Genomic DNA, 224962 nt, shown 5'->3' with positions numbered 1-224962 from the left:
CGACATGTGGATTGAAATTTGACAATACTTACCCTAGTGCACAGGGGCTTGGCACGATTTTCCAAATGATTGTCCATATATATATGTATTATAGTGTGACACTATAATACATATATATATGGACCATCATTTGGAAAATCGTGCCAAGCCCCTGTGCCCTAGTGTATCGTTCCTTGGCTCAAGCTCAAATGATGATGTAACAAACAAACAAACAAAAAAAAAAAATGGTGCAATATAATGCTTTAACGGCTTTCAGAGTACATGCATACATGTTTTTCTCGATGTACCTAGCTCTATCTAAGAGGACGTAATTTCTAAAGTAAACATTTGTAGTTTTTGGGTTCATACCAAAACACATAAGGCGAGGTGCGAATGTAAAACTTCCTTTATAACTATTCATTGATTTTACTATATAGCACACTAATATAACTTAATGAGAACCTATTTACGTATACATATGCAAGTACATACGAAATATTGTATGTAAAAGTATGCAAGTAAGTAATATATATATATATATATATATATATATCGCTTTAATTAAAAGGCACGCTTAATCATAAAGCAGGCGCCAATCGATCGAAGATTGGGGGTTATTTCCCACATCACTGCTAATTTGGATATGAAATATTCAAAGCTGCAAAGAGGATATTTATATGACTCTAGACATTTGTTTTTGTGAGCAAAAGCATGTCTCCTCTTCTTCCCTTACCGACTATTAAAAAATGAACGTTGTTTAAAAAGGCCACTATTGGAAGGACAATATGTCGTTGCTACTTCCCGCTCTATTAAAAAGGCAGAATGTCGTGAACATGCTGGGATCCGTCACGTTCGTCAAGATTCATCTGACCAACGAGATTCATCTGACCACCGTGTTTTGTCTGGTCGTCTGGTGACTCTTAGAATACATCTACTCATACGCAAAAATAGTACATAGGTGAATTGATTGGATAACAGTCCGATTATTTGATAGATATATGCATGTATATTATAAGTAGTCTTTTATGTATATTAATATAAATACTAAGTACTATTTCAGATACGATGTCATGTACGTACACCATAAATAACTATTGATAAATAGTATTTCGCATGGAGAAATTAACTATTCATTCCGTTATCGATTAGAACTGCTACCTATAGAGAACGGCAGTGGCGGAGATCTAATTAGAAACCAGCCAGTGTTGCGATGATACAAATGTATGATAGAACTGAATGTCTTTACATACGGCATTGGGACATTACCAGTTAAATATGTTCATGAGTGAGAAGATTTCTGAACTAAACCTTTATCATTTGTAAAAGGAGCTTTACTAAAATACCAACAAAATGGGTTCAACTTCAGTCGGGACTTTGACCTTCTGTGTTGCTGTACTGCTACCATTTATGAGAGCAGGTAGGTACCTCGTTGTGAGTAAAAAGTTTAGAAAGCTTATTCTGAAGTAAATAAACATCATGGGTTTTTTTCTACTAAATTACCCATGCGAGAATATTGTAATGCGACACGAATTATATGTTAATATTGTACAACGACAAGATTTATGCTAGTGGCCATGATGAGGCCTTACGGGGAACGGGCAATTCTAGTCTTATCTGAATGTGTTGCATATCCGCAAAGTATTCATAATGTTTCAAATATCAAAGTTTTTATTTATATAGGTCAAGACAGACCATAGCTCAATATTTTAAGAAAAAGAATGAATCTTAAAGTTATTGAGTAAAAAAAATTGTACATCACAGTGGCTCTCATTTTGTTTTGTCATTGTCTGTCAGACACAAATACAATGATATTGTATACTTAATGTGTCTTCACAGTGTGCATGATTGTTCATAAAAACATGTTTAGAAACAAAAACAAAACTGTTTAGAAACTACCCAAGATCGTTTGTCGACGTAATGATGGACCTGTTCAATAAAACGACACGTATATTGCTTATCAACTGATCCTAGGGAATAGACAATTCCGTGTATTAGTTGATTAGAAAACGTAGACACTTGCCCGATTCATTTCAAACTTCGATAAGATGTCATGTTTGGTTGGTCAAATTGTCATGGAATATCCTAGGTGCCTGGTTCGACGGTTCTTACCCATGTTGGTTGGTGGTTTTGGGGAAGCTGAGAAACGAGCCGGTCTGAGATCTGAATGGCACGAGACGGGCCTCCCGTTTGTTGACCAGTGAGGTAGCCACCAACTTCAACAACACTGATATGATCTATTGTTTTGTCCGAAGAAATGACGAATTATATTAACGTATAAATATAATGGAGAGAGAGAAAAGTTATAACTGACAGGAGGTATATAATTTCCTTATCGGCAAACCCAAAAGTGATGTGATGGTCCACATTTGACTGTGACAAGAATATCATTTACCTGGTAAAAAGAGGGAAATGTCAAAGTCAGAACTAACGTCTTGATACTTGTAGTACCTTTTCAAAGATCTCTATACAATTTCTTTAATAGTTGTCCTCGTTTTATTGATTTTTGGTTCCATAACAACTGCTAAGGTGTTAAACTCTAAATGACTAAATGATATATACAGAGATAAGCAGCTAATGAAGTACAGTGTCAGAGCGAAAAATATGACGGACATTAACAATTTGACATCGAAACCAGAACGGAATACCGAGGAAGTATCTGAGATGTCAAAACTCACCAAAAATGATTTAATATCGGGTCCAAATGGTTCAACCGTTGAACTAGAGTTGTTTGTTTATGAAATAAGGACAGACCTGACAATTTTGTGCTGTTTTACACTTTTACAATTAGTCACACTAAAACATATTCACAGTATAGGCTGAACTAACGTTAATTCAAATAAACTTTTAGAACGTAAAACCTATACAAATGCACCTTCACTCCAACCGTTAAGTTTGTAGAAATGGTTTAATACACTTGTAATAAAGATGTCGTTACCATGCCTAATTATGTACATATCTACCGTTCTTATTTGAAAGCTGATTTCGTTATAACAACATGACCTATCTCGTTACACAAACATAACTTATCTCGATATTACAATAAAGCTTGTCTCGGAATAACAATATCGCTTATCTCGTTATTACAATATCGCTTATCTCGTTATTACGATATTGCTTATCTCGTTATTACAATAGCTCATCTCGTTATTACAATATCGCTTATCTCGTTATTACAATGTAGCTTATCTCGTTATTACGATAATGCTTATCTCGTTATTACAATATCTCTTATCTCGTTATTACAATATCGCTTATCTCCTTATTACAATGTAGCTTATCTCGTTATTACAATATCGCTTATCTCGTTATTACAATGTAGCTTATCTCGTTATTACAATATCGCTTATCTCGTTATTACAATGTAGCTTATCTCCTTATTACGATATTGCTTATCTCCTTATTACAATGTAGCTTATCTCCTTATTACAATGTAGCTTATCTCGTTATTACAATATCGCTTATCTCGTTATTACAATGTAGCTTATCTCGTTATTACGATATTGCTTATCTCCTTATTACAATGTAGCTTATCTCCTTATTACAATGTAGCTTATCTCCTTATTACAATAGCTCATCTCCTTATCACAATGTAGCTTATCTTGTTATTACAATATCGCTTATCTCGTTATTACAATGTAGCTTATCTCGTTATTACGATATTGCTTATCTCCTTATTACAATGTAGCTTATCTCGTTATTACAATAGCTCATCTCATTCATGATAAACGATGTCACAATATTCGTGATGACAGCCAAACTTGAGAGGCAGCAAAATAGAATGATTTTGGGATACAGATAGCTGTTTGGTAATCCTTTGTGGACCTCTATACTGTAGCGACACAATTATAGCTGAAAACGGTTAAATTGTGATATCGATAGCATGAATGCATTGTGATGCTTTCATTTCACGCCTTTATAGTTTATTTTCTCAAATCCCTGAGGTTTAGCTATCCCTTTGCTTCTCTCTTGACTAAGTGCTCAAATATTCAAAATACAACACATTCAATTGCCTCAGAAGCCTGTCGAACCTGCTTCTTCTTTGGTACAATTACCATAATATGAAAACAATCTGTCGGATCTGTATATATTGATTTTTGTCGCTTGACAGCCGAAACTTTATAGCACTTACCGCTTCAGATGTGTGGTTCTCGTGGGAACCCTGAAAAATAAAGTAAAACAAGTTGCTTTCCTTCAAAAAGGACCAAGTTCAGATAAAGTATAGACCATACCAAGGTCAGACATGGTATAGACCAGACCAAGGCCAGACAAAGTATAGACCAGACCAAGGTCAGGCATAGTATAGACCAGACCAAGGTCAGACATGGTATAGTAACTTGACATTCCTCAAGAAGAATTCTCCGAAATAACAGGACACTAGCTAGGCATGACAGCTATACAATGACTAGACATTGCTTGCATACAATGTGATCATATTATTTCTATATATATAATTTCTACTGTGATATTGTATATATCTATATATTGCGATAACATCAAGAAAAATACCTCAACACTATAATTCTAGATGTCATCATTAAACGGATATGATAAAGCAAGTCCCTTGCTATGATGCTAGTTTAAACAAAGGTAATACATTATGTATTGACTCCATTTTCAAACTTGTCATTTCTCATCAGAATAATTGAACACTGGCTAGGTATAATCTGTTATGATAAAATGACTAGATAATCATTGGATAAACATACAAGTGATTATAATTCTAGACATATCAAAAGGATATAAGATAAGAAAGTCCCTTGCTAAGATACTACACTTTTGTATTTATATGAAGATAATGTTGACTCCATTTAGATGGAGCGTTTGCACTAGTAATAAATTCCGTGCTGATAGGACATTCGGCGATTAAAACAATACCTGGGCTGCTCCAGCCTAATAATGAATGCGGTTAGTGTCAGGTTTTGTCGGTCTGTTTAATATCAGTTAAACTGAAGCATGTCCGTTCAGATATTTAATTATAAATGGTCCGAAGAGTTCTTACAATCTGATCCGCTATAAATCTTTTCACTGGAGATTTCTCCCACATCGGCAAATGATGCTGCCGATGCATGCATGCCCTTTCGGATATTTAACCTTTTCACGGAAGTTACTGATCCTAGCACATGCGCACACTCGCTTTTCCCCATTGGCAAAAGTGATCAAATTGGGGGTGTCAGGCCCCACGCAATTAACCTTTTTTGATGTCAGTGCATTTAGAATGATGTCAGGTGTAGTTATTAATTTCAGTAAAAATGTGTCTGAATTTGTTAACAGGTAAGCATTCATTAATCAATTAATCAAATTGTATTCAAATCTAAACAACCATCTGATCAGTGCTTAAATATTTATAGTAATTACCAAACACAATAATGCAATGTAGTCTTTGTTCGAGGTATGACTATAATTCCATATCGTTTGTTTTTTGAATTGTTGGTTTCCGTTGGTAATACCATAATGATATGATCCGTTGATATAGTATTATGTTTGTATTCAAGTGATATGCATAGGTATATACATGATTTGAATACCTATACTTTTATTAACGTAACAAAGCAGATTATTGCAACAGACATTTTGCAAATTGATTTTAACACGTATTTCGTACCACAGACGGTTCATAACAACATCACAGTAATGTGAACACGGTTTTATGTATTAACTGAATTTCTGTGCATTATTAACATGTTTACTATCAATCAGCTTGTCATTACGGTCACTAGGCTACTGTTATTCAAGTGGACATTTGCCTAATTTAATCTACATATATTTTCCCATTTCTGTATTTTTATTATCTACAAGCAAATACTCGTTGGAAAGATCGAACATTGCTCTTTGCATTGTTGAAATATGAAGTGATATTTATTTGAATATCAATAATGGATATATGTTATATATATATATTGTTAAACCTTTTGTTTTTACTATTTATTTCTATTTGTCTATTTATTTATTTATTTATTTCTATTTATTTATTTATTTATTTATTTATATTTATTGATTTTTTATATTTATCCATCTATTTATTTATTTATTTTTTCCTTTCTATTTATTTATTTATTTATATTTATCTAATTTATCTATCTATTTATTTATTAATTTATTTTTACCAGCTGTACACTAAGATGTTTTCTGACTAATTTTCTGTACTGTCGTTATTACTACATGTCGTTATTATACATACATATACATATTATATATCTATAGGGTAGGGGTTTCGTGCACGCTTCCGACCTGGACACCAAGTTTTCAGAATTGATTATTGTTTGTTGTAAGGATTAACTTGTATATGTTCTGGTCTGGTTATTGAGCTATAACACATAAAACCGTAGTGTACCCTCATCATAAACCGTTTCGCAGTTATACAGTTATGTATTTTTTTTTGGTGATATTTAATGACAATGTTACGACGATAACTGGAATTAAGATTAATTTGGTTCACGATTTTCTATGTGACATACCATAGTAACACCCACATCATTAATTGGGAAAATGCCAAAATAGTGGAGAAAGAACAAAACACAAAAGCAAGACAAATCAAATAAGCCATCAAGATCAGGAGAACCAAAAACATGAACAGAGATGAGGGGGCCCCGCCAGTAAGTCGCCTTTACGACTCATTACTGACCCAAGCGGGACAGTGGAATATGCCTACACCCGATCAGTATCCTAATCAGTACGCTCAATGTCGATAGATGAGATGTCCCATCGAGCGATAACATATAGTTACCATTTATTCACATAGGCGTACAGTAAAACATGATTTTCGCTCATACAGTCATTCAGAGATTGACAAAGAGACCAGTCGGTCTTGAAACGTTTAAACGATACTCGTACACGTGTTACGTATACTGTTTGTGTAAAGATAAACCTTTACAATGAATGCATCTACTGTGCGAAGATAAACGGAAGGGAGCGCACTTATAGATATTTCATTGTTTTAAATGATTAAATTATTGTGAAATAAAATCATATAAGGCCATTATTTTGGAAGAAGTAATTAAGGAGATATGCTTAATAATGCCACATTTTCTATCTTATAACCCTTATCAACATGATACTAATTAACTCAATTGATTATCATCCGATGGCTTAAACACATTTGACAACTTGATTGTTGGTCACTTAAATTGATGCTTGTAACTGGATAACAGTGTCCAACCTGTCTGATTTGTAAGTATATAAGGACATGGGATGGCTATGTCTTTCACTATTTCCTGTCAACAAACAACATGTCAAATGCACAGATTCAGGTGAAATTTCTTCGTTACAAGTTTGGTTGACAGAACATCGCCTACAATGTATACATCTACTGTGTGAATATAAACCGAAGAGAACGCACCTACTAGAGATGTACCTTGCCCATGTGTCCAGTCTAAATGAGTACCCGCAACATCATCCCTACTGGAGATGGCCGTCACTATGAGATGACCCAAGACAACCAACCACATCGAAGGATGGCACAACAAACTGAAGAAGAATGTGGATCACTCGCACCCGAACATCTGCAGCATCATTCGCGTATTCTAGGAGATAGCCAAGCCATCAACAAGATAACGCGCATCCAACACGCTTCTGGAGGGCAACTAAGACCCAGAGTCAAGCGATACCGAAGAATTGACAGCCGGCTTAACCAAATAAAGAATGCTTTATCTTCCTTTCTCATGATATAATTTGTCCTATCCTTCAGAAGTTTTGTATTATGCCATGAAATTGAAACTTAGTTAATGGAACTGGAGTTATCATTATTACAAAAAAAAAAAAAAAAAACACACCACAATACCGAAACATTGACAGCCGCCTTGACTAGAATAAATTAATATAATGTTATCTCTATAGTACATCTAGTATGAATTTGGTAGTATGCACATTCCCAGGACAGACTATAATTGATGTGCAATTGTTCTCAAGTGTTTATATAATTCTTTCGATCCCTAAAACGTGGGGGAAAGGAGAACAAACCAGTAAACCACCGTATGTCATGTGTGCGTGCATGCAGGTACAGTAGTGGTACATGTTTATCATCAAATACGTGGATACACATATATTAACTTGTACAGACATTCAGTTCGATTGAATCCTCCCGATACCGGTTTAATTAATGAATGGGGAATAATATTTAGAAAGGTCAACACTCAGTCAGTTGTTGGTTGTTACTCTCAAACTTCGGGTCAGTCAGGAGGATCTCCTTGCTATCTGGCATCGCTATTTTCTAGAACATGTCGGATATGTGATCTCAACAATACAGCAGTTGTTTAAACACGTTTAAAACGTCTCTGTTATCACATCTTTTGATTTCTCCACTCTTTATGTATCGCCAATCATCCCGAGTATCCCTAATTCCAAACTTAAATTTTCTAAAAAAAAAAAAATTAAAAAAAAAATAAATAAGGCGAACGAAGTTATACAGTACATAGCTGTGAACTTTACGGGGCATTTTCGATACGCATACGACTAGGTTTCCGAGGAAATACATCGAAGATGACGGAGAGATATTGAATTTCCTATCTAAAACATCTGTGTTGAGGTTGATGACAAGATCATCCAACAGCGTCTGATTATTCACCCATCGTGTCGATGTAGAGGCGATATGGACAATGTACTATGATACTAAAGTAGTACCTAATCAACTATTTATATCGATGCTAAAATTGATCAGTAAAATTTAGTTTACAAAATAACGCTGTGAGAGTTGATGAGAGCGATTCTAAATTATTTATTGCAATGTTGATTGCTAGTGAAATATCTTACTCATCACAAACCAAGAGCCGAAATGACACCGACCGCCGTATTTATAAGAATACAAAACAAATAAATAACTTATTAGGTTAACACGATGAACGATAAAGTGTAGATTACAACAAAAAGATGTCACGGATCTCATTTCGTGCGTATATTCAATAAAAAGAATTTCATATCAATTCGTTTGATGGTAGACTAAACACAGGGTATTAGGTACAAGTGATATTGCTTTTGGGAATGATTTTTATAATCACTGAGTAGCAATGTAATTATAAAATGCAATATTAATGTATTATAAACAACGAGTCTCGTTTACCTTTGATTAGTCATGCTGTTTACCTTTTGTTCCTATATAATAAAAAAACCTTTTCTCCACACACCTCCTCAATGTTCATACACATTATTTACTGATAATGTCTCTCGATATGTCTTTCAGTGCATTTGTTAGTCCGCGCATCCTGTCAACTTTACATTACAATAAATGATAACTATCGGGTTGTTTTATGTCATATAAATATTCACCATCGTCATTTTCTTTAATGATTGGAAGCAAAGAAGACAAATATACGTAGTGTATCGTAATGCTTTTATTATTATTATTACAGAAGTCGAAAAATATGAAGATCGTTCAACATTTGAAACAAACAAAACACAGTTACCTCGGTAATGAAATACTTTTTAAGAGCAGCGGTATAAGCTGCGGGTATTTCTAGCTGGGCGATTGGGTGCCGGAGATCGTGAGTTCGAGGCCCGGTCAGGGAACGAGTCATACAGTTGTCTTCCTTCGTCAGTTGTGTAACTATATGTTATATACCAAATAATTACACGGTAGGACATCACGTGACATCAGTTGGTGAATCCACGATAGTCCAATATGGAGTCACCGGTCGACTCGATGAAAAAAAAAAAAAAACGGAGAAAACGCAGGTAAAATATAACATCTCAAATCTAGACATAGGCCATGTCTTCTGGACACGACTTCTGTATCTTCTTTAGTTTAAATTACTTTACAATTTCCCGTCGTTTTCCCAAACACTTCTACAAACCGTCGGCTATTGCCGATATATCCATGCGATTTGTTGTGGTATTTCCCACGGTAAAAAAATGTTCTACCGCCACTATTTCCTGAACAAGTTGGTATATATTCATATTTGATCAATAGGCATCAAATACTAAAACATAAATGGTGAAAATAGACTAAAAATACGATTTATACAAATTTTTCTCAAATGATGAGTTCCCACGTATACTTTGTGGTTATACGAAAATGATTAGTAACCACGAACTTGGAACATTCATTACGGAATAAGGCACTTATCATGTCTTAGAAACCAATTTGATTTCCTCAATGTGTCTAGTATATTTATTTAACTTTAATTCAATTTCAGTGCCGAAGACATGACGAAAGTAAAAACAAGATTGTCAAGGAATTCTGCCAGGCAAAGGGGTTATAGGGAAACAAAAAAGAAACTCGACTTTTATTCTTTCGATTCCCCATCAGAGCTTTTTTCAAGATCTCTCACTCCACCTCACAGCCCCGCGCCCAAACGATAATACTTTCCAAAGCATACACCAATAAAACCGTCACTGTGGCAAAACAGAAAAAAACACACATACTCACCATCGCCTAATGTCAAACGCTTTAAGCATACCACTCCAAAAGTGAAAAGAAGTCCTACGTCCGTGCGTGTCCTATTTACATCACAAGATGAAAACAATGAAGAATTTGGAGACATTAAACTTTTACATGATGACATCAACGAAGATAAATCCAAAGAAGACGCACCAGAAGATGGGAAAATGCAGGGTCATTCAAAAGGAGGAATTTATTGCGTTGATTCCAGATGTCGTTAACGAGTTTTTTTAGTAGACTAGCTGTACATGCAATAATTAAGAAATGCTATGTATACAACATATGAATACTCGTCTACATACATATGTGTTATGATATGAATAGACCTGTACGTACGTCCAGTCCACTTTTAATAGAGCTTTAGCACAATCATTCTTATATTTCTCATAAAGCCAAATATGCCTATCTAGAATTGAATCAAATGTTTAATAAACTATTTCCAAAAGATATAACCACACTTTTGCAGTGATTTTTAACAGTAACATTTAAAATAAAACATATTAATTAATGTGTCTTTAAAGGTGACACCCTAGACCTGCTTTAAGCTGGTTGGTCACTAAACATGGTCATTATAATGCTTGAAGAAGCATCCCTTATAAAGCAAGTGCTCAGATGATCATTAAGAGTTGTTGTTTTTTACCTTGCCTGAGAAATAAGTAAAAAAAGTCAGTTATATATGAAGTTATGAAATATTATGAAATACCCAAAACGTATCAAAAATATATATATTACCTAAAGGCGTTGGAGGTTAGCCATACTAAAATACATCTTGCCGCAACAATTGTAAGGTGCCGTATCTCTGTGGGCAGTTTCATAGCTGTACAGTCCAAGATACAACAAGATACAAGAATTTTTATCTAACGTCGCATATTTAAAACAGTAAACATAAACATAGTACTAAGAAATGCAATAATATCTAGTTAAGATGTACATGTAGCATACAGGAATCACAGAAGAAACGATACTGAATTACAAACAGCTAAATTAATAATATATAGCAATACTATGGCAAGCCGTTTGGGTTTTTACCTATTGAAATGAAGATATCTCTATTTAATTAAAGATATCTCTATTTAAAATGAGATATCTGTAATTTAAATAAAGATATCTCTAATTTTGTTTAAATAGAGATGTCTTCATTTTAAATACAGATATCTCTAATTCAAATACAGATATCTCTAATTCAATTAAAGATATCTCTATTTTAAATAGAGATATATTTAATTGAATTAGAGATATCTGAATTACTTTTCAATACAGATATCTCTATTTCAAATACAGATATCTCTATTTGAATTAAAGATATCTGTATTTACACGTGTTTGCTCAGTGCGAAGATTAATATTGAAACACAAAGAAAATAATGATTACTCCCTAATCCTGATCAGTGTTAACGAAACGCTTGTAATTAAATTGGACTATCCGGATCCCATATGCATGCATGAGATATGTAGGTCTAAACCGATAAACTTGCTACTTGGAGGGGATTTCTAAAGAACAGAACATGGCAACTGTTCTACGGGAAATAGAGCGAACGGTTGTGGCTATACGCAGTACCATTGAAAGCAGCACACGGTCTGCATTTCCCGCCATTTTGCGTCACTACTGCTTTACTTCCGTCATGCGCAAAAAGGAGAATCAATGGAGCAGTCGTTTTTCCTATTTGATGGTTAAATACAGATATCTCTATTTCATGTCAAACGAAAATATCTTTAAATCAAATAGAGATATCTGTATTTAAAATAAAGATATCTGTATTTCTACAACAATTAGAGATATCTGTATTTGAAATAGAGATATCTTTAATTGAATTAGAGATATCTGTATTTGAATTAGAGATATCTGTATTTGAATTTAAGATATCTTTATTTTAAATACAGATATCTTTATTTACAATGAAATGCAGATATCTCTAATTGAAATAAAGATATCTTTAATTGAATTAGAGATATCTGTATTTGAATTCGAGATATCTCTATTTCGTGTTTAATTCGAGATATCTGTATTTTAAATAGAGATATCTCTAATTCAAATACAGATATCTCTAATTCAATTAAAGATATCTCTATTTAAATTAAAGATATCTCTATTTGAATTAAAAATATCTTTAATTTTTATATTAATAATGATATCTTTATTTTGAATACAGATATCTGTATTTAATAGGTAAACACCCAAACGGCTTGCCATACAATACACATATCACAGATTTGCTTTTGAAACCCTTCCCACATATCGCACACATTCGTAAATCTGAAATCAACGGTAATCAGCAACTGTATAATCAGCCAAACGCTAAAACATTGAAACAGAAACGTCACTTTGAAGTATATTTATTGGAAAAATAGGCATTTTCCCGGTCATTTTCACGTTATGTAGACTAGATATAATTCCATTATTCTAAACGCAATGTACTCAATGATTCTTTCGTGGTCACTCATCAATTTTGTGTTTCGCAAAAGTCCCACGGTGGGAAATGATCATGTGGAAAAAATCAACATAAATCGCTTTTCTATTCTACTTTTGTCATGTTTTTTTTAATTAAACACATACCTATCCGTTAAAGCAGTGCGATGGCAGGAATAAAGGTCTTAACACTATATCAAGTTTTTGTCGTGGGAAATACCACAACAAATCACATGGAAATATATCGACAATAACCGTCAGTTTGTAGAAGTGTTAGGGAAACTACGGGGAGTTTTATAATGATTTATGTATCAGAAGAAGCAGTAATAGTGACCGGAAGACATGGGCTATGTCTAGTTTTGAGAGGTTATTTTCTTTTCTTGTTTTACCTGCATCTTCTGTGCTTTTCCGCCTTGAAGCGTTCGGCGACTCCATCTTGAAACATCGTGGATTCACCATTTATGTCACGTGATGTCCTACCGTGAATGTGTTGGTGATCCGAAGATAAAGATTTGAATTTCCTGTCATAGTTGTAATGTGATGAATATTTATAATATATGTACTCGCATCCATGTATGTGAATACATTGCGATCCATGTATTCATATCATCTAATAGAGGACTTACACTATGATCATGTCAGAATATCGGGCCCACTATCACTGCGCCATTGAAACTGAAACGTTCTTACAAAAACGTCGATGTGGCGCAGCAGTAAAAAGCTGTGGGTATTTTTTTCTGGCTAGACGATTGGGTGCCGGAGATCGTGAGTTCGAGGCCCGTTCATAAAGTTGTCTTCCTTCGTTACAGTGTATACTTAATGCATTATTGATGACGTCATACTTCCTAACAATGTAAAACGTCTGACGATATAATGAAAGCATCCATGCTTTACAGATCAACATGTTTCTAATATTATCATTTATATATATATATTACTAGACACTGAACATTGGTATTTCTAGTACCGGTATATATAATAATAATATACACCCTGGTATTCATACCTTCTGATTAACCGCCATTGCTCGGTAAACTTAATCCAATGTGAATATGCCTTGCTTATCAATAATCCAACATCTGCCATTTAGTCTTTTCGCTTTGTTGCTCTCGTGAAGACGCCTCCATAAGTAATTCATTCTGAATTAATGTAGCCAGCTAGACATTAAGATATATGATTAGAAAAAAAACACGATAGAACTTGTTCTGTTATACGTTGTTTTTATATTTCACTATAAGGCAGCAAACATCGTCATCTAAGCAATGAACAGTGGTTTTAATGTTGACATACATAAAAATGTAGTCGATATGGCAGCAAGATGTATGGTAGGCAAATGGCATGGGAACGCGTTAGGGTTCCCGTGCCGTTTGCCCACTATAATCTTGCTGCCATATCGACTATAACACCATTAAAACGACTGTTCAATAATTATACTTACCATTTTCGTCAACTTTGAAAAAAAAAACTAAACCAACACAAAAAAATTACATGTGAGCCCAGATAAAAGGTTCCCGTGTCATCATAAAGAGAATTTTTTTTTTTTTTTTTTTTTAAACATTTAGTTAACGTTTGTTTGATTTAGACATATTGTTATTGCCATAAATCAAAGCAAATAGGATTGGGCACAAGTTATAAAACCATAATTAAAGCCATTTTTCCAAATAATTACAAAAGTTCAACATTAGGCAAAAAAGTGAAGGTCTAAATTAAAATATTTTTGTAAAATTTTTCTCCGAAGATTCAAAAGCAAAGGAAGTACAGAAGAAAATAATTTTATACATTATTAAAACCAATGCTAGTTTTTATAAACATGCGCACATTTCTGAAAATAATTATGTTTATGCCTAAGGCAGATGTTCATTTCCACACAGAAGTCACTCTAAGTTAATAACTGAATCTAAATTTTGGAGACTACGAAAAAGTAAACGCCTCTGTATATCATTATGTGGGCAATCAAAGAAAAATGAAAGACTTTTCACAAGGGTTACCGCAAGTGCATTCTGCATTTTCTATCAGGTTTACTGGAGAAGAATCATATCTAAGAGAACTCTTTTGGTACCTTAACTTCGTATGAATCAAATTAATTTTCCTATCGCCGAAAACATTCAAATTTGGAGAAATATAAATTTCGAATTTTCGAGGAAGGGGAAGATCTAGTAGTATGATCTAGTTCATTCCATAGAGGAAGAGTTGAAGGTAAAAGGGAAGACTTTGTACTAGAAAGGCTATAATTAGAAATAACAAAATCTTTTCTATTTCCCAGTACAAAGGGATATTTTGACCAAACATTTGAGGCAGTATAGAATATAAAAAGTCTGGAGTTTAAATAGCTGTCATCTTGTACAGTAGTTTAAAAAAATCAACGCATCAAATCGCTGATAAATTAGACAGATACAATTTTTTAGTACAGACTTACCAATGTAAAATTTTAGTCATTATCAGTAACATTGGCTCCAAAAATCCCACTTGATATCATCATCAAAAGGCATCAACATGTCGTTGATGCTATGTTCATTTTGTTGCTTAATTGTATGTATATTATCCATGATTCCAAAGATTATGTTCCCTTTTAAATGAATCATTACAATTTAGAAATGAAGCCTGCAGTGTCCATATCTGCTAAAAAAATCAGAAACTCCATATGTGGAAGCCAAAATTATCCAGAAAATCACACATTAGCGTGGCATGAAGTGAAGGTGAGAGGGAAGTTTTTGTTATAAATCTAATTTAAATGAAATCTAAAATCAATAGCCAATCAGATTCAAGTAGGCGTAACAATGTCTGTCATCAAACCTATTTATTGACAGAATCAGTATAATAATTCCCACACCTGGCTAAGAATAAATTGTTGAAAAATGAATATTGTTCTCGATGAAAAAATATGCCACTCTTTATTCAAGATAGCCCACGCGGCGCTCCGTGTTCTGTATTCAGTCATTGTCTACATTACATGATGTGTACCAAACCTCTGTTCTGTATTCAGTCTTCGTCTACATTAGGTTATGTAACGTATACAAAGCTTCAAAATGAAAATCAAGCTAAATACTGACACTTCGCGACAGATATTGATCGGAAAAACAATACAAAAAATGTATCCATGCAGATTACCGTCTGTGACATTATTTTCGAGTTGAAAAACGCAGATGAGTCCTTTGGGATTTGGTAAATTAATAATGCACTTCAAATGTAGTATCTCATCTGGTACACGTTCATACTAATAAATAATACAGGCCATATATCTATTTTGTTACTTGGACCGAATATGGAAAATATGTAGAGCCATCATACACATGTAGTTAGCTACATATCCACCACACCTTTATAATGATGATAGTACTCTAGTACCAAATCAGCCTTAAATATGTTTGTATTATGTCTTTAACAAGATTATAAAAATAAACGACAATTATGTTCTGTATTTAATCTTGTTTCTTTTTTTATTGATAACTGGTGTATTCGAACGCCTGGTATTTCGTGAAATATACAGTGAGCAAATATTGATTTCTTAATTTCTTGATGAAATCGCGAAAATAATACTGTGCGAATACAAATCTGTATACAGTATACAAACATAATGTCTGGCCATCATTTGGCTAAATTCTGAATACCACTTCATTTCAAGTGGTGGCCATGATAGCTCAGTCTTTTAGAGTGGGTTTAATGATTAAAAAAAAGCGCCACCAGCGTTTGTTCTCCTTTCCCCCACTTTTCGGGGATCAAAAGAATTATATAAACACTTGAGAACAATGACACGCCAATTATAGTCTGTTCTGGGAATGTGCATATGTAAAGGTAGATATTTACCTGTATTATCACATTATCAAGTCATACTACATGTACATGTACACAATATACCCGTTTATTATATTAAAGGCGGCTGTCGATGTTTCGGTATTGTGTATATTTTTTTTATTATTTCTATTCAATCAGACAGCACAAACACTGATCCCAATAGTTTAATCCAACAACAATATTTATCAAATGTAATGACGAAGTATAATATCAATGAAAACCTTATAGATATTCTTTTATGGGGTGATCAATCGCTAAACACTAAGGAAAATGAAGAAATATTCATTTCTGTTCAGAATTTCATTTGTAACAGTAAAATATTTTAATAATGTCCACATCTTTATTAGTTTTCAAACACCACTGCGGCTACATGTACATAAAATTTTCCAGAATCTAAAGTATCAAATATGTAATCAACTGAAGTATTTTGCTGAGAAGTTAATTTGTCCATCTGATTATTGTGTGTAAATGTCCATGATTTAACGCTGTAATCGTACTTCTGGAAAGGAATAAGTATAAGCTTGTTTTCCAATACAATTTGTAGATATGATTTGTAATCAGTTAAGTTAATTAGTACCAAGAAAAATATCAGTGATACTTAGCAATGTCGATAAGGGTTATCGGATAGTAGTTAATGGCCTGATGTGATTTCGTTTCGCATTTTTAATCATTTCAAACAGTGAAATATCTATAATATATATGTTGTTGTACTATAGATGTCTTCTGCAAATCTAGTTGATGAAAATGGCATATGGTATGTAAAAAATGATTAAATAGTAACGGAATGAGATGAATTCAAAGTTTGTTTAAAATACAGGTAAAACACATGTAATGTCGGAGAATACAGGTAAAATCCAGATAAGGTATACACGAAGCAGGCTATAATGACTGTCAAAACATACCCACCCCTATGTTATTTTTAAAAAGTGGGAGAAAGGAGAACACACCGGTGTAGAGTGTGAGATTTTGTGTGAATGTATCATGTATATGTATATATATGTTTGTTAAAAACCGATGGACCGAAAGGCCTAAGGTAATAAAAGAATTGAATTGAATTGACGCTCCCTGCCCGTGTCGGTTTGTGTGTCTCGGGAAGCCGAGAAACGAGTCGGTCTGTCCTGTCGTGCTTGTGTCCTTGGGCAAGACACTTTACCCTTATTGCGCTGGATGGCATGTATGACATGTGTTGTTCAGTGAGGTAGTCACAAGCTATTACTTCAAGGAAACCCCGCCTCAAAATGACCCTGGCTGTTCACGGGGTGATGAACTCAGCAAACAAACAAATCATTTCAAATTAATAGTAGTACAATGTTCAATATAACTGTTGATAAAAACTTTTAATATATACATGAAGATGGAACAGTTTCGATCACTCTTCTGAATATTAATGTTAATAGATACATGCTATCTAGAAGATGGAACAGTTTTGATCACTCTTCTGAATATTAATGTTAATAGATACATGCTATCTAGAAGATCGAACAGTTTCGATCACTCTTCTGAATATTAATGTTAATAGATACATGCTATCTAGAAGATGGAACAGTTTTGATCACTCTTTTGAATATTAATGTTAATAAATACATGTTACCTAGTAAATAAAACAGTTTCAATCACTCTTCAGCACGGAGACCCTTAACGAATTACAAGATTAACCTGGAATACAATGTATCTGAAGTAAATATTAAGACACTGGTTTTAATCAATAAGGAGAATCATGAAGATAATGTTTCTGGAGCAAACAGTACTTTGCTCATCAATGACACCCGCTTTATAAAAGTCTAGTGGTATGACCTCCCAAAAACGATACCGGGTAAATTAGATGGAATACTTCATTCGGATCATCCTCGGGTTGGCTATACTAAAAAAACAAACCCGGAGGAGTTCCGGATGGGAATACTTGTGATTTTCAAACTGGTCGAAAATTGATAGCACAAGAAAATATAACATATATCTTTAAGAAATGATGAGATGGCGATCATAAACATTTCACATCAACCAATATCTCTTCAAACCACGTGTTTTACGTTTGTCCGTCAGCAGCTGTTGCAGAAATCCTGGTATTGTAGGGTATCTGAGACATGGAAGTACCGACGGTTGGAACAGATGTTAATATCGAGATATGAAAGACAGTTGCCAATGGAAATTTGAAATCGTAACTGAACCTGTTTGGTTTGTTAAAGCAAGGTAGCATCACTATGTGCGACTTATGGATCTTATGAGGTTCTGTACAATCGACATATCCTATTGATTGTCATTATCTCAAAGCGATATTGAAGGACTTGACAATGACTGTATTATCAACAATGATGGGTTTATAACACGAGTATGTAAATATTCTCCTCAGAAAAATCAATAGAAAACAGGCCCCACTATACTGGTGGATAATATACCAGACTTAGGAACTGTCAGATAACGATGAAACATAGAAGGTACATCGATTTTTATCTATAATCAGCTATACTTACTATAAAATCCACGATAATGACATATAACTATTTCTATTGTCTTGTGTGATATGCTCCGCCGCTTGTTGATATGCCTAGTGGTACCCTAGCTCTCATTTTGAGAACATTTCCATGGCGGATGTCGTCGATGAAGCAGAAGACGCTTACATTCTGGGAGCACCTGGTCCGATTCCCCTTGTACTTTATTCAATGTCTCCATGCATATATATTTGTTCATATTTTGCCCTAGATTAAATATTTTGAGGTAGAATTATGTTATATAATGCATAGTCTCTATTGCTATTGATCCGTTAAACATTTGTGTTGGTACCGGACAATGTGTACGAATCGCTGGACAGCGTAATATCATACCCATATACCTACAATATATCAACACATTCGTATAAACTCCATGGATTATTGATATGATTTCTTATGCCAGTTGCCAAATAAATGTTTGTACAATGTATACGGTATGTTGTCCAAATGTTTTATTTAGAGTAATACTATAATTAGTTTGTTAAATAATGAAAGTACAATAAGAACGGTTTATTTGAACACAACCCATAATACCATGTTTGATATTTACATCATTTGTACATGACGGCAAAGCGAAAACAACATAAATAATTGACTATGTTTGGGATTCGATTTTCTGTTCGTCTAAATATTTTAAAGGAACGTATTACAAATCAACTGTAACAGTGAGGAGATGTCATCTTAACCGATAATCAAATTACTCAAGGTAATTTACCGGGGAAAACAGTTAATAATTCAAAAGATATATAAAATCAACGAGACTTAATAGAAAAAAGAGAGATTATTACTCAAAATATCTACAAGTCAAGATACCTACAAGTCAGAATACCTACAAGTCAGTAAACCTACAAGTCAGGATATCTACAAGTCAAGATACCTACAAGTCAGGATACCTACAAGTCAGGATACCTACAAGTCAGAATACCTACAAGTCAGGATACCTACAAGTCAGAATACCTACAAGTCAGGATACCTACAAGTCAGGATACCTACAAGTCAGAATACCTACAAGTCAGAATACCTACAAGTCAGAATACCTACAAGTCAAGATACCTACAAGTCAGAATATCTACAAGTCAGGATACCTACCTGTCAGGATACCTACAAGTCAGGATACCTACAAGTCAGGATACCTACAAGTCAGGATATCTACATGTCAGGATATCTACAAGTCAAGATACCTATAAGTCAGGATACCTACAAGTCAGAACACCTACAAGTAAAGATACCTACATGTTAAGATACCTACAAGTCAGAATACCTACAAGTCAGAATACCTACATGTCAGGATACCTACAAGTCAGAATACCTACAAGTCAAGATACCTACAAGTCAAGATACCTACAAGTCAGGATACCTACAAGTCACGATACCTACAGGACAAGATACCTACAAGTCAGGATACCTACAAGTCAGGATACCTACATGTCACGATACCTACGAGTCAAGATACCTACAAGTCAGGATACCTACAAGTCAGGATATCTACAAGTCAGGATACCTACAAGTCAGAATACCTACATGTCAGGATACCTATAAGTCAGAATACCTACATGTCAGGATACCTACAAGTCAGAATACCTACAAGTCAGAATACCTACATGTCAGGATACCTACAAGTCAGAATACCTACATGTCAGGATACCTACAAGTCAGGATACCTACAAGTCAGGATACCTACAAGTCAGAATACCTACAAGTCAGAATACCTACAAGTAAAGATACCTACATGCCAGGATACCTACAAGTCAGGATACCTTCAAGTAAAGATACCTTCATGCCAGGATACCTACAAGTCAGGATACTTACAAGTCAGAATACCTACAAGTCAGGATACCTATAAGTCAGAATACCTGCATGTCAGAATACCTACATGTCAGGATACCTACAAGTCAGGATACCTACATGTCAGAATACCTACATGTCAGGATACCTACAAGTCAGGATACCTACAAGTCAGAATACCTACAAGTCAGGATACTTACATGTCAGGATACCAACAAGTCAGAATACCTACATGTCAGGATACATACATGTCAGGATACCAACAAGTCAGAATACCTACAAGTCAGGATACCTACAAGTCAGGATACCTACAAGTCAGGATACCTGCAAGTAAAGATACCTACATGTCAGGATACCTACAAGTCAGGATACCTACAAGTCAGGATACCTACAAGTCAAGATACCTACAAGTCAAGATACCTACAAGTCAAGATACCTACAAGTCAGGATACCTACAAGTCAAGATACCTACAAGTCAGAATACCTATACTACAAGTCAAGATACCTACAAGTCAAGATACCTACTAGTCAGGATACCTACAAGTCAGAATACCTGCAAGTCAGGATACCTACAAGTCAAGATAACTACAAGTAAAGATACCATCAAGTCAAGATACCTACAAGTCAGAATACCTATACTACAAGTCAAGATACCTACAAGTCACGATACCTGCAAGTCAGGATACCTACAAGTCAGGATACCTACAAGTCAAGATACCTACAAGTCAGAATACCTTCCTGTCAGGATACCTACGAGTCAAGATACCTACATGTCAAGATACCTTCCTGTCAGGATACCTACAAGTCAAGATACCTACATGTCAGGATACCTTCCTGTCAGGATACCTACAAGTCAGGATACCTACATGTCAGGATACCTACATGTCAGGATACCTACAAGTCAGAATACCTACATGTCAGGATACCTTCCTGTCAGGATATATACAAGTCTGGATACCTACAAGTCAGAATACCTACAAGTCAGAATACCTACAAGTCAGGATACCTTCAAGTCAAGATAACTACATGTCAGGATACCTATATGTCAGGATATCTACAAGTCAGGATACCTACAAGTCAAGTCAGGATACCTACAAGTCAGGATACCTTCAAGTCAAGATACCTACAAGTCAAGACACCTACAAGTCAGGATATCTACAAGTCTGGATACCTACAAGTCAGGATACCTACATGTCAGGATATCTACAAGTCAGGATACCTACAAGTAAGGATACCTACAAGTCAAGATAACTAGAAAGCATGATACCTATAAGTCAGGATTCCTTCAAGGAAGAATTCAGGAAAGGTAGGATATTTGTATGTTAAAATAACATGGAGGGCCAAATTGTATGAAATACTTATAGCAAACAAATAGATATTTAAATAGGAAAGAGATGTCTTAAATATATACAGTATATCGACATTACAAGTATGAAGTCCTACCGGAAAATGAAAAGATGCATTCGGTTTAAACACCCATACTCATTATTCATTCATAATTGAGCATACGATTGACCATGCAAATCAATATTTGAAATATAGAAAAACCTCAGATTGGTATGGTCACTAGATGTTCTGACAACACATCTTATGTACTCCATCATCCATTATTTGAAAGGTACGCATATCATTATACACAAAGAAAAGAGTAAGAGGCTTACGACTGTAGACCAGCGTGTCCATTGTTAGAGAGATATCAGAATCAATAAGGGACGATGTAACAAGCGATATGAGCAGTACTTCACAGCTTATCCCATTTCTGTTTCATAAGTGGTAAAAATCGACATTTACAGATTCTCAGAGTCATGGATAAGTTGATCTATGGACGCAGACTTATGTCATATACAATTATATCATGAAATCGATAAGGTTCTTCACAACTGCATTAAGTGCCCGAGATATTATATTTCTGAGCATCTGAGCGAGTTTTTTCTGTATTGAAATCTTTCCTTGAAGAATATAATTAATAATCATGAATGACATTATTCCACTACGGACAATCACTTTGTTGCACGTGAAAAGATAACATGTAATAGAAGGAAACAGGACAGAGACATCAGAGGTGTACTTCTTGTCACAGCCTAGATGGTTATCTCTAATATGTACTTTCATCGCAACAAGGTATTACGCGAACGGCTCAACTAGGCGAACATGAGGGACGGCTTGGCATGGCAGCTCTACAAAGTTTAGCGACGACTTGGCATGACAGCTCTCCGCGGTAAATGGACGACTTGGCATGACAGCTTACCGCGGTAAGGGACGACTTGGCATGACAGCTCTCCATTGTTAATGGACGACTTGGCATGACAGCTTACCGCGGTAAGGGACGACTTGGCATGACAGCTCTCCATGTTAAGGGACGACTTGGCAGCTCTCCATGTTAAGGGACGACTTGGTATGACAGCTCTCCATGGTTAAGGGACGACTTGGCATGACAGCTTACCACCATTATGGGACGACTTGGCATGGCAGCTCTCCAAGGTTAAGGGATGGTTTGGCTTGGTAGCTCCCCACGGTTAAGGGCCTGTTTTTCATGGCAGTTCCTCACCGTTAAGGGCCTGTTTTTCATGGCAGCTCTCCAAGGTTAAGGGATGGTTTGGCTTGGTAGCTCCCAACGGTTAAGGGCCTGTTTTTCATGGCAGTTCCTCACCGTTAAGGGCTTGTTTTTCATGGCAATTTCCTCACAGTTAAGGGACTGTTTTGCATAGCAGTTCCTCCGGTTAATGGACCGTATCTGCTACATGTACGTGTTTCCTTTTTGTCTGTCTGTGCTGTTTCTGCAGCGTGTTTCCTTTTTGTCTGTGTCTGTTTTTGTCTGTCTTTGCTGTATCTGCTACATGTTTCCTTTTTGTCTGTCTGTGCTGTTTCTGCTACGTGTTTCCTTTTTGTCTGTCTGTGCTGTATCTGCTACGTGTTTCCATTTTGTCTGTCTTTGCTGTATCTGCTACGTGTTTCCTTTTTGTCTGTCTTTGCTGTATCTGCTAAATGTTTCCATTTTGTCTGTCTTTGCTGTATCTGCTACGTGTTTCCTTTTTGTCTGTCTTTGCTGTATCTGCTACGTGTTTCCTTTTTGTCTGTCTTTGCTGTATCTGCTACGTGTTTCCTTTTTGTCTGTCTTTGCTGTATCTGCTACGTGTTTCCTTTTTGTCTGTCTGTGCTGTTTGAATCCCCTGTTTTCAGGTCAATACGTCGATGTATGCTATATAATCGGTTCCTTGGCTTCAGTTTATATCAGTGTATTGCCATACCCTGCGTCATTCTCCTTGAAGCAAACACATTATCGGAGATTTTATCAACAGATGTTAAAAAAGATAAAAACAAAAACAAAAACAAAAAAACCCTTAATACTCTTCTCAAGTCCGCCACTGGTCTCGAATGTCTTGAAGACAGTTAACATGTATTAAAGGAAAACAAATTGATTTTCAAAACCGGATTCAATAATGTATACCCCGTATGGTTACATGGGACATGTGCGAGAAAATTTTATTATTATTATTCATTAATATTCTTTGAATATATATTGATATCTTCTATGTCAATATTGTGTAGTCTGTAATGTATGTTTTGTGTTCTGTGATCATTACATGTAATATAACACAATATAAATGCCAAGAAAAGGTATGAACATGTGTCAAAAACCTTTAAAAGTAGGTCAAGAATCCAATATGGCCGCAATGACGTCATTCCTAAAAAGTTTTAAATGACCATATCTCAAAAAGTGTTTACGATACAAAGGTAATGTTATAATATTATGGTACATTATCTCTGGGGCTAGCTTTTATATAACTACAACTTTAAGGTCAGAGGTCAAATAAAAAAGCTCTTAAAGGGGTCGAGTTTGTCTGTTTTTAGAAAAGTTTAATTTTTATTTTTTTTTTCAAAAACGTATTCCTAGTCTAATGTAGTATGTCATTCTGATGATTTTGGAATCTTCAGTTTTTCTTTAGCGCTTCCGGTTCAAATGGTATGCCATTTTGAAAATTTTCTTGATTGCGCAATCATAAATAAATCTTTAAACGACATATTCTAAAAAAAAACCAAAAGGCCCAGGGACTTCATATTTGGCCAGTAACATGCTTTGGTGAAGTGCTACCAAGTCTGTTCTAATGAATGACCCTAATCATAATTCAAGGTCACAGGTGTCAAATTGGCTAAAATCTTTAAACGACTTCTGAATAACAAAGAGGCCCAGAGAGTTGATATTTGGTCTGTAGCATGCTTGAATAACGGTCTAACAAGTTTGTTTAAATGAATGACCTTTACCTACCTTCAAGGTCATAGAGGTTAATGATCCCTTAAGTTTGTCAAAGGTGTGAAAAGCCCGTCAAATTGTCCATGACAATTTCTAGTTTACTATTCAGTTTGTGTAATGGACTGATACTTTACTGTGATATGATGATGATTATAAAATCTACCGTCGTATATTACATAGTCTGTTATTGTTTATTATTTCAGATATAACAGTAATGACTCCTAAACAAAGTGTGGCAGAGTCCGCCACGACATTCAAGCTCCTGAGTGCGTATGGTTATTCCGCTACTGGTCAGTCGTCTCTCGAGTTTGAGGTTAAGGCCTGTCAGGACGCTTCTGTGGCTCTGATGAATACTGATGACGAAAATGCGCCGGGTAAAATGTACATGGTTACACTTGGAGGGTATGGCAATACTCGGGTCGTCATGTATGACTCTAAATACGGCACCGAAAAAAAAAATGTTATGAAGACGGTGTTGAATTGTAATGCGTTCAAGCATTTCAAAGTGGAATGGGGATCAGGGCGGACATCTGCGTTTTCCTCTTCTGATAGCGGGGTAACCTGGACTCTGTTGGCTGAGTGGGTGGATTCATCGCCGATTCCAGTGAATTTTATCGGGGTCACCACGTCAAGATACTCTGACGGGGAATGGAACATTAAACAAGGTACATTTAAACGATGTTAAATGCATACACACTCACATAAGGTTAAAAAAGCGCACAAGGTCATGCAAATGTTGTTACTTAATTAGGTCGTATGAAGATGCATGGAAATGATAATACAAATAACAAAAAAGGTAGTGCAAGTAAATGAAATGTGAGATAGTGGCAATGCAAATATAATCACAATAGTAGTGCAAATATAGTCAACGTTTAATAGAATGTTATAGAACGTGGGCCTATCGTAATACAATAATAATAAACGTTTAATAGAATGTTTTAGAACTTAGGTCTATCGTAATACAATTATAATCAACATTTAATATAATGATATAGAACGTGGCATATCGTAATACAGTTATAATCAAAGCTTGATATAATCTTATAGAACGCGGGTCAATGTTATAGAACGAATGTAATTTAAGCTGAATAAAATGTTATAAAATAGACTCCATGGTAATGTAAACATAAGCAAAAATAAGCAGACTGATGTTGAACACATTGCACATTGGAAATGATTAATCAAACTCAAGTAATAGTAACCAGAACATGGGCGAATGGTAATGCAAATCTAGACAAAATTAAATATAGAACACAGCCCAAGAACTCTTGACTTTACTAGTCCATCCTTGAAATTTTCAAATTACTTCTAGGTAGACACAAAATAGTTATTATGATTAGGAGAAACACGAATAAATTTAGACCCGATTTCTCCTCCTATTAACATTTTATGTCCTTAGCATTACTGACGAGTAATAGGACAAACGCTTGTATGACGCAGTTTAACCCATATAGCATCTACTTATCTAAGTCTCTATTTGTTTTCAAAAATGCTATAATAGCCTGTGTGTTTGTATACAATCTTTACTTATGGTCATAACAGGAGGAGAAACACAATCTGAAACAACTACTACCATGACGACAACTACCACCGCGCCAACTACCACAGCAACAACTACCACAGCAACAACTACCACAGCAACAACTACCACAGCGACAACGACCGCAGTGACAACTACCACCGCACCAACTACCACAACGACAACTGCCACCGCGCCAACAACAGATATGGAGACAACAGCAATATTAGATACGTCATCGGTGACGTATGCAAGTTGTTCGTGTGTCTGTGTCCAAGCAAACACTACAACATCCGGTTGTGCACCAGATGACATCAGCTGTATTGTAAAGGCTGTGAAAAAAGAGTTGATCATTGACAAACTGACCTTGTCGTCCACCATAAGGAAGAAAACAAGTGCCAACGATGATAGGCCATCCGCACAAGCCATTGGCATGGTCGGTGTGGTGTTCCTTGTATCATTTGCGCTCACAGTGTTTGTGCCAGATGTTGTAACGTTATGCCGGTATATATTGCCAAGGCATAACAAACCAAACATTCCTTGATATTATGAAATATCACACATATATATTGCTGATAGAAAGTTTCATCCTGTTGGTTTGATTCTGGTCGATTCATATAATCGAGGTACAGTCAAACCTGTTGTAAAGGACACCTCTACATAAAGGACATTTGTCTATAATGACAGATTCATCATACCAACTCCTTCCAATTTACTATATAGTTAACCTTTACATAAAGGACACCTGTCTATAAAGGACAATTTTATCTGTTCCTTGGGTGTCCTTTATAGACAGGTTTGACTGTAAATTCTAGTTACCAACCTATGCAACTTCCCTCTAATCGATCCGTCTATGTCACCTCAGCAGGACACAGGACATATCATGATTATATTTTTCATACCTTGATCACCCTCTTTATTATTAATGTGATGTTACTTCAAATGACGATCTCGCTACTACCACGCTGTTGTATTGCTGACGAGACGTCAATACATTTCTGTGATACTGATGTTCTTGCCAAGCCAGGAATTCCCAGCCATTACCTTATTGATAAGACAATATATGATGTTATATGTTTCCTGTGTGTTTTGTGATCGACAGAGCTCAGTCAAGGAGTAATACCTCGAAGCAAAATCTGTACAGAATACTGTACAGAATATAGAGTAAAAGATGTTTTGTGGTATTTTCCATTAGTAGGAGTACTAGTGTATTTGACCACTGTAAAGTATATAGAGTTTTGTGTCTGTTGGTTACACCATCAGTTAGGTCACTGGTGTATTTGTACACTTAGAGTATATATAGGGAGAGTTTTGTGTCAGGTCTGTTGGTTACACCATCAGTTAGGTCACTGGTGTATTTTATAGGGAGAGTTTTGTGTCAGGTCTGTTGGTTACACCATCAGTTAGGTCACTGGTGTATTTGTACACTTAGAGTATATATCCGCTGTTGTTTACACCATCAGATTGGCTACTGGTGTATTTGTCTAGTGTATAGTATAACCAGTGAGTTTTATGTCGTGTTATATCCGCTGTTGTTTACACCATCAGATTGGCTACTGGTGTATTTGTCTAGTGTATAGTATAACCAGTGACTTTTATGTCGTGTTATATCCGCTGTTGTTTACACCATCAGATTGGATACTGGTGTATTTGTCTAGTGTATAGTATAACCAGTGAGTTTTATGTCGTGTTATATCCGCTGTTGTTTACACCATCAGATTGGCTACTGGTGTATTTGTCTAGTGTATAGTATAACCAGTGACTTTTATGTCGTGTTATATCCGCTGTTGTTTACACCATCAGATTGGCTACTGGTGTATTTGTCTAGTGTATAGTATAACCAGTGACTTTTATGTCGTGTTATATCCGCTGTTGTTTACACCATCAGATTGGCTACTGGTGTATTTGTCTAGTGTATAGTATAACCAGTGAGTTTATGTCGTGTTATATCCGCTGTTGTTTACACCATCAGATGGATACTGGTGTATTTGTCTAGTGTATAGTATAACCAGTGAGTTTTATGTCGTGTTATATCCGCTGTTTTTACACCAATCAGATTGGCTACTGGTGTATTTGTCTAGTGTATAGTATAACCAGTGACTTTTATGTCGTGTTATATCCGCTTTGTTTACACCATCAGATTGGCTACTGGTGTATTTGTCTAGTGTATAGTATAACCAGTGACTTTTATGTCGTGTTATATCCGCTGTTGTTTACACCATCAGATTGGCTACTGGTGTATTTGTCTAGTGTATAGTATAACCAGTGACTTTTATGTCGTGTTATATCCGCTGTTGTTTACACCATCAGATTGGCTACTGGTGTATTTGTCTAGTGTATAGTATAACCAGTGAGTTTTATGTCATGTTATATCCGCTGTTGTTTACACCATCAGATTGGATACTGGTGTATTTGTCTAGTGTATAGTATAACCAGTGACTTTTATGTCGTGTTATATCCGCTGTTGTTTACACCATCAGATTGGCTACTGGTGTATTTGTCTAGTGTATAGTATAACCAGTGAGTTTTATGTCATGTTATATCCGCTGTTGTTAACGTTAAGTTATATTCTAAATGGGGTGTATTTGTTTATCATAGACATCCAAAATTTAAAGAATAATTAAAGACGAGACAAATTACGATCGATTTAAATCAAGTATAGTCAGTAGTATATCTTTATACAATACCAAAAGTTGAATACTTTATGCTATTGTCACCATCAAAACGTATAAGCTTCTAATTGTATCTTTTAAATTTAAAGTGGGAAAAAACCTAATTGCACCCTCTACCAATCTGTCAAATTGCCTTTTGCTTAGAATATACATATAGAAGGCGATCATGTCTTTATGTAGGTATATACAGGGTATATATCGGTTCGTCGAGGTCATAACGCGCATACACGTCGTAAAGTAAATAACTACGGCATTGCATACAATCGATTTGAAAAGAACAGCAAACAGTAACGGTTTTTATAGTACGTTCATTTGTATAGGTGAAAAGGTTAAAAACATAGTATTGTATCTTGATTATTAAAATTATAACAAAATGAATATTTTTGATCGTTTGAGTATCTAATTAAACATTGTCTGTGTCATCAAGAATCGCATGATTCAAGTTACCAGCAAGGATGACGGAAATAATGGAACGAATGGAGGGATACAAAAAGAGAACAGAAAAAAAAAAATTAAATAGAGGAAGAAAACAGATGCAATCAATACTCACACACAAAAAACTCTCGGACTGATTCCTCAACGTTAAAAGTCTCGAACATCGTTTCAAGCTGTAGCATGTACACACATGGAAATACCTATTGTTCCTACATGGATATTGACTCGTCTACCAATCAAAAGTCAACACGACAGGCCCCTTTGCATTTTTTTGTTTATTTTATTTTGTTAGATACTTTTCATACCGTGGGTGAAATTTTATGCATTTTTGTGACACGCAGACTATATGCTGTCTGTACTGTAGCATCTTTAAGAAGAAGGCGTCATGTTTTGATTAAGACCAATTCTACTTACAGGTGATCTAACGTATGTTTGCATTGATATGATCCATTGTAAACAAATACCATGTAATCCAATTGTTCTGACATTGGCAGGGTATGTATACACTGCGAAAGGATAAATATGAAAAATAATGAATTAATACCTTCATGTTATATAACGTTTTCTGAATTATACCGTATTATAAATTTTAGCGGTGACATTATTTCAGCACCTTTTACGTTGTAAAACTTTGCGCTTATTATGACTGCAAACATTCCAAGTTTTATCGATAAATAATCTGGTGTGCCACTTCATTGTGTTTTTTGGAAGTAAACTAATGATTGAATGCGACAAAAGAATCACATTTACAATAAGTTTATATATTACGCTACCTGTAATTTTGGTTCTGATTACAAATTGCTTTCACCTGCAACTGTCATTTTGTCTTTTTAATACAACGCCTTGTTGAAACTGTTATGATGATGTGTTATACCAAGTATGATTGTTGTAGGCATACATAATTAACTTTTCATTCTTCATTTCATCTTCAGGTATATCGTATGTATCTTTTATAGGCATATTTTATCCGCTCACTTAATATTTTACCAAGTATTTATGTAAAATGTGTCATACTTTATAAGTCATACTTTATGAGTCATACTTTATAAGTCATACTTTATAGATAAATTTTATGACATCATTTTACATGTCTTCTTATTTCCCATCATAACGCAGATAGTTGGATACCGTGCCATATTCACATCTTGAATGGTCTTTGTTCTGTTTTCTTGTACAGTTATCTGTGTAAAATCTATTCATTTTTGAGCTTAGAAAATAAATGTTCCTTTTTCATCAAATAATATTGTTAATTTTAGATACATTACTTTTGTATGCCGATGGCGATAGTATTTTGCATTCAAATTTGTTAAAATAAAAAAGTTCTTGACCCAGTTCAAGCTTATATGCTGATCCTTGTCCTTTAGAGCTTTGGAATGAATGCTTACTTGACTAATCTGTACGCCGCACAAATATATATAAGCTTTCCGAGAATTTTGTTGATATGAATTATTTTCAATGCTTATTATTGATAGGCATGCTTTTGACGATGTTTAAATAACTCATCTTGACCTACTTTGAAGTAAATGATGGATGATGTATGAGGTATGCATGTTAGCACTACACTCATTGCCATTCAACTCCTGTTTTTTTATCTAATAAAAACTAAACATCATCACGATATTTTGTTTTTAATCTGACGTAATAAATTAATTACTGAAAAAAGGTTTACATTGTTAGTATTTACTCAAATCAGAACGAACCCAGTAAATTGTTGTTGTTTTTTTTCATTGTTTTTTTTTTGGTTGGCATTTTCATCCTCATCATATCGATACAAGAAATTACGTGTGTATTGCATGCGATCTTTCTTCTCATTCAGTGTTAGTAAAACGCTCTTATGATAGACAGTGTAGGCATATAATAATCAGGGCAGACAAATATATTATATAAATATATCATGGGTGTCTGCGCCGAAGGCCGAGTGCAATAGAACATCAGTCGATTACCTGTACCGAGGGCCCAATATTCTGCACAGACACCCATGCTATACTTGTTTTATTACATAATCACTAAGACACAGTTAGAATAACTGACATCTCGACTTTCGTGTAAGCCTATAAGTCACCATGACTATCGTTGGCAGTGTTTACATTTGAGTTAGTTCATCGCTTGAAAGGGTAGGAACGAAATTCCGAAACGTCACGGGTGTTCAATAATTCGCACGTGTCCAAATTCCAAAGTGTCACAAGTGTTCAATAGCTCGCATGTGACTGTGCAATAGTCGTGTAATAGTTAAAAATATAGCTTTTGTGTATAGTCAAGGAAACTCAAACGCATTATGTAATAACATAAAGTAAAGGACAAGACAATCCTACCGGAACGTAAACACTAGTATAAAACTTCCCCCGAGACATGTTGTTCACTTTAAAAACGGTTCCAGTCAACTTCAGACAAAGTCAAGTGATGATCAATGATGCCAGAACTATGACCACTAAACTGTTTGTAGTCTGTGATTGCTCTTTGGGAATGTTGGATGCAGATGTCTGATCAAACTGATACTGATGAACTATGATCATTCTATTTGAACAAGCAGACAGTACACTCTGTGTGCTAACAGTCCAGGAATTCTTGGGCAATTACATAAGTAATACAGAATCCCTTGATAAAAGAGATAGAAGAAAATAAACAGAACTCAATCATTTCAATTTCACAAATCATAATAGATAATAACCAAGGATGCCACAAGGGAAATATGTTAAAGGAAAACAAACACCTGGTTACTATCATCTATGTAAATTGACGAAACATCGACTGTTTGTAGGTAGGTATCATGGAATCCGTTAAAAGCATTGATACATGTATCATTTAATTGTTTTCCTCATGGTGGTATTCGGTTGCCTATTCATTAGAAATAAATAGACTATCGAATATATATTTCACAATAACTGATGGTTTTTGTGATCATTGTTAAAAACGAATACCTAACTTCATGTTTCAATCACTGCCAACCGAGAGCCATGTTACTGCGCATTCTGCTGCTGTGCTTACCAATCCATCTAGTGACCGCTGAAGGTAAGTGGATTATTCAGTATTGTTTAATGATAAAAAAGTTAATGCAAAGTAATGCTCTTAATCCATCCTAATTTTCGGGTAATACTAAATCTTATGCATTTTGTGATAATACTTTTTCTTTCATTTTTGTATCCAAGAGGTCTGATTTCCCCAGAGTTGCAATGGACAAAAAAAGTGCCGGAATCAACTTCTTAAAAATTCTTTGATCAATGTCCTGAAGACTGTCACCATTAAAATAATTGACCTAATTATGAATGCATTATTTTCCCCCAAACAGATGTTGAAATTTTATGTATGTTTTATGTGACATTTATAAAATAGAACGGTCAAATGATATCTGAGGAAGTTTATATCAGCTCACGCGAATTATTTCAAACATTTTCTTATGCTAGATTTATCTATTGTTTAGTTCCTTTGTCATAATTAAACATGGAACACTCTAGACGTTTTATTTTTGAGCCATAATTCTCTGGAAGCTGAAAGGATTTTTTCTTGGTACTTTGCGGACAAGTTTAATGTACACGTGTGTTTTCAAACGATTCAATTAAATTAAATTCAATTTCAAATGTTTATTGAATAATTCTAACTACATAAATACTGTTCTGGCAATACATTTACAATGTACATGCATACCGCGCATAAGGGTTCAACAACGTAAGTAGAGTAGTAGATTATACTGGATACACGCCTATTCTCTTCAGTTCTTGTGACTGTTTTATCCATGGAAAGGTTCTTTGGTAATGCTCCCACGAGATTAATAGAATCTTTCACCCCTTTTTGGATGAGATAAGGGGATCTCAACCCGAGGGGGGGATTGCTAAATTCCCAAACATGAGGCTTGCCGAGTGTTTGGGAACTTAACTATCTCCTCCCGAGGATTGAGATCCCCCTATCTCATCCCAAAAAGAGGTGAATGATTAATTTTCTCTTACAAACATATGCATGTGTGTGACCCCGTAAAAGTAGTTCCGGGTCAGGTCATAGAGACGTTGCCCTATCGAGAACAAGAACACGTTCAAAGAGCACGTATAGCTGGTCTTTTCCCTAGGTTGAGATATGAAAATGTCACCCCGGTAAAAATGCGGATATATCCCTGTTCAGGGTAAGAGAAAAATCTATCTCTTCCAAATACATCATACGCGCGAACGTCTATTGCTTAGAAAGGTTGAAATGAAAAATGCCATCTACTGATGGAGAATAAATTTAATGCAAACATAGTATAAAACTATATTACGCAATATTTACATGGCTTTTTAAGGAAAATTTCGTGTTGTTGAAATGATACAATAATGATGAGACTGAACAAAATACTGAAGTGAATAACTTTAAACAAAAAGTAAACTAGCGTATTTAAACATAGGCTATGTGTCTGTATCCGAACGATATATTTACAGAAGTGATACCGAATCAATCACTTTCTGTAATAAACAATTACCATAACGATGAATATCACGACAAACATGCTTCTTTGGCAAACTAGACATGACTTTCTAAGGAAGATACGAGGGCTGATTGATTAGTTGTGAGCCTCATTTGAAGGATTTGAATTTTGCCGGATATATTGTATTATTTTTCAACATAATCCCTTCAGTAGCTATACACTTTCCCAAGCGGCGTTTAAGGGCCTAAATGCCACTTTATATAGAACACCTTTTCTTGGCTGTTCAGAAAGTCAGTCATCCAGTGCATGTTAGTGTCAGGGTTAGGATTAGGGTGCCTGAAATAGCTGTTTTCAGTTTTGGAAATAGATGAAAGTCTGATGGGGCAAGATCAGGTGAATAAGGCGGATGCTCAAACAATTTAAAGCCACAATCGTGAATGGCAGCCATGGCAATGACAGACTCTTTCACCCTAACCCTAACCGATTTTGTCCATTTCGCAAAACCCGCTTGTCTTGTTTACTTTAGAGTGCTACCTCGTCGATATAAACTAACCAAATGAGACCAGTCCTTGGGTACACGGCCCTATATAGTCAATGAACTGTAGGACGTAAAAAGAACATCATTGAGTACCTCCTTCAATACGAGGCTCACAACTTATCAGTCAACCCTCGTATGACATATTTCTGAAGAACGAAATTACTTTTTAATGCTTTATATATACATATATTCATTTTCTTATGAAAATGTTTTCAAAATATTGATGAAATTTTCGAGATAATATCTGAAATTTTTGATGGGTTATTTGCAGATTTACAAATCAATAATCACCATCCCTGTTTCTAATGGACCGATTCTAGGCTTAGTTTTAAGATAGCTGTACGTATTTAGTTATTCGATATTGCATAAGGCTGGAATTAGACAAATTTGATAAAATGTTGAATTTTGTATATCATATTGAACTTATGGAGCCATTATTTATGTATGTATCTATTTTGTAAGCAGTCATCAAAATAAATCTTAAATGATAAGTATTTCCGTGCACTACCCATTCATGATGGTGAGTGTATTACAAGTCGAATCTCGTTATTTGAGTCAGTGGGGCCATGAAACAAAACAAAAACTCGAGATACACTGATTATTCGAGATAGTCAAGCATTATATTTCGAGTAATCAGAGTTCGAGAAAATGAAGCTTTGTCTGTACCTTGAAATAAGAAAATGAATTGATAATTTTGCTTGTTTGGTTTAGATTCAACTACAGTATTCGACACGGAATCATCAACCGACACCTACACCCTGTTGAAGAAAGTGTCTGTCGGTATTACTAACGATATGTTCATTATTTTTCGTGTGAAGACATGCAAACGTGTGGTTATAGGACTTATGACATCAGCAGACGACAATTTCAAGCAACCTGAAATGAACTACGTGGTTTTAAACCAATACCTCTCTCGCATCGTTATCACTAACATCTCGAGATCTGTTTTAGATCTGGAGAGCGAAATACTTAATTGTGAAGAATATAAAGGATTCAGGATACAATGGAACGTCACTGGAATATCTGTATTTAAGCTACAGGGTGATGGGGATTTGGATATCATAGATAAATGGCACAATGACTACTTCCCGGCTTTATCAGATACTGGATATATTGGACTACTCTCATACAGTAAAGCTTCATGGAAAATACTGAAAGGTAACTAATTGATATTAGTTTCGGTCAATTACTTATTGCTAAAAAGATCAAGGTATCTTGATTTATAAATTGATATATATGAAAATGTATTGCTGACTTGTTTGAAGTTGAAAAGTAGAATTTTATGAAATCAACAAAAAGCTGTCATTAAGCTATATCCTTTAATGATTGACTCCTTTTCACACCAGCTTTCAAGCGTTTTGAATTTTTTAATTAAAATTGGTAATTTCAATTTCAACCTAGTGTGAGTATGGGTCTTCTTCAAAACAACTTATGATTAAAGATACTTTTGATATAGGTAATGAAACAAGGCTTCTTTTGCTTATCTTTAATGTCAATTTTTCAATCAACATTCCAAATCAAATTGAAATTAAGCTGGATCATATGGACGATATAGGATGTCTTTATCTTAAGCGCTTATGGTACTGCTTAATTTTAAGATAGCTATGTATGTGTGTCTTTAAGCTCCTGATTATTTAATGGTACGATTTTGGTTAGGTTTTGTATTGTTTATCGTCCTATCAACAGTAATCATCATTTAAGAACGGTCTCCTTGTGTGCAAGATACATGATTGCAATGTATAAAATGTAAATATGTTGCCGTATGCTCGTATTTGCCTCCTTGAGAGAGAATGAAACTGCGGTGGCCTTTATAGTGCTACCTCACAGGAGGAGAAGAAACTTAATTCTTAATAAAGGCATGACTTGTCTCCACTAGGGGACAAAACCCAAAGCCTTCCTCACAGGGTAAGTCCTTAACAGAAGAACAAAAGTAAGGCAATGTCGAGAGAGACATAAGAAGATTAGGCAATGGGGGCAACATGTACAATTCGTACTTACAACCTGCATAGTAGATTGATTTAATGCCTATTTCACCTAACATTGATTGTTTTATCTCCATTGACGTTAATTATGATAATTAAAATATGCAACTAATTTGGATAATAGAACAAGACATTGTTGAGCATCCAAATGATAAATTACATTTCCAAAATATTCAACAAACTAAGTATTTTATTTTGTTTCTTAATTGTGAAATTTATTTTGAATTAAGTTTAGATAAGTTTATCCATTTTTTTTTATCTTAAAGTCAATTGAACCGCATATAGGCAATTTTTGGGTGGAACATACTATACTACAAGAACTTGGAAGCTAAATATGTTTTGTCAATATGTTCGAAGTCAGTGGGGTTACGGAAAACCACCTTATCCCGAGTTTTCGAATTAACCAATTAGTATGTTTTATGCATACTTTTTGTTTTCGGAACGGAATGTTTGCTTCCAGTTAGATTAATCATAAAACCAGGTTTGACGGTATATTCCATAAAAAGCATTGCACATATTGGTAGCATTTCTCTATTGATTACAGGTGCAGAAGTTGCAACCGACACAGATACTACCTCCAAAACAACCACCGCATCCACGGCGACCACGACCCCCACAACAGCCTCCAACACAGCTGCTACAACCATAACAACAACAGCCACCGACTCCAAAACCGCCACCACCAAAGCAACCACAAGTTACGAAGCGATCAGCACCAAAGCAGCCACAACTTCCACAGCAGCCATTACCTCCACCAGAGATGATGCCCAAAACACAGCCGCTCCCAACAAAGTAACAACCACTTTGACTGCAGCCATTACCTCCACCAGAGATGATGCCCAAAACACAGCCGCTCCCAACAAAGCAACAACCACTTTGACTGCAGCCATTACCTCCACCAGAGATGATGCCCAAAACACAGCCGCTCCCAACAAAGCAACAACCACTTTGACTGCAGCCATCACTTCCACCAGAGATGATGCCCAAAACACAGCCGCTCCCAACAAAGCAACAACCACTTTGACTGCAGCCATTACCTCCACCAGAGATGATGCCCAAAACACAGCCGCTCCCAACAAAGCAGCAACCACTTTGACTGCAGCCATTACTTCCACCAGAGATGATGCCCAAAACACAGCCGCTCCCAACAAAGCAGCAACCACTTTGACTGCAGCCATCACCTCCACCAGAGATGCTGCCCGAAGCACGGCCTCTTCTATCAAAGCAGCAACCACTTCCCATACAGACACCTCCACAACAGGCACAACTTCCACAGCAGCCACCACCACAAGAACAACCTTAACTACCAGTCCGTCGGTCATAACTTCAACCTGTTCTTGTGTATGCAACAACGTTACACCAACCTTCTCGTCTGCTTGTAACTTGACCGACATTAATTGTATAGTCGCAGAACTGAAGGTGAAACTAACGGTAGATAAATCTGCCCTGTCATCCTCCATTCGTAAGAAGATCAGTATTGGAGACGACAGGCCTTCTGCGCAGGCGATAGGTGCAATTGGAACAGTCATCCTTGCATTAAGTGTGTCGTTGATTGTCATCCCTGATGCTCTGAAGCTGGTCACATACGTCTACAAAAGTAAACGTACACATGCCACATATCTATCAAAGAAAACGAGAATTTAGATATGCATATAGATTACGATGTAGAAAACCCAAATTATTATCAAATATGTACTGGAACCGGATCGGCAGACTGGCACTAAGATCAAATGATTCCTAGGATGATTGTACTTGGAAAGGGTTACCCAAACCAGGGTTTTATAACAAATGTTGATTTCCGTTTTTGGATTTGGTAACACTTGTTACATAGGTTTTTTTGGGGATGCTGAATAACGTCTAGCATTTTCAGAAAGTTTGGTTGTCATTGTAACGAAATGAAGGCCTCTGATTGGTCGAAATTTAAATACTAATGCAATAAGCCGAAATGCACGTCGCCATCTTGGATTTGGTACGTAATGGTTGTCAGACTTGGGTCGTTTTTGGATGAAAATATTTGCGTTTATTATTGTTAATGAACGGTGTTTTTGTTTTTCGCTTTTACTGATGTCAAATTGTCAGATAACTATTCCATATGTACATGCAAAATGTAGGGGTTATGACGTATGCCAAACAAGATTTTTCGAAAAGGTCGGTAGGCATAGTAACGAAATAGAGGCTTCTGATTGGTCGAAATCTAGACATTGTCAGATTAAGATTGATATTGGTACATAAAGGTAAGGATATATGGCGAACAACACGGTAACATTTTCGGAACGTTTGGTCACCACGTTGCCAATGAAATGGATGCCTCCGATTGATCGAAATTTAGATATTGCCTGATTTTGATGAAATTTGATATGTACGTACACCTTATGACATCGATCACTCTCGTAACCACACTTTCATATTTAAACAAGATGACCGCCATTTCCTGGCCTCTGATTGGTGGAACTTTAGAATTGGTATATGGGGGTTTTAAGGGATGGCGAACACAATGGTATGGCTGCGGGGGCGTTTAGGGGACTTCTGTAATGGTTTCCAATATTATTGACTTTTTTCAAATAAATGTTAGATGAATTCATTAATGGCGTAACGTTATTTATTCTTGTCAAGTCATATGAGATATATGTGGACACATGTCAATTTCAACCGAGGATTTTTTTTTTTTTTTACTTTATGCTCAGATATAGGCTCAGAGATATATCTTAATATTATAGGGAACAACCAACCAATTGAAAAAATATATTTTTGAAACAGCCCCTGTGTATAGAACGTTGAGCCAAGGATAAAATGTCTGGCAGCCACTGATTGGCCAGTATGTCATGAAGTGAGAAAATAGATATGTAGCCTGATAGGTAACTATCAATAAGAAATGTTGATATAAATTTCGTAAGTTCGATTGGTATTTTCCCCAAAAGTTCACGTAATAATAGTAAACAGGTGAACATTTACGATTTTTGAAATTTTTTACTGCGAAATTCACCTATTTTCAAAATGGCTACCCTGGAAGAAAATTTGAGCTGAAGGACCCAACTTTTTTTTTTGAGTAGGTGTTATATCAGACCCTAAACTTTTGTTATAAACCATAATCGTCATATTCAATTCAAGAATTTGAATGAAATAATCCAAAACGTTAACACTAAAGCCTATGGGAAAACAATTGGTTGGTTGGTCTCTTTAGCGAGCTACCGCATATGACATTTTGTGCCATGTAGCGTCCCTGGAAACCAGATGATGGGACCGACTAGCACATTTTCGGACGGGATTCTCATCTTGGAGGCATTGTAGAAGAATTTAGAGAGAAATTGAGATTCAGGGGGGATTGATGATGAAAATATGACACATGTAGTGTTACAAGGAGGACCATAGACCGGACAGATACGGACATACATTCTATATTTCAATGGTAGCGGTATATATCGTGGCTCGGGTTACGGTGGGATGCTGGTTGTACTGCTGGCACTACCCCGGTTCAATGTGTGGGTGTGTGTCTGGTTGTTCTGTTGTCACTACCCCGATTCGGTATTCGGTGATGTGTTTGGTTGTTCTGTTGTCACTACCCCAGTTCAGTGTTTGGTGATATATCTGGTTATTTTTTGTTGTCACTTGCCCGGTTCCGTGTTCTGTGTCTGTGTTTCGACTCTTTTATCTAAATAATGGGTCTACTCCTATTTTTTTTTCTCGTTCGGCCTTTTTTTCTTCATTTTTTTACAAAAAGACCAGAAATTAGGGGGTGGAGGAGATAACATTGAGTTATCTGCCCCTGATCTGTATTCTATATCTTATTTGTTTATATTTCTGAGTAGCACGATTTATATACTTGGCTATTAACCAAAAGTCATCACTTTAAATTCAAAGCTTATCAAGATATTAAAATTTACATTTCAAAATTAACTCAATTTTAATGTGGTTTTCTCTTAGGAATTTCATATCCGGTACCAATAGAAGAATCAGCCTAAGACTTGCAGTCAGGCACTGCATATTTTGATAGCATATCCTATGGTTCTATCCTGTTCCAGAAAAGTTATATTTGAAAAATGTGAAAGATGCTATATGTATATAGTCCAACTTCTCATTCATATTTCATTACCATACTTTTACATTTCTCGTTATACATATCATACAAACGTGGTGTTCATAATTTCATCCTCGAAAATAATAATCTCTGTCTCTCTCTCTGTCTCTGTCTCTCCCTCTCTCTCTGTCTCTGTCTCTGTCTCTGTCTCTGTCTCTCTGTCTCTCTCTCTGTCTCTCTCTCTGTCTCTCTCTCTGTCTCTCTCTCTGTCTGTCTGTCTCTCTCTGTGTGTGTGTGTGTGTGTGTGTGTGTGTGTGTGTGTGTGTCTCTCTCTCTCTCTCTCTCTCTCTCTCTCTCTCTCTCTCTCTCTCTCTCTCTCAAACACACACACACCCTTGCACACACGTACCCTTAAAACAGAAGCAGAAACTCTATACTAACGGCAGCATACTTGCATATACGTGCTTGTTTATACACAGACCCACACAAAAATAGAGAATACTCACAGTAAAAACACCATCACCATCAGTACACACGCAGCGTATATATCTCCAATACGCCCTTTTCATGTAAACATAATACTTTCATTTACCCATCTTTACGCATAGATCATAACTTTATGTTTTAGTACATTTTAAGAGCTAATAAGCTCGCAGAGCCATGTTTATCATCATTGCACATTCTCTATTGATTCTTTTAATCATTCTTTTTTATTCGTTTTTTACATGTTACTCGTTTAAATACATTGCTATGCTTTTCAATAATTTTATATCTCTATATCGTTGTGGGAGTAATTTTCTCTCAAGAAAATTTTTGAATAAAGACACAATTGAACAACTGTACCCTTCTATTAGAGATGTGGTAGTGTTTATATATTGTATAACCAATCAGGGACATAAGAATGTGAAATTCTTTGTACTTCTTATCAACAATCTTATATCCTATCACGATGTAATACATATTTATTAGCTGAACATTGTAATTATGTTTTTGTAAAAGATCATGTATCAAATTCCACAATGGGTCTACACATTGACATTCAATAAAATAGTGTTTATAATCATCCGTAACTTTACATATACAACATTCATCATTATCAATAATATTCCATCTTTTAAGTAAGATTCCATTTGGAAGAATATTATGGAATAGCTTCCATTTGAACATTTTTTCGTTATTCTCTATTAAGATATCATTGATAAATTCAAATAATTCATGAAAAATCAAACCACTGCTTTCTAACTTAAACAAATCTTCCCACATACCTCTGCAGTATGACTCTGATTTCTTTTTTCTTATAAATGCTAAGTAAAGAAACTTATTATTTACCTGATCAAGTTTTACACCCACTCCTTTATCAAAGACTAATAAATCAGAGTCAGTTTGTACATTTACCCGTGCATTATCTCCCTTGATTTTGTCCTTCCATTCTTCTTTACCTGACTTACCTCACTTATCCAGTCTCTCGTTTCATTTAATTGTTGGTAAATTTTTATTTCATTTATACTATCATTATCAATTATATCGTTGATAAAAATTAACCCGGACTCAATCCAGGTCTTAAAAATTAGCGACCTTCCGTTAAAGTGTACCCTGAACGAAAAACGATAATCAAATATGTTATTCTTTGTAACCACCAAAGAAGAATTTCGCAAACCGCATCAAAATCGGTTAGCCGAGTGCCGAGATATCGCACATCGAAGTACGCGATTTGCACCTGTCGGTCGACTGCTAATCAGCGTATCGGTCAGTCACGCTGATTTGGAACTCTTCAGTCTATGACCAGTAGCATAGAGGACAGTGTGAACAGTAGCAGCACAAACATGTCTGAATACGATCTGGACATGAGATTTGAGGTTGTTGAATTTGGCGAATATGGCCGACAAGAAGTCGGAATCCAACAATATAAGTTTGAGTTTAAAAAAAATAAAAATAAAAAAATAGTGAAATTGACTCTGAAAATGACCGCTTGGTTAGCACAGACTGGTGTAATAATCGGTCAATCACCAATAAATGTATATTAGTTAAGTGTTTACCATTTCTTACTCATTACTAAAGAAAGGAACACAGCATCAACATTTTTAAATAAAATAATGTGCCATTTTATTCGCAAATTAATATTCAAATAAACATACCAACAATACAACAGTTCTGGATACTCTGGTTTGTGAGAAAAGACGAACACACGTACAGTAAATTCATGCGTTATATTCTATACAAAACCCGCTTCTAGTCATGAAGGACACTTAATTTAGAAAGTAATATATCATAATCATCATGATCTACAATAGACTAAATCTCTCTCCCGTATGAATACCAGTGTTGAAGTCTACAACAAACTTCTACATATACAGATTCTATCCAATATTTTATATGCCATGGTCTCGGGGATTAAGGACGATTAAATGCTTGAGAAAGATATAATTTATATACGATCGTTGTCAGTGAAATTATATAAAAGTGATTCGCAACAATTATAACATAATTGATACTTTCGATTTTCTGTACAGGTATAAAGCATAGGTACTTATTAAAACCATCATTTTAGCTCCGTTTTTTTTATGATAAAAAACATACAATTTACATTATTGTATTTCAACGTGACTAATCATAATCAATACTAAAACTTATAAACTCGCAATGGTTTTCGTGTATGTTTCAAATTTTATGTATTTTTGCTATTACTTTTTTAATTGTGTCATTATTATGAAGTGATCGAGATCCTTGTGGTTTTGCTTTCCTTTCGTGTCGCAAGTCATATCTTCACTTAAAAGGGGGCTTTTAAAAGATGTATAAACATGTTCGGAGAATTACGAATTCTCAAAATTGAATGGGTTAGTATACCGCTAAACAATTACCAGGTGTGAAATTACGGTCCACAAGCTCGTCACACCTGTCACTGCACCACAGGTTTCTGTGATTTCTGGTGTTCTAATCGGCACACGCCGATAATTGCTTGTGAGTTCACGCGTTTGGTTTCTGTGCACTTCAAAAAAGTTCCGAAGACATGCTTTTACAGGTTGTACATAGATTAAGCTTGAATTTTATTAAGAATTGCGTTTATACTATAGGGAATACATTTTCAAATTGTTGAAATCAAACGCATTCTTTTTGGAATTCAGTGAGTTTCGTTTTCCTTACAAACGAAAATATTCGTATCTCAAAGTATCTTGTATGAATTGCATTTTAAATTTGTATTACTAGAAGTATTATAACCGAAATCAATACTGGTACATTTGTATGTAACAAACAGGTCATGCCCTCATAATAAAGGCGATATGATGTAAGTCGTTATAAACGGCCCGTTATTCAAATGTCATACATGTTACAACGACCCGTTAAAATAAAAACAAAAATTATCTAAATATACATGTTATATACGACCTGTTATAATAGAAAATAAATAAGATGATACACGTTGTATTTTGCCCGTTATAATAGAAAATTAGTAAGATGTTACATGTTGTATATGACTCGTTATGAGAGAAAATTAGTGAGATGCTACATGTTATATATGGCCCGTTTAAAAAGAAAATTATATGTCCCTGGTTTCGGTAGCATTTGTAATTAACTAATATAACTCGGAGAGTTTATTCAGCACTTTCATTTTTGTTGTCTTATTCGCATTAATTACAGGCACGTGTTCACGTTTGTTTCTATATATTTCCTATATGGTGGCTCCGATCGTGTTCAACCTGTGATGTCACCGGTCAGAGGTCACCAAAACGAGGTATACGTATTCGGCTTTGGGCTTCAGGTGTGTTTTCAAGAATAATCGCAATTACTCGGTAATGGGTCGGCCGATTTTGATGCGGTTTTCTGCATTCTTATTTATTAATCAATACCAATAACATATTTCAATATAATTTTTCGTTCAGGATACACTCTAAGTTTGATGTGTTTATTTCCCCAAATGATCTCTCGACAAATATCTGTAAAGTTATAATCAACGATCGGCGCGTTATTTTCTCTAAGTTTCAACCATGATTGTAGGATGTTAATATAAAAATATGGATTTTAATTTTACCGTCCAAGGGAAACCTCTGCTAGATATCTAAAACGTTGATGAATATCTGTCACTATCATACAAGAGATATAGATTAGTTCTGCATATATAAAAACGTATTTGCTCAATAAAGGTGTACAAATATTTCATTTTTTTTACATTCACATGAACACTTTAACCATGAAATATGTTGAAAAGACCACGGGTGTGTAAACAAGACAAATATTGAACGGTTGTTGGTACTTATTGTTAACGGACGTCATTAGATTCGTCTGTCATTCACAAAGCATTTATATTGAAGATACATAAAGCCTGACGATCGTTTTTTTTATTTACATTTCAAATCTTACCTAAAATATCCACGTGTCTATTTTTGAAGTAATAGTGAGATGAGTTTCGTTAAAGTTCACAATCATCAGAATGATTGATGCGGGGCTTTTAAAATTATATGTTGTGTTAAGCCTAACATAACGTAGATACATATGCCGCCAAATTACCATCAAGTTTATTGACAGATGTGAAGCCTATATGTAGAAATATCTAAGATAAATAAAAAATGCTGAATGGATTCTCTATAGTGCTAGGACAAAATGGTGTGTTTTATAAATTGCTTTTGTGAATTAATTAATATAACTTAAAATGTGTCTAACTTAGTATATGTTCTTTAGTTATAAAACGATTAAGTTTCCTTTCCTTTCCAAGAAGTTGATCAAAGAAACAATACATATGGATTAATTAAATTAGAAAGTTCTATTTAAGTCTAAAAAGCGTGTATATTGTTGTGTTGTGGATGGCTAAGATCGTGCATCAAAGCTGTCCAGTATAAAACTACCTGCAGGTGAATACTTCCGGGAAAATGATAGTCACTCAGAAAGGTTATGTCCTCTCTGTACAAACTGTGTTGGTGATGAGTACCACTATCTATATGTCTGTAAAAATGATTCTGTTGAAGTACTACGAGCAATTTATATACCAAAATATTATTATATTAATCCTAATTGTGACAAAATGAAAGGAATGTTCTCTATATGTAATTCAGGTTTGTTAAGTAAAGTAAGTCGTTTTATCCAAAGAGTAATTAAGCTTTTAAGTGTGTAAAGAACATTAGAATAATTCATGATTTGTATGATTTATCTTGATTTGTCTATTGATTACTTTGTCCATCCAATAGTTCTCTTTTTCCCCTTTATGACCTCTTGTTACATATGTATATATGTCATGAGTGAACCAATAAAATCTTGAAAATCTTGAAATCAGAATATGTCTCTTTAATTACAATTTCCTATGGCGATGTGGTATTTATGTATTTGGTGGGAAAATAATAAAAACGAAAAACGCCAAATTCCAAATAAATATGAATCAGAGACTTCATCTCGAAGAACCGAAAATGGACAACCGATATTAGTAGCATCATATCGCTATATTGTTGTTCTTTGATTACTTTTATTAAGGTTCATTTTGATGTGTGTAAAAAAATTGATAATTATCGGAACGATGATAACGAGTTGTCGGATAAATCATCAATTTCTCCTTAGTTCAGATAGACAAAGATAACGGGAGATCGCATCACAAAATGTGAATGTATACACGCACTAAACGGACCAGACATTTTGTGGTCACGACACTGTAATGTCAATGTGAAAAAATGAATTCGGACATTCCAATATACATCACACATTCCAATCAACATCACACATTCCAATGTACATTACACAATCCAATGTACATTACACATTCCAATGTACATAACACATTCCAATATACATCATGATAACAGTGAATCGTTGGTCACCATAAGGGACAAGGGACAATGGAAGAAAGAGAATATCTGTAGGATGAGGTTATCATATCGGTTTATCGTACAATGATCATTACCAGAGACATGTAGATATTACTGTATAATACCATAATCTTTATATAACAAACTGTTCTATTCTGTGTATGTCGTTTCTATGTTAATAACTCGATTTATTGTATTTTGATTTTGCAGTGAAAATATCAGATTTTGCAGTGAAAATATAAGTTTTGCAGTGAAAATATATAGAGGATATTGAATGGTTTCCCGTTTAATATAACATATATTTCATGATTATGACAGAATATTGATATTTTCACGAGTGCGAAACACGAGTGAAAAATATCGAAATATTCTGTCATACGAGTGAAATATATGTTATATTAAACGGGAAACCATTCAATTTTCTTTTTTATTGCATTTCATTAACTTCAAAACAAAATTAAAAACATCGAAAATTTAATAGCGTCAAAAAGTGTGCGAATCAGTAATTACGTCATCTCTTTGTGACGTTACACCCCGTCAACTTGACGGCGCCATTTTGAAAGGACTGATCAACGCAATTAAATCATTTTCTGCTGTTATAGGAGAATCTGTGAATGAATAGCTAATGTCAAGTGAGTATTTTGCTAAAAACTAGTCTGAAAATTTCAGAAATACAGCAAAATAACCAATTTATCTATCTCCGCTTCGATTGTAAAAATCTGCAAGTTTCAACGAGGCGAATACAAAGGTCCGCTCTGATTGGTCAAAAACGGAAAACTTATATTTTCACTGCAAAATCTTATATTTTCACTGCAAAATCTTATATTTTCAATGCTCATCTAGTTTTATTAGTTTGATAAATTTCCGATAACAGCAGAAAACGCTCGCTTAAATTGCGTTGATCAGTCCTTTTCAAAATGGCGCCATCAAGTTGACGTGGAGTAACGTCACAAAGAGATGACGTCATGAATTCCCAAACTTTTTGACACTATTAATTTTTCAATGTTTTTAATTTTGTTTTTAAGCAAATAAAATGCAATAAAAAGTAAATTGAACTGTTTCCCTTTTAATATAACATATATTTCACTCGTATGACAGAATATTTCGATATTTTTCACGAGCACTCTTTTTTGAAGACTTTTTTTATATATGTTATATCAAATGGGAAACCAATCAATATCCTCTATATATTTTGGATGCTTAATATCATGTCCTCCCATCTATTGTCTCACTCGCCATATCTACATTCAGCATGTACCAAGAACAACTACTCCCATCAATCATCTAAGTCACTGTCCCGCGTTTGTTGTTTGTATGTTTTCCATACTGTTAATGCAAACCACCATACTTGTTCAGATATTTGTAATTGACTTTTCCCGAAAGTGTTAATTCATCCGGGGCCTAAATTAAATCAAATTAACCATGTTCAATGACAACAATGCTTCATTTGTTTATTCTTTGAAAAGACAATTGGGATGCAATGTTTTACATTGAATTAACTAGTATCAGCTTATGAAATACTAATAAAGTTCATTATATATTTACACAGATTTCAGTACTGACGCACCAATATAACACAGTGCAATAAAACGTTTTATTAAGACAATCAGAATTAAACAACTGTTTTCAATGTGAAAATAGCAAGAATACTATAGCTTGATATGTACGTCTACAGAATCAAAAACATATACTGTTGTACATTTTATAAGTGATGAATCGGTTATTGAACATTCAAATGTATTGAATATCAATATCATATTGCTTTAGAATGAACAAGCTTTGTTCTACTTATAAATGTTCAATATATCAATTAAAGATTCATCAACACACTTTCACCTTAACCATGGCCATACTTTAATTCATCGTACTCGCTCTCGTTTGCTTGCGTACTCTCACATATATACAAGTGTAAATTCAGCATTGGATATTTTCATCACGGCTGCTTATATCGTTCAATGGACGTCTGATTTGACACGAATACTTTGTATAGCAGGAGTAAGCTCAGTATCATGCTGATAGACGCTTCCATTCCTATTACCACGAGTGCTACTGTCATCAAGCTGTAAATACAAAACAGAGTCTAATTTCTTCATTCTCTTTAGTCTAATAACACCAGTCAAGTGTTCTAATTCTTTAAAAAAATTTAAAAAAAAAAAAAAACAGAAAAAAAAACTTTAATCTAGTAACACTAGCCGAACGTCCTAATTCTGTAAAGACCAAATATATGCTTCTATCTAATACAACTAGTCTAACGTGATCATTTTGTGAAAATCACATGCTGCATCACAACACTAACACTTCGATACAAGTGACAACGCCCTGTTCAATACTAAATTGTGTAACTGTAACTGTACTAGCAAAAGTAGTTTTACTAAAACTTACTTATATTTCATTAGCTGATCGGACTTCAATTGTGTCTCTTCTTCTAGAATTCCATCCGCAACACAGTGGTACACTGTAAGAGGTACATAGGCAGTTAGTTTGCATCGAATTATGTACGTTTATAACGACGTGAAGGTAATATTGTTGGGTATAGCATGAATTTGTATGTTATTCTGTAGGGTATTAATGGTATTTTTCTGTACATAATCAGTTCAGTTGGTATGTATAACGGTTACGGATGATGTGCGTATATATTAATGGTTGGATTATGTTGATATATGTTCCTGCATACATGTATTTGCATTATGTTATACATATGGACCCCTGGACGGCAGTGCAAACTTGTTCATACTGTTACTTCCTGATACTGGGGTGTGTAAGTTGTTGTGATTGTGATGTTTTTATATAAATGCTACAATGCACATTTGTATATAAAATTATATTGAGGTCGTAAATATGGTCTAAAAGACAGTATTACAATGTCACCAAGAAGTAATTCTTTGTCCCCCATGCAAGTGGTTATGTTGGGGTGGATATTACGGTTACCTGGTAATTATTACCGTATGTGATGTTATTGGTATCATTTATACACCATCATATGAGGAGACTGTAATAGATCAAGCCTATACCTCGTAATAATTCTTTGATCCTCTGAGTTCCAATACAGCTCCCTGTGACGTGGTGACAGGAACAGCCACCTTTACACTGACATACTCGGTTACACCCTTCTCCATAATACCCATAATCACAAACTATAAACAAACCGATAGAGAAATCAAGTTTAGACATGAGATAACATTCGGTACATGTATTTTGTCGGTATACGGATTATTGTCCCCGAAACAGTCAGGGAATTATGAAAATGGGTGGAAAGGAGACACAAGCAGATGGAAAGAAAGCGTGGACAAAAAAGAAGGTGGAAAAGAACGCAAGAGACAGTAAAAAAATAAAAAGCAACAAAGAATGTATTTATGTTCTGTTCCTTAGTAGACGGCAGTAAACGACACTCGGTTAATGCAGAGGCCTCTTACAATCAATATTGGAATAGTGAGTCACAATCACAGTATATCTTCTTAATTTTCCTATGTCTCTTACACATAAAACGCCAGAGCAACCACAACCGACTGGCCCGATGAGACAGGTTTTCTTTTCCATTTAAATCCTCATAAGAGGATAAACACATTGATGAAACCAGCCCGACCATATAGTGGCCTCACAATTAGTCGCCTCACGACATGCAGTGTCATCAGGCATATGCCTTCCCCTCTCGTGAACTTCAGATTTGCAAATATGGATTTCTTTTGCAGATCAGGTGGTGCTAATTTTTCTGACTTATGCTACCGTATTGATATCAACGCTTTTTTAAAGGTAACGACCAAATATCTGTTCGGGTAAAGAACATTTACAATATATTTACATTTAATGACTTAACAAACCATGTACTTTGTACAGTAAATACACGTTATACCTTCCCCGCAGGCGAGTCCTTTGTATCCTGGGGCACAGTCACATGATCCGTCCTCAGTGTTGCACGTGGCGCCGTTTAGGCATACACATACTCCAGTACATCCTTTCCCATAACGCCCTTCTGAACAGCGTTCATTGCAGTCTAATCTATGAAAACCAGCATTGCACACACATCCACCTGATAAAATAAATTCATCAGAATTATTTACATGATATTCATTATGTATGCCTATTTAAGGAAATGCTTGGCGTATAGATCTTAGAAGGGGTTTGAAAAGGGAAATTAGTCTAGATCCTTCAATTTGATGATGGTTTTTATTTTGATTTCGTTCAGCCAGCATTGAAATTGCAGATCAGAAATCAGTATAAACATACGTGGAGTGCATCTTCCGTTAAATGAGCAGTCTTTATAGCATCTAAGCTTTGTACAGCCTTGTCCAGTCCACGGATAATAACATATACACCTTCCCATAACACACTGCCCGTGTCCTGAACAGTCCTCAGGCTCACAGGTCGGTTCGTGTACACAGAGAACTGTGGATACAGTCCTTGGACATCGAAACCGGGGATCGTCTACACTGAAATACAAACATGACGCATCCATTATCAAAAGATTATATACTGCACGATTTAAACATGAGCTCGATCTTACTTAAATACAGAAACGACACATCCCTCGTAGATTATATACATTGCATCATCTAGACATGGGCTCGTCCCTACTGAAATACAGAAAGACACATCCCTCATAGATTATAGACACTGCATCATTTAAATATGGACGCGTCCTCTGAAATACAGATAGACACTGGATCGTTTAAAAATGGACTCGTCCTTACTGAAATACAGAAACGACACATCCCTCATAGATTATATAAACTGCATCATTCAAATGGAGTCGTCCTGACTGAAAAGTAAACTTTCATTATCAATAAATTATACATTGCATCATTTAGACCGACAAACCGAAATACAGGGCAATTTCAATCCAAGGTTCTTCACCTTTATTTTCAGATATATCGACAATAATCTGGAAGAAAATTATTATATATTGTATTTCTGCAAACCTTGCTAAACTTGCAATCAAGGACAATTTAAACTCCTGTATATGAGCCGCTTTTTCATCTTTACTGACAGCATAACTAAAAGAAACGGCTTACCAATCGCATGAGGATAGGCGTGACAATTTTGAGATTCCCTCTAGTGAATTTTCCATTTCTTCGTAGCATTATCCCTTTCCTCTGATCCCTGACACAATGTCTGGTGTAGGCATGGTGTCAGGACCAGAGGAAACTCGGGCTACGTCTTACCATATGTCGGGTGGGTTGTTGATCATTGTGCCGTTAATTAACAATGTAGATGATCCACCGCCGTCTAAGTTCACGGCTTGTACAACACCAAACTTCAACAGAATGTCAGCAAACTCGTACAGGTTTATCCTACAAGGAAATACATGGGCAAATCAGTACTTTTAACATGAATGATATGAATTAAGCAATATGTTAGAAGTCACGTACCAATCAAAATATAGAACATATCCAAAATAGCATCATCTAGCTACATAGGGCTATCGAGAGATAGAACTGATAAACTGATACTCTGTTACAAAATTAAACTTACATGAAATATATTAATAAATACCACACTACCCCATTTAAACACCATGTAAGTATACTTATATATAATCCGTAATAGTATTAGATTGTATATAGCTTTCGATAACATTCCCTTACTCTTTGTTTTTCAAGATGTAAGTCAGCAATAAACTGCTCGGAAATAGGCTTCAAAATTCTTACAATTATACGAATCCAATGGAGACAAGTGTAAGAGGAATTAATATTAGTTCATTTATCGTTAAATACAAAAATACATATATCTAAAATCAACAAAAAAAATATGGAATTTAGATTGACGCCTTACACTATATTACGATATCACTAAGTAACACAGAAAAATCAAGTTCACGGTTGTGTGTCACAGAAGGTACCGTCAGAGCGATACGTCTCTACGACCCACATTTGTGCCTTGGTGTGATGATGGATGGTCCTTCCACCAGCAAACGTCCCCTAGAAAGACACACATATAATACACAGAAACCTCCGACTGTCCTGTCTGGGTAGTCGGACATCTATAGACGGAAATTACATAAAAACCATTGTATTAGCATAAATATATTAATTATGTACTATTGGGACGATATACATTTAAATCTATCTAATTATATTAATTTCAGATTTTCACTTTTCCTACAATAACTCTTATCAACGAGAAGTACACTCTTTAAAGTTTCTGTTTTATAATGCCAAACTTAAACCTTATTCTGTTTACTTACATATAACTACTTCTACATTTGCTATCTCGAACCATTAATTTTGTCCAAAACATGTTCAAAATAACTATTCTTTGACCTACATATGGGAACACATAACGATTTTCATTGCCTCTTTCATTCGAATAATTATTTTCACTTTTGGTTTAAGTAAATTTACAAGTTTGAAGTTTTGCTTTTTAGCTAGTAAGGCTTTAGATGATTGAAAGCCGATAAATATACATGATAGATCGTAACGTGTGCGCTCATACCGTCTTAGAAAAAGCATCAAACTTTTAATTCAAACATTTCAGTATAAAGATAAAAATATTTCGAGCTTAAAATATATCTTGATGATTTTTTTTATATTCTGGAGAAATAAACTACAATGATATTTACCCTCGTTCATTAGTGTTCCCATCAACCTGCACGAGTATAACCCTGCCATCTTTGTGGACCGCAACAGCAGATCTGGCCGATAGTGAGCTCGTAAAGTTTTGTATCGGTGCTATTCCAAACAAACAAAACAGTAATATGACTTGTTATAAGTCATAGATACTCTTAGATACGGTTTTACATTAGTTTATGGCTAATTATGAGTTCCATTGATTTTTCTCTTTAACATCATTCACCGCCTGTAGAGATAAAGGTGTTTTATTCCCAGAACCTATTGTCCAGGTTGATATGAATTGTGGCACCCATTTGTATTGTACACACGTGTATTGTTGTAAAAAGTTCTAATTACACGATTAAAAGTACTGAATCTTCTAACATTTATCATACTATGAGGACAATTCAATAACAGATGAACAGAGGAACGTATATATCTTCTTGGAGCTAAAATACCAATCTTTCTACAAGATATGATCAGTCAAACAGCCCATGAATGCGTTTATAAAAGAAACAAAGATCTAAGCATTGGCGTCTGCTTTCTAGAGAAGGCAAATTAAAATGTTTACAAAGCTATCAAAATCAAAATTTGCTTTGAAGCATAAGAATTTCAAAAACTTTCTATGGGCAGTTTCAACTTGGTGTATAAATGTGGATTGGTACAGTGACTAGATTTGCTACAATACTTCAGCTGACTTCTAACTATACTGATGTACATGGACCTTACGACGGTGTCAATACTCAATTATCACGCCACTGAAATAGGAATTTTTAGAATACCTTTGATTGGCGCTGAACATTCGTACTCCATACTTTCGTTTATGTAAACCTCGCCATTCCGTATCAACCAGATGACCCCGCCCACCAGCTGAATAAACTTCTCTTTCGCCATATCATCTGCTGTGAGGTAACTGTAAACGATATGCTTCTATTAGCAGATTGCTTTGCTTAAAATGAGTTAATTCTATTCATAGATATATATAAGATCTAATTATGATCAATTTGTTCAATTTGCATTATATTTTAATATATAATATAATATATCATTCAATAATACTAATTCAAACCTACATGTTAAGCAGTATTACTTTATACGTTTTCTCTAATTTGACTTATTTTTGGAAAACGTTATTTAGACGCTGATGAATCATATACACTTGTATATTTACAGTTTTCATTTTGACTTGATCAATGCATAATTATAAACAACTGATATTTGAATATGTTTCTTAAATTCTCAGTAATATCAAAATCGTAAGGAGTTATTTCCCTTAACTGTAATAAAGATGATATTTTTCGGTATGAAAGAAAATCATACTTAATCCTGATATTGATGTCTCTGGAATGTACCAATTACCTGCTGGGAGAAATTTATGTCAACACAAGAAAAATATGACAATACAGCTCTTACCGGACTATAATAAATGATATGACAGTAGTAGTCCCATATCATACCTACGAATGCATTTCCATTTAATTTAATGTTCTAACTACAAAACCTGCCACATCAGATAAACGCCTGGATAATGTCATAACTATATAAAGGCAATAAGAAATTATTGCCACATGTGATATATCGATAAGTAGTGAAGTAAACTAAGGAGTTTTGCTTGGGCCATTTAACCATATTGGATGGAAGAGTAGTGATGCCTTTGAATATCTACGAATTAATACACTACCATCCAATATTACTGAATATCCCAGACAAGATTCCTTAACTAGAGTCGGATAAACTTTAAACTGAACACTTAATGCGTTGAACTTCACTAGTTTTTTGGTAGTTCGAGTATCTGCAACTGGGGATAATGACATCGTTGGACAACGAGAAGAACTAGCAACTAAACGTTGTTTATAACAGATATTTATGTGAAGTTTAATAATTCAATGTTAACGAGAAATTCTACATAACAGATATTAAACGGAAAACTAGTTATTTATTAAAACTTACACATGTAGACCACACTTACCCGGTAAAAATATCGCCATTTTCTTTGATTCCGAAGTAGACATTTTGTATCCCATCTGAGTCTTGCACAAGTCTTCCGTCACTTACAATATTCCCTGTCAGTCAAGCAAATAGAATATTAAACAACTAAGGAGGACATTTAAACACTGGTAAGTAACAAACACCATAATAACGACATTCATTGTTCCAATGTAAAACCTTCCATATCGCATTCAGCTTATGCCATGTCGAAAAAAATACATGTATATAAAGATTGGAAACTGATTATATCATATATTCCTATCCTTTAGCCTTGCAGCTATGTATATAATCCGATAGTTACAAAGATAGAAATGGTCATTTCACCATTTCACTACAAAACTCTTTATAATATTTACAGTTGGTAAAAGAATTAGCTGAAAAATGATTTACTTGGTTCATGTGTATTTATGGATATCTAAATGGTTGTCATTTTAATTCTACACCATCCTCAGAAATGTGCTCGTTTAAGTTGATCATAAAAACATTCCAATTTGCCTCATCACTTTGTTTCGCGACCTTATAAACAAAACTAAAAAATTGATATAGGCACTGGAAAAAAGCAATAGAATACAGTAGATATAATACGTATTGCGGAATAACCCGCAATTCACGTTATAAAATTGGGTGCAGATACTGCTTGTTCTGTTTAGATAAGAAATCTTGTACTTGCATGTAATAACGAAAAAAGTTTGGAGCACGACGCTTTAATATAAAACATAGGATACATTACTGAGTTACCTCCCTTGTCTGTAAGCTCTTTCCGGTTTCAACAAGAAGATGAAATCAATTTGGCAGTGGAACAAATTCTTCCAATTAAGTATCAGAATCTGTTTGTTAGCAGGAAATAAGATTTCAAAACCCACCCATATCCCACCCCTTGTTTGGTATTTTGCTGCTGTCTTTTTCCTATTCTGTACTGTATTGCAGACAATATTTATTGGACAACTTTGATGTCTTTCCATGAGCACCTGTTTTCAACACTAAATGGCTGTGATCCTTTGGAACTATCCTGTTGTAACATGAAGTTTGGAACAAATGATGCCAACCTTAAGGACTTCATGTATTCGCTGTGTATTATACAGGACTTATCGGTATTTTAGCATAGTTCGCGGTACAAGTTACTTTAGGTAGGTTTTATTCAACTTTCGCTATATATCTTTGGAGAGCTGCTGCCCAGGATACAGTTTATTAACTGATTTGTCTAATTTACAATATTTTTGACATTTTATTCATTGTGAACATTGTTCTGCTGATCTGTTTATATTGAATGCAGTTGCAGCTGCATATTGATTTGTTGAATATTGATTTCAATGATTTGGCATCTTGATTAACAGGGAGCTGGCACCCAGAATCTGTTAAATATTGATTATTTGTAAACTATTGATTAACAGGAAGTTGTCACCCATGAACCGTTGATTGATTTGATTACTTGATTTTTCATTGAATTTGCTTTATAATTAACGGGGAGCTGTACACCCAGAAACCGTTAATTATCATTGTTTGTATTATTGATTTGTGGCATGTCATTTATGTCCATGCTGGGACGACTGCCAATTCTAATAAAGTTGTGACTAATAAATCCAATCAAACCTATTTATGATGTCTTTGTTTTGCATTCATATTTTATAAATAACACGTTATGGAAAATTTTCGAGGATAACATGAAATTTGTGAAAATGACACCATGAAAATCAGTTTGATAGAGAAATTAAGGGTTTCTCATTATTGCACTGAATAAATATCAATATTTACCTCTAACATTTTATAAAGCTCAGAAATATTTCACAAAAATAACACTCCTCATGCATACCATAACACCCAGCTCCTGCTCCAAATTCGTGGAAAAACCCCGCATTCACTGCAACCATGCACGATTTCTGTTCCGTTGTCTTGGCTACAAACGTGCGGTTAGCGTGGCAACCGCCTGGATACCATGGTTCATGGACGGATAAAGTCTGATAGGGGTACTTCACAAGCACATGACGTAATACAAGATGGCGTTCATCGAGTTTCTTATATGTGTAGCGATAGTTAACGAGAGGAGATTGAAGCGACGTGGACCGGAATCCGTTCGATTTGACGACAGAGAATGGTACTTTTCCAGACTTGATCTTCGGACATCTAGTCATGTTTACGCCGACGTGGAGCGAGTTAACAATCTGGAGCGTTGATAGATACAGCAAACTGCAATAATTAATTAATCATATATTAACAAATACGTTTCAAATCATCAGAAACATTGATCTGCTATTTGAAAAAAAAAACATTTTGCCTAAAATACTCATTGAGACCAATTCATTAAAATAATGGACTAAATAACTACTACAAACTGTCATCGCTACTGATTGTCTGGACCAGAGACAGCATGGACTAAATAACTACTACAAACTGTCATCGCTACTGATTGTCTGGATCAGTGACATCATGAACTAGATCATTACTACAAACTGTCATCGCTAGTGATTGTCTGGATCAGTGACATCATGAACTAGATCATTACTACAAACTGAAATAGCTAGTGATTGTCTGGACCAATGACAACATGGACTAAATCATTGCCGTACTTTGGGATATTTTAGCGTCGTTAAAATTTGGCGTTTTTTGTTCAAAATAGGGTGGCTAAATATTGGTGCGTCAAATTTTGGCGTTAACCATCATGTGTGTTAAATTTGGGCACTTACCTGTAGTTATGTTATTGATATGTTTGTTCATTACGCTACGAAAGTCTACATATTTAGATGTCATGTCGCGTGAACACGTACACAGGTATTAAAAGTTATGTGGCTAAGAGACAGGATTCGATCACCTACCCGAGATATAGCCTTTGCTTGAATAGGTATTTTCTGAGAACATATCAGTATAAGCCTTTTGTATTTCGTCTCGCCTTGTTGCGCAGGAAAACAGTTTTCGCTTTTTACACAAGTTATTCGATCGATCGAGCCACGACTTGTCCTTGAACACAGCTAGTACAACAATCAATATGAAAACAACGTGAATGAATTTTGTGACACATTTAGATGCAAACATACCTTTAAATTATTGACGCGTTATATCATTACAGATCGTGGAAGCTATTAATGGGTGTGTTGTTATTGAACGGAAAGACGGTTGCTATAATCCGTATACTGATCCGACGATTTGTTTTCGTGAAACTTTGGGGTATTTAATTTTGGCTCATTCACTCCAGTCGCAAAATAAACCAAACTATAACCACATCTAAAATAACCCAAAGTACTACAGACTTTCATAACTAGTGATTGTCTGGACCAGTGACAGCATGGACTAAAGCATTGCTACAGACTGTCCTCACTAATGGTTGTCTTCAGTAGTGACTGTGATTTAGTCCATAATTATTACTACAAACTGTCATTGCTAGTTATTATCTACGTCAATCTTCCTTTTTATCTCCTCTTATTGCTACACAAATCTCAATAATTATTAAAACAACCGGCCTGATAGCAGTGGTATTCATGGATTGAATCGAAACAAAGCATGTTACTTTCATATCCTATATCTAACTATCTTATTTTGCGATAATACGCTTTACAACTGCGTTGCCAATCATAAACACTTGTATTTTCAACCACCATGCATGCTAAGTGGTAACCCATATCATACACGACTGTTAACTGCATATGAAATATAATATAAAGACATTCAGAATAAGAAGTATATTAATACATAAGCGACATGCACAATGTTGAGGCTATTTATAGTAAGGCAGTGTGACGTCATCGCCTATCATGTTCGGTTCAAGATTAAGAAAACAATAGTAGCAAAAATTATTGTGAACATTTTGCGGAAGACACATTGAAAATGTAAACCATTGAATGTGTATATAACAGATGTAACAGAAAGATTACATTGTTATATCACTGTCATCTTATATCATCAGTTTCGTGTGGACGTATGCACCACTGTGATACCGCTGATGCAGGAAATATAGAAGGAAGATATGTACAACATTGTTCCGTATACCCGGTATGACTAGAGGTAATATTCATCAGACAAACGACATCGTAACATCTTTCAAAATTATCCTTACTTAGGAAATCGGCTTCACCATACTTGTAGGTACGCCATTAGCAAACGTCAACATACCTACCGAATGATAATCAGGATGAATCCATGGAAAGTCTGCCTTCCTGTTGGAACCATGATAGACACTCACCAACACAGTAAAATGCCCTTACCTGTAGGAAATGGAAATAGTCATGCATGGCTTGGTGATATATGCTTTAAACCAGACGTAGGCAGTTTACATGGTCGTATCTCTTAACAGGTTTACTCAAGCAAATATGTTGATCCAGTCATCCGAGAAAAAATATGTATTGATAAAAATGAAAGGAGGTTTATGTTAAATGTACTTTGTCTTGCAACACTGTGTTGTTGTTCTGGAGTTACATAGGCTTTGTCTTGTAACACTGTGTTGTTGTTCTGGAGTTACATAGGCTTTGTCTTGTAACACTGTGTTGTTGTTCTGGTGTTAAATAGGCTTTGTCTTGAAGAACTGTGTTGTTGTACTGGAGTTAGATAGGATTTGTCTTGTACCACTGTGTTGTTCGGGAGTTAAATAGGCTTTGTCTTGTAACAAGTTGTTGTTATTCTGGAGTTAGATAGACTTTGTCTTGTAACAAGGTGACGTTGTTCTGGTGTTTAATAGACTTTGTCTTGTGCCACTGTGTTGTTCGGGAGTTAAATAGGCTTTGTCTTGCAACACTGTGACGTTGTTCTGGTGTTAAATAGGCTTTGTCTTGTAACACTGTGTTGTTGTTCTGGAGTTAAATAGGCTTTCTCTTGTACCACCATGTTGTTGTTCTGGTGTTAAATAGGCTTTGTCTTGAAGAACTGTGTTGTTGTACTGGAGTTAGATAGGATTTGTCTTGTACCACTGTGTTGTTCGGGAGTTAAATAGGCTTTGTCTTGCAACACTGTGACGTTGTTCTGGTGTTAAATAGGCTTTGTCTTGTAACAAGTTGTTGTTGTTCTTTTGGAGTTAGATAGACTTTGTCTTGTAACAATGTGGCGTTGTTCTGGTGTTTAATAGGCTTTGTCTTGTAACACTGTGACGTTGTTCTGGAGATAAATAGGCTTTGTCTTGTAACACTGTGTTGTTGTTCTGGAGTAAAATAGACTTTTTCTTGTAACACTTTGTTGTCTTTGTGTTAAGTATGCTTTGTCTTGTAACACTGTGTTGTTGTTCTGGAGTTAGATAGACATTGTCTTGTAACACTTTGTTGTTGTTCTGGAGTTAAATAGGCTTTGTCTTGTAACACTTTGTTGTTGTTCTGGAGTTAAATATGCTTTGTCTTGTAACACTGTGTTGTTGTTCTGGAGTTAAATAGACTTTGTCTTGTAACACTTTGTTGTTGTTCTGGAGTTAAATAGGCTTTCTCTTGTACCACTGTGTTGTTGTTCTGGTGTTAAATAGACTTTGTCTTGTAACACTGTGTTGTTGTTCTGGAGTTAGACTTTATCTTGTAACACTGTGTTGTTGTTCTGGTGTTAAATAGGCTTTGTCTTGTAACACTGTTTTGTTGTTCTGGTGTTAAATAGGCTTTGTCTTGTAACACTTTGTTGTTGGTCTGAAGTTAGATAGGCTTTGTCTTGTAACACTGTTTTGTTGTTCTAGTGTTAAATAGGCTTTGTCTTGTACCACTGTTTTGTTGTTCTGGAGTTAATATGCTTTGTCTTGTTACGCTGTGTTGTTGTTCTGGTGTTAAATAGACTTTGTCTTGTAACACTGTGTTGTTGTTCTGGTGTTAAATAGGCTTTGTCTTGTTACACTTTGTTGTTGGTCTGAAGTTAGATAGGCTTTGTCTTGTAACACTGTTTTGTTGTTCTGGTGTTTAATAGACTTTGTCTTGTAACACTTTGTTGTTGTTCTGGAGTTAGATAGACTTTGTCTTGTAACACTGTTTTGTTGTTCTAGTGTTAAATAGGCTTTGTCTTGTACCACTGTTTTGTTGTTCTGGAATTTGATAGGCTTTGTCTTGTTACACTGTGTTGTTGTTCTGGAGTTAGATAAACTTTGTCTTGTAACACTGTGTTGTTGTTCTGGTGTTAAATAGGCTTTGTCTTGTAACACTGTGTTGTTGTTCTGGTGTTAAATAGGCTTTGTCTTGTAACACTGTGTTGTTGTTCTGGAGTTAGATAGACTTTGTCTTGTAACACTGTGTTGTTGTTCTGGAGTTAAATAGACTTTGTCTTGTACCACTGTGTTGTTGTTCTGGTGTTAAATAGACTTTGTCTTGTAACACTGTGTTGTTGTTCTGGAGTTAGATAGGCTTTCTCTTGTAGCACTGTTTTGTTGTTCTGGTGTTAAATAGGCTTTGTCTTGTAACACTGTGTTGTTGTTCTGGTGTTAAATAGGCTTTGTCTTGTAACACTGTGTTGTTGTTCTGGAGTTAGATAGACTTTGTCTTGTAACACTGTTTTGTTGTTCTGGTGTTAAATAGGCTTTGTCTTGTACCACTGTGTTGTTGTTCTGGAGTTAGATAGGCTTTCTCTTGTACCACTGTGTTGTTGTTCTGGTGTTAAATAGACTTTGTCTTGTAACACTGTGTTGTTGTTCTGGAGTTAAATAGGCTTTGTCTTGTAACACTGTTTTGTTGTTTTGGTGTTAAATAGACTTTGTCTTGTACCACTGTTTTGTTGTTCTGGTGTTAAATAGGCTTTGTCTTGTAACACTGTGTTGTTGTTCTGGTGTTAAATAGACTTTGTCTTGTACCACTGTTTTGTTGTTCTGGTGTTAAATAGGCTTCGTCTTGTACCACTGTGTTGTTGTTCTGGAGTTAGATAGGCTTTGTCTTGTACCACTGTGTTGTTGGTCTGGAGTTAAATAGGCTTTGTCTTGTACCACTGTGTTGTTGTTCTGGTGTTAAATAGACTTTGTCTTGTAACACTGTGTTGTTGTTCTGGAGTTAAATAGGCTTTGTCTTGTACCACTGTGTTGTTGTTCTGGAGTTAGATAGGCTTTCTCTTGTACCACTGTGTTGTTGTTCTGGTGTTAAATAGGCTTTGTCTTGTAACACTGTTTTGTTGTTCTGGTGTTAAATAGGCTTTGTCTTGTACCACTGTTTTGTTGTTCTGGTGTTAAATAGACTTTGTCTTGTACCACTGTGTTGTTGTTCTGGAGTTAAATAGACTTTGTCTTGTACCACTGTTTTGTTGTTCTGGTGTTAAATAGACTTTGTCCTGTACCACTGTTTTGTTGTTCTGGTGTTAAATAGACTTTGTCTTGTACCACTGTTTTGTTGTTCTGGTGTTAAATAGACTTTGTCTTGTACCACTGTTTTGTTGTTCTGATGTTAAATAGGCTTCGTCTTGTAACACTGTGTTGTTGTTCTGGAGTTTGATAGGCTTTGTCTTGTACCACTGTGTTGTTGGTCTGAAGTTAGATAGGATTTGTCTTGTACCACTATGTTGTTGTTCTGGAGTTAAATATGCTTTGTCTTGTACCACTGTGTTGTTGTTCTGGAGTTTGATAGGCTTTGTCTTGTACCACTGTGTTGTTGTTCTGGAGTTTGATAGGCTTTGTCTTGTTACGCTGTGTTGTTGTTCTGGTGTTAAATAGACTTTGTCTTGTAACACTGTGTTGTTGTTCTGGAGTTAAATAGGCTTTGTCTTGTACCACTGTGTTGTTGTTCTGGAGTTAGATAGGCTTTCTCTTGTACCACTGTGTTGTTGTTCTGGTGTTAAATAGGCTTTGTCTTGTAACACTGTGTTGTTGTTCTGGAGTTAAATAGGCTTTGTCTTGTAACACTGTTTTGTTGTTCTGGTGTTAAATAGGCTTTGTCTTGTTACACTGTGTTGTTGTTCTGGTGTTAAATAGGCTTTGTCTTGTACCACTGTGTTGTTGTTCTGGTGTTAAATAGGCTTTGTCTTGTACCACTGTGTTGTTGGTCTGAAGTTAGATAGGATTTGTCTTGTACCACTGTTTTGTTGTTCTGGTGTTAAATAGACTTTGTCTTGTACCACTGTGTTGTTGGTCTGAAGTTAGATAGGCTTTGTCTTGTACCACTGTGTTGTTGTTCTGGTGTTAAATAGACTTTGTCTTGTAACACTGTGTTGTTGTTCTGGAGTTAAATAGGCTTTGTCTTGTACCACTGTGTTGTTGTTCTGGTGTTAAATAGGCTTTGTCTTGTACCACTGTGACGTTGTTCTGGAGTTAGATAGACTTTGTCTTGTAACACTGTGTTGTTGTTCTGGAGTTAAATAGGCTTTGTCTTGTACCACTGTGTTGTTGTTCTGGAGTTAGATAGGCTTTCTCTTGTACCACTGTGTTGTTGTTCTGGTGTTAAATAGACTTTGTCTTGTAACACTGTGTTGTTGTTCTGGAGTTAAATAGGCTTTCTCTTGTACCACTGTGTTGTTGTTCTGGTGTTAAATAGGCTTTGTCTTGTAACACTGTGTTGTTGTTCTGGAGTTAAATAGGCTTTGTCTTGTAACACTGTGTTGTTGTTCTGGAGTTAGATAGACTTTGTCTTGTAACACTGTTTTGTTGTTCTGGTGTTAAATAGGCTTTGTCTTGTACCACTGTGTTGTTGTTCTGGAGTTAGATAGGCTTTCTCTTGTACCACTGTGTTGTTGTTCTGGTGTTAAATAGACTTTGTCTTGTAACACTGTGTTGTTGTTCTGGAGTTAAATAGGCTTTGTCTTGTAACACTGTTTTGTTGTTTTGGTGTTAAATAGACTTTGTCTTGTACCACTGTTTTGTTGTTCTGGTGTTAAATAGGCTTTGTCTTGTAACACTGTGTTGTTGTTCTGGTGTTAAATAGACTTTGTCTTGTACCACTGTTTTGTTGTTCTGGTGTTAAATAGGCTTCGTCTTGTACCACTGTGTTGTTGTTCTGGAGTTAGATAGGCTTTGTCTTGTACCACTGTGTTGTTGGTCTGGAGTTAAATAGGCTTTGTCTTGTACCACTGTGTTGTTGTTCTGGTGTTAAATAGACTTTGTCTTGTAACACTGTGTTGTTGTTCTGGAGTTAAATAGGCTTTGTCTTGTACCACTGTGTTGTTGTTCTGGAGTTAGATAGGCTTTCTCTTGTACCACTGTGTTGTTGTTCTGGTGTTAAATAGGCTTTGTCTTGTAACACTGTTTTGTTGTTCTGGTGTTAAATAGGCTTTGTCTTGTACCACTGTTTTGTTGTTCTGGTGTTAAATAGACTTTGTCTTGTACCACTGTGTTGTTGTTCTGGAGTTAAATAGACTTTGTCTTGTACCATTGTTTTGTTGTTCTGGTGTTAAATAGACTTTGTCTTGTACCACTGTTTTGTTGTTCTGGTGTTAAATAGACTTTGTCTTGTACCACTGTTTTGTTGTTCTGGTGTTAAATAGACTTTGTCTTGTACCACTGTTTTGTTGTTCTGATGTTAAATAGGCTTCGTCTTGTAACACTGTGTTGTTGTTCTGGAGTTTGATAGGCTTTGTCTTGTACCACTGTGTTGTTGGTCTGAAGTTAGATAGGATTTGTCTTGTACCACTATGTTGTTGTTCTGGAGTTAAATATGCTTTGTCTTGTACCACTGTGTTGTTGTTCTGGAGTTTGATAGGCTTTGTCTTGTACCACTGTGTTGTTGTTCTGGAGTTTGATAGGCTTTCTCTTGTTACGCTGTGTTGTTGTTCTGGTGTTAAATAGACTTTGTCTTGTAACACTGTGTTGTTGTTCTGGAGTTAAATAGGCTTTGTCTTGTACCACTGTGTTGTTGTTCTGGAGTTAGATAGGCTTTCTCTTGTACCACTGTGTTGTTGTTCTGGTGTTAAATAGGCTTTGTCTTGTAACACTGTGTTGTTGTTCTGGAGTTAAATAGGCTTTGTCTTGTAACACTGTTTTGTTGTTCTGGTGTTAAATAGGCTTTGTCTTGTTACACTGTGTTGTTGTTCTGGTGTTAAATAGGCTTTGTCTTGTACCACTGTGTTGTTGTTCTGGTGTTAAATAGGCTTTGTCTTGTACCACTGTGTTGTTGGTCTGAAGTTAGATATGATTTGTCTTGTACCACTGTTTTGTTGTTCTGGTGTTAAATAGACTTTGTCTTGTACCACTGTGTTGTTGGTCTGAAGTTAGATAGGCTTTGTCTTGTACCACTGTGTTGTTGTTCTGGTGTTAAATAGACTTTGTCTTGTAACACTGTGTTGTTGTTCTGGAGTTAAATAGGCTTTGTCTTGTACCACTGTGTTGTTGTTCTGGTGTTAAATAGGCTTTGTCTTGTACCACTGTGACGTTGTTCTGGAGTTAGATAGACTTTGTCTTGTACCACTGTGTTGTTGTTCTGGTGTTAAATAGGCTTTGTCTTGTACCACTGTGTTGTTGTTCTGGTGTTAAATAGGCTTTGTCTTGTACCACTGTGACGTTGTTCTGGAGTTAGATAGACTTTGTCTTGTAACACTGTGTTGTTGTTCTGGAGTTAAATAGGCTTTGTCTTGTACCACTGTGTTGTTGTTCTGGAGTTAGATAGGCTTTCTCTTGTACCACTGTGTTGTTGTTCTGGTGTTAAATAGACTTTGTCTTGTAACACTGTGTTGTTGTTCTGGAGTTAAATAGGCTTTCTCTTGTACCACTGTGTTGTTGTTCTGGTGTTAAATAGGCTTTGTCTTGTAACACTGTGTTGTTGTTCTGGAGTTAAATAGGCTTTGTCTTGTAACACTGTGTTGTTGTTCTGGAGTTAAATAGGCTTTGTCTTGTAACACTGTGTTGTTGTTCTGGTGTTAAATAGGCTTTGTCTTGTACCACTGTGTTGTTGGTCTGAAGTTAGATAGGATTTGTCTTGTACCAATGTGTTGTTGGTCTGGAGTTAGATAGGCTTTGTCTTGTTACACTGTGTTGTTGTTCTGGTGTTAAATAGGCTTTGTCTTGTACCACTGTGTTGTTGGTCTGAAGTTAGATAGGATTTGTCTTGTACCAATGTGTTGTTGGTCTGAAGTTAGATAGGATTTGTCTTGTACCAATGTGTTGTTGGTCTGAAGTTAGATAGGCTTTCTCTTGTACCACTGTTTTGTTGTTCTGGTGTTGAATAGGCTTTGTCTTGTACCACTGTTTTGTTGTTCTGAAGTTAAATAGACTTTGTCTTGTACCACTGTGTTGTTGTTCTGGTGTTAAATAGGCTTTGTCTTGTACCACTGTGTTGTTGGTCTGGTGTTAAATAGACTTTGTCTTGTACCACTGTGTTGTTGTTCTGGTGTTAAATAGGCTTTGTCTTGTACCACTGTGTTGTTGTTCTGGTGTTAAATAGACTTTGTCTTGTACCACTGTGTTGTTGGTCTGAAGTTAGATAGGCTTTCTCTTGTACCACTGTTTTGTTGTTCTGGTGTTAAATAGACTTTGTCTTGTACCACTGTGTTGTTGTTCTGGTGTTAAATAGGCTTTGTCTTGTACCACTGTGTTGTTGTTCTGGTGTTAAATAGACTTTGTCTTGTACCACTGTGTTGTTGGTCTGAAGTTAGATAGGCTTTCTCTTGTACCACTGTTTTGTTGTTCTGGAGTTAGATAGGCTTTGTCTTGTTACACTGTGTTGTTGTTCTGGTGTTAAATAGGCTTTGTCTTGTACCACTGTGTTGTTGGTCTGAAGTTAGATAGGATTTGTCTTGTACCAATGTGTTGTTGGTCTGAAGTTAGATAGGATTTGTCTTGTACCAATGTGTTGTTGGTCTGAAGTTAGATAGGCTTTCTCTTGTACCACTGTTTTGTTGTTCTGGTGTTGAATAGGCTTTGTCTTGTACCACTGTTTTGTTGTTCTGAAGTTAAATAGACTTTGTCTTGTACCACTGTGTTGTTGTTCTGGTGTTAAATAGGCTTTGTCTTGTACCACTGTGTTGTTGGTCTGGTGTTAAATAGACTTTGTCTTGTACCAATGTGTTGTTGTTCTGGTGTTAAATAGGCTTTGTCTTGTACCACTGTGTTGTTGTTCTGGTGTTAAATAGACTTTGTCTTGTACCACTGTGTTGTTGGTCTGAAGTTAGATAGGCTTTCTCTTGTACCACTGTTTTGTTGTTCTGGTGTTAAATAGACTTTGTCTTGTACCACTGTGTTGTTGGTCTGGAGTTAGATAGGCTTTCTCTTGTACCACTGTTTTGTTGTTCTGGTGTTAAATAGACTTTGTCTTGTACCACTGTTTTGTTGTTCTGAAGTTAAATAGACTTTGTCTTGTACCACTGTGTTGTTGTTCTGGTGTTAAATAGGCTTTGTCTTGTACCACTGTGTTGTTGTTCTGGTGTTAAATAGGCTTTCTCTTGTACCACTGTTTTGTTGTTCTGGTGTTAAATAGACTTTGTCTTGTACCACTGTTTTGTTGTTCTGAAGTTAAATAGACTTTGTCTTGTACCACTGTGTTGTTGTTCTGGTGTTAAATAGGCTTTGTCTTGTACCACTGTGTTGTTGTTCTGGTGTTAAATAGACTTTGTCTTGTACCACTGTGTTGTTGGTCTGAAGTTAAATAGGCTTTCTCTTGTACCACTGTTTTGTTGTTCTGGTGTTAAATAGACTTTGTCTTGTACCACTGTGTTGTTGGTCTGGAGTTAGATAGGCTTTCTCTTGTACCACTGTTTTGTTGTTCTGATGTTAAATAGACTTTGTCTTGTACCACTGTGTTGCTGGTCTGAAGTTAAAAAGGCTTTGTCTAATGTCCAATCCTTAAAGGTTTCATGTTAATATCAATAACATGTTATTGAAAATTGAAATTGAAATGACAGGGGAAACAAGCACCAAGCTTTCCATTTAGATGTTAGATTTTTGTGTAAAATGTATATCAGCACTGGTATACATATATTATCATACCCACCATATGCTCTCTTACGATAACCCAACTGCATCGCTACACATGGGTACTTATGATAGACGTACGATGCTTTGTGATAACCCTTGGTGTATGTTTTATCCCCATGATAAAGTTCATTTGGTTTAAGTCGTCTATGTCCAAGCAATTCGGCCGATTACCACCTAGTGAACAGCGACGTATAGACGACATTGGTGTTTTCATAGCGATATCCATGGTAACGTCCCCATGTATATGCCAGTGGCCCCGTCACTATCTCAATATTAGATAAGATTATGGTATATGGTAGGTATAAATGTCTTTATTCCTTGTAACGGTACGTGTCATCTTTACATATAACACAATCTACATAATTAACACACTCATAAGTTCACAGACGGAAGTAAAATGAAAAAAGAGTAATAATATTGAAGAGGGATTAACGCCATATTTCTGCCAACTTTATGGAGGAATATCTGTGTATGGTAGGGAAAAGGTAAAACAATTAATGCTTATTGCTTATTTAAATTGAACCACTTACATAAAATGGTGACTACTATATGAACACTATGTTATTACCGGTTGACTGCAAACAAAAATATCCTCAGAAGTCCAGTATGTATTTTACATTCGGAGTAGGTTCAGCTCATAAAAAAGTTAGATATTCAAACTGGGCAAGCGCTCATTTTATGTGTACCTGGTTTAAAACAGCACGCAAAGCAGAAAATCATGATGATGTGTTATCTATGATATTGCCTATATCAGTCATGCATGCACTGTGCTCCTAGGACGAAACAGCTGTAGAATACAGTCTAACTTATTGCGTATGTAAATGAGCTATTCACTTCTTTTGGTGTGTGTCTTCAATCCCTCAGGCGATATATAGCATAAACCTTGTGTACAGTGAACCGACACACCTGTGTTACTAAAATTGCATTTATGAAACAAAACATTTACGTGTATACATTTTTTTAATTTTGTGATAACAGGCAAATCACATGAACGCTCCTTAAAAAAGATGTGTTACGAAAATATCAACGCTTCTGTCAAGATGTCGCTATTGTATATTATATCATAGTAATATGTATTGACGTACTGTAACATCCGGGTGTTTAAGGTATCTAGTTCATGAATAATTCTCTTTACAAACACGTGTTTTCTGCTAACGTATGCATGTACAAGGTTAAGCTCCTTTCTTGATAACAATGAGTCACAATGCATTAAGGATGCTAAGTCTGCTATTGTAGAAAGAAACCACAGCACCAAACCGATACAACGCATAGAAATGCAAAACAAAACATAGATTTGCACGGACATCCTTAGACAAATATAAGAAGAATAAGAACAACAATCTAAATAAATAACATTGATTCTCATTACAAATGTTTCATTGTCTCCTTTTATTTTATTTAGATTGTAGGATCAAAAATCCAATGCAGCATGAGGTAAATTGCGTTCACCAACAATTCATCGTTTTCTTAGATTTATGATATCATCAACTAAACAAAATATTTTAATAACAGCGTTCAGAAGCTAGATATAAACATTTACCCTGCGAGATCTACGTTCAAATTTAAATATTGATGTCAAGTTTTCACCCATGCACAGCAGTCATCTGCAAAAGCTGTTGACAGACGGCCACATGTAAACCCCGCCCACTTTCATCATGCTAACAGAAGAAAAAGTTCCCGCATTTCAAGTCTTGTATTTGCATTGAATCGTAATATTTCACAGTTGTTTAATATTCCATTTTATAAATGATTTTATGTCGATATGTAAATTAGACATGGCGTTTGTCAGTAAATAGTGACACGTGGTTTGCGAAGAGAAGTCCGTCAATATCTAAATGTATTCACACGCGGTAAACTGGCTCAAATTATTGAGATATAAACAGATCAACGGAGAATCAATCTTGGAGAGCATGTGTGCTTTTTTGGCTATAAGGATTCAACGAATTACATTTCATATTTTGATATTGGTGAGGGTTCGGTTTGTGAGATTGTGAGGAGACTATGTTTTAATTTTAGCTAGTCTTGGTAGCTTGCGGATGATTCTTCATTTACACATGATCTAGTCCAAAACTCCAAACTTTTCTACCCGATTTCGTAGATTTTATATACATACTATAAATCGTTGAACAATAAAAAAATCTTTAATGTTCTTGTGTTGTTTCACCATTGCCAATTTCCAACAAGGAAAATTTGCATAATACAATGTATAATGATTCTTATGACAATGTCTATAATTGGGGCAGTTTTCACTACTTGTAACATCTCAATATAAGTTGACATATTCCATCAAATAGTTGCGCCAATAATGATGCTCATTGTCTTTCATACATTATAACCAAATTACTTCCATCCATTTACTCACTGATACCGTCTACACGCCGAAAATTTTATCAGTATAATTATATATATGCACAAATATATGGAAATCTTTGAAGGCAATTCTTGGCAAGATAAGTTAAGAATACCATGGTGTAGAATGGTACGTAACCATTGATCCAAATTCCCAAGTTTCTGAATCAATATAGGGATTGGATTTCACTTTTATGTTAACCATGCTTTTTTGGAGCAATTCCTCTAAGAATATATTCTATGGGGCGCGTAATGAATACTCAGAGTATAATGTCGAAGTTGGTCATAAAAACTAGGGTAGGTCCTAAATGAGAAAAGTAGACATTGCGACTGTAATACATATATCGGTTAACTAATAATCCAATAATTCTAAGATGGTTGTATCGTATGCACAATTTGTGGAATACTTGTGTCATAGTTTCCCAGTTGAGCTGGGTTGGAACCCACACATACAATCCTATATCATCTAATGCATTATTGGTGTTTTTTGTTTATATTTTGGGATAAGTAATAACATGGTATATTTATTAACTAATGTTCCCGTTTAAAAAATTGATTAAGATACATGTACTTGAGTAGAGTGCCAGTGTGTGCTTGCCCATCTCACCATCTCGTTACCAGTTTGTACAGGGCGACAAGGTCACAATCCATCTGTGTCAGAAACAGTTTGGTGCTCTCTCGCTGAAATCCAATGGCGTAAGGGTTGCGGATACCATCCTTAGCTGTGAGTAAAACTTTGTTGAGTAAGCCATCTTTTGTGAATTGATGGACGTTGTTAGAATCCATTCCACACACATAGAAATTGCCTTCATGGTCGCGGGTAAATCCACGCGGAGATCGTAGCTCGGAGTCCCTGTACTTGAATACGTTGGTTCCGGACAAACGTTTTGATGTCATGCCGGCCTTGTCTGTGAAAACAATATTGTCCTTGTCAGCCCTTGCATACCTTGTACCGCGTTCCTCTAGTGGATGAGTGCTCTGCAGTGTGCCATCTATACCTATCATCCGTATTTCGTTGGAACATGCAATCACCAAGGTTTCGCTAACTAGTTGAATTCCATGACATCCCATGCCCACTTCAATAGTTTTGCTTCCACATGTAATTTCTCCTTCGTGACCTACCTCCAACAGAGATATAGTCGACTCATCTGGAAAGGTGACAGCTAATTCTCCATTTGTAAGCTCACAAATGTCCCAGGGTTGTCCCTGTAGTTCCAGTGATGAAACCAAGCTACCAGATTCACCGAAGCACTTTATCTTTCTGTTTCTGTAATCTGCCAATACGAGAAACTCTCTCGATGTGAATAGTCCCCCGGTAAACCAGCAATGGTTCGTGTCCCCTGGGCACTTTCCGTTTATTTCTAAAATCTTTTCAATGCGCATGTCTTTCAGATAGGCCGGAAGTATGTTATTTGGTGCCCTTAGTATGTTGATTCTGCCAATAGAAAGCACGTTTTGAGTAAACTCGTTGATGACGTCATTGACAACAAATTCATAGTTGTAATTGTACACCCTGCTACTTTCTGATTTTACAAACTGTTCGTGTTCCTCGCATCTTTTTCGAAGTTTCTGAGTTGTGACATAAACCTCATTATCTGTACCTATATCCTCGGAGACTGCAAGGATCTTCTTTCCGTTGTCGGTTGCTTTATATACAAATTCGAAATCCTTCCGTTGGAGTTTTAACTGTTCGACAACTGCTTCATGCATTTTGGATACCTCCTCTTTTAGCTTTGCTTCCATTTGTTGAAGAAGTGTTTCGATTTCCTCACGTAACGATGCAACTTGTGATAAAATTGCTTCCTTCTTATGGTCAAGTTCTTCGATTGTGTTGGAACGACTGTTAATAACTGCCACAGCATGGTCCTCGACCCATTTTAATTTATCAGCCACTGACTTGATGACACCAGCTCCTTTGATACCACAAGATATCTCCTCTAATGACTTAACTTTCTGGCATTTTTTGTGATCGTATGTGACACAATCTAAACAACATAAGCGATCATGGTCGTAACAGAAAGCTTCCACCACCTTTCCGGCGTGAGTTTCACATAGCTCTTCCGTTTCCGCCATCTTGGAAGGTTTATTCCGGATTTCCTCTAAGTTTAGAACAGTATGATCCATCAACGTTTTCATTCGCTGGTGATAAACAGCACACTGGTCACAGAGGGCTTCGCCACAATCGTAACACCACGACACCGGGGTCGTTACGACATCACCACGTGTACAAGGACCGCAGCTCTTTACTTCTCCAAGGGAAACCCTCTCTACGAGTGTTGTCAGTAGGGTACTGTTTGGAATCAATGGCAGCCAAGAGTCAATTGGAATATCCGAAACGGGCAGCTTTGTAATAGTCCGACAGGATGGACAATGGAATGAACAGTCTGACCGATTGCCTTCTGGTATAGTCTTGAAGTGGGAGAGGAGACATGCTGAACAAAAGGAATGCAAGCATTGGAGAGTCTTCGGTTTCACCAGCACTTTATCACACAACTGACAAATAATGACATGTTTTTCGTAGTTTGCCGGCAAATCCATTTCTTCTATGTGACCTATGCCGAGATGTTGATATAACTGTCTCCCTGTGGTTGGGACCACTAGACTGATAGTGTTGTTTTCTCCTCCTCTGCTACTCTTTAGGATGTAGAACAGTATACGATAACTACAGAGAGGTATTGCCAAGGTGCCACATACTATCAGTTGTTTAAACGTCAGTCTTTGAAAAAGGAAATGAAATCAACCTTAAACGCACCAGCACCACTTTCTCTTGTAACTAATATATACATATATAAAGGTTTCAAATCTGGTGTAGAAACTGCCCTGTAGATCAGGCGTCATTTATCGAGTTGCATAGCGAGTAAGCTGGCAATGTACCACTAACTTATCTCTGCCAATGTATAGAACTATTTGAATAATAATGGGCATGTTTCCAATAGTGCAAATAAACATTGACGGGAAGATAGGTAGGCACATACACGCGCTCGACATTCAGCAACAACGGGACAGCTTAACCAGCGACCAAATATCTATAGCCTCATCAATAGGACCAACGGGACAGCTTAACCAGCGCCCAAATATCCATAGCCTCATCAATAGGACCGAGTCAATCGTCCGTATTATTGGTTAACGTATAATTTATATAATTAGAATTAAATGAAAAATTGAAGTATATATATCTCACTTCATGTAGTGTGTCTGGTTGCAATTGGAAGACAAAGGGTCTTCAGGAACAACTGTTATTACGGCTATATTACACAGAAAATATAATTCTTCTTTTAGGGACGGGGTAGGGAGTGGACAGGATACAAAATTTATATCAAAGAAAATATTTGTTTTGTATAGCTTTACATCAATACAATCAATATTTAAACGGTCATAAATTGTATGAGAGAAGAAATATTGATCGTTAAGGTAAAGATAACTATACTTTTGTTAAGCTGATCCTGGTCTATTTAATATTCACTCGAGTGTATACAATAACTTCAAAACTTTCAGTCGACATTTAAATAGAAATATATCGATAAATGTTGTTACAGTGTAGAACAGATATATAAGTCTGTCCCTGTAACATAGCTGGCCACATCACAGTAGGGAGCCTATGGACGTTAATCTCAGACATCCTCATTTATCTAGTTATATGAACTTTTAAAGGGATAGAAGGGATATTTGTATTCATTAGAAAGTAATGATTCATACAAACCAAAAAATTTTTTCTCCTAGATAGAGTATTATGGCGTAAGTAATGCGCTAGTGTTGTAATCTATTCTGACTACTGGTCCGTTCAAAATGAAATTAAAAGCAAATTATCATTTGGCGTGTACATCTATAAATAAATAAATTACCTTGGGGATTTTACGATACCTCTCGCTCATAGAACGTGTCACATTTAAAAACTCCTTATACGATTACTTATTTACATTTTCTTGCTCATTAAATAGCATGTGAAACTTGAAAGCCGAGTTCAGACTGCTACTTGTACTTTGTTTTACTTCTCCGCCTTATCACTACCCCGGTTATCATTTTCAGAGCGTGCCATCTTGGACTTACACAGAGAATATCATCGGTGAAGCAGAGAAGCTTATCCTTTCCGAACACCTGGTCATACTCTGTACTTTTTCAATGGTCTCCGTGTAAAACATGTTGTCTCTTGTTTTTTTCCGATTTTGCGTTAGAACTACTTTTTCGTTTGTTTACATATCGTTATCGGTCACTTAGTAATAGATATTGTAAAACGTCATCACACTTTCTGATTTTTTGTGTGTGATTACATTGTAGTTTGAGAAAAAGAATGCCGTCCGGTACCACATGATATTGCATCAATCACAATTTTGCATCAAAACGGATATTCGACATAATGAGATATTTCTACAACATAAATGCCTGCCCTTGTGGTAAATTTTAATGAGTCTGTTATAAGGTCCTGCGTGTTCAAATACAACTACAATTGAAATGTTTTGTAGTAAATTTTAATGAGTTTGTAAGGAACATTTGACAACTGTAATCAATAGACAATACATGACAATCATAACCATACAGAACACATAATCTTATAACAAGGCTCCTATTGTACAAATATAACGTATTTGTATGACATCTAAATGAAAATGATGTACGATTTTAACTCCTCATTTATCCACATAATTACAGGTGAAAGTTCGAGATTTGTTATAACCCGATGACCATATTTTGTATCTTACCAAGTATATAGTTTCAGCTTGATATACTTATGTATTCAGATTTGAATTTCCTCTGTTCCCTGCCTCATGGTGACTATATTTAAATTTCTCTGTGTAGCGGTAATGTTCCTAGACCCTCCCATTTTACTCCATCAATTATGTAGCTGAAGTAAATCCAATATATCACTTCTACAGGTTGTCTCTCTTTACACAGAAAATTAACTGTCACCATGTCAAATGGGTTTGACAATTTTGATATATCTCTCGCTGGATAATTGAAATATAAAAATAGTTTTCTGATAATTTTCATTGTGAATCCAATATATTGTCAGACAGCAAAGGAGTGATGCACTGAAAAGAGACACCATTTTATCGTGGGTATTGTAAGGATTTTACATACAGTATCAAACTTTTTTTCCAAAGGTACTGGGATATACAGTGGAGGATGGCCAGATGTATTCTACACAGTCTGTTCGATGGTAAGTATACAATACTCTGTGCTAGGTCCATTTTCCAATCAAAAACTTTATTAATGGGTTGAATATTTCTTCTGTGTATCAAAATTTTGATGCACTTTAAATTTTAGATTTAGTCTGCAGAACATGTATGTTTCAATATTCTAGTTGTTAAGATCCTATGGATTATTATACAAGTGATCAACTTCACTTTGTAATAGAAAACATTAGAAAAATAAACTGTTAACAGTATCTGTGATGATACATATGACTACAACTGATGGAAGTATAATTATGAAATTTTAACATTTTTTTTCTATCTATATGAAATATTCACATATGACATTGTATGATCATGAGTTACCGACAAAAACTGTAGAACATGTCAACAAACTCCGACAGAATATTATTAGTATTGCCTTGATTATGATAAAATTTCTGGATAAATACAGTATTGCACGTCATGTTGGGATATCTTTTAACAGCACATACGATACAGAATTTCAAATGTATAACATACACACCCATTAATTTCCTTACTTAAAATTACAAAACCAGATCATCTTTTATGATGAGAAGCACCATGACAAAACAGTAATTTCAAAGAATGAAATATTAAAAAAAAATAATTTGATATTGAATTTTCACCAACGATATTTAATTTAATTTAATTACATGTACAAAGATATATTCAAATAACAGTGTGAAAATATGTATAAAATAATTATTAAAATTATGAGTTAAATGTTCAAAAAAATTTTGATACTATCCCGTAATTGAATGAATGCATATATTTCCTTAAGTTACTGGAAAACATGCATGCAATCTGGACTTAAAGGGTGTCATAAAATGTCTGTGAAAGGTGCATTTTAGCACTTAATTAAGAATTTAAATTTACTAAACTAAACATATATCTATATAACGAAAATGAGGCATTCTTATCATTATAATACCAGAAAACTAAAGAGATCAGCAACATTATATATAATGTTATTTGGCGACCAATTTGACAGCTAAGATTATTTATAATGAACACATTAAGCTGCATATAATAAAATATGATAATTTACATATCTGTAATTATAGGCTGCTATCTTAATAAGCAGCACAACAAATTAAAATCACATTTTAGTGAGCTTCACAAACATAAGACAGCTGCATTCTTTGAATGCTACAATTACACAAAATGTCTGTACATGTTTTGAGCACCAAATCTATTGTAGTTATTTGCTATAATTCATAAATAAGTTACCTCCCCTTAGCTTTCCAACCATATTATTAGTTTGGGTACTGCAACATCATTCTCCTTGGAGTAACCAGAGTCATAAGTTAGGTAACTAACCAGGCTTTGTCCTCATAAACAAGATTAGGTTACGGCCAAGCTTTGTTCTCACACAGATTAAACAGTGTCAACACAGTTTATAAACAAGCTTAGTTGTTCTACCCGATTAGCCATTGTCAAAGTAGGTAACATGTGGAAAAGCTTTATTCTCAGAGACAAAATATATCCCGAGTGTCACAGCTAGTGTCTCAGTAGGTCACAACCCAGTGTTGGTCTCACACATACTATCTTCAGAGTTCCAGCTGAAGTTACCTTAGTTTTTTCTCACACGCACACAAACACAATATATATCAAGTGTTATAGGTAGGTGATAACCAAGCTTTGCTCTGACAGAGATTTGTTGAGTTGAGTACCTGAAGAAGTTAATAAATCCCAAGAAACTGTTTTTGGCATCTTTTGCTGGTGATTTAGGTCACTTTGTTTTAGATTGTTGCCCACCTGGTCTTTGTAATTCACATTTATTGCCTTTGAATTTTGACTTCCTTGCTTAGGCACACTCCTGGTTGACCTTTGACCCCAGCCCTCAATGTTGGCATCTGCCTCATCATCTTCTTCCATCATTTCGTAGAGCTCCTTGAGACTAGTGAGAGAGTTTGAGTCTTGGGCAAGTTTCAGGGATTCTGGAGGACTCTTCCGTTGATCGACTTTGGCAAACAGATCCTCAATAGCCATCACAGTGTGGTGGCCATTACTTACGAGACTAGTGTTTCTATGTGGAGGCAGAGAAGGGGGAGGTCTAGTTGAAATGACCTTCTCCCTCTGGCCATTTATTGGAACACTAGTGTTCGTGTTGGAAACACTTGAGTTATGGTCTGATGGCAATGGAGGCCTAGGAGGGGGCATCCTCTTACTTGTTTTAGCTGGGGGAGCTGAGGCTTCATGAGGAGGGGGTGAAGGAGCCGTTCTGTGAACTGGAGATGTTGCTCTTTCTGGGAGGGGAGGTGATGAAGGTCTATGGGCAGGTAGAGGTGGAGAGGGTGCTTTCCTTGATTTTTTTGGTTTATATGCTTTCCAATCTATCAAAATTTCATTTTTCTGAAATTTGGATGGGACAGTTCTTGGGGGTAGGTAAGGTTTTGGGGGTGCAGGTGCATGATGTTTTTTCGGATCTTTCTTGGTGCCTTTGTATCCGCTGACAACAGACATATCTTCCTCAGGTTTGTCTGAAACACCAGCCTTGAAAACATGCACAGCAGGGTCACTGTCTGTGCTACCTCCCAGATACAAAGGAAGCTCATACACATCGGCATTATCAGTCTTTAGATCGGCCATCTCCTTCGAATCAACTTGTTCACTATCAGAAAGACTAAATGTGTCTACAAGAATGATATCTTCATCATTATTGTACATAACAAATTGCTCTAAATCTGAAATTTCAACTATTTCCTCTATATAAGCAATTCCACCTTCTGATTCTTCCGACTTAGAAAATCTACCAATATCTTCAATATGAGGGAATTTTACACTTTCTTCAGAGTTTGTAAAATCGAATACTTGCTCCACTGATTCTGTAGAAATACATTGGTTTCCTTCCAATGACTTGTACACCTCTTGTCCAGTTTTTGACACTTTGACACTATTTGTGTCCAAATTTTCTTTTTCTACTCTTTGCGCCTTTTCTTGTGATAATCTTTTTGAAGGAATAGGTTTGTTCTTTTTGGACGATCCTCTTCTAATAGTTCCATCAGACAGAGACACTCTTTCATCAAGTCTGCCCTCAACTGCAGGCTCCAACTCCTCATCAGAACCTTCATCACCACAATCATTTCTTTGTTTCTGACCTTTTGACCTCCGGGCCTCGGGAAGGGATGTCCCAAACTCAGTTTTCCTTGGCAAGGATGCCGTTCTATGGATGAGGACCTCTATACTGTGAGAGGATGTTTTAATAGGAGGATCAAACTGTCTAATTGACCCACTCACTGGGACAGACTGTGTGGAGTCCATGCTGTCAATACTAGCTCCCCGACTCTTTGACCGAGCAAGCTGCATCTGATGAAACAATATGGCATCCCTGTCTATGTCAAATGGCTGGGTATATTCTTTTTGAAATTCAATGGATTCCACAGAGACCGGTCTTGATACAGGACCCATGAACGGCTCATACTTGGGTAGTACAGTACCTTCACACGGAGATGGAGGTTTCACTATTTCTCTGCCTAGGTGATAGGCATTATCACCAAGGTATTTACCTCCTGGCTGTATCCAGTTTGAATCCACCTGATCCATGTCTGGACCGAAGTCTGCATCCAACTCATCCCCAAACACCATCTCGATCTCCTTGTCCTTCACCTCACTTGTCAGTCGCTGCTGCAGAAGAGATTCCCAGTTGGTTGAATTAACAGAACTACTATTTGAATCTGAGCTCATGCTTTTCAAACTCACATATTCTCCACTTTCCTCTGCACCTTGCTCCATGCTGAATACCTCTGTAACCTGTTTCCTGTGTTGCCTTTTATCTTCACGAAATTTATAGATGTCCATTGGTACTGCATCTTCCTCCTTGGCTTTTCTTGCCTTCCTCCTACGCCTCTCCTCATCCCGAGCTGCATCTCTTTTGGCAATCTCACTCAAAAGTTCTTGCTCATACTTATATTGCTCCTCAAGGATGTCTTTCATCCTCAGACGTTCAGCGTCTGACAAAAGAAGTCTGACAACCAAGACTCCAATACTCTCCTTAGACCCATATCCCTGAGCAAGATCCTGAAGACGCTTGGCCGCCCGAACAGGGTCAGGTATGTCAATGATCTCGTCCACAGCCTCCTGGTACGACATATACTTCCACAGACCATTGTTAGCAATAATAATAAGCTGGTCGTCCTGTCTCAAGTTGACACTGGTGACATAGGGATCGGGAAGAATATGTGGGTACAGGTAACTACATCCAAGTAGTCTTGTGTTGAACGTCACCCCACTCACACGGCCATCCTACAAAACACAAACAGTAAACTTAAAACATCATCAGATGGAAGACATGAATAAACTATAGAGTCATATAAACCTTCTGTTACCTAGTGATGTAATTGTTTGACTTTCTAATACCATCAAGTGTGATACCTTGCAGTATTATATGTTTCACCCCCACGTCCCACCCCTCCCTATACCTTGACAGTAAAAAAAACAAAACAAAAAAAATCAAAAAAAAATCAAAACAAAAAAATTTTTCAGAAATTAATAGAAAAAGCTAAAACCTGTATTTTATTTTAAAGTACTAGTTTACTGAAAGTGTATGTAAAAATCCAAGTGAATTTTGATATTTATGAAGGAGCTCCACAATTCTCAAAATCAACGAAAACTTTGAAGTTTTTCAACTAAATCGGATAGCAGTAATCTAAATATCAGTTACTCTCTCCCCCTCTCTCGGCTGCATACCCTATAATCTACCTACATACCACACGAAGCTGCCTGTAACAATACTTTCAGAGAAACTGAGTTAAAAACAATATTGTAAACATTAGTGTGGACACCGACAACAAGTACCATCCTGGTTTTACTTCCACTCTTGAAAGTAAGTCTGTACCTCTGTGATGATGCCGTCTGAACGGCAGATCCTCTGGCTCTCCTCTGTATCAGACTGGATCAAAAACAGACGTGAGAGAGACACAGCCTCACCACTCCGACTGATGACCACCTCCGTGTCACCCACATTAGCTACGTTGAGCAGATGCTGCGTGCTAGCTCCGTCTGTGGTCTTTTTGATATGACACAAAGCTGCAGCAGCACCAACCTTCTGACCTGTGCTCCTCAGCTTACTGCAAACAATCATTATTCATATTACAATAAAATATTCTAAATTGTCACCTTGTCTCAATAACTACTACATGATCAAAATCATTAATAACTTCCTCATCAGATTAAAACCAAATCAGTTTCAGTAATACCACCACATAATACCATAGTTCCATTGGTCCCTCTACCTAACACCAACACAGTTCAACGTCCCCTTTAGAATCGTTTCTTTTGAGTCTCCCTCGACTTAAACATTTAATAGATTTATAGAGCTAAAATTTGATTCAATCCATGTTTGAAGTATAAGATTGCTTTTCTAGACAAATGGTGAAAGTATCAAATGGTTTTCCATCCGATATATTTTTTAATTTGTTACTGTGAATTTTATTTAGTTTGTAACAATGACAATGTAGACATACGTATGTGCAGCCAACATGGTGTACTTCATGCAATCTTTCTGTGACGTCATCGTCTTGGACTCGGCTAGAAGGGTGTCACATATGATGTCCCCTAGGATCTTAGTCACCTCATCATTACGGCCACCATCAAACATCCCAAACAGTCCCTCCACTTCATTGGTGAACTTTGGCTTGTTTACAATGGCAACAGACAGTCTAAAACACAGACGAATGAAAAGGATTCTGTTGAATTTCTATATTACTTTATTAAGAATAGGATGAAAATACATACATGTCTGACATGATATGTAGCATGCATTACTTTAACTAAACAAGATATCCAAGAGGGATCTTTATTGGTTCTGTCAGACTAATCTTCTCTCTACTTTTCCCTTCTTTTTCTCTTAATAATCTGACAAAATGCAAGAACAAGTGGAACCGACATGTGAAGTGTGAGGAGCATCTGATGATGGTGGGCTAATAGACTTTTATTATGAATATTCTTTTGTAAAATAGGTGAATATAACTACTCTTTTCTTACTTGTTTCTCATGCCTGAAGTCTGAGACAGACCGGACTGCCAGGGCTGGTTCACGTCATCAAATGGGGCCTGCCGTAGATCCAGTAGGGAACGATTCTGTCCCCTCATATCAACCATACTGATCTTCTTCCAGTTGCTGAAAATATACAATATGTACAACTGAAGACAGCTGGTTCTTTGTAGAGATCAAAATCAATGGCTTTATATTAGTGGTTAGAAGACACAACCTCAAATTAATTTTTCTTTTGATTTATTTCCATGATTTTGAACATACATTTAACCTGCATATGGTGAATACGTGTGCTACATTTAAACTCACTAGCAATACATCAGGGAGGATATACTTCACACTAAATGCCCTTAGCTTGAGCCATCATTTTATTGAACAATTATCCTCACTGCAAGTGTAACTTAATGCCTTCAATGTCCTTCCCATCATCCCTTGCTTTATCGAAAGTTATTGAACTGCGTTTGCTACTTTCGTAATACTGATGTTGTACAGTTTTCTAGACATTACCAACACATTGATGCCTGTTTGACTTCTCAGACCCCATCCACATAACTCATCTTGTTACAACTCCTCACACACTACATACCTGATGCCTTTGAGCTCGCCACTGTCCACCATCAGGTTAGGGTTCCCGGAGATGTCCAGCAGGTTTACCTGTGATCCCATCAGTTTACTGACCGGTAGCTCGGATAGACGATTGGATCCTACATCCAGTATCTATAGAATAGTCATACAATTCACAATTAATTCAAACAAGAAATATTTGTATAAAAGATAGTGTTCCTTTAACATAAAGGTAAGATTTAGCGTAACAACCCTTGTCATTACATTAAGATCTCGACAGTCAACACTTAATTGTCTTCAGTTACAAAGATCTTAGCTAACAAAACATGTCTGCAAGATTCTGGCTGTCAACACTTTTCCATATATCAATATCATAAAATTCATAACATTATTCATGTAGCTCTATGATCGAGTGTTTACCTTAAGGTTAGGGGACTTTTTGAAGTCCGGGAGTTCCTTGAGGAGGTTGGCATTGACCCGGAGACACTGTAGTTTGGGGTGTTTACACAGAGCAGAAGGAAGGGACCGCAAGAGGTTACCAGATATGTTCAGCTCCTGCAGCACCTCTAGCCTATTGATATCCCTGTAATATATTGTCAAAATAATAAAAATACATGAAACAAATCTTTAGCTCCTGCAATACCTCTAGCCTTTTGATATCCCTGTAAACATATATTGTCAAAATAATAAAAATACATAGAACAAATCTCTTACCATAATGTGTACATTAAAACTGGTAAAGAATTGTTTTAAGAAATACATGAATGTCTGTGTAAAATAGTGTGCAATTGTCAAAATTAATGTATTTGTAAAAATTGGTCTATAATAGTTCCAAGGAAAACCATTGTACACTGTGATATTGTGTGTAAAGAGAAAGTGATTAATAAATTCTTTAGGTTTACAAAAACTGTGAGAATACAAAATCCTTAAGTATGTACATTTAAGACAGTCTATTGCTTAAGCAGTTCATCATCTATGATCAAACAACTAATATACTCATAGCAGGAACAAAACACATCTCAAGACGATAATGGGCGAATGTTTATTGAAACGATCACATTGTACATCGTAGTGCCAACCCACGCGTGTATGACCGATTTCGGACCCACAGACTCGGATGACAAGTAGTAAACGACGAAGTACAAATGTATATGCAAATATTTGTACATTTACAAAGAATAACAACCCATTTATTTCGTCTTTACTCTTATATTTTAAATAATGTTTTTTTTTTAAATATGTTTTTAATGCAAATAACATAAACAATCATATAGCGCCCGTTTTGAGTACCTACCTGACGATCTACATAGTGTATAAGAGGGGCCAAAACCCAACTCCGCCTATACGAATACTCCGGTTATTTGCATATTTTGTCATGGAAAAAGGGCTATGCAAATAAGCGGGTTGTTCTGTATATCTCTTTAAGCTGATCAACAATTAGTTACAAGTAATACACTGTAAAATTGCATGAAAACACAGGAGCCATGCATTATACCTTGGATGAAAGTGTGTTTACACATACACAGAATCACCAAACCAACTATACCTGCTGTGGAGGTCGGTGATGTTGTTGTGAGCTACATGTAGGACCTTGAGCCGAGGGAAGGTACAGGCAAAGGGCAGGGCAGCATTCCCCAAGTTATTCCCCGACATAAACAACTCCTGTAGCCTGTTCATGCCATCAGTATGTGGAAATGGTGGCATGTCCTCCAGGTTGTTCATTGTGATGTTCAGGTACCGCAATCTGGGGAGACAGTAGGGTATACTACTACAAACTGTAGAGGAGTTATCACTGGGGAGACAGTAGGGTATACTACTACAAACTGTAGAGGAGTTATCACTGGGGAGACGGTAGGGTATACTACTACAAACCATAGAGGAGTTATCACTGGGGGGACGGTAGGGTATACTACTACAAACTGTAGAGGAGTTTAACAGTCAGTAGGGTAAACTACTACAAACTGTAGAGGAGTTATCACTGGGAGACGGTAGGGTATACTACTACAAACCGTAGAGGAGTTATCACTGGGGAGACGGTAGGGTATACTACTACAAACTGTAGAGGAGTTATCACTGGGGAGATGGTAGGGTATACTACTACAAACCGTAGAGGAGTTATCACTGGGGAGACGGTAGGGTATACTACTATAAACTGTAGAGGAGTTATCACTGGGAGACAGTAGGGTATACTACTACAAACCGTAGAGGAGTTATCACTGGGGAGACGGTAGGGTATACTACTACAAACCGTAGAGGAGTTATCACTGGGGAGACGGTAGGGTATACTACTACAAACCGTAGGGGAGTTATCACTGGGGAGACGGTAGGGTATACTACTACAAACCGTAGGGGAGTTATCACTGGGGAGACGGTAGGGTATACTACTACAAACCGTAGGGGAGTTATCACTGGGGAGACGGTAGGGTATACTACTACAAACCGTAGGGGAGTTATCACTGGGGAGACGGTAGGGTATACTACTACAAACCGTAGGGGAGTTATCACTGGGGAGACGGTAGGGTATACTACTACAAACCGTAGGGGAGTTATCACTGGGGAGACGGTAGGGTATACTACTACAAACCGTAGGGGAGTTATCACTGGGGAGACGGTAGGGTATACTACTACAAACCGTAGAGGAGTTATCACTGGGGAGACGGTAGGGTATACTACTACAAACCGTAGGGGAGTTATCACTGGGGAGACGGTAGGGTATACTACTACAAACCGTAGGGGAGTTATCACTGGGGAGACGGTAGGGTATACTACTACAAACCGTAGGGGAGTTATCACTGGGGAGACGGTAGGGTATACTACTACAAACCGTAGGGGAGTTATCACTGGGGAGACGGTAGGGTATACTACTACAAACCGTAGGGGAGTTATCTCTGGGGAGACGGTAGGGTATACTACTACAAACCGTAGGGGAGTTATCACTTGGGAGACGGTAGGGTATACTACTACAAACCGTAGGGGAGTTATCACTGGGGAGACGGTAGGGTATACTACTACAAACCGTAGAGGAGTTATCACTGGGGAGACGGTAGGGTATACTACTACAAACCGTAGAGGAGTTATCACTGGGGAGACGGTAGGGTATACTACTACAAACCGTAGAGGAGTTATCACTGGGAGACGGTAGGGTATACTACTACAAACCGTAGAGGAGTTATCACTGGGAGACGGTAGGGTATACTACTACAAACCGTAGAGGAGTTATCACTGGGGAGACAGTAGGGTATACTACTACAAACCGTAGAGGAGTTATCACTGGGGAGACGGTAGGGTATACTACTACAAACCGCAGAGGAGTTATCACTGGGGAGACGGTAGGGTATACTACTACAAACCGTAGAGGAGTTATCACTGGGGAGACGGTAGGGTATACTACTACAAACCGTAGAGGAGTTATCACTGGGGAGACGGTAGGGTATACTACTACAAACTGTAGAGGAGTTATCACTGGGGAGACAGTAGGGTATACTACTACAAACCGTAGAGGAGTTATCACTGGGGAGACGGTAGGGTATACTACTACAAACCGTAGAGGAGTTATCACTGGGGAGACGGTAGGGTATACTACTACAAACCGTAGAGGAGTTATCACTGGGGAGACGGTAGGGTATACTACTACAAACCGTAGAGGAGTTATCACTGGGGAGACGGTAGGGTATACTACTACAAACCGTAGAGGAGTTATCACTGGGGAGACGGTAGGGTATACTACTACAAACCATAGAGGAGTTATCACTGGGGAGACAGTAGGGTATACTACTTCAAACTGTAGAGGAGTTATCACACGATGTCGGAACAGGTGACATCACAACAATAACTGACATCATGCAGTAGCTTACTCAGTTTGGAATCTGATGGAAAATACATTTAATGGCCTGAAGATGCAGAGAGATTTGGCACAGATCCCCTGAACCCTAGCTACTGTGAATCTAGATACATTTGTATGTTGATTTTTTTTTTTTTTTTTTTTTGCACTTTTTAAATATACTTCCATAAATCCATATAAAAACTGTTGGATTTGGATTCTACCAGGATAAGTCCCTGTGCTGTGCCAAGAAGTGGAATAACTGGAGCAGAACAAATCAAAACATATCAGAGATAATGGTGCTTCAATGAAGCTTTTAGTATCATAACACATCCGATATTGAAAAATATATTCATCTTGAATTCTAAATTATTAAATCTTATGGTGTCTTTAATTTTACTCCTGTAAAATGTCACACCAGTTGCAGCTAGTTCTTATGACCTGCAATACCCTACCTTGACGCGCGGCAGAGGAGTTGTTGTGGAAGGTCAGCAAGGTCATTGTGCTGTAGGTGGAGCTCTTCTATCACCGTAGACTCCATCTCCAACGGCAACTCAGTCAGGCAGTTGTGGCCGAGCATCAGAATCTTCAACTTCCTGGCATTCACAAACAGTCTGAAAACAAAAACATGCCATTGTCAATATACACTGTTACTAAAATGTCTGCTAGAGGTTTCAATTCAACTACAATATTAATGACATAAAATTTTACATACATAAATAATAAAATTCAAATATTCACTGACACTAAAACAGATACTGAATTTAAAGACATAATTATCATGTCACAAGAAATTCCAATTCCACTCATTTGTTCTAATTAAGAAAAGAACTGTCTGATGTTGAACTATGTGTCATAATAGTTTTATTATTTATGTTTTGTACACCATAAAATATAACAGAGAAAAATACTAATTTTTCAAAACATTTCATTCAAACATTGGAATTGTTGGATGCTGAAAAAGAAAATGATAGGAAAATGATGAATATATTGGACATATTTCATTGAAAGTGGAACAAGGCACCATAGCATTGGACTTTGAGTCTTTACTTATAATGATAACGATCTTTGACCTATGTGGAGAAATAGCTGATACAGAATCTATCTCTTTTCTATTTTCAGACAATTTTAAGTCTGTATGATATTTAACAGAAGGTTACAGAAACAGTCTATCATATGACTTACTTGTCTGGGAGCCGCTGTAGTCGGTTATGACTGCCATCAAGTTTTACCAGGAAGAAACACTCCGACACCCATAACGGTAGCACCTTTAATTTATTGCTGAAAGAAGGAACATGTCATGAATTTATCAATACTGGGTTTAGTATATTAATACGTTTTATTTTTAGAGCTGAAGCCATGGTTCAAAAGTGGAATGCAAAAAATCTTAATTGATAAGGTCAATTTCTGAACCTGAGATACATATTAGAATCATTATTATTATACAATGCATAATGCAGCATAAAATAAGTAAATAGTTATAACACAGAATTAACTGGGTATTTTGTAAGCTATTCTATTTGAAATTACTTTGAATTCAGTTTCTGAAAATAAATGAGATCATTTCTATTTTCTATGCTTCAAAAGGCTATAATAGAAATGATTTCAAAGCAAACTGTTATAACTCATGGCTGGAAATGGTGGAACAATTGTCATATTTTTCAATCCTGTTACAGGTACATAACATAAAGGGTAATAATGTTTTACAACACACAAAAAAAAATCATCCTAATTCCAGGTTTGTGCTACTTCACATGTTATTGTGTATTTTTATTGTGTTTTTTGTTTGTTTTTTAGAATAAATTGTATTACATGTACCTAGCTTGTCTATCATGCAATCCTGAATCATATTTTAAGTGTAGACTATGTATTATAAAGTTCACATATGACATCAAAGGACTTATACAATTATTTAAAAGGTTTTTTCTACAAATTGAACTGACTTCGGAAAGCAGATATATATATAGTTAGTCATTAAGTACAAATAAAACATCAATATTCCTTCTTTATTCATTGATCAATAAAGGACCTAGTTATTCAAACACTTACCAAGCTATTTCTAAATTGACTAGCCATTCTGGTTTTGGATTGATAGAAAATGTCTGCAGTTCTGAAAAAACAACAACATTATTTTAACATTTTATATGTACTTTATAAATATACTTATATACAAATAGTTATATTTTTTTTTCATTAAAATGTGCACCTGGTATGGACAGAACTATATTTCTTTGCAAAATATAAGGCAGAAATGTCTGTTTGCAAATGAAAGCAAAAGAATTAAATTTCAAATTGTTAGACATTTAATTTGTCAACAAAACTTAAAATCTTTTTGATTACTAAAAGTTATGATCTATTAACAGCATAAACAGGGTCATGCAGTTTTAACAATTGGTGTGCATCAAGTTCTTACCATTGTTTGAAGCGAAAAGGTTTTTCAATGACATCCCATTAATCTGAAGAGTGTGCATTGCATTTCTTTCACAGTTCAAATACTCCAAAGCTTTCAGTGACCGCACGTCCAGATCAGGAATATGATTGTCTCGCACATCTAGATGTGTCACATTTTCCAACATGTGGAATTTGGCCGTTTCACTGGGTAATAATGTCAGAGAATTCATACGCAGGTCAATTTTTTTCACATGCCTCATTTTACTGAGGATTTCGTGTGGCAGTTTTTCCACTCGATTCCCTGCCATGATAACACTGTCAAGGCTCTGATGGAACACAGTCTGATGACTCTCCAATAGAATCTCTGGCACTGTGGTAAAGTGGTTAAACGCAAGAACAACGACCTTGAGTGACCTCATCTCCCACATATTGTCAGGTAAGGACGTCAGGTGGTTGTTATGAGCGTGCAGCATCTGTAAACTACAAACACAAGTTGATGCACTATCTAGTTTGACGATTTATATCAAGGAGATTGAACTTAGCTATAAAGGAACTGGGAAGAAATACATAACAATTCGATCCTGGAAGAAGTTGGTATTAAATAGTGTTTGAAATAAAACAAGGGTCAATTGTTTTTAAGACAAAGCTTTTGTAGTTTAACCTTGATACCTAGTCTCAGTGTTTCACTTGCCACTGTTATTTTAACATGTACCATCAAACAAATTCTAGGTTCGAATTCCATTATTTTCTCACTAAGTAATATCTCTTTATGCATTGATCACTAAAAATGGACAAACTCCAGTATGATGTCAAAATATCACTCAATAAATGGTGTCTGTGTAACAGTAACCATTACACAGTAACTTACTTGGTAAGGTCAGAGATTTCCGAGGGAATCTCCGAGATTTTGTTACTTGCCACGTTGAGTTCTGTAAGAGTTTTCATCTTACAAACGGATATAGGGAAACATTGGAGATCATTGTCTGCCAGATTTAGACTCCGTAAGTTACTAAACCTACAGAAAAAAAACAACACTCTGGGTGATACTACTCCATAATAAACATAACACTTCATTCTATTAAGCAACAACTTGGAGTTTTTAACAGGATTGTGGAGTCAAATCAGTGTTAATATACATTATGAATATTTTCCTGCAATTCTGTTGAGGATTATAGGACCAGGTAACTCTCAACAACAGATTACTTTGACTTTTTCAATTGATTTCTGAAATGAACTGACATCATAGTAGTTCAGATTCTTTCTTAGAACTAAAGGTACCACACATATGGTAGATGTTCAATACATGAAACAGTTTAAAGTATCGGTCAGTTATCTTCAGTGTTACGATTCCAACATGGCATTAAGATTATTGGTCTAATAATCCCTGAAAGTTTTGGCATACAGTGGAACTTCGTTAACTCGAAGTCGACGGGACCACGAAAAAACTTCGAGTTATCCGAGTGTTCGAATTAAGCGAGTTATCGTTTTTGGTGAAAAGTTTGGTCAATATTTGTCAACATTATATAATCATTATAACTTCGCTCTGTTGCTCATCAGTCAATACATGTAAATATATATGTAATGTTTTGTTATGTCACTTGTCATTTGGTGTAGTTTTGCCGATATACAGTCACGATAAAGTTTCTTTCACTTACCGTTAGTCACTTCAATAACGAACTGATGTGCAAGTCATGTTTGCAAAAGGTAAACGATAAAACGGAATTCGACAAAATAACAAGTTATTAATGTCAAAACAAATAACCGTTTAAGTTTAACACAGATTGCATACAAAACGTAACAGAACCATTACCTTTTATTGGACATATATAAAATACTGTTTGATCGGCCTACTTACTTTTTATTGATAACCACGCCATTTCCATGTGTATTAGCACCGGAAGTTGGGCTGCGCATGTGCGTATAAAATGTTACTGTAACTGAGTTGGCGTTTTATCCGATTTAATAGACAGCACTGACCGGTACAGTTGTACTCTGAACACCTCGGCAGTAATTACGCTATTGTTTCAGCAGTTTAAAGATTTAATAGGCGCCGGTGACTGTGTCATTTCTACACCTGTAAAAACATCAGCCGGGTAGATCTACCGGTGTGTCAGAGATTAGTTCCGCTTGAGCGAACGGGTAGATGAGTTGTTGACTATCGTGTGTACTGATATCGGCGACCGCCTTGGGAAATTACCTGATGTAAGTAAAGCAGTACTTTTTATCACCAAGACTTGTTGTTATAAGATTCAACCGACAATTTCATTTATGAATTTATGAAACACTTATAATAGCATGTAGGTTAGTAGTGCCGATATGTTCAGTATTACAAACGGAATTTAGCTCTTTAAAAATGTCGCCGTTTGCCACCGATCGACGAAAATTATACGTCGAGTTATTCGAACATTTAAAGTAGGATTTTTATTGTTGGGACCAAATTTTTATTTCGTATTATCCAAGTTTTTTGAGTTATCCGAATTCGAATTTTCCGAGTTTTTTTTACTAAGATAAAGAGAGAATTCGGCCGGGACTGGCGAGGTACTTCGAGTTAAGCGGGGTATTCGAGTTATCCGAGTTCGAGTTAACGAAGTTCCACTGTATTTAAATTTGTGATTCTAAATTAACTGTAAAGATCGAGATTAGTATATGCAGCTATTTCACACGATTGATAAAGTGCATGTTTTATCATTATCTAAGTTATTTTCAGAACCTTAAATCTGTCCGACATCTCATGTAGGCTGTGATCATTACCTTGGCAGGTCATCGAGCCAGCCGATGGTGTATATATCCTCTTCTATGGGCCGTTCTTTGAGGGCATTATGGCGGAGGTTGAGGATACTTAAATCTTCGTTGATGAACACAGTCTCTGGCAGGAACTCCAGGTGACAGTTAGATAAGTCCGCCTTAGATGGCAGCTTGGCTGTTGCCTGGAAACAAAAAGGAAGTGACATCAGAATGGAAAATTTAGATCATGATTTTTGTGTGAATAAGTTCAGTTTTTTAATTGAAAAATGCTTTTTTTTTTTTTTTTTAAATAATCAAATAATATGAAATAAGATTTTAACAGTTTCTTCAAAATCCTGTAAAATGGTCACACAAACTTTGAGTCAATGAATTTGAAAACGTTTCCAGGACTTTCTGTCATTAATTTCCAAGACATATCCAGGATTTTGAAATTTAGCCAGTTATATATCATAGTACAAAACTTAAAGTCTTATTTCTGCCATAGTAACAATGTTGTATATAGTTATAAGAATCAGTTGCACATGGCAATTGCAACAAAGGAAAAGAATATATCTCACAATTTTGTTGCAACACTTAATAATGAAGAGTTGATTTTGTGAACATTTTAGTAAACTGAATCATCAATAGATATAAATTCAAAGATTTAAGGTCAAACACTCCATGACTTTGAAGGTATGACACTAAATTACAAAACTTTTTCAGACAATGGCTGACTTTTAATAACTTTCAAATCTGTATGAACCAATTCTACAATGGAAGATAATTTTTAATTATTTAATTTCAGGTATAGTTTGCCCTACAAAATAATTATTTTCTCAATCTAGACTTTACCTTTTTTGTTTTCCTGAGCCATTTTGAATAAGTGTTGTCATCGGCAAATGCCAGATAAACTGATCGGTCACCTTGGAGTGTTGATGTCAACTTCAGACAGAGCTCATGACCTTTGACCTGGACCTCTTCCACAGTTCCTTTGGCCAGTTGAACAACAGTTGGTTTGGAATTCTTATTTTTGTCTGAAATACAAGAACTTTTTATGTAGATCTCAGATTTTTTTTTTCAAATCTTAACTTGTATGTCAATAACACTTGTATAATTGATTTACAAAAGTCTGTATGATGTTACCTGTAAGATGTAACCTGACCTATAAGATGTTACCTGTAAGATTTTACCTGACCTGTAAGATGTTACCTGTAAGATGTTACCTGACCTGTAAGATGTTACCTTACCTGTAAGATGTTACCTGACCTATAAGATGTTACCTGTAAGATGTAACCTGTAAGATGTAACCTGTATGATGGTACCTGTATGATGTTACCTGTAAGATGTAACCTGTACGTAAGATGTTACCTGTAAGATGTAACCTGACCTGTAAGATGTAACCTGTAAGATGTTACCTATGTCAGATGTAACCTATGTAAGATGTTACCTATGTAAGATGTTACCCGTAAGATGTTACCTGTAAGATGTTACCTGTAAGATGTTACCTGACCTGTAAGATGTTACCTGTAAGATGTTGTTACCTATATGTAAGATGTTACCTATGTAAGATGTTACCTGTAAGACGTTATCTGACCTAGCTGTAAGATGTTACTTATGTAAGATGTAACCTGTAAGATGCATGTAAGATGTTACCTGTAAGATGTAACCGGTAAGATGTTACCTGTAAGATGTAACCCGTAAGATGTCACCCGTAAGATGTTACCTGTAAGATGTTACCTGTAAGATGTTACCTGACCTGTAAAATGTTACCTTACATGTAAGATGTAACCCGTAAGATGTTACCCGTAAGATGTTACCTGTAAGATGTAACCCGTAAGATGTTACCTGTAAGATGTAACCCGTAAGATGTAACCCGTAAGATGTAACCCGTAAGATGTTACCTGTAAGATGTAACCCGTAAGATGTTACCTGTAAGATGTAACCCGTAAGATGTTACCTGTAAGATGTAACCCGTAAGATGTAACCCGTAAGATGTTACCTGTAAGATGTAACCCGTAAGATGTTACCTGTAAGATGTAACCTGATGATCAGATCAGGGTATGAAAGTGAAATCCCTAGTATGAGAGTTAGTGGATGGTAACACTTTCATGATACAGTTTGATATTTACAGTCCCTAACAAATGGCTATTTAGTCATAGAAAACAAATCTATAATGTTTAAATCAATTTTTTAAAAATCTGTAAGACAGCAATGGCTCGAAATGTATGAATACAAGCAATGAACTTCCTTAATGTTATAATGTTTAGTCACTATGATGTCAACCTGCAATATGAGTCTATGTTTACTTGAATACTGTTACTAGCTCTGTCAATCATAATTATAAATACCAAATTATATCAGTGGATGAGAATAAAATCTCTACCTTAATTTTTAGCATTTATTTTATGTTGTAAGAAAAATGAATGCATGTGCATTTTTATTTATTTCAAAAAGAAAAAAGAATCAGGAATGGAATTCATCTGAATCATTTCAGTAATGTGCAAATTATTTTTCTGAATTTCTTCAAAAAGAATCCAGATAAAGCATGAGGTGAGTATCTCATGATGTTTTAAGCTGCTAGTAGACGTTTACAAATCTAACTTAGAAAGAAATAATGAGAAAAAACAGAAATAGATACACTACATTTCATTTAATCCTTCAACATTTAAAACAGAATATGCAGTTTGAAAAGAGATGTGGGTCGACCCCATGTCAGGCCTAACACGACCAGAACAAACAGCACAAAGCACCCGACATTGATATCAAACCTCATTAAATTTCTTGAGTGTAGAGTGAGAAATTTTCCCATAGCTGGAATGTGTATATAGGTATTAGGGATTAAACCTATGTGTGACTTCTGTAGTTCTGTGTACTGACAGAATCAAGATACTTGGGGCATGCTTTAGCTCTGTTGACTTCTAGGATGTGAACTAATGTAAATACAGCCTGTATTGGAGTACCTTTTTAATTCTATTTAAATGTTGAGATCAAACAAGGTCAATTTAAATTTAAATCTAAATAATCTGGTGTTAAGATATTAGCCAGGTTAAGTGTTTTCATTGATCCTGTATAGTGAACTCCTGGGATTATAGACTGCCAATTAAGGTCTTAGTCTAATAATCTGTATAAATACAGATAAATGTTAAAATACAGAAGTTAATATTGATGAAATCATGGACTCCTAAGACACCATTTGGTGTTACTAAAATGTCCGTGAAGACAATACTGACATAACACCTACTTTAGATACAACAACCGATGATATATCAATATAACCAAATTGTCACCATTCACAGCATTTCATTTAGTTAAGTCTACAGTTCACAATTTCCTACTTGAGCCGACACTATATATCAAGATTTGTGTTATTTAAGGGTTAACTGTAATATTTTTTTTACGTTATTGAGCAATAACACAAAAAACTGGGGTGTACTCTTTTCATAAACCGCTGCGCTTCGCAGTTTATGAAAAGAGTACACCCCAGTTTTTTGTGTTATTGCTCAATAACGTAAAAAAAATATTACAGTTAACCCTTATAATTTAATTAACAACGATAAGAAACATTTTCATTAAGTTTAACATGTTTATTTTGCTCCAGATATTTAAAAACGCATCGACAAATACAAAATCCCGTGAACAACGATTACTCCGCTGACTTCACAGTTTATTTTTTTTATGTTATGAGATGATAACATAATTTTTTGAGCCAATGAAAATGCTTGTTACAAGCAAAATTAAATTATATATATACAATGTATATATTTTGTATAACTGTTCTAGACTGTGATATGAGTGGCCTCTGTCTCTAAACATTAGAATCTAGACAAAGAGTTACAGTTAATTTTGGACTCTTGGAAGTCTCAAGCTAAAGGGAGATAAGCTAATGTAAGAATTTATATATGGGCCTAAATTCTACCGGTAGCCATGAGTCTACATCTGTATGTAACCACTGATACTCATAGCATTAGATTACTTACCCCGGTATATCTGAAGCCGGGTACCAGACACTACACACAGCCTCCGGACCCACTGATGGAGTAGTTTCCCTTTCCTTACCATGGCATATGCTGACAACTGATTCCGTGAGTATGTGCTGTCAGAAATAGGCTTCCCTGTTAAACAGACATATGTTACATAATTACTATCAAAGATACAGCACAAATAAGAAGTTCATGACATTGTGTAATGTATTTATTATTGTTTTTGTTGTGTATTCAGATCCAGAATTATATCTTATTCGGTTTGGTATCTTTAGTATCGCCTTCACTAAAATAATTTTCAAATAATCTCTTCTTCCATCAGTCTTCATTTTATAATATCATTGAATATGCATTATAAAACTATGGTATATTTTCTCGAAATGAATACTGGGTAATATTTTCATTACTCTTCATTCAAATTTGTTTTTTCCAAAACTATTTTATTTTCATCAACGATTCCATTACAATAAATAAAACTTGTAAAAGGGCAGTCTGTTATGTCTAAATAAAATGAAAATGTTTCACTCCACGGTCACCTGAAGATAAAAGGACAATCTTCATATCCAATCACTGATTTAAATGTGATAAAATTTCTGATAAGTGAGTTTTACAATTAACCCTTCAATGATGAGGATAGAAACCTTCGATCTACAACATGTTCATTGATCCATGAACAAAATATGTTTACTGTCAATTTAACATCGATATTGTTTGTGACTGATCAAATTTTATTTATTTTTGGATGTACTAGGTCATGATTTTAAGTTCACACAAGTCAGTATGGGTCACTGTTTACAACTGTAACCCTCTCATTATCTCAAACACTTACAAGATTTACATGCTCCATTAGACCCGAGCAGGGAGTCCACCCACATTCTTGTAGATTTTATACGAAAATAAAATATTTTGAACCACAATCATAATACAGGACCCTGGCCATCAAAGGACTAGTAATCGTCTGGTAATAACATGATATACAGGTGTTAAAGATAGTATCTCAGTTTTATACCAAATTAATGGCTGTATACATGGATTAAAAAAGACCATGTTGTACATACAATGTAACACCATGATGACCAACAGGACAGATCAGGTCTGTTGTATTGATAAGTGTTCTCTTTAAATACCAGACGAAATTCAGTAAAAACTGGCACTTAAAATTTATCTCTAAAATTTGGATCTTTTTAAGAGAAAATATGAAATTATGAATCTTTCATTTATCTCGTTGTGACCACAAAATGTCATGTAAATATTCAATTATAGTTTACATTAATTTCACTAACAGAAATCAAAAGATTCAAAATTATTAAGTTGTACTTCAAAATAATTATGTATGATTATTGGTAAAATTTTCCTATACCCATTAAGAAAAGTTTCCTTGGGACAAAACCTATATTCTTTAAAGTGCCTATCAACTTAAGAAACTACTAACTACACATTCTAATGCAGGTGTTGTCGACATTGTCATATCTACCTTTTCGTTATTGATATAGGGCAACTTGCCTGTAAAATATTGTACATTGTATCTCTCGGATTCCCTACCACGTACTATAAGTTTAAAGTCACAAATTGCAAGTACCGTCTAGGGCGTCACCAAGTAAATTGAGTTACCTATACAGTCTGAATATCCTCAAGTAGACTAGTAGCTGCCCCCCCCCCCCCCCCCCCCCCCCCCCCACACACACACACAAGTATGACTCACCCGACGAGATACTTACACTTAAAACAGATGATAATCTCAAAATCTTTTTTATCAAATTTATCAAAAAAAAACCACATTGATAAAAAAATTAAATTAATTCAAAACTGAAAAATAATATAAATTTAATGCACCTTTTGTATCTTTAACATTAAAGAGTTCTAGCAAGGTATACAACTCCTTTAACAAGAGCTCTGGTGAGGATTCATGTAAAACGGTAAATGTCACATCGACCAAATGTTGGCAACCACCAGAGTACAATATATAGCCTAACTCAGGTACAAACTTTCATTTAAGCCTCAACACCAAGTTTCATTGAATAAATTTTTATGCATTAAAGTTTCTTTTCCTGAATGAATCCATACCAGTAATGACATTTCAATAGTTCACAGTCTGTCACCTTAATGTCGTTGACAGCAGACTTGTGCCAAACTATTGTAACAAAACTCCATCAGTATAATGGCAACACAATTTAACTTTTACAACTTTTTTTTATATCCCTAAATTGCAGAATTAGTAGAATATTTGATGTCTTACGATGTGGGTTGCCTGGTAACCAACAGCTGGATAGACGATAATGAAAGCAAAATATTGACCTGGTGATTTCCGCCTTAAATATTTAATTACAGATGAAAAATGTCAACTTTTTGTACTGTACCGGTAACTTGATTTGATTTGAGCTAGGTTGTTTTAGTTCAACCTTAGCTACCTATATACCATTACATAATTAAGGAATCTGCAATTAGATATTAATAATACAAAGAACAAAACAGTGACAGAGCAAATTTAATGATGAATCAGTATGAAAAAGTATGTAAAACCACAAACAGAAAACGTTCCCAACTCTTAATAAAATTTCATTCACCTTATTACCTGGGTAAAGTCATTTTAACCGTTTAAGTAATTATAGTTTAATTAATCCAAAAGGATTTTACTGACCTTTCACTTATTTGAGAAAACAGATCTACAGTAATGGAATTGTCCATATCTGAAATGCTGGTTAATATAACCTCATCTATTTTGCTGTTTAGTGAAAAGTGTCAACAAAGTTATTTAATTGTTTAGTCCCACTATTTTGAGTTGTAGTTTTGGCCGTGTGCGATAATATTTGGATAAATAACATATATAATTACCACACATGTAGTATATATGTACACGTTCAACATGACGTGTAGATTATATACCGATGTCTGAAGATATTTAAAGTGTGCGTCACCACTGCCAGACCTGTCAATCCAAGATCATACTCCACTAACTCACTAATCACAAACATGTCCTCCAGTAATCATTTACACCATCAAATTGTCAAATTATAGCCATGTGAGCAGGTCAACATTTACAGATTTGTATAGATCGAAGTATTCTACTTCATTTAATTGTGATTATGCCCGAGATATGTGAAAATATATGTTAAGCACTTTACCAGCAATTTTTTTTAAACTTCTATTGATAATTCTTGTAATAAATCTAATCACATATCTAGAAGACTTGCATTAACTGGGTCGGTGTTCATACTAATCTCCCTTATTTATGTGATCTTGACTGTAGAAATATACTGCAAATGTTTTTATCTTCATTTTGTTTAATCTTTGCTTTTTCAGGGAGGAATAAAATTCATGAAATATGGCCATGGACAATTGGAAAAAAAAAAAAAAAAAAATAGAGTGATTATGATTCATTTTTGCAAAAAAAAAAACCCAAAAAATCCTTTCTTCTCCAAAATTTTGATAAAATAAAAACATGTACCATTTAAAACTCCTATATTTTAAGGACATTTCCTTATGTAACCCGCCATGAAGAACCGTCTTTCAAATGTCTTCAATATTACACTGCTGGTAATCATTGTGTGATGTTGACCATATAGAAAAGTGGTATTATTTCATAATGAAAACCAAATTTTATTCATACTAGATAAACTGGTCTAACCTGTCTTTTTTATATTGTATAATTTTAATGATATTAATGATTTATATTTCATCTGTGTGACTTCATAGTGAACAGACAGAAATATATCAATGATTTAGAGGACAGGTTTGAATTAATGTTCATCATTCACCACACAATATATCATAACATCATCTGACACCATTAATCATAATAATAATAGCTATCATAGAATATTCATCTATTACAGGAATCAGACAAAACAAGTTTTTATGAAATTTAGAAAAACACCTTTGTTCCACAGATGATTTTAAGACAGCTCAGCAATGTTTTATTCTGAACTTTTACCAATACGCTTTCCAGCTTATTTCAAAAGAGTACTCTGTTTACAATTGTCCTGTTTCAAGAATCGTGCAATCACTCAACTTACGTGGTACATAGATAAGTAATATGGGCATTTATGACATCAAATACAGTAATTTCTAACAATAAACAAGCTAATTCATGGAATTTATTCCCCTGCTTTCCTGACATATTATAGGTAAACATTTTTGAGGTTAGGAGTAAATTTGTCATTAGAGCTTGACAGAATGATCAATTCTGTTGAGCCATAATGTTTAAAAAAGTAAAGCATAAATCACGGGATGATAACTCAGATAATATCTGTGGGAGTTATTGCATGGAAAGAGCAGGAAACTATAAATTTTTAGTTAATTACGGGGCCAAAAATCAGCCAAATAACATCTGGAAAAGTGCCAATCGAACCTGGCTGAGTCCTATTTATAATATCAAAAATTCACTGATATTGAAGGGATTACTAATGTAGAATTATTGACATTTGTGTTTTAAATTTTACGACTTCATATCATTATTCATAATATTTTACTTAAATTAGAAAACCAAAAAGAAACAGGGAAGTGCAGTATTATTGTAATGATATGCATGATTTTAATTTCGAATTGTTGGTTTGTGATCCCCCTGACTTTTCCAGCTCAGGTTCAGTATATATAAACCACATGTTCTTAATGGCTCCCTGTCTATATCCATCAAACAAATATTGTTGTGACCGCCTTTGAGTAACTTTAAAAGTTTCCAATTGTGTTTGACAGGGCTCAAGTTATTGACTAGCCTCTAAGTAACACGCCTGATGTGTTCTAGAGGATCATTACAACTATTTAGTATTAAGGACTAAGCTTAATCAGACTTCAAGGCATTTTACAGAAATTGAACAAAAACCTTGTTAAAATATGGCCACAATACCCAGACTTCCTCTGTGATCACAAACCTTGTTAGATATGACCACAATACTCAGACTTCCTCTGTGATCTCAAACCTTGTTAGATATGACCACAATACTCAGACTTCAATACCCAGACTTCCTCTGTGATCTCAAACCTTGTTAGATATGACCACAATACCCAGACTTCCTCTGTGATCTCAAACCTTGTTAGATATGACTACAATACCCAGACTTCCTCTGTGATCTCAAACCTTGTTAGATATGACTACAATACCCACACTTCATCTGTGATCTCAAACCTTGTTAGATATGACTACAATACCCAGACTTCCTCTGTGATCTCAAACCTTGTTAGATATGACTACAATACCCACACTTCATCTGTGATCTCAAACCTTGTTAGATATGACTACAATACCCAGACTTCCTCTGTGATCTCAAACCTTGTTAGATATGACCACAGTACCCAGACGTCTTTCCTTTGAACTCAAAAATACACTTTTTTCAAACATTTCATCAGAGATTTACTATCCACCCAAGGTCAAGGTTGTTTAAGGACTTACCATGGTAATTCAGAAAACAAGTAGAGAGGTAATCATAGAAATAAAAATGATAATCTTGAGGTGAAATGTTCAAGGTTGTTGGACAAATATGTATAATTTAATATGAATACAAAACGTTAGCATTTCAATAATAAACACAGTACTATATTGATGTGAATGTTTTTTGTGAGGACAGATCCTGGTACAGATATTTGTTTATATATCTTTTCTTATAACCTCAGGCTTCAAACAGGGAAGACTTCCATCGTCTAAACTGTTAACTTAGCATGTATATATACATTAGCTTCTATTAAATCAGGTTCTATATTTGATGCAGCAGAAAATATCAATATTTATAAGCATAAAGCTTTACAAGCGACAATTTCATCTCTAAAACTAAGTGATATTTTATTCAATTTAGAGTGACAGATCATAATACATCCAAATATGAGGTCTATATTAAATGCCACACAAACAATATGATTCAGAGGTTACAAACCTCTAGTGGGTAAAACATTCAACTTTATGTCAAAAATGAGATTGACAACTTGTTTATATTTACAATATATAAGAAATACCTATAATTCATCCATTTGAATCTGGGTTTAATATTGACGTGTATAGCACCCAACACTGATTCAGATAATGATGATGGAGTTTTCCCAACCCTGTCACAAAACATACTCACACAGAATGGAGATAATTGTGAAAAATCTCTTTTTAGACTTTACGAAAAACATATGAAATGTAGATTAATATACCACGTCGTTCTAAATATTTTCAGTTTCCAAGAACTTTAATATGAAATGAGTTTCTTGTCCCAAGTAAAGTTTGGTAATTTGTCAGTTAAGATTGATGAAGACTAATATATACATGAAGGATATCCATCAGTATATCAGTATATATGTACCGAGTCTGTATACAGTATAGTAGAGTTTATTGGTCAGCTAATTAAGGAAGCATATGTATTAAGGTCAGCCAAGACATTTTACAAGATTTCTATAGGCTATAGGAAATTTTGAATGTCTCTGATATATGGCCTATCAATCTAAAATTTTTATTTTCATTTTTTTTTTTTTTTTAAGCCTTAAAATTTGGGTTTATAATATTCAATGTTATGTTCAAGGACACTGTCTGCAAGTTCAATATCCATGAGTCTAACATTTGAGAGGTCTGATTCCAGAAAATTCATATATTTCAGAAAAACTTTTAATATTCAACTATACATAAAACTATCGTTCCAAATACAACTGAACTTGAACACACCAACTGATAGCTACGGCTTGATCATTCGAATCTAGCAAATAAGAAATATTGGGTATTGCAAATTCACTCTAACGAGATGAATTCCAGGTGAGACTTACCTGCGTAGAACTTCACAAGCCATGGTATGCTGTCGTTAGATCCCATTTCCTGTATTTTGTGTATATCCCTATAGCCGATCTTCTGTAGGTACTCATTCTGTAGTGCCAGTGGACAATCAAAAGGTTCCAGCCTGCGAATGATGTCCCCATTAAACTGAATGTGGAGGGAGTTTGGCGGCCTCCCACACTGAAAACATATCTTCTGTGCAGTAGTTGACAATGTGGATGGAAAAAGTCTTGAGGATTCCGAGTTGGAATCAAACACACGAATAAATCCATTACTGGTGTCCTGGTCTATCCACTGTTTGTCAATACTGTATGCCTTGTTGTTATTGTCCGGTTCTTCTTCCTCCTCATTTGATTGGTCAAGAGATTCTTTGTCTCGTTTATTGACCTCATGGTAGAGATCTGCCAGCGAATCAGATAGATCCCATGTTTCCTCCTCGCCATGTTTGTGAAGAGATAACCCCACACTTTGGTGAGTTATTCCCTGTTCTAGGAACCCACCCACGCTCCACCAGGCCTCTGCTCCCTGGTAGGGGGCACTAAAGCTTTGTGTATCCTCATTGCGTCCTCGTGTTGTGCCCTGGCTAGCGTAGCTCCCTTGGGAACTAGCATGGCTGCCAATGCTGACCTGGCTCAGGGAGCTGTCACTGCCCCGCGGCATGTCCAAGGTCACATTGGTCCTGTAAGGGGATAACATTAGATATTAGACACAACATACCAAAGCTTTATTATTGGTGGAACATACAACCCAACTCAAGTGTTCAATTCTTCATTCTCTTCTGATAGATTCAGTGGTAATCAAATCTGGAAGATAAAACATTTCAGTGGGATAACACTATACAGCTCATTTATCATAATACTTTAATGGCTTCCAGCAAAGAGTTTTTAAATGTGTACAGTCACATCTTGGTACAGTAACATAAGCAATGTATATATTTATAACACAATATATTAGACCCATGCAGTCACATCCTTTTGTGACAATTATGACAGGCTTACCCAGAAGACAGCAAAACGAAGTGTAGACAAGAGATATGATTTATTTGAAATATCACCGATAAATTGATACAGTAGATCTCATTACCTTTTCAGTAGACTTTCAGAAGAAACCCCAATGTTTGCCTGTAAATCCCCTTATATGATATCATACATGTGGATACTTCATCAACTTGTTAATGGTTTGATGGTGTGATGTACTTCTTAACTTTGATATCAACAAACACTGTATATAAAGACAGCTCACTGGAGTGATGGGTAGACAGAAAGTCTGGGTACATATAACACACAAACTAGTTGTCCAATACATATACCCATATACCAGCTTTTGTCAATGTTCTAAAGAATGTTCTTCATTCCGAACTTATCCCATCTTTTGTTTATTTTTCTGAAGGAAATGTACACATCTTAAAATTACAACACATCCTATTCTGAATATTCAATATAAATAGGGTATATTTCACATAATGACTAGAAGGCAACATGAAATCTACCCAAAGCTGAGCTTCTGTACGATGATAATTCCAGCCTGCAGAGTGAGGTGACCTCAGTTGTATAAGCCATATAGATCTACTTAGAGTTGTAATACTCTAATAACTGTGGGAAGCACAACTGGCCAACTAGCTTATACATTTGTATTATGAATGATTGAAAATGGAAACGAGCTCTACCTCTATAACAGGTAGCAACACCAGATATATACCTCTACAAAGGTAACCACACACCAGGTATATACCTCTAAAAGGTAACCATACCTAGGTATATACCTCTACAAAGGTAACCACACACCAGGTATACACCTCTACAACAGGTAACCACACACCAAGTATATACCTCTACAAAGGTAACCCCACCCAGGTATATACCTCTACAAAGGTAACCACACCCAGATATATACCTCTATAACAGGTATAACTACACACCACACTATATACCTCTACAAAGGTAACCCCACCCAGGTATATACCTCTACAACAGGTAACCACACCCAGGTATATACCTCTACAACAGGTAACCACACACCAGATATATACCTCTACAAAGGTAACCCCACCCAGGCATATACCTCTACAACAGGTAATTACACACCAGATATATACCTCTTCAAAGGTAACCACACACCAGATATATACCTCTACAACAGGTAACCACACACCAGATATATACCTCTACAACAGGTAACCACACACCAGATATATACCTCTATAACAGGTAACCACACACCAGATATATAACTCTACAAAGGTAACCACACACCAGGTATACACCTCTACAACAGGTAACCACACACCAGATATATACCTCTATAACAGGTAACCACACACCAGATATATACCTCTAAAAGGTAACCACACCTAGGTAATACCTCTACAAAGGTAACCACACACCAGGTATACACCTCTACAACAGGTAACCACACACCAAGTATATACCTCTACAAAGGTAACCACACTATATACCTCTACAACAGGTAACCACACATCAGGTATACACCTCTACAACAGGTAACCACACACCAAGTATATACCTCTACAAAGGTAACCACACTATATACCTCTACAACAGGTAACCACACATCAGGTTACTATATACCAGATGCACCATCATCGTCAAGTTTATCTAAAACAGACATCCCTGTTGGAATTAAAGTCGAATGTCTGACCCACTTTTTCATTTGAGCTATTCCAATCCTCAAAAAAAAAAAATTTGTTATTATTTAAATATACTGGTTACAGAATCTCCTGCTACTGACACCTGTAAATATCCTGTGATTACTCCAGTGTGTAATATATAACCCCCCTCAGCCACCCCTGAAATGACTGTCATACATCAATGACATACAATTAGAAAAGCAGCATGATACAATATCATTAACACTTTTAAACTTTTCAAAACTTAACATTAAAATAAAATAGTAAAAATTAATGTAGATATCTGAATGGAATCTTTTAACTTTATGGAATTTAAACACTCATAAAATGGAAGCTGATCATTTGTTTCCTATTAACAGTTTTACATCTAGATCCTGGTACACAACATTAGATGACACTTTTTATCTAGCTCTCTGTAAGATTCACTTAAGTGCATTAGTAAAGGTTTCATCTCTTAAAGAATCCGTTTCAAGATAAACACAAATCATAGAATTAATGTCTCCTTCAGCAGATCCAATAGGTTATACTTTCTTGCATTATTAAGTCCGACAAGTTACATATAAAACTAGAAATTGTTGGTTAACAATTTGACGGGCTTTTCACCTTCTTAGCATAAATGACCTAAAGGCTTGGTATTTCAAAAGGTAAGAAAAAAACTATTTAAAAACACTTGATAGGTCATCCGCATTCTAGTTTTGAATTAATCTGGCATCTGAAATAAAACGTTTCAACAAATGTTGGACGAGGGGAGGTAACTCGTACAGCCTTGTACGAGTTATCTCCCCTAGTCCAACTAACGTTATATCTCAGATGCCGTTATATATCTGATGCCAAATTAATTCAAAATGGCGTTCCGCGTTAATGGTAAACGTTACCGAAACACCAAAAAACATGAAAATCATCAGAATAACATTTTGAATCATACTTAAATTTCTTTTTTTGGAAAAAGATTAAAAAATGAAGATTTTCTAAAAATAGACTTATTTGACCCCATAGCGAACGCTTTTATTTGACCTCTGACCCTAAAACTTTTAGCAAGTAAAAGCTAGAGCCAGCCTTTAACTACAAATAACATAATTACCTGACCCCTGTAAAATGAATACTTTTGTAATTATGGGCATTTTAAGCTTTTTAATAGATGACGTCATGGCGGCCATCTTGGATTTCAAATCAACTTAAAAAATAACATAACTTGGCCAGGACAATCCAAGGATTATTTCAGCTAAGATTGAGCTGAATACCACCGGTGGAACTTGAGAAGAAGTTTAAAATGTAAAACTATTTTTAATATAGAATATATAGTGGAAATTCAAAATAGCGTATACCGGAAACCGTATGTGTCACAGAAAAACTGAAAACGTCAAATTTATCAGAATGACATTCTACATCATACTAAGAACTTTTTTTGGAAAAAGATTGAAAAATGAAGATTTTCTAAAAATGGACTAATTTGACTCCATAGCGAACTCTTTTATTTGACCTCTGACCTTAAAACTTTTGGTAAGTAAAAGTTAGCGCTAGTCATTATCTACAAATAACATTATTACATGACCTTTGTAAAATGAATACTTTTAGAGTTATGGCCATTTTAAACTTTTCAATACATGACGTCATGGCGGCCATCTTGAATTTCAAACCAACTTAAAAAATAACATAACTTGGCCAGGACATTCCAAGGATTATTTCAGCTAAGATTGAGCTGAATGCCATAGGTGGAACTTGAGAAGAAGTTTGAAATGTACACACTTTTCTATTGAAATATATAGGGGGAAATTCAAAATGGCGTACAACAGAAACCGTATGTGTCACAGAAAAACTGAAAACGTCAAATTCATTAGAATGACATTCTGCATCATATTTCGAAAGATTTTTTGAAAAAGAAGGAAAAATGAAGATTTTCTAAAAATAGACTAACTTGACCCTCAGGCGAGCTTTTTCATTTGACCTCTGACCTCAAAACAATGCATTATTAAAAGTTGGCCCCTGATTAGTCCTACAATAATATATCTTTGAAATTATTTTAACTGTTACCGTTTTGGAGCTATGGCCACTTAAGCAAAATGAGATATGACGTCATGGCGGCCATCTTGGTTTCTTGACCTACTTGAAGATGTTGCTGTCACCCCTTCAACTCATGCCATATACAATAGGCATAACTGACTTGGCATACCTTTTACCATTTTCCCACAATTTGTGTGACAAAATAAAATGCAGAAGAAGAATAATAATAATAATAATAATAATAATAATAATAAACAGAACAGAAACAATAGGTCTTTTCACCACTTTTGGTGAAAAGCCCTAATAAAGACAATGGAAATTATATAATTCCATTTCATGGATTTGGATTTGAAAGTTACCCTGCTGAACAGAAATTTCTAAATTTTGTATCCATGACAATACATGTGTATAAAGCTAGCTATATAGTGATCAATAGAAAATGAACCTATAATGCCGGGTATTTGGCAAATTAAATATTTCAAAAGCCTTATACCTAGTAACTGAAAATTGGAATTTAATAACTCAATCCCCACCCAAGTCTGTCTGCAATGATGACTCATTTAATGTTTTTTATGTAAAATTTGAGAAATACTTACGGTTTTGACCCGAAAACAGCAGGTTACTTATAATATGGTACGAGACAGATGATTCAGTGGAACGATACACCACGTATACTATTACAGTGGGGGACGTCCACATAACATTGGGATGTTCATACAACTCTTACCCACACAACCACATACCCTGATGTGTCACGGCCAAGTCCTTATGGACACCAATACTTCTACTGTACCAAGCTTTCAATATTTAACCCAGAATGTTGTTACAGGGAGTTATACCCTTCGATTTATCCTTTATTCTCTCTATGTAAATAAAATGCTAGAGATGGTATTCATACCACATATTTTGAAGGTGATGTGTATCTTTAAGAAGATGATTCATACTGTATTATAAAGACAATGATATTCATTAAGTATTGTTCTGAAAAGTGTTTATCATTGACTCTTTATATATCTCAATTAATATCAATGAAACAACCTTGACAGTCACAAAGTTTTATGAGATAGATTTTATGTGTGAATTTTGTTGAAATATTTCATTATTGGTCTCTAGGAAGAAAGAAGACTGCACAAGACTTGGTAGACCGGACAATGTCTCACTATAAAAACAAAGGGCCATGACTCCTCTATATCTTAAGTTAATTAATACCAACCCAATACTCACACAAAGTTTTATGAGATAGTTTTTATGTGGGGAGATTTTTATATTTTCTATTCATGGTCTCCAGGACAACAGAAGACTACACAGGACTTTGTAGACTGGACAATGCCTTGTTTTATATATTAAAACAAAGGGCCATAACTCTTATATATCTGTAAGTAATTAAATAATATCAATACAAGAATCGCCCAAAGTGTGATGATCGAGATAGGCAAAGCTTGAACTGTAGGAATACAATTGGGCCTTTAGCGCCTATAACGTTAGGCTGTCAATGTAAACCAAGGGATACTCTAGATCTCAGAACATCAATATTAGAAAAAAAGGTTGAAGTAATCAATTAATGACATGTAAGTCAAATTATTTTTTTTAGGAGAAGTAATTGATGTTCCACAGAATGCATACTAATGGCTGAATTAATTGGCCTTCCTATTTAAGAAGGCTAATCTTATCTTTTTTTACCCAATGTTAAAATTATCAATAAAACTTCTTAATTGTTATTAATTGTCCTAAAACCTGATACTGATTAGTCCAAAGTCAGGACAGCTTAAAATATGTAATCATAAACTCTCCACTTCTACAATGAAAATACATTTGTGCTGTGAATTCACATAAATCCCAGCTATCTGGAACATTTGAAAGTTTTCTATCAAAATGTCATTAAACCTTCACATCAAACACTAACATCTTGTTTCCCTGTATTTTTTTTAGAATCATGTTAACTAAACCTATGACCAGATGCAATAAATCTGACAGGTGCAAAAGACAACTGTGTAAAAATGTCAATACATGTACTTAAAATATTTTCATTTATTTTATTGTGTACCTAAATTCCAATGAATAACACTTTTTGCATAAACACAGCTAAAAACATCCAGATTCAATTATAACTGTGCTCCAACAAACTTATAAAATTGTTGTTGAGTCTTGGTTAATATTCTTGAAAAATTTCATTAAAACAAGTTTCTGCATGATTGTTGGGTGCAGTACGTAATATCTTAAAATTTGTTTTTAACATTTCTATTGAATGACAAAACCCCACCAGTGTAATTGAGAAACAACAATGAAAACTTCAAATATACACACATAATTCAGTTCGCCAAATGTTTATAGCTGTATTTTTGTAAAAACTTCACAAAAAGGTCATAAAATTGAAACAGCACTCTGACTCACACTGTTAATTAAACTGAACTGCTGTCTCATATTGCTGTAGAATATATTAAGTAGGTATAATAACATTCTAACACTGAGTCACATTTTTAACTTTGTCAGTGTCAAAAGGGACAATATTTTTATAAAGAATATCAATAATATTTCAAGAATGGTTTGCATACAAATGAAATCATGAATATATTCACTTATGTGACCTTGACCTTGTATATATCCAAATTTTTTAAATATCTGAACTCTTATAGTGTCCACCCCCTACATGCTATCATTAGATGTTTACCGATTATTATGGAATCGCATGTCCAAACATTTGCATTCACAAACAAATCGTGTGTCCTCTGAGAGATTACGACAGGCAGAACTCTACAGTACTGATGAATGTATTATTGAAGAGTTTATTAAGTTCAAGAGCAATAATAAGCTTATTTCTTCATGTTGAGTGGGAGGAAGCCTCGCGGGCAGCTGTCTTATAAACACTCAGTAGACATAATGATTCATACATATATGGTGGTTATACATCCCCAAGTAATGTCACTTAACAGCATAGTCCCGAGATTTCCTCCTCTAGACACATATCATAATCAGAAACCATTATGACAACATTATGACAACCATACTACCACGGCAGCTGGACACATAGTTTTAAGTAACACAAACAACATCATGATACATCAACTTACCTCCATTAAAAGTCTGATGTAAAATAACCCTGATTCACTACATTCTACTTTTACAGGACCAAAATGCAAAAAAAAAGCATATACTGGGTAAATAAAGCACCTTACTGACTCCCTGTCACCTTGACCTTGACCCAAAATCCCTGGAACTTGAATTTGTCCAAGATACCAAGGTCATTTATCATTGTGTAAAGATTGTGATCAAAATCCCTCACAGAATGAAGCCACTAGAGCACTGACAAATGTTGGCGCTACGCACACATACGATCATCATCATCATCATCATCATCATCATCTTCACATTACTTCATCTACTGGGTAGAATACCAGGACTCAATGTCAAAGACACACTAAAATTAGGGACAATTACAGACAATTTTTTTACAGAATCATCTCCACCCCAACTTGGTTTCCTAACCAAATGCACAAATAATATTATTACAGCTATTGCTTAAATTCTGAAATTAGTTGTTTTGAAAACAATAAATGCAGAAAAAAAAATGAAATTACCTATATGTTAAGTTTGCTTAAATACATCTGTATGTTATAGAATACAGTCAATTACATCAAGCATTCATCTGAATTCCTCTGAGACAACTAAATTTGATAATATTTTGGGCCACAACAAATATGAGGTTTGATATGGGCACAATTTTAGATGGTAATACGACAAGCGCTGATTATAGCAAGTGACTATGATATAAAATTGTTTTACTACATTTCTTCTGTACGACTGACAAATTAAGCAGCTGAAGCCTTACCGCCGGGTGAAGGGGAGTATGACATGTTTGTAGGTATAGGATCGTCCTGGTAGGGATGGAAGGGGTGACACTGTATCCTGAGACTCCATATCCATCGTTTGTCCGTCTTACATCTCCTTAAGAATGCACAGTTACATCCCTTCTTGCTTTATAATTTATTTGTGTCACAGATTCCACAGGAAGTTTATGATTTCTATCTCCGCTAACTTGTAAAATAATCTGCCATTTTCCTGCTGACTATCTGCAATGGTCACCCTGCGAGTGTCACCAGTGTCATTATGGATATTAGGTTCTAGAATAGTGTGAAAAACAGTGATGTTGTAGTCTGGCTAGGAATTCCTCGCGGCAGTATACACAAGTTAGGAACTCTATATCCACATTGTCATCCATTAAACCGATCTAAACTACACCAATATCCATTATGATTATACAGAAGATAATTCCTCAGTGGTTTAAAAGTGATCTAGCCTGGATATAGCCACCAGGTACCACAATGAGTACTTGTCCAATACATAGCCCTCCACCCTGACTGTCACTCACAGTGAATACTTTTCACACTTTTTCCATGCACAACATGAAAATAATTGAAATTTATATAATTGTACACCTGTACACACATGCACTCCAGATATTTCCGCACAAAGAATGAACCCCGTATCCAAGGAATACCAGGTGAGTGACAATGGCCGAGGTACAGGATAATGTGACACCACAATGAGGGGTATTGAGGACAAACTAGTGCTATCCTTCCTATGTCATCCTCACAATGCCATAATCCTTTGTACCTGGTCAGATATCAGTGGTTCTCCTACAAATGATCACCAGATTAGGGAGCGAAAGATCACCAAATTCACTAATTATCCTCGGTCCGACTGCCTTGTGGTCTCCACGTACAGCATGGACCTACAGGAAGATGTCATGTCCTAGCGTTGATAAAACGGAAATTAAAAGTTGGGTCCCATACAATGTAAACATTGCCAGGATTCCGTAAGGTGATCTAGGAAGAGATATGACATCCACAGTTTTGTTTGTAAGTTACCAGAGCATGTCTTTTCTCATCCTTACACCAAGTCCACTCAGGTAATCAGGCTATATCGACTAAAAATTCCTCTGCCGATCGCTCAATAGGTTCACCAGTAATCTATTAGACTTAATACTACCCTTTAGAAATAACACTGGACAATAAAAGCTCTCTCAATCATACAAATAATTAATAAATTCAAATTCCAAAGCTTTAACACGTTTTTTAAACTTTAGAAACTTAAGTGTGCGACAAACTACAGGTATTAGGTGTTTGTGTCCACCAATCAGATCAGAGGTGACATTATCCAGTATCTCTCCCCAGATCTCCAACACTGGTCAATGAAGTAACCTGCTGGTGGCGTTTCATTCAGTGTACAGGCCTGAGACAATGTTACATGTCTGTCGTGTCAGGAAATGTTAGTAAGTACACCGATCACAAATAATCATATAACTGACGTGTACATCTATAACGAAGATAAAAACACTGCTCCATGGATGTTTGACAGCCGATTAATCGAACACCTCCATATATTTGTGGCGTAGTTTGACAATTTTGTCACTGTTTTTACAGACAGATCCACGGCATGAAGTAGTTTGATTATAGTAAATAGTCTACCTACTCTCTCACAACAACATTGTGTTACGCCTCAGTGATCACACACCACACAATCCAGCAGCCATCCCCTAGTATGTCACTCTCCTTCTCCGATTCTCAACCAGGATCACGTTCCCAGACAAATTACTTCACTACATGCAAATTAAAATAAACTTCTTCCATGCTATAGCCTTTTAAACATGAAGTTTACACCAAACAATTATAAAACTTCTACTGTTAAATTGAAAACTTATGTAATTAAACATTGAATACCCAACCGATGTTTACTTTAAAACTCGTAGATACTTATGTTGGCATGTTCAAATATAAAAGTCTTTTGACCTGCTAGCCCTCTTCCTAAAATCCTTAAACCGACCTAGCACCACAGTTAATTAGAGAAAGTATCCATCCAAAACTGGTCACTTTATTGACCAAAGAAAACCTTTTAAGGAACAGAGAACCTGTTTGTATGTTTGAATTGTGTCACTAAATACACAAATAGCTAGGCTGAGTGGAAATGTTTAGACTCAAGTACATTGACAGATGAGGTAATAGCAGACCGATCGGTGGATTGGCATGGGTGATATATTATAGGGCTGTATTATATATGTACCTATCCGGTGATATATTATAGGGCTGTATTATATATGTACCTATCCGGTGATGTATTATACAGATATATGTATAATTGATTGGTATTAAATCTGATACAGTAAAATTCCACTTTTTATCATTTTTCACTTATGGCAATTTCTCTTTAAATTACAATTTCCTGAAACTTACCTAACAATATTAATTGTGATACCGTATTTTATCGCAAATAAGCCCCCTCCCGCAAATAAGCCCCCACCCCCCAGTTTGTATGTAATGTAATATTCTGTTGAAGTCACCCTATGAATTATTTTAACATCAAAAACGTTTTAAAACAATTATCTATCTCTGTTGTCAAGTACAAAACATGAAGAGGGAGTATGTTGTTGACTTTTGTCAAAAATGAATTTTGTTCATATACATGCAATTATGGTAAAACCAATTTTTTTTATTTTTCTTTTTTAACTTTTCTGCAGTTCACTTTGTATTCATATAACAGAGGGTGCAGACAATCATTGCCTTCAAATCCTTAATCAAACCACACAGTAGGCCTTATACTATCACCAGCCCACAGTATGACATTATTTATTATAATGCACTATTGCCAGCCTTTACTTTGAACTTAAATGCCACAAGAACATTCACCCTAAATGGTATATTAAATTCATAATTTCAGAACTGGGAAACTCATTCACAGCTCAATAAGAAATTTGAAAGGCATTTGGCGTCTTTTAAAACTCAATTGAATAAGTCAAGCTTGTGGGAGATCAGAAACATAGAGTTGTAAGGCTAGCAATGAATGGTTTGTCTGGTGAACGGATCGGTCATATTTCTCACTGAATCATGTAACTCAATACCACTTTAATATACATCTTTTCAGAAATGATAAATACATCCGCATTCTCCATACACGAAAGTCTGAGGAAATGAAAATTTGCATATCTCAACAAAGTAACCTGGCCCTTTATGTAATAGTGATCTCAAGTCCTATATCGTATATTGTTGGGAGTTTATAATGTAATACACTACCGGACTAAAAAAATTATCACACATTCAAAACCAAACATATTTTTAAATTCTTGAAAGTTACATATAATTTACCTAGAAGTATACAAATTATACAAGTAGATGCAGTTTGACAGTGTGACAAGTATTACTGCTTACATTATTCATATTTTGTTTCTTCTTTGGGTTTATTGCCCCGTGAACAGCCAGGGACATTTTGAGGTTAATTGAGTCTCCTTGTAGTAGATAGTGACTACCTCCCTATAACATTGAGGAGGCCTGTCAGATGTTATTGAGAACAAACTGCCAAATGTCCACTTGACACTACAAGAACATAGGAAGGTTTGTGATCTCAGCTTAGAGTGAGAAACACAAACTGACCCAAGCAGGGTCCGAACCTTCAACCTACTGAGCTATTATCACAGGCCAACTTTTAGACTCTACAATATACATGTATTATTATCATGTGATGACCTTCCAAAGAATATGACTTTTATGAATGCATTGCCTCTCTTCAATGGAATTTGTCCTTTATGACATTTACAGATCTGACATCCTAACCACAGTATCTTGGTCACAAAATGCCTTTCAGGAATCATACCTACATTTTGAGAATACCTTTTTTGCCATAATAGTCATTAGTTGTTTAAGTCTGGACTTTTTGTGAATACCTGCATTCATGAACACCTGTTTTTAACCTGCCATCTTTAAAGAGATCTCAACTTTTTACAGATATTTCCCATAAACTGCCTTAAACTGCAAAGATTTTTTCTGATAGCACACATCTCGTAACAATTTTGTTATTTGAGAACTCCTGCCTTTTCGGAACAACCAACTTAACTACTGAGAATTAACAGGTGATAGCCATCTTTCGAGTACATTTTGGTAAGCCTAGCTGTCTGTATGGAAACGTATATTTTAAGAGGCCTAGCATTGTACAGTAAATCAAGTCCTTTTGGTAATGTCTTTTTTTCTTTGAGATAACTTTAAATACCTTAAGTAATGACATTGGATGTCATATTGCTTATTGAATTATGAATTACCAGTAACCCCCTCATGTTATGAGATAGCCTAATTGATGCAATTAGGATACCTGTATTACTTGATGGACATCTGTATCTTTGGAAATCTGCATTTTTAAGAAATATTACCTTTATAAACTAAGGTTCAGTTCTGTTAATCAGTTATGTTTAAGATTATCGAATACTAATTATTCAGCTCACGAGTTCACAATTCTCAACAATTGATGCATTTTTGTAATTACTTAAATTGTTATTAACCTAAAGAATACACAAATCCTCATATATAGACAGCTCCTTGTACATGCGTATATCACAATTATCCTCAAATGTACCTGGCCAATTAACTCAGGTTTCATCAACGTTCCTTAAAAAAATTCCTTATTTCTAAATTGTTCATAGGAAATCTTTATTGGATTTTAAGGAAAAACTCTTTAGTTAAGAAACTTTCCTTAAATTCTGTAGTGCTTTCCTATTAGGCCCCCTGAGGTACATTAACAATCGTATACACATTACACATGTACATGAGTAAGGAAATTCAATGTAACTACCATTATATAAACACAGTGTAACAATTGTACCATAAAACATTCTTTCTTTTTATATATTTCAGTTACTGTGTTCTTTTTTCATAAAGCTCATAGATTATACACAATTTACAAATAAAATCTGACGATTAATTACATGAAATACAGTCAAACCTGCCTTAGCGACCACCTGAATTAAACGACTTGCTTTCATATGCGACCGTATTTTTTCCTCCCAACGTTATTTACTATACTAGTGACCTGGATTAAGCGACTACCTGTCAGACGCGACTAACGACCATCATTTCCGTGTCCCAAATGCTGAAAAGCGACTTTTTTCAGCGACTTTCCGAGTTTTAAAACGGAAGCAGAAGTCCTAATCAAGAAGAAACAGGACGAACTTGTCTGCTTTTAAAGATTAAAAAATACTTCAGAAATGCATGAAATGTCTTATTCTGTCTCAAAAAATGTATTGAATTTATTATCTTTGCCCTGATAACACCCAAAAACGAACGAAACTGTACTTTACTTCTAAAGAATGAAAAAAGGAGATGGGATATGGCGAAAAAACGTCCTCGCCATTCAGACGATTTTCACGAAATTTTGATAGATATAAATAAAAACATTTGCTTGGGAAGTATGAAAAAGAGTGAATAAACAGTCAACTTACTGTTTAACTGAAATTTATGTTCTTTTTGAGACATTAGGAATTTAGGACAGATATTTGCCAGTTAAAAACGTCTCCATCGTTATGAAGGAAATGCAGTTACGTGACTAATAATCCGGACGGAAGTCCGGGCCAGGAATTCAGGAATGCAAAAAAATTTTTAATTATTTTTTTATGTAAATGTATCCAGTACTGGAAATAATCAAATTAGCCATTCAAATTCTTTGATTATTTTTTGTATTTAAAAGAAAAAAAAAATTATTGTAACATGCTAAAAGAATTTATATATATATATACATGTATTAATGAAAATAAAAGAAACTAAATTAAATTAAAAAAAATAAATATTGTACTACATATGTAGAAATGGGGATATTTTTATATATTGTCCATTATTATAAGCATTTTATTTCATTAAGTGAATGGTGATTTTTCTTTCTTTTCTTTTTTTTTTCTTTTTTTCTTTCGTTTTCCTCAAGAGGTCTCTTACAGATTTGATTATATTCACAATCTTAATTGATGACTGAGGTAATTCCTTTTCATATACATGTATGTACTTATACTTGTAGCTGATAAATATTACATATGTGGCAGAATAATTATGAACTTTCCTTTTTGGGTCATTTTCTTTGAACCTGGATTAAGAGACCACCTGTCATATGTGACCTTTTTTACTGACTCCCTTGGAAGGTCACATATGACAGGTTCGACTGTACAATATTTTGATTCCTGCTATCAATCTTTTGACAGCTATATATCTAATAACATTCCGCTGTCCCCAAACTTGAGAACCTCACACATTCCAAGTAAAGAAAAATCCAGTAGAAAATCAAATTTTAGAAAATGTATTAAACTGAAGACATTAGCGACCTTGTTCTACCTTGAGATCATTGGGTAAAATACCATTTGGCATTTATCTCAAGGAAAAGTAGCGGTTCCTAATTGTCTTTTAGAGAAGAAAAACTTCTTTGTTTGAAAACACAGAAACAGTTCCACCAGGAGGATCGAGTTCCAATGGACGCCCATATCAACACTCTGTCTGACAATAGAAGATTCATTAGCTTCAGAGAAATGCACCACAGACCTCTTAATGGTAAATCTTATAGATACACATCACCTATAGAATCGCACAACAGTCTATAACTCGGGCGTCTAGGTCCCGCTAAAGAGCTTTGAAAAGGGCAAACATTTACTTTTCTGAATTCAAAAAGTCGAATCAAACCGATTTGCTAATATAGAAGCACCGTAATGGGAGACCGTGAAAAGTAAATGAGCTCATTTTGTTTGTACTGAAAACGAATTCTTCAGATAAATTTGAAAACCTGTACAAATAGATTTTGTCACTTATGTACCATTTAACCTTTATAGTACTAAAGCCTTTTTCGATAACCTCTTTCACATCAAAAGTACGTACGACTCATACAAATCAAGCCTCACTGAAACGTTCAGAACTTGCATGCAATTTGTCGTTTCAGACAATCATTATCCATTTATAATAATTATATTTCATACACAATAAGAATAAATCCTTTGTTTTTCAAAATCTATATAGTTTTGTTATACCAAGGTTGCAGTAGTCTTACACTTATGCATGAGTGAAAGTGTCACAATAGTTATTACAGGGCATTTTGAGAATGTTATTTTGTCTATATAATAACATTGAAATGAAAAGTGAAAAAACACCCATAAGAACTGACAGTGTCACTACTGAAATATTAAAGAGACGTGATTTGAATAAGATAAAATCACAGGAAACAAACGAAATGGCATTAGACATGCTGTCATATGAATAACTTTTTTCCGAGATACAATTAAGAATAATTATGCTGATTTCCTTTACTACAATTTCCATGTCCTGAAATTTCAGTACAAAAGTGTGGACGACATGTAAGCATCTTTAGAATAGTTTTATAATTGTATTTCTTGCAACACATATGACTGAGTACCCCCATTCAGGATGGTTAAATTCATTGCACAACATTGATAAGGATTAAAAAGCCTCCCAACAAACAGGGTCACATAACGACAGGTGAAGTCAGTGATCCTTACAAATTGAAAGAAAGAGTGAATATAGTAGAGAAAGAAAAAAAAAACACCTTCAGTTACCCTTTAGAATTATTAGGATTCTTTCCCATACACAGGTATAGTCCTCTTTCTACAGCTTAAAATTTATTCTTGGATCCAGATATTTCCACTCAAAAGCTTACTTCTAATTCCACATGCAGCTCCTCTGAGATCTTGTTGCCACTGTTTCTGATAGATCAAATACCTTATCTCTTTCATGAATAAAATTGCATGAAATCATATATCAAAACGTATATACTTTATTTATTTAACAACAATTGCAAAACATTAGATTTATCAGCTTATATTAATTATCAATTAATATCAATTAAAGCACATTACACATCAATTAAAGTCAACTATCATAAGGAGGGACAACTGCAGGTCGTGGAAGGGGTCAGAGGTCCAGTTATCTGACAGCCTTATATTTGTTTGTGGTCCCAGATCCAGACGGTGCAGTACTTACTCAAACAGCAACTAAAAGCATAAATATCAATGAATTTGATACAATATACCACATGATCAACGATGAAAAGTACAATCCAGATCAGTGTCACAGGAAGTCTTGGTAATAGTTGTATAATGTGCTACATGGGTCAGTGTCATTGTGACTGATCACTCTAATCTAATGCTGGCATTTCTCTATTTATAATGTCGTCATCGTCAACATTTAGAAAATTTTAAATAATATTAATTGTCCAAGACAGGAGACACCAAGCTGACCTTATCAAAACCTCTATCTCCTCGTCCCATTGCTATATTGTATCGGGAGAATTAGTGACCTCAACTGGACCGCCTAGAAAGTAAACAGTCATGTTGATGACTGACCGAATTACAACCTCATCCATCATCATGATTACTTTGTTTAAAGGTACTGATGCTGTCAGCACTTCCATTTAGTAATGGTCCTACTGTGATCAGGACTTATCAATGGGAAAAAAAAAATACCTGATAACCCAATCCTTTTCTTAAAATTACTTCTGACCTCTGATGAATACATTACTGATGATTTTTAATTATCACATAAAAATCTATTCAAAATAAACTCTGTCAATGCCCTAGTAGCTCAGTGATATCTAAACATTTTTACATTGAATACTGAGAGCAATTATAAAAATTCATTTGAAAAAAGTAGCAGATTTTATAACAAACATAAATGAAAAATTTTACTCAAGGTTAAACTTCTCAACTTTAAATTAGACATATAGACTTGAACATTAGTCAATCTTGGTGAAATAGCTGACCTATTAGAGAAAGGTGAGGAAAGCTGGAGGAAGATGGAACTAGTATTCACAGAGAAATAATGAGGTCAGTCTAAAGAATAGATCCGACGACAGGGTCAGTGGTGTAATTGTAGGGACAGTAACGGTTGTCCTCCCGAGTTCTACAGACCAGTGGGGCCTCCCACTGGTCCCTATAAAGGGACATCTCACCTGTATTGTACACCTGAGAGGTACACTGCCAGGTCATACCTGTAACAATACAGGTATATATGTATAATGGGCTAAAACATCTATTATAATACTACCAGTGTAAAAACTCGGGTGATTGTGTAGTGCTGTCCAATTATCAAACTGGTGTCCCTTTATATACATGTATATCAAATCAGATTACCATTGTACTGTAAAAATACATATCATATTAACATGAGTGTGGACAACATACCTGTCAGACAAATAGTCCTCAGGTATAGACCTTTCCCTTTTTTATGATATACATATATTACAGAGTTTATTTTTTCTCCGGTGAGTGACATTAATATGACCATGTATTGATCATTTATGTATTTTTACAATTGACATGAAATAACAATTAAGTCATGCAGGCCCAATGAGGGTTTAACTGTTACTTCTATAGGCTCAATAAGGATTTAACCGTAACTTCTATAATAAGGCTCAATAAGGATTTAACTGTTACTTCTACAGGCCCAATAAGGATTTAACTGATACTTCTATGAGGCCCAATAAGGGTTTAACTGTTACTTCTATGAGGCCCAATGAGGGTTTAACTGTTACTTCTATAGGCTCAATAAGGATTTAACCGTTACTCCTATAGGCTCAATAAGGATTTAACTGATACTTCTATGAGGGCCAATGAGGGTTTAACTGTTACTTCTACAGGCCCAATAAGGGTTTAACTGTTACTTCTATGAGGCCCAATAAGGATTTAACCGTTACTCATATAGGCTCAATAAGGATTTAACCGTTACTCCTATAGGCTCAATAAGGATTTAACTGTTACTTCTACAGGCTCAATAAGGATTTAACTGTTACTTCTACAGGCCCAATAAGGGTTTAACTGTTACTTCTATGAGGCCCAATAAGGATTTAACCGTTACTCCTATAGGCTCAATAAGGATTTAACCGTTACTCCTATAGGCTCAATAAGGATTTAACTGTTACTCCTATAGGTTCAATAAGGATTTAACTGTTACTTCTATAATAAGGCTCAATAAGGATTTAACTGATACTTCTATGAGGCTCAATAAGGATTTAACTGATACTTATACAGGCTCAATAAGGATTTAACTGTTACTCCTATAGGCTCAATAAGGATTTAACTGTTACTTATACAGGCTCAATAAGGATTTAACCGTTACTCCTATAGGCTCAATAAGGATTTAACTGTTACTTATACAGGCTCAATAAGGATTTAACTGTTACTCCTATAGGCTCAATAAGGATTTAACTGATACTTCTATAGGCCCAATACGGATTTAATCGTTACATCTATAGGCTCAATAAGGATTTAACCGTTACTCCTATAGGCTCAATAAGGATTTAACTGATACTTCTATAGGCCCAATACGGATTTAATCGTTACATCTATAGGCCCAATAAGGATTTAATCGATACTTCTCTAGGCCCAATAAGGAATTAACTGATACTTCTATCTTTTTATACATGGATAATTTGTCAAGTCGAAATAATAATACATGATGTCAGCTTTAAAAACACAAAAATACAATCAATAATTTTATCTAAATCAAAAAGTTTTGTAGATAATACAGCAAATGTCACTGTACATGTGCCCCATTAAATAACAAAGTGGAGGCCAATACGATCTTGAATCCCCATTGCACATTACATATAGTTTAACAATTAAAGTATATTATCATATTAGATTTCAGGAAATCTGGATTTTGTATCTGAAATAATCACCAGAAATGAAAGAGAAGATGGACAGCCAAACACTTAATTATGGCCATACTCATCACCTATACACTTTTCAGTAGAAAACATTGTTAATTAAGGTGAGACTCTGGCAGGTGATAGTTTTACACGGTAATATGCACATAGCTGCAACCCAAACAATAAATATCAATTTTGTCAGGACAACGTAAAATACCTGGAGTTTTGGTTTAGTTTTGAATTGTGGGTAACCGCATGTACTAAACATCTCATGTTCCATATTTTTCAAAATGTAAATATGAAGATTAATTGTTAACACTGTACAAGTAAGTGAAGGAATAGGTAACTTAATTAATATCTAACATTTAAATCATGTTAAAGTGATTTTATGCACATCTACAACTATGCGTGTACAAAATTGTTGATCAAAAGAGCTTTTATTTTTGAATATGCTATAAAATTCTAAAATTTTACAAGCAAAAAAATCTTCTACTTTAAAATGATTAGACTTAAATGTAAATGAAAATTACTGCATGCTGATACATGTATACATTCTCTTCAATTCAAAAGTCATTATGATATACAATATTTAATATATGCAAAAAATTCTCACAAAATTAGAATTTATGAATTGTAATCTATAGCATTTAGTTGTACAAGATTAATCTTGTGGTGTTTATAGTTGATAATCAAATTTCTAATACAAATCAATGAAGATTACAGAAGTATAAAATAATAATACATGACTATGATGACATTGTCAGTCCCACATCAATTATGTAACATTGTTAATTACATCTCACCTTGCCAGACGATACAGGTACAAATCACCTCCAGACTTATATATACCAGTCACAACAAAGTCCACCTTTAAAATGCCTCTGGGCAATACCTGTCCTTCCTGGTGATTTATCTACAGGTGAAATTGATCCCTTTTGATAAGTTATCCTTGGAATTCCAGTTCATATACAGCTACATATATTGCCATGTATAGGTAAATACGGCACCACTATAAGTACTGGTATACACAGCCGTGTTAGCATTACTTGTAGACATTTTGCCCATTATCAATACGAATTGGACAAACAAAGCCCCTAAGAAGTCATTTAAAATCTAGTTATCAGATCTGACGACACTTAGGGTGTCAGGCGAATCTTTCCCCACTGGTCATATTTACTGACGAATGTCTCTATTGACTGGCCGGTCCGGCCTTTGTGTCCAGTCGTACAGAACATTGAATGTTACTGATTTTGTTGTTGACAGGTAATGTAGTGCTACCTGTGGAATGACACTCAGTGACAGGGGTAGATCTGATGGAGATGTTTAAGTTGTGGTGCTAGGGTCAGTAAACACATGTACAGGTTAAAGAGACTAGGGTATCAAACAGTATACGTCACTGGTCCAGCACTCAATATATCCCAGACATGGCTTTCAATATTAATGAATAAGACACGCTCCTATAGAGTAACTTAAAACTCCATTATACCACTTTGATTCTTATCTCGAGGTCTGTTTGGCAGTCAATCTTTTATTTTGTATCTACTTTATATAAATGTTAGACGACCACAAATCAAACTCACTGGTTAACTGTAGAAATATCATACAAATATTTCACATATCCTATTTCATTTTATCAGTTATATTGATCAAACTCAATTTTACGACAACAATGAAACATTACAAAATAAATCTCTAATTGATGCATAATGATAGATACCAAGGTCTTCCAGAGGTCAAGGTCAAATGAATTATCTCCCCTGACCTTGGCCCGCCTCCAAAACTGTTATGTAAAGAAGGATGGTCTTGTTCTAGGATACAACACAGCGCCAATAAAGGGACTCAAACTTTCAGCCACATCGATAGCCCTGCATCCTTCCACTAGACCACTGTGCTGCCTTTATGGTTGAATGCAATTGGTCCAACAAGCTTGCCCTCCCAACAATTTGATGATGTATGAATAAAGAGTATATGTATATAATACAAGACATCAATTATTTATCCTGTAATAAGCCCAGGGACCAACTGAACAATATTGACACTTTCAAGTTCGGGCTGATTGCAAGATAATGAAATAGAAATGTATATATTTCACAGAACTTCAGACTTATGATTGCTAGATGAACTACATGTAACACACACAATGGACAATATGATGAACACAATAGAATCCCCAACAATACAACTGAAACATCTATTATTTGTTATAAAAATTAACATTACAATCAACATAAATCAACAATATTGTCATTGTTTTTATTACACAGGACACCACTGTATAGCAGTCATCATCCCTATCCATCATATCCAATATTACACTTTTTAATATCCAACCCATTATATACACCACACTTCAAAAAACAACACAAACATAATTATCATAAAAATGTTACTTTGAAGTATCATAACACATTGTGTGTATATTTAAAATGAAATGGTGCATGCGTGTACACAATTTTCGTGTCGTGGGAAAGTGCTCAGGTGTTCATCATAGGCGAACCAGAAAGTGTGAAATACAAAATAATCATATACATTGAAGAATAGACTTAGTCGTCACCATTTCAGTGAGAATGTCATATTTTAATAATGCCACTGGGTTTTTACAATGTGTATAGAAAATATTCATACGTAATCATAGTGTAATCCTGTCAGGATCAACCCACCGAGGGCAAGCTCACCCACCTAATACATTCATACAGACAACCATTTAAATCCCAGCTTATCATCTGAAGTGAAGAGTCAGTTCTAAAAGTTCATACTATAATCAGGTATCATCAACAATTAACTTACAAATAACCGAAAACAAGATTCTTATATTAGATATAATTATAGCAATATTTCAGTCCTTCCAGATACGATGCAGGCCACAGTCTCGCCTGAAAAGTACACTGTTACCAGGGACTGTATGTCGCTGCCATTGATTCTGTGCTAGGAGTATTTGCCACATTAGATCATAGATTTGCATGTCAGTATGTAATTATGACTTGCCAATTCCACAAATGGAGTTCATAACATGCAAATTATTGACCTTTACTCGATATGCATGATATATGACCTCGAAATCTGATTGGATGTAGACAAACATTCAAATGAGAATTTCATATAAACTTCCTGATGTTACATAGTGAATGCAGTTTTTACTGTGAAATCAGCCCTCTTTAATACTTAATTTCATTTCCTGAATTTGTATTAGGCTATAAAATATATTCAAAGTGATCCAGAACTGAAACCATAATGGAGGTGACTAAGCTACAGATCAATTTTATAATCAGATAGTGACAGCCAAATTTTTAACTGTTCCAATGAGATAAATTCTTTGCAAAACATTGACGTTCCTGAGAAGTGATAGAAACTTGAGTTATTATTAAAGAGAATCCATTTTTTCAACTCTTTTCAGCTCATTTAATAACAGGATATTTGATGGATGCAGGCATAAACTACCTCTAAGTCTATACCAGATACAATTTACAAACTTATCATTTCATATAGCATATAAGATTGTTGGACTTTTTTTAATAAATTTGATATAACATAGCTAGGTACCTGCTTTTAAGAAAGTTTTAATTCAAACTGCAGAGCAAAGTTCAATACATTTAGTCTACTGAGCTGACTATAAGTAAGTCTAGATTGATTTGGTATTGGCGTTACATAATCGTTTGAGGCAGGTGTCCTGTTTACTATAGGATTGACAAGGCTTGTTCTAATTCACTTCATAGACAGGTAATAGGAAAAATGTTTTGTAGTTTTCATGTGTATAAGTTAACGACTTTAAAATCATCCAATTTGTCAACAACGAGTATTGAAGGTATGAGTTTTTAAGGAGTATTTTACAAAACCAGTCATGTATGTAGTTGAAAAGAATACAGAAATTTGTTATATTTGGAATTTTGATAAAGTAAAGTACTTTACATTGCAATGAATTTTGAATTAAAAATTAATTCAAACTGTAAAATTTCTTGTCTTTAAACTTAAACTATTATATTTCTGAAATTTTAAGGTATGCAATCATGCTATATCGTAATTAAAAGTGTCTTTTTGACAATATTACAGATTTGGTGAAAATTTTTTTATCAAATAACAAGTAGGTATAGGTCATTGGACAAGTGCATTGTGGGAGAGGTCACATGACACTAATCATAGCTAGGTGCTGCATACAAAGTTATCAGAAATGAAAATCTCGTAAAATAAAAAAAAACAGTTTTATCTTTTTCTCAGACTTATCATTCTTCCTCAAATTTCCTTGTTTGAATATCACTTTGTTAGAAAGTGATGACTGTTTGTATTGTGTTTATAAAAAGTGATATTTTTTTAACAATAGAATAGGTAACTATGAGATTTTGACGTGTATAAGTTTCTGCTCTCCAACAGAAAGCCTTCGTGGCGATGGTAACTTAATATACTAGTGAGAAAAATTATATTTTCCTATGATTATTGTTTATGAATTTCACGACAAAACCATTATGCACACCTGGATTAGGTGACAAACATGGCTACACTATAAACAATTTAACTGTCCATCAATATAAAAGGAACATGGATGTATTGTACAGAGATATTTTCTGTGAGAAACCTTTCATTTCAGACATGTCTGATTAACTGATAAAACGATAACAAAAGAGAACTTTTTATTAGACTTTAAGTCTGAAACAATATACAGTTTACATTTAGTTATACTTGTCGATATCTATCAGACATCTTACTTGGTTATGTGCGTGCACAAATCTCTCACTTTCTTTTGCACCGATGGTCACCATCATGAAGACAAAAGAGTATGCGTCATGTAACTTAAAGCAGGTGTGTCTAATATTTTTCTTGACTTAGAACGATGACTACCCAACACTTTCTGCATAAAAAATACAGTACAGTACATTATAAATCCTTCTTCACAAGTCAGTCAGGTGAAGCTTGGACTGATTATATCAAACAGGATCTTACAATTGACAGACTTTCTTTAAAATGCATCAGCAGCAATAATTATGTCTAATATTTCCATTTTCCCAAATGTTTATATAGCAATGATTGTTTCTGGAAATATTACTAAGGGTCCTAAACACATATTGTGGCTATTATGATGATGGAAATTCCTGATAAGTCTTATTAAGTTTGTCAGCGAGACAATGCATGTTTTAGAACTAATATTATCATGTGTTACCAACATTTTACTGATCATCAAATATAATATTTTTGTAACAAGAGGCACAGAGGGCCTGTATCGCTCACCTGGTTTCATGAGATATGAAACAAGAATGATGCTTAAGTATATTTGTCACTGGTATTGCTATGTCAATATATCTCATAAGCATTTTATATGGGTACATGTACATTGGTTTTATTTTAATACTAAAAATGCCAAAAAGTGCATTAATCCATGAAATGAAATTGACTTTTGGCGCGACCCCATAGGGATGCTACCACACAAATGTGAGTGATATCCAATGCTTAGTTTCAGAGAAGATCTTTTTTAGACTAATTGACCCCTTTTGACCCTGCCCTCTGCCCTTTGGGGGGGTCAGCTCCTTTCTTTATACAATTTTGAATCCCTACCCCAATAGGATGCTACCAGTCAAACCATTGCTAAGTTTCAGAGAATAAGTTGTTTAAATCAATTTAGCCAAATTGACCCCTTTTGGCCCCACCCCTCAGGCCCCTTAAGGGTCAGCCCCACCATTTTAACTTCCTGATGTACGTTACATAGTGAATGCAGTTTTAACTGTGAAATCAGCCCTCTTTAATACTTAATTTCATTTCCTGAATTTGTATTAGGCTATAAAATATATTCAAAGTGATCCAGAAATGAAACCATAATGGAGGTGACTAAGCTACAAATCAATTTTATAATCAGATCGTGACAGCCAAATTTTTAACTGTTCCAATGAGATAAATTCTTTGCAAAACATTGACGTTCCTGAGAAGTGATAGAAACTTGAGTTATTATTAAAGAGAATCCATTTTTTCAACTCTTTTCAGCTCATTTAATAACAGGATATTTGATGGATGCAGGCATAAACTACCTCTAAGTCTATACCAGTTACAATTTACAAACTTATCATCTCATATAGCATATAAGATTATTGAACTTTTTAAAATAAATTTGATATAACATAGCTAGGTAGCTGCTTTTAAGAAAGTTTTAATTCAAACTGCAGAGCAAAGTTCAATACATTTAGTCTACTGAGCTGACTATAAGTAAACCTAGATTGATTTGGTATTGGCGTTATATAATCGTTTGAGGCAGGTGTCCTGTTTACTATAGGATTGACAAGGCTTGTTCTAATTCACTTCATAGACAGGTAATAGGAAAAATGTTTTGTAGTTTTCATGTGTATAACTTAACGACTTTAAAATCATCCAATTTGTCAACGAGTATTGAAGGTATGAGTTTTTAAGGAGTATTTTACAAAACCAGTCATGTATGTAGTTGAAAAGAATACAGAAATTTGTTATATTTGGAATTTTGATAAAGTAAAGTACTTTACATTGCAATGAAATTTTGAATTAAAAATTAATTCAAAATGTAAAATTTCTTGTCTTTAAACTTAAACTATTATATTTCTGAAATTTTAAGGTATGCAATCATGCTATATCGTAATTAAAAGTGTCTTTTTGACAATATTACAGATTTTATGATAAAAATTTTATCAAATAACAAGTAGGTATAGGTCATTGGACAAGTGCATTGTGGGAGAGGTCACATGACACATAGCTAGGTGCTGCATACAAAGTTATCAGAAATGAAAATCTCTCGTAAAATAAAAAAACAGTTTTATCTTTTTTTCAGACTTATCATTCTTCCTCAAATTTCTTTGTTTGAATATCACTTTGTTAGAAAGTGATGACTGTTTGTATTGTGTTTATAAAAAGTGATATTTTTTTAACAATAGAATAGGTAACTATGAGATTTTGACGTGTATAAGTTTCTGCTCTCCAACAGAAAGCCTTCATGGCGATGGTAACTTAATATACTAGTGAGAAAAATGATATTTTCCTATGATTATTGTTTATGAATTTCACGACAAAACCATTATGCACACCTGGATTAGGTGACAAACATGGCTGCACTATAAACAACTGTCCATCAATATAAAAGGAACATGGATGTATTGTACAGAGATATTTTCTGTGAGAAACCTTTCATTTCAGACATGTCTGATTAACTGATAAAACGATAACAAAAGAGAACTTTTTATTAGACTTTAAGTCTGAAACAATATACAGTTTACATTTAGTTATACTTGACGATATCTATCAGACATCTTACTTGGTTATGTGCGTGCACAAATCTCTCACTTTCTTTTGCACCGATGGTCACCATCATGAAGACAAAAGAGTATGCGTCATGTAACTTAAAGCAGGTGTGTCTAATATTTTTCTTGACTTAGAACGATGGCTACCCAACACTTTCTGCATAAAAAATACAGTACAGTACATTATAAATCCTTCTTCACAAGTCAGTCAGGTGAAGCTTTCCATTTTCCCAAATGTTTATATAGCAATGATTGTTTCTGGAAACATTACTAAGGGTCCTAAACACATATTGTGGCTATTATGATGACTGTAAATTCCTGATAAATCTTATTAAGTTTGTCAGCGAGACAATGCATGTTTTAGAACTAATTATTATCATGTGTTACCAACATTTTACTGATCATCAAATATAATATTTTTGTAATAACCAATATCATTTCTTATAATTAAGTCATGATGACATACTGACATGAAATTTAAAATACAAACTTAATTCACAATCATGGTTAATCAAGAGACTAAGAGGAGATCACAGGTTGAAAACAAGCATTGTGATTATATTACGATGAGGAAGGTTCTAAGACCATACAATAAAATCATCTGTTAATGCTTCTGAACTCTGATGATACAAACCTTTATCCGTGTAATATTAATAAAAGACACTTTCAATAAGTAGACCTGATACACAGGTATAAATCTGGTCTGACTGAAAGTCAATCTTCTACCACAAGTCACAAGTTTGTATGTTAGTCCGTCCCCTGGTCTGACTGAAAGTCACAAGTTTGTATGTTAGTCCGTCACCTGGTCTGACTGAAAGTCACAAGTTTGTATGTTAGTCCGTCACCTGGTCCGACTGAAAGTCAATCTCCTACCACAAGTAACAAGTTTGTATGTTAGTCCGTCACCTGGTCCGACTGAAAGTCAATCTCCTACCACAAGTCACAAGTTTGTATGTTAGTCCGTCACCTGGTCCGACTGAAAGTCAATCTCCTACTACAAGTAACAAGTTTGTATGTTAGTCCGTCCCCTGGTCTGACTGAAAGTCACAAGTTTGTATGTTAGTCCGTCCCCTGGTCTGACTGAAAGTCACAAGTTTGTATGTTAGTCCGTCACCTGGTCTGACTGAAAGTCACTCTCCTACCAAAAGTCACAAGTTTGTATGTTAGTCCGTCACCTGATCGGACTGAAAGTCACAAGTTTGTATGTTAGTCCGTCACCTGGTCTGACTGAAAGTCAATCTCCTACCACAAGTCACAAGTTTGTATGTTAGTCCGTCACCTGGTCTGACTGAAAGTCACAAGTTTGTATGTTAGTCCGTCACCTGGTCTGACTGAAAGTCAATCTCCTACCACAAGTAACAAGTTTTCACCTGATCAAGGATAGTTAGTACATAATGTTGTGTCATCAATATAAACTGCGAGTTACTAACGCCCATCACGCCTTTAACTTCTACATATAAATATATTTCACAATTCACATGAAAAAACCATCCGAATCAACCAAATTAGAGTACTCATTCTTTCAGATAATCTTTGTTTGAAATTAACAGCTGAATTCATAATCTGAGTTTCTACAAAGTTTTTTTTCTATAGAACACTTGACATAACCGATTAAATTAAAGCAATATAATGTCAATTAAGATCCTAGTTACATGTACCTGTAAGTTTTTAAAAAGCTCTGTAATTGTACCTCCGAGATATTTGTCTGCCCCAATGGTGCATGTCTTTTTAATAAGTACAGTGTATCATGTAAGAATTAGGAGGGCTGACAATAACTTCTTAAGAAAGAAACTTTAATTTTCAGATCTTTGGACAAGGTTTTTAAACAGTATGGTATCCAGCAATCCTTATACACATCAAGGGAGGTAACTCTGAACTATTCAACCAGAAAATTCACTTTGATATAGCAATACTTACAACCATTCTTCACTCACTTTCCTGCTTATTTTAACTGATTTGACCGCTTTGACCCAAAGCTAGGATTTTTTCCATACAACAAATGTTTTCAAGATTAAAAGTGTTCTTTTTGCTTTTTTTTGATCAAGTGAAAGTTTGAATATAATATCATAGAATCTTTTAAAGATAAGTGTTCCATGTCAACAGAAAGAATAGTATCACTATGACCTGGACATAGAATGACATACCTGACCCTACGTGTGGTAATACCTGGCTCACCCTCCATAATTACTGCTCAGCCACCAATCCTAATGTCAGAACATAGCTCGAGTAGTGCTACAAAGCTGTTGTTACTGAGGAACAATTCTGCTCTATCACGCTCGTATCACACTCCTTACACATCAGGAAATACTAATACTATTCGGTGTGATTCAACATTTTTGGACTAAGTATACAAAATTTACATTACAAATCTACTGATCTGTAAAAACATCAACATACCTGTGATGGTATTCACATTCCCGTATTAGATAGGATATTTAATCAGAGTATCCATACCACAGAACAGCTGCTTCCATTAATGCATCACATCATGACTCGTAGGTTTTTATAGCATTTATATTTTACTGATGATTCATGTTACGATTCACGAACAGAACTAAGAAATCAAGAAAACAGATTTGTATTACAAATAAAATATATGTCTATGACCTTTTTTCAATTACTCTGTACTTAACTTAAATTTCATACCTCAATAGGTTCAATCGTATTACACCTCCTCCCATGGTACCAAGGTTCTATGGTAAAATGATCTTAGATCTATTAATAAAGGAACTGGGTCCATCATGGGTGATATTAAAAGTAAGCTACAATGTAGAATTGATGGTAGGCTGTGTGTGAGTTCAACAGCCAAAACAATGAGAACACAATTAATTTCAAAACCTCAAACTTTTTGACAATGTGTCTACGAGTCTAGGGTCATCGCCTGAATGACACACAACCCCGAAACATGCACATGCTTCGAAGGTAGCACATAGCGCCACCTAGTGGCCAGCTCTCCTAAAGGAGAAATTAATTTATTCTTATTCCTCCTAGTCAAATGAAAGAAATTACATATTTCAAAACCATGTACTGTATGTCTTATGTACATTACCTTAATCCAAGGAGGCTAACACAATCTTTAGCACAAAACAACAGAAAATAACACTGTAAAAAAAACAAGAATATGTCTGTAAGACATAAATGCCCCCAATGCCACTGGACACCCTGAAACAGTTTGGTGAGGATCACACCAGCAATTCGTGAGATTTACTAGTTACATTCCATTGAGAAGGGACGTGACATGTTTCATGGCAGGGGCATAGCAAGGGGAAAAAACAGGCAAAAACTATAGATTTGCATGGAGACAATTGAAAAAGTACAATGAGAATAAGACCAGGTGTCCAGGAAGGGAAAGCATCTTGACAGCTTCATCAATGACAACCACTATTCACCTCAAGGTCAAATCTGGGTTAAGTCACAACCACTATGCACCTCTACGTCAAATCTGTGTTAAGTCACAACCACTATGTACCTCTACGTCAAATCTGTGTTAAGTCACAACCACTATGTACCTCTAGGTCAAATCTGGGTTATAAGTCACAACCACTATGTACCTCTAGGTCAAATCTGGGTTATAAGTCACAACCACTATGTACCTCTACGTCAAATCTGTGTTAAGTCACAACCACTATGTACCTCTAGGTCAAATCTGGGTTATAAGTCACAACCACTATGTACCTCAAGGTCAAATCTGGGTTAAGTGACAACCACTATGTACCTCTAAGTCAAATCTGGGTTAAGTGACAACCACTATGTACCTCTAAGTCAAATCTGGGTTAATTAAGTGACAACCACTATGTACCTCTAGGTCAAATCTGGGTTATAAGTCACAACCACTATGTACCTCTAGGTCAAATCTGGGTTATAAGTCACAACCACTATGTACCTCTAGGTCAAATCTGGGTTATAAGTGACAACCACTATGTACCTCTAGGTCAAATCTGGGTTATAAGTCACAACCACTATGTACCTCTAGGTCAAATCTGGGTTATAAGTGACAACCACTATGTACCTCTAGGTCAAATCTGGGTTATAAGTCACAACCACTATGTACCTCTAGGTCAAATCTGGGTTAAGTCACAATTAAGTATGGATGGGCTTATAATTGCAGGACAATTAAATTTGTTAGCATTTTCATTAAGATTAGATAGACAAGGGTGGGCTTATTACCAGAAATGGGCTCAATGCTGGATAAATATCAGGTACTGGTGACTGTTCTGGGATTTTTCTGTTGTTCAGAAGATTTAAAATGAATCAAAGTACTTAACTACAGAATCAATGTATGTCAGTCTTCAGAGAAACAGTCAACATTGTTAAAGTCAAAGTACTCCATTCTTTAGTGAAATATTCTTTTTCTCTAAACCTGTTTACATTCAACTTATGTTATATCCACTAAGGGTGGAGTGTGGGATTTAGTCAGTCTTTGTGGTCCTCCTATCTCTTTATCAGAGTCTGAACGGATCAAACACTAACTCCCCATTCCTGGATATCTATTTACTTGTGATATAAGTACACACTATACATGTTCAAAAGGTAAGTGTACCAAAGGTTTATTAAAAAAAAATCAAACAGGAAATTTATGTTTTGCAAAATACACAGTTTCAAATAATTCAACAAAATGGTCAAATTAATTTTGAGTGATGTTAACTCTGCAATGTCAAACAGCAATTCCATAAGTATACTAGGCCTTATTTGTCCTGTAATAAGACGAATATGCGTACTATTATTTAACAATGAGTGTTTTTTGCTGGCATCCCTCCTCTACATTCACAATCTGATATCTATTTCGAAACAATCACTCACATGGCATAGTCGTTCTCACATGATAATTTGTAATTAAGTATGATGTCATTTTCTGTGCAAATGTGCATGCTTGCTTAAGATGTTAAATTATTTTTGTAAGTTACAACAGGGTGGATTTGGTGTAAAGTTAGTCTTCGACGTAAGTTACGAAAATTCGTAAGTTACAAAGCTTTGAGAAAAGGTACCAAGGATGGAAGCACATAAGGGATTACCGTGAGAGTAAACCAGACCTACCCAGAGAAAACCCACGTGGTCAGAGACTGATGACCTCATACCTTTTCATGTCTGATTGGGGAATCAAACCCTAGCCTCCTACTGTGCCACCCGACCCCCCTAAAACATGTCAACAACCAATACCTCTCTATACATCTCTATACCTCAATAAATCTCTATACACCCCTATATCTCTATAAATCTCAGTATACCTCAATAAATCTCAATACCTCCCAAAATCTCTATACCTCTATATACCTCAATAAATCTCTACACCTCAATAAATCTCTATACCTCAATAAATCTCTATACATCTCTATATGTCTGTATACCTCTTAAATCTCAAGAAATATAATTCAAAAACTATGATACTGCCTTATAGTACCTTTTCTAATTACTAATAATGAAATTGATCCATGTTGATTTTCTGTATTTTGGGGTATCTGATATAATCCTGAGCCAGGACAGTACCTAGGGTACTAAACAGGGTAAAAGACAGGGGTTACATCACAGATAACAACACACAATGTGTAGATAGACATGCAATGTTAAGATGACAACATCTGTCTGAGAGGAAAGATCCCAATCTCTCCAAATCAACTACTTCTGGTGTTTATAGAGCATTGTCAGCTTGACCATATAACTGTCACACAGAAAATTTATTAAATTGTATTCTTTTTATTGAAAAAAATCAATACAAATATATTGACAATAATCTAAACATTTTTAAAGATGGTAAGAAAATCTATTGTTTATTTAGTTCAATAGATGCTATATTCAAGTGATTATAGTAAAGCTATCAAGATGCTATAAAACAGGTCCTCTGAGCAGCTGACGTTCTTCTCAAAAGATGGAATTAATTTATTTACTTAGGGCAATCATGTCGTGACCAGAATGTTATCTCTTTCTTGTCATCAAAATGTAAATATAAACATTATCTACATGTTAGTTTTGAGGTCAAACATAGACGGAGCGTGCCATAATAGGTCGTAATTCTTACTGAAATCACACACATATAGGTCACCTTATACAGAAACTATCAACATACCTTTACAAAACTGCATATCCAGAAGCTATAAGATGAATTTTTCCCATGAAGTTTTAATTAAGTACCAATAAAAGATCTGGTGTAACAGCAGACCCAACATATCAGTCCATGAGAAAAACACCCGAGGGATGAATTTTGTTATATTGTGAAACATGACTTTTTGCAATATTAATTGTTTCAACGAGTTGATTTTAAAGTAATTAATGAGGTTATCATTTAAAAGCCCTCGAAGTGTGACCATAATGTTCCACAGGCGTTTTTATTACCATGGAAATTCATTATTCTTGTTTCCATTACCACGGAAATTCTTTATTCGTGTTTTCATTACCATGGAAATTCTTTATTCTTGTTTTCATTACCATGGAAATTCATTATTCTTGTTTTCATTACCATGGAAATTCTTTATTCTTGTTTCCATTACCACGGAAATTCTTTATTCGTGTTTTCATTACCATGGAAATTCTTTATTCTTGTTTTCATTACCATGGAAATTCATTATTCTTGTTTTCATTACCACGGAAATTCTTTATCCTTGTTTTCATTACCACAGAAATTCTTTATCCTTGTTTTCATTACCATGGAAATTCTTTATTCTTGTTTTCATTACCATGGAAATTCTTTATTCTTGTTTTCATTACCATGGAAATTCTTTATTCTTGTTTTCATTACCACGGGGATTCTTTATTCGTGTTTTCATTACCACGGGGATTCTTTATCCTTGTTTTCATTACCATGGAGATTCTTTATTCTTGTTTTCATTACCATGGAAATTCTTTATTCATGTTTTCATTACCATGGAAATTCTTTATTCGTGTTTTCATTACCATGGAAATTCTTTATTCTTGTTTTCATTACCACGGAAATTCTTTATCCTTGTTTTCATTACCATGGAAATTCTTTATTCTTGTTTTCATTACCATGGAAATTCTTTATTCTTGTTTTCATTACCATGGAAATTCTTTATTCTTGTTTTCATTACCACGGGGATTCTTTATTCGTGTTTTCATTACCACGGGGATTCTTTATCCTTGTTTTCATTACCATGGAATTTCTTTATTCTTGTTTTCATTACCACGGAAATTCTTTATCCTTGTTTTCATTACCATGGAGATTCATTATTCTTGTTTTCATTACCATGGAAATTCTTTATTCTTGTTTTCATTACCACGGGGATTCTTTATTCGTGTTTTCATTACCATGGAAATTCTTTATTCTTGTTTTCATTACCACGGGGATTCTTTATCCTTGTTTTCATTACCATGGAGATTCTTTATTCTTGTTTTCATTACCACGGGGATTCTTTATCCTTGTTTTCATTACCACGGGGATTCTTTATCCTTGTTTTCATTACCACGGGGATTCTTTATTCGTGTTTTCATTACCACGGGGATTCTTTATCCTTGTTTTCATTACCATGGAAATTCTTTATTCTTGTTTTCATTACCACAGAATTTCTTTATCCTTGTTTTCATTACCATGGAGATTCTTTATTCTTGTTTTCATTACCATGGAAATTCTTTATTCTTGTTTTCATTACCACGGGGATTCTTTATTCTTGTTTTCATTACCATGGAAATTCTTTATTCTTGTTTTCATTACCACGGGGATTCTTTATTCATGTTTTCATTACCATGGAAATTCTTTATTCTTGTTTTCATTACCACGGGGATTCTTTATCCTTGTTTTCATTACCATGGAGATTCTTTATTCTTGTTTTCATTACCACGGAAATTCTTTATCCTTGTTTTCATTACCACAGAGATTCTTTATTCTTGTTTTCATTACCATGGAAATTCTTTATTCTTGTTTTCATTACCACGGGGATTCTTTATCCTTGTTTTCATTACCAAGGGGATTCTTTATTCTTGTTTTCATTATCCATGCAGTAAATCAGAATCATGATCATTCTGTCAGTAAAATACAATCAGAGTACACATCACAAAATATCTGTAAGCTGACAAGACTTGGATATACCTATAGTTCTGGAGAATGCCTTATAACAAATAAATGTCTATTTACCAAATCAAATGGAGAATTAATATACTCCCAGCAACGTCTCTGATACATGTAATGGCTGACATTCACGCCATGTCAAGTCAAGGTCTATGGCTGTCAATACACACTTTACCCTCGTTTCTTTGTTTCACCATACCAGGTCACCTGAGACTTTAGACTGACACCTAGTGTGTATAGTCTTTAAAACAAGCCTCAATATCTCAGTATCAGAGTAGATGTGTGGGTCTTTCTTTGTTTTGGTACATCACAAAACTTTCGAGCAAATAATTGGGAGAAAAATGTCAAAACTTTAGTTTCTGAAATCATCTTCATGATGAAAATCTCCTGAATATTATGAGATGTACCTTTTTAATATTTAATCATGATATGGAAAATACTTTTTAAATGTTACCATTTCAAACCCTATGTTTATATCAGAAACAATGAAGCATATTGTATTTCATTTCACGTTTATTTCACCTTAAATCTTTAAACTTTTTACTGATTGATACAACAGGCATTATTTTGGGAGCAAGGTCAGGATTTTTCTGATTACGAGTTAAGTGGAATTTCCTGCCACAAACTTAATTTGAATTTCCCACTATAACAGAAAAGCTCCAAATGTATTGTTCTGGCTGACATTGGATTGGAGGTAATTGTAATGTACTAATGAAATATAAAATCTTTATGACATAAACAGGCAGCCATATCCTTAATAAAAGTATCTAATAATCTGTTTAATACATTACATTTAAGGATTATGTTCTCCAATAATTTATCCATCTAGATTAAATTAACAACCATTTTACTGCATCAATATTTGAGTTTCATCACTATTTTTTCACATCAGAACCTGTCTTAAACTGATCAACAAGAAGCAGTTATGATCTAGCCTTTCTTAGTTTGCTACAATTCAATCAATAAACTTGACATTTTCATTAAATCCAAGCTAGGGCACCCCAGAATCCAATCAAAAGAAGCACATGACACTCCCCTAATTGAATTTTGTGTATACCTGAGGTATAGAAAGAGGGCAACAATTACAATTATACTTAAATAGACAGTTCTGGTAAGAAAGAGAAAATTGATACATTTGACCTTAAAAAGCATCTGTTATCATTTAATCAGTCTTTTAAATGAACTTGATGGTGTGTACACCTCTATAAAACATATAGAGAGAATCCGTCACTGTTGACAGTTGTTAATGAGGTTTTCTGAGATGGAATGATCTTTTTTCAATATCATTTAATTGGTTGATTAACCTTGATAAATACCTGTCCATACACTATTATACATCTGCCAGGTAAACAAATGTAGGAGATTTATGTATGACACCTGTCTGACATCTCCAGGTGTTTTATTTCATCAAAGTTTTTTTATCAAATTACCTATTGACAGGTACAACTATTATAACCAACAATTTAAATCTACACATACAATGTATCATTCAGCATGCTGAAACATTTACCCCACTGGTCAGTATTTTAATATAACCACATTGCTCTGGATTGATGCCACAAACAACAAAATATCACGAAGAATTATTAACATTTTGATTCTGAGTGAAATTTCTAGAAATACGTTCATTCTGTGAGCTAACAGAATTTTTTTGTACCAAAATTCAACAGGTTATGATATATTAGGGTAAATTTGAGACAAAAACTATCACTGTCCATATAAATAGAAATATCCCTAACTTCTGGCCCTCACTAAAGGTTTCATCAACATTCCTTAGGTTAGGGAAACCCTTAGTCTAATATTTCCCATAGGGAAGCAATATTGGATTTGAGAGGGAAATCTCCATTAAGGAACTCTCTTTACGATTCCGTAATGCTTTCCTATGGAAAATTTCAACTTAGGGAGTATTGATGAAACTTGGGCGTGCATGGAGGTTTTGCCAAAGAAATGAATGTATATAGATGCTTGACTAAAAATTTCACTAAATGAACTTTTTATAACACATATAGGTGGTTGACATAGATAACTTACCCCCTGTTTCTCATCTTGTTTCATCAATTCTGTAACTCCCACCCTTGGGACAGACACACAAACTCTACATAAAACTTTATAGATGGTTGACCTAGGTAAACAATCACCCACACACTTTTGGACCCTCTGGGAGTTATTGGGACTTGTTGGGTAATCTCCCTTGATCTTATTAACAACTGTCCTTGATCTCCCTTACAACACTAGACAACAATTCAATTATACGCTTCAGTGAGCAAAAGATTTCACAGTAGCTCAGGAATTTGAATTTTTCTAGCTCCATACCTATATTCTGTAGCTGCTTTTGTACTCTAGTTCTTCAGGCTTGACCAGACCACTACATATACAGGTATATAACTAGTGTTTCACATCATAGGTGAGATGTCCCAGGGGACAATACGTCTACCTAACACGGTAATGTGTCACCCGTCCATCACATCAAAATCAAATGACATCTCAATAATAATTATAACAAATATACGACAAAAAATTTGTTAAAAGTAAATCAGAATAATTCTCCATCATGTACAAAATCCCCATCCTGCATCATTACAACCACTGATGGCCCAGCATGACTATTTACAATTTTTCTTTCCAATTTTTACCTAAACTAATTTCTGAGGTTAAGTTCTAAATCCAACTGTGACTATCTAACATCATGTTAAGGTTTCAGTGTTTGATCTTACATATAAATCATGTATGTTAGTGTATAGAATTAAATCTTTGGCTGTATTCACTGAACTATTAATATATAGGACATACTTATTTTATAACATTACATTTCAATCATTACAGAGTTTTTTGCCCTAAATGACACATCAAAATTTTAAATTGATTGAGTATTGCTCAATTCCAAAGTGATCATAATGTATTTTTATAATAGAAAAGTCCATATTTCATGCGACTACATGAAAGGGGGCGTAAAACTTCATCCTGTTCATTTACCAATGTTGATGATAAATGTAACCTATTTTAAGCCTTTACGATCACCTGATCTGGATCTCGACCAAATTAACTTATGATATTACTTTTCAGCCCAAGTCACAATTTTCCAGTTAGGAATCTTCTGACAATTTTTACCTATAATTTAGACTGAAATTTTAATTATTAGTAATTTTTTTTCATTGTTCCTGATTTTCAAAACTCTATTAGTCCAGAAGATTAAGAGTGGCTTTAAATTATATGCAGAGTTAAGGTATTAGATTATCTGATGGACTATGTTTAAAATGACATGTACTCTTCTTAAGTTTTGAATATTTGAACACAAGAAATCTACAGCTCCCCCATGGCAATTCCAAGAAGTTGGCAAGTATGGACTGGACCACTGGATTCATATCTTAAATTTTCAGCCAGTGACACAAATATCCAGTCAAAACAGGCATACTGAGCATTGATATAGCAATACATGTCCGCTACCAGCCCGCGCCAGCTATTACTGAAATAATCATATAACTTCAGTATTGCCGAAGACAATCCTCATGTAGTGTACTAGAAGAATAACCTGGACAAAGCTTTTCTTTGATGTAGGTCAAAGGTCAAAATGTAGGTCAGAGTGACCTTCTATTGACACAAGACACACTGCCTCACTTACATGAAAACATGGCCCAAGTATGAAGTTCCAATGACAAGTAGTGTAGGAGAAAGAGTCCGGACAAGATAAAAGGACGGACAGACGGACGGGAAGTCACAATGGACAGAATTATCCAATATTCTAAACATACAAAAGTGGTTTAAGTTTGGAGCTTAATACATCTCCTTATTATAATTAAACATTTCTTAGGGATTATCTTGATTATCTAGACCTTCCTTCTGGATTACCACATTTGGCCCCTTGATTTCCACATCTGGCCCCTTTATTACATCATTGTAAGTCCTAGAAGGGCGAAACTGCAGTTGAATGATACATTTTTATATTGATGATTGGGCATACCTTGTATGCTTGTCTGTATCGGTTACTAAATTCATAATTAAGGTGTTATAATATGTGTTTTGTAAATCTTTCACAGGTAAATCCCACCTGTTCCTGCGGGTGTTGACGACTTTTACTGAATACCAGCATGTTAATCAAGCAAACGAGTCCAATCTTCGGCACCAATTATCACATCTACCCTGACAAATTATTCTGTCGTGACTCGTATCAGGTGGCCACCAAGGACTTAAATCTTATCAGTGGTAACAACAATAACCTATAGGATCAACGTACACAACCAGGAAATTCCTTACTTTAAATACCAAGTGTATTACAAAATTCCTTAACAAAAACTAAAAGTCTATTGCTATAATTCAACTTTGAAAGTATTTTTTGATGGTCTATTTTTACTGCAACATTAAAAGGTGACCTTCAGAGAATTTTAATGACCTTCATCAACATTTCATCTTTTGAAAACGAGTTATATAATACAGGAATAACATTTTTATCCCCTCATGAAACAAGTCATGGATTTTAAGGAACCTGTAACCTCACTGACATCCTAAATCTTCTACCCACTTCATCTTTAATCCAATTACCATGGAACTTTATACATCTGTTCACAACCATCTTGATCTCATATCAACAACCTGAGGTCAGAATTGAGGTCACTATTACTATTAATAGAATTTTGCCATTCACTTTCTACTAATTTCATTTTTAATTGATAAATGCATCCTATGATCTAATTTCATAAAACTTAATACTGTACGTTTGCTTACAACCATCACCTCTTGTTCAAATTCAATATCAACCATCTGTGATTAAAAACTAAATCTCCTTGTTACTATAGATATAATGCTTACTTCCTCGTTCTTTTTTTCGGCATAGCCGTATAATTTTCTTTTGGCCCCGGATATGACGCGAAAGGTGGCGTTACTGGTCAAGATGAAGTATGTGATTGGTCAATGTAGCGGTAAATGCAAAATGCAAATATGCAGTTAAAGACGAAACAAAATTAAGATTGAATGCAAGCTGAATAAGTGGATGTAATTATTCAAATGACAAATTAATAAAATTATATTCCTGATTCAAATGCAGTCTTATTATCACCAGAATTGATTCAAACCAATATAATTTTGTTATCCGTGCTGAAATGCATTTATGAATTAGTTCGTTAATTTATTTCACCAGCAGTTTTACATTATAACCGCCAGCATTAAAACTATGCTGTTGATCTTTTTTAAAGATATTTCTTGTTTCAATTTGATATGAAACTTTATAGTTATACATTTGCTTACAAAAAACATGAGTCCCAGTATCAATCAACTGGGGCAAAAAAATGAGGTCACAATTACTATTAATAGAATTTATTTTCAAGGGCCAAAAATGGGTCCTCTCTGCTAGATCTACTTTTGCATCTGACCCTCAAGAAATTTAATATACTACAGCTACTTGCTACATTTATAACTATTAGGATTTGACATGAGCTCGAGGTGATTAGTATCATGTGAGATACCTAGCTATTTTGAGATTGTGAGATCTCCAGTTCTTACCACACCTGGTAATGCATCTATATAGATTTAACTGAACACCTAATGTCCCTCAACTGATGCAGGTGATCCTAGTTACACAATAATTACAGTTCAGTGGATCCCACTCATTATAATTCTGTACAATATTTTTAAAACCAAATAAATACTTTACACACCAAACAAACATAATAATAATTCATTTGGAAAGTGTTGAATGAATAATTACAGAAGAGCTATGCAGATATACACCAGACAGCCCTGTAAAAAAAGCTGTATAGTCAGTTGTGCATAAAATTGACAGCCATAATGTGTACCGTCCTAAACACAAAACAATATGTACATGAACTTCTCTGGTGACAGTGGTAGAGACCAGGAATAATTATCTCTTGTACATCAGTAAAAGTTTTCTATTTTCATCTCAAAATTGTATTTGATATAAACCATTACATCATAAGATGCTGGTATGATGTTAGTGCTGAGGATTGCTTCATATTAAACGAGTGAAAACAATACACAAACAACCACCTCATAGCATAATATAAGGGATGTATATCATAACAAATATTCAGTCTCCTCCAATCCTTTCTGTTTATGAGAACAATATCTGTCATTTTTGTTCACTCATTAATTAAATGAATTCAAGTCTATAGTAAATTAGTAAGTATTCAGTTTGTATATATATATACAAACATTTTATTATATGATTTGTCCTCATGCAGTGCTGTATCAACTAAAATTATATACAATATAATGTACGTCAACTTCCAGATCCTACTTCATGGATAGTGAAGTTCTACTACAGTACTAAGAATTAATAACAGCGCATCAGCCATCTGTTGAAACTTAATAAAATATGGTGATAATCATACTTACAATTCTAGCTCCGATTCAGACCTCATCGCCTCTGTGGCCATTCCCAAGGGTCTACAATGTCTGTGGTACCAGGCACCTCAACATGTCTCCTACAGTTATAACAGGAACCAAGTGTAAACTCAACAGGTGAATTCAAGTCTCCCTTAATTTCATCTAGTTTTCAGGTCACAGACAAAAGTATTACTCCCCGTCACGCAACACAATAACACGAATATAAAGATCTCTACGTACCCGCGACCGTCATCAGTGTCGAGTCGTAGCAGTATGTACCTGTGCTAATCCTGGCTGGTCACATGATACAGGTGTACAGTTTTCCTATACCCACAATAGCTATAAAAATACACTGTGATGTCTCACAAGCTACTTTATCCTGGTGCATTATAAGAATATTTTGTTTAAAATTCAATTTTATTGTGATTAACCACACTTTATTGATGGGGTACAAGAAAGGAAACTTTTACTTAAAACTTTTCCCATCGACATTTAATACTCATTATTGATCTCTCATAAAACTCACTTTACAAAGTTTAGCAAACTTGATATAGGTTCTCAAAAGAAAACATGTCTCCAATATTTCTATTAACAGTAAAAACTTCAAACTATACATCAATATATATTTAGCTGAAAAAAATTATCATTGAAAGGAAAATTGTGAATCATGTTATTTTTCCTGAAATTTTTAAAGATTTTCCTATTCAATATAATTATGAAAGCTAACAAGACTTGCATAAAGGACAGCATGGTGATTAGCATCTATCCTCATTCAGTGTTAGCGATTTATACAGACATAACTCTACAAAAAATCCCACTAAAAGCCAGGAAAATAGCTTTTGGGGATACATTGTGACATCAAGATCACCTAATTTAAATACAGCGACTGTGAGATAGGTGAATTCAAGATCGGTGCGTTCTTAGAGAGCTGTTAATGTTAGAAAATGTAAATTTTGTAGGAAGAGATTTTATCATCAAGTGTATATGTTTAATATATAATAAATTGACTATCCCCATAACAGAACTGTACTATAATTATACATAAGGGTCACCCTGATTTCCTTAAAAACTAATACAGACTTTAAACTAGGATACAGTACATGGGTCATCTGTATTCATCCAGAAACCTTTAGTCCAAAAAAATATTGAAATAAGGACAGATATATCCAGAGCTGGATTTCAAAAAACTTATTAACATAGCTGTATTTGAAACATGAATATATTTCAGAAAACTTCAATTCCAGACTATTTAATTCTGTATGGATGTTTAATTTAATGTAGATGACCAACATTCTCTTAATAGCAGAGGTGTAAATAAAATCTATATTTGGACATCCATCGTCATCTAGAGGTTACATTAGGAGAGACAGGAAGAGTAATACAATGTAGTCATACAGGGGAAGTAATCCAACAGGTACTGTTATAGTGTATTAATCTGGTATAAAATGTCAGACAGGGGAAGTAATCCAACAGGTATAACTGTTATAGTGTGTTAATCTGGTATAAAATGTCATACAAGGGAAGTAATTCAACAGGTACTGTTATAGTGTATTAATCTGGTGTAAAATGTCAGACAGGGGAAGTAATCCAACAGGTACTGTTCTAGTGTGTTAATCTGGTATAAAATGTCAGACAGGGGAAGTAATCCAACAGGTACTGTTATAGTGTGTTAATCTGGTATAAAATGTCAGACAGGGGAAGTAATCCAACAGGTACTGTTATAGTGTGTTAATCTGGTATAAAATGTCTTACAGGGGAAGTAATCCAACAGGTACTGTTATAGTGTGTTAATCTGGTATAAAATGTCATACAAGGGAAGTAATCCAACAGGTACTGTTATAGTGTGTTAATCTGGTATAAAATGTCAGACAGGGGAAGTAATCCAACAGGTACTGTTATAGTGTGTTAATCTGGTATAAAATGTCAGACAGGGGAAGTAATCCAACAGGTACTGTTATAGTGTGTTAATCTGGTATAAAATGTCATACAAGGGAAGTAATCCAACAGGTACTGTTATAGTGTGTTAATCTGGTATAAAATGTCAGACAGGGGAAGTAATCCAACAGGTACTGTTATAGTGTGTTAATCTGGTATAAAATGTCAGACAGGGGAAGTAATCCAACAGGTACTGTTATAGTGTGTTAATCTGGTATAAAATGTCAGACAGGGGAAGTAATCCAACAGGTACTGTTATAGTGTGTTAATCTGGTATAAAATGTCATACAAGGGGAAGTAATCCAACAGGTACTGTTATAGTGTATTAATCTGGTATAAAATGTCAGACAGGGGAAGTAATCCAACAGGTACTGTTATAGTGTGTTAATCTGGTATAAAATGTCATACAAGGGAAGTAATTCAACAGGTACTGTTATAGTTTGTTAATCTGGTATAAAATGTCAGACAGGGGAAGTAATCCGACAGGTATAACTGTTATAGTGTGTTAATCTGGTATAAAATGTCAGACAGGGGAAGTAATCCAACAGGTACTGTTATAGTGTATTAATCTGGTATAAAATGTCATACAAGGGAAGTAATCCAACAGGTACTGTTATAGTGTATTAATCTGGTATAAAATGTCATACAAGGGAAGTAATCCAACAGGTACTGTTATAGTTTGTTAATCTGGTATAAAATGTCATACAAGGGAAGTAATCCAACAGGTACTGTTATAGTGTATTAATCTGGTATAAAATGTTAGACAGGGGAAGTAATCCAACAGGTACTGTTATAGTGTGTTAATCTGGTATAAAATGTCATACAAGGGAAGTAATCCAACAGGTACTGTTATAGTGTATTAATCTGGTATAAAATGTCATACAAGGGAAGTAATCCAACAGGTACTGTTATAGTGTGTTAATCTGGTATAAAATGTCAGACAGGGGAAGTAATCAAACAGGTACTGTTATAGTGTGTTAATCTGGTTTAAAATGTCATACAAGGGAAGTAATCCAACAGGTACTGTTATAGTGTGTTAATCTGGTATAAAATGTCAGACAGGGGAAGTAATCCAACAGGTACTGTTAAAGTGTGTTAATCTGGTATAAAATGTCATACAAGGGAAGTTATCCAACAGGTACTGTTATAGTGTGTTAATCTGGTATAAAATATCATACAAGGGAAGTAATCCAACAGGTACTGTTATAGTGTGTTAATCTGGTATAAAATGTCAGACAGGGGAAGTAATCCAACAGGTACTGTTATAGTGTGTTAATCTGGTATAAAATGTCATACAAGGGAAGTAATCCAACAGGTACTGTTATAGTGTGTTAATCTGGTATAAAATGTCATACAAGGGAAGTAATCCAACAGGTACTGTTATAGTGTGTTAATCTGGTATAAAATGTCATACAAGGGAAGTAATCCAACTGGTTCTGTTATAGTGTGTTAATCTGGTATAAAATGTCAGACAGGGTTAGTAATCCAACAGGTACTGTTATAGTGTGTTAATCTGGTATAAAATGTCATACAAGGGAAGTAATCCAACAGGTACTGTTATAGTGTATTAATCTGGTATAAAATGTCAGACAGGGGAAGTAATCCAACAGGTACTGTTATAGTGTGTTAATCTGGTATAAAATGTCATACAAGGGAAGTAATCCAACAGGTACTGTTATAGTGTATTAATCTGGTATAAAATGTCAGACAGGGGAAGTAATCCAACAGGTACTGTTATAGTGTGTTAATCTGGTATGAAATGTCATACAAGGGAAGTAATCCAACAGGTACTGCATGTTATAGTGTGTTAATCTGGTATAAAATCAGTGTAGAGATATTTAATCATTTGGAAGAACATCTGAACTGTAATTGGTCTAATTGTCTTCTGTAATATACATACAAGATTTGAAAAGGTAGCAGAATAAACACCATCACTTCATATCACTTCCATTCTTCCTATGTGAACCTTTTTAGGAAATAAAAGGCTTCTCTGTTAAGTTGAACATCCAAGGATGGTTATCCTCTTTACTGTGGTCTAGATGTCATTGAAATGTTCCGACAGCTAGCTGACTGTCACCAAGACAATTTTTGCAAATTTCATGTGAGCTGAATTAAAGCACTTGCCATCCTCTTTGTATAAGTATGTATGGCCTTACTGAATTAGGACATTGATGAAGAGTAAAAGGTAAGGAGCAAACTCTGTAACATCAATACAATGGAATCTACCAAAGTCTGTTTATTACACTAACTGATGTATCGGCATGTTGATTTTATTTCCTGTGTTGTCTGTAGATATAACTATTGTACTGTACATCTTAATTACATGAATGTCTGCCAGTAACTGAAAGTATGAACTGTAACAGTACATGTACCCTAGGCCAGCCCAATACTCAATAACAAATATCTGTGACATTCTAAAGAGTTATAAAGCAGTAAATGTAAAAGTTTTATTTTAACATAAGTACACCTCAAAAACACAAATATTGAGTACCATATTTGACCAAATAAACACATTGTGCATTACAAAAACACCAAAAGGGGTCGAGTTTGATAAAACCATGTACAAGGGAAAAGATCTCGAGTGAAATCTGGTTGGATTTTTTTTTTTTTCATTTCATATCTTTATTAAGCATAAACAAATAAACAATCCAGAGTCTCTGGTTAACAGACTGGATATTACATTATAACAGATCAGTGAGAATGAACTTTTATATTTGTTTCAATTAGCAAATGTAGCCATCCATTTCTGGAAAAGGTTGGGGTGTGATTTTTCTTCAAGTAGTGGTTACACTTATTAGGTCAAATACGGTACTGTTCAAAGTACACTGATAGAAATATTTATTTTTACTTTTATTGCAACTAACTTAATTACAATCATTTAGTCAGGCCTGAAGTCTGATCACCAGTCAACCGTATCCCACTCTATTTCAATTTATGACTACCTCACCAATGACACAGCACACAAAATTCACCATTTCATTTTTTTCAGTCAAATTTGGGCTTTTCCACAAGGTTAAATGAGTAAGATATTCCCTGTGAAATAAAATTCAGTTTGTTTAGTGATCTCTTACAATTGTCTTAATAATACAAAGTTATAAAAAAAATCTCCACTGAGCCAGCACTGAAAACTATTAATCCAGGAATAGATCATTTATAACTACCATGACTCTCATTGATTTCTAATTTTGACAAAGACAATGTATTTCTGATAAAATTTGATAAAAATAAACCTTATGGTGTCCATTATCATGAATCCCCCACAAGTGCCCCAACAATCACGATGATAACAATCAGGCAATTGAGATAGCTACATAATCTATCAGAAAAGAAAAGAAATTCCTCAAATACAATAAAAATAAGACCTCCATGTATGTGTTGATGTTCAGTGGTGATATCTCTTCATATGGCCTAACTTCTCTACAACATCTCTATACAATACGTTTAAATCACGTCAATACGACATCAAGTAAAAATATTACAATTCCCACCACCAATGGCATTCAGAGTCCAGTGAGTAAGACAACCGTGAACAACGACAGTGAGATTTATCAGAAAAACGTCTATTTTCATTCATAATAGCTAAACTTTGTCAGGAGAAATTACCGTGTTCCACGCATCATGGATTAATTTGATTGGACGATGAGTGGCCTCAGGCTCCAACATATGTTCTCACCTTTTCAGAGTGGCAACCTACAAAATCAAACAGAACGGTAGTAGTAATATTGGCTATACATCATACACTACCATAAACTACCATACACTACTGTAGTAATATTGGCTATACACTATCATACACTACTGTAGTAATATTGGCTATACACTACCATACACTACTGTAGTAATATTGGCTATACACTACCATACACTACTGTAGTAATATTGGCTATACACTACCATACACTACTGTAGAAATATTGGCTATACACTACCATACACTACTGTAGTAATATTGGCTATACACTACCATACACTACTGTAGTAATATTGGCTATACACTACCATACACTACTGTAGTAATATTGGCTATACACTACCATACACTACTGTAGTAATATTGGCTATACACTACCATACACTACTGTAGTAATATTGGCTATACACTACTCTAGTAATATTGGCTATACACTACCATACACTACTGTAGTAATATTGGCTATACACTAACCATACACTACTGTAGTAATATTGGATATACACTACCATACACTACTGTAGTAATATTGGCTATACACTACCATACACTACTGTAGTAATATTGGCTATACACTACCATACACTACTGTAGTAATATTGGCTATACACTACCATACACTACTGTAGTAATATTGGATATACACTACCATACACTACTGTAGTAATATTGGCTATACACTACCATACACTACTGTAGTAATATTGGCTATACACTACCATACACTACTGTAGTAATATTGGCTATACACTACAGTAGTAATAATGGATATACACTACAGTAGTAATATTGGATATACACTACCATACACTACTGTAGTAATATTGGCTATACACTACCATACACTACTGTAGTAATATTGGCTATACACTACCATACACTACTGTAGTAATATTGGCTATACACTACCATACACTACTGTAGTAATATTGGATATACACTACCATACACTACTGTAGTAATATTGGCTATACACTACAGTAGTAATATTGGCTATACACTACTGTAGTAATATTAGCTATACACTACCATACACTACTGTAGTAATATTGGCTATATACTAACCATACACTACAGTAGTAATATTGGCTATACACTACTTTACACTACTGTAGTAATATTGGCTATACACTAACCATACACTACAGTAGTAATATTGGCTATACACTAACCATACACTACTGTAGTAATATTGGCTATACACTAACCATACACTACTGTAGTAATATTGGCTATACACTAACCATACACTACTGTAGTAATATTGGTATACACTACCATACACTACTGTAGTAATATTGGTTATACACTACCATACACTACTGTAGTAATATTGGCTATACACTACCATACACTACTGTAGTAATATTGGCTATACACTACCATACACTACTGTAGTAATATTGGCTATACACTACCATACACTACTGTAGTAATATTGGCTATACACTACCATACACTACTGTAGTAATATTGGCTATACACTACCATACACTACAGTAGTAATATTAGCTATACACTAACCATACACTACTGTAGTAATATTAGCTATACACTAACCATACACTACTGTAGTAATATTGGCTATACACTACCATACACTACTGTAGTAATATTGGCTATACACTACCATACACTACTGTAGTAATATTGGCTATACACTACCATACACTACTGTAGTAATATTAGCTATACACTAACCATACACTACTGTAGTAATATTAGCTATACACTAACCATACACTACTGTAGTAATATTGGCTATACACTACCATACACTACTGTAGTAATATTGGCTATACACTACCATACACTACTGTAGTAATATTGGCTATACACTACCATACACTACTGTAGTAATATTGGCTATACACTACCATACACTACAGTAGTAATATTAGCTATACACTAACCATACACTACTGTAGTAATATTGGCTATACACTAACCATACACTACTGTAGTAATATTGGCTATACACTACCATACACTACTGTAGTAATATTGGCTATACACTACCATACACTACTGTAGTAATATTGGCTATACACTACCATACACTACTGTAGTAATATTGGCTATACACTACCATACACTACTGTAGTAATATTGGCTATACATTACCATACACTACTGTAGTAATATTGGCTATACACTACCATACACTACTGTAGTAATATTGGCTATACACTAACCATACACTACTGTAGTAATATTGGCTATACACTATACACTACCATACACTACTGTAGTAATATTGGCTATACACTACCATACACTACTGTAGTAATATTGGCTATACACTACCATACACTACTGTAGTAATATTAGCTATACACTAACCATACACTACTGTAGTAATATTAGCTATACACTACTGCTGGTTCAAAGGGATCGAAGTCTTACCTAGCTCAATAATGTATTATGAATTTTGAAATGAATATTTCGGTATGTCAATACACTATGTTTTTTCTACCTATGCATGTGCTTACCAATTGAAGAAGCAGCATATAAACACCTCAGTAACAGCACATGTACATTTCTATATAACTATATTTTAAGTATATACACTGTATATAATAATTCATGGAGAACACAGAGGCTTTAAGCAAACTGAACTTCATTTGTTATTGTTATTCATTATCACCACTGAAATAATTATTTGACTTGAGCCCAACCAGGCACATAATTCCATAATTCTTTGATATAGTGTGTAATATTTTCAAAATATCATGATTTTATTTCTGGCAAATTGTTTTATATACAAGTAATCATTAATGCATTAAAGTACATTTTGAGCAGTTGTTAGATTTCCCTTTTTAAGAAATTATAAATCAATTTTAATGAAAGAAATAATGCTTGGTATATTTATTGACTATAAAAGAATCTACAGCAAAATAATCTCAACACTTTATCTGGTATATTCAACATTAAGAAATATCAGCACCATCATGTAATTTCAATCCAAGTCAAAATAAGTCATGAAAAGCATTACAGATATATATTAGAAGATGACTCATACATCTAGGGGTTTTATTTTGATCCAGCAGATTTTCTTACAACATATCATCACATTAAGTACTAAATACCCCAATTAATACACAATAGAGAACTTTGAAATAGTACAAATCAAGGATGAAAGTGGAAGTCACCAATAAAATGCTGAATGTACAGTGATGAAATTACACCCAGAAAATGTGTAATACATTGTCATTGTCAGTATTATATTTCATCAGAAGTTATTGGAGTCCAGCTCTATAGTAACATTATATATAATTATCATAATATGGTGCTGTCTCAGTGATGTAAGGTTAAATATGTACAACAGGTATGGGGTCACCTGCCCGACTGCGCGAGTCTTCTCTGGGTTCTACCGTTCCCTCCCACAGTAAGACTTCTCACGCAATTCCATCCAGGCCAACAGGCGTGATTAATATAAGTTGATATAACTTGTTTCGCAATTGATGTTAAATAAATAAAGTTTACAAACATGTACAAGCCAGCATTTTCATCTGATTTCTGTTATGTTACTGTACATCTCCATTGATATTTGTCAACCAAGTTTCTCTTACATAACAATGGTATTATTCAAATGAACTATTTCGGTGGTAACAGGTGGCACAGTGGTAACAGGTGGCACATTGGTAACACACTTGCCTTTCACCAAGGTGGCCAGGGTTCGATTCCCCAAATTGACATGAAAAGGTATATGGTCACCTGTCCAACCACATGGGTTAAACATGGGTTATCTCTGGATACTACGGTTGGTTAAACTTGCTTCGCAATTGTTGTAAAATAACGCACTATTCAGATCAAAGCTTCTCAGTAACATCATAACATTTCCAGTTAGAATAATCTGTGAAATTTGTCACAAGATTTTCTGTCGCATTGCAATTGTGTCCAAGGTCATGATAGTATACGTTTAATCTGTTAATAATTATAATACATGTGTTATAATCACTATCATTCAGGTCAGATGTGGTTTACGTTACATGTAGTTTAACATCTTTGTTTATACATGTAATTAAAATATTAGAATTTTTACTGATGAGAACTGAGTAATAGAAAATATCTGAGCCAATTAGATCGATGTCTTTGTCAGAGGCCAGGAAAGACATCTTGGATTGAAAACTATCCCAACAAGAGACCACAGAGGGACATTGGTTCCCACAATTTAATGATCCATATCAGTCAAGTGAAAGACTGATTTTTCTCTTCTTTTCCCTTCTTTCACTCTTCCTTCGAAGCATTTAATAACTTTATATAACACTTTATAGCAGGAGCAACCTGCAATTGTCAAAATCCAAGACGGCCATACTTTTTGTCATTCATTTAGTTCTTTCAATCTGACTAGCATGCACAACTGGAGACCTCTACATTCAAATTTGAGAAAGACCCATAATGTCCATTTATATACATTAAGTAACTGTGAATGAAGTTTCAATTGTCAAAATCCAAGATGGCTGCCTGCTGGCCATGTTGTTGCCAGGTTGGTCCTATACAAAAATATGCATACCTAGGGATCAAGGGGAACCTACATATGAAATTTGATTAACAAACTTCAATTTCATATCCAAGATGGCCACCTGTCGGCCATTTTGTTTTCTGATCAGTACGGAATACAATATGCACAACTAGGAACTAAGAGGAACTACAAAGGCTACATAAAATTTGAGAAAGATCCCTTCAGTGCATTCTGAGAACCAACAGTTACAATCTTTACTTCAATTGTCAAAACCCAAGATGGCCACCATTGGCTTATATTTATATATAAATATGTTTTCATGGCAACTTGCTTGGCTTGCCATAATACCCCCGTTTCCATGGAAAGCACCATCTTTCATTTAAACCCTCTGTTCCTATATATCTATATATATAAGGTTGAATTCCCTTGTTGTGTAACCTGATGAGGCATCATCCAATATAGATATACAAAATCATGTGAAAATCAGAAATTTCCTTTTTGTGCCACAAACATTCAGGATGGAAATATTAACATGTGCATAACAATGAATATTGTATCATTTACATAACTATAAATATTGTATTATTTACATAACAATGAATATTGTACCATTTACATAACTATGAATATTGTATCATTTACATAACAATGAATATTGTACCATTTACATAACTATAAATATTGTATCATTTACATAACAATGAATATTGTATCATTTACATAACAATGAATATTGTATTATTTACATAACTATGAATATTGTATCATTTACATAACTAAGAATATTGTATCATTTACATAACAATGAATATTGTATCATTTACATAACTATAAATATTGTATCATTTACATAACTATGAATATTGTATCATTTACATAAATATGAATATTGTATCATTTACATAAATGAAAATCTTGCCCTAGAGAAGCTACATGATGCCAAATCTGATGAATATCCCTTTACTTATATATACATTGTATATCCATAAGCAATATCATTTCCCTTGACTTTGGGCCATGACCTCTGAACCAATGCAGAGGGACCACTGAATATTCTATACCAGTGGCAACTGGTTAAATACACTTAAACAATTCTTGAGAAGAAGGATTTTACACAAAAAATTGATAAAGGAAAACATCAAGTAAAACTCACTGCACCATAGTAAAGACCGACTTGTCCCTTCAGGCCATGTAAAGCTGCCTACCAAAATAGTTGCTGAACACGTTTATAAAAATACTAATGATATGTCATGGAAAACATAAAACGGACATTAAATTATGCTATGTCATTACATTAAGTATGTTGTTTGCGTTTCTCTACCGTGTAGCTCCATCTGTTCCGCACCTTGTGACAGAAGCATTTTTCATTGTTGTGATGTGATTTATACTGATTTTTAACCACTTATATACTTATTATACTCATTACTTATCATATATCTTACCGGTAAAACAAGTTTTGTCACATCAGCCCAAAGAACTCCAGACACTGTTTTAGATTGAAGATTCATCTCTAAAGCTTTCTCTCTCTTTTGATATTCATCTTATAAATTCAGCAATAAAATTGACAAAACTAAAACAGGCTCAGATATTGTACTTTATAAAGCAAAATCCTCTAAAAACTTTTAAAACATATTTTACAAATGAATTGCTAAAAAGTCCATTAGCCATATATTATCATCAGAGAATTGTTATTCAAAAGGAAATTAGATCAAAGAATTTCTTTCGTAAAATTGATAAGAAAATCTAAAATAAATCAAAATAAAAAAAAATCAGTCAAAAGAGAATTTAAATAAGTTGAAAAACATCTGTGTTCCAGTTATAGTAACATACCTACGCCTTGCAATAAATCACCATTATAAAACCTCTGTTATTTTGCCAGTTTATAAAATTAGTTTAAGACTAATTAAACTTGTGAAGAAAGAAAAGAGAAGACTTATAAAATTTACTGCTTAAATGAAAATATAAATGAACTTTGTCAATAAACTTTCAAATATATTGTTACTTCATCCTGAAAAAAATTCTCAGGTACTGGAAATTGCAACATGACTTTTCTGTATACGGCCAATTGAAACAGTAGATTATTTATTTATTTACTTTAAATATAATTTATTTTTCAAAACTATATACATTTTATATATTATTATATTAAACTCAGAGGTAGAGTATATAGAGACTTATGTTACTTCACTCAACAAAGATCATAAAACATGATGACTAATATAACTACCAGTGTACTTACTGAACCTTGAGAGCCAGCTAATAGTTTTTCCACCCAGTCAAGGCACTGCAACCGAAATTATTTAAGATCAACATGCATTTCATTTAAATTTCAGAGAAATACAAATTCAATAGACTTCAAATATTTACTATAACATCTTATTAAATATTTTCACCTCAAGTTGATTTTTTTATCAAGCTATACTGCTATCTTTCCAATAATAAATGACAAAATTGCAATATTGTTTTGCCATAAGATCATTTAAGAGTATTTAGAAATGGCTTTAACTTTAACCATGAAAGGTCTGATATAGATAGGAATCCGCTTATTAATTTGCTTTTTTTCCAGGTGAAAATATGCAAATAAGCAGAGTATGCAAATAAGTGAAGTTAGGGTTTGGCTCCTTCGATTCCTAGACACGTGTGCATGCATGACCATTTGATAAGGCATTTGTAGTTATAAATTGAAAAATAATAAAATGCCTATTTTTTCTTTTTTTTTTATGATATCTTATTATTAGTTTGACCAGTAAATGACCCCTCACTAGCATAAAGTTTTCATTGGCCAGTCTTTAGGCGCCTTTTTGGAGTAGCGCCTTCCAATTTTCCCTCTCGAGCTCACTTCCATTTAGAATCCTGAGGTGTCAGGACAGATACAATTGTATCTCCTTTCTTGAAAAACCCACCCTTCCCTCCCTATTTGAGACTAAATTTGTATGAAATTAATGATGTTCCCTATATGGTTTAAATAAATAAGTTTAGGTAATTTTTGCTAAGGCGTCGCATAAAACTTTGTACAGTATTTTTCAGTTGCTTAATTGGCAATAATGTATTTTACATATTGAACTAATTGTGTTTACATGTAAATGATTTAACTATACAACTATTGTTCAATCTGATAAATATTATGTGTCTAGGAATGAAAGGCTGCTTGTGAGTGCAGAAAGTGAAGGATATTATAATATTAAAAGGTATTCTGTGTATAGCCCTTTCACCTCCTTTCATAGGTATTAGTGAATATAGATGGACTTTAATATATTCGAGACATCTGATCTGGGGTGAAAGGGCTTTTTGTATACTTTATCATATTTCATTATTTCATTAAATGGCAAAACTTATATTATGTCTTTGTTATATATATATAAGGGGAGGTAATTTCTCTTAACTGGAAACATAAATCGACATGTCCTTAATATGATTCTTAAAGAGGCTTGCCCGCAGAGAGATCAGAAAAATTGGCTAATAGAAAAAGATTTTTTACACATGACAGATTGTTGGAATTGTTGAGTTTTTCATTTTATTTTCCTTATAAACGCTGAAAAGTGATATTAAAACCTCATTTTTTAATATTATTTATTTAATCGCAACCCGCGATAAGTCCCAGCTATAAAGTGGAGTCTAATTTATGATTGACACATCAAAGAAACAAGCACGTGCACAGTGCCGCACAGTGATAACTTCAAAGGCAGCGGCGATTTACAAAGAAGATTTGCCGTTATATTCCATACATTTCCCTCTCAGGTTGAGTTTTAAAACGTCTTTTAAAATACATATTCTGTAATTGTTTTCAAGAAATAAAGTCGGAAAGCCTCTAATTTTGTCACATAGAAACGTGTACTGAAGTTTATTTAGTGATCGGAGATGTGCCGTTTACCGGTCCGTCTGCGGGTAAGCCTCTTTAAGTCAGTGCCTTGTTCAGAAAAGGAATTTTTTAATATTACTTTAAAAGTTTGTCAATTTCTGATATAGAACCGCTCTACAGGCGAGCATATATAAAGCCCTTCATTCCAACCAATTACATAACATTATGGATCACAAGTAAACACATCTGTTCAATAGAAGCTGCTATGAAAACACATTTGATGGCCTTACCTTATATATATGACCTTTGATGGCTCGGAGTTCGATAAACACTTGAAAAAGTTTTTTGTATTTTTTCTGTTCAATGAATTTGCCGTGTTGAATTGTGTTGGTGGGCGGTATCCTTTATTACTTATCAATGATTTCTAAATACAAACAAGAGATTTTTGTTGATATTAAATAAATGTCTTACGAATTAAAAGTGCTCCGTGTATTCTGAAGGCTGCTTGACAATGAAACTTACAGAAACTTACCCTCCCTTATATATCCCACCAGTTGGGCAGCTCCCCAACCACTCATGACCACACAACAGCGGCTTTGATGATGTCCAAGGTTACTAGCTTTTAATAGACTAACTAAACTGTGACAGGTACTTGTGGCATTAAGATATGGTCAGTACACTGTCAGCTTTTAATCAAGAGTTACTATCATCGGGGACCCTGGTTATGAACTAAGCCGACACGTCAGGGCTTTTTCTTACTGATTTGGGAAAGGGCCTTTTTGCCTCATTTTGGGAAGAAAATTGGTTAATTGGTAAAGATTTTTTCAGGAGTAAACTGCAAATTTTGGGAATCTTGCTTAAATATGAAATAATTTCAATTGGGAATGGGGCCCATTAACGGCCCCAAAACACCCTCAGAAAAAGCCCTGCACGTGTACGTGATGGCCTTAGTCCGAGTTTCCTCTGGACCAGATAAGGTCAGCCCTACTTTCAGCTTGCTAAAGGTCTCTAGCTCATAAGTTTCCCGCCGTGTTATCCTCTAGTGTCAGGCCTGTGAATTCATGAATTACGCCAGGATTAGGGGAGATCTAACCATGGATGGTCCTGAGCTAACAAACGCGCTCCACCCCCTCGCTAGTTAGTCGGACTTTTCCTCTTAGTCGCAGCATCTTTTGTACATTACATTTTCCGCCAAACTCCTCGCTCCAGAAAATGAAAGACTACAGTAGGGGAGATAACTCAATCGGCTTTCGCTGGTAGACGTCTGTACCTGTGATCAAATATCTATTGCATTTTTGCCAGTGAAATATACAAATTTATCGACCTAATAAAACTTATATTTTCACTGCAGCGATGAGCAGTGGAAGTATAAGATTTTGCAGTGAAAATATAAGTTTTGCAGTGAAAATATAAGTTTTCCGTTTTTGACCAATGAAAGCGTACCTTTGTATTCACCTCGTTGAAACTTGCCGGTTTTTCCAATCGAACCGCAGATAGATAAATTGGTTATTTTGCTGTTTTTCTGAAATTTTCTGACTAATTTTTGACAAAATACTCACTTAACGTCATGCACATATTCTCCTATAACAGCAGAAAACGCTTAAATTGCGTCGATCAGTCCTTTCAAAATGGCGCCGTCAAGTTGACGTGGAGTAACGTCACAAGTAGATGACGTCATTACTGATTCCCGCACTTTTTGACACTATTAATTTTTCGATGTTTTTTTATTTTGTTGTTAAGTTCATGAAATGCAATAAAAAGAAAATTGAATGGTTTCCCGTTAAATATAACATATATTTCACTCGTATGACCAGAGACATATATGTCTCTGGTATGACAGAATATTTCGATATTTTTCGCACTCGTGAAAATATCGATATACTGTCATACTCGTGAAATATATGTTATATTAAACGGGAAACCATTCAATATCCTCTATATACTACGTGTCATCATTGAGGTGTATATTTTACAGTTTCACAGAGTCTGTCACTATTAAGCAGGAACAAGAGGGCGGAAAAAATTATGAATTAAAAAAAAAACTGTTCAGGGGCGGAGAACAGAGAGTGCTGCCAACAGATAGGAAAACAAATGGTCAGCACGCCTGGAATGGTATATTGACTATAATACTATAGTCCAGCTCTCTTTCTTTTTGCCACATTATTTTTAGTTGCTGTGCATTATTTTAGCCCTGAGGTTTTCGGTGTTGGAAGGTCACGTATGCCGAATCAAGAACAGTATACAATGTATATCATAAAGCTGTTTTGTCCCTAATTCACGCATATTTTATTGATAATGAATATTAACAAAAATCACTTGATCGCTTGTTTTTGCTTAAATATTCTCTTATTTATAGATTACGATTCTACGGCTCTGATTAATGGAGAAAGTGACGATCGATCGAGTCGTCATATCAACGAGCGCATAAATTTGCTGTAAAAAGGTTGTAGTTAAAGGGAGTTATAGCAAGGTTCCTCAAACGGCAATATCTTATATTTTAAGTTTACCAAAACAGCATACCAGAAAAAACTTTCTTTCGATTATTTTTTATTATTATTATTATATGTTTTAAATGCATTGAGAGCAGTCGAATTTAGGGAAACAATGTCTGTAGTTGAAAGTTAAAAGATAATGGTTATGCCGATTAGTGAAGAGCAGGGATACTTTTACTGTATGAACCGATTACGTCATTATGCTTCGTTGGTGACGTCATAGTAAGTCAGTGGCCAAATCCGGAATGGAAGTTAACAAAATAAAAATGGAAAAAGTATAGAAATTGTTCATTAACCCGGCGATCTTCTATCTATTTCGTATTGGTCGGATATGGCATAATTTGAAAGGAACATATAAGATCAAACGTGTACATTATGCCACTATTCAAGGTAATTTATAGGGTAACAGCAAACCTCCAGGATTGAAGACTTTAGGCACAAAGACTATTGAAACAAATTTGTTAATTCTGCGATGTTCAGGTATCTACCACACATAATGTATGGAAGCCATTATTTAGCTGGAGGCCGATTTTGTTCATTCTTTTATCATTTATTGAAACAAGCATACATGTCCCCTACCGGCCCCCCTTAAAAAAGTGACCTTGAACCAAAATTCCTGAAACTTGAATTTGATCTGTAGCTACTCACACTGAAGTTACATACCAACTTTTACTAACATACCTTGAATCATGGCTGAGAAAAGTGCGGAAAACTCCCAGTTTCACCAGTAGGTGACCAAGTAAATGTATCAGTTATACCCAGATGATAAGAGATTTCAGATTCACAGAACCGATATTAGAGTGGCTGAGGTTTTTGATGTATGGTCATTATACTGAGTGTATGATTATTATACTGAGTGTACGGTCATTATACCGAGTGTACGGTCATAATACCGAGTGTACGGTCATTATACTGAGTGTATGGTCATTATACTGAGTGAATGGTCATTATACTGAGTGTTTGGTCATATACTGAGTGTACGGTCATTATACTGAGTGGTCATTATACTGAGTGTACGGTCATTATATTGAGTGTAGGGTCATTATACTGAGTGTATGGTCATTATACTGACTGTACGGTCATTATACTGAGTGTACTGTCATTATACTGAGTGTACGGTCATTATACTGAGTGTACGGTCATTATACTGAGTGTACGGTCATTATACTGAGTGTATGGTCATTATACTGACTGTACGGTCATTATACTGAGTGTATGGTCATTATACTGAGTGGTCATTATACTGAGTGTATGGTCATTATACTGACTGTACGGTCATTATACTGAGTGTACGGTCATTATACTGAGTGTACGGTCATTATACTGAGTGTACGGTCATTATACTGAGTGTATTGTCATTATACTGAGTGTATGGTCATTATACTGACTGTACGGTCATTATACTGTGTGTATGGTCATTATACTGAGTGTACGGTCATTATACTGAGTGTATGGTCATTATACTGAGTGGTCATTATACTGAGTGTACGGTCATTATACTGAGTGTACGGTCATTATACTGAGTGTACGGTCATTATACTGAGGTATGGTCATTATACTGAGTGTACGGTCATTATACTGAGTGTATGGTCATTATACTGAGTGGTCATTATACTGAGTGTATGGTCATTATACTGACTGTACGGTCATTATACTGAGTGTATGGTCATTATACTGAGTGTATGGTCATTATACTGACTGTACGGTCATTATACTGTGTGTATGGTCATTATACTGAGTGTATGGTCATTATACTGAGTGTATGGTCATTATACTGAGTGGTTATATACTGAGTGTACGGTCATTATACTGAGTGTACGGTCATTATACTGAGTGTACGGTCATTATACTGAGTGTACGGTCATTATACTGAGTGTATTGTCATTATACTGAGTGTACGGTCATTATACTGAGTGTATGGTCATTATACTGAGTGTACGGTCATTATACTGAGTGTATGGTCATTATACTGAGTGTATGGTCATTATACTGAGTGGTCATTATACTGAGTGTACGGTCATTATACTGAGTGTACGGTCATTATACTGAGTGTATGGTCATTATACTGAGTGGTCATTATACTGAGTGTATGGTCATTATACTGAGTGTACGGTCATTATACTGAGTGTATGGTCATTATACTGAGTGTACGGTCATTATACCGAGTGTATGGTCATTATACTGAGTGTATGGTCATTATAAACATTTATGAGATCAAATCCATATACAAATGTACCACTATGGATACACATTACATGCTTTTGGATGGTTGTCTTTGACTTACAGGTGTATGTAGTTATAAATTGAATAATGATAATACTAACAGGTAGTAGAGGTCTTTATAGAATACCTACACAAAGTAAATTTCATTATCATTCAATTGATGTCTACAAATGCATGTGGTTGGTAGATCCAGATCTGGTTGATTCCCTTTAGAACTCCTCAGATATGTTTCCTCTTTCACATGTATTACAAGACTAAATACCATTATGCAACTTCACTATTGATTTCCTGTCCCAATGTGAAGGTCACAGAAAGGCATCTAGGGTGAAGCCTTTCGATCTTTCAAGGCAACTTTGGGTGATACACAGATGTACATGATTCCCCATAGTTTTTACACCAATATTTATTGTATCAGGTTTTATCAGATAGGTGAAGTGCCCTTTCTTGAAACCAAAACAAAATAGAAAAGAAAAACCTTGAACATCTGACATATGAAAAAGGTCAAGGACGGAAGGTTCAGCAGTGACCTTTCACCTGGGCTATACATATATAACTCCTGACACTCTTGTTGTTTGATAAATTGTGAAATTTATTTCATTTGAATCATTTTCTTTGATAACAATACAAAGAAACATCAGTCCTTCCTGTGTCACGTCACACACACACGCTTTCATACCACAAATATGTAAGTATAGCACACTGCCATCGTACAACCTCAGATCATACATATTGAACAATCTCAGATCATACATATTGTACAACCTCAGATCATACGTATCGTACAACCTCAGATCATACATATTGTACAACCTCAGATCATACATATTGTACAACCTCAGATCATACATATTGTACATCCTTAGATGATACATATTGTACAACCTCAGATCATACATATTGTACAACCTCAGATCATACATATTGTACAACCTTAGATCATACATATTGTACATCCTTAGATCATACATATTGTACAACCTCAGATCATACATATTGTACAACCTTAGATCATACATATTGTACAACCTCAGATCATACAATTATTGTACATCCTTAGATCATACATATTGTACATCCTCAGATCAGTATGTTGTAGACAGGTGCTGAGTTATAATAATGTCTATATAATGACCTGAATTTACAATAATGCTGGACATGATAATTATATACAACTATGTACAGTGTAACAGATATCACAGACAATATGGGCAGAGTGTATAAGACACTATATAAAAGGTCAATTGATTAAAAAAATATTACAAGAAAGAATAAAATAATTGGCAGAGTTGCTGATTTTGACATAACAATAACTGAATCAAACTTTTGACGTGATAATTGATGACACTAAACAAAATCCTGGTCATTTTGACATTCTGGCTGAAGTTGTTAAATACTACAGAGAATCCCATAAAAAGGGGAATAACTCTTCAAGTGAAATTTATTGTGATCTATCATTATTAGCCCGAGTTTCCTCTGGCGCCGACACCATGTCTGGTGTAGCCTAAGGAAACTCAGACTTAATCATTATATAACTCCTGAGTTATAACTGATAAATGAAACTGAAGTTAAATCACGAACAATGTAAATTAATGTGAACTTTTAAATATTTACTATAACTTGACTTTTGACTGTACCTATTGACACTCTCTTTAACTGACTTAATTAACATCATGTGATGTTATTTATATTATAAATAAAACAAACGTACACAACAAGAGACCACACAGATGTCAACAACCTTGGTACAGGTGTAGAAACAATTACACATGAGTAGTACACATATCACAGTAATAGGTCAGTGTCGATGTCTAATCGGGAGAAACATATTGTAATTATCCAGGGGGTTTAATTAAAATTGATCGTTATACAAGTCCTGAGTACTTTAATTAAGATGTTCTATAAAATTTTCAACAGGTAAGTCTGCAGATTTTTTTATTCATGTGTTTATACAATTCATAAAAAATAAGTATTTCGAAAATATATATTTTAATCAGTGTCATATGATTAAATTGTGCATAAACATTTTTAGAAAACTAAGTTCATAAGAGATACACATGTTTAAATTTTGCGACATATAGTTTTGACAATTTTCTAGTCAATAAACCATTTTTGCTGTAAACTTAATAGTTTTGTTGTTCAGATATGTTTCTTTATATCTCAAACTAGTTCAATCAGTAACAAATCTCTACATCTGTTTGTGAGCTATCAACAAAATATGATTTCAATGAACCAAGTGTTATCTTTCCTTTCTTTTCCCTGAATATAGATCTGTATACAATCTTTGAATTGTTTTAAAACTATGTTTTTGTTCTAATTTTACACAGCACTTTTTTCTTTTGTAGAAACTTCCATAAGTGAACTATGTACAGACTCGCCAGGAATGAAAACAGTGGCCAGCTCCTGAACACGGCCATAGCATCCAAACTCAAATCACATATTTTTACCAGCTCTGTGTAGACAACCATTTCGTAACCTTTCCACAAGTTTTGACTGTTCAATTGGTTCAACTTCATTAAATTTATCTTCAGTTGTATCGAATGCCCATGCCAGATATTTGTCCATGAGAGTATTGTCTATTTCAGGGTCTGCCAGGCTTAATGCTCTCTTCAGATCATCCACAGTCACATTACTGCAAAATTCAGGATATATAATTAAATTACATGTATCTGTTCTTTTCCAACAATTAAAAAAAATATGTGCACATAGCTAGAGCTATCTGATCTAATCACTTTGTCACACTTTCTGTAAAGTTGCTGCTAAACTTGAGGTTTTTATTACCAGACTGTTAATAGTGTGGTCAAGAAAGAATCAAATAGGCTAATGCATTACTTAGGCCTGGGTGATATTCTTTTAACAAAATAAACCAGCAAGAAGAAGAACTGAATTTCTACAGTTGTTGTGTTGTTTATTAAGATAAAGGAATAATTCTATATTGACTACACTGGCACTATAGCTGTTGTTTATTACTGTTGTTTATTTTGTGTGTGTAGTGGTCAGGAATATCTCTAACCACACAGACGTTTTCTTTCTACAGTACACTTACTTGATGCCTGCTAACTGTTGTTTGATATCCTCGACATATGTGAGTCGTTCTTGTTTGATAAACTTCATAAGTTCCTCTAGGAATGGTCCTGTCCTTCCCTCATCGTCCTGGAGATACAAAAAAAACTACTACAGTGACTTGCAGTAATATCAACACAGACAAAAAATTCACTTACAACCAACACATCCCTTTGCTTCAATGTTGATATATGTAAATAAGAAAGTATAAGTTACCCTTACTTACTAACAGAAACTCCCCTTTAGACTTGAAAAAAGATGTAATCTGAGACTCGAGGTAGGATGTCATCTCAGACTCAAGGTAAGATGTCATCTCAGACTCAAGGTAAGATGTAATCTCAGACTCGATGTAGGATGTCATCTCAGACTTGAGGTAAGACATCATCTCAGACTCCAGGTAAGATGTTATCTCAGACTCAAGGTAAGATGTCATCATCTTAGACTCAAGGTAAGATGTCATCTCAGACTTGAGGTAAGATGTTATTTCAGACTCAAGGTAAGATGTCATCAACTTAGACTCAAGGTAAGATGTCATTTCAGACTCAAGGTAAGATGTCATCATCTTAGACTCAAGGTAAGATGTCATCTCAGACTTGAGGTAAGATGTCATCATCTTAGACTCAAGGTAAGATGTCATCTCAGACTCCAGGTAAGATGTTATTTCAGACTCAAGGTAAGATGTCATCATCTTAGACTCAAGGTAAGATGTCATTTCAGACTCAAGGTAAGATGTCATCATCTTAGACTCAAGGTAAGATGTCATCTCGGACTTGAGGTAAGATGTTATCTCAGACTCAAGGTAAGATGTCATCTCAGACTTGAGGTAAGATGTTATCTCAGACTCAAGGTAAGATGTCATCTCAGACTCAAGGTAAGATGTCATCATCTCAGACTCAAGGTAAGATGTCGTTTCAGACTCAAGGTAAGACGTCATCTCAGACTCAAGGTAAGGTGTCATCAGCTCTGAGAGAGAGAGAGGATGGTTTGAGCCTCAGCATGGGCAGGATATTTTTCATTACTCTCTCCCACTACCAATACTTCACAGTTTAAAACTTGGACCATTGTAGATCAGCCCTTACACATTCTAACCTGGTTACCATGAGAACATGCCTACCTCTTTAAAGAGTTCCTTGTATTCTATGTCCTCTTCCTTTGAGTCGAGCTCCACTTCCGCTGCTTTCATGGCGACCATGAGTGTCTCGTCCTCCATGCCAGGGAAGGTGGATCTCAGGCCCTGACGTAGCTCATCCTTACTGATCTTCTCCTGATTACCCTTTTCCATGTCAGCATTGGTCAGATGGTTCAACAACTCCTCTATCTTATTCATCTGGTCATGGTATATCTCTTCATCAATCTGAAATGTTACAAGACATCTGATTGGTCATCTAATGTCAGGTGATCATTACCTACTTGTGATGTTGTCATTTCATTTATTTGAAATATCAGGAACCACACAGTACAAAATCCGTCGCTGACCATTACTTTATCTTACCATATCATCGTACAGATCTTGAAAGTGCAAGGCTTACATGTTAGGTTGAAATCTACAAGCATACAAATATGATAACATTGTGTTTCATCTGACTTACATTGAAGGTGAGGACTCCCCAGAAAAGGCCGATGAGCTCGTCGTGTGCGTATCTCTCACAGGCATCCTGTAGGTTGTATCCCCATTCGGTCTTCATTTGAGGCATGGCAAAACGGCGCTGAAGATATGTGTCAAGGAAATCACCCATGGCCTCTCTCTGGCCGTCTGTTCTCTGTAAGGGTGTTAATTCATTATAGGCTTCATTGTCAAGAATCAGAAAGACCAACATTCAAAACAGGAATGTGAATGTGTCGGTAAAGAAACAACAATTACGTTTATATAATACAGCATTTTTTTTACTATCTTAAATGAACAGAACTCTTCATAAAATACATTAATTGTATTACTGTTTTCTATTAATGCTTCTGGTTAATAACAACCAGGAACTTACCTCTGCATCATGTGCCACCTTTTCCCTCCAGATGTCTCTGATGAGCATAGAACAGTCGCGCTTGCCAAGTCTCCGATTACGGACAGGGCCTTCCACTTGCAGGTATTTAGGCACAGTTGGACCAGTACCCTACACATAACAGGAGATTATCAGTAAAACTTTAATCCTTTCAGGATGGACTATATTCTATTTTACTAAGTACATTTGTATTTTTTCAACTTTATGACCTCACCCAGACAATTAAACATTAATATTGCTAAATTCTCCTGTTTTATATCAACATAATTGCTTTAACAGCCTAAATTGAAAAAAAATTTCATCCTACAATGACCAACCTGTCCATCAAAGTATTCAGCTCCTCCCAAATCTCCAGCACCTCCCGCTGCGATCTCGGCAATGAGGACATCGACCAACTCATTGCTCCTCTTGCCCTTCGACAACTCCTGCCACCTGGCCATCCCTCCCTGGACATGGTCAGCACACTTGTCCCAGTCAGGTCTGAAAAACAAGCCAATACCATAACCATGAAATAGTAGTAATTCTTTCTAGAATAATAACAACTGCACTTGTAAAAAAAAAAAAAAAACCAGTTGTAACCATCTATGTGTCCTGTCCCTGTTTTACAAGCATCTGTATCTGCTGCCCTTGAAATCAGATATACCACTGCACAATGGACCAACTCACTGGGATATGCTACAGTACAATAATGTAGAATTTTTAAGGATTTTACCTGCATGGCATACAGATTTAATTTGTTCTATATTCCATCGGAATACCTCAGATCTCCCATAATTTGGAGCCTACACGATGAGATATACATTATCATTGTATTGACTGAAGGAAATTTACTCAAATGTATAAAGATTCAATAAATAGAGATATATTTATGGTATAAATGGCTGTAGCTGATCGTTGTAGAAATACAATGCAGTATACATACCTGGGGGTGGAGCTTCGTTTTAATGTCTCACACTCCATGTAATACTCATCTCTCTGCTTCGTCACCGTCTTGTGTACATCCAATAGGGCACTGAAACACAACAGAAACATCCTCAATTCAGGTAATATTGGAATTATGTGGACAATTATTTCAATGCCTCAAATTTTGACAAAATTTGTACTTATAAATATATATTGATTATTCCACTGCTATACCTTTTTCCCTGTATTAGTATGTTAATGAATGTAGTTCCTCATTTGCCAGTAAATATTTTATGAGAATGCCACAACAATCTTCACTTACTCATGTTCCTTCTGTAGTTTGACGAAATCATCCTGGGCTGTTGTGTAGAGCTCTTGGAGTTTCTGGAAACAAAACAATATTAATTATTTACCTGTGTGGAATATGCCATAATTCATATTAGATATTTTATGAGAGCATTCATAGCAAAACCTAAAATATGTTACCTAAAAGCCATACCTCAATATAAAGACAAAAATTATATAAAGCTACAAATCACAGACTGAAACTAAATTACTCCAAATAAATATATATAAGATCATGACAATTAAAATGTAGCAAGTTTCTTTTCAGAATTCTTCATTTGTAATCTAAACTGATAACTGGCATCTATAGTTTGGATGCACACACCAACAGATTCTGAAACTTTATTGTACATTAATCACAGGGATGTTCCATAGGCATGATGTTGGCATTGATATGTATGCTTTAGGAATTCTCCAGACAAATACAATAATAAAAGTTAACAAGTGCACAATGCAATTGCGAAAAAAAGGGAAAACAAAGCAATAAAACGTCCACCATTTAAAAGTATCACTGATATTGATTTAGATGGACACAGAAAAATATTGCCAACAGCAGTACCAAAATTCTTATCCCATTCTCTTGAACATTGGGCAGTACAATAATAATATTTTATACCTTTTTGTTTTTTAAACTCTATGTTGAATTTTACAGAAACTGATTTTTAGATTTAATTAACCACAAGATCAAAAATCTTACGTTGTATTTAGCTTCTAGGAGTTCAAAATCCCTTCTGGGTATGACATCACCATAATTGGCGACCATGTTGTTGAGTCGCTCTGTGGCAGCTTTCTCATCCTCTCGAGCTTTCCTAAACATCAGCAAAACACATCACCCTTAGATTTTGTTGATTAAACCTCACAGAAGTTTACAATTTAAATTTAAAGATATATACACTGTGCAACAACAATTGAAATTTATAACATTGTTTTCTTTTTCAGTATTTAAATAGAAGGTTTTTTCTGTCAGTGATGTTTAGGCTAAGAATGGATCATAATCCCAATGAAAATTATCTCATTTTGAGGCCAAATCCTTAAATTTGTAGTTTATGCCTGTTACTTCCCTTTCACATCAATCAAATTTCTTCCCACAACAGAACAAAAAAGTCTTATCCCAAGTTGATGAACAAAAAAGCCTCGAGACAAATTAAACCAAGGAAATATTATGGTATTCACAGACCACCCTATTAACAATAAAATGCTGACAATTCCAGATTCTCATTGTCCAACTGATTGAGTGACTTACTTGAGAGCTATTTTGAGTGTCATGGGATCGTCCTGTGCCTCTTCGGAGGCTGACTGTTTGGACATCATGTAATCATCCTGTTGGTAGCGCAGGTCATTGATATCAGACACCAACTGTTTACGCGCATCACACTCGTCACGGTAACGGTGGTATTCAGCTGCCAAATCTTCCTGAAGCTTGGATACCTGGGTCAACAGATCCTTCTGTTCATTGTTCATCTGTTGGATCACCTCCATCAGACGTTTATTCTCCATCTTTAGATCTCGGATCTCTACAATATCATGGTGTACCAAAATTAAACCAAGTACAGTACATCTCCGCAAGAAACTTTTTACAAAAAACTTGTAATTTGCAATTTAGCCCCCAGGACAATTAAGATCTAGTTGATGTTTAAATAATGTTAGTGCCTGTAAAGGATCGTCCTTGATGGTAGTAAAGAACTGTTCTTATTACACTTGACGGTGGTAAAGAACTGTTCTTATTACACTTGATGGTGGTAAAGAACTGTTCTTATTACACTTGATGGTGGTAAAGAACTGTTCTTATTACACTTGATGGTGGTAAAGAACTGTTCTTATTACACTTGATGGTGGTAAAGAACTGTTCTTATTACACTTGATGGTGGTAAAGAACTGTTCTTATTACACTTGATGGTGGTAAAGAACTGTTCTTATTACATTTGATGGTGGTAAAGAACTGTTCTTATTACACTTGATGGTGGTAAAGAACTGTTCTTATTACACTTGATGGTGGTAAAGAACTGTTCTTATTACACTTGATGGTGGTAAAGAACTGTTCTTATTACAAGTACTTTGCAAGAAATTTTCCAAATGATTTGGTGTAACATGTCAAACATTAACCATCTTACTAGTATGTTATTGAAAAAAAATCCAAGTAACTTAATATATATATTGCAGATTTGATTGTCCTCCCAAAATTACTGATACAATAATATTTAAACATTGTCCTCCCCAAACTACTGATACAATGTACTTTGACAATAAGACAAGGGGAGGGACATAGCAGTTTACCTTGTTTTTCCTCCTCCCTGATTGCCATTATCTTCTGATCACACTGCTCAGATACTGTCACCAACATTTGCTGAAATGGAACATTTAAAGATGTGCATGTTACATATACACACATAATTGATAAGAAAATATTTTGAAAGGAAATTAAAAAACAAATCCTTTCAAATATCAGTTATATTTCATAGAGTGAGAGTTTATAGTTTGGGTGCAAATACTTGATAATCCCACACATACATTTTTTATGGTTTATGACCGTAAACTTTTTTTTATCTTTTTTTGATGTCATGATCCCCCCTCCCCCTCCCCCCACTTCTCTCTTTTTTCAATCGTCTTACTACTTACTAGGTTTATTGTTATTGGTTTATAGAGACTAGAAAACAGCCAAAAAAATGTCAGGGACTTGATCAGATTCTATGCATTATCACTCAATCCAAAGTATATATCTCTGGTATTACTTACTTTGAGTGGGTCCAGCTCCCGTATCTGCTGTCGTTGAAAAGACAACATCATCTCATACTCATTCTTAATGGAGGAGAGCAGTGGTTTGTAGGTTTTGAAATCTTCTATCAGGTACTCGAACACTTCTCTGTGGGCCTGGGAGAAAAAAAAATATGTAGCATTTACACATCTACTTCAAAACTTTTCTTGGTCTTGGGACAATATCTTGGTCACTAGTAAAGTATAGCAACATTGATACATAATTCATAACTTTTCAGTTTCCTGATATACATTTTTTCCATTTAACTAATTGAGCAAGCCAAGAATCTCTCTGGAAAAAATATCAAGATGTACACAAATTCAGAACTATGACATATTTTATTATGTAAGTCCATGGATATGAATTTTTTAAATGATTATATCTGTATATTCCCAAATGGTTTTACCTGCAGCCTAAGGTCATTAGGTAGGACTTGTGTCACTCCCAGAGCCTTGAGTTCTGTTTTCAGATACCCCTCCAGCTGTTCTAGGAAGCGTGGTTTTGGTATAAGTTGTGGCTTTCCCATTAAATCTTCATCATATAAAACAAGACTTTTGTTCTTTGTAAGCACCAGTGTTGTACGAGGCACATTATGTCCACTAGCGTGGGCCGGCCAGGTATCCACTGCACCTGCTGTAGTATCGGCGTAGGGCTACAACAGACAGTACAATTGGTATTGATGTAACATCATCTTAATGTAACATATTAAGTATCTAGAATGTATGACAATGTCAGTAGTATTCGTGAAAAATTTTCAAGGAAGTACGTAACTGATTTTCTAAATTAACCAGATGAATGTTGACATGGAGATATAATCATCAACTGTTATTTCCCAAAATTGATGAACAGCACAGAAAGCTGCTGGCAAGTTGGTAACTCGCTTCAGACAAAAACACTATACCGACAGTTTTTAAAAAAATAATATTCTATTTCGGCAGTATTGTTTAACAGCTTTTGAAATATTTTATTCTTTTTTCTTTTTTCCTTAAAAAAATATCATTGACATAGTAAACAACCTTAAGAATTTCACAGGTTAACACTGGTTTACCTTTAATGCTTTTGGGTTTGGCAGAGGGTATGATTTGCCGCCAAGTTTGTAACTTGGTCCTGTCAATCCATCAAATTTAGGACCCATCCGAGGGGACATCGGTCCTAAAGGCCCTCTCCTGAAAGCAAAATATAGTTTATAGGCAACATTAAATGTGTGCATCCAGGGACATATAATAAATATGTCCCCGATATATCAAAATTTATTTAAGAAATCTGGTTATAGGTGTATCAATCTTACAATGGGGCACATTTGTTTTATATACATACATGAAAGAACAGGGGAAAACACATTCCTGTTGATTTCCCTGACATTAACTGGACCCGGCAATCTAGTATGATAATTAGAGCTGTGTATCGCAAGGTGGATAGCGATATGATTTGTATCACGATACAGGTGTCACGATACAATACATATCGCGATATATGAGAAGCTGATGACCTATCAGATGACTGATATTCCATTGTACAGTAGTCATGTTTTGTTTGTGGTATTTCTGGAATATGAGAGTCCCACGAAGCGTTTTTGAATTTAGATAATTTGGATTTGAAAGAACTCTCACAGGCAGCTTTATAAGCCTCAAATGTCAGCCATGTTGCTTACTACAAAACATAAGCTAACATTGGTCAAGGGAGATAACTACACATTTTCAAGTATCGCGATACAAATCAAAGATAGACGATGCATCGATGCACCACACTGCGATCTAATGCATCCATGAATCGTTACACCACTAATGATAATCCTTCCCTGATCTTCCTCCTGAGCAAAAGAAGCATGCTCCTTTCAGCTGACAGAGACATTACATCACTGTCATGCCGACATGTTCCTTTTACACTACTCCCATTTTCTTGATATGACCTTAATCTCAACCCAGACTCTCAATACCACCACTGTAGGTTTTTAGTCTGTCATTGATGTGAAAGAACAGGGAAAAGCACATTCCTGTTGAGTGCCCCAACTAGAATTGAACCCCACTATGTGGATTGGAAGCCACATAGCCTGAGTTTCCTCTGGCCCTGATCATGACACCATGTCATGTCCATAAATTGATAATAAGCATTCCATTTTACTTTTTCTCTACATAATTATATTTACAACTATACCACTAAAATTATTAATAATATTTATGTTAACGGAAGTATGGAAAGGACCTGTATAGGCTAAGCCTGTTGTCCAATCCAATTTGTATATACAGTCAAACCTGTCTATAACGACCGCCCAAGGGGAGGCAGAAAAACGGTCACTATAGACAGGTTGCCTTTATAGACAGGTCAAAATTATTGCACCAACAAATTTACTTAAACCTGCCATAAATAAATTGTCATTGAACAGGGCATTCAGAAGACCAGTCAGAAGTTAAATAAATGCATAAACTTTATAAATCTGAAGGGTTTAATATTTAATGATTTGTGGACCCAAACACAAAATATAACTCAAAATGGCCATGGTCTTATGGATAATTTTTTAAAATATTTTGTTCTGAAATAATGCTATATGTATCTATCAAATTATCTCCCTTTCTTTCATAAATAAAGAAAAAGAATACACAATAATTAATAAATTAATTATATTTGTGTTACTACTAATTATTTTGTGTTATAGTCTTACTTCTTAAAACCAAATTTTTTTTTTTCTGACCCAAATTGAAATCCGGATATTTGTGTCAGTTTACGACTTTTTATTAGTATTGACTAATTAAAGATGGCGGCAGTACAAACGCTAGTACCGACAGCTACGATTAAGAAAGGCATTATTGGCTTTCATGTGAGTAAATCTTGTTGACAGATATGACCAGTGTTTGTTATTGAAGTGATGTATCCTAGTTGTAATCACAAAATTAACTGACCGTGTCAAATGAAGCCACCTGTGCACAGTTGTAATGTAATACTGACACGCATGGTGACCCGACTCCTCTCTTACCGAGCCCCAGGCCAGGGCAGCTACAGTAATTATAGGCTAACAGGTGGTAGGGGTCTTTTGTTTATATACTCAGGCCAGGGCTGTGGTGGTCCTTTGTTTGTATAATCAAGCCAGGGTCGATGTGTCTGAATTTTCCGGGTATTTTATGAGGGATTACTGCCGAGAGCAGAAGATGGCTGACAGAAATCGGTCGCTATAGAAAACAAATTAGCGACCGGCGTTCCGAAATAACCGGTCGTTAGCCACATTAGACAGGTAGTCGCTATACAGAGGGTCGTTATATAGTAAAATCTCACGGGGAATCTTAAAACCGGTCGTTATAGACAGGCAGTCGTTATATACAGGGGGTCGTTAGAGCAGGTTTGACTGTATATCTCTATTATGAAATATTGTATTTAAATTAATTCAAATGATTTATTGAATAAAATATTTTGAAATGAAATATGCCGTTTGGTTTTGCTACGATTTTGGTGCAAATACAATAAAATCGGGTGTGACATAACACCTACTTACATATATGGATAAATGAGATTTATTTACCCCAGAATACCCATTTAGTACCATCTACATGTTTTATTCCGTCCGTATAGACCCTCGCTTTACGCTAGTCAAATCACTGTGTCAGGGCCAGAGGAAAGTCGGGCTAGAAGCCACATACTGACATAGTCCGAATTTTCTGACGATCTTACTACGTAGATACAAGGCAGCTTGAAAGGCGATATTAACATCAGAACCCTTCGGATTAGAAGCCACACTGACCATTCCTTTTACATATATACAAGGATTACATTTTTTTTTTCAATTATATGAATCTCGATGTAATAGTAGAGACTTTGTCTGTTTTAATTGTAACTTGAGGGATGCTACAGATTGTGTAACATGTGATCCTGTAATTGTTGAAACAAACTCCTGTCTGCATAATTATATCATGTCATGTCATCACAATGTTATATTAGATCAAAACAAGGACTGTACTGCAGTACTCAATAACACTACTGAGTACTAAATTAACAGCAGAATGGTTCGGCCATTGTTTTGACCAACATGTCGCCATAGCTCGAACGTATTTGAACATATTTCAATAGAACGAAAACTCAACATGAATACTTCATGAATACGTTAGACATATTTTGACAGCTTACCCCGCAAGCGGCGGTAGAGTCCGAGCCATTGCCATTTTCCCCTCCATATTCGACTAAAATGGAGGCGTTACTACGACAACAATAATCAAGTTCTACTTTCCGTTAGTCGTAAACCAAAATAACTTTTTATTGGGTTAAATAATTCACAATAAACAAATAAAACAAAATGTTTTTAAAAATCGAAAATACCCATTAAACAATTAAAGAAATTTAGGACGTTTTACCAAATCTGAATGTTGTAAAATCATAAAAATTAAAGTTACTTACTACAAGTAAATTTTTTTGCAAAATATATCTTCAACTGAACCAAATAAACAGAATCGACCAGTCGGCACTTCCCGTAAACGAGTATTTTCTCCGATAGTGAGCAATGTAATTCATATTATTATTTTTATTATGCATTCTCAAAATTGAGGAGTAAAAGAGTTGGTCGACTGACAAGTTGAAGACGAAAATTAACGCCAGACAAAAATGATTTAGTAAGCAATCGGCCTGCATGTATTCCAAAATATTCTGAAAGTATATCTGCTGTTGAAAAGTTCGTATATATTTAGTCACTGAATGATAAACATATTATCATATTCTCCGAAGTTTCCACGATTCTCATTTTTGGATTCATTTAAAAAAAAGTAAGACGTTCGACGAAAAAAAATGTTCAAAGTAAAGAAAAGCGCCAGGTCGACATTAGATTACCGTGATGAAGTTTAAGAAAAACAACTTATTACTATTACTATTTCATTTATCAATATAAATATTTTTTCAATAGTTATCAATTATGGATTATTTTTATTATTATTATTATTATTATTGTTATCTTTTATTGTGAGATTTATATGGTGTTATACCGACATGGTAGAATAGACCATTGATCAAATCAAACCTTCACATGACCATGTTTTGGCCGGATCATGCCTAATATTAATAAACAGTAATTCAGTAATATCAATAAATCACATTAATTTTTTAATTATTTTAAATCATTTATTATCAGTAATTCGTATACTGTATTAATTTTAATTATATCATTTTGATATTGACAGATAGTTATCAATATCAATAAATTGATTATGTTGATGTTGATAAATGCCTCTTTTTCTACAACGACTTGCAATATATCATCCGAATAACCGAATAACAACAATCAAAGGAGTGATCTGTTGTCGATCCTTGATTTAGTATTACGTAATTAATTAACATAGACACGGTCTCACCTGGTCAGGTGTTGCTCCCCAGGGGGTGCGCCTTATCTGATCAGGTGTAGCTCTCAATGGGATGCGCCTTACCTGATTAAATAGCGCGACCACCACCCCCACCCCCACCTCCATCCCCACCCCACCCCCACCCCTTCGACTCTTCGGTGAGATGAAATGGGTGGATATTCCGAAAACAAAAACAAATAAAACAAAAAAATCCGCCAAATCGACTTGAACAAACGGACAACTAAAATAGAGTGGATGTAACTTAAGTTTTAATCCTATTGTTTGATTTGGAACAATTTTGGTAACGTGGTAAATGATTAAGTATATATCTGAACCAGTATATAGTTCTCTGTCTGAACCTGTTCCACTGTGGGAGATAAAGGCGATACATCTCCTTCAAATAGTAGTTCGGTGGTAAACTGAAAACAATAGCATTTACCAAACGTTACATAATTCCGCAGACCAAAACTCTGGAATGCACCACCAGAACACCACACCACCAGACCAGCACACTACCCGACCACCACACTACCAGAACACCAATGTTCTGAAGTGGTCGCCTATGATTATCCCCTATATACAGTATACAAAAACGGACTGATTGTCAGAATCATTTGGACTACCTTTACCAAACATGGTCACGCCTACTCCCTCCTGGGGTAAACACCATGCCCTAACATAACACAGAGGAAAGCTAACAATAGGCGGGAATATACAGGTAACCCTGTAACTTACGGACATTTGAACAATAAGGAGCTCGAGGGGTCAGATAAAGACCAGGTGAATCCCGACATGTAACCTGGGTAGAAACACTCGTTTGGGGATCTATCTCTAGGTATATAGCTTTATCAGTGATCCTTGCTGGAATAAATCATCACTGTTTAACTTGTCACTTCGGGTACTATCTACCCTGATATTTGGAAATGTACGTTCCTGTGTTAAACTTAATGGTAAATTACCCGCCATGTTCGATTTGCATGTCGGATTATTGCAAGGATAATCTTTATCTCCAATGCCCTATTATCTTTTTGTAAACGATATGGAAAGTCATTTTATAAATTCTAATTGCCAAAGTTACTCATTACAGCTGATTAACCTCTTTATGTTAATGTACGCAGACGATACAGTCTTGTTTTCAGAAGACGTTACCGACCTCCAAAATATGCTTGATAGTTTACAGACTTATACTCTTAAATGGAACTTAAAAATAAACACAGATAAAAAAAGAATGCTACCCTCTGAAAACTGGACTTTTAATGGAAACCCTATAGAAATTGTCGATAAGTTTTGTTACCTTGACCTGATTTTTAACTTTAACGGTAGATTCACTGCAGCATTAGATACTTTGGCTTGCCAAGGAAGAAAAGCACATTATCAACGAAAATGTCTTATGTTGCATGTGTTTTGAATTACGGATGTGAAGTATGGGAACAAGCTGTTTCACCACAAATTGAAAAAAATAATCTTCTTTTTTTCAAAGACTTACTAAATGTTAAGAAATCGGTAAATTCTGCTATGGTCTTCTTCGAAACTGGTAGATATTCATTGTATGTGCAACGTAAAATAGCAGTAATGAAATATTGGCTGAAATTACTAAAAACCAATAATTGTGTTTTAAAATCATGTTATGATGCACTTGTCGAATTGAATAACAAAAAACCTAATTGTAAAAGTAATTGGGTTTATCATATTAAAAATGAGCTTTGTAGTTTAGGTTTTGTATATATTTGGAACAGCCAATACGTTTTAAATGAAAGTCATTTTATGCAAGTATATGTCCAGCGTGTTCATGATGTATTTATTCAAGAATTACGCAGTGCGTTTGATATATCGTCGAAACGTTATTTATACAAACATATTGTGGATACCTTCAATACTCAATTTTATCTTATTAAGCCAATTGATTATAAATTTAAAAAGTTGTTGAGTCAATTCCGTAAGCAAGGACACAGTCTTAATATTGAATCTGGGCGCTACAATAAAATACCTAGAAGTCAAAGAATTTGCACAGTTTGTGACAAAAATGACGTCGAGGTCGAAGTACATTTTGTGCTTCTTTGTCCTGCATATTCTGAATTAAGAAAAATATACATCAAAAAGTATTATTATGCTCGTCCAAGTGTATATAAACTGATAGAATTATTTTCCAGTAAAAATGTTAAAACTTTGAATAGATTGGGTAAATTTTTGTTACATGCCACTGCAGAAAGAAAAACTCTCCTCGTAAGTAATTAAATTAAATGTGTTTTGGAAATTAAGATCACAGTTTTCATATATAGTTTTCTTGTGTATATTTAGAAAGTATGTTACTTATATTGAATAGTACATGTTTAAATTATGTCGTCATACTGTCATGACGTCATAGGCATGCAATACGTAAATGCAGAATTGTTATGCATTAGTTACAAGTTTTCAAAATAATTATGTTATTCATTATTATGTGTCGTAAGTATATTGCCTGTGTTGTGCCCTCCGCCATCTTGTCATTCAAGTTGCAATATGTATACATATATAGGAATATTGTGTTATCCTATATGCTGTGTTGCATTTGGAATAAATAAATTGAAAATTGAAATTGATGTCTGTTGCTTATTCCACGAAAGGCTACAGCTTGCCTATGAATGTTGTAGGGAAGATGGTGAATGATGTTCTACAGGCTCTCTATGACAAGGGAATACAGGTAGCATGTGTGGCTGTTGATGGTCAGTTTTATCCAATAGTATCCAGAGGGTTAAATGACCAGCCACTTACCATTCACCAGTTGAGAAGAGATGTATGGAAGGAATGTGAAAAAAATGTCAAAGGCTACAATCAAAAGCAACATCAAGTCAATGATAGCTATGCACTCCCTCGTTATACAGGAAGAAAGAGAAACTGAGCAAGATCCATCGATTTTGCGTTTATTCCAATGGTCTGAGGTGAGACATATACCCATTATTATAGGCCAATATCATCGTTATCAACAGCAGGCAAGGTTTTTGCACCGATGAATTTAAAACATATGCACAATTATTCAACAGAAAAGTTTGTAGTGAAGTGTTAGACTTAGGAATTTTTGCATTTTTACTACAGAACAGAAAACAAATGGTTTTCATTCCAAACTCATTTTCTGATGTTGGTGCTTTAATTAAGCTGGACTTCTACAGGGTTCTAAACTGTAACCTTTTCTGTTTTGTTTTTAGCGCTAAAAGGTTTTAGCAGCTATTGTCACCGCTTTTGAGAGATGAGCACGCAACGCGCTTTTTATAATAATTTCAATATCTTAAATCAATGCATTGACGCAGAAAATGATTTGAGCCGCTCGTCAATTTGACGCTTCAAATTTTGACTAACACTAGTGCTGCATGTAAGTTCTTTTGTGTTGTCCTACAGACTCACCAAAGTGTATGTTAGCTATGGACAGTTATACTAATTGACCCCAAGGGGTTAATTACAAGAGTCAGCCAACCGTGAAACACTCCGACTGTCGCCAAATTGGGTCACAGGTGAATTCTCCAATTAACAACTTTACCTGAAATGAAATTATGTTATTTACAACCTAGATACATTTGCTAAGAAACAGTATATTTCAATTGACTTAAGAATATTGGGACTTAACTGCAGCCATTCTCTCACAAAAATCGGCAAAATCTGTCTTTTTTTTTTTTTTCAAACGAAACTTATAAACATAAATTTTTATATAAAAAAAGACAGAGTCGTATATATACTTAAATACATATTGTGACTGTTCTGATTATAAAAGAAACACAGATATATTAAATAAATTCTTGTAAAAACTCTGTCGTCTATCTTCACCGGAAATCGTTTTAATATTGATCCGAAATTGACTTTATATTTTTAAATTGGAATGTAACAACTTTTTAATCATATCTGCACCGTGTAAATTTTGAATTTTTATAGCCGTCTAACATTTGATGGTCTTATTCTAATTATTATATTAATTGCACAAGTACATATGTTTTAATGCAAAAGAAGTGTAACTAGATCTAGCTCAGTAGAGTTTTCTAATCCGATACAAAACGATAAATAATACCTGTATCTTTAAACCTTCAGTCAAAGATGATTTACATCTAGTTAAAGTTTATGTCAACTTAAAAATCTTCCCCGGTGTGAGAAATTAATCTTCATATATGGAAGAATTCACTTCCATAACTGTGAATGTATTAGGTAATTTAAAGAGTAGGATGGAGTAATTTGTATAGTTGAAATATGTTGAAAGTCGTATTGCCCAGTAAATCAATATAACACACACTATAATAGCAACAAAAATTAAATAAATATTTCATACAGAAATTGAATCTAAGTAGTCAATATATAGTTCATAATCTCACTTATCAAGGTAAAGTAATAATACAAACTGGTAATATAACCATGGATAATATATTAAATAATTATCTTTTATTCTTATTTTGTATTATACAAGTTCATGTTGAATTTGCATAATGAGGATGTTGAAATTATAAAACGTGTAAAAAAGTTATGGTGTAACATATGTATATCAAAATAAGATGTTCTTAAAATTTAAATGATTTCAATACAGCAACCTTTGTGTTGATTATTGAATAATATACAGTTTATTCAAATGTCTTTAATATTTCAATTTATGTCTTAATAATTATGCTATTTCAACAACATATAGAACTATTGAACTAATATTCAACTCAGACGGAAATCGGGCTGTGAATCACGAATGATTAAAAAATAAACCCCTAAAATTTTACATATGATACAGTTGTGCAATGAAGAACATATATTTGAGTCCATTCTCTGTAATTAATACCAATTAAGACCCCATTTTTAGCCCACCATCTGATTTTTAGCCCACCATCTCATATGTAGGTTGCCCTTGTTCCCTAGTTACAATGTATGCATATTTCATTTTGGGACCAGTCAGAAAACAACATGGCCGACAGGCAGCCATCTTGGATTTTGACAATTGAAGTTTGTTATCGCTATTTCTCAAAAAGTACTAAAGGGATCTTTCTGAAGTTTCATATGTAGGTTGTCCTTGGTCCCTAGTTATGCATATTTCATGTTGGGGCCAATCGGAAAACAACATGACCGACAAGCAGCCATCTTAGATTTTGACAATTGAAGTTTGTTATCGCTATTTCTCAGAGAGTACAGAAGGGATCCTCCTGAAATTTCATATGTAGGTTCCTCTTAGTCCCTCGTATTGCATTTTGGGACCGATCTGAAAAGAACATGGACGACAGACAGCGATTATCGCTAAATCTCAAATTTCATATATATGTTCCCTTTGTACTTACCGTAGGCCGGTGGTTTTTTCTCCGGGTACTCCGGCTTTCCTCCACCTCCAAAACCTGACACGTCCTTAAATTGCAGTGTCCGTCTGACTTTCATTTTTACCTTGACACTGCTTCACAAAATCAAAAGGCCCTAAATTAGTTACATTTGACTTGTGCGTTCACGTAATAGAAGTCAACAACATGTGTTGGAATAAGTTAACATCAACTATATTCAATGAAACAACTGTGTTAACACTTTCAAACGGCTTTTGACTAACTAAAATGCATACAATGGACATTTGAGGTTGGTCAGGTCCAAACGTCTTATCTGTCAAATTACAGTAATGAACCAATTGAAGAACTGAATATCGACTTGCTCAAAAATAAGGGAAATCCTGTTTGTGATACAATTCCAACAGAAAAAAACGTGTAAAATATTGTCAACTGATAAAATTGCACAAGAGTTTAAGCGCTACAGTATTTGCAGTACTTTGATTATATAAGGATGATTACGATGGTCTGCGTTCAGCTTCCCGTCTTTTACTGACGATACATCACCTATGTATACACGATCGTCTTCTTATTCTGAGATAGAAAAAAAAAACCTTCGAATCATTAGAAATTGGACAAGAAAATTGTTATCAACTTTAATTCTAGTAAAACAAGAGACTTATATTAGTATATAGATCTCTAGTAAAACAGAAGTAGGTTTTTATACGTGTATTTCAAACTCCAATGATTTAGTATTGTTTAACGTCCTATCGGAGTCTCTACTTTGTGCGAGATACATGTCTGTGATGTATGTGCGTGTGTGTGTGTGTGTGCGTGTCACGGTGTGTGTGTTTTGGGGGGGAATTTGGTACATGTATAAAGCTCTGACGACGACCAGCTGTCAGAAATCGTTTTGGTTGGTTACCGCGGTCGGTGTGTTCAGGCGATGTGAGTTGGGCGGTGGTCGAGTACCCCCGGTGGTTGTACCCTCCTCATCAGATAAGTTTTATCCTATCCATCCGGTATGTCCACAGGGTCGGACATGGGCGCAGCTAAGTGGCCCTTCTCGGTCAGGTGTCGAACTCCATGGAATGAATGAAGTGTATTGAAGTCTAATTTACAAGAAAACGCGCCAAGTGGCTATAGTATTCTACCTTCCGTTGGTAACTGGACTAGAAACATTTTCTGAGAGACGTAAGAAATTGAAATCCAATCTTCAAATTTTTGGTACTGCGAACTCATCTTTTTTACCTTCAACCCTTCGTTTACGAAATGGCCAAGACATTACCTCTTTAGAAATGCTGTATCTTCTTTTGGCATGTTCAACAAGTCTATCGACCCAGGTTTAATAAGTAGCAGCCTCCAGTTAAACTGTTTTGGTGATATGAAGTAAACATTATACTTACAAGTTGCGTTTCTCAAGTACGACTGATATCACCTATTCAAATGAGTGATATCACCCATTCGAATAGGTGATATCACTCATTCGAATAGGTGATATCACTTATTGAAACGAATAGGTGATATCACCAATTCGAATAGGTGATATCACTTATTTGAAAAATGGATTGGTGATATCACCTATTAGAATAGGTGATATCACTGATTGAATAGGTGATATCACCTATTCGAATAGGTGATATCACCAAATGGGAATAAATAGTAAAACGGCGCCCCATAGTGATATCACTCATTCGAATAGGTGATATCACCATTTGGAATAGGTGATATCACTTATAAAATTTCATAAGTGATATCACCTATTCGTATAGGTGATATCACCTATTCGAATAGGTGATATCACTTAAGAATTTTATAAGTGATATTACCTATTCCAATTGGTGATATCACCTATTCGAATAGGTGATATCACTTAAGAATATTTTTAAGTGATATCACCTATTCGAATAAGTGATATCACCTATTCGTTTCATTAAGTGATATCACCTATTCGAATAGGTGATATCACTTATTTGAAAAATGGATTGGTGATATCACCTATTAGAATAGGTGATATCACTGATTGAATAGGTGATATCACTGATTGAATAGGTGATATCACCAAATGGGAATAAATAGTAAAACGGCGCCCCATAGTGATATCACTCATTCGAATAGGTGATATCACCAATTGGAATAGGTGATATCACTTATAAAATTTCATAAGTGATATCACCTATTCGAATAGGTGATATCACCAGATGGGAATAAATAGTAAAACGGCGCCCCATACGACTGACCCTCATTTCGTGTAAACACTATACAACCCCTGAATGCTTATTTGGTAACCCTTGTGAAAAAGTCTCTTATGTTTTTCTATCATTGTTTTCAAAAAGAACCTTCAGAAGCATTCACTTTTTAACAATATTAATTTTGATTATTGAAAACAAAATTCTGTCCATGGACGCAAAGTCCTCCCCGTTTAAATCACTATTCAGGTACCGGTCCTCCCGGTTTAAATCACTATTCAGGTACCGGTCCTCTCGGTTTAAATCACTATTCAGGTACCGGTCCTCTCGGTTTTCATCACTACCGTAGTCAGATCCTCCCGGTGTAAATAACTTTTCAGGTCCTCTCGGTGTAAATCACTTTTCAGGTCCTCCCGGTTTAAATCTCTAGGCATGTCCTCGCGGATTAAATCACTAGGCATGTCCTCGCGGATTAAATCACTAGGCAGGTCCTCCCGGTTTAAATAACTAGGCTTTTTGAGCCGTATAAAGCGTCGTATTTACCACGAAAAAAGTATTCGCTTTTTTCCGGGGCGAAAAGATCTATTCGTAGACGTTTTATGTTTTTACTCGAAAATGCTTTTTCTTTAAAGCGAAAAGGCAGATTAGCCTTAATCAGTCACCTTATTTTTGTATAATATGTACTAATAAAGAGGAACGATGGCAGAAGTTAAAATGCAAATATAATTATTATAATTAATCTGTGTCCGTGGTTTTAAATAAAAGTTGATGATGGAAAATGGAAGGCGGTTGCTGTAATCGGTATACGTGCAAGCAGTGCAAAATGCGATCTTGAAGATAAAATCATAAATACATTAAATTTTGTGTTAATACAAAATATTAATAATAATAAAAAGTTATCTGCTACTTCTGATGGTTCGCTTCAAGTATTACACTATCTCATTACAGTCACATTTCAGCAGTCGATTTCTTACGTTCTTGTTGATTCGTCGATAGTTTTCTTATTTGACCAATCAACACTATCTTGACAGTGGTCGCTATCGTACATCCGGGTACCTGTCATTGCATAGGGAAAATGGCAGCGACTTGTGGCTCCAGCTCGACTGAGTCGCTTAATTTAGGGCCTCAGGATTCCACGGATCGCCTAAAATTGCTTTACCCAGCTGTAAACGAAGAAGAATATCCCCTTCCTAGATCGTGGAGTCAGAAGGACAGATATAACTACATAGGGTTGTCACAAAACAATCTCCGAGTCCATTACAAAGGTAGATGTTTACTCTAAACATTGCGAAAGTTCTTGCGTATCAGCCTGAACATTTATTCATCCAATCGTCTCGGATCTGCTCAAAATGTTGGAGCTAATTTTATGGGGTATAGATAGAATAACTTGTGTGTTGTCCATATTGTCTAAAAGTATTTCAATTTCTTCTTTTTCCGTCGTAAAGTGTTGTTTTTTCCAACTGAAGGAGAAGTTGCGCCTTTGTTTTGGGTTTATTTTTAGAACATCTGACGTGACATACTTCGAGACCAGTACACGAACGAATCAGCTGATCCGATACACAATAAATTAAACAGAATCACTACGGCGGTCACTGTCTGTGGCTAGTGACCATTTCAGTTCCCACTGTCGATTTCATCGTCAGCATTTACGATTTAAGAGTAGACTATCCTCTGAGTCACTAGGTCAATAAGGAAACTGTTTTTGTGATTCAGAATGTAAAGATATGTGAATGATTTTAAGTATCTATATATAGATCCACAATATTTATATCTAAAAATCACAAATTCCATTTAGCCTTTGATTTAACAAGTGATATTCGTTATAATGTTAACAATTCTGTTTATCACTGTGTTCTATACTTCTATCAGTCTTATTATTGACCTTTGTGTACAGAGATAAATATGTGTATGACTCTTCATTAGCTGGTAAAAGGAGTAATATGCACAGAAATTAAATTACCTGTCACAATTCGTTAAAAGTTGAATCAGTTCGTCAATATTTTTTTATATTTATATAAGTGGTTGTGAAGTTTGTTTAGGTTTTGTATTGTTGAAAATCCTATCAACAGCTGTGGTCATCTAAGGACAGCCTCCCCTGTGTGTGAAAGGTTGTGGAGTATTCCAACAACTTACATAGTGAAATCTATAGATATAGAATCATCATTGACATACAATGTTATAAATATGATATCGCATATTCATAATGCCAGTGATGTTCATCCCAGATAAATCTTTTCACCTTTCAATAGGTGTCAGTTCTCAAAATCATCATTTATCTATTCTCATGGAATAGCATTGTTCCAACTATTAGGCTTATGGATGATTAGTTGTGTAAGTTAAGTCTGACTATGACTAATTATAATGATCATTAGTTTCTATGATCGATGATGATTTTACTATAATATGATTTATTATTCAGAAATATTACTATCTATTTCAACAACTAGATCATATAGGATAGTGGAGGGATACTAGATATCTTTTTGGTTATAATAACTGATGATATTAGTTATACTGTGTGGAATTTGAAAGTCCTTCAGGTTTAATCATAATAGCTCAAGTCTACATTTAGGAAATCTGGGAAAAAATCTTAATCTGTGGTGTGTTAATAAATTATTAGAAATATGATTCTTTAATGCATGCAGTGAAGATCAGTACATGACTAATCTAAATATTTCATTACTGGATTTGTTCAGGTATTGGAAAGACACACAAGGATGCTGCAAGTGTACGGGCCATCCATCCCATCCCAGCCTCCTGTGGAATCTACTACTTCGAGGTGAAGATCATCAGTAAAGGAAGAGATGGGTAAGTAATGACCACATGTCTACTTCTTACACATATATCCTGTACTATGTCAAACTTGAATAGCTTACAGTGTTAAATGTGTATCTTTTGTCATGTACTGTAGCAGTTTACAGAGGAATGAAATGAAGATGAAGAGCATGTGTATTGTTTAAAGAACATGTAATTGTTAATTAGTAAATGGGGAGTATAGAGTAATCACTTGACACCCCCATATGTGTGTGTTTTATGTGTGTCCATCCCATCAGCCTCCAGACAGATATAGTCTATATTCAAGCCATAAAATGATGCCATCAGAATGAAATTCCACTAATAATGATTAGATTTTTGTGTCATCAGTTAAGATTAAAGATTAAAGGTCACACTTAAAACTAAAACAAAAAGCTGGATTAAAAGATATCTTGTGAACCTCGGGCCAGGTTGATTTCATTGATGCTCACTTTGCATGTGTTGTCCCAGGAAAAGCTATACATAAGAGACCCCATTAAGAATAGTAGTTACGTGTATTTATATAGTTGACCAAAAAGATTAAGTATTATGCTCACAAAATTTTGTTACCAATGGCATCAGCTAATGATGATGTTGACTGTTGGCCTACCAAGAATAAGCAGTGAATTTTCATGATTTAGAGAAATTCTTGGTAACTTTTCATAATTGACATTACGGATAGGAATTCCATGTGAATTTTCATAATACAGTGCAACTTCCGAAAACCGAACCTTCTAAAAACCGAACACCTCTGAATACCGAACGAATTGACATTGTACGGAATTGGTCCTTCTTTATTATAGTATTAAAAAACTTCCAAATACCGATCCCTCTGAATTCCGAACACCGGACCGATTTTGCGTCCGGTTCCTGTTAAAAGATACCAAAAATTACTTCTGAAAACCGGCCTTACCTGAGCGATTATGACACGAGGTCAGGCCAGTCAACCGTGAAACAACAACTGTGACGGGTATTGTGTGAAGCCTTATTGTCTCGGGACCTACGTAGGTGATTTGTACAGGTATCCAATATATATCCCAAGGGGGCATTATGACGGATGGCCCAGTGTATAATCAACACGATAATTATGAAACAATGTCACACTTCATTGAAGCGCGTCAGTTCGTTTACCTCCTCAATGCAAGTAGAGCTAGAAGCCTGAGTTTCGCATTTAATTTAAATGAGGCCCAAAGGGGGTTGTTTTCGTAAAAGAAGCCACTGATGTTTTTTTAGACAACAGCGATGTCGGAAATACGACCAGTATCAACTGATCAATTGTAATTGATATTGAAACAAAACATCTTCACACCCTTTAATATTAGTCGATATGTAAAATATTCCGTATTGGACTATCGGCCCCATCCACATGACGGAAGCTTCACCGGATGTAACAAAATGTAGGTCGATCGTAAAGTGTAGTTGTACATGTGAAAAAACTGTTTAAAACTATAGTTAAAGTCATTTGCCTTTCTTATATATTCTGCAATATATACATGTACATTGATTAACTTTCATAATATGCATATTATTCAGACAAACCAAATATTGTCTACGTGTGTACGTGCCGGTTTGTAATCGGGTGCATTCTAATAAAAAATCGTCCGACCAATTATATCCGGAATTCGACCGGTCATTTTTCGATCAACTTCTCCAAACCGAACCCTCTGTAAACCGAACAAATAGTCATGTCCCATGCATGTTCGGTTTATAGAGGTTCCACTGTATGTATATAAGAATTTCAAGTGATTTTTTTGATTGAGTAGAAATCCTAATGAGTTTTCATAATTGACAGGAAATCAAAGTGTATCCTCACAATAGAGATGAAGTGAGTTTTCATAAGTGACAGGAAACAGGTGTCTGTTATACACATTAAAAAGAATGAATTCATTTCCGCTTAAACTCATCTTATCCTTTTTGATCTTGTTGATGTTGCAAGGATTAAGGCTTACCCTAGGTAGGTTTATCTAACATTTTTAGGTCACCTGAGACGAAGTCTCAGTTGACCTATTGCAATCGCCTTTTGTCCGGCGTCATGCGTCGTAAACAATTTACATTTTCAACTTCTTCTTAAAAACTGCTGAACTAAATTCAATGAAATTTTACAGGAAGCTTCCATGGCTGAGGGTGAACCAAAATTGTGAATAATATGGTCCCCACCCCCCAGGGGCCTGAGGGGCGGGGCCAAAGAGGGTCAAATTGACTAAAACTTCAAAAATCTTCTTCTCTACTCTCAGATAAGGTGGAATCAAACACTCTTCATAGATGAAAGGGTCTTAAGGTGCTTTACCAAAATTGTGAATTTCATGACCCTGGGGTCTCATGTTTGCCCCTGGGGAGGGGGTAAACTTTACTATAGTTTATATAGGGAAATCACATTTTTGACTATTTTTTGTTGGATTTGTATTGGAATTCATTCTAACTTGTATCAAATTATCAGCATGGGATGACAGTTTGATGGTATGTACATGTTGGCCCTAGTTGACCCCCAGGGGCTGGTGGGCGGGGCCAAAAGGGGTCAAATTGACAAAAATTTCAAAAATCTTCTTCTCTACTCTTAGATATGGTAGAATCAAATACTCTTCATAGATGGAAGGATCTTAAGGTGCTTTACCAAAATTGTGAATTTCATGACCCTGGGGTCTCACGTTTGCCCCTGGGGAGGGGGTAAACTTTACTATAGTTTATATAGGGAAATCACATTTTTGACTATTATTTGTTGGATTTGTATTGGAATTCATTCTAACTTGTATCGAATTATCAGCATGGGATGACACTTTGATGGTATGTACAGGTTGGCCCTAGTTGACCCCCAGGGGCTGATGGGCGGGGCCAAAAAGGGTCAAATTGACTAAAATTTCAAAAATCTTCTTCTTACAGCCCAAATAAGGTAGAATTAAATACTCTTCACAGGTCGAAGGGTCTAAAGGTGCTTTACCATAATTGTGAATTTCCTAGCCCTTGGGTCTTGCGTTTGCCCCATGGGAGGGGATAAACTTTACTATAGTTATAGGGAAATCACATTTTTGACTATCATTTGTTTTATTTGTTTTGAAATTCATTCTTTCATTCAAATTTACTGAAATATTTCAAAAATCAGGTGACCGTTAAGGCCCATGGGCCTCTTGTTATACTGTATGAAGCCCAAGTGCCAACATATTACCTGGGGAATTGGCTTTTTACAGGACAATGAACTGATAAAGTCAACTGTTTTTATTAGACAAGGGATTATTGTTAGATGAATAACTATAGGGTATGTTGTAACTGATTATGTACATTGTGATTGTTACTAAATAATTATCATTGATCATGGGACAACAGACATACACATCATGTACAGATTTTTCCACAAACCATCTGCATGTAATAATATTGTACTGCAGAACTTAATCTATTTTGTTTTATCCATTCTCAACACTAAATGTAACTTCAAAACATATGAAAAAAATATCAACTGTCTGGATTTTTTATGGTTGAAAGTATGACATGCTTGCACATGCAAAAGCAAACCTGATTTAAATAATTTGATTATATGCATGCAGGTTATTTTGCCTTAATTATACAGCATTTGTGGTAGTCAAAAGGACAAGGAATGAATTATCTACCAAGTTTTATAACTATCAGGATTGAAATAGTCATTAATTCAATTTATAATAATATTAAAGTTAGATACGGTGTTGATATGTCCTGTCTCTCCTGTAATATATAGGTGTAAACATTATGTTGAATTGAAAAAAGGTTTATATTATTAGTTGAATATGACTAAAATTTTATAATTATGTATACAATCATCAGGGTTTTTGCCAGCTATTTTGGGAAAAGGTCCCTGAACAAAAATTGGGAAAATATCATCGGTATTTCCACAAATTGGGAAAATACCATCGGTGTTTCATCAAATTTGGGAATATATTATAAAATTGGAAAAATATATGAATTATACAAGCTTAGCTGTTTCTTTTCATAATATTTGTACAAATGAATACAAGTCAGCATCTCTTTTCAGGATATTTGTTTTAATCAATCAGAGAATGTTTAATTTTCTGTCTTTAGTGTGCTTAAACTCATTAACAAGCTTGTCAAGAGGGAAATCAGTCAGGTTGGAGATTGTTTGAAGCAGCTGCCTGACTTTCAGATCGGGAATTACCAGTATTTCGTTTGAAAAAGCTCGTAACTTTCATTAAATCTTTCGAATCTTTGAGCAAAATCTTCTTTGCGTAATATTTGGAGTTGTGTGACATCGTCCTGAGTCCAGTACTTGATTTGACCTCGGTAAATAGAACGAGTCAATGTACGTAAACGCTTTGCATTAAACTCCCCTTTAAATGGGCGATTCAAACGCAGATATGATATGAATTCAATAAGACTATCCAAGCGCATGCGCGAATCGCAAAACCAACAACAACACGATGACTCACGGTAACATTTTAACGTTGACAAAATAATGACTGGAAGCTCGTATAAATCCAAATTTTTAGGTTGTCTTATGTTAACAGCGATTGGGAAAATACAGACCGGAATTGGGAAAATATAGACCGAAATTGGGAAAATACATGCCAATTTTCAATTGGGAATGGGTCCGTGTACCGGACCCAAAATATGCCTGGCAAAAACCCTGATCATACACAGTATCAGTTTGCCATTGTATAAGCCATGAGCCTGTTGATATGTCTAGCTAAAGTTGATTGGTTTGTGTATATTTAGCTATATATATAGCTAGCAGCTTTTGCTGCTTATGATGTAAGCTTATTAGCAAGCATCCATATATATATCAATTCACCATTCATTATATTTTATTAATCAATTTTGTTGTACATACATTTTTTTGTATAGCAATGTTAATAATAAAATTTTATAAATGGAAGGTTGATATATATATATATATATCAGAAACTTATGTTGAAATGATATCAAAATTGTATGGTTATTAGTGTAATATTATTATAGTTGTCACAAGGATGGCATATATATATGCAGGTCTGATTTTACCTCTTTGGACGTAGTCCAACATTTTAGTGTCATTGTATGTATTTATAACCAGGTTAGATTTAGTTTATACAAGTATACGTACTGCGTTTACATTGACTCACATTTAAGGTGATTGTAGGGTACCTCGGGTAAATAGATATCTTTGCATTTTGGCTGTCAATAAGGCTTTTGCTTTATAATATAAAGAATAAATTTGTACTAGACCTCTTTATATATTGTGTGTTTATATCATGCAGTGATGTTCTATCAGACCAGTACAGAAATCTATACACATATATTATCAGGCCTAGTTTCCAGTCTGCATTATTAGGTCAACAGGTGCAGTAGTTGTTTATTGTCCCACATATCAGGCTAGTACTGTTTGTAGTGATGACTTGCCTACAGTCTCTGTAGTCATTCTAGCCAGTAAAGTACATGTGTTAATTACTGTTGATGCTAAGGTCATATACTGCACTATGTATGTATACATGAAACACGAAACTCTTAGATTTATGTTATGTAGCTCTTTATATAGTGTCATGTACTGGTTTAACCTACATTGGTGTGAATTCTTCTTTGCTTTTGAGGTAGTTTGTCTAACAGAAATATTCCTCCTTTTTCCAATAACTCTTATTTACATGGCATTTAACATTCTGAAACGTTAACAGCTGCATATGCCCACTGACACTGAAAATTGTAAGGTTAACTTATAATGAGAGACATGTTAAAAGTGTTGAGAGTGCAATTAGAATCTAGTATGTTATATATGTACATGACACAGAGGTGCTAGATTGATTTCATGCATATATATATGTCTACGTATTGAAGTAGATAGCAATATATATATATAGATGGTATTGATGTTATTGTCATTACGTATACATTATCAATGATGTTTTTGCAGATTTGCTGTAGATTATTTTCTGTACAGTTAATTAGAGTCTTGTACTTTTATCTATACTCTGAAACACACAACATGAACAAATCATAAAGGTTTTGCAAAAGTACCACAACAATGCATATAATATGCAACTAGCCTTTTCATGATCCATTAAAACATTAACACACCTGTGCATAAATGTAACTACCCACTTTGAATATTCCACAGAAAGGTCAACGCAACAGGTCATTCTGGTTTGACTATACCAAGTATACTCAGAATATAAGCTTTCGTGCTGCATTATGGGATCGAGGATCCTTGTATATAGGAGCCTCATTTGCATGTGATCTTGCATTGTCATCACGTTGATTTAAATAGGTCAGGGATTTCCATCTTTATTTATGTAATTACATATTTTTTGGAACCGAGCTTTACATTAAGTTTAATAAGAGATATAGACATTTTTTAATTTACAATTTGTTCAACTTAATCAGAAAGTGAATACAGTGGACCCTCGATAATCCGAACACCTTCGTTCCCAGTCCAAATCGTCCGGATTACGAGTTTTCCGGACTGCCGAATTTCGTGTACCAGGTCAAAAAAATTGTCGTGTAAGAGTTATCTCCCTTGATTATATACAATCCGGGACGTTTCATAAACACGTCTAATTGTCAGACTTTTTAACAATAAATATACTTATGTTTCTGATATGATTCTTGTTTTGTTTTGTAGAAAGCAAAAAATAAACTATGTTTTTAAAAGAACATGTAAAGTGAAAGTTGTTACAAACAACACACATGTGTCACGTCCCGGAGGTTCACAAACAAGTAGAAATTACAAACGTTAAATACCTTAGATAAAATACCCGGATTTTACAACTTACCGTCAGTCCATGTTTTTTTTATGATTTTTACGTACCAGAAACCCCAAGCTATCTATTTAAAAGTACGCGACACCAGCGAGAACTACCCAAGATGTCCGATAATTATTAAACCCGTATTCACTTAACAATGTGACGCTTACTTAAGTATTTGACGACTATTGACTAATTTGTGTGTAATCAACCCAGTTCTTGTGATCACTGCTTAATACGTAAATGTGTATGTAATTAATAACATGCATCTTTCAATGAGTCGTCGTTTCACGTAACGGTGTTACAAAGCCGATATCCGTGTTTACCCAATACAAGTGTTAATGATGTTAATTACCGATCATAAATTTATTACATGTATTTGAGATTGATTAATTATCGTATCACGTACTGTATGTTTGTGCATAAATTCTGTAACATTTAGGTCGTAGAGAAAAAGCAATGTACCGTTATAAAAACAAAAGCTACACATTGTAACACAGGTAAACACCCGGGGCTATGACCTGGCAGCGGTCGCTATGACTACGCACAGTGTCAAGCGATAGTCTGTACAGCTGTCGACACGGGTGACTTGCCCCGACATTTTTTTCTCCTCGTGGTGAAAAAATCGTCCGGATTATTGAGGGAAATTTACTAATGAAAAGTACGTTCCGTTCCCAAAATGGGCTTCCGGAATCGGAATCCGAATTTCCGGACTGGTGAGTACAAATAACGTTACGGAAATCCGTTCCCGTGCATTTCCGTCCGGACTGTGAGTTTTCCGGACTATCGGTGTCCGGATTATCGCGGGTCCACTGTATCTGCTTCCATAATTCAGCCGTGACCAGCTGGGGCCGCGGTGGCCGAGTGGTTAAGGTGTCCCGGCACTTTATCACTTGCCCTCCACCTCTGGGTTGCGAGTTCGAAACCTACGTGGGGCAGTTGCCAGGTACTGACTCTAAGCCGGTGGTTTTTCTCCGGGTACTCCGGCTTTCCTCCACCTCAAAAACCTGGCATGTCCAAATGACCCTGGCTGTTAATAGGACGTTAAACAAAAATAAACCAAACAAAACCGTGACCACCTTCAAGGGCTGTGTTGTAATGGTGTCTTCCAGTCTAGCCAACATTTGCGATTTTAGGTGAGAAATAGGAAGAGGGAAATGTTGGCTCGAGTGGAATAGGTGTATTTTATTAAAACAACACAGGTGCTTACTATTAAAACACTGACAGCTCAGGTAGGCACAGGTAAACACAGAATAGAATGAAGTCATCTTATTTTCCAACATTTTCTAATATGTTTTATTTCCTTTACCAGCTACAAATAATTCATTAACAGCTTAGTTATCACAGTTATGAAGACTTGCATACATATCATTTAAAATATATTATAATATCAACCTAAACTACCACATCTATATTGTATCTATAGTATTTATTCACCAATATTTATAAACTAAATGCATGTAAAATTATGTAGTTCATATCACAAGTTATTTTCAGTCAAACATGATTTAAACAACCAGTCATAAGACTTCACCATATTATTTAAAATATTTACCATTAGAGAAAAAGGACTTCCTTTACCACAATTTGATCAAAATAATTTTATTTTCCGGAAATCAAATGCATGTAGAAATTATTTAAATCTAACCATTTAGTTCCTTTAATATTTTTAATAAGAAAAACATTATTGTAAAATCTTGAAAAAAAAAGCGAAACATTTGAATTATCACAAAATCAGTATAAAAATACATATAAAATTTAAGAATGAACACTAGTATTTTACTTGGTAACTACAGGTTTAGCTAAAACACTGTATTGACAAGTGTAATTTACGTATATGCTTATATACCAAAACGTATAAATCAATGCCCTAGTGGTAAGATAATTCAGTATAATATAGTATTTATAAATACAATAGCAAAATTTTCATATCACAGGTTATATTACAGTTCAAAATTTTCAAGCAAATATGTAGTTAGGTTTTACTCATTTAGATGAATGAAATGAGAAGCTTTGTCAGCATAAACGTAAACGTCAAGTTCACCATTCCCGAAACTGTCCCTCGGGGTGCACAATCTAGTACCTATCTAGAATTTTCTCTAACAAAGTCTTGACATCTACATCGGACTCCCTATATCCCTCATCATACAGTACCGAAATGTCATCTCTACATCGGACTCCCTATATCCCTCATCATACAGTACCGAAATGTCATCTCTACATCGGACTCCCTATATCCCTCATCATACAGTACCGAAATGTCATCTCTACATCGGACTCCCTATATCCCTCATCAAACAGTACCGAAATGTCATCTCTACATCGGACTCCCTATATCCCTCATCAAACAGTGCCGAAATGTCATCTCTACATCGGACTCCCTATATCCCTCATCAAACAGTACCGAAATGTCATCTCTACATCGGACTCCCTATATCCCTCATCAAACAGTACCGAAATGTCATCTCTACATCGGACTCCCTATATCCCTCATCATACAGTACCGAAATGTCATCTCTACATCGGACTCCCTATATCCCTCATCATACAGTACCGAAATGTCATCTCTACATCGGACTCCCTATATCCCTCATCATACAGTACCGAAATGTCATCTCTACATCGGACTCCCTATATCCCTCATCATACAGTACCGAAATGTCATCTCTACATCGGACTCCCTATATCCCTCATCAAACAGTACCGAAATGTCATCTCTACATCGGACTCCCTATATCCCTCATCATACAGTACCGAAATGTCATCTCTACATCGGACTCCCTATATCCCTCATCATACAGTACCGAAATGTCATCTCTACATCGGACTCCCTATATCCCTCATCAAACAGTACCGAAATGTCATCTCTACATCGGACTCCCTATATCCCTCATCATACAGTACCGAAATGTCATCTCTACATCGGACTCCCTATATCCCTCATCAAACAGTACCGAAATGTCATCTCTACATCGGACTCCCTATATCCCTCATCAAACAGTACCGAAATGTCATCTCTACATCGGACTCCCTATATCCCTCATCATACAGTACCGAAATGTCATCTCTACATCGGACTCCCTATATCCCTCATCATACAGTACCGAAATGTCATCTCTACATCTTTTCTTCACTACAAATACATCAACAGGTTGTGATTCTGTCAATATTTTCCAACAGGAATATTATCAACAATGGTTAATGATGCAGTTTAAATATGATCTCTTCTAACACTCTATGGCCCTTCTTGTCATAATGGAGTACTTGTACCCAGCATTTGGTAGATAAGTCCCCCAGTCTTCCATTCTCCAGAAAATCCACCTGTATCTATACATTGGCCATAGTAAAGTGTGAATTGATAGATTTGAAATTATCTAAATATAGTTAAGTGACGTCTTTTTTACCTGGAACATACCTGTGGTCACTCAGGTATGACCACGCCTGGCCAAAGTGTGAAAATAGAAATGTTGGCCAGAGTGGAATGGTGTTTTATCAGAATGTTGGCTAGACTGGAATGAACCGTTGTAATATAATCTTGTTTCAATTCTTGGTGATCGTAAGATATGTAGTGATTCAGATTTCTGGGTTTACTTTCTTGTATGCAAAAATTGTCCATATGAGGTTTCATTTTATCTACTGTTACATTTTGAGACAAGAATTTGTCCACTAGCTTGGCTAGTTTTGAAACTATGGCCCGATAGAATCCCATTGTACACATTTCTCCCAATTCACTCTCAGTAATTACTTTGATATATACCGTATTTATTCTAATAAACGCCCCGGGGGCATGAAATTTTTCCGGGGGGGGGGGGGGGGGGGGGGGGGGGGGCGTTTAATGGAGATCAAAATTTCAGAGTCGGTAAGTTGTGAGATCTGTTGTATGTACCCATTTCACACCATGAAACATATGTATATGTATCCAAAACATTGTAAAACTAAGTGACAAACATTTTGACACCCGGGTATGAAATTGCAATTACATACCACGGTAAGTTCTTTTTCTCGAATTGAGGAATTTTTCTTTCCAAAAAAAAGGGGGGGGCCGTTTATTAGAATAAATACGGTATATCTCAAACTTAATCTCTTGTGGCCTGTGATTGATTTTGGTTAGGTTTAAGCAAACTATAAATTCAAACTGTTGACCACAATATCATTGTTGTCCTTGAATGCACTCCATTTGTTATGACAGACAACTAAACAGTTAATTGAGGGCTCAAGATTAGACAGGCTTTGTTCTCACATTAATAATGCCAATTTGAGTCAGTCTGTTTTGACCAAGTTTGACATGCATATTTTTCACTATTTTTACCAAGTTGGATACTTTTCAGGATTTGACCTGCACTTTATGTTGGTTTCCAAACATAGTTTGAAAGTGATGTAATTTTGGTTAAGGTGAATATAGTAATTTAAGCAGGCCGTTGTCAATAGGTTGTGCTATAGGCCCGCTATGACCCACTTAAGCTTGCTGCCATTTTGGTTTTTGACTCTTGGTTGTTGTTTTGTTGATGTTTGTGTTTCTATCCTTCGATACTGATGGTCTATGGTGTTTCTATCCTTCGATACTGATGGTCTTTGGTGTTTCTATCCTTCGATACTGATGGTCTATGGTTTTGAAGATTTCTCTTCCAAACTCAACAACTAGTCATTTGGCTCTTTTTTATGTTCTGCCTGATCAAATTTTTACACTTTTGTCTCTAACATAATATTTTAAAATAAACTTCTGAACACCAACAGAAATGGAGATCAAAATTTCAGAGTCGGTAAGTTGTGGGATCTGTTGTATGTACCCATTTCACACCATGAAACATGTGTATATGTATCCAAAACATTGTAAAACTAAGTGACAAACATTTTGACACCCGGGTATGAAATTGCAATTACATACCACGGTAAGTTCTTTTTCTCTAATTGAGGAATTTTTCTTTCCAAAAAAAAGGGGGGGGCCGTTTATTAGAATAAATACGGTATATCTCAAACTTAATCTCTTGTGGCCTGTGATTGATTTTGGTTAGGTTTAAGCAAACTATAAATTCAAACTGTTGACCACAATATCATTGTTGTCCTTGAATGCACTCCATTTGTTATGACAGACAACTAAACAGTTAATTGAGGGCTCAAGATCAGACAGGCTTTGTTCTCACATTAATAATATTGCCAATTTGAGTCAGTCTGTTTTGACCAAGTTTGACATGCATATTTTTCACTATTTTTACCAAGTTGGATACTTTTCAGGATTTGACCTGCACTTTATGTTGGTTTCCAAACATAGTTTGAAAGTGATGTAATTTTGGTTAAGGTGAATATAGTAATTTAAGCAGGCCGTTGTCAATAGGTTGTGCTATAGGCCCGCTATGACCCACTTAAGCTTGCTGCCATTTTGGTTTTTGACTCTTGGTTGTTGTTTTGTTGATGTCGATACTGATGGTCTATGGTGTTTCTATCCTTCGATACTGATGGTCTTTGGTGTTTCTATCCTTCGATACTGATGGTCTTTGGTGTTTCTATCCTTCGATACTGATGGTCTATGGTTTTGAAGATTTCTCTTCCAAACTCAACAACTAGTCATTTGGCTCTTTTTTATGTTCTGCCTGATCAAATTTTTACACTTTTGTCTCTAACATAATATTTTAAAATAAACTTCTGAACACCAACATCAAGAGGAATTATCTTCATATTGTGGTGTAGATGTTGTCAGCATTTATTTTCAAATATATGTTTAGTGCATACTAAGATCTCTATTGAATACTGGAAGATAATCATCCAAGAACATTACTGCTGCTAATGAAATGGCAGGATTGTCGTCCTATATTTATAACTTAGTAATCTCATTTTGTCTCTAAGCTAATTTTTGGCTTCTGTTTGCTGTCTGATTGTTAGCCTCCCAGTGCCTACCCAGTCCTAGGCTATGATGTATTATTTGATCTGTGAAGAATTGTCTCACGTCAGAAAGATATCTCACGAAACAGAAACAGAATGTCATACATTTGAACAGTGAATAATTCACCTAATAAAAACCAGACCATTTAAAATTTAGACTCATAATCCAATGTCTTCAAATGTCAATGAGGCCTTTGTCTTCTTGCTAGGTGTTTCAGGTTATTTTGAACATACATTTAAAAGCACAGTTTAAAACTGATCACCAGGGCACAGTTGTTCAAAAGGTGATTAGCTAGGCTAATCACATTTTAACAACATTTTTCGAATCCTGATGTTATAATTTCTGCTAGAACTAGCTTGTCAAAACTATATAGAATTCTGTAATTCTTAATTCTCTTCCAACAGGCATAATTTAAAGATGATATACTCACAGGTTTTGCAACAAATGAGAAATGTAATTTTCACTAATCAAGTGATTAAGCTAACCACCTTTTGAACAACTGGGCCCAGATTGTGGCACTACGTCATGTGATTTAATTTGTCAGTTATCGATTACACTGTACATGTACCTAATTATTATGCGATGAATGCCCTTCCAAAATGAAAATCAATCTAATACATGCTTCAGTATCTTAATAGTAATTTGGGACTGGAGAAATGGTCAATGAAACATTCATGAATACAAGAATGATCATTGACAGTACAGCTGTTCACATACAGCCTTAAAACTTAGTCCTACAGGTAAGTTGTGATAATAAGACAGTCTTAGTGGTACGTTAATACTCTTTGTAGGAACAAGCTTAAAACAGACAGGTGTAGTCGAAATGTTAGCGTTACACATATTGGTGAGCTAAACCATCATATGCATGGGCACAGTACCATATTATTGTTGTGGTCTGTATTACGACTGACAGCTGTATACACAGTCTTAACCTCACATATATGATACAGCAAACCACACAATCATATTAGCATCCAGCAATTAGATAAATATGTTTGGGAAGTATTAGCCACACAGCTGAAGTATTATCAGTTAATCTGGCACGTACATGTGGCTAATATGCATGTAGAATGTTTCTTTGTGCTCCTGGCTCTTCATGAAAAAGTACCAAACAATGCATTGCTATAATTATGATCATGATGTTTAAGATTTTTCACTTTTACTATACAATACAGTGCTTTTTTTTGGTCTTTGATATCCAAGTCCTGGACTCATGCTTTTCCTGTACATGTGGGACTCACTCAAATTTTGAGTACCAGCTGTATATAGCTATATCTCTTATTATTTCGGCTCATCAGAATTCTGGAAAGGATGTTCTAGACTTGCCTGAGAGTGTCCTACAATAATTACTGCTATAGTTCATATTTGCCTTGGTGTTGAGAACAACTTGATGAACTGTTTCCCTTGGCCTTTGGCCATAGGAATTAATTCATGTGATTTTCAACTTTCAAACATTTTATTGACATAAACATGACAAAAGGATTGGACATCAGGCAATAGCTTGTCGGATTGGTCCCAATACCGCGTGGAAATACTTTGACTGTTGATGACGACTGATAAGGCATGGAATGACTGTATACTGTTGGCATGTATACTGAAGTCTGGTTAAACCTGATGATGTGAAGTAACTATACAATCCATACTACAACACCTATCAGATCTACATCTACAGTATACCTAATGATTTTGATTAATGAAAGCCTGATCCCAGTACATTTCATTGATATTAACAGTATAGTTCTGTGTGTATGAATCAAATTCCAGGGCTGAAGCATTGATTACTTATAGTAGATTTTGGTGCTAATCAATACAGATGTATAGACTTCATCTTGTGTAAGTCTCCATCAGATGAAGGATATATTAGTACAGTTGGGCTTCTGGGTTTCCTGCTATTTCTTCAAATAATATTTATCTAGGTCCTGATCCGACAGATATCCCAATGGAACCTGTATACTTGATCATGAATTGTCTGCAGTAAGTGTGTCATGCATCAAGCATTTGAGCTACTCAATGCAGAGGTAAAAAATTAAGTAGTACAATACATACTTTTTAACTAATTTTTGGAACATTTTTCATTTAAAAATCACTTGTCTTGGCTGTAAATTATAAACCATAATGAAGCATCACTCCGACAGTATTGTGCAGTGCACATACTATATATGCTAAATAGGTCATCATGACCTTCACATCTACATACCGTATTTGACCTAATAAGGGCGCAGGGCGCAGGTAATTGACAGTGGGGGCGCCCTTATTAAGATTAGTTATTCTGAAGTCTTATGAAACAGACTATACCTTATAGCAGAATACCCAAGGCTGTGGAAACAGTAAAATATTCAGTCATAAAAATATTCCAGATGAAGATATCTATTCATTATCATATATTAAGCTTAAACATCACTTGAATATTCCTGTAAACTTGTAAACCATGCCAGCTGATCTTTAGACCAGAGAACGTGTGTTCCACCATTTATGTTCAAATGGAACGCTTTTGTGTTAGACACAGGTGATTTCCCTGATCTTTCTTTGACCTAATAATTGATTTACAATGTCTTTTACTAGCTTTCTGTTCTGAACAAAAGTTATTTATCAACAAGAATGAAGTCTTTTACTTTATCTTCAAATAAAGATGGTAATTATATAAGTTATTATTTGTATGTGTGTTTAGTTTTGGGTGCTCTTTGCACTGACATGTCATCTGTAGGAATAGACAATGTGGCGAAAACTTGTGTTCCAGTTACTTAATTTGCTGAAGAAAATTGAACACATAAAGCAGCAAAACTTTTCACATGAATTATTACTTTTGAACACCATTTTGACACTCAGTCAAAGATTTATTTCCTTGAAAAAAGGTAGGGGCACCCTTATTAGGGCAGGCGCCCTTATTAGGTCAAATACGGTAAGTTGAAACTACTTTTCAGTTATATTTCCAAATAAAATTCTATTATTGCTAAAATATGGAGGCATATGTCTTTTTCACAAAAGTTAAACATTTAATGATAGAGCATATGGTTTGGCAGGTGTATGGTTGTTTAATATGTGTAAGTGTTAGATATAATTATCACCTCTAGTAATATAGGTCTTATCATGGGTGTGTATTGCTCAAAACTATCATGACTATCTGGATACTCTAGGCTATATGGCCACTTTACAATATTAAAGGTAAAGCCATGTCTATATATAGAGTCTGATGTAAGCAGTGCCTGTAAGGCTGTAACTGTAAACAGAAATATACACCTGGATATAGGATTATGTTATACTGTAGTACACATGTAGTCTGGAAATTTCTACCTGAGATAACATATTGTTATTGTTATACTGTTTACAAACTCCAGATCCTGCACCTGTGACTTGGCTATTGTTATATGTACCTGTGACTTGGCTATTGTTATATGTACCTGTGACTTGGCTATTGTTATATGTACCTGTGACTTTGCTATTGTTATATGTACCTGTGACTTGGCTATTGTTATACTGTTTACAAACTCCAGATCCTGTACCTGTGACTTGGCTATTGTTATACTATTTACAAACTCCAGATCCTGTACCTGTGACTTGGTTATTGTTATACTGTTTACAAACTCCAGATCCTGTACCTGTGACTTGGTTATTGTTATATATCTCCAGATCCTGTACCTGTGACTTGGCTATTGTTATACTGTTTACAAACTCCAGATCCTGTACCTGTGACTTGGTTATTAGGTCATCTGACCCGAAGGGTCAGGATGACCTATAGTCATCATGCTTCGTCCGTCGTCGTGCGCCGTGCGCCGTGCGCCGTGCGTAAACTTTTCACATTTCAAACTTCTTCTCAAGTTCCACCAGTGGGATTGAGCTGAAACTTGCCTGAAATGATCCTGAGATGGTCCTGACCAAGTGTTGTTATTTTTCGGGTCGGTCCAAAATCCAAGATGGCCGCCATAGCCGCCATCTTGAAAAACACATTTGAAACTTCTTCTCAAGTTCCACCAGTGCTATTGGGCTGAAATTTGCCTGAAATGATCCTGATATGATGCCGACCAAGTGTTGTTATTTTTCGGGTCGGTCCGAAATCCAAGATGGCCGCCGTGGCCGCCATCTTGAAAAACACATTTTAAACTTCTTCTCCAGTTCCACCAGTGCTATCAAGCTGAAACTTGCCTGAAATGATCCTGATATGATGCCGACCAAGTGCTGTTATTTTTCGGGTCGGTCCGAAATCCAAGATGGCCGCCATAGCCGCCATTTTGAAAACACATTTTAAACTTCTTCTCATGTTCCACCAGTGCTATTGAGCTGAAACTTGCCAGCAATGATCCTGAGATGGTCCTGACCAAGTGTTGTTATTTTTCGGGTCGGTCCAAAATCCATGATGGCCGCCATAGCCGCCATTTTGAAAACACATTTTAAACTTCTTCTCATGTTCCACCAGTGCTATTGAGCTGAAACTTACCAGAAATGATCCTGAGATGGTCCTTACCAAGTGTTGTTATTTATTGGGTCGGTCAGAAATCCAAGATGGCCACCATGGCAAAAATGCCACTATATACTTGCTACAGAGAATACATACTACAATTATATAAGGTTTTTAATTTAGAGTCAGATGACCGTTAAGGCCCCTGGGCCTCTTGTTGTTATATATCTCCAGATCCTGTACCTGTGACTTGGCTATTGTTATACTGTTTACAAACTCCAGATCCTGTACCTGTGACTTGGCTATTGTTATACTGTTTACAAACTCCAGATCCTGTACCTGTGACTTGGCTATTGTTAAACTGTTTACAAACTCCAGATCCTGTACCTGTGACTTGGCTATTGTTATACTGTTTACAAACTCCAGATCCTGTACCTGTGACTTGGCTATTGTTATACTGTTTACAAACTCCAGATCCTGTACCTGTGACTTGGCTATTGTTATAATACTGTTTACAAACTCCAGATCCTGTACCTGTGACTTGGCTATTGTTATACTGTTTACAATCTCCAGATCCTGTACCTGTGACTTGGCTATTGTTATACAGTTTACAAACTCCAGATCCTGTACCTGTGACTTGGCTATTGTTATATATACTGTATACAAACACCAGATCCTGTACCTGTGACTTGGCTATTGTTATATATGCTGTTTACAATCTCCAGATCCTGTACCTGTGACTTGGCTATTGTTATACTGTTTACAAACTCCAGATCCTGTACCTGTGACTTGGCTATTGTTATACTGTTTACAAACTCCAGTTCCTGTGACTTGGCCGATTTATATGTGGTTACAATACACACATATCTATAGCTCGAAATAACACCTTACTAAACAAGTTTTCTTTTGAACTCATTGGTCAATAATTGTGCTGATTATTGACCTTGAAGTGTAAACTTTGGCTTAGCAGTAATGGCATACTTTATGGAAGTAATGCTTTCTTCCTGATGAAAATATGTGACCATGTTGATGGGAGTTGAATTTCCACCTCATGCTTGATTAAGATACATCTGATATAAATGTTGGGTTCAGTTCTGGCCAGACTTTGAAAGTCAATTCAATGAGTTTGATAATACTGTTTCAGGCAAAAAATAATGTTTAAGGTACATTTGCCAGCATCACATTAGTACCTACTATATATATAATTATAGTTGTGTGATCACTGAGGCTGAATGTGGGTACAGTAATCCCCTGGTATACCTCCCCCGTTATACCCCCAACTCCGCATACATAACAACATAATTTTGTTGGGCAAGGATTTCCATACTATATAAAACTCAATTAATACTGTCATACCTTGCATATAGCCATACGTCATCCCTTTTCAAATATAAAGGTTCTGTGATGTATCCTGGATCCCCCACCCATATCGCCATTGTTTACGCTTTTTGCCTGGTCATGTGGTGTCAATCAGATCACCGGTCAGTATTGACTAATACCATAGTCTAGTTAAAAAGATAAATCACAATTATACAGATTATCGTACAAATACAGACTGTTGTGTTGAACCCCCATTATATGGCCAACCCATTATACTGACACAGTCGGCATGGGACTAAAGGTCACAGTAAAATGGGAGACAACTGTTAATATGTATAATAAGTAGTTAAAGTCAGTGTGTACATGTGAATTCTATATATACATATCAATAGGCACTAAGTGTACAATAAGGTTCTTACACAATATAGACAACACTACAGTGTTGTTAGTGTACTTATATCCCTACAGTGAAACTGATGAGGAGACGATAGGTTTCCTCCCATCTGTCTTGTATGATGTGTATGTTATGCTTAAGTTTGTCAGCACTTCATTCCTTGAGGGACTTCAAACTTCACACAATGATAAAGGAAATAATTTGTCAGACAAGTTCGAGTTTCAGGGTTTTTGGATCAAGGTCACTTAATATTTTCAGTGGGTGCTGTTATATAATTAGGGGATATGTATTACTTTAGCATTACCTAGTGTAATGCATGATGTGGCTACTGCAATAGAAATACAGATTAGTAAATCAAATTAACAACACCGATTCTAACAATATAACAGGTGGTAGGGAGAGGGATGGACTAGATATACAGGATTTAAATCTACTAGTCCTCAATGAGAAAATTAAACACAGCCACATGTTTTGTGAATTCATTAACAGGAAGCCCATTGTTATATACACTTGCATAATGTACTTAACCAGCTGTCAGCTGTATTAGGTGTATTAACATGAATTTGATAGATGTGTGAACATTAAGTTTCAGTCAACCCGTGACCACCACTTCCTGCCATGGAGCCAAGCTTTAGATACATAAGGCACCAATAAATACAACTGTTAACATTGGACTCCACATCCATTAGATTATTTTCTTTGCAATTTAATCCAAAGGAAAAAAAACAATCTAGAAACTGAATTTGTATTCTTACCAGTATTTGCTAGATGTCAAGTTTTGCAAAATTTGGTTAGATTAATTCCCAATAGATGCTTTATAACAACAAGAACTTTCAAGTGAATCTTGATAATTTATAGAGATGGAGATTCAGCTTTTCAGTGTATGCTGAAAGGTTTTCTTAACTAGGGTAAAACAGGTACGAAGGTAGTTCAATACATTAAGGAAAGGTTAAGGAAAGGCATGGACGTAGTAGGAAATTTGAGGTCAAGGTCACAGATAATTGAGTTACTGTAATATATATATATGAAACGGCATCATTACAGTCGCATACTGCAGCTACAGGTACATACACTACAACATTTAAAAATAAACAGAAAATATAGCTTACTATGTATAAGGTAAATGGTTATTGTGAATTAACACTTAATAAAACACAATACAACATCATTAAATGTTCCTACAAACTTAGCCTAGCTAGAGGCCAACACATATTAACTCTGACTCATAGCCTCTGACTCAATCTCAAAGGATTATATAATGGGAACACAAGTTGTGACAGTTAAAAGGTAGTGATAGGAGTTTATTAATGATACATACAGTATACAAGCCTCCTCAGTGATGTTTGGGCCCACAAGTATGGATATATGGAAGGGATATTGGGGGAAATCAAAATTGGTCTAAAATGTCACAATATAGAAGCTTGAGATAAACTTCTCTCATAAAGATAAAATATGTAATGAAGTTAGGTGATGGGGCTCATTACTGGACAATGAATGGAATTGAAGGGGCTCATTACTGGACAATGAATGGAATTGAATCTAGGTAATTCTACTATGCATTAAAATTATTATAAACCAGACAATGTCAGATGAATATGGTATGAGATATCCAAATGCATCATATGCATATTGTTATTAAAACTTCAGTTTGTTACAGCTGTAGTTTGTTTTGCTGGGGGACATGCATATAAACATGAATATAGTTCGGTTTTGTCTGGTTATAATGACAGCACACAATACTCTTACCTGTGTCAACAACACTAGGATAATGTATACATAGGCTTTCCATGTATGCTAATAAAGTAGTGACGACTGGCCCCATGGCATGGACGTAGATTAATGAGCATTAGATCTGGACCATTTTTGCCTGGATTTTGACCAAAACGCGAATAGGCTGCTTGATATATGATGTTTATAGGTAGTCCAAGTGAATATACATATATGTATATATATCTATATCTATGAAGATACATAATATTCTAGAGAAAAAAATTCAGAAATGAAAATCATATCCATGCAGGGCTTTTTCTGAGTGTTTTTCGGGGCCGTTATAATGGGCCCCATTCCCAAATTCCCAATTGGAATTATTTCATATTTAAGCCAAATTCACAAAATTTGCAGTTTACTCCTGAAAAACTCTTTCCCAATTCACCAATTTTCTTCCCAAAATAAGACCAAAAGGCCCCATCCTAATAACAGTGAGAAAAACCCCTGATATAGCAACATGTATTGGCATTGATAAGTAAAAACATAAGTACCAAAATGGTTAAGTTATCAATTTGATCACAATTATCATATTATGCCATTGTATGGTATGGATCACAGACTATTTCAGCAAAGGAACAGAAATCAAAACCGGTTTAAGTACGTTAGATAATATATCTATACATTGCCTCTAAACTTGTATACACAACTGCCTGTTCAATATTCTTTGATTTTGTTGACTAATGGTATATATATCAGGAGGAAAGTATTCCTAATCTATATGATACAGGATTATATAGTGTAGTATTCCTAATCTATATGATACAGGCTTATATAGTGTCTGATTCCTAATCTATATGATACAGGATTATATAGTGTCTGATTCCTAATCTATATGATACAGGATTATATAGTGTCTGATTCCTAATCTATATGATACAGGATTATATAGTGTCTGATTCCTAATCTATATGATAAAGGATTATATAGTGTAGTATTCCTAATCTATATGATAAAGGATTATATAGTGTAGTATTCCTAATCTATATGATAAAGGATTATATAGTGTCTGATTCCTAATCTATATGATAAAGGATTATATAGTGTAGTATTCCTAATCTATATGATAAAGGATTATATAGTGTAGTATTCCTAATCTATATGATAAAGGATTATATAGTGTCTGATTCCTAATCTATATGATAAAGGATTATATAGTGTCTGATTCCTAATCTATATGATAAAGGATTATATAGTGTCTGATTCCTAATCTATATGATAAAGGATTATATAGTGTCTGATTCCTAATCTATATGATAAAGGATTATATAGTGTCTGATTCCTAATCTATATGATAAAGGATTATATAGTGTCTGATTCCTAATCTATATGATAAAGGATTATATAGTGTCTGATTCCTAATCTATATGATAAAGGATTTAATATATAGTGTCTAGACTGCATGCACTAGCTATATATAGCTATACATAAAAAACAATGGTACTACAACTATGCATATTGTATTATGAGCCAGTTGATCCAGTGTGTTAGTACATTGTATATAGCTGTGGTTATAAATAGATCTACATGTTACTTCACTTGTCTATCTTTTAACACTGCCTCATTATGATGGGGAGGGTTGCTAGGTATTTTAGTGGTTATATGAGCGGTGCACATGTACATTGATGTATCCCCAGTAGTTGTTATACAGTTGTCATAATTATCTTATAGCTTGTTATGAAGTGAAAATTGAAAATGGCCATCTTTAATACAGATTGCATATTGCATGTATTAATATTAAAAAAAATGGAGAAATGCTTCTACAGTGCATAGATTTATCCTGCAATATGATAAGCCCACAGATCAACACACAAATGTGACAGATGATCTGGGTTGTGCTTATTTAGCAGTATAGATATTGGTGGGCTTTTAATGAGGCATGGGCTTGTTGCCAGTTTAATGATTGTGTTATAAATATAGGTTTCTTTAAAGTTGAATAGTATTGAGCTTCATGATCCAATGTCCTGGTAAATAGTTTGTAACAGTACTAGTGGCATATATAGGAATTGATTTATAAGGGAATATAGAGAAGCTACATGTGTACACCAGACAAGGAGTGGCTCATGACCAATGTGTGTAAGGTGGTGGGATAATTGATAATCTGATAAGAGACTCTATGCCCTTTCATCAGGAAGTGAAAAACAGCCCAATGTTTTTATACCTGTGTTGGCTCATCATCTTCTGTTGTACTTAATCTGTGAATATACCGATATACCTGGTAGGTAGAAAGTGAATAAACAAGAGACAAGATTGAAATATTTCTTAACTTCTTGTATTTTTCAGGTACATGGGGATAGGCTTGGCTGCTCAAGGTGTAAATATGAACCGACTTCCAGGTAATGTAACCATCCCTCATACATGATCTAATTATAAGGTACATATATGTATAGGTCTTGTACCTATCATTGATCTGACAAGTTAACCATTCCTGTTTGTACCTGTATATTGATTTGACCAGTCCATTATCCCTACTTGTACCAGAACATTCCCATGTAAGCCATCAATACTTGCAGCTGTATATTGACTAGTAAGCTATCCCTACTTATACCAGAACATTCCCATATATATTGACTAGTAAGCTATCCCTACTTATACCAGAACATTCCCATATATATTGACTAGTAAGCTATCCCTACTTGTACCAGAACATTCCCGTATATATTGACCAGTAAGCTATCCCTACTTGTACCAGAACATTCCCGTATATATTGACCAGTAAGCTATCCCTACTTGTACCAGAACATTCCCGTATATATTGACCAGTAAGCTATCCCTACTTATACCAGAACATTCCCATATATATTGACCAGTAAGCTATCCCTACTTGTACCAGAACATTCCCATATATGATATATATTGACCAGTAATTATAAGCTATCCCTACTTGTACCAGAACATTCTCATATTAATGACCAGTAAGCTATCCCTATTTGTATCTTCTATCTGATGTTTTGATTTGCCTGGTAATTAACATCCTGACACTTGTATTGATTTTATCATCTTAGTATTGATTTTATCATCTTAGGTGTAACATATCCTTGTCTGTCGTGCCATGGTTCTTGTCGGTTGGAATTAATTCTTACCTCTAACACATTAACATTGGAAGTATTTTCTTTATCCAGTACATACTCCAGATCATGATCATTACACTTGGTCATTGATCATGAATTAACCTTACTTATTTAATATATATAAATTCATTGGTAGTTTCTTTCATTCAAAATTCTCTATTGGTATGGCCATGGTATGTGCATGGTCGGTAATCTTTATAGTTGAGGCTATCCAAGATACTCTATCAATTTCTAGAATTTTAGACCAATCATTAAAAAAATTTCTGAAGTTGTCATCATAGACTTGTATGTAACTAACTTTGTTTATTTGTAACGTTGAACTATTACGCAGGCTGGGACAAGAGCTCATATGGTTACCATGGAGATGACGGGCATTCCTTCTGTTCCTCTGGAACTGGACAGCCTTATGGACCGACCTTTACAACAGGCGATGTGATTGGCTGCTGTGTGAACCTCATTGACAATAGCTGCTTCTACACCAAAAATGGTGTTCATCTAGGTGAGTTGTTATAGGACAGTCTATAGATTGTCGGTATTCTGATACAGTTTTAAGGTCAGACTGGAATTTATGAAGGTTTCTCTGCAAAGGACACAAGCTAAGGAGTTGACACTGTTTATCAATTGTTTACTTTAATATTTCACTGAAATAAACAGTAATTCGATGTAGAAATTTGGTTAGGTTTATGTAACTGATGCATTCACACAGCTAATCATATAAATCTATATAAACATGAGTTTTATTGCATTTTGTAGGCGTTGCCTTCACAGATCTACCAGTGAGTATTCCTTTGTTACTGACAAATAAATGTTCCAAGTTCTTGTAATTGTGAATAATTCAGCGTAACTGTTCACATTGTATATCACATCTATGATTAATGTACGAGTAGGGGTCTTGGTGATCATTGGAGAGTAGGATTTGTTTGTTTGTTTGGTTTATCGCCCCTTGAATGGCCAGGGTCATTTTTGAGGTGGTGTCGATCCTTTTAGTCATTGATAACTACCTCACTGAACAACATACGGGAGGCCCGTTGCATGCCATCCAGAGCAATTAAAAAGTGTCTTTCCCAAAGACACAACTATCTGAGAAACACAAATCAACACGGGTAGGGAGCGTTGAACCATGTACCTTGGATTTTCACCTGAGATAATATGGCTGGCACTCTAACCAACTAACTATCACAGCCTCTTGTAGAGTAGGGAGATTATTGACATCTCTCAATGCCTGTGTAAATATTCAGTTTTTGTTACAGTAAAGCAGGTGTACTGAAGGAACTATATTTATAGAAACATTTATTTCTGAGTTCTGTTCTTGGTTATATAATGAATGGCTAGGTATTCAAGGATAATTTTTGAATTAAATTGATTGTAATGAATCTACTTTATATTTCTTTTTTGTTGCAGCAAAATCTATACCCAACAGTGGGGCTTCAAAGTCCCGGGGAGGTAGTGGAGGCCAACTTTGGTCAAGCCCCGTTTGCCTATGACATTGAGGACTACATGAGGGTATATATGATACAGTATATCTATTATCTCATACTATAAATATTACACAGTTATTATTTTGGGAGTTACTTTTTTCTCTCAATTTGAGAATATTATAAAATCATCAAAAAAATAATAATAAAAAAAAAAAAATAAATAGGAAAGGATACTTGAAGGTTACATTTAATTTATTGAGAAAATTTCCTAAGGAGTCCATTTCACAACTTTCTGCTAAAAAAAAAAGAAGAAAAGTTAACATTCCCAAATTTTGCTATTCTGAAATCTGTTATACATGAGCTACAATGTGATCAAATTTAATGCCAGTCACAACACAAGATGTTGCTATGTAATTATTGCTGTGTTTAATAGGAGTGGCACATGAAGACAAGACTTACCATTGAACGGTTCCCAGTGAATGATAAACGTGGAGAATGGCAAACAGCCTTACAGAGGTAGTAACACCCACCCAAACAGTCATACAGAGGTAGTAACACCCACCCAAACAGTCATACAGAGGTAGTAACACCCACCCAAACAGTCATACAGAGGTAGTAACACCCACCCAAACAGTCATACAGAGGTAGTAACACCCACCCAAACAGTCATACAGAGGTAGTAACACCCACCCAAACAGTCATACAGAGGTAGTAACACCAACCCAAACAGTCATACAGAGGTAGTAACACCCACCCAAACAGTCATACAGAGGTAGTAACACCAACCCAAACAGTCATACAGAGGTAGTAACACCCACCCAAAGTCATACAGAGGTAGTAACACCCTACCAAACAGTCATACAGAGGTAGTAACACCCACCCAAACAGTCATACAGAGGTAGTAACACCAACCCAAACAGTCATACAGAGGTAGTAACACCAACCCAAACAGTCATACAGAGGTAGTAACACCCACCCAAACAGTCATACAGAGGTAGTAACACCAACCCAAACAGTCATACAGAGGTAGTAACACCCACCCAAACAGTCATACAGAGGTAGTAACACCCACCCAAACAGTCATACAGAGGTAGTAACACCCACCCAAACAGTCATACAGAGGTAGTAACACCCACCCAAACAGTCATACAGAGGTAGTAACACCCACCCAAACAGTCATACAGAGGTAGTAACACCAACCCAAACAGTCATACAGAGGTAGTAACACCAACCCAAACAGTCATACAGAGGTAGTAACACCAACCCAAACAGTCATACAGAGGTAGTAACACCCACCCAAACAGTCATACAGAGGTAGTAACACCCACCCAAACAGTCATACAGAGGTAGTAACACCCACCTAAACAGTCATACAGAGGTAGTAACACCCACCCAAACAGTCATACAGAGGTAGTAACACCAACCCAAACAGTCATACAGAGGTATTAACACCCACCCAAACAGTCATACAGAGGTAGTAACACCAACCCAAACAGTCATACAGAGGTAGTAACACCCACCCAAACAGTCATACAGAGGTATTAACACCCACCCAAACAGTCATACAGAGGTAGTAACACCAACCCAAACAGTCATACAGAGGTAGTAACACCAACCCAAACAGTCATACAGAGGTAGTAACACCCACCCAAACAGTCATACAGAGGTAGTAACACCAACCCAACAGTCATACAGAGGTAGTAACACCCACCCAAACAGTCATACAGAGGTAGTAACACCCACCCAAACAGTCATACAGAGGTAGTAACACCCACCCAAAGTCATACAGAGGTAGTAACACCCAACCAAACAGTCATACAGAGGTGGTAACACCCACCCAAACAGTCATACAGAGGTAGTAACACCAACCCAAACAGTCATACAGAGGTAGTAACACCCACCCAAACAGTCATACAGAGGTAGTAACACACCACCCAAACAGTCATACAGAGGTAGTAACACCAACCCAAACAGTCATACAGAGGTAGTAACACCAACCCAAACAGTCATACAGAGGTAGTAACACCAACCAAACAGTCATACAGAGGTAGTAACACCAACCAAACAGTCATACAGAGGTAGTAACACCAACCCAAACAGTCATACAGAGGTAGTAACACCCACCCAAACAGTCATACAGAGGTAGTAACACCACCCCAACAGTCATACAGAGGTAGGTAACACCCACCCAAACAGTCATACAGAGGTAGTAACACCCCCCCAACAGTCATACAGAGGTAGTAACACCAACCCAAACAGTCATACAGGGGTAGTAACACCACCCAAACAGTCATACAGAGGTAGTAACACCCACCCAAACAGTCATACAGAGGTAGTAACACCCACCCAAACAGTCATACAGAGGTAGTAACAACAACCCAAACAGTCATACAGAGGTAGTAACACCCACCCAAACAGTCATACAGAGGTAGTAACACCAACCCAAACAGTCATACAGAGGTAGTAACACTAACCCAAACAGTCATACAGAGGTAGTAACACCAACCCAAACAGTCATACAGAGGTAGTAACACCCACCCAAACAGTCATACAGATATAACATCATAATTTATTACATCAGTGGCTATGTCATATGGAATTTTTTAGTGAGTTCAATAATTTTATGTATCACAAGTCTTTAGGGGAGTGGCATATCAAATGATTGAACAAGTTTCATATAACATAGCCTCGAGTGTAAGATTCTATTTATCATATAACTACTATTTATGAGAATATAAGCAAAACACTTGCAATTTTCGTTTCTGTATAAGACCGGCGAAATCTGGCTGTGATGGGACGTTTCGTCTACCCAGACAATAACGTGACATCACATATTTATCATGTCTTACCCTATTGGTGACATGGCAGAATGGGCCAGTTATGTGATAAGGAGAATGATATAGCGGAGATTAATGTACAAGGAGTTGTATACTTTAACTCTTTCCGTACTCATGACGACTACACAGGTCACAAAAACGTGCTCTTGTATCCTTTATGACGACTACACACGTCGCAATTAACATGCCTTCCATCCTTTGTGACGACTCAAATCGTCGGAAAACATTGTGAAAGATGTTGATATTACTTGCTGGTTCAGCATAGTCATACGAAGGAATTGACTTGGAAATGATGTTTTTAAGAAATAATAAGCAGTATAAATATTGTATTGATGAATTATTTTACATACCAGAATCATATTCATTCGTTAAGATTGTCTATTTCAAAGAATTCCGCCAGTTCATGCCGGGTTGTTTACATAGCTACAAAATGGCAGCCTCAAATTTACTTTAATTCGTTTTCTGCCAGATTGTGGAGGTGTTAAAAATAACGATAGACTATATATAATTGAGTAACGTTTATCATCAAAATAAGTAAGAAATACGTAAAATATTTTTACACAACGGAAAAAACGATGTTTTGGCTGCGTGATTACTTGCACATGTGACACATGTGCCGATCAACATGTCATTTCCTGCGATTCTGCCTGGTGATTTCGCTGTATTTCAAAGGAAAAATTGGGTAAAAGAGTTTCCGTACTCAGTACTCGTTCCATACGATAAACTTCATTTAATATTAAGCATCACACAACAGTAAAAGATCGTTTTATCGACGTCTGATGTGATGGCCATATGCTCCAATACACAAAGGACTACCCAGCATTCACTTCAGGTAGTGACCGCAAAATTTGAATGAGTACGTAAAGAGTTAAGGACTAAATCAATACCCTAATAGTTCTTTCACAATATGAAAGTCATGAAATCTGAATTAAAGTGTATTTTACATTTGATCATTTACCTATCACAGAATTGTGTCAACCTACCTGGTCCATCATGGGTACTGTGCTACAGCTGAAGCCTTCGCCAAATCTACAGGACAATCCTTCGATGAAGAGCTTGCCTCTATGAAAAACAGACAAAGTATGTTTGCCATGCACTGTCACAAGTTTGTTTGTTTACTGAAACAAAGAACAATGTAATTATTCTCCAACATTTATTCTGTGCGTTTCATGTTTATTTTTTTAACAAGGAAGGAGAAAGTTGTATATCAGTCAGACAGACATTAAATTCTTTTATCTTCGGATCAATTAATAAGAAATAATTTCATTCCTTCAGTTCCTATTAATAAAAACTAAAATAAACTGAAAACTTCTTCATTGATTTGAACCCAATTTTGTTTTTTACAGGAATACAGAAGCTAGTTTTAGCAGGAAGGATGGGAGAAGCTATAGAAAACACAACACAACTGTATCCAGGTCTTTTAGAACACAACTTAAATTTATTGTTTATGTTGAAGTGTAGACAATTCATAGAGATGGTGAATGGTACAGACAGTGAAGTGCGTGGTAATGCAATACGCAGCCCTAAGTCACGTCATGGAAGTGGCAGCAACAGGTCTAGCCCCAGCCTTAGTCCTGTTCACCACACAAACTCACATTCACAACGGAACACACCAGTGGGGTCAAGGGGCAGCAGTCCCAACAGACCTATAGGGGTGAAAGGTCATAGTTCAGTGTCGGGATCAGCAAGTGCAGGTCAAAACAACTCTCAGCCCCACCCCAACATAACGTCACAGCAACCAACACAACCACAGACAATGAATAACACCAACAGTGATCTCAAAACTATATCCGAGGAGGAGATGAATGCCGCAAACATTGCAATAAACGGCAATTCCAACTCGAGATTGATTGATGATAGTGACGATGTTGAGATGATCGATGGACTTGTGAATGATCACCATGACTTGAATAACAAAGTTGTGACAAATGGAACGTTGGAGAGCAATGGCAATACCAATGGACTCTACCTTAATGGGAACAGTGATGGTGGTGATCACGAGCACTGTAGGATGGAGGATATGGGTTAGTCTTCTCTAAAACCACCATAACTTATTTGTTGGCATATTGTATTATTAACATATAACCTGTATTCAATAATTAGGGCCCACATAGAAATGCGGGTGCCTTATCATAATCAGAATGTCCTGTGGCCGCCTGTCCGTCGGCCCTAGTACTTGTTTCAGATCATCTTGAATCCAGAAAGTCAAAATTTTATATGGTGATACACTGTGATGTGCAGTTGCACGGGTGAAAACTTATTATTAAAACTCAATTCAATATTTTGGAATAATATATATTCCCATATTTTTTCTATTAGAACAGCTATTTCACTGTTTTAAGAATCTTGACACTTTTACGTGTTTAGTTGTGCAATAGGGGTTTAAAAAGTTTCAAAAGTCAAGTGTACTGTCACTGTAAATCAAAACTGAGGATAAACTGTCAAAAATACATTGTATAAGTCCCTTACAGAAGGCCAAACTTTATAAAATTTTACATTATGATATACTGCTAAATGAAAATATGAAGTAGGGGTTTAAAAGAGTTCTTAAGGTCAAGGTCTCTGTTATATAACTGTATATAGATCCAGGGGTATACAGTACTGTAAAAAATACATCAAATGTCAATGTACCAGGGTACAGCGAACATACTGTAAAAAATACATCAAATGTCCATGTACCAGGGTACAGCGAACATGCTGTAAAAAATACATCAAATGTCAACGCACCAGTGTACAGCGAACATACTGTAAAAATTACATCAAATGTCCATGTACCAGGGTACAGCGAACATGCTGTAAAAAATACATCAAATGTCAATGTACTAGTGTACAACAAACATACTGTATAACATGAAATGTTCATGTGCACTTTCTTTTGTGATCTAGAGCTTTTAGATTATTTTGTGGCTACAAGTTTTCATGGATAGACCATGCTATAATAACATCACAATAATACATACAATATTTGTGGTATTTATTTTCGTGATTACAAATCAGCCACAAAAATAACAAAAGTTTATACACAATGTATATTTAGTTTTATACAGTAATCAGGACAAACATTTTGAAATATAAATTTCTAAACTATAAAAGAACATGACGGGTGATCATATACAGTTAACAGGGATCACAAACCACACAAGTATTCAAGGTCAATCATAGAGGTGTATGTTGTGATATTGGAAAGATAAGGTACTGTAAATTCTAGACATAACCATTCATCAACAAACTTTCATCATTTTAGCTCATGTTACTTTGATATAAATTTTCAAGCGGGTCCATTCCATTGGGTTCATCAATAGATTAATTACCTGCTATCTCAATAATTGGCCTGGCATGTTGATAATGTCAGGTTCATGTAAATGTAGATGTGTTTATAATTTGTGTTAGTAGATCTTAGTACTATAATTTACACTGCCAAAATCAAATGCCAAAAGAAGTTTTCATGACAAAGGACTGAAAGTACTAAATAACTGTCTTCATCTGTGCAATTTGCGAGATTTGATTACTGTTTTGATATTTTATCCAATATTGGTAGTTACATAGATATTGAATATTATTTAATTCCTGAATAGATTTTAATTAAGAATGCTAAGATAAACACTTTCAATTCTTTGGAATGAGAATTTAATTAACTGTCAGAATCCAATATTAGAGAACCTTACAGTAATGATGACTTGTGTCCATCTGTCTGTCCATCAACTCTTTAATTGGTTTAACTTTATGGAAGTTATCTCAGAATTTCAAAACTAAATGCATGAAGTTTAACATACTGTTGAGTTATTATGTAGATTTGCTTTAAAGGTTTGTAAATTTAAAAAGGTCAAGGTCATCATTCCTAAAAACAGAATAGAATATGTAATGTCAAATGTTTGCTGACTGTACTGCACACCAGCATTTATCTCTACACGTTGTGTGTACATGTGCTGTGGATAATAATTTGGAATTGATAGGTGATTTATATGAATTTAGAAAATAAAATAAATGTGAAGAGGTCTTACATTTTACTAATTAAATGTCTTAATGTAGATTACAAAGGAAATTTTGCATGTCATAGCTCTTAGTGGAATGATTTTATTTCATTAAACTTTCTATATTCTCCTTTAAAATATCAGTTGCCTGATCAATTTTCATTTCAAACCAAATCAGAATTCCAATATGGCCATCAGAAACTACCTTTGATTTTAGCACTCAAATAAGTAGCTGCTGTATGATAACACTGAAGTTGCTTGCTACCTGCAGTTGATGTTTGTTATATCAATTTTTCAATACCAGGAATTTACAGATTATCCATTCTATTTTGTATTTGGAACCTCTTGTTGACTTAAATTGTTTAGAAATGATGCACTCAGTCATTAATTGAAAAATAATGTTATTTTAGATGTTAATTCACTTAAGTATCTAGTACTTTATTAAAGGATGAATAACAAATTTGTTTACTGTAGTTGTTTTAGGAATGGCTGTATATTTTAGAGTAATGTATTTTGGATTTCATTTCCATTAGAGTTACGTCCCTTTGTATGTGATGCCTATCATGTTCCTAACAGATGTACTAAATGTTTGTTGTACCTCCACAGACATAGATGGCCCGTCGGGAAGAAGACAGCTGTGTGGGGGTAGTCAGGTAGCCGTGGAAAAAATGTTACAATTTGGTAAAGAACTTCAGGCAATGAGTCAGCAACTAAAACGACAGTATGGCAAAAATGAAGGCAACAAAAAAGCATTACAGGTAATGTGTCAACATATGAAATAGGTAGCGGTTATCATTTTATAGTGTCAACATATGAAAAAGGTAACTGTTAACATTTTAAAGTGTCAACATATGAAATAGGCAACGGTTATCATTTTGTAGTGTCAACATGAAATAGGTGACGGTTATCATTTTATAGTGCAAAGAAATAAAGTACAATTCAGAATCAGAAACACCCCAGTTTCCTTATATACCTAACAGTGTGTTTTAATTTTGCCAACTTTGGAGAAATATTATGTTCTTTCCTTGTTAAATTCAATAGATTGTCATTTGACTACTTTGAAAAGTACATAATTTTATGTGATCACATGCAGTCTTGGTTTTCACTCTGTAAAAATACCTCTATAACGAAGAAATTTGAATCCGTATGTTTTCTTTTATACCACATATCAGTGAACCAAACCCACAGGGACTGCAAAACTGATGTGATTGTGTGTGTTGTCTATGAGAAACTTTCTTGCTAGAGATCATGCGCATAATTTTTTATAAACACAGTTTGCTATCAATTATCACAGTGTGTTGTTATAATGAAGTTTTATTGATTATTTTTCAGGACGCCTTCAGCCTCCTAGCCTACTCTGACCCCTGGAACAGTCCTATGGGGTACCAACTGGATCCTGTGCAGAGAGAAGCAGTTTGTGCTGCTCTCAACAGTGCTATACTAGGTATCATTACAGTTTACACACAAACATATGTAGGATTTGATTTTAGAGTGGACACAAATATGGCTTAAACTTTCTGGTTCTTTGTCCTATTCCTCGCTGAAGTTGCAGAAAAGGATTGTTTTTGAGAATCAGGTAGAGAGGGGAGTGAGGAATCTAAAGATAAAATTAAGCTAGCATTCCTGACATTAATTGAAAATCTGGCACAGTTGAGAGGCAAATGCCATTGATCAAGGTGCTCATGAAAGATTATAGAAGCTTTCCACTCAGTACATTCTTACTGTATTTGATATAATAAACGCACTTGTCCCTACAACTGCATTCCCCACCTATTTCACAAAAAGGGAATGCCCCACCTATTTCACAAAAAGGGAATGCCCCACCTATTTCACAAACAGGGAATGCCCCACCTATTTCACAAACAGGGAATGCCCCACCTATTTCACAAACAGGGAATGGGTGCACTAAGTGAAACAATAAAAGTTTCCTACCTCACTGATCTGCCAATGTAGTCTTCAATCTTTTAACCAGAGACTCTAGATTATTTTTCGCTACATAAAGATATGTAAATAAAAAAGAAATCAGATATATTTTCCACCTCAATTTCACCTCGAATTTCTGTACATGGTTTTATTCAGGGCATAGTGCACTTATAAGGTTAACTACAGAATTTGGTTTACAATGCCATTGACCAAATTGTAGTGTTTATTATTTGTCATATAGTATCGCTAATATAATGACACCTATTAGTGGGGGTCAGTGTGGTGAAATGAAGATATAACAAATATATCTCTGATGATGATACATGGTCTTGGTTGATTATATATAAAGTTTGTAAAAACTTAGGGAAACAATTATCCTTAACATCATACAAAGAAAAGTGAAGAGAAAATTGTCAATATACAAGTATTTATACTTTGTTTCGATGTTTCAGAATCCAATGGCCTTCCAAAGCAGCCTCCTCTTGAACTTGTGATAGCCCAATCCACAGAATGTATGAAGCTCATGTCAAAGTCTGGTATTGGGTCCTCAGCATTTGCTAGCCTGAAAGACTACCTTCATTGACCTTCAGTGCCTCATTATCTAGCTGACCTTTGAACTTTCATCAGTAATTTGTCCATGGACCAAATTGGTGATCAGAAAACGATTCAGTTGATATGTTGAATCAACTGGATAAATGACAGTTTTATCATTCAATAGTTTTTATATCAAAATACATTTAGACACATATGTTTGTCATGGTAAGTTGTGGTCTTGTTCTTTGAGAGCCATTTTCTTACAGACTGGATACAAGTATTGATAAATGATTTTCCGACAATTGCCTGTTATGTCTGTAAGTTGTGTCTGCCAGGCTGTGTCTGAGGTGTAACCATCCCTCCTTACAGTGATAAGATATACTACAAAGGCTGTGAGATTTTTACCAAGGTAGTACTTGAAAATTATATGTATGCGAATTATACTTAAAATGTGAACAAAAGTTAAACTACATTACTGTGTGCTGAGGTACAAACCATCTGTGCAATGTTGAAACTGAAGTATGAATTGTTGTATGCCTGGACATCTGAGACAGTCAAAAAGATACACTCTGGTGTACAGAAACTCCATTTTACCTTATTATAGGTATAAATCTATTACCTCTGTTGGTATGGCTAATCCTTCTCTATACAAACTTTCCATTTTAGGCCATGAACCTGGTTATTTTCATACAAACTTACAAAATTAGGAGGAACCCTGTATTTTCCTGAATCGAAAAGTACAGAACTTGTCACTGTAAATTTCCGCATGACTGAATTGACGTGAATGTCAATATAGGCGATACTGATCCCTATGACTTCTTCTCTTGTGTAAGCATTGGGGCAATATATCCTATCTATTCCCTGTGTATTTGTTGGTGAGATATAAAGGACAATGTAGAACTGGCCTATTCATTTTCTGACGGTTGTTCAGTATTAAACAGTTTTGTCCTGTTGTGTAGATATTTTGATAAAGATGAGAGTAGAGAATGATTTGGACCATCTTCTATGAAACACAAAATGTGCAAAACTTAAAGACATTATCCTGTTATGATATGGTTAATATGCACTTGTGACAGTCTTATTGCCAGATGGAAACATTTCCTAATAACTGCAGGTTAAAGGCGTGTGGGACTGTGAAGTGTTGGTGAAATATGGTTCAGATTTTCTGCAGAGATGATATTTAGGATTTATGCCATCATTATCTTATATAAAGGAGCTAGATAGATACAAAGGTCAACCCACAGGATTGGAATTTTATCTTACAGTCCTGAGGATTGAGATTTTATGTCCGACAGTCAAAATTTGGAATAATTCACTGTTGAGAATCAGCATGGATACATCAGTTGTACATTAGATACAACTTGATATTTTGGTTTGATTTTACGGTGCAAAAAAAAAGTTTAAAAAAAATTCTTAATACATCATTTGTATTTAAACACTTACAATCAATATCAGCATCACTTGAGATATCATCAAAGCTTGTTAGCACATGTAACTTTTCTCAGCCCTAGGGCAAGCCAGATAAATCTTAAACCATTAAAAGAGCAGACAACTAGGTCGAGGGAAAGAAATAAAATGTAGTTTTGTTTAGATTTCTCAATCAGAGTCACATGGGGATGATTGATTATTTTACCCGCATCTCTACACAACAGGAAAGCCATCAATCATAACAATGTTATTACCAGAAAAGTGTGTAGAAATTAAACATTAAACAATTTGAGAGAAAATATGGGGACAACGTTTTAAATATTGATAGTCTTTAGAGTATTGATCAGTTCTGTGATTTTGGTCCAAGGAGATATACCAGGAAATGTAGGCCAGCCTTTCTGTGTCTCTGGTCCAAGGAGATATACCAGGAAATGTAGGCCAGCCTTTCTGTGTCTCTGGTCCAAGTAGATATAAAGGGAAATGTAGGCCAGCCTTTCTGTGTTTCTGGTCCAAGTAGATATAAAGGGAAATGTAGGCCAGCCTTTGTGTCTCTGGTCCAAGTAGATATAAAGGGAAATGTAGGTCAGCCTTTCTGTGTCTCTGGTCCAAGGAGATATAAAGGGAAATGTAGGTCAGCCTTTCTGTACAAAGACACAAAACTGTTTAAATCTTTCTCTGGCTCAAGGAAGTATGTGGGGTAATATAGACAGATTCTTTTATTCATGTTGAGGGGATATTTGCCACAGATAGACCTGTCTGTACATTTCTGTGTGGAGAAAGAGTTGGATCTGTTGGACAGTGAAGGTCAACTACAGGTGTAGACTGAAAAACAGATGACGGATTTAATATGCAAAGTGATACTGTATCAAGAGTCGAGGTTTCATTGTATATAGGAAAGGAGTATATGAGATCTTGTTATTAATCATATTTCTGTAAAATATTGTAGTTGCCAGTCAGTTTGAATGAATGCTATAAAAATCTACAGAATATAACCACCTGATATTAATCAAATTGTTTTGATCATTTCAAAACATTTAAGAAGGAGAAATCAACTCTATAATTGACAATTTTGGTGAAAAAAAATTTCTGATCTGCTTTGGAATTTAAAAAAAAAATGGGGGGGAAGAGGGAGAGACCAGGCAGCATTTTCATCAGGTATTACCTACCAGGGTAACCTAAGGAAATTCCTTAACTTAAAAGTTTCTATAGGATTGCATTTAAAAGGAAAACAGTGGAGGAGCTCTCTTTAAACTCTGAAATGCTTTCCTTTAAACAAAACAAAAAACAAAAAACAAAATTCTTAAGAATCTGGGTCCAGCTTAAATTGTTTAACAACAGTTTGTACTGGCCATTGTGTACCTGTGTCACAAGTGAACACACGATGTCTTACTATTGTGATCACAAGACAATGTATATATTCTTTATATCAATAATTCCCTTTCTTGCTCAAGTTGTCATCCACATTGGAGTGAGCTTTTGACTGATCTCTGATAGCTGTAGATACGAACTGATGACTGGAACAAACCCTAGTTTCCATGTGTGTAAATCCATTTGTGCAAATCATCGTGAGTGTGATAATTGTAATATAAGAACTTACGTACATGTAATGAAACTATTTCAGGCTTTTTTTATTTATTTACCATAACAAAATTGTTTTTAGTGTAATGTTCATTCATGTATGTAGTGAAATCTTAACTATTGTTAAATGATATATAAGTATATATATTATGATTATGCACATGTGCAAAAATGAAAGATTGTGTAAATTGTTGAATACTTGGATCGGTGGTGACATTATTTAAATAAAGATAAATATTGAGTGAACAGTTGAAAATAAAAGACATGGATTTCACAAGTGAATTTGTATTCTGTATGACATCTCATCTAACTCTGGAGTCATTACGTTTAACATCTACAACAACGCTGAAAGGGTTTACTGCTCCTACAAATGTATCTAGTGTGTGATGTTTAAAACAATTTTCATCTGAAGAATCGGTTGTTGAAAATGGCAGTTAACTTCTGTGCTGTCTTTGGCACACTAAAATTATTGTGATTTATATACATGTATGTTATCTGAAGATATGCCGGCTCAAATACAGTCATTTATTGGCAAAGTGAATGATCATCGTGTGATTCCTTCAATTTTCATTGGAAAGTCTTAAAAGTCCAGAACAACTGAAATAATTTGGAATCAATTTGGCATAAACAAAATATGCTCAAGTGGATTTTCGGGCCCAAAACCTTTCCTAAGATGAAAAATAAGTAAACATTTTTACAGTATTTCTCATGAAGAATTGCTGATGCATGTACATTTAGGACAAATGCAAGTAATGAAATCATGAAACGGACAACAAAACCTCCAAAATACATCCAGTTTTCATGGACAAGTAATTATGATATTTACCACAAATCTTGATGTCGACCAAGCAATTCCCCGTATTCCACCTTACTGTTCACTAACTTTCATATCATGAAAACCAGTCGCAGCCATATCAGCTTGTTTAGAATCGAATGTCGATTTCCAAGAAATGGAAACATGGCAATCGAAAAATTAAAGCAGGAATGTTGCCATAAAGAAAAGGAAACTTTTCAGTAGATAAATTAGAATACCATCCTTACCATGAGGCTTGGTGGTAAATGGCTATATGGGTCACTTTGTAGTTCATAGTGTATGTATGTTGTATGCAAAGCCTTATATGTAAAAAAAAAACATGACATGGTCATGGTTTGTTCTTAGTTGTCATTTGATCTTTAAAATCTTGCAACCAATATCACACAATATAAAGCAATGTTTGTCAGAATATAAACAAGGAGTCACTGTCTCATGATCACCAGGTCAGAAATCAAGGATACTGGGTTAAATGTCAACATCAAATTTTGTATATTTTTACTGGGTCAAAGTTCAAGGTAAAATTTTGTATCATTTCACTAACAAAGATTTTGTGATGACTTTTGGAAGAAAAGTTGGTCAGAATTAAACAAGGAATCGATTGACTAAAGGTCAAGGTCAACAAGTCGGAGGTAAAGGTTGTATACTTTGACTGATGAACAATTTGTGTTGTCACTATGAAGCATTGTTGTTTGGAATTAAACAGGGAATAAATAGCCCAAAGGTCAAATACTTTATCTTTTCACAAGTAGATATCTTGTGATGACATGCTGAAGCAAAGTTGATCAGATTTAATCAAGGAGTCGACTGACCAAAGGTCAAGGGTCACTGGGTCAAAGATCAAATTATCTTTTCCCTGATGAACATTTTGTTATAAAATTCTGAAGCAAAGTTAGTTAAAACTAAGCAAGGATTCCACTGGCTAAAGATCAAGGTCGCTGGGTCAAATTTCAAGGTCACATTGGACATTTATGTCACTCATACAATATCCTGCGTCAAATGTTAAAAGTTCAGACTGTTTTTCTTTAGACATTATGAAACAAAGTTAGGAATTAAACAATAAGTCAAATGACCAAAGATCAAGGTCACTGGGTCAAAAGTGAAGGTTATTTGGGTTAATAGGTCAAGGACAAAGTGTATCTCTAACTATGACCCTTTGATCCGGTCATTCAGCAAATATGGAGGTGGATGAAAACAAGAGATACCTCACAGCACTCATGTAATGTATATTTTACTTCCTTGTGTTGTTTTAAATCCCAAATGTCAAACGTCAACAACCTCTGGTAGCACACTACAGTAGGACAGGCTGGCCATGGCGATTTTTTTGTTAAGCAAATAACTCCTGTATTATGATATGCATAAAAATGAAAAAAAATAAATGTACACTATAATTGGTATGTTCAGTATGAAGTAGTACATACAGGCTTCACATTTGTTAAAACAAAAATTAATAAATTGGTTCCGGATTTTCCGAAAGTGTGTTTACACAGGGAATTTAGTTTTGCCTACAGCGAAAAATGGAAGCCAACAGAAAAGGTAAGATAGCAGGAAAACTTAATTTACAACATATGTCAAAACCAGATTAATTCTGGGATAGAGATATTTAATTTCAAATGGGTTTCAGAAAAAAAAATTGTATAGAGAATTGTGTTA

The 224962-nt window shown here is 35.2% G+C and overlaps 7 protein-coding genes across 13 annotated transcripts; 3 read left to right on the top strand and 4 right to left on the bottom strand.

The window, feature by feature from the left end:
• Positions 1 to 25282: 25282 nt before the first annotated feature.
• On the top strand, positions 25283 to 28023 carry LOC117338535 (mucin-22-like). The gene is made up of 2 exons (XM_033899893.1): positions 25283 to 25734; positions 26612 to 28023. Exons 1-2 carry the CDS (start codon positions 25284 to 25286, stop codon positions 27130 to 27132), a joined length of 972 nt encoding a protein of 323 aa, XP_033755784.1. The 5' UTR covers position 25283; the 3' UTR covers positions 27133 to 28023.
• Positions 28024 to 32649: 4626 nt separating this feature from the next.
• LOC117338534 (putative GPI-anchored protein pfl2) lies at positions 32650 to 38639 on the top strand. The gene is made up of 3 exons (XM_033899892.1): positions 32650 to 32704; positions 35335 to 35781; positions 37150 to 38639. The coding sequence occupies exons 1-3, from the start codon at positions 32650 to 32652 to the stop codon at positions 38247 to 38249; spliced, it is 1602 nt and encodes a 533-aa protein (XP_033755783.1). The 3' UTR covers positions 38250 to 38639.
• A 9197-nt stretch (positions 38640 to 47836) lies between these two features.
• Positions 47837 to 59171, bottom strand: LOC117337734 (N-acetylglucosamine-1-phosphodiester alpha-N-acetylglucosaminidase-like). 3 transcript variants are annotated; one of them, XM_033898834.1, is made up of 11 exons: positions 59134 to 59171; positions 56751 to 57124; positions 54921 to 55014; positions 53734 to 53864; positions 52963 to 53071; positions 51566 to 51694; positions 50631 to 50833; positions 50257 to 50433; positions 49418 to 49540; positions 48789 to 48861; positions 47837 to 48466 (listed from the first exon to the last, which is right to left on the bottom strand). In XM_033898834.1, the coding sequence occupies exons 1-11, from the start codon at positions 59154 to 59156 to the stop codon at positions 48340 to 48342; spliced, it is 1563 nt and encodes a 520-aa protein (XP_033754725.1). In that variant the 5' UTR covers positions 59157 to 59171; the 3' UTR covers positions 47837 to 48339. The 3 variants fall into 3 exon arrangements, with proteins under 3 accessions (XP_033754725.1, XP_033754724.1, XP_033754726.1); XM_033898833.1 differs by having other exon boundaries at positions 59046 to 59155; XM_033898835.1 differs by having other exon boundaries at positions 59042 to 59144.
• An 8964-nt stretch (positions 59172 to 68135) lies between these two features.
• LOC117338666 lies at positions 68136 to 72843 on the bottom strand. The gene has a single exon (XM_033900037.1). The coding sequence runs from the start codon at positions 72585 to 72587 to the stop codon at positions 70653 to 70655; it is 1935 nt and encodes a 644-aa protein (XP_033755928.1). The 5' UTR covers positions 72588 to 72843; the 3' UTR covers positions 68136 to 70652.
• A 1656-nt stretch (positions 72844 to 74499) lies between these two features.
• LOC117337228 (PH domain leucine-rich repeat-containing protein phosphatase 2-like) lies at positions 74500 to 154445 on the bottom strand. 3 transcript variants are annotated; one of them, XM_033898101.1, is made up of 19 exons: positions 154429 to 154445; positions 147637 to 147723; positions 142108 to 142196; positions 101405 to 102090; positions 94673 to 94807; positions 91548 to 91729; positions 90723 to 90898; positions 88840 to 88986; positions 87994 to 88451; positions 87630 to 87690; positions 86766 to 86861; positions 86036 to 86194; positions 83307 to 83504; positions 82181 to 82343; positions 81783 to 81913; positions 81188 to 81322; positions 80668 to 80862; positions 80040 to 80271; positions 74500 to 79447 (listed from the first exon to the last, which is right to left on the bottom strand). In XM_033898101.1, the coding sequence occupies exons 3-19, from the start codon at positions 142146 to 142148 to the stop codon at positions 76820 to 76822; spliced, it is 5823 nt and encodes a 1940-aa protein (XP_033753992.1). In that variant the 5' UTR covers positions 142149 to 142196; positions 147637 to 147723; positions 154429 to 154445; the 3' UTR covers positions 74500 to 76819. The 3 variants fall into 3 exon arrangements, with proteins under 3 accessions (XP_033753992.1, XP_033753993.1, XP_033753991.1); XM_033898102.1 differs by lacking the exons at positions 147637 to 147723; positions 154429 to 154445 and having other exon boundaries at positions 142108 to 142298; XM_033898100.1 differs by lacking the exons at positions 142108 to 142196; positions 147637 to 147723; positions 154429 to 154445 and adding an exon at positions 109886 to 111567.
• A 6823-nt stretch (positions 154446 to 161268) lies between these two features.
• LOC117337575 (translin-associated factor X-interacting protein 1-like) lies at positions 161269 to 173963 on the bottom strand. 3 transcript variants are annotated; one of them, XR_004534856.1, is made up of 16 exons: positions 173874 to 173963; positions 170809 to 170926; positions 170167 to 170412; positions 169742 to 169876; positions 169283 to 169352; positions 168252 to 168522; positions 167706 to 167817; positions 166986 to 167047; positions 166683 to 166772; positions 166078 to 166240; positions 165743 to 165871; positions 165353 to 165523; positions 164878 to 165117; positions 163747 to 163853; positions 161466 to 163332; positions 161269 to 161417 (listed from the first exon to the last, which is right to left on the bottom strand). XR_004534856.1 is itself a non-coding variant. In XM_033898616.1 (15 exons), exons 1-15 carry the CDS (start codon positions 173918 to 173920, stop codon positions 163134 to 163136), a joined length of 2160 nt encoding a protein of 719 aa, XP_033754507.1. In that variant the 5' UTR covers positions 173921 to 173963; the 3' UTR covers positions 161269 to 163133. The 3 variants fall into 3 exon arrangements, 1 of the variants encoding a protein (XP_033754507.1); XR_004534857.1 differs by having other exon boundaries at positions 161490 to 163332; XM_033898616.1 differs by having other exon boundaries at positions 161269 to 163332.
• A 9579-nt stretch (positions 173964 to 183542) lies between these two features.
• Positions 183543 to 222772, top strand: LOC117337087 (ran-binding protein 9-like). The gene is made up of 12 exons (XM_033897873.1): positions 183543 to 183766; positions 185198 to 185309; positions 208022 to 208074; positions 209141 to 209308; positions 209563 to 209585; positions 210211 to 210312; positions 210661 to 210743; positions 214032 to 214144; positions 214411 to 215088; positions 217642 to 217793; positions 218368 to 218479; positions 219411 to 222772. The coding sequence occupies exons 1-12, from the start codon at positions 183577 to 183579 to the stop codon at positions 219539 to 219541; spliced, it is 1917 nt and encodes a 638-aa protein (XP_033753764.1). The 5' UTR covers positions 183543 to 183576; the 3' UTR covers positions 219542 to 222772.
• Positions 222773 to 224962: the final 2190 nt, after the last annotated feature.

This window comes from Pecten maximus, chromosome 11, assembly GCF_902652985.1.
Source record: "Pecten maximus chromosome 11, xPecMax1.1, whole genome shotgun sequence".
Classification (NCBI taxonomy): Eukaryota; Metazoa; Mollusca; class Bivalvia; order Pectinida; family Pectinidae; genus Pecten; species Pecten maximus.
The sequence above is the reverse complement of the archived record's forward strand: the minus strand, read 5'-3'. Positions and strand labels throughout refer to the sequence as shown.

Excerpts from the sequence above, each read along its gene's own strand:
- LOC117338535 (XM_033899893.1), top strand. The coding sequence starts at position 25,284 with ATGACTCCTAAACAAAGTGTGGCAGAGTCCGCCACGACATTCAAGCTC. Across the intron at positions 25,735-26,611 it reads GGAATGGAACATTAAACAAG|GAGGAGAAACACAATCTGAA; the intron begins GTACATTTAAAC and ends TGGTCATAACAG.
- LOC117338534 (XM_033899892.1), top strand. The coding sequence starts at position 32,650 with ATGTTACTGCGCATTCTGCTGCTGTGCTTACCAATCCATCTAGTGACC. Across the intron at positions 32,705-35,334 it reads CCATCTAGTGACCGCTGAAG|ATTCAACTACAGTATTCGAC; the intron begins GTAAGTGGATTA and ends TGTTTGGTTTAG. Across the intron at positions 35,782-37,149 it reads TTCATGGAAAATACTGAAAG|GTGCAGAAGTTGCAACCGAC; the intron begins GTAACTAATTGA and ends TATTGATTACAG.
- LOC117337734 (XM_033898833.1), bottom strand. The coding sequence starts at position 59,098 with ATGGTTCCAACAGGAAGGCAGACTTTCCATGGATTCATCCTGATTATC. Across the intron at positions 50,434-50,630 it reads TAACGGAAGATGCACTCCAC|GTGGATGTGTGTGCAATGCT; the intron begins GTATGTTTATAC and ends TTATTTTATCAG. Across the intron at positions 48,467-48,788 it reads GATCAGCTAATGAAATATAA|CTTGATGACAGTAGCACTCG; the intron begins GTAAGTTTTAGT and ends TTGTATTTACAG.
- LOC117338666 (XM_033900037.1), bottom strand. The coding sequence starts at position 72,587 with ATGGATTTGCCGGCAAACTACGAAAAACATGTCATTATTTGTCAGTTG.
- LOC117337228 (XM_033898100.1), bottom strand. The coding sequence starts at position 109,980 with ATGGATATGGAGTCTCAGGATACAGTGTCACCCCTTCCATCCCTACCA. Across the intron at positions 87,691-87,993 it reads CCTTTTCGCTTCAAACAATG|AACTGCAGACATTTTCTATC; the intron begins GTAAGAACTTGA and ends TTGTTTTTTCAG. Across the intron at positions 80,863-81,187 it reads ACTTCAGGCATGAGAAACAA|ACTGTCTGTTGCCATTGTAA; the intron begins GTAAGAAAAGAG and ends TCTGTGTTTTAG.
- LOC117337575 (XM_033898616.1), bottom strand. The coding sequence starts at position 173,920 with ATGGAGGGGAAAATGGCAATGGCTCGGACTCTACCGCCGCTTGCGGG. Across the intron at positions 167,818-168,251 it reads ACACTCAAAATAGCTCTCAA|GAAAGCTCGAGAGGATGAGA; the intron begins GTAAGTCACTCA and ends GCTGATGTTTAG. Across the intron at positions 165,524-165,742 it reads AGGTGGCACATGATGCAGAG|AGAACAGACGGCCAGAGAGA; the intron begins GTAAGTTCCTGG and ends ACACCCTTACAG.
- LOC117337087 (XM_033897873.1), top strand. The coding sequence starts at position 183,577 with ATGGCAGCGACTTGTGGCTCCAGCTCGACTGAGTCGCTTAATTTAGGG. Across the intron at positions 209,309-209,562 it reads CAAAAATGGTGTTCATCTAG|GCGTTGCCTTCACAGATCTA; the intron begins GTGAGTTGTTAT and ends TGCATTTTGTAG. Across the intron at positions 215,089-217,641 it reads CTGTAGGATGGAGGATATGG|ACATAGATGGCCCGTCGGGA; the intron begins GTTAGTCTTCTC and ends GTACCTCCACAG.